The sequence below is a fragment of the Molothrus aeneus genome, chromosome 10 (assembly GCF_037042795.1).
Source record: "Molothrus aeneus isolate 106 chromosome 10, BPBGC_Maene_1.0, whole genome shotgun sequence".
NCBI lineage: Eukaryota > Metazoa > Chordata > Aves > Passeriformes > Icteridae > Molothrus > Molothrus aeneus.
This window is the reverse complement of record NC_089655.1, coordinates 16,798,601-17,077,746: the sequence shown is the minus strand read 5'-3', so window position 1 is coordinate 17,077,746 and position 279,146 is coordinate 16,798,601. Positions and strand designations below refer to the sequence as shown.

General features: G+C 46.1%; 13 protein-coding genes across 30 annotated transcripts in view; 6 read left to right on the top strand and 7 right to left on the bottom strand.

The window, feature by feature from the left end:
* The window catches only part of VWA5B2 (von Willebrand factor A domain containing 5B2), an 11,798-nt gene extending 835 nt beyond the window's left edge, over positions 1 to 10,963 (bottom strand). The window contains exons 1-21 of one of the 3 annotated variants that reach the window (XM_066556499.1): positions 10,798 to 10,963; positions 7,320 to 7,475; positions 6,825 to 6,986; positions 6,274 to 6,499; positions 6,015 to 6,169; positions 5,455 to 5,586; positions 5,236 to 5,360; positions 4,935 to 5,111; positions 4,742 to 4,852; positions 4,414 to 4,616; positions 3,999 to 4,113; positions 3,741 to 3,926; positions 3,487 to 3,646; positions 3,121 to 3,410; positions 1,807 to 2,032; positions 1,379 to 1,723; positions 1,171 to 1,308; positions 975 to 1,094; positions 653 to 730; positions 397 to 466; positions 80 to 188 (exon numbers count right to left, since the gene is read on the bottom strand). In XM_066556499.1, the coding sequence (XP_066412596.1) occupies positions 80 to 188; positions 397 to 466; positions 653 to 730; positions 975 to 1,094; positions 1,171 to 1,308; positions 1,379 to 1,723; positions 1,807 to 2,032; positions 3,121 to 3,410; positions 3,487 to 3,646; positions 3,741 to 3,926; positions 3,999 to 4,113; positions 4,414 to 4,616; positions 4,742 to 4,852; positions 4,935 to 5,111; positions 5,236 to 5,360; positions 5,455 to 5,586; positions 6,015 to 6,169; positions 6,274 to 6,499; positions 6,825 to 6,986; positions 7,320 to 7,458 (3,267 nt within the window). In that variant the 5' untranslated portion in view covers positions 7,459 to 7,475; positions 10,798 to 10,963. Of the gene's footprint in view, positions 1 to 79; positions 189 to 396; positions 467 to 652; positions 731 to 974; positions 1,095 to 1,170; positions 1,309 to 1,378; positions 1,724 to 1,806; positions 2,033 to 3,120; positions 3,411 to 3,486; positions 3,647 to 3,740; positions 3,927 to 3,998; positions 4,114 to 4,413; positions 4,617 to 4,741; positions 4,853 to 4,934; positions 5,112 to 5,235; positions 5,361 to 5,454; positions 5,587 to 6,014; positions 6,170 to 6,273; positions 6,500 to 6,824; positions 6,987 to 7,319; positions 7,476 to 10,797 lie in introns of those variants that run through there. The other 2 variants (XM_066556497.1, XM_066556498.1) reach the window with 2 other exon arrangements.
* A 2,835-nt stretch (positions 10,964 to 13,798) lies between these two features.
* LOC136560652 (uncharacterized) lies at positions 13,799 to 16,757 on the top strand. 4 transcript variants are annotated; one of them, XM_066556620.1, is made up of 2 exons: positions 13,799 to 13,965; positions 14,922 to 16,757. In XM_066556620.1, the coding sequence occupies exon 2, from the start codon at positions 14,946 to 14,948 to the stop codon at positions 16,044 to 16,046; it is 1,101 nt and encodes a 366-aa protein (XP_066412717.1). In that variant the 5' UTR covers positions 13,799 to 13,965; positions 14,922 to 14,945; the 3' UTR covers positions 16,047 to 16,757. The 4 variants fall into 4 exon arrangements, with proteins under 4 accessions (XP_066412717.1, XP_066412714.1, XP_066412715.1 ...); XM_066556617.1 differs by having other exon boundaries at positions 13,799 to 13,981; XM_066556618.1 differs by lacking the exon at positions 13,799 to 13,965 and adding an exon at positions 13,971 to 14,084.
* Positions 16,758 to 16,931: 174 nt separating this feature from the next.
* LOC136560664 (PHD finger protein 13-like) lies at positions 16,932 to 21,044 on the bottom strand. The gene is made up of 5 exons (XM_066556634.1): positions 20,905 to 21,044; positions 19,268 to 19,360; positions 18,342 to 18,957; positions 17,990 to 18,028; positions 16,932 to 17,876 (listed from the first exon to the last, which is right to left on the bottom strand). The coding sequence occupies exons 1-5, from the start codon at positions 21,004 to 21,006 to the stop codon at positions 17,650 to 17,652; spliced, it is 1,077 nt and encodes a 358-aa protein (XP_066412731.1). The 5' UTR covers positions 21,007 to 21,044; the 3' UTR covers positions 16,932 to 17,649.
* Positions 21,045 to 23,314: 2,270 nt separating this feature from the next.
* ABCF3 (ATP binding cassette subfamily F member 3) lies at positions 23,315 to 34,008 on the bottom strand. Of its 2 annotated transcripts, XM_066556808.1 has the most exons (22): positions 33,904 to 34,008; positions 33,569 to 33,716; positions 33,404 to 33,483; positions 33,015 to 33,070; positions 31,230 to 31,327; positions 30,992 to 31,114; positions 30,454 to 30,720; positions 30,170 to 30,250; positions 29,560 to 29,619; positions 29,172 to 29,228; positions 28,950 to 28,972; positions 28,327 to 28,382; positions 27,992 to 28,192; positions 27,780 to 27,856; positions 27,501 to 27,545; positions 27,039 to 27,171; positions 26,368 to 26,456; positions 26,149 to 26,240; positions 25,478 to 25,610; positions 25,035 to 25,122; positions 24,064 to 24,227; positions 23,315 to 23,987 (listed from the first exon to the last, which is right to left on the bottom strand). In XM_066556808.1, exons 1-21 carry the CDS (start codon positions 33,974 to 33,976, stop codon positions 24,069 to 24,071), a joined length of 2,139 nt encoding a protein of 712 aa, XP_066412905.1. In that variant the 5' UTR covers positions 33,977 to 34,008; the 3' UTR covers positions 23,315 to 23,987; positions 24,064 to 24,068. The 2 variants fall into 2 exon arrangements, with proteins under 2 accessions (XP_066412905.1, XP_066412904.1); XM_066556807.1 differs by having other exon boundaries at positions 23,315 to 24,227.
* Positions 34,009 to 34,835: 827 nt separating this feature from the next.
* AP2M1 (adaptor related protein complex 2 subunit mu 1) lies at positions 34,836 to 61,893 on the bottom strand. The gene is made up of 11 exons (XM_066556294.1): positions 61,782 to 61,893; positions 51,268 to 51,380; positions 45,661 to 45,926; positions 44,184 to 44,266; positions 40,649 to 40,784; positions 40,411 to 40,552; positions 37,971 to 38,090; positions 37,337 to 37,472; positions 36,524 to 36,621; positions 36,269 to 36,380; positions 34,836 to 35,954 (listed from the first exon to the last, which is right to left on the bottom strand). The coding sequence occupies exons 2-11, from the start codon at positions 51,339 to 51,341 to the stop codon at positions 35,820 to 35,822; spliced, it is 1,302 nt and encodes a 433-aa protein (XP_066412391.1). The 5' UTR covers positions 51,342 to 51,380; positions 61,782 to 61,893; the 3' UTR covers positions 34,836 to 35,819.
* Positions 61,894 to 62,458: 565 nt separating this feature from the next.
* DVL3 (dishevelled segment polarity protein 3) lies at positions 62,459 to 96,168 on the bottom strand. Of its 9 annotated transcripts, none has more exons than XM_066556746.1 (17): positions 95,988 to 96,168; positions 74,589 to 74,658; positions 71,080 to 71,201; positions 70,580 to 70,686; positions 69,873 to 70,008; positions 69,521 to 69,614; positions 69,076 to 69,145; positions 68,644 to 68,783; positions 68,370 to 68,446; positions 67,761 to 67,873; positions 67,395 to 67,445; positions 67,124 to 67,273; positions 66,247 to 66,378; positions 65,850 to 66,017; positions 65,027 to 65,239; positions 64,340 to 64,738; positions 62,459 to 63,886 (listed from the first exon to the last, which is right to left on the bottom strand). In XM_066556746.1, exons 1-17 carry the CDS (start codon positions 96,152 to 96,154, stop codon positions 63,855 to 63,857), a joined length of 2,241 nt encoding a protein of 746 aa, XP_066412843.1. In that variant the 5' UTR covers positions 96,155 to 96,168; the 3' UTR covers positions 62,459 to 63,854. The 9 variants fall into 9 exon arrangements, with proteins under 9 accessions (XP_066412843.1, XP_066412848.1, XP_066412845.1 ...); XM_066556751.1 differs by having other exon boundaries at positions 67,196 to 67,273; XM_066556748.1 differs by having other exon boundaries at positions 67,806 to 67,873.
* Positions 96,169 to 99,862: 3,694 nt separating this feature from the next.
* On the bottom strand, positions 99,863 to 117,977 carry EIF2B5 (eukaryotic translation initiation factor 2B subunit epsilon). The gene is made up of 16 exons (XM_066556779.1): positions 117,825 to 117,977; positions 116,609 to 116,733; positions 116,056 to 116,241; positions 115,789 to 115,966; positions 114,531 to 114,611; positions 113,778 to 113,855; positions 113,385 to 113,697; positions 112,621 to 112,766; positions 112,193 to 112,328; positions 111,638 to 111,739; positions 110,894 to 111,001; positions 109,919 to 110,009; positions 109,032 to 109,155; positions 104,256 to 104,381; positions 102,649 to 102,759; positions 99,863 to 101,580 (listed from the first exon to the last, which is right to left on the bottom strand). Exons 1-16 carry the CDS (start codon positions 117,975 to 117,977, stop codon positions 101,515 to 101,517), a joined length of 2,124 nt encoding a protein of 707 aa, XP_066412876.1. The 3' UTR covers positions 99,863 to 101,514.
* A 17,001-nt stretch (positions 117,978 to 134,978) lies between these two features.
* Positions 134,979 to 202,595, top strand: ABCC5 (ATP binding cassette subfamily C member 5). Of its 4 annotated transcripts, XM_066557043.1 has the most exons (40): positions 134,979 to 135,073; positions 136,254 to 136,428; positions 149,396 to 149,556; positions 149,802 to 149,957; positions 150,668 to 150,815; positions 155,476 to 155,709; positions 155,818 to 155,991; positions 157,053 to 157,200; positions 157,666 to 157,814; positions 158,382 to 158,489; positions 160,277 to 160,627; positions 162,104 to 162,175; positions 162,305 to 162,429; positions 163,043 to 163,115; positions 163,650 to 163,853; positions 164,519 to 164,662; positions 166,386 to 166,491; positions 167,148 to 167,332; positions 168,361 to 168,507; positions 168,822 to 168,951; positions 169,490 to 169,643; positions 169,750 to 169,878; positions 170,227 to 170,413; positions 171,358 to 171,447; positions 173,670 to 173,859; positions 174,574 to 174,733; positions 175,159 to 175,237; positions 175,838 to 175,951; positions 177,001 to 177,165; positions 177,850 to 177,933; positions 190,239 to 190,379; positions 191,034 to 191,185; positions 191,622 to 191,738; positions 192,900 to 193,135; positions 195,438 to 195,551; positions 196,595 to 196,707; positions 197,403 to 197,511; positions 198,851 to 199,078; positions 199,349 to 199,491; positions 200,174 to 202,595. In XM_066557043.1, the coding sequence occupies exons 2-40, from the start codon at positions 136,300 to 136,302 to the stop codon at positions 200,444 to 200,446; spliced, it is 5,922 nt and encodes a 1,973-aa protein (XP_066413140.1). In that variant the 5' UTR covers positions 134,979 to 135,073; positions 136,254 to 136,299; the 3' UTR covers positions 200,447 to 202,595. The 4 variants fall into 4 exon arrangements, with proteins under 4 accessions (XP_066413140.1, XP_066413136.1, XP_066413137.1 ...); XM_066557039.1 differs by lacking the exons at positions 190,239 to 190,379; positions 191,034 to 191,185; positions 191,622 to 191,738; ... (5 more) ...; positions 199,349 to 199,491; positions 200,174 to 202,595 and having other exon boundaries at positions 149,399 to 149,556; positions 177,850 to 179,366; XM_066557040.1 differs by lacking the exons at positions 134,979 to 135,073; positions 149,396 to 149,556; positions 190,239 to 190,379; ... (7 more) ...; positions 199,349 to 199,491; positions 200,174 to 202,595 and having other exon boundaries at positions 136,264 to 136,428; positions 177,850 to 179,366.
* Positions 202,596 to 206,845: 4,250 nt separating this feature from the next.
* CAPN10 (calpain 10) lies at positions 206,846 to 219,512 on the top strand. Its single transcript, XM_066556428.1, has 14 exons — positions 206,846 to 206,906; positions 207,282 to 207,489; positions 208,825 to 208,956; positions 209,208 to 209,404; positions 210,671 to 210,888; positions 211,407 to 211,548; positions 213,062 to 213,228; positions 213,786 to 214,069; positions 214,539 to 214,741; positions 215,111 to 215,366; positions 216,392 to 216,591; positions 217,169 to 217,214; positions 218,527 to 218,552; positions 219,117 to 219,512. Exons 2-14 carry the CDS (start codon positions 207,346 to 207,348, stop codon positions 219,118 to 219,120), a joined length of 2,019 nt encoding a protein of 672 aa, XP_066412525.1. The 5' UTR covers positions 206,846 to 206,906; positions 207,282 to 207,345; the 3' UTR covers positions 219,121 to 219,512.
* A 1,067-nt stretch (positions 219,513 to 220,579) lies between these two features.
* Positions 220,580 to 228,518, bottom strand: LOC136560703 (cytochrome P450 2J2-like). Its single transcript, XM_066556700.1, has 9 exons — positions 228,348 to 228,518; positions 227,174 to 227,336; positions 226,515 to 226,664; positions 224,964 to 225,124; positions 223,929 to 224,102; positions 223,559 to 223,700; positions 222,733 to 222,920; positions 222,477 to 222,618; positions 220,580 to 220,758 (listed from the first exon to the last, which is right to left on the bottom strand). The coding sequence occupies exons 1-9, from the start codon at positions 228,516 to 228,518 to the stop codon at positions 220,580 to 220,582; spliced, it is 1,470 nt and encodes a 489-aa protein (XP_066412797.1).
* Positions 228,519 to 234,543: 6,025 nt separating this feature from the next.
* On the top strand, positions 234,544 to 243,927 carry LOC136560751 (cytochrome P450 2J6-like). The gene is made up of 9 exons (XM_066556778.1): positions 234,544 to 234,729; positions 236,119 to 236,281; positions 237,802 to 237,951; positions 238,535 to 238,695; positions 239,202 to 239,378; positions 240,125 to 240,266; positions 241,606 to 241,793; positions 242,203 to 242,344; positions 243,511 to 243,927. Exons 1-9 carry the CDS (start codon positions 234,562 to 234,564, stop codon positions 243,687 to 243,689), a joined length of 1,470 nt encoding a protein of 489 aa, XP_066412875.1. The 5' UTR covers positions 234,544 to 234,561; the 3' UTR covers positions 243,690 to 243,927.
* Positions 243,928 to 246,696: 2,769 nt separating this feature from the next.
* On the top strand, positions 246,697 to 254,775 carry LOC136560676 (cytochrome P450 2J6-like). The gene is made up of 9 exons (XM_066556648.1): positions 246,697 to 246,867; positions 248,456 to 248,618; positions 248,981 to 249,127; positions 249,995 to 250,155; positions 251,588 to 251,764; positions 251,929 to 252,070; positions 253,402 to 253,589; positions 253,811 to 253,952; positions 254,467 to 254,775. Exons 1-9 carry the CDS (start codon positions 246,697 to 246,699, stop codon positions 254,643 to 254,645), a joined length of 1,470 nt encoding a protein of 489 aa, XP_066412745.1. The 3' UTR covers positions 254,646 to 254,775.
* Positions 254,776 to 258,068: 3,293 nt separating this feature from the next.
* LOC136560668 (cytochrome P450 2J4-like) lies at positions 258,069 to 270,143 on the top strand. The gene is made up of 9 exons (XM_066556643.1): positions 258,069 to 258,239; positions 259,228 to 259,390; positions 260,321 to 260,470; positions 262,246 to 262,406; positions 264,835 to 265,011; positions 266,898 to 267,039; positions 268,805 to 268,992; positions 269,165 to 269,306; positions 269,965 to 270,143. The coding sequence occupies exons 1-9, from the start codon at positions 258,069 to 258,071 to the stop codon at positions 270,141 to 270,143; spliced, it is 1,473 nt and encodes a 490-aa protein (XP_066412740.1).
* The last annotated feature ends 9,003 nt before the right edge of the window (positions 270,144 to 279,146 follow it).

Below are 279,146 nucleotides of genomic sequence, written 5' to 3'. Positions count from 1 at the left end.
CCTGGGTGGCCCAGCTGGCACCCAGCAGGGCAGGTCCCCCCGCTGGGATGGGGACAGGGGACAGGCAGCAGGTCCTTACCAGTGGGAGGTAGTCATGGCTGGCATGGTTGCTGGAGCGCTCGCTCTCTGGGCTGAGGCACTGCGGGCGCAGCACCAGGCTGGGACCCCTGCGCCTGCTCAGGCTAAACCTGCAGGGTCACAGGCAAGATAACAGGATTGGGAGGAATTCCTGAAAGGCAGCTGGATACCAAACTGATGCAGGGAAGGGGCTGGAGTGCCAAACCCCCCCACTTATACTGCAGGAGCTGGCAGGGGACAGGGAATCAGTAGTTGTCCCCCTATCCCCACAACCTGCCGTTTTTTGGTCCCTTGCATCCCCCCATCCCACAGTGTCACCTGGAGCCTGCGATGCTCTCTGTGGATTTCTGGGAGCCCATGGAGGCGGTGGAGGGGCTGGATGGGGGCCCTGCAAGGGGGAGAGAGAGTTAACCACAGTGGGAAAATGATGCACCCAGAGGTGTGTCCTACTAACCAGTACCTGGGAGGGCAGCTCAGCCCACATGCCCAGGGTACTGAGGGCACAGTGGATGCTCCAGCTGTGGCAGGGCATCAAGGGTAGCCCATCTCCCACCCTCATCCAGCCTGGACACACCGTTTGAGTAGTTCTGCTTTTCCCAGCCAAAGGTAGGGGAGGAGGTGCTGCCCGGGGACCTGGCGATCTCGTCTCGCCCTGCAAAAGAGCAAAATCTTGTGGGGTCCCAGGCTCCAGGGACCCTCACGGTTCACAGCTGCTCTCAGGGGCTGCTATGCTGTCCCCCTATGCCCCCCTCCCCAGTACAGCCAGATGCCTCTTTCCAGATATCCACAGCACCCCAGGCAGGACCAGCCCCTCACAGCCACCAGCTGAGGGTCTCGAGAGACCCCAGTGCAGATCCCCGGGGAGGATAAGTTGACATAAAGGTCTGAGTCAGTACCTGCAGTGCCAGGGGCCTCATCCTGCTCCTCTGCCTCCTGCTGCTGCCCCTGACCCGCTGAGGAGCTCCGGTGGTGCCAGTTCCCTGCCGCAGCAGCTCGTGTCCGGCTGGCTGAACCAGCTGCAAGGGACGATGCCACCTCAGCCCTCTGTCCCCTTGCTGCCCCCTCTCTGTCCCACCAGGCCCTTGTCCGTACCTACGCCCCACACCTCGGGGGCTGCGGGCAGGGCTGTCTGCGTGGCACCGTCCACGGGCACCAGGCGGGTGTAGAGGGAAGGCACGTTGCAGGCTTTGCTGGTTTGCACGGCTTTCAGGCGGAACCGGCGGGCAAAACCTGCCCGGAGCAAGGCGGTTAGAGCGGGGGGGATGCCGGAGCCGCCCCGGGGAGCCGCACCAGCACCCACCCTGCTCCAGCTTGGCTTCCCGCTGCGCCACGCTCTCATTGTCCCGCACCACGGAGCGCGCTGCCAGGCGGTGCAGGGGCTTGTCCCAGGCTTTGGCCGCCCGCCGCGGCAGGTCCTCCCTGCCCGGCCCCTCCCGGGGCTGCAGCAGGGATTCCAGGGAAGCTGTCACTTCCCAGGACACGGGCGTGCCGGCTCGCAGCGCGTGGATCACCACCTGGCAGCGCAGGGGCATGCTGGCATCACCCAGGCTGGGCTGCCCCGCCTCGGGCGCTGGCGAGGCACTGAAGAGGTAGGAGGGCTCCACCAGCATGTCCCAGTCCAGGTGGGTGGGTGAGAGGAGGTTATCTGGGAACGGCAAAGGCTGGGCTCAGCAAGGCGGGGGCACCTGGCTTCACCCCACCGCCCTTGTCCCCAGAGCCGGCACACACTTGACTCCGCTGCACCGGGCTGCATTTGCCGTGGCTGGGGTCCCAGCTCATCCAGCTGCCCCTCCAGGGACAGGTTCCTCTTCTGAGACACCTTTTCCAGGGCCTGGCAGAGCCGATGGGTATCCAGCTCCCCGTGTGGCGTGGAGAAGCTGCGCCCAGCCAGGGCAGCACGTGCCAGCACCTTCTTCTGACGCGCCAGCTCCTCTGTGCTCAGGGCCACTGTCACCTGCAGTGGGGACAAGGCTGTTGGCAAGGCCAGCACCGAACTCAGATTGCCCTGAGCTGCAATGGGCACCTGCACCTCTCCTGCTGCTGGCTGGAGCCTCAGCTGTCATCAGTGCTCTGCAGGCTGGCACCAGCTGCTTCCAGGGATGCTGCCCTGGCACCGCAGACATGGGAAGCACCCACACAGGAGTTTGCAAACATCCCTGGGGAGTGACTCAGGCTGATGCTGGAGTTGCCAGGGATTTATGAGTGTGCAGAAGTGAGGTTAGCTAGAATACTCAGGCTAGATGGTGTTACAAAGGGATGCATTCCCCAGTGCAGAGTGGTGTCCCTGCATTGAGATGCTTCCCCTAAAAGCCATGTCAGGGCAGTGGCACCCATGCCACCTCTCGCCTCGGCAGCAGGGAGTTGGGAGGATCATTTACTCTGCAGGGAAATCACTTACGCTTGACATTTCAGCAGCAAAGGGCACCAGCTGTGCTGCTGTGTGACAGGAGTGGGTTACCTAAGCCGTGCCACTGGGAAGGAGCGTGTCCTGGTGCTGGGTGACAGCTGGCCTCACCAAACCTTGGGGCCATCGTCACTGGGGCAGCTGCCTTTCCCCACCCCAGCGACCCAGCTGGGTTTTACACCCAGGTATGAAGCAGCAGGGATGTGGCCCATCGCTAATGAAGCGTCTGGAGCATTGGCTGCGGGCTGAAGGAGCCAGGCTGAAGCCCAGCGACTCAGCCTTGCCTTTCTGGCTCAACAGATTTGTTACGTGATGCCAGCCCAGCTATTTTCATTTGGTCTCTGCAGCTTTAAGGCGTCACTGAGCTGGCTCAGGGGTCTGTTAGACACTCAGCTGACTGCTGCCTAGGGACACTAAGGAACCAGCTGCTTGGTCCCCAGCTGTCCCACTTCAGTAGGGCAAAACCACCCAGGAACATCCTCATGGCATCCATTGCTGATCCTTGCTTAAAATTCAGGCTAGAGCTCTGTTTCCCCGCCAAGTGGGCAGATGCCTGGGCACAACAGGGCAGCAAGGTCCCAGCCAAGCCATGAACAACCCCCACAGCATGAGCCCCTGCACCCCCTTGGCCTCCTTACCTTGGTGCCAGCTGGGGCAGAGGGCAGCGGGGCAGATTTGGTGGAGGACTCGCAGAGGGACAGGCTCTTCTGGCCCTGCTGGGAGGTGACATCAGCACCAGGGCCTGAGGAGCCACCCTCGGGGGCCACATCCCGGGAACCAGTGGACTCGCTGCTGGTGGAGCTGCGGGAGAGCAGCCCCTGGCTGCGGTCAGTGCTGACAGAGCAGTGTGTCAGGACATATTGCTCCTGGATGTAGGAGGGCTGGTAGATCCGCTTCCAGATGTCTCCCCCAGAAACAGGATCAATACCTGCCCGGTGAGCACACGCCCTGTTAGCCCATGGCTCCCACGACTGCTCCCTGCCCCAGCTCTGGACCCCACTCACTCCGCTCTGACACCTCTGTACTTCCAGAAAAAACATCCAGGGAGGCATCCCCAGTTCCTGGCTGGGTCTGGGGTGGCTGGCGGCTCTCCCCAGGACTGGGCACTTCCTGCTGGGAGAGAAAGGCTGAGCCCCGGGAGCTCTGGCGAGCCCCATCCTGGCCCTAGGAGAGAGAGGACAGCACCATCAGCCCCCAGCTGGGGAGCAGCCGGTGGCACAGGGACCAGGCCACCCTGCCCAGGCCGTGCCAGCCGTACCAGCGGGCGCCTGTCCCCAAAGCGGGCGATGCTGTAGAGGACGCAGTAGCTGATGAGGCGGTCCCCAGGGTACAGGGCCGGGAGCTCGGTGGGCGAGAGCAGAGCCTCCATGCTGTCGGGGACGTACCAGTCGATGGTGATGTCGCTGATGGCCGGCTCGATCGCCTTCTTCAGGGACTTGATCAGCTGCAGGGGGAGTGCAGACAGTGTCACACATGGCAGTGTCCCCAGTGCCCCCCTGCCCTGCCTGGGTCTTACCTTGGGCTGCAGCCTCTCAGATGGACTCAGAAACTCAGCACGGCCCCGGCTCACCTTGGCCATGGCCTTCAGCAGCCGCCGGCACACCCGCGGGCCCATGCCAAAGCTGAAGCACCTGCAGGAGAGCCAGGGGATGGAAAACCTTGGCTGGGCTGGGCTGGGGGCTGGCAAACCCAGTGATGAGCCCTTTAGCAGGGATGGGCAGGGGGATCTGACAGCCAGAGTGCTGCCCTGGTTCTGTGCTGGGCTGGGGCACCCCAGAAAGAGCCGGGGCGATGGGCTGAGGGGTGCAATGGGTGAAGGACACCCTTGGGACGGGCTCAGGTAAGATTTGAGGCTGCACAAGGAGAAATCAGTGGGAACAGCGCGGGGGATTTGGGGAACATGGAGTCCTGCCGCAGTGCCGGTGCTGTACCTGACGGTGCTGGCCTGCCTGCGCACCAGCCGGAGGATCCTGCTGGCACTGCCCGCTACTGCACCGGTGAAGAGGAACAGCTGGCGAGGGTAGCCGTGGTGGAGGGGCTGTGTCAGCGCCCAGCCCAGGGCTGCCAGCAGGTTGGTGCCACCAGGGTCTGCCCGCAGCCCGCCCAGGTGCTCGCAGGCACGGCGCAACGTCTCCTGTCAGCACAAAGAGCCGGCCTTGCAGCCACCCCCTGGCTCACCAGCCCCCAGCCCAAGTCAAGGAGCTGGGAGAAGGACAAAGAGAGGTTGGTCGATCCCCAGGATTTGCCTGTGGCACTCACGTTGCTGCAGAGGCGACTGGATGGGAAGAGCGGCTTGATGTCAGCGCCGAAGCTGGCGAGGTTGAGCAGTGTTCCTGACGGGAGGCTCTTCAGGGCCACCAGCAAAGCCTTCTGAGGTGACAGAAGGGACCAGGGACAGCTGCTAAGGGCTGGCCACCCAGGGAGCACCCCCAGACCCATGGCTGTGCCTCACCTTGACCTTGTCAAGGTCAGGGCCACTGATGGAGTCGCTGCGGTCGATGAGGAAGAGGATCTCACGGGTGACGCTCTGCAGGGCCCCGGGGACAGCCTCCACAGCCGGGCAGAAGTTCAGCATCAGCACGGGGTTGGGGAAGATGTCCTTGTGGAAACGCTTCTGCACGAAAGCCACCTGCGAGCCAGGCAGGTCAGAGCCTTCTCACACCCTCTGGACCACAGCAAGGTCTGCCTCACCCACGCCCCACCACCTCCCCTTTCCCCCTGTGGCTGGGGCAGCAGGGGCTGTGCCCTGTCACCTGTCTCTCGCCACTGCTGTCCTTCCTGGCAATCCGCACGTAATCCCGGCGGCTCCGGATGTGCGCCTCGTACTCGGGGTACGTCATGGTGCCATCCTCAATCACCAGGTGTGGGCTGTGGGGCTCTGGGGGGCACAGGAGAGTTTTGAGTTACCCTGGGCTGCTCCGGATGTTTCTGGGGTGATGCCTCAAACCCTCCAAGGGCATCATCTCCCTCACCACAAGGGTAGAGGATGATCTCCAGGTCCCTGTCGTAGCGGTGGGGCTCGGCTAGGGTGACACAGGTGGTGGTGGCAGAATTGGCCCAAGGGTCAGCATCAGCTCTCAGGGCATGTGATGGGCTCTCCAGCCCTGCAAAGAAAGGAAGGCAGCAGGTAAGTCCCCCACAAACACCCTCCTCAGCCCCTCCACCCACCAGGCCCCACAGCAGTGGCTTGCTCCTGACAGAGTTAATGGGATTGACTGGGCCAGCAGCAAGGAGCACATCCCCACCAACCAACCATCTTCCTCTCCTCACCCACCCTCCCCCCAGTGCATTACATCCCCCCAGGGAAGGAGGCTGCTGACCCAGAGCTGCCCAAAGGCACAGGCAGGGTGATTTTGAGGGGTCCCAGCCCCAGGGATGGAAAGGAAAAAGGGATTTTTCACCTGGAGGGAGTGCAAGAGGGTGCCCAGGAACAGGCCCTCACATCCTCCTAGAAGGGAGGGACCAGGGAACATCACCCACATTTTAAGGAGTTTTACACAACCAACTGAAAACACCCAAGCCACACCCCTACCTGCCAGCAAGCAGGGGCCCTTCACCAGCAGCTCGAAGGTGAACTCGTAAGGAAAAGGGTTGTAGGTTTGTCCCCGAAAGACATCCACGCTGTCCACAGGCACCATAGTGGGTGACTGGCTCCGGGCACCTGGCCCCCCAAAACAGCTTGTGGGGCTGCAAGGGGAGAGGGGGTGATGGCTCCTGCCCCCCGACCTGCTCGCCCAGCATTGGCATCGCCCCCCTGGGATGGCAGAGACTGAGGAAGCCATGAAAATCACCATAGGGCCAACCTGTCGTCACACAAGCTTGCCGGCTCGCTCTCGGGGTCGGCGGGGACGTGGGGTGTGAGGATGGGGGGCAGGAGGAGGCGCAGGGCCCCGTCTGGCAGCGTGGGCAGCTCCTGCACTGTGTTCAGGGTGACAGCCAGGCTCTCCGATGGGCACAGCGTGCCGGTGACAATGATGAAGGTGGAGCGCTCCACGTCCTCATCCAAGACAAGGTGGCCTGGGCAGGAGAGGGAGGAGGGATGGGGGGAGATCAGTGAGGCATGTGGGGTTCTGGAGGAGGTCATTAGTGGCCCTAATCGCTCCCAGAGGTGACAGCAGAGCACAAGTGCCACGAAGGCTGTGCACATGGTGGCAGAGCCCCAGAAGAGGTGGAGGGAGGGGAAAGAAGACGTGGAGATCTCCAGCCCCAGAGACCCCCCCAGGCACTGGGGTGGCCTGGCAGGGGCTCTCAGCCCCTCATATTCCCCCACACTCCCCCCCTGCCCGTTCTGAGCCACCAGGCCAGGAGCACCCACGAGCAGCAGCCGTGCCAGGGCACCTACCGCTGTTGCAGCGGCGCGGGCGGCCGGGGCTGGGGCTGCACTGCAGGCAGCACTCCTGCACCCGCTGCCGGCTCTGCAGCTGGAACGTCACCCGCCGGCTGCCCGCCGCTGCCTCAAAGCCAGCCACCACCTCCGACTCCTCCAGCGGGTAGATGAAGATGCCTGCAGGCAGAGGAGAGCCCCGAGGCAGAGGCCGGCATGGCTGCTGTGGCACGAACAGCCCATGGGAGCCCCTGTCTGACAGCATGTGAGTGAGACACAGGAGCAACCCAGAGCGAGGATGGAACCCTCCTCTTCCTCTGTTTGCTCAGTCTCACTCTCCTCCTGCCCACAGTGCGTGACAGTGGCCCCACCTCTGCTGGCCTCCGTCTTTGCTCCCCAGGCTGAGCAAGGTTTGGGGGTCAGGACACAGATGGGCTGCAGACAGAATGCCCACCAGCATGGGGTTTTCAGGGGGCCCTGCAGTCCCTGCCACACCTGAGAGCCCTCCCTTACCTTCCACGGGCTCCTTGTGGGGGTTGGTGTACAGGAGGTGAGCAGTGATGCTCAGGGAGTATCCGTTGGCACAAGCCTTCACCGTGGAGCTCTTCAGGGGCAGAGCCTCCCAGGACAAGAGGGCGTAGAGGCCTGGCATGGTCCCTCAGTGGGCAGCTGTGAGCAGAGGGAAGGCAGGCACTGGATGCCCAAGGATGGGGTCTGCTGGAAGGGGCTTCTGCCCACAAGCCATTTACATCTGACCAGCCTGAGAGAGGGAGCAGGTCTCCAGGCCTCCCACATGCCAGGCTGCTCTTCAGCATGCACAGAACACATGGACCTGGATCCACGTCTCTCCTTGGACCCCAGCCCACCTGCAAACCAGGTCTGGAGCCACAGGAGCCCACAGAGAGAGCAACAAAACTCCTGTGGGCAGTGGTTCCATGCAAGCCCCAAGCCCTGGCAGACCAACAGGGACTCCTGGACAGAATGGATAATGGCCAACCACATGCAGCCCATCTCTCAGCCACCCCAGAGCAGCTCCAGAGCCTCTCCAGGCCATCTCCTGCACTGGAGCGTCTGCTGCTCCCATCTCCATTCGTCCACAGAGGTTACCAGGGTAATTTGTTAAAAAAAAAAGCCAACCAGAAGGGTGAGAAGCCCACAATGTAACTAGGACAAAGCAGCCAGCAGTGTTTGCTGGGGGTTTAATAATTAACAACAAGGTCAGTGCTGCATGGAAGAACAGCACAGAGGGAATGCACTGCAGGGTGGAGCCCGACAAGTGGATGATCATCACCTTCTTTGCCCAGAAATGGATGTGTCTAGGCTCCCACCTCTTGGCAGGAAGAGAGGTGGCTGGAGATGCCTTTCAGCCATGGCACCAACCCACTCCACACCTCTCTTTCCCTTGGGAAAAACACCCAGGAGCAGCATCACAAACAATTGTCTGGAGTCAAAGCATCTCTCCAACATCAACCCATCCTGTGCCATCAAGTATTTGTGTAAAATATTCCTGTCAGCCTTAGCCCTGGCTGTGTGGATCTGTGGACAGTGTGCATGGGGTCTGCTCCACATGTGGGTCTGCACCTCTGCTCTGCCCCAAGCACCTGTGACCCAGTGAGGCCCCTGCCCCACGCCATGTGCTGGTGCTGCAGCACACAATGTGCCCAGGGCAAGGACAAAGCCAGGTACAACCGAGCCATCTGTTCAGTGCCCCCACTCCAGTGGCCTTCATCCTGGGAATAGCTCGTAAGAGCTTTGGCAATGGGAGGCTCGGGGTGCCCTCGGTGTGGGGTCACAGAGTGCCTCTCACAGAGCATCCTTGAAAGTGGAGCAGGGCTACATCCTTGGAGGCAGCACCAGGACCAAACTCTCAGCTGCACAAAAGAGGGAGCCTTGGAGAAGTGCAAAAGTGCATTAGCAACGTGGCTGCATCCCAGGAAAATCAGTCCATTACCACCAGAGGAGAGCCATTTACCTGCTCAGCTGGCATTGCAAGGTTATGCTGGCAGATCCTGGCCACCCAACCCACCCCATTACCACCAGCCCTCCACCCTCTGTGCAGGATGCTGCACGCACTGCTGCACCCCCCAAACTGTGCTCCCAGCACACGAGGTGGCACAGGGTCCCTGCACAGCCTGCTGCTCCTCCTCACTGGCAGTTCCACAGCTGGGCACATCAACAGCTGGTTCCTGCCCTGACACAGCACCCAGATGGGATCTGGAGACCAGGGTGCCTCCAACCCAGCCACACTGAGCATTAAAGATGTATTTCTGCCCAGAGCTGTTTAATTTGTTCCCAAGGCAGCCAGTTTGATGCTCAGCAACGTGCCGGTGTTTGCCGTGCCGCCTGCCGGCCGGGTCACTGCCGTGTTTACCAGGCACTGCTGGAGAGGCCGTCCTGGCTGGGTGTTATCACTGCTCTTTACTTTCACCTCACAGGGTAAACAGGCCCCATCTGGCCCTGCCACTCTTTGTGCTGGCTGCTCTGTGCCCCGTGCTAATGAATAAAACCAGACCTGGTGGTCCTCACCCCAGCCTCTTCATCCTCTTTTCCTGGGGCAGCAACTTGTCCCCAGAGTTCAATGTGGCATCACCAACAGGTCCCCAGCCCTCTCCCCATGCCCAGCATTATTTCCAGTACCTTCACAGCCTTCTCTCCTTCCTTCCCTCCACCTACTGCCTGCAGGAGCTGGTTTAACCAGCAACACCCCCAGTATAAAAGGGCTACAGCAGCTGGGGGTAGCTCTGTGCTGGCAGCTAAAAACTGTCTGTGAAGGCAAGACGGAGCTGACCCTTCCCTGGGTCAGAATAAATCAATGTTTCTCGTCTTGCCTGTGGGCAGACTGAGTTTTCCAGCCAGGCTGGAAAGGGAGGCAGGTGTCTGAGCCCAGCAGACCCTCCTCAGCTGCCTGGGGAGTTGCCAGAGTTTCACCTGCTGCAGCAACAGCCGCCCAAGCCGGGGCTCAGCATGGTCCGGGGGAAGGAAGAGGCCAAACCCGACACAGGCAAACCCAGTGGAAATTTCCATTGGTGACAGACACACGGGCAGGTTCAAAGTAAAGGATGGAAGGAGAGGAGCCCAACCTCTTCAAGAGTGCCGGGAGTGAGGAGCCATTGCTGCCCCTGCTGCTCAACTGCATTACCCCAGCTTCCCTGGCCTTCCCTCCCTGTGAGACATCCCAAGGGGCACAAAGGCAGGAGAGCAGGATCCATCCCAACTCCTGGAGCATGGAGAAGGCCATGGAGCCAGGAGGTGATGGTGCTGTTGCCCTATGCCTATTGGACACACCACTTTGCAGAGCCCAAAGAAGAGTGAAGGGGAAAGGAACTGCTGGATGGGGCAAAGGACTCTCCAGCCCGTGGTGCCTCCTGCTTTGTCTGCTGGGGAATGGGAACAGAGAGCAGAGCCCACTGCACACGCGCGTGCAAGCTGGCACCCACACCCTGACTCCGATAACACATCCAGGACCGCCACACCCTGACTCCGATAACACATCCAGGACTGCCACCCCCAGGACCTGAGCTGCTGCTCTCACCCCCCCAGAGCCACTAAACCCCTGGAAAAACCCATCCTTGTGTCAGGGAACAGGAGCTACTTGTCCTCAATGCACCCTAACACAGGCATCCCCCAAAAGAAAAGTCTCAGCCCCATGGGTTTCCCCTGACAAGGGCAAATCCTGGCAGGGCAGCCCCACGGGAGGGTCCCAGTGTCCCCCACCACGGGACAGATGTGGCCTGGCCCAGGGACTGGTTGCTGATAACCTGGAGCGTGTTCCCAGCAGTTGCTGGAGCCAGCCCTGTCTGGTCCCTGCCGGATGGTGATTTCAGCACTTTTGTGGCCCTGCTGTCTCATCTCCACCTCTCACCCCTCCCCTGACCCAGAGCTGCCCTGGCAGCGGATGCACAACCCGGGGACGCCGAGGAATTGCGGGACACCCTCGGGGTCCCAAGCCACCGTGGTCCCTGCCCTGCCTGCCCCTGGCCCTGCTCCTTACCTGGAGGAGGAGGATGAGGATGACACAGAGGCTGCAGGCTCCTTTCAGCACCCGCTGGGTCCCTGCCTCCTGCAGAGCCCCCTTCCCTGGGGATGGGTTTCCCTGTCCCTCCGTCAGGGTGGCTGCGGTACCCGGGGGATGAGCGGTCCCTCCCCGCCTCTCCCTGCTGCAGGCTCCCTCTCTGGCACTGGCTCCTTCACCGCCCTCGCTCCATCCCTCACTCCCTGTGCCAGCAGCAGAGCTGCTCCAAGCCCAGCCTCATTAAAGAGACACACTCCCTATACCGGCACCCCGGGGGGGTGGGGGGATGCTCTCACAGGGAATACTGGCGGTCTCAGGGGACAGACAACAGCCTCAGACAGTGACAGGCACCAGTGACAGGCACCAGTCAAGAGCACAGTCCATGGCTGTGGGCTGCTCTGTACCCACAGAATAGCAGTGTCCAGGCAAACTGGGGTACTGGTGAGACCCCTGGTGATGCTGCAGCAAGAAAAACCAGGGGGTTTGTGTGACTGGGACATGTAACCACGCCCTGTGTGCCCCCCAACAGATCATGAGCCAAAAGAGCCCCCATCAACCAGCTGAACTCTCCAGTACAAATCACATTGGCCACAAGTGTCACAACCAGCTTCACTAGGAAATGTCTCAGCTGCCCTGAGGCCATAACAAAATGACTGGGAGCAGGTAGATGCTCAATATCCACCCCAAACCCAGATGCCCTGGGGTACCACTGGGCTTTCCTCATCAGCCTCCATGTGCTGCAGTGAAATCACAGCCCTGAGGAGCAGGAACGAGGGGGGATTCAGGGACAGCGCAGCTTTTGGGACACAAGTGTGACAACAAGCCCCCCTGGGGAAGGTGCAGGCAGTCAGGAAATCCCAGCAAAGTCAGGACATGTCTGCTGGCAGGGAGATCTCACAGCCCGGGGCACACTGGGAATCCCTCAGCCACTGACAGCCCCACGTTCCCAAGCAGGACCAGAGAAATCCATCAGATTTGGGCTAATCCCTGCCCTGCCTTTCCCAGGCAGCTCCCTGTGCTATAGATAGGACTGTGCTGCTGCAGCTCTTTTTATAGAGACACAGAGAGGAGTCCCCCCCACCCACCTCCGGCACGGCAGAACCCACCACGACAGCCACACCGAACCTGGAGCCAGTCCAGGCACAAACTGGGGCAGAAAATCCAGCAGCACCACAAGGGGAGCAGTCCCCAGTCCTCAGCAGGTATTTTTAGATCTCACCTCTGAGCTGACCCATATGCCACTGCAGCTGCAGCTCCTTGACACGGGTTTCACAGGTGACAGCAGGAGCAAGGCACGGAAATCTCGCTGGAAGATGCCCCAGGCTGCACACGGTGGCATGAGACGCATTCCTCCTTCCTGACCCCTCACCCGGAGCGTTAGCCAACAATTATCTGGCCAAGAGGCACTCTGTGCATCCCTAGGGCCCTTGCTAGAGCACTCTGAGCCATTCCCTCCCCCATGTGAGATGCCCCGTGGCACATCACTTCCCCTCCCAGTGCAGAGAGGAGAGCTGAAGTGTGCAGCTGCTCCCATTCCCTCTGCTTTACGACCACAGGAGAAGGATGCTAATCCATGTGTTATCCCCCCGTGACAGCCACCAGCTCTGGGAGCTGCTGGAGGCCCCACACACACCGCAACACATCCTCACAGCCTACAATGTGCATGGGACTCCCACTCCCATCATCACAGCAAGTGCCACAGCCACTCCAGCCCCAGAAAAAAACCCACAAGCTTTGATTTTTCTCTGAGATATCATTTCTAGGCCAAGCTGAGGTGAAAAAAGCATCCAAATGCGAGCACTGGTTCAGTGCCACCAGCCGGGGTGCTGGAGCTTGGCCAGCCCCCAGCGTCAGAGGTCAGCCCCGGTGTGACAGCAGGTGAGTGACAATGGCCTGAGCAGCACTGGGGACACAGCTGGGTCTGTCTCCCCAGCGTGTGGGCAGCTTCAGCAGGAGACTCAGAAGGGCTCCATCCCAATCTGCTCCCAGCAGCATCAGGCATTTGTGTCCCTGCTCGGCACTGTCGCAGCTTCCCGACAGCAGCTCATCACAGACACAATCAGACCTGGAGAGTTTGGCATTGCTCTTCAGCAGAGTGCTGAGCTAATATATGTCAAACTCTGCAAACAGAGACCCAGCTCAGCCCAATGGCTCCATTCAGCTCCTTCACACCCCAGCAACACCTCACCAGCAGCTGCAGCACAACCCAAGGGTTTTACCCAATCAGGATCTGGTTGTTTATCCTCAAATCACCTCTCCCTGGAGCCGAATTATCAGCCATTGATAGGGCTTGATGGAGGGGGCACAGACCACAGAGATTTTACAGATGCTCTCAGGTCCTGAGTAGCTGACAAACCCCGTGAATTTAGTGTGAGTTGAGTTATTTTGGGAAATAACCCAAAACCCAGGCTGGCAGGAGCTGTGCTCAATGCAGCTGCAACTCGTCAGGCCTTGCTGAAGATGGCACAGGTTTGCCTGCAGGGAGAGGGGCAGGGGCATCCTGTTTAGCTGCTCCATAATAAACAAGAACTAAACCAAATCCTGGGGATGAGCAGCCATGGAGGAGGAAGGTGCCAGTGGTGTTTCTGGTCAAAATCAGGCACACTTTGGCTTAACCTAGGTAATACTGGTTTGCCCTGCTGTGGGGAGTTACAGAGGGCCTGGAGGGAGGAAATGAAAGGACACATCAGCAGAGCTAGAGATGGCTGCTGGAGACATCTGGGATCCTTGGGGAGAGGGGCTGGGAATGCTGTCAGCACTTCAGCCTGCCTAAGCGAAATCTTCCCAGCATGCTGGCAGAGGTAGATGGGGGGACTGGAAGCCCCTATGGGGCTGGCTCTGACACAGACCCAGGCCAAACCGGCGGCTGCTGGATTTGCTTTCGGCAGCCGAAAACAACAGGGGCTCCCAGCCGTGGGGCGGGCCCAGGGGGATCGAGCTCTCGGCAGCCTCCCCGCCGGGGCTCGCTCGGCGGCGCCAGCCTCTCCAGAGAAACCGAAACTGCCGGGATTTGAGGAACCCGAAACTCGCGTGCCGTGACGCCTCTCTCTGCTTCCCGCACGGGGCCGAGCCCTCGGCGAGCTTCGGGGTGGGGCTGTGCCGTCCCTGCGCCCGGCCCTGCTCACAGCAGCACAGCGGGCGCTCCAGGTGGGGATCGCTCCAGGTGGGGATCGCCGCTCCGGCTCCTGCCCTTCTCCCGAACGTCTGCTCGCGGTGGGACGTGGAGGATCAGACCAGCTTGGGCCACCGGGGCGGGGTCGCGTCAGGTCAGCCTGTCCCTTCACAGTGGAGCTCGGGAGGCTCAGCCCTCTGCCCACGGGCGGGGATGGGCTACGCGAGGGCCGGGCTCGGACCCGTACCCACGGACGAGGCTGCGGAGTTTGTCCCCAGCCCAGCGTAAAATGTCCGGGGACCGTGATGCGGAGGAAGGCAGGGGGATGTCGGGCCGGAACGGAGCGGGCATGCCCGGACACATCCAGCGGCGCCAATGCCCGAGCGGCTGCTTCCCTCTAGCGGGGACCGGGGGCTTGACCGACGGCTGCTCCCGGCCCGGCCCGGCCCGGCCCGGCCCGGCCCGGCCCCGCACCGCCCTCCCTCCCGCAGCCTCGGCCCGCCGCCCCTGCGGCACGTGGGGAAGGCGGGACGCGCTTCCGGAGCGGCGGCGGCGGCGGAGCGGTGAGAGCGGCGGCAGCGGGCGGGGAGCTCCGCACCGCGGTCCCGGAGCGCGCCGGGACTCCCCGGGGTGGTGCTGGGGGTTCCCGGCACCCCGCTGGCCGAGCGGATGGGCCCGCGGGGATCGCGCCTGGTCCCCGGGCAGAAGCGGCTCCTGCGGCACCGCTCCCGGCGGGGATGGCTCCGCTGTGCCCCCGCCCTATCCTCGGGGCGGCCCGGGCTGGGATGCGGGAAGGGGGGTGAGAACAAGCACCCCAGCTGGGCCTGCTGCCATTCCACCGAGACACGTGAGCCGAGGGAAGGTGTGGGAGTAGCAGTTCTGGCAGGGACACGGTGTGCCCTGGAGCAGGCGCAGGGAGGGCTAAGGAAAGGGAAATAAGTGTTGTGAAGTGTTGTGTTAATCTGCATTAAACTTTATTTCATGTCCACAGTACAAGATCCTCTGACTTGTAGCAATGGGGAGACCCAGGAAGGAGTCTGCTGGCACATCATCCCCCCGACCGGCCACAACCACCTCCAAAACTGCTCCCGCTGCACCCCCACCTTCCACTTCAGCCACCCGGGCCAAGGCCGCAGCTGCAGGGAGCCAGTCCCGAAGCACTTCGGCTGCCAAGGCTGCCACCCCCACGCAGGGCCGGGGGACAAAGGCAGACTCTGCTCAGCCAAGATCCACAGCATCCCGCGGAGCCCGAGGCGATGCTGGGGACAAGAGCAGAGCACCCAGCAGGAGTTCTACAGCCCAGAAGGCACCTGATGCCAAGGGAGCCACTGGTCCTGCCAGAACTGAGCTGTACCCACAGAAGAAGGCCTGTGACCAGTTCCTGCCCCCTGTAAGGAGCCAAGACATCCCAAGGGTGGAGAAGGAGACCCGGGGCCAGCGGGAGAACCCCAAGTGGTACGAGTGGCGGGAGAACCGCATCACTGCCTCTGTGGCCCCCAAAATTGCCAACAGCAGGTTTGCCAACAGCAAGACAGACGAAGTACCCAAGTCATACCTAAAAGAGGTGGTGGGCTCTGGCTCCAAGGTGCAGACCCCAGCCATGTCCTGGGGGATCCGCAATGAGAAGGTGGCTGTGGAGGCCTACAAGCAGAAGTTACAGAAGGGGGGCAAGCCAGTGCAAGTGGAGGACTGTGGCCTCTTCATCCACCCTGAGAAGAGTTGGCTTGCTGCCAGCCCGGATGGGATCATCAAGGATCCAGCCACAGGGAAGGACCTGGGGCTCCTGGAGGTGAAGTGTCCCTACAAGCATAGGAACAGGACGGTGCGTGAGGCCTGCAAGGACAAGGACTTCTGCCTGGAGGTGGATGGGGATTCCTATGTCCTGAAGAAGAATCATCCCTACTTTACCCAGGTCCAGTGCCAGCTGGGAACCACTGGCTTGCAGAGGGCTGACTTTGTGGTGCACACCAACAAGGAGACAGCTGTGGTCCCCGTGGAGTTTGACAGGGAGTTCTGGGGGAAGACAGTGCCCAAGCTGGAGAAGTTTTACACGGAGGCAGTGATTCCCCACCTGGAGCAGAAGGCAGGCAGCTCTGTGTGGGCCAAGGAGGAATAAACCACTGCCTGCCTACCTCGACTGGATACTTGTTTGGTTGCCTAACTCCAGCTTTGTTCCCTAGCATAGAAGTTATACCCAGGTTAGTTGCTGTTCCTGAACCGTTTATAGCCTTGGAACGGAAAAGTTGTACCAGCAGGACCCTGCTTGGTAAGGGTCCCCACAAACAGTGCCTTCTTGCTGCCCAAGGTCAGCACTCAGACCCCAGAGCCTTCTTGTCCTGTCACCCTCCCTGCATCTCCCACCTGTCCCAACAGCATGCCTGATGGAAGCTGACACATGTCTGGATCTGCAAATGAAACCAATGACATCTCTGTGTTGGAATTAGAGGCTTATTTTGTGGAGAAAACTGGAACCTTTCACACCTCAGTTGCTGTCAGGACTAATTTCTAACTGCACTCCAGAGTGGAGACAGAGACAAGGAAGGTTTGTCAGAGCCCAAGAGCAAAACTCTCCTTTTGAGCCAGTGATGTGCCTTAAGCATCAAAGGCACAAGGACACCCTTCCTCCCTGAGCCATTTGACCTGCTGCGTCTGTGGAATAACCCATGACATTCCCCATGAGATGGCAGCAGGCTCTGGAACATGATTCCTACTGAAGAGGTCGTCCCCCAGGCCATGCACCTCCTGAGAACCTACCCATGGAGCATCCCTGTAAACTGCAGTAGTGTGGGAGGTGGTCATTCCCAGATTAAACATAGATGCACTGGTCTGCTCGTTTCCTGTTGTTTGTGCAGCTTGGGATTTACCTGGGGGAGTAGCAGGGCTGAGAGGTGTCCCTACACTGGGTCCCCTCCCAGCCGCAGCAGAAGGGAAGCAGGGGAGCACTTGGGTCCCCAAGGAACATGAGAATCAAGGTCACTGACCTATGTCAAAGCCACCACTGTTATGGCAAAAGTATTTATTATATACATAAGACTCCAGTCACACTCCACAGGGCAAGGACCAGAATTTGCTATAATACAAAGTAACTATAATACAAAGTAACTATAATACAAAGTAACTATAATACAAAGTAACTATAAAAACATAAAGCACTTTTGGGGCCCAGGCTTTCCACAGGAGGAGAGAGGCACAGGGACGAGCCTGGGGGCTGCTGTGTGACAGGGGGCTGCCCCACACCCTGCCCCCAGCTGTGGTCCCACAGTAACCAGATGTGCAAGTAGGAAAGAACCCAGTTAAGAATTATAGTCATGGGGACTGGCAGGTAGGGGCTGAGCTGAGTGTCACCAGGACAGGAGCGGGGCCTGCATCCCCCAGGGAAAGTGCAGAAGGCACATGGGCAGGGCTCTTTGGAGGGGCTGTGAGGAGGAGGTGGGATCCAACAGTTAGTGCATGTGGGGCCCCAGGAGATCACAAACACTAACACACCACCCACAGGGATGAGCATCTGGACCACCCTCCCATCCCCTGCACACTTCTGGGATAACCGAGCTCTGTGGCCGATCCGATCCTCGGGGAGAACACGCAGGGCAGCTTTCAGGGGCCAGAGGTGTGAGGGGGACAGTCCGGCCCTTTGTCCCAGCCCCTCCCCTGCCAGTGCATTGATTGTCTAAGTCTTCAGGTTAAAAAGGGACCCCCGGCCTCCCTGCTCTGCAGGAGCATCAGTCAACGAGGCGCTTGCGGGGCACTGTCCGGGCTCGGTTGGAGCGGCGAATCTCCTGCTTGGCATCGCGGCACCGCTGGCAGATGAAAATGTCAGGCACGTTGGATTTGCGGATCTTGGCACAGGAGAGGTGGATCCAGGTAGCGCATTCGTTACATTCGATCATGGGCCTCCCTGCGAAGGGCTTCATGCAGAAGCAAGTGATCAGATCCCAGGCATCATCATCTGCTCGGGGAGAGAGAGAGACATGGCTCAGATACTGCCTTACCAGCTGCAGGTCTGGCTGTGGCCACGCCAGCCAGTTCTACTGCTGTTAAATGGGACAGCCCCCCACTCACCTTCTGCTTTGGTGTTAGGAACTTCTGCGAATTCAACTGCTAAAGTTGCAAAAGAGGGAAAAAGAAAAAAAACCCAAAATCAGATGAGTAAGGCAGCCCTACACCACACTTCAGACCTGTTTCAGGTCTGCATAGCTTGCTCTGCAGAACAGAGCTACCAAAGGCCTGGTCAGCTTCCTGCCCTCTGCTCCTCAGTCCCCCAGGTCCCAAAAGTATTCCTCTTACTGGGAAAAACTTGGGCTACAGACAGGCCCTCCCTGTGGCCAGCAAGGGTGGCTCCAGCTGAGGGAGGGACAATGTTTGGCACTGGCTGCAGCACAACAGGACCCTCTGCAGTCCCCCAGGCACTTACCACTGAACTGGGAGGTCTCTCTGCTTGTATCTTCCCCTGTGCTTTGGTCCAAGGTATTACAGGGACTAGGGCTTTTCCTCTCTCCAGAAAAGGAGTCCTTATGCTCCTTAAGCTGAGGATCATCTGCTGGCTTCTCAGTTCCCTGTGCTCCGTACATCGAGTCCTTCTCCTCCATCACTGGCTCCTCCAGGAGGGAGTTGGGCTGGGGGTCCCCAGGTGGGTTGAGGGAAGGCTCCAATAGCTCCTCTTTCACAGGAGACAGCTGTCCTGCCAGTGCAGCCAGCTGCTTCACCCCATCCTGCTCTGCCCCAAAGTCCTTCCAAGCACTCAGCGGCACCCTCTTCTTCACCTCCTGCTCCAAAATGCGTTTCTTTGCTGGTGGCTTCTTCCGTTTGATTTGCTGGGGCCGGACGTTGTAGAAGGCGGTGGAAAAGGCAGGGCTGCTCATTAGCAGGCCACTGCCCACAGCGCCCCTGGCCACAGCATTCCTGCTCTTCCTACTGTCCATGGGGATGTGGCCATCAGAGGAGTGAGATGAGGTTGAGCTGTCGCTGTCCTGAGTGCTCCCCGTGCTGTTCTGGGGGCTCATGCTGCCTCCGTGGGTCCAGGGCACATACTAGTGGCAAGAGGGGAAGATGAAGGATTAGCAAGGGAGACCAGAGCACAGATATTTGGGGTAAGGAGAGAACGACTCTCCAGCAGCGTCTACCCAAACTCCAAGGCCAGACTGGTTGGGCCCTGAGCAACCTGATCTAGTGGGCAGCACCCCTGCCCATGGTAGGGGAGTTGAAACTAGATGATCTCTAAGGTCCCTTCCAACCCAAACCAATCCATGATTCTCAAAGATTAGAAGCTGAGTCTGCACACGGCAGGGAGACCAGAAGAACCAGTGTCTTTGTAGAGGAACACTGTGCAAGCCCACTTACCTCTTCAGGGTAGGGGATGTAGCCTGCATAGGCCAGAACGAAGGTGCAGAACTGGTTGAAATCCTCCACAGTTCTTCGCCGTTTCTGAAGTGGCTGCAACGAACACCACGAGTGGATTAAACTCCCGGGACATCCCAACCAAGCCGATATCACAGCCGGCTCTGGCGGCAGCCCTGGACCACCGGGCAGTTTTACAAGCACAGAATATCGAGGTCACCCAAACACCCATCCTTCTCGTAACTCTTCCTCATCTGCCGAGGAAAATGCAGCCCTTCCCTTTAAACCCAGATCCCGGGCGGGGTGGCGGCGGGGCTGGGCGGGGGGGGAGGGAGGGCCGGACACACGCGACGACACCGTGACGACATGCCGGGACACCCGGAGCCGGGCGGCCGCTGGCGGAGCCTGAATCAGCGGCTCGGGGGCCCGGTGCCGGGATGTCCACCCACGGGCGGTGACTCCGGGACGGGGGACGCTCCCGGGGCAGCGCCCGGCGCGCTCGGGGCTCTGTCCCGCGGGGGGAGCGGTGGGAGGGCCGGGCGCCGCCGGCAGCACCAGCGCCCCACCGGGGCAGCCCCGCACCCCGCGGCCGATCAAGGGGGAGCCGGGGCCAGGCCGCGGCGCTCCCCCCGCGGCGGCGGCCGGGGATGGGAGGGGGTGTCGATGGCGGCCCCCCCCGCACCGCCCGTCCCCGCGCCGGGCACCTGATGGCTCCCAAGATGGCGCCGCGCTGCCGGTCCTGCCCCGGCCGACCGGCCGGGGGGGACCCCGCCCCCCAAACCGACACCCCCGCGCCCGCGGCAACCGCGCCGGCACGGGACCCCCCGCTCCCCCCGGACCGGCGCGGAGCACCCCCGCTCCCCTGCACACACACGGGCACCCCGGCACCCCCGCAGCCCCCAGCCCACCGGAGCACTCCGGGCCCCCTCATGGGGACCCCGAGTGCCGCCACCGCCCCCCCCGGGGCGGCATCCCCCGCCCGTGCCCACAGCCACCCCCCGAGGGCTCCTCTCCCACGCACAGCCCCCGCGGGCACACACGGAGCCGCCCCCCCCCGCGCACACACAGACACTCAGACACACACAGAGCCCCCCCAGCCCTCCACAGCAAGCTCCCCCCTCCAGCACCGCCACCCCCCCGCACACAGCGCTCCCCCACGAGGCCCTCCGCAACACACGACCCCCCCCCAGCACACACAGACACACACGGAGGGACCCACAGCCCCCCCGCGCCACACGGCCACACCGAGGGGACCCCCCCGTACGGCCACACCGAGGGACCCCCCCGTACACACACACAGCACACAGAGGGCACCCCTGTCCCTACACACACACACAGAGTGAACCCCCCCGTACACACACACAGCCACGGAGAGCGGACCCGCCCGGACACACAGACACACAGGGGACACCCTCCCCCTTTCACACACACACTGAGGGGACCCCCCCAGCACACGCACACACAGAAGGGACTCCCCCCCCGCGCACACACATAGGGGGGACCCCCCCGCACACACACAGCCACACGAGCCCACCCCCCTCCCGCACACACAGACGATCCCCCCCCGCTCCGGAGGGCACCCCCGATGCCCAGCTCGCAGCCGCCCCCCACCACCATCCGCTCCCCGCCGCCCCGCTCACCTCCTCGGGCGCCGGGGACGCGGGGCTGGGCACGGGGCTGCTCCCCGCCGAGCACGGCCCGCCGCGGGGGCAGGGCTCCGCCGGCTGCCCGCCGGCGCTCATGCCGGTGCCGGTGCCGGTGCCGGTAGCAGTCCCGGTGCCGGTAGCAGTCCCGGTGCGGTGCGGTGCGGTGCCCGCCGCCGGTGGGAACGAGGCTCGAGCGCCGCCCCGGCCGCAGGGGCGGGACCACCTGGTGGCGGGGAAGGCGGGGGCGGGGCCTCGTCCCGGCCGTCCCGGTGCGGGGGGGTGCCGGTGAGTGTCCGCCCCTCCCGGTACCGAGTACGGGAGCGCAGCCGGGCTGGACTCGCCCGGACCCGCCGCCGCCGCCAACGGCAACGCCGCGGCACCGCCCAGCGCCCGCGCGGGGTCGCGGCTCAGGGAATGTTGGGGCTCGGGGGGAACTCCGCGTCCGAACGGTCCCCGCGCGCCCGGGCCGGGCCGGCACCCACCCCACCCCACCCCACCGGGCTGCTCCGTCCGACACGGCCTGGAACAGCTCCAGGGCTGGGGCAGCCACTGCTGCTCCGGCCAACCTGTGCCACTGCCTCCACACGCTCCCCGGGAGGAAATTCATCCCAATATCCAAAGTGTCCCCTCTTTCACTTTAAAGGCATCCCCCCTCCTTTCATCCCTATCTGCCTGTGTAAAAAGTCACTCCCTCTTTGCAAAATATGTCAACAGCAAAAGCCACCCCAGAATTCATATTTTCTCGTTGCTAGATGAGGATGGGCACCCCCCAAGTAGGTACATAGACAAGGCAAAGATGCTTAATGCCTTCTTCACTTCAACTTTCAACACCAGTGATGGGCTCTAGGGGTCCCTGAGCTGGAGGACCATGGCTGTGAGAATGATAAACTCCCAGTCGATCCCAAACTTGTGCAGGATCTGTGTTCCAGCTGAATCCCTTTATAGGAATTCATCCAAGAGTACTCAAAAGAGCTGGTAGATGTCATCATGAGACCCTTCTCAATGATTTTTGAACTGCCATTGGAATCTGGAGAGATCCCACTCAACTGGAAACTGGCAAACATTTTCCCTGAAAGGGCTAGAGGGATAATCCTGGGCAATATAGGCCTATCAGTCACATTTCAGTGCCTAGTAAAATTATGGAGATTATTCTGAGAGTTATGGGAAAATACCTGAAGGACAACGCAGGCATCAGTCACAGCCAGCACAAGTTCATGAGGGGAAAGTTCTGCTTGAGAAACTTAATTTACTTTAAGGACAAGGTGACTCAAGTAGTTGATTTAGGGAAGCCTTGATACAAAATGTGGAGTTCAGTTAAGTTTTCAATACGGTCTCCCAGGATTCTTCTGGACAGAATGTCCAGCACACAGCTGGATAAATATGTCATTGGGTGGGTGAGCAGTAGGCTCATGGATCAGGTTATAGTGAATGGGGTGGCATCAGACTGGTGACCAGTCACTTGTGGGGTTCTGCAGAGCTCAATTTTAAGGCCAGTGCTCTTCAAATCTTCATAAACAACTTGGATGCAGGACTTGAAGATACACTGAGTTTGTCAACGTACCTCAAGCAACCCCCCTCGTTCCCACCGGCAGCCTGTAGTAGATGCCAAACACAGGATGTCTTTTGCTGGTCCTGTTCTTGATTTCTTACCCACAGGCTCTCAGCCTGTTCATGGCTGTTACTCAGAGGCAGCTCTTCACTACCTGTCCCTTCCTTAGGAGAGTCCAACACCCCTGCCCCTCCTTCCCATCCTCTCTTCTGAAATCTTGTAGCCCCCATTGCAGTATTCCAGTTGTGTGGCACATCTGTTTCTTTGATTGCAATTATGTCATAGATTTTTAATAGCACCATGGTTTCCAACTCATTTTGCTTGTTACCCATGCTGCATGCTTTGGTGTGGAGACACTTCAGCTGGGGGCCTTTTGCCATTTGGGAGAAGCCGTGTCTAATAATTCCTTTGAGACAATTTATGGGTATTACCCTGTTGCTTCCTAAGGTATTGATGTTTCCTGATTCCTCTCTGACACCCAGAAACAGATCCCCATTCCCTGCTCAATGTAATTTAAAGCTCTGCCCTCTTCCTCCTGCCCACCCTGGGCCCATTTCCCCCCCAAACCACCACTGGATCCGGTACCCTCCAGAGCTGACACCCAAGCCAGCCTCACACCAGCTGCATGCGCTGAAAGGTGGCCGGTGGCCTCCCACTGCCCAGTGGGACACTGGCATGCTCCATCCAGGAGGTCACAGCCTCACCTGCACCACAGAGCTGCCATTTAACTCAGAGAGAATAATCTGGAAAGCATCTCCCCCTTATCAGCCCTGTGCTTGAGGCAACAGCAGGACAATCCCCCCCTCCCCTCCTAAATCAAGTCCCACAGCCCCCCAAGGAAAGGAGAGCATTGCACCCACTGTGTCCTGGGTTTATTTACACCACAACCTCTGTGTGGGTGGGCAGGGAGGGATGCTGGGCAGCCCACCCCAGGGCAGTCCACCCCCGAGCCGGCTCAAAGGCAAGGCAGGCAGCGAGGCGGTACCGGCAGCAGCACAGGGAAAGGAGCAGGGAGCACACCCGGGAGAACCGGGCTCTGGCTCCCTTGGCACTACAGACGTAAGCAAGCCCCGGCATCGGGGAGCTGGGGAAGAGGCAGGGGTCACTTTTAGCAGCAAATGCCTCGTTTCCCTCCAAGGCAGCAGGGAGGACAGTAGCATGTGATGGAGCCGGACTAGTGCTCAGGCAGTTAAACAAAAAAACAAAGAAAGAAAAAGGCAGAGGGTGAAGCGAAGAAACACGGAGAACAGCTCTTCTGCCCTGCAGAGCACGGAGTTAAACTGAGGGTCAGGATGCTCTGCCTTCCCTCCTCTCGGCACAGCAGCAGCTCCAGGCACAGCCTTCCCAGTGTGCCCAGTGCCAGGCACAGCCCTGGCCAGTGCCAGAGCCCTGGCGTGCCCCTGGCCACGCACACCAGGCTCGTGCTCCCGCGCTGTCCTTCCAGCCGGCCCCGGGAGGGGAGAGCAGGCCAGGTGGCAGTTTGATGGCATGGCTGACGGTCCATGTGGGCAGCAGCGTCCTTGGCACTCTGCCAGGCACAGTTGGGATGGAAGCCGAGGTGGCTGAGCTTTGCCCTCCAGCCCCTGGCACAGTCCGGCTCCCACCTGCCTTATAGGAAACCCTCCTTGCGGAACTGCTCCTTCAGGATGTCTCTGTACTGGTCAAAGCCGCCCTCGATGCGTGTGACGGTGCCGTTCTCACACACCCACAGCTCCTGACACACCAGGCGGATGAAGCGTTCGTCATGGGACACCAGGATTATGCCACCCTGTCAATACACAATTGGGAAATTGGGGAACTTAGCGGAGCATAACCCAGGGCCCAGGACTGGTGGCATGGAGATCTTGTGCCTCTGTCTAGCCTGTGCCCAGCACTTCAGGTTTCCATCAGCTCCAGGGGAAACTTGACAGTATTTTACTGGCAGGGAGCTCATCCCAGCTTTTCCTCCCTTCAGGGGGACAGACAGATCATCTATGGAGAAGCCATGTGCAGCAGTAACATATTTAATCTCCTCTCTCAGAAGGCAAGTGCAAGGTTTGTTACTGGCTCTCCAGGTCTCCAACAACTTCAAGGATAGAGAATCCACACAAAGTCAGTAAGAGTGAAAAGGTGTCTGGGTACGGCCCTGAGCAGCCTCAGCTAAGCTTTTCTGTCATTGGAAAACTGTCCCAACCTGAGCAACAACCAGTGTGATCCAGATTGATCACTGTGGTATCTGGAGGCTGTCTTTGGAGATCAGGCATAAAACGTGCCTAAGGAAGATCTGAGTGGCCTCAAGGCAAAGCTAGGAGCTGCACACAGCATGTGAGAAGCCAGAGTGTAGGTGAGGATGGGACAAGGTGCTCTCTGGGCTGCTACTGCCCTTCTCAGCCACTCCTAGCCAAAGCCATCATGAAAACAAGCCACCAGGATGGATGGCTAAGGCAGAAATGTGACTAATTTCCCAAATTCTGCCCTAGACTTGAAGTCACTGCTGGTATTTCACCATCTGCCTCTGGCTGAGATACCAAGTAACTTGAGCTGGAGGCTGCAGGAGGTGTTAGAAAAACACAGGATGTTGCTGGGAGAACCTTACCCGGAACTTATTCAGTGCCTTTGCCAGTGCCTCAATGGTCTCCATGTCCAGGTGATTTGTTGGCTCATCCAGGATGTAGAAGTTTGGACTGGAAGAGAAGACAGCTCTGAGGATGCAGTGAAACAGGCTCAGGCTGGGTCTGCACCCTGACTGCTGCTTTAGCTGCTTAGAGCCACAGCCATTGGCATGTGCCTGGCCCCAGGACTGGCAATGCCCAGTCCCAGGGACACCTCTTATCCCTGTGAGCCCAAAGCAGTGGGAGAAAACCACCTGCCTCCTTCCACACAGTCCCCCCAGGGTGACACCTCCCTCTCCATAAAAACCCCCAAGGACAAGGCTTCTGTGGGGTAGCAGAAAGTCCTTGGATGCTTGCTTTCCTCCTGGTGAAACAAGGTGCAGAGATGAAGCCATGCAAAAATGAACAGCATTTGGGAGAACATTACCAGGGCATAGTCATCTGGGCAAAGGCCACCCGACTCTTCTGGCCCCCGGACAGGCTGGCCACGGGACGCACGGCCAGCTCCCCGGAGATGCCGTAGCTCCCCAGCTGATGCCGGTACTCCTCCTCCGTCTTCCCTGCAGGATCAGGTCACAACACAGCTATGGCACATCTGGTGACACAGGGTCACAGCTGGACAGCCTCTGCCAGGCCAGCAAATGGGAGATCAGCGGCACTTCCAGGCAATTCCCTCCCATGCAGGGGTTTGTAGGGAAAACCTGACTAACACAATCAGGACAGGGGCTGCAGGGCTGGTGACTGACACCGAGTGATGCTACTCCCAAGTCCCTGTCACTGTGTCAAGTAATGGAGAAAGGAACCAGAAAGGAACCAGAGGTTTTGGCAACTGGGAAAGGGGCATCCAGTGCTCATCCTATGAGCAGGAAAGCAGCTCATCTGCCCCCAAAACTTGGCACCAGCCTGAGATCTGCAGACTACCAGCTACCTCTGCTTCTCATGGCTGATGACCTGAACTTGGCTGGACAAGGGGAGTTATCCCAGTGTTGGCAGTGACCCTTAAGCACTGATGGAACAGAGCCCTCTGCCCAGGAGCATGGACAAAGCAATGCTCCTCCATGCACAGTACAGGGTCCTCTGGGATCAACAAAAACTCACCTGGGAACTTTCTTGCCAGTAACTCTACAGCACTGATATTCAAGTCTAGTTGATCCACATGGTGCTGGCTGAAATAACCAATCTTTAGGTTTCTGCAGAATGAGAAGAGTGATTGGGAGCTGGTACCAGCATTCATAGCTGCAGTGCCATAAGGGGGCACATGCGTGGCCCCCAGCTGCACCATTCCTCCACAGTCCTCCAGCCCTTCCAACCAGGTACCTGTGAGCATGTCTGATCCCTCTGACTGGTGCCAGCTCCCCCATTAAGATCTTTAGCATGGTTGACTTGCCAGCTCCGTTTTCCCCAACCTAGAGAAGCAGCAGCAGCATTGGAGAATGTGAAATCCATGAAGGCAGGAGCAGGGGGCAATGATCAGGGAATTTCAGTTCTTGCAATTGATGAGGAGGAGCAGGACAGAGCACAAATGGTGTACCAGGAAGCTGCATTTCTATCATTGACAAGCAGCTCTGGCAGCAGTGCCAGATGTTCCCTCCCCAACTCTCAAGCCTAAGGATCACCCAGTCCCAGCCTCATCTGCAAGCACAGTGTCTGCTGCCCCATCCAATGTAGCAGGGCCCCCACTACATGCTGCTGTCATCTAACAGGAGTTGTATATGGGTTCAGTCTCTTCCCAGAGGTATCTAGTGAAAGGATGAAATCACAAGTTCTAAACAGTACCAAGAAAAATGTCCCAATGTTCCTCAAAATGAGGATGATCAAATGCTCTGATCGGACCCAGTTGAATGGAAGAAATAGTCCTCCCTGGAAACATCCAAAATTCAACTGGACAAGGACCTGAGCAACCTGACCTATAATCAAAGCTATCCCTGCTTTGGGCAGGGTCTTCCCAAGGTCCCTCACAGCCTCCATTATTCTGCCATCCCACATACCACACAGATGCGGGACTCCAGGTCGGCAGAGACAGAGAGGGAATGAAAGATGTAGTGACTTGGCTCATAATAAAAGTCTACTTCATCCAGCTGCAGGATTGGGGGGGAGAACTTCTCAAAGCCATCGGGGAACCTGAGGAGGCAGGAAGAGGAGAGAGATGGCCAGGAACTTCAGAGACTCCCAACCACCCAGAACAACTTCTGTAACCCCCCAGGTGACAAGGAGGGCTCCCTACCATGCAGGGCCTCAGGGAAGGATGGTCAGGAGAAAGCAACAAAGACCTGCAGCCCTGGCCCCAAGAGGGAACCCAGCTTGAATGAGGAGACTTGTCTGGTCTCCCTGTCAGAGTAAAACTGGCCCACACAAAGGAGTGGCTGTCCCAGCTGGGACAGCACCCTGGAGAAGTTCATGTCAGAAATGGAGCCAGGTGCCCTCCAAACAATGGCTTAGGGGACACTTACCTGATGATCACCTCAGATTCCTTGTCCACAGGTTTCAGCACTGGCCTGAAAGAAGAGGACACATATAACCAAGGTGCTCTGCACTGTAGGCCTGCTCCCACACCAGAAGCCCAGATAGAGCCTTTAGCTCTGTGACACCTCATCTTAACTAAAGCCTCTGGACCACACCCAAAAAGTCCAAACCAGAACTGTATCTGCCAGGTTCCCTGGGAACCTCCATTTCTTCCCATGAGCAGTGCCCCTTTCCCACCTCCAGAGAGGAGCAGGACAGGCACTCACAGCTTCTCCAACAGCTTGAGCTTGCTCTGGACCTGGGACGCCCGGTTGGCGTTGTAGCGAAAGCGGTCAATGAAAACCTGCGAGAGAGAAAAGCCTCAAATCCCCTTCAGCACCAGCCACCCTGCTCACTGCCAAACCTACAGCAGTAAGGCAGAGAGAAAGGGACAAGGCTGGGAGAAGAATGGCCCAGCTCCACTGGCTTCTCCCAGTACCTGGATGTGCTCACGGTACTGCTGCTGGGCCTCGTACTCTCGCTGCTGGTTCTTGAGCCTCTCCTCCTTGATCTTGATGAAGTTCTCGAAGTCCCCACGGTACATGTCCAGCCGCTGCGAGTGCAGGTGGATGATGTCCGTGGCCACCGCGTTCAGGAAGTTCCTGTCGTGGGACACCACGAGGATGGTCGACTGCCAGGTCTGGAGGAGACAGCACGAGGGAGGCCTGAGCACCATCAAACCAGAGCTCGGGAGTTGGTCCCATCACTCAGGGAGGTGAGGACACGTCCCTCCCTCACCCTTTCTTTGTATCAAGGTCTTCTCCCCCCCCATACCTGTAGGTAGCTCTCCAGCCATAGAATTGCCCTCACATCCAGCATGTTCGTTGGCTCTGAGGGAAGGGGAAAAGGCCAGGAGGTCAGGAGGGATGGGGATGGCTGGATTATATTTTTTTCCCATAGGAAAAGCTAGTGATCTGCACTGGGGAGGAAAGAGCCTGCTTGGAGACCTTCCCTGCCCACCTCTGGGGACTCATGTGTAGGGTGTAATGCCACGTGTGCACGGGGGCTGAGGCTCAGGCAGGGATGCTCCTCACAGCAGCATCTCACCCAGACTCCCTACCCAGCCTGGGCATGCTCTGCAGCGAAGGGACTTCCCCCAGCACAAACTGACAGCCAAGGTGCATTCCAGGGACTAGTAAGGGAAAGGGAACAAAACTTGGGGCAGGATGACATGCAGACCACCTGGCTGGAGCAGAGGGCAAGGCTCTGCTGAGCACAGTGAGAGCTGCTGCCCGGGCAGAATTCCCTGTGCCACTGCTGCCAACCATGCTGCCAGGCCAGCCCATCACACAGGGCTATTTTGAGCAGACAGATAAAGGCCATGGCATGTTCTCAACCCCAGGAAGGGCACAGGCAGGCACAGCAGTGTCAGAGGGGGACTCACAGTATCAACTTACCATCCAGCAGAAGGAGATCTGGCCTGAGGAAAACAAGACATGGGTATCAGAAGCAGAAGGGGCACAGGGTCAGTGCAGAGTGTCTCATCACACACACAGAGCTGCAGTGCCTCCAACACCCCCCACCTCAAGAGCTTGGGTTGAGAGGACCCCCAGGCAGCACCCCTGCAGCACAGACAACAAGGAGGCTTAACCCCAGAGCATGAAAGCCTGGACACCAACCTGGCAAACAGGGCTCTGGCTAAGGCCAGTCTCATTCTCCAGCCTCCAGAAAACTCTCTGAGGAGAGAAGATGCAGAGAGGAGTTACTGTTCAACACAGAACCACTGTGTTTGCCTGCCTGCAGAATCCCTGCTCCCCCATGGCTCTTTTGGCTCTGCTGTCACCCAGAGATAACTCGTCCCTGCAAAGATTTCAGGCACAGCACAAGATCTGAGGTCCAGCAGGAAAAGGTGGCAGGAGACCACAGGCACCTCCAGGGCAGGAGACCACATTGGATGGGCAAGAATAAACCCTTGCTCTTCCTTACAGCCACAGTAGTGCCTGGGGCTCAACTGGAACATTTCCCCAGCCTCATTACTGCCTCAGTGCCCAAAGTTTGGGAACTTACTTGGTTGTCTGTTGTTGCATCTTTGCATTAAAGCCCAGCCCAGCAAGAATGACGGACGCCCTGGGGAAAAGGGGAGAGAACTGGAATCCAGCAACAGCATCCAATGTCAGGGCACAGTCCAAGGTCTCAGACCCACAACCACCAAGGGAACTCTGCTGCATATTTCAAAGCCATTCTGGTGCAGGAAAATATCCCTGCACACCCGAGAGAAGCACTTGGCTAGGAAATGCAGCCCAGCAGGTACAGTATCCACATGAAGTCCCAGGAGATTTGCAAAGAGTTTTCATCTCTTTGGCCAGGAAGAGAGTCACACCACCACTATCATCCCAAAAATGCTCCCCAGGCACCAGGAACCTAGGGAGGTCAGACAGCAGCAGCAGCCTGTAGCCTATAAAGCCATTGGGGGCAAAAAAATTCCCTCCAGCTTCAGCAGAAAGCCCAACTATTCCTAAACCAGCAGAGCTGTGACAGAGAAGAGACAAGAAAAGCAGGGAAAACCCCATCCCCACATGCTGGATTCCCAGGGCCACAGCATGACCCTTCCATACCCCAAACCACTGCTCAGCCCTGGCCATGCCAACACACAGCAGTGCTCGCAGGGCTGGCTCACCTTGCTGGGGCCTTGTCTGCTTCAATCTCCTCCAGCTTAGCATAGATCTCTGACAGTCTGGCACCTTCTGTCCCTTCTCCCCTAGGGCAGAAAAAGGAGGAGTGTGTGGGACTCACCAAGTCAGGGTTTGAGTGCTGGGGGAGGCTGATCTCCCCAGGCAGGACTAAGGTGGGCAAGATACAGCCCACCCTGCCAGAGCCTGGCTTTGGAAGGGACAGACCTCAGAATGAGACCTTGTGGTGAGGAGGCCGCAGAAGGGCTGGAAGTCCAGGGGATCACCTCACCTGCCACAACTGATCTTGGCTGTCAGGTCCCTCTCCTCCCGCAGCAGGCTCTCACGAGTGGTGTCACACTCCAGCACACTCTGCAGCGCTGGTGTGTCATCCCCTGCCACCTCCTGCTCCACGTGCAGGATGCTGATGTGCGAGGGGATGCGCAGGCTCTGGCTGGCGATCATCTTCAGCAGCGTGGTCTTCCCCAGCCCGTTCCTGCCCACCAGCCCGTAGCGCCGCCCAAAGGCCAGGTTCAGGTCTGCTCCCGTCAGCAGGACACTGAAGCAAGGGAACAGGCAGCTCCCTGCTCAGACTGTCCCATGAAGAGGGGATAACTGACAGCCACCTGCCGCTGCTGTATTTTAGGCTGTGCTGCAGCCAAGCAAAAATCACAGGCTCCTCCTGCCCAAAGCCACTAGGGTCAGTGCCCACCTTGCTTCCTGATCTTTGCCACACCCTCTGTAACTTCTCGACTGCTCTCCAATCCAGCCTCAATCCCCCATAGTCCAAAATCCCAGGCAGGCTCTGTCCCAGTCCCCAGTGCACTCACCGCTCCCCGAAGGACACATCGAAGTTCTCGATGCGCACGTCGTACGACTTGTTCTTGCCTGACGACTCCATGCGAGTCTCCTTCTTGCTGGAAGCTTGGCTGGCAGATGCCTCCTCAAGGACTCTGAGGACAGACAGAACACAGAGAGGGGGCTCAACAGGAAAGCTCTGGTACAGCCAGATCCCAGCCATGCTCAGCAGAGCAGGATGGGGATGTTCAAAGTGCCCTGCACACTCACACAGGGCCAGATGACTTCAGAGAATCCCGCTCCAGCCTCTTGTCCTGCTTGGCTTTCAGCCTGGCTTCTGCCTTCTCCAGTTTCTTGGCATTCACCATCTGGGACACAGAACAGAGTTTGAAGAAGACAGAGCATCTTCAGCAAAACCCCCAAAAGCCCAGCTCGGGGAGGAAAAAAGATCAAGCCTGGAAGAAAGGGAGGGAGGAAGGACAGGGAAAGTGGGACAGATTCAAGCATATTTTGAGGAGGCTAATCAGGCCAGGAAGCTACCTCAGGAATGAAGTCCTAAATCAACAGCTCATACACAAGTTTTGCCTCTGCGAGACAGAGGTTTTGGCTGACCTTCTTGTAAAGTCAGTTTCTGTAGTTCCAGGGATCTGGATCAGCCAAGTCACTTCAACAGCAGCAACCTGCCATCCCAGTGCCTCTTCTGACATACCCTGCACCCACCCTTGAAGTGCACCATGAGGTGTTTCCCCTCCCAACACGTTAAACGTTAGCCAGTTTGGAACAAACTCTTCTTGAGCAGTGGATCAGAGACAAAAAGCATTTAATTAACCCTGAAGGCAAGAAGGTGCCAAGTGTTTAAACCTGGCTTCTGGTCTTGGCCAGGCTTTCAGCCCACTCCAGCTTACTCCCGCACAGAGTCAAATATTTGTGGCTGACCAAAAACACTCCTAGGTATTTCTAGGCAACTCTGCAGGCACCAGAGCACGTTAGAGACCTGCATGCCAGACTGAAGAGAGTCTTGTTGCTAGAGCTGTGACTCCACACCTACAGACAGAGTCACTCTGTAAACCATACCCAGCTTTCTGAATCTCCTAGTAAGACGTCCTCCAAAGCTTGACAGGCCTCCCCAGACCTGCTCAGAATCATCTCCAATTTTTCTGAAGATCCTTTTTTGAATTGCAAACACGAGAGCTGGAAAGTGAATCCAGCTGTAACAACTGTGGTGCCAAACCCAGCCAGAGCTGCCAGGTTTTGCTTAAGGCTCCCGTTCAGACACGTGGGAATTGTGTTAGGTCTCAGCCTCCAAGGGAAGGGTTCTCATCCTCAACACACTAACCCATGGAAAGGGAGCTCTGGGAGGACCAGCCTGCAATGACACTGCCCACACTGTGCAGCTACTGCCATCCTTGCTTTGTGGACGTACACCTGCACCTCACCCATCCTCAGACTTTGGCACATCCAACACAGACAGCAAGCCAAGGCTGCTCCTGAGCAGCTACACATTCCATCAATACACACATCCTGATTTCCTCAGGTCATGGAGTGGAACTACTTCCAAACTTCTCTGCTCTTGATCTTATTTCCCAAATCACAACAATCTACAGATGGCCCTAGAGCTTAAAATGTCCCTGCAGCAGCCCTCTGCTAACTTCCCACCTGTCAGACCCTCCTCTCCTGCCATTACCCCGGGCTTTACCCCTCGCTGAATATTCAAGATGTCATTCAGGGACATCCTATTTTCTCAATCAAATCCTTGCTGTAGGAGCCAAAGGTCCTTGCAAAAGTCAGAGTTCACTAAGAAATTACAGCAAAATAGATCTCGTCAGATTAATAAGCTACTAACTCATCTGGAGTCCCTTCACCAGACCAAGGTCAAGAGTTCCCCAAATTATAGAGCTTGACAAGAAGGAGCAGTTCCCCCTGCAGCTATACTCCTAGCCAGGCTGCTGCCTGCCTTGGCTGCTCTCCAAGGGCAACCTGGACTGAAGCAGGGCAGGGCACCTGCAGCACCACGTGTCAGCTGTTCTCACAAGGAAGGGCACAGCCCTCACTCACCGAGCTCTGGCCTCTCTTCAGCAGCAGCCCCGGCAGCAGATCCGTGCTGGCGTCGCCTGCAAGGACACGGTGGGGTTGGGCTTGGTGAGCACGTGTGGCCCGGAGGCTTGGCAAAGCCCTGCCTTAATGACCACCCATGCCCAGACACGACTGATCCCTCTGCCGACAGGATGAGGGGACCAAAGGGCATCTCTCCACCTCCACCTTCACCCCAGCTCACCCCTGGGCACTGCTGCCCGGAGCTCAGCAGCAGAACGAGAAACAGACGTGTGGCTGTGGGGGAGAGCCTGAGGCTCCCCTCCCAAGGTCAGGAGAGCACTCCCGGTGCCCCGAGCCCTCCCGAGCTCCAGCACCCCGATGGCAGGACGTGAGCCGAGGGCATCACTCACCGTATCCATCCGTGATCTGGGAAAGCTGGATGGGGGCATCCAGCAACACCTGGCTGCAGCGCTGGGCTTGGCCCTCGTCCCTACGGAGAGGAGGAGGAGGAGGAGGAGGGTGGTGAGGTGCGTGAGTGGGGTGAGGAGGTGCGAGGGGACGCGGGGTACCCTTACAGCTGCAGGGTGTTGAAGAGGCGCTGGCAGATCTCCCTGATGGCGCCGTCGTCCTTGGTGTCCTGCGACACCTCCCGCAGCAGTGCGCCCACCGCCTCCTCCAGCTCGTCCACCGACTCGAAGTCCGCCCCGCCGCCGTGCAGGATCCCTGCGGGCACACGGCGCCGGCGCTGCACACCCCGCCGCTGTCGCGACAGGTGGCACCCTCCCGGTCCCCCCACCGCACCCCTCCCCGCCGCCTGTCGCGATTCGGGCGCTGCCGCCACAGGGGGAGGTGTCGCGACATGCGGCGCCGCGGGAGGCCGAGCCGCAGCGGGCAGGCGGGAGCCACTCACCCGTCACGTAAGCGAAGAGCTCGCCGTCCAAGTCGGGGAACTCGGAGCGAAGGATGTCGGCGCAGGACGCCATGGCGGGGCGGGCCCGCCCCGCGGAGCCGCCGCCGCCGCTCGAAGCCGGAAGGGACGGCGGGCGCTGCCGGGAAGGAGGCGGGCGGCCGCCATGGCGCGGGGGTTGCCGGGAGATGTAGTCCGGGCCCGACGGCGCCTGCGCATTCCGGGGCCAGGATGGTGCGCCCGGCGCCACGTGCAGCAAACGGGAGCGATCGGGACGGGCCCGGATCCCGCTCAGCCCGTGCTCGTTCTGTCACCCAGGGAAAGAGGATTTGGGAGAACTTGGAGTTTTTTTCTTCCCTCTTTTAAAAAGTTTTTGCTTTTAAACCACAATCAAGACACTGCAGGTTGGGGTTTGGGTTTGAATTTTTTCATCCACCGATGGGAAATGCGCACTTGGACATCCTCACCTGGTCACAGACTGAAGGCAGAGGGGCTGAGGCAAGGGCCAGCTCCAGCTCCTCAGCAGTTATTGATTCCCTCAGCTACCCCATACAGCACCCACCTTGGCCCCCGCCACCAAAAGCCAAGTTAAAAGGAGAAATTGTCTTTTGAGTTTTTTCAGGTGAGTGCAAGGAAAGATGACCAAGATTCTCTTAAGCCTGGCTTGGTTTACAGGGGGCTGGGACACACTCCACTGAGTTCAGTTCATCCCAGCTGCAGCCCCAAGGAAAGCCCAGAGCATCCTCCTTTCTCCAGGGAGCTGCAGCACTGGCACAGCTGGTAACAAAAGCATCACTTGTTCTTTTCACCTACCAGCCCCCAAGCAGCCCAGGGCTGGGGAAGCAGCACAGGCAAGCCCCCAGACATTGTGGCACAGGCCCAAGGCACAGCCCAGGCTCTTGCAGCACCAGTCCCAAAGAGCAGTGCAGGCAGCCTTCTCCATTCTACATACTTTATTAGATTCAGAGCTGGACAAATCACAAAGTGTACAAAATGGAGACCACACTACCGGAAGCAGGATTGTGGGTTGCAGCAGCATTCCTATAGCCCAGAAGCATTTGGTAGAAGTGTGGAGAGGGCAGGCTGGGTCAGGGTGGTCTTACTGCCAACTGCATTTGAGATTCCCCAAGAACAGACCCTGTTCACATCCTGACAGAGCTCAGCTGGCCCACACTCCCTGGGACAGTGGGGCCACGTCTCCAATTTGTTTGGAAAGGACAGACTGGCTCAAGCCAGCAGTGGGTAGGGGTAAATGCTCCAAGGACCTGAAATGCTGTGCCACCCACATACACACCAGCAAGAGCCTAAACCCTCATCATCCTTTTTGGTCACAAACCTTCCCACAGCAGGACTCTATACTGACAACTTTGCAGGAAATAAGGTGGTGGTGAGATCCGGTGAGCCCACCATCTTCCTTGGTGGGGGCCCAACAAACTCACCACCCCAGCCATCTCAGACTGGCCAGCAACATCTACCACAACAGCAATAGCTAGTACAGAAGCCAGGGTAACTTCAACTCAGATTTGTCCAGTCTATGTTTAGGTCTATTCTACGAGTACATATGCACAAGAACTTCAAAAATACTAGGATATGATGCAAGTAGTGAGACACCAACAGAAGAGGAGTTTAATGGTGGACGTTCCCTAGAAAGATCACGAGAAGATGGGAGTTAGACTAGCCCTTGCCCACCCTGGGACGGGGAGCAGGAGGCTGACTGCACCCTGCACACGACTGGGTTCTGAACTTCATCTGCAGCGTGGGTGGTAACTGAGCACAGGCAGGCGAGTCCACTCCCGGGGTGAGCCACAGGGTCTTTCAATCTGCGTCGAGGGGCCAGGCAGACATCTCTGAATGTAGCTGAAGACCGAGGAGAGGCAGAGCATGGCTTGGAGAAGAGGGAGCCTGCTAGCCTGCTGGGGCTAGCATCTGGTCTCATAGATCCCACTCCTGCCGATGTACCTCACCCATTTTATCACATCGTGGTCACTGTAGTTCAGCTTTGGCTCAAAGACTTTCAGGTAGCGCACCTTCAGCCCAGAGGGTGCAAATGGGACCTATTGAGAGAGGGAAAGGCAACAGAGAGCATTGGAATGGGGGTAAGATGCTCTCCGTACACAAATGCCAGAGGACCCCTGGGCAATGCATCTAGAAACGGACATCAAGAGTCACTGTTCCCTTCCCTGCTCCCTGCATGCACAGTGCCAGACTCCTGTGGCTCTAAGGGCAATTTTCTTCCATTAGCTTTACCATCTGGCTGACCTTACCTGGCAGCTTGTCACAGGGGATGCTCAAACCTGCATAACTCCCAGAGGGACTGACAAAGCTTCTCCAAGGTTGGATGCATCCTGAAAGGCAGACAGGTACTCACCTCAAAGTTCATGGAGATGGGAGGCCGAGCCCACTTCTTCTTGTCGTTGGTGGGCAGCAGCTCAATCTCCGCGCTGATCTGGGATTCCTTCATTCCAGCCATGCGTTTTATCCTATTGGAGAAAGCTCAGAAGTGAGAGGGTGCCAGGGTTTATGCTCCCCATCAACTACATAATCTCAGGCAGACAGGAGCACTGAACAGACCCTGCCTCCCAGAGGCCTGCCCCTAAATGCCAGCCCCAGCATGCTCACTTACTTCCAGACAATGGCATTCTCACTGGCCTTGTACTTCGCCTTCCCTTTCATGCAGATCACTTGCACTCCACTGGTGTTGAGGGGTGTTGGGATCCGGACCTGGAAGGCACAGTCTGGTAAGCGGGGGCAAGGAGTTTGCAGCCTGGGCACTCTGGGCAGTCTGTCCTGCACCCCTTGGGCCTTCTCTCTCCCAGCTCAGGGCCCAGAGAACATCAGCCATCACAAGGCATCCTAGGCTAGCTCTCCAGTTTCTTGCTTTGAAGTACACATTCACAGTTCCATAATACACAAAGTCAGTAAGGAACAGGGCAGAGATTGCCATGCTGCAGGAATCCTGGGTAATGTTGGGAAGATGAGTTCAGGAAGGATGCCAGGCATTGCAGCAGGCTCTGGACAGCCCAGCCTTGCAGCAGTAAGCCGTCTCAGATGGGGACTAAGCTGCAAAGCCACCCCTAGCCTGTCTTACACAGCTCACAGCCTGCTGCCTATCTGACATACCATCAGATCATGCAGACAGAAAAACATGAAATTTTCACAGTGGCTGAGGAATTAAATGAACAATTGCTGCAGGGATGGAATGAAGCTCCTGCCAAGGAAGCTGTGCAAATGAAAACAGCTTCCACCTCTCTACTCTATAGCACCTCACCATTCCCACAAAACAGCAGCACCACACATCTCAGAGATAAATCAGTTCACTTTTTTAGCCCTGTTCAAGCTTGAAGACTCATCTGTGAGAACTCTACTGCAGTGGACATAAACTAGAGGCATGACTTCCAGGCACAAGGTACCACAGTTGTTTTTTTTTAACTCTTACCTCTATCTTCTGGGCCAGCAAGGAAGGTTTGAAATTTGATTTGATCACCACTTTCACTTCCAGCTTGGTCCGGCCCACCTCTCGCACCAGTGGGATCACACGGAAGGGAAGGATAATGTCCTTTGTGGTTCGGTATCTGCAGGGATGGAAGTTACAGTGAACTCTGAGGAGGAATTAACTCCCTTATGCCTCAAACTGTATCACCCTCCTAAAGAGATAGCCTCTGAATATGCCAAACAGCTTGGAAACATCAGCCAGAAAGGAAATAGTAGTTAAGATCCATGCTGCTGTAGGGCAGCAATGGTTTCTTGTGTCTCAAGTTTTGTATCTGATTCCTGCCAACAGCTTTGTTCAAGGACACCAGTGTTAAACACTAAAAACAACAGATACGAGAAGCTCAAAAGCAAGAAAACCCAATCCAACACCATGGTTATGGCAAAGAAAACTAAACACAGCTGGGCTTCCACATTTGTAACAGATGGATTTGTGGGATACCCTACAGATTCCACTCTGAAAAGGGGGTGGTGTGTATTTCTTAAGTGCTCAAGGGCTTCAAGTCTGCCTGGGAGCAGCAACACTACTGTAGCAGCAAGCAGATGCCAACACCAGCCTGTTCACCCTCCACCCACAGTACCTCATGAGCTCAAATTCTCCATCTGGTGGAATGAAGCTGATGCTCCTCTCAGAATCAAACTTGCTGAGCCTCACACACTGGTGGAAAGTGCAGTCATCAATGGCAATTGACTGTTTGCCGCTGAAAATACAAAACACAGTCAGAGAAGCACAAGCTGCAGCTCTGGTATCTTGGTGCAGTCAAAATCTGTCCAGGCAGAAACTACTCTACAGAGCATGTTGCCATTGCAGGTGTCCAGGAAATGGGGAGGCAGGGAGAGATTAGGGGACAGCAGCCTCTTGGCTCAGACTTTCCTTGTTTCACCACCACAAAAATCATATTTCATGAAGCTTGTTTGAAAGAATTTTCTCCCTCCTCTACCCAAAGAGGAGAGAGCTTAGAAGAGCACCCTTCTGTCATAGCCAGCACAACAATGCTTGGGTCTGACCGCCAGCAGCACTCAGGACTGCAAAGGCAACTCTGCCAGCCCAAGTCTTCCCACAGCACAGTTCAAAGGAGAGAAAACACTTTCCTGTCCACAAAGCTATCCCACTGCCACACAGCCAGGAAATGCCAGGTTCAGAGTATTCCTGTTCAGAAATCTTCAGAAATCTCTTCAAAGCTGTTCATTTCCACACTGCCAGCAGGTGGTTTGATTCTGAACCAAATCACTAAAACCATGACATTGTGACATACAAGTCTGTATCTCTCCTAAAAATCTGATGAGCTACCACCTGTCCATGTATGTGCACCAGCCTAACCTGCCAGCCTAACCTGCACTGGACTTGTGCCAGGTACTAATTCCTGAAAATACAGGTCCTAGTCCAGCCAAAACCCCTCAGCTACTGAGAGGGACCAGAAGGCAGGAGCAACAGAAGAGGCAGCAGTGTAGAGAAGGTGCAGCAGTGTATCACTATGGTATCTAGGCTGCCTCAGTTGCTGGAAGCAACAGGACAACCATGCCAATATGCCAAGATAGTGTGAGAACTACAGCAGGTTTAGCTCTCCTAGGAACCACCACTACCTACACAAAGGGGAAGCAGACTGACCCCAGGCTGATTGGCTGTCTGGTTACACAACCACCAGTGGTCTGGTTTGTGCTTCAAAAGGAGGAGTTAGTATTTCCTAATCTGCTGCCCAGATGACAACCAATCTTAGTCAACTGATTTCTATTTCTTTGCCTAACAGCTGAGAAAGCCTCTACCTAGGATTGCTCCAGGTCTCAGGCAGCATTACTCAGGGTTGGCCTTGCCACAAGCTACATCCCAAAAAGCAACTGATAGCAGCTGTCCCTTTTGGTCACCTCATAACTAAATGCTTCTGGAGAGTAATGTCTCCAAGCTGGAGATGCCCACTGGATAATCATTGAACCACCTACCAAGAATCCCTGTTCATCTTACTTCTGTAACTCAAAAAACTACCATATTTACTGGCAAAGGCAGTTGGCACAGGAGCTTTGGGACAGTGTACTGACTCTTCAAGGCCTGTGCAGTTGATATTTTCACTAGAGTAAATCCTCACTGGGCCCATCAGCCATCTCAGGCTCATCCACTTTACTAGCTGAATTCTGGTACAGGAAAGATGGCTTAAAGGTGACAGTGAAGCGATAGCTCTTGGCTTGGTTCTGAGAGAAAAGGCAAATAGCAGCTCAGCTCCATTTACAGGAACCATCATGGAAAGTGTCTGAGATCCAAGTTACATGCACAAGTCACACAAAGCAAGAGACAGAGGGAGAGCAGAGTGCACACAAAGCTGAAGCAGATTATCTACCTTCCCAATTCACTGGGGGTCAGCAAAAAAAAAAAAAAAAAGACAACCAAGAGAAATACAGATGAGTTGCAAATGGTTAGTGAGACGAAAATGGCAGTCCCGTTGCTTTTATCTCTTCACCCCAAGCAGGAAAGCTGGAGAAGGGGTTAAGAGCCGTTTTCAGCTTCAATGTGGATACTGACTGAGGTGCAGCTGGGAGGGAGCATAGCTGGGCTCTCAGAAAGGATGTGCCTCCTACTCACACAACCACTGATCACCTGTAATCAGCAGGAGGGGCTTCCCCAGTCTTTGTTCTACTTTATGGAAACAGTCCAGGTAAAGCAGGCAGAGGGATTCTTTCACTATTTCTTGGGAGCACTGCTACTGCTTTTATGATTAAGAGCACTGAGCAAAACTGCTAGATTTACAGATTATAGGAAAATCCATCTTGGGGAAGTGTTTCCAGGTGCAAGAACTCTACACTTAAAATTATGTTTGAATCTTAATACTTAAAGAGCTGAAGAGAAGCCCTCTGTATTGAGGCCCTCAGGATGGTAGCTTGCATGACAACTGATCTACCCAAAGTTAGCAGTACCATCTGAAGGGAAGAAAAAACCCCAGCTTTTAGTCTGTCAGATCAGAAAAGCTATTAAGGGCTGCCCTTTCATAAGAGTCCCTGGTGGCAAGTGGTCACCAGGTCCAAACCTCTTACCTTTTCCCCGTTTCATCCGCAGTCCCTTTGCCCTGTTTTTCAATGACAATCTTGTCATTCATGCCAAACTTGCATTCTGGCATTCCACTCAGATAACTCTTCATCACCACTCTGCCAGAGACATGGGCACTCAAAACCTGACCTGGTTAGAGAAGATCACAGTTCAGAACACTTACAAGAGTCACCACTCACAAACCCTGAGCAGGAGAAGGATGCCAGCTCAACACCACCGACTTACCCTGTGGGGACATTAAGAGGTTCACACTCTCCAGCACATCAAGAAAGAGTTCATTGCGACGGTATTTGATTCCCTCACGTCTCCATCCAATCTGTCCAGTCACCTGGCTGGTGATCTGGGACTGCTCTTCCTTGGTCTGAAGAGAAGAAATTACATCTTAGACATAAATAAATTCAAAGACTAAGAAACCTTGCTCTGAATCTAAGAGCAAACACTTGCCATTTACTACACATAAAAGTTTTTGTCACTTCAATATGGGTGCTGTGATACCTCACATGATTTGGTGATTCCCTCCTCAGAACATCAAATTCTATGCCTAACCAAGAATTGGCCATAGCAACATCAGGGAATGTTGTTCTGTTTTGCCAGTAAGTCCATTAGGCTACCTCTTAGTGCAGGGAGGCATGGGCTCCACCAATGGCATTCAAATAATCTCAGACTGTCACATCAATCCATATTAAGCAGAGAAGCTTAACATGGATTGATGTAGCAGTTCACACCCTGATCCAACATGAAACCCCAGGGCCACAGGAGAGCTAATCCCCAAGGCCTGTTTCTTAATAACTGCAGTCATAAAAGTTACATACCAACACAAACCCAAAATGCATCTAACAGCACCCAGGCTCTAAGCCTTCAAAGAGTACCAAGGGCTGTGCTGAGAGGCACAGAGAGATTTCCTACCTGATGCTAGAGGTGGGGTCCAGTCACATGCAGAAAGTCAAGAAGTAGGTGTATAGTAGCAAGTGCAGTGTAGACAGGGTTAACAGGCAAGCAGGTCAATAGCAAGAGAAGGGAGGAAGGGAGAAAGAGGCAGATTAGGCTTAAGGCTACCTGAGGACAGGAAAAAAGCAGGTCAGCTCTTTGTTAATTAGGGAGCTAATTAGCACAAACAAGATGAGGGGTTTTGACCTTTAGCTCCCTGCAGGAAACCCAGCACTCCAAGCAGTGAAATTAATTTTCAGACTTGGCCCATTATTGACAATCCAAACACAAGGTGGAGCAGAGGGAGAGACAGGCAAAATACCACTCCCAATAATGTTTCTCTTAGGAACAGACTCATGCTGGTGTTCCTAATGCAAATCCTGGATGTCTACCATGTCACAGATGCCCTGACTATGGGAAATAACAGGCACTTTGGGTCCTGGATAAAGTGGTATCCTTGTTAATTCTGCTCTTCCACACAACAATGGTCCAAAACACAAGTGGGTTCTCCCACAGCAGCCCTGCAGTAGGCTCACAGTAGGTGGCAGTACATGATCTCAGCTTCACACACGCTCTTGCCACAGACAGGGTCGGTTCCTGAGCGAGCACAGGCACTGTCTCATCATCCAAGAGACAGAGTTTTATATTCCCCTGAGAACTGCCTAGGTAAGTGCTCAATACAGTACACAAAGTACCTCTCTTGTCTGTCCCACAAAAAAAGCACTGTCTTGTTCAATGCTTTGTTCAGGCTTTAGAAGAATACGTAGATTTAATACCCAGAGCTCTGTCTTCCAAAGGGACGTTGATCATGTGATGACGTTCTCATCTCCTGCAACAGCACCAGTACCCTGACCTGACACTTACTCTGTAAAGTGACCAGATGGATCTGGAAGCAGCTGCTGAAGTTGAGACCACCCAGCAGCATGAGTATTCCCTAAGGGAGGCACTGAAGACACCTGGGTTTGAAGTTTCATTTCCAATCTTTCATTGAGAACAAAGTCAAAAAGTTGAGTTTGGAAAGTCTGCCGTGAATGGATTTTGTTCCTTAAATTCCTCAGGACACAAGCCCAAGGAAAGCATCACCAGGAACTACGTGAAGATAGGAAACACAGATGATAGGCCAGATGATTCAGACCCAGATTTTGGTCCTAGGTACCTGTGTGAACTGGCTCTAAGTCAATGAGGAGCTGAAGGCTAGAAGTACCAGAGTAGAGAGCAGGAAACATGGCAGGTACTGTTTCAACTGGTGTCCTTGCCATCCTGTGCCTGCAATAGATTAATTCTGATTTTTGAACTGGGCTGCACAAAATGCCAATACTGAGCAGAAGAAGAACTGCTTACTTGTGTAAAGCTGAAAGCCATACTCCTCTTTGTAAGGAAAGGACTAAACCTGCTATTGAATTAAGCATGACACTGCGACAGTGGTTTGCACACAAACAAGCACAGAAGTTTGTTAAAACCAACAAAAGCAAAAAAAAGAGCAAGGGAAGGAAGTGTGGGAGGTGGTTAGTTTTGAGTTCTCCTAGGAACAGGAGCTGATTCAGCTATCTTCAGTGCTGACTGCCCAAACTGTCAGACTGCAGAAGGCCAAAGATTTACACTAGGACTCGTGATGGGGACTGAGACCGGATGCATTCACATCTGGCCATGTTGCAAAACAGTTTGCTGTTCTAGCGGGAAATATGTTGCTCAGGGGCAGCTTCTCTCTCTCACCTCCTCTTGAAATGCAGTTAGTTTTGCTACTAGATTAAAAGTCTAAAAAGGAATTCTCAGAAAATCAGTGCTGATGAACTGAGTTGAAACAGAGCCTCCAGAGACTGACCTCTGCTAACCTAAACAAGAACAGTCACCATGCAGGCTCCTGTTTGCCCTTTGCTTCTGCTTGTAGCTGAGGCTGAAGCTTTACTCTGCCACAGATTACAGACACTCACTATGGACTCCCAGCTTTTTTTTCCTGACTCACTGCTGTGCAGGGGAGAGGACTAACTTTAAGGCTAAGTCCTTATTACTGACTTGCACAGCTGTGTCAGATGGACAAGGTGGACAAGATTCCTTGGGGACATGAGAAACAGACTATGAGTTTCCTTTGAATTCAGAGGTTAAGCATGAGCTTGTGAGACAGGAAGCCTAGTTTTGAGGGCTGTACTTGGAGTAGGATTAGAACTAGTTTAAACACATTCCCCAAACCAGTCCAACTAACCATCTTTTTCCCAACACACCCTTTATCTTCTAACTCTATGTAAACTTGTTGCAAGGGTTAACACTATGCTAAAAGCACAGCAGAGATTCTCATCTCTGACCTAAGAAAGCTCAGGCTGTACTGACGCTGACCTGCAAGGATGTTACAGGCAGAGACAGAGCAACATGGGCTTCCTGACTTCACAGCAAGATTCACAAAGCTGAAGAATACTTCATTATAAGGCAGGCATGAAATCCTGACAGCTCTGGTGGAGACTTGCTCAGTGAGATTCACATGCAAAAAAGCTACTTCTGGTTCAGCAGGTAGATTTGTTTATTCTCTCAGAAGCTGACACAGAGCAGAGCCTGAAGCCAGCAACCATATTTACATGCAAGGTACTGACATTATCCTAGCTCTGGGCTCTTCCTCCTTCATCTTATCATGTGCCAGGGAACATGAGGTAGCATAGTGCAAGGACACCTAGAACAAGGTGCCACTGAGATACACCCCTGCCAGGGTGTTCTCAACCTTTTCAGGCACCTTCCTTCCACAGGGGTCAAATGGTTAGATGGTAATTAAGACCATACTCTCTTGAACAGGTTTAGCAAAAATTAACCAGCAGAACAGTGCTGTACCCCAAATTCCTCTGATTACCTGACTCTTGATGCCTTGCTGAGTGATGAAAGTCTTCAGGGCCCCTGTTTCAGAGTTCTGAGGATAGCCAAAGTCCAGGATTTCTACAGAAGGGTAAAAGGTTAGATCAGAGCTACAAGGAATAAACACATCAACTAGGCTAACTGCTACTATATGGAGAGAGGCCATCAGTGCACAGGTACTGCTTACACATTGAATTTCTGGGTAAGTTGCTGCAGCATGCCTGACCAAGGGAAAAGAATCCTTCTTGCTACACTGAGCTCCTGGAGCAATACTTTGGAGATGAGGGGTGATGGAAAGCTGTGTAAGTGATGAATTTGCCAGTTTTTAAACACAACCAGACCTCAGGACTAAATATCAACTAACCTAGCCATCTGCACAGGGCACACTGAGGAGTTTTTCCAAAAACACCCAGGACAATAGAGAGTTTTTAAAACACCACAGCAATTTTATCTTTGCAGCTTTTTTTTTCCCAAGTTTTGTTCTTATGAAGATGTAATAAAACCAAAACCTAAAACAACAGCTGAGCTGTGGCACTGCAGGATGAGTGTAGGAGGGAAACAGATGTTTACACACAGGAAACAGTACACACCTACTTCCCCCTCAAAGAGAAAGGGAACAATCCACAAGAGATTTAGAGGGGAAAGAAGACCACTAACATGGTTCTGAGCAACATCACACTGGCAGGTTTGATCTCACTGTGCCTGCAAGGAGGCAGCAGTGACTGACCAAAGCAGAGAACAGGCAGTCTCTTGGTGTGCCCTGAGGGAACAGGGAGAACATCAGTCACTGTGATCCTAGGCTAAGAATCCCAGGACACACACATATGGTGCATTGTCTGGAAAACAAATTGAAACATAACTAACACGAAGTCCTCATGATATGTGAAACAGGGGCAGCTCAAGGGCAACCTCCACAAGCAGGCTGATATCACAAGCAGCTGAAGGGACACTATTATTAATCTGTGGTGAAATCTGGAGCTGTATCAGTGGGGGAGGTAGGGCTGGGAGAGAGCACATTGTGTTTTATTGACTTCTTTCTGTTCAGCATTGAGCCCAAAAGGCAACTTACTAGGGACAATCAACTTAAGCCTGGGGTGGCTGCTTCCATACACTGCTAGAGCCACCTGGGCACCAGCTGACCTTAGAGGTGCTACTGACAGTCCTCTTGATATACCTTGGGGTAAGGAAAGCCTGACATCTACACAGGATCCTTTCAGAAGCTGAGCTCCAGTACCAATTGTCTCAGTCGTACAAGTGCACAGCTCCCACCATTTCAGGGAAGGGAATCTGCACAAGGCTATGGACTTGGACACTCACATTTGCAGTACAGGTGGCATTAGAAAGCCGAACAAGTAATTTTGAACTCTGCCACACATGTTAAAAATACTTCAAGGATTATTACTACATCATACTAAGCTAAGGATTTCAGAATGACCAAGTGCCACAGGGCACAGTATATAAGGGAAACATCTCACCATCCAGCAGCTCATAGATCAGCACGAAGTTGTTCTTTATGTTCTCCTCACTGATCTTCCCGAAGTAGGCAGTCATCACGTCGCACATCTTGTAAAGAAACTCAAATACCATGGCAGCATTGACATTCTGCTTGGTGACAGCAGCCAGCCAGATGTTGGAGCGCTTGACATGGAAGAAACTGGTGCGGGCGATGTTGGTGACGGGCGAGCGCACCTGCTGCCGCGCGTGGATGACATTGACGCGGAAGGCGTCCACGGCATTGCGCCTGCGAAAGCACCACCAAAGACAAGTCAGCACAGCAAACGTGACACCAGCTGGCTGCACAGCTCTGCTTCTGCCACTACGGTCACACACTGAACTACACACACCGAACTACACACACCAAGCTCACCTAGGGAGGATGCCTGGGGATCTCTCCAAGACGGCAAGTGAAGGCTCTGAGCAGAGTTAGACACTAAATTCTGCACAAGTTCAAGGAGAGAGAGAGCTACTGGTCTCTAGGGAGGTTTGGACTACAGTGTAACTGTAGTCAGAAGGAGAAGCAACCCTCTGTCTGGAGTAAAATGGCAAAGAAACCTTCCCTTCAATTAATTTTGACAGCACTCCCAATTGATTGTCATAGCTGGAAACAAACACATTAGCAACATATGGCTCAGAGAGTCCAGTTTTGACCAAACACCTAATTATTGTCTGTTCTGTATGGCCAGGCCTTCACACTCTTGCCCCAAAGCAAGCTGTAATCTCCCAAGATACATGTCAATGGCAGTTGCTCCCAGACATACAACCAAGGGAAAACCAGCAAAATTTGCCCAGGCCACCCAAGAGATGTCAGTGCCCAGGCACACTCCAGAAGGGAGCTTTAGTTCTCAGATCCAGCTCACCTCCATACCCCACACACTTTGGATGTCAGGCTCAAAGCAGCAGGAGGATTAGAATCACCATTTGATTTCCAGTTACATGTCACCTCAAGACTGCTCTGTTTCAGAACAGGTGTCTTGCATCCAGACTCAGAGTCCCCACAGTGAAACATGTCAGCAGTACTGCATGGTCCAGGACCATTTACAGTCAAGAGTTCTGCCCCAGTGCTGAAAAACTGCTGTGCAAGCTGCCCATAGGTGCTGCCCTCTTTGATCCAAACTGTCTATACACTAGCAACAGGGGAAAAAGCCCTCCTTGTTACACAAGGAGTCCAAGTGACATTCTGGATGCCAGCTCTTGCACAATGGTCTCCTTATCCTGTAACTGCAAGTCAGAATAAACTTCCCAAATTAAGTCCACCAATCCTGAGAATACAGGAAGGAAGCCCAGGTGCTTTATATGACAAGACCAAAACTTAAAGCAACAGTCTACACACAAAGCCAAGACTCATTTAGTCGTGCTTTATTACTCATTCTCTCAGACACTCTGTAGAGCAGGGGGTTTGACTGCAGCATCAAGGCCATGGTACTGATTATGCAGAAACACGTTTGAGAGCAGACAGTAAAATCATCCTTGCAAGCAAGGATACAGGCATACAAATGCTTGTAGGCACTGAGGGTTGTCAACAATCCAACACACAGTTCCAAGTTAGAAAACAAAGGATATTCCAAGGAACATATGCTACCACAGCAGGTGTTTGCTCCTTGAAGGTCTGGGGACATATGTAGAAGTTTCATCAGTAAACACACCCCCCCATAAACAAAATTCTGGCTTTTGAATACTTCTCAGGTGTTATTGCTCCAGAAAGTTTGCAAGCTGGAGTTAAATTAATATTTCATTTCTACTTTAGTTTTTCCACAAGAAAGTAATTTAATCTACTATAAAATAATATCTAAAACCCAAATCCTCCCCTCCAGTAAGCCTTGCAAGGAAAGTTCAGCTTGTTCTGGAGCATTAGCCCTCCCAGCCTCAAGTTCTAACCCACTAAAAGTAGCACCAGAACCAGTCAGCAGACTGGTGCACACTAGAGGAGAAGCCTCAGGTCAGGGAGGCTTTGCTAGCACACCAGGTGCCCACTGTGCAGTGCCAGTCGTGGCCTACCACGCGTCTCTTACCTATTGCTACAGCAGCCAATGAGATGGGATGGACAGAAATGGCGCCAGCGGAGAAAGGAGGAGTGACAGCAACAAGAGAAAGGGTTAGAAACACACACACAAGGCACAATGAATCCAAAGAGATAAGAAGAGACCAAACAGCACCCCCTCCCCCTGCTCCTTGGCACAGAAGGCCAAGGTAGTATTGGATGGACAGTAACAAGCTACAGCAGCAATGAAGCCCTCACACAGGGTACAACACTGACATGCCATGGTCAGGCTGTCAGCATGGACAGATTTGTGTTTGGCTGAACTTTAGGGATAACTGGGCATTTAGTCCAGGTGAACTGCACCTGTATCACAACAGTGATACCCAGTCTGCTCTGCTAATATAGGTAGCAGCCCTTGGTGTGGAAAAACCCCAAAGCCTCAATCAGAGGCATCACCTGGGGACCGCAGAGTATCAAGTATCTTCTTCCCAGTCTGCCTCAGGACAGGGCTACAAGTCTGGGTGGGAATTTCTGTGACAGTACTTCTCATTTGAAGGTGTTTGGGTCGATGCTTTCTGGTTTGGTCCAGCCAACAGGAAATACAGCAAGTTTGATAGAGCTGGAGCACATCTGGAGAGATAGGGCACATCCTGCAGATATAGACACTGCTCTATCCAGCTTGCACTTTTTCCTTAAGGATCAAGAGCCATGAAGCTGACGTGATGTATTAGAAGCTCAGAAACCAAATATCTATTACATTTAAAGTGCATGCAGTTTGTCATGTAAGCTGCTCAGTTTCAAATAGCTGAAGTTTTATTACACAGCTGCATTCTTAAATGCAGGTAGGTTCCCCAACGACTAAGTCACTGAAGAACAAGGCACTCAAAAATCACAGCAGAACTCTCCATGGTGTCCTGAATTATATGCATGGTGTTTTGCCTTTTTTTTTTTTTTTAAATAAGGCTGCTTATACATGCAGCTAGCTGCTGTATGGACAGACGCGCTACATGCACCAAAGCCATTCTAAGTTGCAAGCAAAGAAAGTTCAAGTTTTGTGGTACTTCTGCCTTTAACAAAATCATAAGAAGGATATCCTCATTGTTTGTCACTTTGGTCATTATATCTGAGCTATGTGCTTCTTAAGGCACTTAAACTGCAAAGGGAGATGTTCTCATAACCACAGATGACCTTTATCTCCCAGCTCAGAAACTGAGGCTTCAGAATGCCAATGGCAATGGCCAAGACTAAGGAGTCCTATGGGTCAATCACTCATGAAGACAGGGAGCAGTTATGCTCTTTTCCTATTCAACTACCTCCCAACAAGCAGGGTGGGTTCAGCCCTCAGCACTTCAGAACTACTGCTTATGACCTAAGAACTGTATGGTATGCGAGAAGTCCATCACTCAGCCGTGTGGTTAGAGACAGAATTCCTATAAAGCTGAGTACAAGCTACAGCATCATAGCTATTCCTCTCCTTACCTCCCACTAAGGGTTAAGATATTAAAAAGTTTAAATAGATCTGGCATTAATGCTAATGTTCAGACTAGGAAATGGAAAGACTCTCAGTTTCTTGATTACACAAGATGAGACATAGCCATTTCATTAAAACTTTTTGTGTAAGGCTACATGTTTAAAAAAAAATCCAAACTGAAGGCCTGTTTAAGAAAAAATCCAGCACCTTGGGAGCAACTTCTGTCAACAGCCAACACCAGCTCCACCTAAGCCACAAGACTGACACTTTCACAAGAATTGAACGGATGATTTCACTGAAAGGAGCACCTCAAGTACTAGAGAAAACACTGGAATATTTTGGCACTCTGCCAAATGAAAAAGTTAAGATAGGATCAGGCAGGAAATCCCATTTTCTAACTTTGTCTGGCCAGCCAGCAGGAAGTACTTTATCATGTTCTGAACATAAGACACTCAGTCTGTAAGAGAAACGAGCCAAGATAAAAAGCAGTAGAAGATCATATTAAAAATACCTACTTTGCTCCCTAGTTTGCATCTCCACAGCCATAATGACATTTAAATCAAGAGGCCTTCTTGAATAAACATCAGTTTGAGAACCATCTTGTATGTGTTTCAAGTTTGCAAACAACAAAATATTTTTGCCAGAAACTGCAGCGAAAGTGTCCCTAGCCCCCACCTGAAATATACACCAAAGTTACCTATAATCCAGACTGGCTTGGCTCAGCCACTGTGATACCAGCTTTACAAAGTCAGTTCTGTCATATGAGTTGCTCTGAAGAGCTTCAGCTAACAGGTATTGAAGACTGATAAGAGTTTGTACAGTAGAAAAGAGGCAAAGCATCACAGCCACTGGCTTTCTGCTTGAGAAATACAATGCTTCCTTGGCTCAGCTATGTATGGAAGTCCTGGAATAACTCAGTCAACCTTAGAACAGCTACTTCACCTTAGCTGACCTAGAACAAGCCAAGAGACTTAAAAGCTCATTAGGTGAAGCCTCATTACAGACACTGTGTTGACTACTCCCTCAATGAAACAGTACAAGCCTTGACTAGCTACTAGTTCTACCTCAACTTTTAACCTCCACTAGACAATCCATAACCAGAAGGGACATACTCTTCAGACCAGAGCAATCTGAAGGCAGATTGGCTTGACTGTTTTTTGTCATTTATGGCAACAAGTTATTTCGTAGCACATCCTACCACTAGTCATTGTGGAGATCTGGTACTTTTTCCTAAACTGGCCTGAAGGTTCTCTCGCACTGAACTCTGAATTAGCGCCTACCACAGCTCTGCCTCTGTTAGCTCTGTCTTAACCCTGCCAACTTAATTACTAACCTCCACCTAATGCCTGACACTATGAAAACCCACTAGAAAAAGTACTGTTGTGCACTAACCCCTTGAATTTAAGGTTTTCAGCCCAAGCAGCACCATCACTTACGGTTCCCTACAGCACTATCCACTGCCTACAAGGCATTGTATTTTTAGTAAGATGCATTCTGCAAACTAGCAGTCTAAGGGTTGCACAGATCCAGTCTAAGTGAGCATCATAACACTTTGGGGAAGTGCAACAAGACACCTACAATCTACTGAAGGTTTTCAAGGCTTCCCACAACTTTAGTTACCCAATGAATGTAAGCTTTTCACACTAGGCTGCTATACAAAGCTGGGGGACAGAAAGCCAGCTGTAGCAGTACAGCCATGAGACTGCTTGTAGATAAAGCTTTCCAAGACCACAGTCTCCTGCCTGTACTTGATGTTAGACACCAGTGCCTGAAACTAATCCAGAACCCTGGCTATAGTGTGTGGCAGACAGTTCTCACATTACTGCTCCTGTAAAGTTTTAGCAATTACAGTGAGGTAGGCTCCCACAGTGGCAGTCCATGCTGCTGAAGCATTTGGAATAATGGCCAGATCCCCACCATCCAAAATAAAGTCCCAGGTTTGGCTGCAGGCCACCCTTCACTGTAGGTGACCAGGGCTTAAACTTCTTCATTCTAAGCTAAGCCTAGAGCAGCAAGTTGAGTTGCAGTCTCACATGCATGCATAGCTAATGCAGAACAAAGCAGCTCTGGGTTGTTTACTGCACCAAAATGAGACAAAAATGCAAAAACCAGGGATGCAACAGAAGCACTTACCCGATGTCATCCCGGTAGACGCGAGAGATTAAAACCTCTCCTTTGTGATTATAGATGAACAAGCCTCCGATCATGATGGAACTTTAGTCTTCACTTCCCATGTTGCTTAATACCTGAAGCAGAAAAGAGCATATTTAAGCAGGCTGTACAGAAACAATTTGTAGCCAGGACTAAAGCCTAAAGTTGGCACCGAAATAGAAGTTGTCTTCTCATTCCAAAAATCAGCTGGGACAGATTAAGCCTCAAGGACAAGTATCCAAAACATACCTCTTGAATGTGAGAAAAAACACAGGCCTGGAACTACGAGAAAATAAAAGACCCCTTACTTCTACTATAAAGTGTCTGGCTCCCTAAAGGCTGAGATACAAATCAGACACAATTCCTAAGTCTTTTTACATGCAGTTCACACAAATGTCTGACATGTCACCAAGCCTATCACCACATGACAGGGGGCTCCTAGCAGCAAGTACATCTCCATTTATTACCACTTTTACATAGTTTTTACACATCAGAGTAAGAGCCTTTGATAATCCCTAGCAGCCATATCAAGTCACACTTCAAACTGAGAGCCATTTGGCTACAAGGTACCACTGGAGTGGTCACAATCATGACCCATTTGAACAGGGAGATAGTCCTTTAGAAGTTACCCCCCTAAACTGCTAATTTTCTCTTTCTTCAAAGGAAGATTGCTTTGGAGAAAGTTACAAAGCTCTCCCCAAAGACATTAGAAATTATTGATAGAGAAGACTTTTTAAAATATACAGCTACTTCACCAGATCCCATTCCTGGAGTACTATGCACTCCTATTCACTTAGGTCAAAGTCATAACACCCACAAGCAGCAACTGCTTGGTTGGCTTAGTCCCAAGAAGAGAACTGCAACCCTGACAGGGCAGGCCTTGGGGTGATCCCACAGAACTGCAGGGCATTAGATAACAACCATCTCCACACTGCTCTTTGGGTGGGTTAGCCTACACCCACTAGTATGGGCTGGCTGAAAAGGATAGGGAGAGGCCAACCTAGAGACAGATGCTGACAGTGAACTGATATGTGTCTGCTCAGGAATGCTGCAATGACAAAGGTGAAGTGACCCAGCCTTGGGTCACTTCAAATGTCAGGGGAAAAAGAGAATACAAAAACAATGCACACATCAAAGGGACTAAAGGACTTCTGGATTATCAAAAGTAATGTATCCTCTAGAAATTACACCCAGTAAACTACAGTAACTGCCCATCTGAAGGAAGTACTGCAGATGTGAGTTCTGTGCTAAACCAAGGTTTACCGTGCAGCCACTACTTTTAATTTCAGCAAGACAAAAAAGAAACTTTAAATTTCCTAAGCCTTTACACCAACATTTTTAGCTACATCTAGTGAATCCTCAAAGAATAACACTATTCATATGTCTCTGCTACAGGTCTTCAGCTTCCAGATAGGTGCTTCTGCTTATTAATAGAAAAAAAAGAGCCCAAAAGTCAGTTAAATCAAAATAGAAACAAGCAGTTTTCCCAAAGCTCAGTAATAAGCTTTCTGGCTTTATTCTGGTCAATTATCTCTGGCTACTAGTGGGCTGCCTTCTGCCACTTTTCAGTGGCTTCTTGTGGCACTATCACCAACATATTTTCATGTCTGAGATCCAATTAGCACAGAACAGCTTTCCAAATATGTTTTTCTTCTATTCCCAACCATAACACTTTATAACTTTGGGATACAAGTATTTAATTTACCTATAAGTCTCTGTAACCAAATCTATTAAGACATAGGCAGCTCCAAGATTCCCATGTAGTTAGAGTGGGAAAAGCCTTTTGTGGCTGCTCACTGTTTTGTGACCAAGGCTACAAACTGCAGGGGCAGCAATGTCAGCATCCCCACAGCAGAAGACAACCCCACTGGTCAACCAAACAACCCAAATTTCTCAGACCAAAGGAAGTGGCTGTACCACAAACTCACAACTACTTACACAAAGCACACGCAGCTCTAACAGGCATGAAAAGGCAACAGGGAGGTAACGTGCAGGGCTGAAAGCCAAAACATGGAGAATGGAACACAGCTGCCCAACAAGACAGGCAGAAGCTGAAACATTTGCAAGGTCATTCACGCTGGTCAAACAATGAAAAAAATGAGAAACATTGTGACACTGAAAGCAACTTGTTGGCCACTGCAGAAAATTCTTTCCTATTTACTAGTTTTTTCAGTCCAGATAAGAAACAAGCATGTGTTTTCAGAATTCTAAAGTGCTGGCTTCCACACTCAGATACAGACTACTGCAATCAAAGATGGAGAGTTCTTACATTCTTTTTAAGACTTGCATTGTATAGAGCAGCTTCCTGGAAGCTTATGCAACTGGTCAAAGCTGGATCATAAGAATCCTACAAACCCTTTCCAGAAGAATCCTAGAAAGCACATCCTAGTCTTAAAAAAAAAATAATCTCCCTCTGGGTTTTAATGCTGCTTAAGTTATTTGTTTCACTATTTTTAGTATAAAGGAAATGTCTGCTTCGATAAGCAACAGGGTCAGACATGCAGCATAAACAAGACAAAGCCCTCTGCCAGCATGACAAGCAAATCAATTTTGAAAAAGCCTTGATTTGAGTATTTACTGCATTACTATAAAACATGTAGAAGATTGCTGATGAAGCTTTGCATTGGAAATTAAAAGCCTTCTCTTAGGAAGATCTACAAACTTTAAATGTCTGAAATAACGATGCCATGCTTTCTCATGTTAGTTTAGAACTTATTCTCTAATAGCTTTGCTGAAATTACAGGCAAAAAAAAGAGTATTTTTAATTGTATCACAGTACCTGAGGCAGCAGAGTCAACTGCTTCCTCATCTTACATGTTAGTAAAAGCATGTTTGATGAAGAAGATAGATTATGATTCAAAGGCTTTTAGTCTTCAAAAATTCTTCATCAATGCAATGAAATGCTAGGCTTCTTCCTTATACAAAATATCCCAGGAGATGAGTTCAAGCTTCAGACCACCCATGCAAAGTTAGCTCCTGGTTCCACCTTCATTTTAACATTTAAGACCTGCATTGGTTCATATTCAGAGCTACAGGTAAAGCCAGAATTACCTTTGCTACTTCATCCACACACCTCCTATATGCACTGTTGTACAATTGTTTATCTTGGATTTAGGGTGCCATTCTGTAGTCCCATCTGCACCTCTTTGGTCTACGTTGATCTTCTTTGCCCTTACTACTCTGAATACCCTCATATCTACACACATCCCACTGCTGCAGCTGCTGACCCAGGAGTGCTCTTATTGCAAATTCTTGTATGGTACAAAACAGAAGCCTGCAGAGATCTGCCACCAACCAGCTGATGTGTGCTTGCTGTACTACACTGGCAAAACAACTCGATAATGAACTTGCTCAAAGTCAGAAAGGGGCTGCTCTGCGCTATGTGAGGCCCTGGTTAACACCTGAGCTTGTACTTTCCCCTGCTACTACGGATTAGGGCACGGGATCAGGACATTCTGACAGTTTGTTTTAAAATAGCAGCCAACTATACTGAGACATGCATGAGCATTATTTCCCATGTAGCAGCAGAACGCCTCCACATGAGTTAGGATTCATCTCAAGTCTGAAAGAACCCACAATTCTACAGCTCTAAAAATGAAATCTGAATTCACATTTAAGTACCATTTATCTAATGATTTGTGTCAGACAATTGGTAAAGTGTTTCCAGGTACCAACAAAGTCACATGGGCTAAAAACGGTGACTATAGGGAAAGGGTTTTAGATGACCTATAGACCTACCCAACTGTACCAGCCACCAATCAGTTCTTTGCAGTAGCTGAAGGACACTAGCAGTACAAACCTCCAGCTGCACTCCTCTCTAATGGCATCAGAGAACAAGGTCTCAACTATGCAAGGTATTTAACACAATTATAATCAGATCTCCCTTGGTCTGCTCAACTTCTGCAGTTCAGCATCTTGAAGAGTTCCAGGCACCACAAGCACAGGCAGCACAACGGCATCAACACAACCTCCAGCAAGTTCAGTTTGGTGCAGGGCTGCTGTCAGCCTTCACCAAGCTTGCCCATGATGGGAGTTGAGGAAACATGGTCAACATTCCAGTCTTTTGTTCACAACTTGCATTACATCCCTCCAAGACACAAGATCAGAATGACTACACTCTCTCTCCACACAGGATTACTTCCATCAGCTAGCTAATGGAAGCATGTCCACACAGCTGGAAACTCAAGAGGTGGAGTAAGTAGCCCAGAGATCTATGAACAGAGCAGAAAGCTATACAAAGGGCAGAATGCAAAAGAAAGTTGCTTAAAGCTCAGCAAGAAGAATGGCTCTTCAAGATGACAATGCCTCTCCTTGAAGTGGCTGCAGTGAAAATAAGCCTGCTTTGTTTTGATCCTCCTTTGTGTTTCAAGTTTCACAGTTTGTGTTTCAAGTTTCAAGTTTGATACTCCTTTCAAGTATTTCAAGGTTACATTCTAACTAGAATGAGGACTTTAGTGGTACAGTTCAGACATAGCACAATCGTCCACATATTTAAAAATAATTAACAGTTTTCTTTACAGATCAGCTGTGGAAGATCCTAGTACTTGCAGTGGTTAAGAACTGCAGGGAACAGGGTTGAAATTAATTTGAGACTGACATTCAGTGTGACTCATGGCTGCTGGAATCAGAAGGCCTCAGAATAAAAACTCCAGCACAGGAGATGGGTTCATCTGCTCCCTGTGCATGAGCAACATGACTCAGAAAACATTGCTCAATCAGCTTTCAATGACTCATTCTGCTCCTCTCCAGCCAGCCTTCCCTAGGGAGCTTGCTCTACACTGCTTCTGAGTTTCCTCAGCCTAATATCTCACTGGCAGACACAGCTTAAGAGCAAAGCCCACCATTTCTTCAACTGTTTACCACAAAGTGCCTGGAATCCAAGATGACTCTAGCTGAAACCTTTGGGTTAATGATCCATCAGCTGCATTTTCAGAGCTTTGCAGCTTCACTCCTTCTGTTTCACTAGCTTGAACATATGGCAACCTGCTCCACACTGGTAGCTACAGCCCTGTTTTCTACTTACAGTGTGGATGGATTTATTCTAGTAAAGGTACAGGGATAATCCACACGTATGCTGAATTCACACCAGCTGGTGACTAATCACCTTAATTTAGGAACAACAGCCCTCTCCCAAGACGCTCTGCATGCTTCAAGCAGCTACTAGGGTAGATGTAACATCTGAATGCAGCTCCTACAAATACCTAAGGCCAGTAGGCTTCCTACCCTTCTGCCAAGTGCTCACATTCCTATTTGCTTCCATTTCAACCCATAAACAGAGAAGGAGAGTAAAGAACATCACAGACAGACCACTTGTATACATGCTTATAAACCCACCAGGAGTTAAGATTACATGGAAATGACTTTTCAGAATGCCCTTTTACTCAAGTGAATATGAGAGCATTAAAATATACCCTTAGAGCAATTGTGGCAAAGTTACAGCATTAAGACACCACCAATTGCAAAAAAAAAAAAAAAACCAAAACAACAAACTACATGTATAAAAACAAAGGCTGGGATAAAGATCTTAATGCATTTCAGTAGTTACATAAGAGAAAAGCAGCAGGATTAGCTGGGCCTACAATGACTGACATGGTAACATACACTTTCCTAAGAATCACACATACTTCCTCAAATCATGTCTCAGTGCTCCCACTGGCCAGGGGATGTGCAATAAGCACCCCTCTCTCAAACAACCAGGGGACGCTGGAAGCCTCCAAAGTCAGTCTGCAGCAGCTAAGCTGCAAACCATAACTAAAAGAGTGCAGAGAAAGATAAAGACATAATAAAGCACAGTATCTGAAAAAACTGCCTTTGTTCACTGATTCCATCATAGATGGAAAATGCTCTGTTTATTAGGTCTGATCTAAAAACAGGTGGCTCTCCAAAAGTCAGACTTCATCCTTTCAGTGTGCCACCCACTTGGAATGCATGGGTGAAGTCAGGAGCATAAGCTCAGGCAGCAGGACCCTGTTGCTGGACTGTCAGCTTCACATATTGTGGGATGCAACAAGTGGCTGGACTGGGAGCTACCTAGTGAGATGAGGCACTAAACCAGCATTTATCAAGTGGAGATACAGCAGCTCCCTCCTGCAGCATGTCAGAGCCCAGCCTTCCTCTTCCATTTCCTCTTCATCAATTCTGACTTACAATGGCTGCAGAAAAATGAACAACGTGCAGCATGGAGCTTTCTTAGACTAAACAAGGCACACGTACGGAATCAACTAACCAGCACAGTTCATTCCCTCTGCAGCAACTCTTTCAGAACCACACAGTACCAATGCTGTAGTTTCTGTTCAGTGCATCCTTCCATGGTCTCTCTGAGAAGCCAAAGTATCACACCAGCAGTAAGACACAACTGCAATATCAGTCATTTGTTCATTAGTTATGAAAGACTAAGCTGAATTGTAGCCTAAATCCCAGATACACAGATATTCAAATGAGTGATTTTCTCCAATACCTTTGTCCCACAACCTGAGGTCTTTCACATGACACCACACAGACCATTAACCATTACCTGCACCAGCAGACAGTGGTAACTTCAACCTACATTGTAAACCTTGAAACTGTTCTCTGCCTTTTGTAGCTGTTTGCACAAGTAAAAACAAACAAACAAGCTGATCTGCTCAAATTTGTTACTTAGGAAAAACAGTGAATTTTTAGTCAGTTTTCTTCAGTGGTAAAAGGAACATGACTGCAGTAATTCCAGTTTCACATGCAAGGCAAGAAGTACTTCTTCCAGCTCCAAAAGAATTAGGAACTGTCTGAAAGAAATGTGTCACTAGCAATGTAATGCACCTACAGCCTAATTGTACCAGAGTCACCATAAATTTGTGGTGTATATTGGTATTTCTGCCTAAGGAAAGTACAAATACAGCTCTTTGTATCCTTCCATGCCAGCTTCTCTATGCTCAGTGCAGGCCAAAGCTGAGGAACTCTTGAGCCAGGCCTGTTTGCTCCCATGGCATCTACTCAGCAAATCCTCTGTGTCCTCTCTTCAGAGGTGCAGTAGTGACACAGCAGCTCAAGAATAACTACTCAGGAGCAATGTGACTGCAGCAGTTCTTAGGCTGCCTGTAACAACATAACTACAGTTTCACATTGTCACCCCAGCTGTGCCTGGATTTGATGAGCACCAGCAGCATCCCCAGTGAGCACACCTGTCCACTCATTTTAGGAGGCAACTTTGGGATCAGCTGTATTTTCCCAAGCCAGCTGTGTGGGTGATACTCTTACCATATAGATAAGATTTTACCTGTCCAGAAAAGAGTCTGGCACTACAGGTGGGGAAAATAAAGCCTTCAACCAGCCATTGACCAAGGCTGGATGAGGAGGTGTCAGGACTGCTGCTAAGCTGCAGAGCCCTTTTGGCCACAACCTCACTGGGAGAAAAGGCATGAGCTTCATCCAGTACAGGGTACAAATAAACACAAGTTGATCAGTAGTGAGCCCAAGACCCAGCTACTTGGACTTTGTCACTCCCATTAAGGGGCTGAAAGTTTCCTACAGCACAGACATCACTCAGCCTGAATGCAAACAGGAATGCTGATTTCTGTAATCTACAGAGCACATGCAGGAAACAGCAATCACAAGTCAGTTAATAAGCTGGTGTAAAACAACCAACCCCTTTAGTAGTCTATTAAAAGACAGTTTGGGTTCTGACTTAACAGTAAGTAAGACTTCTGTGCATTAATGAGCTTATCTAACTAAGCAGTTCAAGGTACATTAGCTGCTGAGTTTTCATCCAGGAAGAAATCAGGAGAGGTATTGAAGGCAAATCACCAACTGCAGCCATTTCTGCATTCCAGAAATCAGTATGATCTTGGACAAGTGACAGCACTTGGAAGCACGAGAGGGATCAGTCAGGCTGCTCTGGCAAACTGAAGTTGTTGAGAAAACCCATCCATTTAGCTAGCACTAGCCATTATCAACCCAACACTTAAGGCTCAAAACAATGCCATTACCCCACCAGCTAATCTGAGCACCTAAGCTTTGCTTAGTTGGCTGCATTAGCCACTTTCCAGGAGGCCACGGCCTGCACTTGGTTTCAAACAAGAGTAGCTGCAATCACTTCATCCTGGGGAAGACAGGCTGCATAATTTACTTAAGGGGCATACCCTGAGCTAAAGAGCTCCTGAGATAAACCCATCAGTTTCAGAGAAACTGTTCCTATTTTAAACACAATCCCATAAATCCCCATAACCAGTGGGCAGGAAGAGAAGCACGTTCTCTTACCAAGGCTCTCCTCCTACAGCCCCCTTCTGTGTGCCATCCTGCACGCAGCCACTCTGAGGAGTCACAAGAGATAAATACTGGCACAGGGAAACACAAGAAGCTCCCTTACTCCAGTAAAACATCACATTTAGCACATCTCTCAGGAATATTTTGAGCCCAACCTGATGTGAACAGCCCCAATGCCTTTTTCTACTTCTACCCACTCTACCAAAGCATTTCTAAAGTCAGTTTGAACTATTTGCTTTTCACTCTTGAGCTAGAAACCTGAACAGTGATTTGCTTCCTATGCATCTTCTAACAGAAGAGGTTCGAGGCACAGAGTGGAGTTTGAGTAAGAGCTTGTGTTCTGCAGACCACTAATGGTCTAGGTGCCCTGATGTGTCAGCTTTTCTCTCACTACTCCTACTGGAGAGCAGATAACTGCATTTCACATTCTGTGCATCTGCCTGCAAGCTTTTAGCTGAGCTACCGACCTCCTGCCAAGATCAAAATAATACATGACTTGCCAGTAACTTTTGACTCAGTAGGTCACTCACTGAAGGAGAGAAGCAGACTCTGCCTCACAAACCAATTATTTTTTGGCACCACAGGCCATCCTCCAGTTGGCCCCAGGAACAGCCTTTAAATACTCTAATGGTCTTCAGTAGAATAAGCTTAGAAAACCAGTGCAAGACATTGAACTGCAAAAGACAGTCATGACTTTACCTTTTTTGATGCAGGGATGAGGCAAGAAAAGTTTAACTAGGGTTACAGGAAGTTTCTTTATAAAGCATGTTTTGTTTGGTGACTGTTGCTGTTCCACCAAAAAAAAAAAAAAAAAAAAGAGATTGTATCAAACAAGAATGCGTGTCCAGTCCCAGTCCCCTGTTTTTCAAAGAACTCAAGATGTAACCCTTCACAGCCTCAAGAGTCAATTCTCCAAAAGCCAGCACTGGGCTCTTTTGGGAGGAGGAAGCAGCTGGCCATGATACCGTTCAAAGACACCCCAATGCTCTCCCTGGAACATGGCCACTCTGCATCCCAAAGAACACCAGGTATCTTTGTCACTAGATGTCAGTAACATGGCATTTTCTACAGAAGAGGAGTGATGCCTCCCTTCTGACAGGAAAAATATGGAAGTAGACAGTTTGGCAGCATCTCTTCAGATTTGAGATTGTCCCTCCAAGCAAAACTCACAGGGACACACAGAGCTTTTACTATGGGAAAGAACAGTAGCTACAGCTCTGACAGCATTCAAGTAAATGCTGCCCAACCAAACACCACCATGAGCCCATGTACAGTTAGAAGCCTGCAATACCGAGACTTCCAAGCCACAGAAGCCGTCCAGACTCACCTATCTGGGCAAGTTCCAGGCTCAGATTTTGGCAGCCTGAGGCTAAAACTTGATAGCAGCTTTGTCATACTAAAGCAAGCAGAAAACAGATCCGGCACTCACACAGCTTATGGAGAGAACACTAGATGAAAAGCAAGTCATTTCCCAGTGGGGAGAGAAGTCAACTACACTGGCTGATAAAAACAGGCTGTGCTTCCTGCAGTTTTACTGAATCCAAAACCCTAGTCCTGGGAAGAATGGATGTGGAAATGCATCCAGAACAGCCGCTGGATAGGAGCCTGCTTTAAGCCTCAGAATAAGCAGTTGGGCATCAGCAGCGCTGCGCTCTGCCTCAGCAGGTTTTCCGGGGAGGAAGCAGAGTGCAAGCCATGACCCAGCTAATTCACGTTTGAATCAGCAGTACGGACAAATAATTTTCAGTGAAGTTCCAGCCCGATCCGACTGAAAAAAACCTTTGCTCAGGCTGACCTGACGCATCGGTGCCGGCCTTCCTGTGCCACACACAGCCCGACCCTGTCCCCACCCTCCCCGGTGCAGCACCGCAGGGCTGCCACACAGGTATTCCAGCCAGAGAGCTAATTAACAGCTGTTAATAACCCCCTGAGCCACCAGCGAAGTGCGAACGAATGATGGGGTCGCCCGGCACCCCCTCAGAGGAAGCTGAGGAAAAGCCCTCCCGGCGGCCCCGCTTCTCCCGGCCCCGGGGGCACTCTCGCGTCCCTGCCAAGGGCAGCCGGGGGACACCGCACCCTGCAGCCGCCTCCCCGCCCCTGGGCCTGCAGACCCCAACCCCCAACCAGCGGCCAGGGAGCCGTCACCCGCAGCAGCTCGGCCACCGCCCGGGCGCGGCCGCAGAGCGAGCCCAAGCGCAGGAAGCCGCCCGGAGGAGGGACGGGGGCCGCGCAGCCAGGCGGGGAGCGGAGCGCCTCACCTGCCGCTGCAGCCACCACCACCACCAGCACCGCCGCCGCCGCTGCTCGCCGCCCCGCGCCCAAGATGGCGGCGCCGCCCCCCCTCGCCCCGCGCCCCCCCGCGTACTGCAGAGACGCCGCGCGCGCGCGCCCCGCCCGCGCCCAGCTACTGCGCATGCGCCTCCGCGGGGTGGGGGGGGCGCTGGGTGGGGGTGGGAATTACATTTCCGCGCAGGGCGCACTGGGAGTTGTAGTGTCTGGCTGGGCGGGGACAGCACGGCAGCCGCGCTCAGCGAGCGGCTGGGCCGGGGCTGGGGCCGGGCAGGAGGCCGCGCTCGCCCTGCGGAGTCCTAGCTCGCCGCACCCCTCTAGAGGGCCGCTAGCTCCCGCTGGCCCCGGGCCCAGGCATCCCCGCTCCCCTGCCCCGCACTGCTGCGCCAAGGGCCAGCGCCCGCGGTCGGACCGGCCCCTGGCTCTCCCCGCACTGCTGCTGCTGGAAACGGAGACCCACCCAGGGAACCCCGAGACCCCGCCCAGACCCTGCTCCGCCCGCCGCCGCCCTCGGCATCCCGGGAAAAGACAGCTGGCACACTGACACAGGGTGCCCTCTTCCTGCTGGGATCTCGCCTTAGAGCAAAAGGCAGGAGGATGGAGGAGGCTGGGGGAAAAAGAATAAATGAACGACACGAGGCAGGAGTCCAATAAAACTATGTTTATAAATAAAAACAAGGAGATTGGTGTTGTTTTTATAAAACCCAGCGGGTAGGGCAGGGCAAGGGGTGCGCAGTGGCCAGGGAGGCTACTGGGGACAGTCTGACTCCAGCGGGCTGAGGGAAGGAGAGGCTTTAGGGAGTCAGGGAGATGAACTGATGGCGTGTGAGAGCTGGCAGGGAGGCTGCAGGGGCAATGCAGACTCCCAGGGAGCAAAATACAATTCAACTCCATCGTATAAAAACTGTGAACACAAGAAAGACCAAAGGAGGCAACGCTTGTGGAGAAAGCCACGGCGTGGCAGGAGGAGAGGGCGCCGGGGCGCCAGCACCAACAGCAGCAGGGTCGACATGTCCATACTGTACCGTGCTTGGCCCTGGGCATGGGGAAAGGGCTGCCCCAGCCCCAGGCACGTCTCCGCGTACCCAGAAGTGGAAGGAAGGACGGCAGGGAGCACTGGAGCAAACAGACTCAACTGTCCCAGCACACCTGGGGGCACTGAGCCCAGAGGCCATGGTTCAGGCTGCAGTCTCATCCCTGGAGAGCTCATGTTGCTCACAGACCAGAGGGAGTGGGGGTGCCCCAGAGGTTTGTCCCTCCCAGCAGCCAGGCCAGCAGCACTGGGCAGAGGAGAAGACAGACTCAGGCCCTTCAGAGGGCAAATACAGGGGACCTCCACATTTCTCCAAAGCACGAAAGCGAACCAGTTGTGCCCTGCCCTCGCCTTCTATCTTAGTCCAGGCCCCTGAAGGTACCACATAGCTGAGCAGCAGCACGACAGCAGGAGGGAGAAGGCCACAGCTGCCACCGCCAGCCCCAGGCACGGGACAGCCCCTACAAACAGGACAGGCAGCAGCACATTGCAGGCAGGAGGGCAAAGAGCAGGATGGAAGGAGCAGAGCTCTGCCCTTAAATCCCCCCAAAGAATCCCAGGGCAGGTGTAGGGCACTGAGTCACACAAGAGACTGTGCACAGGCAATCACCACCTCTCTGGGCTGAGGTACAGCCGCAGCCCTGAGACCTGGCCAAGGTGAAGGAAGGTCCTGCCATGGGTCAGTGTCAGGCTTGGACCTGGCCCAATATGTGGGCAAGAGAAGGGAGGCAAGAGGGAAGTGGCAGCATCTCTCCACTCCCTGGAGGCACTGAAGCCCTGGAACATTCATGCATTAGCCAAAAGGCAACTACAATGGGATTTAAAATACATATGTAAGGCTGGTCCCTGCTCCCCTCTCAGGGCTGTGGGAAGGGCAGGGCAGGGCATCTTCCGCGAGGGGGAGGAAAGAAGCCATCTTCAGCACCATGCGTGCCCAGCGCCCCTGGAGCTCCGTGTCCTGCTGTCGGGCCACGCCATGCTCCAGCTCTCCCCCCCACGGGCGGCAGGCTCAGAGAAAGTCAAACACCCCGTAATTCTTTGCTGCTTGATAGAAGAAACACAAAAGGGTGAAAAGAAAGAAGAGATGTTTAGGGTGAAAGGACTGAGGCAGCAGTGACACACGGGCAAGCAGCACAGGGTGCTGGGACGGATGCGGATTAATGGGGTTAGAGAGGATGGCAGGAGGGAATTACCATCGGAAATACACAAGTCTGGGGGCAGGATGGGCTGACAGCACCCAGCAGGCCTGCCAGGCCTGTCCACCCCGCTCGAGGAGGGATTAGAATCAAGGTTTAGTTCCATTTATTATTTTTTTTCCCTTTTTTTCTTTTCGTTATCAAGACAAAAAAAAAAAGAAACAAAAAAAACCCCAAAAAAACAAGGGGTGAAGCCAGGGCTGGTCCTAGGAAACAAACGACAGGGATAGAAGGGGTAAGGAGGGACAGCAGACAGACAAGGGACGGGCGCTTCACATTACATCCACAAAGAACTCACTGGGGTTGCCCATGGCCATTCGGAAGGACTGTCTACTGGCTGTCAGTTCGGGGGGCACAGAGGCCAGGTCACGGCCCGGCGGTGCCCCAGGGGGCCCCATGGCTGACGGCGGTGGAGGCATCAGCAACATGGGGGGGCTGAAGAGAGGGGGGAGGCCGGGTGGGCCATACGACTGCTGGCTGTGGTGGCTGCGGATGCTGTGAGCCAGGGAGTGCTGGCTGCGCTGGCTGTGCTGGCTGGCCGGCACCGAGCGCTCGCTGGCCGCACGCTCGCGCCGCATGCTGCTCCTTGTGGTGTGGTCTGACTCGCTCCCGCTGCCGCCTGACTTCGACTCCCCGGTCTTCTCTCTCTCCTTCCTCCTCTCGCTGCCACTGCGATTGGAACCGCTGCTCCGGCTCCCTGTGAAGCACGTGAGGCAAGGTTAGGTGCCAGCTTGGACAAGTCAGGAAGAACAGATGGATCTCCTCTAGCCAAGGGAGGACCGCAGCATCTCCAGCACAGCCAGGCCCCAGCAAGGTCTGTGCTCTCTATCTCCCTTCAGCAGAAAGTCCCACGACCCTTCCAGGATGGCTTCTACCCTGGCTTCCCCCACAGAGGGCCTTGCCTAAGCAGCCCTTTCCTGCTGCTGCCCTGTACTGAACAGGACATCTGCCCACTAACAGGCATATTTTAGTCCTTTTCACTCACCTTCACTGTGCTGACTGCCTGCACTGCCCCCTCCGTAGCTGTAGCCTGGGTCAGGGAAGCCGGGATGGGGGTTGTATGGATGAGGTGGTGGATACTGATATGGGAAGGCCATAGGCCAGGGTGCGGCTCCTGGGTGGGGGAGCGGAGCCAAAGTGTCCTGATCAGAGGCACCGCTGGAGCCATCATGATCATGAAGAGACAGATTAGCCATGTCTGCAAGAAAGCAGAGAACAGGGGTTAATCCAAGCAGAAAAACAACCATGTGTGGTGAAGCAGCTTTCTGTCCATTCTTGCTGATGGACAAGGACAGGATACACAAGGAGACACAAGAATTTGGCACTCTCTCTGTTAGTCAATGCCACCATTTGGGCTTCCTGGCTGTACAACTGCCAGGCTGTGGGAGTCCAAGCTGCCACTCTAATACAGAGACCAGCTTGCTGGGAAAGGACTACATCAGAGCTACAGCTCACCCTGCCAATTCCTTCCCCCATTTTATCTGAGCAGCCAACCCTGAGCACCAACCCCTTGCCAGCACTGAAATTCAGAGCCTGGAGACAGTCAGTAAAGACTAAGACTCTGCTATGACTGTCCAGGAGAAAAGATCACATAGTAGGTGACACTGTCAATGCTGCTTCCAACTTCACTACCTCAGCAGTAGGACTAGGGAGCTGGGATATTCTTAATCACTCCCTTAACAGAGTCTGTAGAACAAGGGGCCCAGTGTGATGGCAATGGCTGTAGGTGTGTCCCCGTGGTGTCAGCAGGGCTCTCCAGGACCACTACACCTCCACCCTCTCCCTCCCACCCACACCAAGAGCCATACTTCCACAGAGGTCCCCGAAGATGTAGTAGCACTGCTCTGAAAAGGTGATCTTGTTCACGGTGTGTCGGATGTAGCCAGCCTTCAGCAGGTTGCTGGCATATTTGCGGGACTCACGGCGGTCTGTAAAGCCCTCCACGTGGTGATAGAGCCAATCTACCACATCCGAACCTGCCACCAAATATAGAGTTAAGTTTGGCAAGAGAGAGGAAGACAGCAGCCCTTGAGGCAGTGAGCCACGCTGGAGCAAAAACAAAGTGGGTCAAAAGGTTCAATTTCTGACTCTCGCCTAGTCAACAGTTTGTTTATGGTGACAAAGATGCTCCCTTGGATATCTGCCTGAAAACAGGCCACCCATTCCCCAGGCCCTGCCTCTGCTGCAAGCAGCACAGTCTCTTACCAATGAAGGCATTGGGGATGGTGATCTTCAGCCACATGCGGTCACGCACCTCGAGGCCTGACTCTGGTGAGGCCATGGCTTTGACAATGGTGGCCATGTCACTGTGGATGGACAGGTGAAAGTCATCGAGGCCTGTGGTATGGATGAAGGAAGGCAGGCAGAGGTGAGAGAGAGCAGAAGAGACAAGAGGGCCACATGGAAGCATCACACACGGGAGGAATGGGCCAGGGAACAATACATCGCAGACAGCCTTGGGGTACATGCTGTGGTACCCCCCCTTTCCAGCCTTCCCATGTTATCCTTCACATGTCAGCAGTTTCCTCTTGGGCAAAGCCCAGGCAAGAGTCACAAACTTAAAACAAACTCTTGGCTTGTTGCCTCACCCAAGCTCTCCAGACCCTTGCTTCAGGGCTCTACATACCAAATCACCCCAAACCTCCAGAAAGCAACCAAGAAACCAGTGCTCAGCAGGACCCTGCCCCACCACAAGGCTCTTTGCTCTCACCTGCCTCTTCTATCTGCTGTCTGGGAGGAGCTCTCAATTGCTCCAGGGACATGCTGAATCCCTCTGGCTCCACATTCTCAGCAGCCAGCCCCTGACTAGTCTCAGCCTTTCTTCTACACCTGCCGCAGCTCTGATTGCAGCCAGGCTCCTCTACTCTCCTCACAGAGAAGGTTTAAAAACCTGTTAATTCTCCCAGGCAGAACTCCCACTGATCGAAGTCCAGCCCAGCAAGAGCTGCCTCCCTCCCAGTCCCTTGGCAGGGCAGATCAGGCCCACCCCAGCTGTCCCCAGGCAGATGTATTGCACCCTTCACAGCAGAGCGAAGGTGAGGGGGCCGTGCAGCGGGTGCAGCACGGAGGCACAAGGACTTACGTTCGGTCTCTGGGATGGAGCTGGTGATGGAGGAGCTGGTGGAAGTGATTGTGCTCATGGATGGACTCATACCGTACGCTGGGTAGGTGCCAGTCATCGCTGCCGTGTGAGACACCCAGGCTGCCGGGTCGATGGGCCGGATGGGCTCACCTGCAGGGAAGAAAGAGTCTGTCAGTAGCTGTAAGAAATTATCAGTTCATCCAAACAACCTCTAGGGAGGGACAGGGACGCAGCACAGCCCATTCCATCCCCAGTATTTGCCGGGACTCACCCGGATCGGAGCATGGAGAGTCTGGCCCAGCCCAGATCCGCTGGGGAGCAACTGGGAGAGAAAGAAGAGAGGGAGGGTCAGCAGGAGAGGTGCAGAGGGAGAGATCCCCCTATAGCTGTAGGGGGGTTTCTCTTTCCTCTGGCGCCCCGAGCCAAGTGACCTCCCTGCCCCAGTGAAACGCGTCCCCAGCGTGATGTGGGAAGAAGGGCTGGGCTTATGGGCATTTTGGTTTGGAAATAGGACATAGCAGCCTCCTAAATGGAGAGCTGAAACCCCATCAAACCCCAATTCAGTGCCCCATGGAGTCACACACACAGGGGAGGAACAAGACAACAACCAAGTAAGTGCTTAAGGCAGGGCTCTCACATGAGCTGGGCACCAGTGCTAAGGGTGGGTCAGCTATCCACTTACTCCTGGGTAACGAGAAGCAGCCCCGCGGACTGGGGTCCCAGCACTTGGCCACTGTCAGGGTGATGGGCCTGCAACAAAAAGGAGAGAGTTAGAACTAGAGCACAGTAACACAAACCCCTGCATGATGAGTAGATGCTATGTGCCAGCTCTCTCCTGGGAGACAGGGAGAAGCTGCTAGGATAGTGACTTTGTTCCCCTCCAGCTATGGGTTTCCCCTAGTGATATGAATAAAATGATGTGACTCTGTTGAGGGTTGCTGATGACCCAAATAGAATCAGAGAATCACAGCAAATTTTGTTTTGGAAAGGATCTTAAAGGTCATCTAGTCCAATTGCCCTGCAATGAGCAGCAACATGGCATCCCCACAAAAAAAGGGGCACAGACCCCAATTCCCTGCAATTCTTGCATTGGACATGAAAACCCAGGAATCAAAGCAACATCAAACCCCTAAGTTCTGAGATTCTGCAGAGGCACTGGCAGAGGTGCCTGAAAGATACGACTCACACACTCCAAGCACAAACTGAGCAGATGCTCCTGGATGGAAGGAACAACCCAAGTACTCACCCCGGCTTGTGCACGATCTCCCTCAGCACCCGCACAGCATCATCGTTGCTCATGTTCTCAAAGTTGATGTCATTTACCTACAAACAACACAAAGAGGTGAGTCCCAGAGATGTGACCGGAGGCTGAGCTCCCCACTCAGCTCAGCAGTGACTCAGATTCCCTCTTCCAAGCATGACTTCCTGGGTTTAGCCTGCTAAAGTTCTCAGGGAGGCTTCTGGGTCTTTTCTTACTGCTGTCCCAAGCCCAAAGATGGAGATACGTGGGTGTGAAGTACCTGCAACAGCATGTCCCCTGGCTCAATCCTGCCATCAGCTGCCACAGCGCCTCCCTTCATGATAGAGCCAATATAAATGCCTCCATCCCCACGCTCATTGCTCTGTCCCACAATAGAAATGCCCAGAAAGTTGTATTTCTCTGCAGGGATGGAAAGAGAAAGAACTAAGTCACTCCAAAGCATCAAGCACAAGCAGACCTAACGTCAGTAAAACCACATCCTAATGGTGGTGATTTGCACCCCTGTCCCAGAGAGATGTCCTGGGACACACAAACTCTTGAGAGATAACTTCTACAAGAGAAGCCAATCTCCTACAGAATCCATCTTTTCACTCCTCCCCCATGTGCTCTCTTTGCTCCCTCCCCAGTTCCCTCTCCATGACCCAGTCTCGCTCTGGAAGGACTGCAGGCTCCATGCACACCTCCCACTCACCCATATTCAGCGTGACCGTGATGATGTTCAGGGACATGGTGGAATCTGTGATGCTGCTGAAGGACGAAGACTGCAACATAAGCAAAACATGAGATGTCCTCCTGTGCCTCAGTAACATTCCCAGCCCTAGCTTCCTTCACTTGTCCTTTCCTTCCTGCCCCTCCTTGTGGCACCACAGCCACCAGCTACAACTCCGGTCTTATGCTGGGAGCTTTGGAGAGCCAGAGAACAGCCATGGTCCTTAAGACCTCTCTACAGCTGGGACAAGGCCTGTGGTTGCAGCTCTTGAGGCTACATTGACTTGGAAAACGTTCACAGGACTCTTTGAAGTGTCAGCCTTGGACACTTGTCCAAAGCCATGCCCACAGCAAAAACAGCTGAGTCCCTATGAGCCCACCCTGCCCTGCACTGCCCTCCCCAGGATACCCAGCCCCTCCCTGGGTACCCGCTCAATGCGTGGAGCCTTCTGTTTCCTCCGGCGGCGCTTGTGCCTCCTCATTAGACGGGAAGCACTGCTTTGCTCTGTTGAACTGCTAAACCTGCAAGCAAAAGCAAGAGTCAGCTCTTCTGCTGCCACAGTGGTGGCTCTGGCAGAAAGAGAGCCGTGGAAACAGGGAACAGAGGAGTGCAGGAGCAGATAGGAGAACATGCACATGGGGGACAGACAATGGCAGAGGGGTCTGCTGGGTGAGATGGAAGCAGGTCTGAGCCCAGGACTACTGTGCCCTGCAAAGGCATCTCTCTTTTCTGAGAGTCAGGGGGAAAATAGTGTTTTCCCAAGACCCAAGCTCTCCTACCTGCTGGTGGAGTCATCTTCATCTGAATCGAAGAAGCTGGTGGTCTCCAGCTCGCTGCTCATGAGTGTGGAGGAGCTCTCGTACCCACCCAGGTCTCGGCGCCGCTCTCCCTTCACTGTCCCATTCACCCTGGGTGCTGTGAAAAGACAAGAGTCAGTGGGCTTGAGAGAAAACCTTACCCTATGCAGGGCTCATGGCAACCTCCTCAGAACAAATCTGGTCACCAGTCAATCCTGTCTAGTGCCAAGTAACTCCCAGTCTACCCTGGGATCAGATCCATCTCCTATGGGATACCTCTTCTATCACTAAGATGGGAAGAGGCTGATGGCCCAGTAGGAACAGTGCTGCTAAACTTGTGGAAGACTTGCAGCTGTTTCCTTGGTAGAGCAAGAAACAGCACAAGTGGGAAGGCTAAAGCTTACTCTGCTTCTCAGCTAAGAAGACAGAGACACAACTGTCTCCTGCTCTTGGAGCTTCTACAGGAGATATCTCCCTTGACCCCAAAGGGTTCAACACCAAGCTCTGATGTAACACAGGTGTTAGCGCCTACCTCCAATGTGAGGTAGGACCCTTCTAAAAGCTACAGAATAGCTCTTTTGAGCTGGAAACGTTCTGCAGAGCAGAGAAAGCTGCCCCAAGTCTGGAGCTGGTACTGCCATGCCCCAGCCATGCCCTTCCAGAGCTCTCACCACGTTACCAACACTCACCATGCTCAGGCCCATCTGTCCGACGAGGTCGTTCCCTCTGTGATGACACCACAGAGTCTGTCTCTGTCTCATTGTCCAAGTTTTCTCGACTCCCCCCAGTGTTAGGGCTGTGATGAGATAAAAGCAAACAAATATGTTCAACAGGGAACAACTTGACAAGGCTCTCTCTACCTCTGTCCTGACCAACACAAAGTTCCAGCCATCAGCTGTCTCCTTCTAGAGGGACAGGAACAACCACAGCACATCTACAAGTGCAGGTCAAAGGACTGGGGATGCTGTGCTGGCTCTTTCCCTGCATTATTTTCAGCATGCCCTTGTTTGTTGAATAACGCAGCTCCACTTCAAATCAGCTCCCAGCCCCACTCTCCTCCCCTCTTGCTGGCTGTCATCCCTGACATTTTGGGTAAGAGTATCCCAGCCTGGTCTGGGATACTGGTCTGGATTACAGCAAAGGCACCATGTGGCCCTTGGAAACCAGAACAGATGTCCGTGTAACTTACTGGAAAGAGGGGGGCCTGGAGTCTCCAATTCCTCCTGTGCGCTCCATGGAGGGCGGCAGCTCTGTCTGGTTATCGGCACAGACCGAGCCAGCATCTGAGTGGGAACCCTCTGCAGACACCAGCTGGAGGGATGAGAGACAGAAAATGAAGCTGAGAAAACATTTATAAGAGTGGCCAAAGGAGCTGGCCAAAAGCCTGCCTGGCCCAGGATCTCATTTCTGGCAGTTGACAACAGCAGATGCCCAGGAGCAGGTATGGAACAGGCCAAGCATGTAGCAACATTTCCCCCCAAGGCCTTCCCAGACACTGGCTATTTGTGGCTCAGGAACTCCTGACCCAGCAGTGAAGCCTGGGTTCAGTGACAGCTGTGCTTGGACACTCTGACATCACCTGCACACCCACACCACACACTCGGGTAACCTTTAGCACACATCCTGCAGCAGGGACTGGATTCCCCCAGTTCTCACACTGGGAAAGGCAGTTACAAGTCATTCTTTTCCTCAGCTCTAGCAGCCTCTACGCTTCTGCCTTCAACCTGTGAGACCCAGCAGGACTTTCACCTTCACAACCCTCAGAAGCTGGGGGTAACAGAGCTCAGGGCGAAGGCTGGCTTTGAAATAGACTCTTGAAACAGGCTTTTTCTGGCTTCCATATGTACTTCACAAACTTTCATGCTGTGTTCAGTTTATTGGTTTGAGCACAACCTTCAGTCAATCTCTGGGATGCTCAATGGATTCCCCAGCGCAGAAACTCAAGAAAGGGTTAAACCCTAGAGACTCTCTATGCCAGCCATGCTGTGGGGCAGCCCAGGCACATCAACACACCATCATTCTGGCTCTATAATAAACCATCAACTTCAGGGCTCAGGGAATGAGCTGGAGACTCTCCCAGGGGCCACGGGCTCACCAGTGGAATCAAACAGAGGATAGTCCAAATGAGCTGCTCCCCAATATTGCTCCCTGTCCAGATTTGCACACTCCCTTACTTTCAAGCTGTAATGAACTGGGCTAACCCCAATAGGGTCAAGCAAGTAAGCAACAAAAAGCCTCTTCCTTGACAGAAGCATTCAGGACCTCCAGAGCAGAGGTGATAGGGCCCAGAAAGGATCTAACAGAGGTGAGGGATACCCATTGTTGCTCAGAACAGACAAAATGTGATATAGGCTGGAAAAAAGCTGATAGCTCCTGTCCAAACCATAATACCCAGAGTAAATTCAGAGGCAGCACTACTTCTTGCTGGTGAGGGAATCACATCTGCATGGAGCCAAGAGCAGATGCCAACTCAAATGATAGAAGCACAGCCCATTTATACAGGTCTTGAGTGCTTCCAGCATCACTGATGAAAGAGCTGTGCCCTGCCCACCTTCAGGAACTGGGGAAACCCTCATAAGCGGGGTATGGACCCCACAGATCATCATTAGCATAGTAGATGAGAAGTCTACTGTCAGAGATATTGGAAACAAAGACAGGGATGTAGCTGGGGCAAGGAAGACAGGGCAGCCTTGAAAAGCCAGAGCCAAGGCAACAGACAGGGCAGAGTGCAGCCTCAGGTGTCAAAAGCTGCAGAGCCTGTCCCACAAGTCCCAGGACAAGCCCAACGGCTCCTGCTCTCACAACTGTCTAACCAGCTCATCTCACACTCAGGTCAGCTTCTCTCCCTCCACCAAGCCCCAGGCACACGCCTGGCTCTGCTCCTGGCACCTTCCTGGTGACTTGTCTTCCCAGGACACATCCTCCCCCCTAAGGGCCACATCCCAATTCTGGTAGCCACTGCCCAGGAGCACAGGGTAGAAAAGATGCTGAAAGTGGCCAGCATTGCCTAGGGAAAAATCTTATAACACTTTATGCTTGAAAATCTCAAGGCAACATCAAGCAAATAGATCTGGACAGAGGGAACTAGCCACAGGCAGCTGTCAAACAGCAGTGAAGAGAGTGGAGGGTGTTCCCAAGCAGGCAGGATTGATGCTATCTTCCTCTAACACTCCCAAGGCTGGGATTTCCTCCCAGGAAGGTTTTGATAACAATCCTGCACTTTTCCTGCCTCTTACACTGTCAGGAAATACTCACTTGGATTCAAGCCCCCGTCTTTCCCTGTTGCTAAAATTAGTACTGAGTTCCTAAAATAGCACCATCCCAGCCTGTCTGTCAGAAGCAGCAAAGCAAGTGCTCCCCTCTCATTCCCCAAACCATCCATGGACTAGGAGACTCTCAGCAGAGGTAGAAAAAGGGATCATCAGGTGCACAAAGGCCTCTGGGACTGTCATTACCCCTCATGCACAAGAGCTGGTAGTGATGCTCGCTTGGGGCACAAGTTCCCTGTAAGGATCCAGCCCAGCAGAGCAGCAGCATGGTGGTCACACCAGACAGACTCACACCAGATCTGTGCCACTCACACACTGAACAACCAAAGAGCTCCTGCAAGGAAAGCCAGCAGCTACATGGATACAAGGATCACAAGGAAAATCACACAGATAAAAAAGGAACACCAGAATGGATTTAGAGACACTGGGACTCCCCATAGGGCAGGTGAAAGCAAAAAGCAGCTGGAAGGGGTGGGGTGGTGGGACATCTTGGGGCAGATGCAGCAGCAGCGGGATGGGTGCAGAGGAATGTGTGGTGGCCAAGAGCGGGACACAGCTGATTTCCGAAGGGCCTGGATAACCGCTAGAGGGAGGACGGCAGGCGTCTGGCCCCGGCTCTTTGTGCAGGAGCCCAGCACAGGCTTTCCTCCTGCTCCAGCCTGCACCCTGCTCCCCTGGCAGGAATCCCAGCGGCAGCCGTGTCGGCAGGGGGGTACCTGCCTGCCCCATCACTGTTTGGTGCAGGGATAGAAGCAGAATTAGGTGTGACCTGGCTTGATTTGCTGAGGATTTTTACTGCTCAGAGGCCTCTGGAAAAAGGCACTTGAGTCTTGGTGTAGATCCACACACCCTCATCAGCACAAACTGCAGCTCAGCAGAGGGAAAACTGGATGATGTGCTGTGGAGACTCTCCCCCCACTAACAGAGGGTCCCCGTGGGGCCAGAGGGAAGCATGCGAGCAGGGAGCAGAGTGTGTGCATGGCATGGTACTGAGGGAAAAGCTTGTCCTGCAGCTGCCCAGGCAGTACCTTTAGTCTTCAGGGCAGTCAAATCCAGTCCGCTTCACCAGCACTAAAGTCACTTAAGCCCTTTGCACCAGTCATTGGAGCAGAACTTTCCTTGGGAAGCTGACCCTGCCATAGGGGCACAGGGGTTATGCTGTGGACAGGCCATGACCATGATTTCTGCCAGGCATCAGTCACCATGAGCTCTTCATAGAGGTATCCCACATCTTCCCTGGCACAGAGCCCCCTCTCCAGGTGAGGGACTGGAGTGTGGGGATCCAGCTCATCAGCTTTGTGAGCAGCCAGCACACCAAGAGTACTGAGCAGCCCCTGTGCCTTACTTGGCACTCCACATTCAAAGGTTGTTTTTCAGAGAGGGAGGGCACAAACAGGCTGAGACACACCGAAGCAAGGGGCTTGCTTACCCACGACACCACCCGGCCGTTGAAGCAGGGAAGCTTGGCATTGTCATCTGAGATCTCTTCTTTCACCACCCTGCAGAGGGGAGAGGAGACAGTCAGAGCTGGGTTCAGGACTTCAAAGGAAAAGGAGACTCCCAGATAGGTATTTGCATACAACACCAGGCAGCCCAGGTTTGGAGATGGAGCAGGAGAGGACTGGCAGCTCTCCCTGCTGCTAGGCCACAGGTTCCTATGCCCACAGCCATGACTGGCAGCCTGAAGAAGAGACAAAGACAGAATAGCCTTTCTATGTGCATACAGCTGTTTCATCCCCCAGATCACATTTTAATCAGTAAAGCCAAAATTCAGGTGCATATCACAGAATTGTTTAGGTTGGAAAAGACCTTTAAGATCATCAAGTTGAACCATTATCCAAGCACTGCCAAGGCCACCACCAAACCATGTCCCCAGGTGCCACATTTACACAACTTTTAAATACCTTCAGGGATGATGACTCCAATACTCCCCTGGGCAGCCTGTTTCAGTGCCAGACCCTTTTGGTGAAGAAATGTTCCTAATGTCCAATCTAAACCTCCCCTGGCACAACTTGAGGCAATTTCCTCTTGTCCTGTTGCTTCCTATTTGGGAGAAGAGACCAATCCTCACCTGGATACAGCCTCCTTTCAGAGAATTATAGAGAGTGATAAGGTCCACCCTGAGCCTCCTTTTCTCCAGACTAAACACCATCAGCTCCCTCAGCTGCTCCACACAGGACTTATGCTCCAGACCCTTCCCCAGTTTTATTGCCCTTTTCTGGTCATGGCTCCAGCACCTCAATGTCTGTCTTGTAAGGGGCCCAAAAACTGGACACAGGGTTCAAGGTGTCACCTCAGCAGTCTCAAGCACAGGGGACAGTCCCTGCCCTGGTCCTGCTGTGCACATGCTGCTGACACAACCCACAATGCCATTGACTTTTCTTGGCCACCTGAGCACACACTGCCTCATGTTCAGCCACTGTCAACCAGCACCCCCAGATGCTTTCCCACCAGGCAGCTTTGCAGGCTGCCTTCCTCCACCCTGCAGAGCTCTGTGGGGTTGTGACCCAGCTGCAGGACCAAGCACTTGGCTTTGTCAAACCTCATGGAACTGGCCTTGGCCCATCAATCCAGACTGTCCAAATCTCTCTGCAGAGCTGTCCTACCCTCCAGCACATCGACACTCCCACCCAACTTAGTCATCTGTGAACTGAGTGTGCCCTCAATCCTCATGACCAGATAATTGATAAAGATATTAAACAGGAATGGCCCCAGTACTGAGCCCTGGGGAACACCACTGTGAGCAGCCAATGGATGTAGCTCCATTCCTGACACCCTCCTGAGCCCAACCAGCCATCTTTCTACACAGAGAGTAGCTCACTTGTCCAAGCCATGAGCATCCAGTTTCTCCTGGAGAATGCTGTGGGAAATAGTGTCAAAGGCATTACTAAAGCCCAGGTAGGTAACAACCACAGCCTTTCCTTCATCCACTAACTGTGCCACACTGTCACAGGAGATCAGGCTGGTCAAGCAGGACCTGCCTTTCCAAAACCCATGCCAGCTGGGTCTGATTGCCTGGCTGTTCTGTACATGCCCCATGATGGCACTCAAGATAATCTGCCCCATGACCTTCCCTGGCACTGAGGTTGGGCTGACAGGCATGTAATTCCCTTGGATTCTCTTTCTGGCCCTCCTTGTAGATGGCATCACATTTGCCAACTTCCACTCACCTGGGACCTCCCTGGTTGACCAGGACTGCTGGTAAATGACAGAGTGACTCAGTAAGCACTTCCACCAGCTCCCTCACTATCCTTGGTGGATCCCATCTGACCCCATAGACTTTGGTGTGTTTAAGCAGGTTGCTGACCATTTCCTCTTGGATTACATGGGCTTCATTCTGCTCCCTGTCCCTGTCCCCCAGCTCACAGGGCTGGGCACCCCGAGAACAGCTGATCTTGCTATTAAAGACTGAGGCAAAGAAGACATTAAGTATCCCAGCCATTTCCTCACCCTTTGTCACTGTTTCCCCCCACATCCAATAAAGGATGGACATTTTCCTTAGCCCTCCTTCTGTTGCTAACATCATTTGTAAAAACATTTTAATTATCTTTAACAGGAGTAGCCAGGTAAGCTCCAGTTGGGCTTTGGCCCTTCTAGCTCTTCCTGCATAACCTCACAACATCCTTGTACCACTCCTGAGTTGCCTCCCCCTTCTTCCAAAGGTAAAATATTTTATTTTTTCCTGAGTTTGAGGCAAAGTTGCCTGCTCAGCCAGGCCATTCTTGTTCCCCACTGACTTGTCTTTCAAGCACATAGGGATGGCCTGCTCCTACATCTTTTAGATTTCCTTCCTGAAGAATATCAGCCTTCTTGGGCTCCTTTGCCCTTCAGGACTGCCCCTCAAGAGACTCTGTCAACCAAGTCCCTGATCAAGCCAAAGTCTGCCCTCTGCAAGTCCAAGGTGGCAGTTCTGCTGATCCTCCTCCTAACTCCTCTGAGAACCAAAAACTCTTATCATGTTGTGGTTCGTGTGCACAAGGCAGCCTCCAGCCATCACATCACCCCCCAGTTCTTTGTTCACAAACAAGTCCAGTGCATGCCTTCCCCAGCTGGCTCCCTCACCTGGTGTGTCAGGAAGTTCCTCCACACACTCCAGCAACCTCCCAGACTGCTCCTGCTGTACTGCATTTCCAGCAGACATATTTCCACCAGTTTGCTTATTTCTAAAGAAATACATTATTTCAACCTCTTTATAATGATCTGAAATAATCACAAACTATGCCAGAGATTTCTAATAGATGAAAGTGAAATACATTAAACATGCTGCATACTAAATGATTCTGTTGCTTTTTAATTACATGCATAATATTTCAACATCATTTCAAGTTTTATGGTTGTGCCATAATGTCATGTCCCTGCATTACACAAACAGCTACATTATTATCAGCCTTCACAGTGAAAGAAGCACTAACTTTCTAAAAAGAAAATTGATTTTTTTTTTTTTTTTACTCTTGGGGAAAAAAATAAAGTTTATTTTTCTTATTTTAAATATTACTGGACCTCTAAATACTTTTTCTACACAGAATCTCAATCAAAACAACTTGCAAATTCAGAAGATTCAATTTCTACTATCTTTGATAAATCAAATACCAAAATAGGCTTTAACAAGCTCATTTCCTTTTCTATCCAATGACAACATTTTAAGCACTCTTATTTAATACAAAGATATATTACAATTAGCTTGTTATACTATGTTCCCCCTTCCAACCTATATTTAAGGTAGCTTGCCACATATTATGCTTAAAACATGAGGTAACTAGATAGTGAATAAATTATGGGGGTAGGGAGAAGGTCCAACAAAAAAGAACAAAGTAAAGAATGTGAAAACAAGAGAAATTATGTATTAAAAGTAAGTAGATTATAAGTATCTAACACTACTCAGAAGTGGAATCCTATCAACAGATCTGAAAGGTCCCCAAGCCAGTCCTCAACTCACGGGGAATCGAAGAGGATGCACAGGTGGGACACGGAGCTGTGACCCATTGCCCCAGTGTCATCAAGTCACAGCACGCTGGGGCTTGGAGAAACAGGCGCTCTGGGCTCCTGGCTGTGCTCCCTGGTGTGCCAGCAGCTGTCCCAGCTGTCCCCAGAACAAGACACAAGGCCTGCCAACACTCACAAGGCGTCAGCAAAAGGCAAATGAACAGTGCAGGAAGCCTAGAGCTGGGGAGCAGGCCCGCTCCACCCTGCCAGCCCCACTGGTTGCACCGGTGTCACACACGCTCAGCAAAGGGCTGTCCCACAGGGTGAAAGGCAGCACGTCACCTGGCAGCTGGCACTCACAATCCCTGACAAAACTGGAGAGCCAGCAAAGGGACTGCACAAAGGCTACCCTTCCCCAGAAGGCACAGATGAGGAGGTCATGGTTTGAGCAGTCTAATCCACTCCCAGGATGTGTGTTAATTCCTCTTGCACAGATGGAGAAGCAGGAAAAGCAGGAAAGGAGCAGTGACGATGGATTAAAACCCTGATAGCTTAATGCTTCTTCAGCATGTTCTGTGCCAGCCTCTGCCCAAAGCCCCTGCAGCCCAGATGAATGTCAAATACAGGCAGACCCCTTGGGACCCACCCTCTTTGGTGCCCACACCAGCCTTTTCCAATGCAGGCAAGTTGCCTTCTTCTCACTTCCAAGTGCACACACACACGCACCCTGCCCTGGCTCCACTAGCATCCATTCATACTGTCGCCAGCAGCCTGGACTGCATCCAATTCCTAGAGAGATCTTCAGGCAGAGCCAATTTTCAGTGCTACATGCTGCCTGCTCAGGGACACAGAGCCCTGCCTGTGGGTGAAGGGACAGGGTGATATATTTGCTGGGTCAAGGTGACCAACTGCTCAGCACAAGTCAACTATTCCACTTTCAGTGGGGACAGAGGAAACCAACCCCAAGACCCGCCCATCCAGCCTCAGCTGCAATGCCTGATGGAGAACAAGCTCCCTCTGTCCTGAGAACTGGTCCCTCCTCACTCTTATTACCCTGCGGCTGCCCCAGACATCCCAGGGGTCAGCTCCACCCCAGAGCAGTTTTCTGCCTCCTCCTCCAGCCACTACATTATTTATCACTATTTATCACCCAGATGCCAGAGCACAATGGATTATATATTTAGACTCTACAGAGCAAAAACTGATAGTGCTGGAGTCAGGCACATGCCGAGCAGGAATATCTCTGCAACGCTGCTCACATCTGTCACCCCTCACACCATCCCAGCTATTTGTGCCCTGCATTCCTTTCCAGCCTCAGCCTGAACTGCAGCCTTCCTCCTCCATTCCTTTCCAGCCTCAGCCCTAGCTGCAGCCTTCCTCCTCCCACCTCTCACCACTCTTCCAGTCACACTTCTCGCACGGACACGACCGCAGGTTCACACGTCAGAAGCCACCGAGCGAGCAGCCTCTGGGGGAGCTGTGAGCAGTGCCACGTTTCTGCTCCGCGCTTGAATGGGGAGGCAGCCATGAGATGAAACTGTCCCGCGGATGTGCTGGCAGGGAAAGCCATCCTCTGAATGTGCTGGGAACAGCCCCCACCTGATGGTGTCTGAGCCCAGGATTCCTGAAAGAGCAGACCCAGAAGGAGTTCAGGCTCTCTGGTTCTCACCAAGCCTTTCCTCTTCCCAGAGCCCAGGGAAAACATCTGCCTAAGGATGATTTCAGAGGGACTGCTTTGAGTTTACTGTCAGGTTTTGAATGTTCCAATGTCCTGCTGGGGGCTGGGTAGAACATGGCTAAGAATGGTGGCCAGGAAAAACCCCTTTCATGTGGAAGCGACCCAAGCCTTGCCCAGGCGAGTGCAAGTCCAGGACCCTCAGTGCTGCTGCCCTGCCCAGAGAATTGCCCTGCGGCCGGGCACTCAGCGGCCCCCTTCCCATCCTGGGGCCAGCAGACATGCCGAGACCAAGCTGCAGCTCAGCGCCTGGCACGCAGGCCCAGCGCTCCCCGGCACTCATCTGCCTTGAATTTTCCAACAAAGAGACCTGCGGGAGGGAGGAAGGAGGGAGGGTTACAGGGGAGGCAGGCCGAGTGGGCGGATGATTCCACCGCCATCCCCAGTGACACGGGGCCAAGCCAGGGGGAGGAGGAGGAAGAAGAGGAGGAGGGGACGAGGCTCTGGCTGTGCAGGAGCCCGGTTGGAGTGTGTGGAGGGGGCTGCCAGGGCTGACACAAGCAGCACATCTGCTCCCATGCAGCTGGGGGAGGGGAAGGGACAACCCCGGCAGCAGGGAAGGAAGCAAAGGAAACTCAGCTCCAACCCTGGCTCCATCCCTACCCTCCCACCAGCTCCTCCTTTGGAGCCAGCAGACCCTCTCCCCAAGGCCTGGGAAGGTGCCATGCTCCCAGTTTCCCTCCCGCTGCCTTGCCGGCAGGAGCAGCTGGCAGCCTGGAACATGGATGCAGAGGCGGGTGAGGGACAGGCAGGCAGACGCTGCCTTCTCCGGGGAGTTCCAGCCTGGCTCAGGAAATTAGAGGGTATTTTATATCACAGAGTCATGTCCTAGGAATGAAGGGAAGGTGGGGAACAAGAGTGTGCACAGGAGTGAAAGGAGGCCATAAACCCCAAGCCGCGGAGACGACTGCGCCATGTCAGACCCCGGCTGCGCACACATCGCCAGCGCAGCTGCTCTGCTCCAGCCTCCTCGTTTCCCCTCGGTGGCCTCCAGCCTGGCTGAGGCTGTGGATACAAGCAAGTTTCTAGCTTCAGCCAGCTCTGGTCTCTCCTGAGCAGCATCCGCTAGCCACAGCAAGGTCCCTGAGAAGAACTCTGACGGAGTAATACAAGCCCAGCAAAAGAAGAAATCCAAGAGGCATGGACAAAGGCTTCCACAGGATTTGAACCTCAGATTTGGAGGCAGGCTTGGAGCTCAGCAGCCATTACTGCTTGTTTCTGGCAGTCCTGTCCCCCAGCTTGCCTATCTAAGGGCTTGCCGCAGGGAGGATACTCAGAGAGGAGAAATCACAGACATGGTGGCAAACACAAAAGCTGGATCTGGCATCAGAGGGGTCAGTACCAAGAAGGGAGGTAGGGCTGGGGACCTCTCGAGCATGTTGGACAGCTTGATGGCCAGGATGAAAAACAGGGGACGTGCAAAGATTGAGAAGACAACTGAGCAATGACAATTTCACACTGAAAAGATGCAAAGTTAGAGCAGATTAAAGAAGACGTCTCCTCAAGCGTTAAGAGGAAAAACCTTTACAGAGCAGCAACGTTCTTTCCAACAGTGGAAAGCCCAGGAATTAAATTATAAACAACCTTCTCTTACAACATTCCAGAAGTGCACAACTCGGTTGATCGTTCCTGTAACCTTAACAGCTCCCATCTCCTACAGCTCACAAAGGAAGAAAAAAAAACCAAAAACCGACCAAACAAAAAAACATCAGGAAACACTTCTACCCAACAGTACAAGCTTCAGAGATTTACACACTAGAAATGTGATCTCATTTTCAAGACCTCTAGTACACTACCCTTAGGGTAGGGATGTCTTGTTTCCAATTGATTATATAGATTAATAATGCTTCATAGCAAAAGGAAGCACCTTCATGTTTTACTACCCAAATATGAGCAGTTCCTGGCTCTAGAGCAAAATCCTTATCTATTCTATAAGATAGCGCTGAAGCCACAGGGATGAGCTCTGCAGCCATTTCACCAGATTAGAAAACTGGACAGGGCAATTCTCTGTGAGTGCTGGGATTTCAGTTGGGAAATATGTGTCTGTTAGATTAAGCCCAGATATGATGTGTGTATTTCCCAAGGGAATACAATTCACCCAAGAGCTACAGACCCAACCAAAGAATACACATGGCAGTGATCACACATGTATCAGTGAGACCTCGGGCTTTGCAGGCAAACAGGATGAATCAAACAGGATTAGAGGATTTGAGCTGTCTGTCTCTGTAAGCCAACACACTTTTTGGGTCTCCCTCACTGTATTTTCACCTCCTGTGCAAAGAAGAGGAGTACAAATTGCATTACACTGGGGTGAGAAGGGCTCTCTGACCATAAACAGACTGTCACTCTCCCATTTAATTCCCCTTCCAAGCCCCCAGACAGGGTGTTCTGCACTGCTCCTCTGTGCTGCAGCACAAGGTAAAAGGGGAAATGCAGATTTGTAGATGGTTTCCTTCTCAGACCTGCTGTCCCTCTCTGTCCCAGCACCCCATGTGAACATGAACTCCTTTGCAGCACTCTCTTTACCTGGTGTGCTTCTCAAGAATCAAGAAGCACAAATCAGCAGCAGCTGTCCTACTACCAAAACAGTAACACACCTCTGCACTTGTGCAGGAATGGCCACCCCTGCCCTCCTAACAAGTCCAGGGAGCATCACAAGGACTCCTCAAAGGTCATTCCATTTCAAGCTACTACCTGCACTCCTCAAGAATAGGCTCTTTAGTTTTCAGAGAATGCTTTGACTTGAAAAGGACCTTACAGATCATTTAGTCCCAGTCCCCCTGCTAGGGGCCTAGAGCCTCCCTCAATCATGTTCACTTCTGCTGCCCCACAGCCTCTTCGCGCACCATCCCCAGCTTTCTGTGCTTTCCCCCCACGGTCAGTCAGACATCCAAGATGCCAACTATTTTCCCTGAGAAGCCCTCATCAATACATTTGCAACCACTCCACTGGACAAACACCAGGACAAGCAGAGCCCCTAAGTCTCGGCGATGCTTGGCTCCAGCTGGACCGGTGCTCAGCCCTATGGGTATCACTGGGTGGCAGATGACAGAGATCAGATCTCCTGTTCACCTACTCCAAAGGCTGGAAAAGGAATGGCATTTAGGAAGGAGCCACCCAGGCTCAGAGGCCTGCCCAGGAGCAGCACTTATCAAAGCAAAGCTACAGACTGATTTCACGGTGAGTGCAGAGCCCTGGCAGCCCCTCCCACCTTGATCCCAGAGTGACCATCTGGCTGCAGCCCTGCTCTGCAAACAAGCCCGACCGGCTGGTCCTCCACCGACCTACTGGCAGCAGGAATCTGCACAGGGACTGCAGGAGGCACCTCCACGCTAATTAATCCTGCCCTGCCCAAGCGATGCTTCCAACCTCCGGAAGGACATTTACAGACATCATCAAAGAAAGCATTCTGCAGGCCCCCGAAGGTTCAGTGACACTTTCAGTCTCTTTGAATTGGAAATCAGGACAAACGGGAACTTCCAGCAGAAGCCAAGTCAGGTTCTTCACGTTGCTAGCTCAATTTCATCTCCTCAGTAACTAAAAGTAACTAAAAGCTTGCATGAAGATACAACACAACACAAAGATACAAGACAAGTGCAGGGACTCACCGTGAGAAAAAAAAGATTTGAGGTTAAACATCTGCAGAAATGACCTTTAGAGAACGGAGACAATTCCACAGACATAGTAACAGTGGCCAAAAGCTGGGATTGTATTCAGGCTGGGAGAGGAAACAGGCCCAAAGAGGCCCCAGCCAGAGATGTGTATGAGACAGGGTAAAATCCTGATGTGGTTGCTGTGGTTCACACTAATGTGAGACAGCAAGCACACCGGAGGAAGGAGGCTTGGTGTGCTGTGACACTCAGCTCCATCTGGACACAGACAGCAGGAAGAGCCCACAAGGCAGAGCTGCAAAACACCAGCTCCTGCCGACAGAGGGAAAGGGAGAGAGGTGAAAATAGTGCAGAGGCGGACAAAGGGTTTATCTGGCTACTGCTGGTTACAAAACGCAAAGGACAACACCAGCTTATCAAGAAGCTTGTGAATGAGGTGTGTGTGCCCCACAGGGAGCTCCTTGCAACTCCCCATGAGTGAGAAGTCACTCCCCCTTTCTAGGCTGGCTAGAAAAGCAACAGCCTCCCCTGCAATGTCCAGGGAATTCACACTGGTTAAGACGACTGTAAGGAGCTGCAAAGAGCCCCAGGGCTGCTGGGGGGGCAGTGTGAAGTTTGCACATACACCACAACCAGGGGAGAAGGCCGTGATGCCTGGGAAGGCTCTGCATGCACCGTGAGGAGCGCAAGAGCAGGCCTTCCTTTTCTGGCCCTCAGCTGAGGGACACCAAGTCAGCCCTGCTTTTTCTAACAGCAAGCGAGGCTCCTGCCAAGAAAGCGCTGCTGCTGTGGAATGTGCTGGGCCAGCAGTACAGCTCATTCCTGGAAAAGCATCAACTCAGCGGGAGACCAAGGAGAGGAGAACAGGGGGAAATTGGGAAGAGGGGGAGGGTGGGAAACAAAGTCTGAAAGCTTGGACTTCCACACCTGGGGAAGCACAGAGCAGGCTGCTCACCAGCACCTCCTCGTCACGGGCAGCCAGCACAACAGCCCTGGCCAGCACCAGCCCTATGCTCTAGGAGCGCCCTTCTGCCAGCCAGATACCTCCAGAGCAGATCTGGGACCACACAGACCAAGGCAGATGTCTGTGGGGAAGAGGAGCAAGGTTCATTTCCCCCATCATGTTAATAATTAATTTAATTTAATGACAGATCTCCACGAGGAAATGACAAAGCAGCCTCCACATGTGTCCTGTCCTCAAGACACTGACCAGCTCACATTACTTTCTCCTTGCATAAACAATTTTGCAAGAGCCTCCCTAGGAAACCGACTCAACCTCCTACCCGATGGGAAGGGGTCTTGAAGCATGACAGGCTGTAGATGGCTGCACCTACTCTGCACATCCAGCTGGGCTGCCATCAGCAACAGCTCTGCTAACTGGGTCTGTAAGACGTACAGAGAACCCCCATAAAACCAACAGGCTGTTAATAAAGCTCACAACAAACTTTCACCACAAAACATGTGCCAAAGACAATGAAAAGGACTCACGCAAAGAAGATCCCTTCAGTGTCACAAAAGCTGCATGGTGGCAAAGACACAACTCTGTCCCAGATTGCAAGCTACTGCAGTACTGTGAAAAACGGGCAAACTGATACTACATCCCTCTGGTCCTAAAATGCAGGAGGCAGAAGAGAGCATGAGGGGTCGAACACTCATAAGAAACTTTTCTGACCATTGCTAAGGACACTTAATTGTTTTTCTTCCTCATCTGCTTTTGACGGTGTCATGCAGATGGTACAAAAAATTCCCTGTATTAAAAAACCAGTGAATAGAGCAAGTTTTAGTAGCCTTTAATATACTTCATCAATTTCACTAACACCAGACTTATTCACCAAACTCCATTCAAGACATAGGGCAACAATACAACAAGTAACATACCAAGCATCCTTTACCAGGCTAGCCAAGCTTGCCCTCCAGCCAGCAACCCAGCAAGCATGAAAATACTGTTCAACTGCTGGAAGAAAGAGCAAGAAAGGTGCTCCAGTCCCAACCAAACCAATCATGTGCTGGCACACAACTTTCTCAACTAAAGGTCCAGAAAGTAGATGAAAGCCATACAGTAGGACCCAATACATTACTGTAAATATAAAGTGTTCACAGTTGCCATGTACAGAATTCAGTTCAGGTCCTACCAGGACTCACCTATACACCAGGAATCATCTTCCTTTTCAACAAGAGAGCAAGCCTCTCCTCAGTTTAGAAGAGGACAGTGTTTTGGATCACTGTAGCACCAGGTCCAACTGCTGCTTTTCTTTGACACTGTGAACTCCTGGACCTGACCCTGTCACATACCATGCAAAACCTTCCACCAGCTGTCTCTGACAACTGCACCAAAGACTGGGTAATGGCCACTGACCCCCAGAAATCACCATCACAGGACATGGAATGTTTCTCTTCTGGAGGGTCTCAAAGCCACAACTGCCAACTCCTAAGTCCTTCAAGGACAGAAGAGTGCAGGGGAAGGATGCACAACCTGTCTACAAGTTGTAGATATCCCATGTAAATATCCCATGAGCTCAGTAACTGTGTTGAACTGGTCATGCTATACATTAGCTATTCCCAAAGGCAGCTCAGAAATACTCATCACATGTTGTTACTGCAATAGGGCCATCCTGTGTCTGTGGATCTGCTGGCAAGTCATGTTACAAGACCACCCTGATTTTGAGCTTCCTAATTATCTGCAGTATTGACACCAAGTTCCCTTGAAGCATCTCTCCTGTAAGTTACATGTAGAGTGACCACAAACACTTAGTACCAACACCACATGTTGATCAACCAGGAGCACAGCTGGACCCTACAACATGGCCAGACACAGTCCCCACCTCAGATCTACAAACCCTTCTACATGGCAGAGCTAAGTCAGACCCAGCTCCAGCACCGTGCACACTGGCAGAGATGTTACACACCTTGTGTTAGTTTGGAACTGCCCCAAGGAAACCCAGAGCTTACCCTAAACTGATGCAGATGTTGACATCCTCAAAATACCCGACACTTCCAGGATGACTAGACAAGGAATAGTCTTAAAGAGTTTTCCCAAGTCTAACTTTTTGGCCCCTGCTGAAACAACACATTTTTAATCTAGAAGAAAAATCCACCTCACAGGACCCCCTTCAGGATCTAAAGGTGCACTTACCAGCTCTAGGTCTAAGGCAGGTTTGCCATAAGGGACTTAGCTCTGCAGCCAGAACCATGAAAATCCACCATTCTCAGAGCCACAAAAAACAGTAAGAAAACTCAAATGAGCAGAGTGCAAGAGCAAGACTCCATGCATGGAGCCCCTATATGGATTTCCAGTATGGCATAGCCCCATCTGGGCCCACAGGCAATTCTCTGTGTGAATGGCACTAACATACTGGTTGAGCTAGGCAGGGCTGAATGAACTGGGACAGCTGGTTAGCTGTATGCAAACACAAGTATGAAGTTTGCATATCCATCACAGCTTCTGGAAAAAGCTTCAGTTTGAGAAGCTGCTGCTCTCTGGGGCCAACCAGGCAGCAGCCATCAGCACTGCAGCAACTTTCTCCCTGCCCTGATGGTATCAGGCCACCAAGCCAAGGTTGTCACCTGCTGCTGACACTGCTCTGGCTGTCAACAACAGCAGCACAGCACAATGCAGTGTACAGGGGACAGCCTATTTGCTTGCAGGTCATGAGACACAAAACACCATGAGTAGGTAGTCAGAGTAATGCTGAGGGAAAGAGTTGAAGCCCAGACAGGGGCAGGTACTGCTCTAACACCAGCTTCCCTGCTATAATAATCCATGCACAGCCAAAGCTCCTAAACACAGACCCCTCTGGCAGACTCTCAGTGTCCCCAGAACCAGCCGGTAGCCACCAGCAAACAAGGAAAAGTCCACAAACTCTGCTACCCAGATCCAGAACTCCCAGCCTATCACAGAGACAGCTGCCAGCGATCAAAGGGGCCACGTAGCAAATAAATTCCTCTCCAAACCCTAGGGGCAGGTCAAAAACCAGCAGAGGAAAGACCTTCCCACACAGCAGCCAGTGACAGCTCTCCCAGAAACAGAGCTTTGCTCCAAGTCATGTGAGGAAGTGAGGAAGCCTTTCCCACTTCAGCTTCTGTCTTCAGCCAGGTCCAGAAGGACAGACTCTCACTGCAGCAACTCAGTCACTGCTCACACTGCACCCTCTTTTCCTCAGCTCTAACATGCTAAAAAATTTTAGTCAACAAGACACAAGGACAAATACCCCAGTGAGGAGATAATCACCACAAAGGATTTAGTGGAGCAGGATACCCAAATGTGCTTCTGCTGCCTTCCATAGCTAGCTGTGACTGAAAAAACAACACCTCTGGTATGTACCCTTTAATAAATAACTGATACAGCAGCCACAACAGTCCCAACCCTCCACTGTGATACAGAATTACAGAGCACAGGAAGGTCAGCGCCAGGCATCTCTGCCTGCCAAAGCCTCCCGAGAGTTCCAGCCCATTCCTGGATGGGTTTAACATTAGTGCTACAGTAGTAACAACATAGCAATGGAAACAAGTGAAACCAAGAGCTTTGGGGCTCAGGGAAACACTAATGCTTCAGCTCTGCAAGCTAATGCAGTCCTCAGAGACCACAGCCCAAAAGCTCACACTCTCTCCTAAGGCCACCATGGCATTACACAGATAAGCACATGGACAAAGCAGACAAAGTCACAGAGATTAGACTAATTCCCCTATTTGTACCTTATTGAAACGCCTTCCAAAAAGCCTTTACAAAAGGATTTGGTCCAAAAATTTCCAAGGCAGCCACCAGCGGGATTAAGTTTTACTTAACTTGCCAGCTGCTGCCTAACAAGCCAGCACCAGTGGGACAAACAGTAACACAGCCACGTGGTGCCACATCCCCCTTCTGGAAAACAACAATCCATCCAGCACAGGTCAGAAGGGCAGGCTCTGAATAACAAACAAGGGATGGAGAGAGGAGGAAATCAATAGGAAACACCAAAAACACACAGCCCTGACTGCTGCTTCATCAGATGTGCAACACGATGCAAAGCTGGTGCAACATGAAGGCAATTTCCTGCAGACTCAGTATCTGCTGTGCGCTGCGAGCCCAGCTCCTCTTCATGGGCTTTTTCACAGATCAAATATCTTAAACCACAACATTGTTCTATCTATTTGGATGCAGTCAAGGGTGGAGGAGTAGCAATTCATTACAGCAGGTACCCTCAGCTCAGAACAGTTCAGCAACTGCCATGCAGACATGGAAGAGGCTTCCCACCCCTTTAAATACACTGAGCTCAAAAAGGACTTCAGGAATTTCAACTATGCTCCCTACGCCTCTACATATACAGCTTTCAAGTCTAGATTAAGGGCCTGATGCCCACCCTGACAGAGGACTGAAGCCAAACCCATGTCTGCAGCAGAAAAGCTGCAGGGGAAACCAGATTTTCTTTGCTTACATTCACAGACCCTTCTTTCCTGAGCATCCCCACTTGCATAGGGTTGGATGGCAGCTTCCACTTGAAGAATTCACACCTGCTAGGAGACCAGGTGAAGAAATCACAGAAGAGGCCAGGAGCATGATGGAGAAGAGGGACTTACTGAAAGCTCAGTCCTCCAAGCACAATGACCTTGGGCTCAGGGACCATCTACGTCCACCCCTGCACACCACCATCTTCCTTCTCAGAGTCCATTATGAAATGCAGCCTCCCCAGCAACACCCTGCTCTCACTGCAGCCATGTAGGAAGGAACATCACTGCTTACACCACCACCCAGAAGACTCAGTACCCACCTTGTGGGTGAGCCAATGTCTGGGATTTGGGAATGGCAAAGTTCTAGATGAAATTCTAGAGTTCACTTTAGAAAAAAGATGTATCTCAGCAGGAACCAGAAAACTGAGCAGTGGGGCCACAACTATCATATCATAACAACAAAAAATGTTCACGTTGTGACCCAAATTATGGTGGTTTATGAGCCATTTTTTAAGGCATTTTGCCTTGACCTCCAAGACTGAACCATGCTGGAGCACAGCTGTACCAGAGCCAGGGCACACTGATTTACTTTGCAGCAATTTCTGAGACATCAAGGTAAGTTTTTGCTCTGTACTGGAATTTGGAGGACCAGAGCCCTCCAGATGATTTCAGAACACTGAAATGCACCAAAACAGCTGCATTCACATGGCTGAGTAAAGGTTTCTTGACCTTTCTTTTTTCCAGAAATGACAAAAGAGGCTTAAAATTAAGAAACATTCCCATCAAACACATAACTGAAAACAATGCCTCTCCAAGAAAAATGCTGGCTTCAACATGACACCATATTTTGGGAGAAAATACATTCAGTCAAAAAAAATTTCTGACCAGTTCTGGCTGCAAACTAGTTCAATAGCTGTTGTAAAGCTTCATTGTTTGCATAGGACACACAAGGCCTTAGGGAAATTGGTCTCCAGCCTGATTTGGCTAACTTGGCTTTTCAAACACCACCCCTGGGCAAAGAAACCAGGCTGTGACTGCCATCCCATGTGGCCTTCAGAGCACAGCTCCAACCACAACTGAGAACGCTGGACACCTACAGAGACAGCAATAGCTGGGTCTGAACAGCAGCACACACAGGGCCAGGCACAGACAATACAACCCAGGGAAGCAGGGAATACTGTCAACTAACCATCTCCATCTTCACCTCAACCCTGGCACTGCTGTAGCCCCCACCACCACAACACTTGGAAACGGCCTCCAGCAGCAGCTCCAGCCAGAACCAGCTCCGGTGTCCATGGGCCACCCCAAGCACGGGCAGCATTACAGGAACTCCCCACCACAAATGCAGACAGTGGTTAGCAGCTCTCTGCCAAATCCTCAGCAGCTCAGGAGACAGAGGCACAGGCTGCACTAACCTACATGTAAAACGTCTGCAGTAACTGCTGGTGGGCCCTTGCTAACCAGGCCAGCTCACCTCACAGCAGGCATGGAAACATCCTCTGGAGCACAACAGATGGGGTGCTGTGGCCTTTCATCTGTAAAGTGCTCCTCTCCACATGGAATGGACAGGGACTGACTAGAAACTGAAAAAAAGTGCTTCCAGTAGGGCCAGTGCTGTCACTAGACCACCATAAAGGATGTGAGCATGCAAGGGAGTTCTGTAGGCCCTTTCACTCATGAACTTTTTGCCAACCTCTCTCAGCATGAAATTCATGCTGACATGGAAGCAGCCTCCATCGGGGCATGGGACATGCAAAGGTCTTCTGGAGACAGCAAAAGTTTCCAATTAAAAATAAATTTTAAAAAGTTCTCAAAATCAAAATAAAACAACTCCCCCAACACATGCTACAAAGAGCTGGCAGGAAAGGCAGGGGCACCATGCCAGGGCTCACCACTGCTTAGAAACTGACACTGCTTATTAAGTTTAGGATCCCTTCCCCAGCTCCCAGCATTTCCAGCCAGAAGGACAGTCACCGCTGGTATCAATTTCAAAAAGACCCTGCAATAAAAATAAATCACTCAGCCTTTCAGAGAGCATCAACGCATTTCCTCATGCACATGTGCAGAGATGAGGCTGCCAAACACCAATGGCATCTGACCCCTGCACTGGGAATTCCCGCAGCGCCCGCTTTGTTCTGCCTCCAGAGCGTTGTCCTAATCACTGCCTCGTACCCGGCTTTGGAGAGCAGGTGATAATTAAGCAGGTCTGGATAAGATACTGGGCCAGTGATTAGCTGGATACCAATTTTCACTTCACGGCTGAGACCAAAGAATCACCACAGCTATGAAACTAAAATTGGAATGGAGACCTGCAAGAGGGAGAAACCAGTGGTGGCAGGAGGAGCAGCACTATCCCACCACTGTACCTCAGATCACTGGTGTTCTCCCAGCAATGCAGAACCAGTAGGATGGGGAGGGAAGAGTGGTCCCCTTGCAGAAGAATGGGGGCCCTTCTGCTCTCCAGTCTAGAAGAGGGGAGGTGGCCAAGTGAAGATAAGCAAAATGATCACCAAAGTGATTTCTTCACAGGCAAGAGAAATTCGAACTTTCAGCACTCCACAATTTATGGAAAGACAAGGCAGAATTTCAGACCAGGTGCTAAGGATTTACCTGGACACAAAATTTGCACTCATTAAAATGCTCTGAAAAGTTTAGCTTAAACTTTAGCATGCCCCTGTGGAAACACATTTTGATCAATAGTGAAAGAGCAGTATCAATAAGACACAGAAAACGAATCAAAAGAAATCACATATCAGCTGATATAAGAATATTCTCAGAGTTGTACCAGATAAAAAGACAAATCTGTAGTTCAGCTGAGGCAAACAGGCACAGTATCTGGCTGGTGAGAAGTCCACACTGCCCAGGTGCGTTTCTCATGAAGGACTGGGGTAGGAGACAACACTTTACACATGACTGAAGCCCATGTCCCAGCAAACTTCAAACTAGAGACCATCAGCAGGGTTGTTCCCCTGCCAACTGCACAGGTGCCCAGAAGAATTTACAGTCCTGTTCTTGCAGCACCTCTATGGAACTGAGAGCTCTGTCAGGCTAAGAGACACACAAATGTTTGCCCAAGAAGGTCCCAGTGTCAAGTGGACAAGACAAATCACAGTTGGAGATTCCATTTTATGGATTAAGGAAAAAAAAAAAAAAGAAACTAAAAAGTCTGCTCAAAATCCCACAAAAAACCTGGGGGAGGTCTGATGGAGAATATGGATCTCAAAAACAGTCACAGCACTGCACTGATCTAAGGTGCTCTCCCGCTGATCAACACACAGCTCCTACCTGTGAAACACCGAATGAAAAGATTCAAGCTGCAGGAAGAAACCTTCCCTCTTTAATGAGTGCAGTGTTGGCAGTCAAGGGTAGTTCCACACTTCATGGTGAGACACATCCATACAAAGCATCTCAGGTCCAGGTCTCAGGTCCAAGACCACAGGACCACATCTGTGCACTGCCCCACTCATACCATCCACCAGCTGACCTTCATGTGCCTCCACTTCTGGGATCAGCAGCACACACAGCCAACAAGGGCACAAATATCTGCACTCTGTTATGTGCAGCTGCATCAGCAGCATCAGCCTTCCTGCTGCTCACAACTCCTCTCCCCAGGACCAGGTGCAGAAATTCTTCTCATTTCTCCTCCTTGCCACCCAGAAGTGACACCACTCTGGGGTCTTAATTATTTGAAGCTGAGAACTAACTCCTGCCATAGCCTGACAACTCCACAGCCACCCAGGGGAACCTCAGTTCACATTTCCAAGGAGATGTAAACACTGAAGCTGCTCCATCACTACTCTGATTCTCAGAGCAAACAAATATTAACAAGATAAACAAAAGAATGAAAAATCCCACACACCAAGACTGAGGCTGTAATACTGCCTTGGGGATGAGGTTAGCTGAAGGGAATACCAGACTGGAGATCCACAGCCTGGAAAAAAAGGTGGAAGAGTGAGAAAGAGTCAGACTGGGCTACAGAGGTGAAACATTGGAGATTCTGCTCCAGCTGGCTCTGGAAGGTGAGATGTCTCCATTCCTAATAAGATGAGAGGAAAAGTTTGGTTTATGCCACAGGGATCCAGCAGAAGGTCCAAAGCAGAATCATGGGATCAGCTTCCCTAAGGCCATCTACTTCTTCTCTCATTGAGGGAGCTTTAACCTGGGTCCTACTCCTGGACACTGCCCAGCTGAGAGACTGCAGCCCAGCACAAGCCAGACACAAGGCACCCTGAGGGAATCCCCTCAGGGAAGGAGCTGAGAGGAATACATGTGTGTGAGAGAGAAATGCTTTTCCCTGTCACACAGCTTCTGAATGCCACCATTGTTAACCTCCAGTCTAGTTCTCACTAATTGCCCATGTATTTGCAGTCAAGCAGCCGAGGTGCCTCCTGCCCTTCTGTCTCTGATTCTCCCTACAGGCCAATGGCTCGCTTTCTCATGGACATCAATTACCAGGGATCATGAAATTTTGTGTGCTGCCCAGGCCTTCAGGGCTTCTCAGAGACAAGGCTGCAGCTGGACTGCTCTGGTTGTTCCCACCATGTTCCAGCCAACCACCAGCACATTCTTCAGCTCTCTGGAAAGCAGCAGAGTCAGTTTTCCTGAAGAAGCATCCATGGTGACAGAGTCTTACTCTGTCTCTCAAACCCCAAGCCTTCAACATGCTGCTCCAACTCATTGCCCAGGACTTCTCCAAGGAACAGGCTGCCCACACACAGCCCCTGACCCCCTCTCAGCTGCACCTTCCCTTCCAGAGCGGTCTATGCTTCCCAACATGAACTGGTCACAACAAAAATCTCATCCCATGCATTTCTGACACAACTGATCTTGTGGTGTCTTCCTGAGAGACTTTCCCCTCTCTCTGCTATCACCCACTATAACTCCCTATGCTGCTTTATCGTTGAGTTTTGTTAATCTATCATCTAGCTCCTCATATAGAACCTTAGAGAGGATGAAAAGGCACAGCACAAAACCTCACTGCCACTAGACCCCTCTTCCCAATGCAAGATGCTGCTATTTATTACTAAACTTTGTTTATAGCTGCGCACTCCCCCACCCACATGGCAATGTTTCATTCAAGACAAGTTTGAATCCACTTCAAGAACAACATTTCAAAGGATCCCAAAGCATTTGTTTACAAACAGCATGCATGGAGAATTCACTTCTCCCACCAATGAACATGGTCCCCTCCGAGACAGGGAGAGGCAGCTGTTTCATAGCACCCAACGCTACTCAACAGCTGAGGGACAGGAAACGATGCACAGACAACTGATATTGCTGAGGAAATTTATGGAGAATGAGGGCTGGAGACCTCTATTTGCCAGGAGAGAACGGGGAAGCTTCTGAGGATTAAAGCTCTCCACTGGGTCAGGAGGAATTTAGGGAGGCAAAGCGTCCCAGACTGCGGTCAAAGGACTGACTCCAAATTTCAAGCCTCATCTGAAAGCTGGCACCTCCCAAACTAACGGGAACCTGGGCATTGGGATAATTTGGCTGAGGAGGGGAGAGCACCCCCTGCTGAGGCAGCCACACAGATCTCATCCAAGCCCCAAACAGGCCCAGCCCTGTTCAACATGGGGTACAAGCCAAAATCACAGCCTTGAGAGGTATTTGGTGCAGTGAGAAGACACTGGGAAGACTATAAAACTGAAAACACTTTGCAATCCCAGCTCTGTACACAAGACCTACTGTAAACACTAAATCTTCAAAGGAGGAAGGATCATCAAACACCAAAGTCCTAGGAATGGTAAAGGATCACATGTTGTAGAAACCAAAAGGGGCCCAGGATGGAAAAAGAGGTCCTCTAGAAGGCTAAAAGAAAATCAGCTGGAGGAAATCTGGACAAAGGGTCTTACAGGGAGCTGGCTTCACATGGTGCTTGCTCCCCAGAACAGTAACCAACTTTACACAAGTAGGAGACAGCAGGGGCTGCCCAGAATACTGGTGAGTACAACATCCAAACAAGGGACAGAACACACCTTCTCACCTCCAAAGAATCACCTGTGATGGGAGGAACCAAAGGGCATCACAAAAGAAGTGATGGAAACACCAGTGTCAGAAGAGAGCTGCCTTGCAGGAGATGGGATATGAGGCAGGGCTGCACCCCCTTCCATACCAGAGACCGAGCATGGGACATCTTTGAGGATGAGACATGTATAGTGGGTCTTGCACACACCCCTTGCTCAGAGATGGGCAGCAAGTGGAGAGCTCTCACTTCTTCTCCATGGAGGTAGGGGAGGAGAAAGCTGGTCTTCTCTACACATTCTTCCCAAAAACGAGATGCGGAGGACAAAGCTTACAAAATGGATGTCCCTCCCCAAAATGGATGGTAGAACAAAACTGTCCCCAAATCCATTCCATGGAAAGGGCTGATGGAGGTAGCACAACCTCCACACCTTTTTGGAGAAGGGAGAAAGGGGCACTTTCCCAGGGCAGGCACAGTGGGAGATGCCCAGGCCCTTTTGGTGGGGAATGACAGTCCTGAGTAGGATACAACCTGAGGGTGCCAGCCTAGACACTCCAATGTGGGCTGCATGGGAGACACCACCTCAGGCAAGGTGTTGGCCAAACATCCTGAGTAGGGGGAGGACGTGACCCTCAGATGGGGATGATGGTCTCCTCCAAGGTGCCTCTGGCACCTGAAGCAGGGTATCACCAGCTCCCTCACTGAGGAGTTAGCATGGCACAGCTTCCCCAGAGCTGATGCGGGATCCCCCAGAGGATGTGCGGCTGTCCCCGGAGGCAGCATCCAGAAACAACGAACACAGAGAATGTGCACAGGGGGGTATCACCACCAGCCTCCCACAGGTGAGGCCCTGGGGTGCACGGAGGGTGTGTCCCTCCAGAGAGAACCCAAGGGGGTCACTATCCCCATCCTCGCCAAGGAAAGGCAATGGGGATGGAGGATGGATCGGGGTTCCCCTCCCCGCGCCGGGCACAGAGGGGCACCTCCCCATCCCGGGGGTCCCGGCCCCGCCGTCCCGGGGGCGCTCCCGGGGCCGAGCGGGCAGCCAGCCCCGGCCCCGGCCCCGTGAGGGCGGAGCTCCCCAGCCACCCCCCACGGCCCCCCGGGGAGGCCCGCGGGGCCCGGGCTCCACGCGTGGCCCCGGGGGACCGGGCCCAGGCCCGCGCTCACCCGAAGTCGTCGTCCATGGACTTGAAGTAGAACTTGTAGTTGGGGCGGTTGAGGAGCCCCTTGAAGTCGCCGAGGGTGACGCGCTCGGCCGGGATCGGCAGCTTCACCAGGTACGGCGTCTCCTGCTCGTCCAGGTGGTAAATGATCTTCGTCTCGGCCGCCGCCATGGCGCCCCTGCCCGGCCGCCAGGCCCCCGCCTCTGCCTCCGCCGCCTCCTCCGCCCCGGCCCGGACCCCCAGTCCCGGCCCGGCCCCCGCCCGCGCCCCGGCCCGGCTGCGGCCTCCGCACGCCCGGTCCCCCCGCGCCCCTTGTTCTCCGGGTCCCAGCGCCGCCCGGCTGCACGGCGCAGGCTCGGCCTCGGCCGGCCCCGCCCCGCCCGCCGTCCCGGCCCCGCCGGAACCGGAACCGGCGCCCCGTGGGGCCGCGGCGCGGGAGCTACCCCGGGACCCGCCGTGGGCCGGGACCGGGCTCAGCGGTTGGGCGAGTTTGGGCCCAGATCCCGCCACGATGCTGGCCCGCACCCTGCCCCCAGCCGGATCCCGCATCCATAGAAGACCCCCTTGGCTGGCACTGACCCTCTGATTTGGAACGGACCCCCCACACACCCATCCACCCCGCGACTGCTGTGCCCATGTGGGTGCACGGCCCCTGGACTGCCCAACCCCAGCCCCATCGCCCATGGGTGCTTTGGGATTTATACTTCACACCCACATCCTCTTGTCCACAGCCTGGTACTCCCCGTGCACCCTCATTCCCAGTGCCAGCTGGGAATATACCTCTCCCAGACTCCCCTCCCTCGTGCAACTTTCACACCCCCTTTACACCCTCTGATGCTGCTTCACAGGGTCATTCCTGTGTCCCACAACCTCTGCTTCTGTCCACACCCCCGGCCTCCCCTTCTATCTCTGCAGCCCTAGTCCTTTATCACACACCTCGCAGCCTTCCCCATGTTACTCATCCAGCTATGTGCCACATGAGTATAGCTTGCAAAATGTGAGGCATGTTTTGTATATCCATCTCTACCCTATCCTCCCGTGTACAGACCCCTTTGAGCTCCCGTACTGTTTCAGATGGCCACCATCCATCCATCCCCAGCTCCTCTCCAGCTAAGGCTTCCTTCTGAACCCCTTGTCACCATCCAACAACTAACCCCAGTGCTCAGACCTTTTCCTCACCAAGCAGACTCTTTCCTCTGCTCTTCATGAGAACCTTCTGTTCTATATACCATGGATTTTTCAACTGGGCACCCTTTGGCTGTGTGGTTTCTTCCCATCCCGTCTCCCCAGACCCCAGCACATTCTTACCTACAGTCATCAGCACTGTGACCCCAGCCCCTAGGACTTGCCTCTGTCCCACAGCAATCTCAGGCTGTCTGGTTTCCCCTCTGCACACCTCGCCAGCACCCAGCAGGCACCAAGGAACCATCTCCATCAGCAGTTTCCCGGAGTTGTGGCTGAGAGCAAAGCTGGGGTGGATGGAGTTTTGGGAACGCCCACCAACAGGAAGGGCAAGAACTGCCTTGCACCATCCTGGATTAGAAGGAACAAATGCAGAGGAAGCACCACACCATGGGCCTGCACAGGGCATGAGACTAGATCAGCCCTCAGACTAGACTGCCCTGCCGTAGGAAAAGGAGCCAGAGAGATCCTACAGGGAACAGAGCCAAGTTCCTCAGGCAGGCTGAGCTAAATAAGCCCTCTAATGCATTAAAGAGTCCTGCAGGCATTGCTAGTAATTACCTGGGCAGCACTGCTAGACTGGGGGAAGAACCTGACATTAAATTGAAAAAAGAACAAAAATTCCAGGGAAGTCCTCGGGTAAGCAGAAGTTGTAGGAGGTCTGAGACTCTCCCATGTTTCTACATCAGCTCTTGGAAGATTGTAATTTCCTTATGCTCGGAGCTCTGTGGTAAAAGCTGGTGTACCTGGAATGAGGAATCCAGGTCAGGAATGGAAAAGTTTAGTTTAAGTTGCTTCTTCCTGTGTCAACCCTGGCAGAACTAATCTTAAAATCCTTTGGCAACACCTCCCTGCCCCAAAAGCAGGGAAAGAATCCTTGTGTGTCCCTGGCAGGGCCACTGTCTCACCCACCTCCCAGCACAGTTGTGGATGCACCTCGGAGCCTGTATTGTACACATCATACACTTTTGTTACCAAAAGGGCAATTTTCGATAGTGCTGAGCTCTCAAGGGAGCACATGCAGCTCAGGGGAGGGGTGCCACACCCCCAGGGTGGTAGTAGATGAAATCTCACTGCCACAGCTGCCTTTTCTTTTAAAACAGGCCAAGTGACTGAATAGACTCAATGATAGATCAGTTTCACTGCTCACAGAGGCCTTGTGCTGTATGACTCACTGAATGGAAGTTAAGAACACAGTGCCAAAGAAATTAGCAGGAGGGGATTGTGCTGTGCACTCCAAGGTCCACAAGGAAGAGTTTCTGAACTGCCTGTTGGCTTATTTTTGCAATTATGGCAACTTAAAAATCGCAGCATTGATAACGTTGCTTCTCCTTACAGAGTACACAAGCTTCAGACATTTTAGTGCATCTTGGAACAGCCCAAAGCAGAGCTGGATGTAGTTGAGTTCCATCACTTACACCTTTAAGCAACACCAAATTATTATTTTCTTTTAAAAGGGTTACTATTGTTAACTGAAGTTGTAGGTTTGATACAGGAACACCAGGTTCCTTCCATCCATCCATCCATCCATCCATCCATCCATCCATCCATCCATCCATCCATCCATCCATCCATCCATCCATCCATCCCTCCCTCCCTCCCTCCCTGTCAGATGGGAAGGCAGACAAATTGATTATTATAGCCTTAGGAAAATAAAGTACTTAACTGCTTACATTGCTTAGAGATGGGCAGCCATGATTCCACATTCAAGATTGCTCTCAAAGGCATTTCCAGTCTTCCAAACAAAAAACCATATTGACTGAAGCAACAACAAAGCATCAAGCCCACCCTACACTTCAGCAATAGAATAAATGCTCCTTTAAAAAGTACAACACGTATCAGTACATAAGGATGCTGCACCATGCCAGAACTCCACCTTGGAGAATATCAAGTGTTCTAATTTGTTTTCTTTTTGCTGGTCTATTCTTGGCATCTGTAAAACTACCCCACCACACACACCACCAACGCCTGAAGGATGTGGCCATGGAGCAACATTCTCCCCTTGGATTTTAATTCCCAGGTAAAAAGCAGCTCATACCACAAAGTTGGAGCAAAGGAGGAAGGAATGTGGAAAAAACAAAAGTGGAATTGTTACTTGGCAGAAATAATCAAGAACTTCTCGCAAAACTGAGCCATTTACAGCACTACATGTTAAATTTATTCTTAAGCCAATCTTTACCCTGTAAAGAGAAAAAAAAATATTTGAGATGTCCAAGGAGATTTTAAAATTACTAAGTCTTGCAGCTGGTTTGTAAATGGTTTTTCTGTAGCTGCCTCTGCCAGTTCCCTGCCTCTGCCAGTTCTTATTTCCCAGCATCAGGAGGACACAATGCATGACGTATCAGCCAACATTCCTATCAATTCCCATAATGACAAATGATAACAGATTTCTTTGAATTTAAGGTTCATCTTTGCAACATAATTCTGTACAAAACCAAACCTCACCCACTTCAGGATTCCAAGTTCAGAAGTTTTAATGAATTGTTCTCTAGTTGCAAACAGGGCTCATGTGTTACCATCAAACACTTTCACCAATTCAATGCTATGATTCAATGTGCTGATTTCCTACCTGGATATTGTGTGCTTAAAATCTGAGGAAAAAGCAGTGATGAGTTATTTAACTTACACATGAAGCCCTGCTCAGGCATGTAAAGCTGGAGACATAAAATTTCAAGTCAAAAAAAGCAAACAAGCTGGTAACACCAGGATAGTTTTTATTTGCTCCCTGAATTAAATATTGGCAGATACAGAAAATTCAGATACCGACTATTTCCCCAACATTTACAAGACTGAGTTTGCAATGTCAGAAAACAAGGACATTTATGCACAGTCCTGGCAACTGATAGTGTGAGTGCACAAGATGGCCCTGCCTGAACATCAGCTTTTTAGAGGCAGTATCCCTGGTCTCCAGCATCCAATGCTGTCCCCTCACTGACAATTGTGGCACCACGGAACGGCCAAGTAAATATCCTGAGTGGGCAGCTCCAGTGCATTTCCCCCTGCAAAGGATTTATTCCTGCTCCTCCTGAAGGGGCAGAGGCTAGGTCAGCACATCCAACAAATAAGCCACCTATGAACACAAGCTGATGGTTGCAGTACCCTTCTCACTCTGTTGAGAGCAGGGGAGAATGCAGCACAGTGACACTTCCAAGTAAGCTGCTCTTAACGGCCTTGCTGCTGCCACATATTGTCTGAGCCAGAGGCACACTCACTCCCTGCTGCCTGCCGAGCTGCTCTGCAGCTGCAGAGCCTCACAGTGGGTCTGCAGCACTTTCCCTGCTGTCTGAGGGAAGTTTCAAATAAATAAACGGCTATGAAGTAAGCAAGCTTATATAACTGAAATCATGTGGATATACAGACTGTGTGCTGCTGAAGGAAATACCACTCGCTCCTTTTCACACTGGAGCAGAACTTAGTAACTTGCATTCTCCTCAAAGCAACTGGTGCAGTCAATGCCCCCAGGGCAGAATACAAGTGTAGTTGGTGCAGCAGGAGGAGCCAGGCACCTCTGCTCCCTTTTCATAAAAAAAAAATAAGAAACAGACACTTCTCTAAACCATGTCTGCTAAGCTGGGGGCACAGAAGAACGATCACATGCAGGATATGGTGATCCGTACAGCCATCAACCAACCCCGTGGGGAAGCTGAGCACACACCACCCCCAGTTCTACAGCACAGGAAACACATGGTTTTACCAACTCCACTGTGCAATTTGTGTTAGATCCTAGCATGGCAGATGGCAAGAGATTTTCCCTTTTGGAAAGATCACAGAAGTGCCTTCTAGGCTGCAAAATGCCTTGGGCGTCCTCAGACAGCTGCATCTTCTTTAGGCACAAGAACTCCTGAATTCTAGTCCTGCACTCCAGATCCTAATCCACATGCTCTTACTCACCAACCTTGCCGGTGTCTCTTCAGCAGGAGTCCCCTTAGCTCCAGAAGCAACAATGACTCCAAATACCTCAGCTGTATGACCATCTTTCCACAACCCTGATGGTTAGATCTACAGGGGCATCGTATACATTTGCATCTACTCTCTCCCTTTGTATTAGTAACAAGGACCTCCCAAAGATAGCTTATAGTACATCATATCCAGGCTCCAGAGGGATTTTAGGTATCACCACCTCCTGCTTTTCCCTTATAGTTTTTTACTGGGTTGCAACATAAGGTGCAAATGAGGGAGGGAGGGAGGGAAGTGGCAAAGTTGGGAACACACAACTGAATTAATGATGGGATTGTCAGTCACTTGGATGTCAGGCCCCACATCTATACACCATGCACTGGCATTGATCTTGCCCTGCCCACTTGGCCCAGAAAGGCAGTGAGAGCCTCTTCTCATGCTGAGCCATCATGTCAGTCTTGGTCGCCGTCAGACGACTCCTCCTCTGCCTCCTCCAGCCACTGGATAAACTTCTGGAGCTGCAGAGAGAATGAAACGTAATTGGGTAACAACTGACACCTAGGAGATGCTGGAAATGCTCAACAAATACACTGTGTGAGTGAGCATCACTACCATGCACAAGCAAGTGTTTCCAGGAGAAACAGAAATGGAGGCAGTTTGAGGGAGCGAGAAACAATTAGGTGAAAAACAACTGGGATGCCACAGACAAATGCAGACTGATTAAGCTCCTAAAGGAGATTCCCCCAGTCAGACAATCCCTCCAACACTCAGCAAAAAGACAAAAGCTTGAGAGGTTTTCAGAGCTTCAGGGCAAAGAGATGGCAGCTGCACCTTAGCTGACATGTTAGGAAAACTCTGCTGGGAAAAAAACTTGTCCCTCAGAAACTGCTATTAAAAAGGCAGCTTGTTTTACGTTTTAACTGGGCTTGTACAAGCAGCTGAAAGCACTGCTGACCTACACTAATAGCTGACTTTGCAAAGGTCTTGAACAAAGTTGTTCTTTAGATGGCTTTTTTCCTTCTACTTCTCTTCCAGATCCAGGGAGGAGGACTGGAACAGGGCTCAGCCAAACTGCAGCACAAAGTTCTGCCTGATGGAGGAGGGAAGTTTATATGCTCCTTGCAACAGAAGCCAAATGAAACTACTCAGTACAGCAAATGCTTAGAAATATATGTGAAGGGACTGCTGAGCCAGGAATGAAAGCTTCAAAGGAATTGCATGGGGCCAGCACACAGGGCATTGGCCTAAAGCCCATTTCAAATGGGTGTTGGCTTAGAGAAACTGTGCTGCTACTCCAGAAAGTGCTGGCCTCGTGCTAGAGAGAGCCCACTAGAAACAATCCTCATACTACCTCCATTCCTTATCCAAACAGGATGATTATGGCAGAATGCACAGAAACTGTTCTGGAGAACAAATCTGTGTTGCTTAGTGTTCAGTGCACTGGTCTGTTTCTTGGCCTACCATGTGATGGCAGCTGCTCCACAGGAGGTGACAGTGACACCAAACTTTACTTGAAGTTTCTGTCAGCAGCTGTTGTCTGTCTCTCTCCCCCCAGCCCAGCCTCTCCCAACACCTTTGGGACTCACCCGTTGATTTTTACGAAGCTGCTTTCCTTTGTCAGACGTGTCCCGCAAAGAGAACCAATTGAGAATTACATCTTCTTCCAAAATTTCCAGCTGGTAAAATGTCATCAACACCTGCATCAATTAGAAAAGAGCAACAGGCTCTCTATAAACTCTTTTGGGACTAGCTCACGTCCAAGTACAAAGTTTGCACGTAATCTGTGTCTCTCAGCTCAGTCTTCACCAGAAGGCACTCAGTCTGCTTCATTTTCCTTCTACTGTTAAAAATAACCATGATTCTCCTACCAAGCCTTATGTTCCTGACAGATGCTGTGACACATAATGAGTCGAAGTTCAAGCCCCATCAGCTTCAGCTCTGAGGATGCTGGGTATGACTGAGAGCAGTGGGCAATGAGGGGTCACAAAGGACATCAGTTCAAGACACAAGATCTCTTTTTAAAGCCACCCGAACACCATCCCCAAAGCAGATCCAACAAGCAACTGATGCTGGCTCACATTAAACAGTGACACGTGCAGAGGAGCATGAACCTGTCCAGCTGTGCCCCTCCTCCTGCCAGCTCTCTCTCTGCAGTGCCTTATGGCAGGTGTCAAAGCAATTGGTCATTGCTCAGCTCAAGCCCCTGCCCTGTGAGCGAGGGGGAGAGGCCATCAGGCTTTCTCAGGGTGCCTTTGTGCTCAGGCAGAGCAGGCACCTCGCATCGGCCTCCTTGCAGCAGAGCGCTAACAAAGCTGGCTGCCAACTGCAAATATAAAGTGTCACTTCAATTCACAGCCTCTAGGGAAACCCAGGCCCCTAGAACAATGGACACATGCCAAACAATTGCTGTAATTCAAGGACATTTTGGCTCACCAAACTGAAGGCTTTTGGCTCCAGTCCTAAGTGCTTTGCCATCAGCCAGAAGCACTGGTAGCAGAAGTTAGGATTACTCTTTATTGAGGAATCAAGAGTTAAGCAGGCTCTAGGAGAGCTTTTCCAAAACAGAGAGGGGCTTCCTGAGTTCCTGCTAAAGAAGCCTTGTAATCCAAGTCAAATCCTCTCCATGTAATAAGGCAGACAGAATGTAGGGACAAAATATTTGTGAAGGATGGTGAGGAGGAATATATGAAAATTCTCAGACGCAGGGAGACAGATAATAAGCCACATGACAGCTTTCCTTTACTCCCTATTTCATAACTAGCTCAGCCTGAATAAAATTCCACTTTTATTCCCAGCTTTTGTGTTTTGCACTCCACAGTAGGATAAACCATTTAGCAGTGAGATCTCAGGGACCATGGAGAGATAAATGAAAGGAAGCTCTTCCTAGAGCGTGTCTCTGCCCTCGCCTCTTCCAGTGTCACACAACAAGGGCATCTATGTTGGAAGCTGCAAAATAATAGCTCCCCACAGGCTGCAGGCTGGTAATTAATACTCACCCTCAGCTGTGCTCCCTCAGAGGCACAGGCAGACACAGAACTATTTTTTTTTTAAGAATTTGTTTTAAATGGATTTTCTACACACCCTCTCCACTGTGACTCCAAAATTCTCTCCCTTAAAGCAGAGAGGTGATGATGTAAATAGGATGCATTCCACTGTGAATCTAGCAAAAATAGATTTGGGAGAGGATACTCACTTTAGCTATCGATGTGCAGAGACTGTCATGTTCCAAGAAGAATTCCTCAATGGCACATAAAGCATTCAAGTGATCTGATGCTCGTTTTATGTAGTTCTTAAACAATGGGGTCCAGTTCTTCAACAGCTGCAGGGAGAAAACACAGAAGAGCTCCTGAGCTGAGATGGATGGGTGCACTCAGCCCTGTGTCTCAGCTGTGTTACACCAAGAAAGTGACCCAGGGAAGCATTTTATGAAACTATTCAGCTAACTACTTCAGGTATTTGACCCTCTCTGTCCATGAAACAGATAATATTGAGTCTCACATGTGAGAAGAGAACCTGGTTTTACTAAGCTTTCAGAATATCTATTAGCTTTCTTATTTTTGCCTCTCTGGATGGAATACCAGATCATCACAATGAATGTGTTCAACGGAGTCTGGCATTCAAACAAAATCTCTTCACTGCAGACTGATAAGGAGAGATACCTACATGCTACTCACAGCCTCCCCCCACAGAGCAGCTGACATTTCAGTGGAATTTTCCTTCAAAGCAGAAGGACAAATAAGGAAACATAGAAAAAGATAATGCCAGGTTAATCACCAGCTGAATAGAAGTGAACAGTGAAAAACAATCACCCCTAAAACAGGAATGTGTCAGAGCAGCCCCTAAGTGCAAATCACACATTTGCTGTGTGCCCAGAGGCTTGTTTGGATCCTGAAGCCTGCTGCAGGGAATGAGTGGGAAGAATGAAAGAGAAGAAGTTGTTACACTATTAGCTGTTCTCTCTTCCAGGTCTTATTTTTCTTGAAACTTAAAGTTTAATGATTTTAGTGCTGCCTCTTCAAACAATATTTCTGAGTCCCCCACAGCTCTTTCCCTTGTACGTATCTGGGAAATATGCAGCAGGGAGCTCTGCAAAGCAGCACAGACTGACCTGAATCTGGGATAGGAGGTAATACTTAGATCTCTATCCATAAAATTTTTAAAAGGTATCAGAACTTGGATAAGATACAAAAATTCTTAATTGGCCACATCATGACCTGACCATCCTACAAAAGCATTGCAGGAAATTAAATCAGAGTTCCACATCTTTTTAAATGGAGTAATTCAACAGCAGGTGATCCTGAAACTAAACCCCTGGCATGCCTGCACAGATACACAGGTCTGCTGTGCCTTCAGCAGTGTCTCCTTACAGAACACATCTGGTCTGTTTTGAAGGGAAACTGGCAATTCACAGAGGCTCGGGGTATGATGAAGAAGTTTTGACTCGCCTAAATTTGGGGTTAATCAGCATTTTACTGTCCAGGATAACTGTTAAAGGCAGCAGACCTGAGAGAGGGAGAGCTCCAGAACACACAGCAGAGCTACAACCCAGGCTATGGAGATAGTCCAGGCTGGTGTGGACTACCAAAGACAGCCTCAGCTAGGAAACAGTGCTCATCTACTCTGTAGTGCTGCACTCCATCACCTCTTCAGACACATCTGCTATGCAACCCTGCTGGAATTTACATGCCTCAAGCAGAAACAAAGAAGGGGATTAGTCCAAGCAAACTCATCTGTACAGGGGTACACTGACTGGTTTAAGGAAAAACAGTAACAGCACAGAATGATCCTGATCATCATGGTATGACAATAAAACAACTGAGGGTTCTGTGGCATATTTACAAGAGGTACTTTAGCAAAATGCTTAATGCTATACACTCTTCCCTCCTCTACAACCATCTTCCCATTCTTATTACTACTGGATAAGAAAGTTATCCTACTGTAAAGTTTATTCCAGGCTAAGAAACACTTTGTAATACCTTTCTATTTACACCTTTAAATCATAAGCAGGCACAAACCTAACCAGAAGCTATTGAGTTTCTGAAAGCAGGTTATTTATACAGAAAACACTCACAACCCCAGGACTCAATTCAGTGTGCCTGCTGCTGGAAAAGGGAAAGAAGAAAAAATATACCATGCCAAGTTGAGAACATGCACTGCCCTGTAACTGGTGCTAGTGGGGGTAGTTGGACCACAACAGCATCTGGGCTGATCACCATAAATGGCTTCAGTGACAGCAGAAATCCATTTGGTCTCCAAATAAGCAATCCCATGGTGTGTTCACATGCACTCCATTACAGAATCCCAATTCTGGGAAAGGTCTATAGTTCTAGGAAAGGTCTATTTCTGCACCTTCTCTGCTTTACAACTTGCACAAGAGCTGAACGAGACATCTGACACACATCAAACTGGATACCTCTATTTGTCAAGCCTCCATGTTTCACCTGAAAAAAATACCCACGGGCATATCCTTTACCAGACGCTTGTTTCCTCAAATTGCTGCAACACTTCAGAGCTTCATGCTCAGGGGCCAGCACTTCAGACCACATAGTGTGGTTTCAAGTCAAACCATACATCACAACTATGGCATTCCCACAATTTCCCCTCCTGAGCTGCCTGGGACTGCTCTACCATAGGTTTTATATAAGCAACCCATCTTATTTCAGCATCTCTTGGTCAGAGGTGAGCTACAAAGAGAGTGAGAAACATAAAACAGGTCTGTAAGGTTCGGTGGGCTCCTGATACCCATCACTCTCAGAATGCAGGTAGCCCCATCTCACACAAAATAACACTTTTCCATAACTACTCCATCATGAGCAGCTCTCAACCCAAACCTGCTATTGCCTGAGGCAGTTTTAGCTGCAAACTTCAGCAACAACTACTTTCATTATGTACTAACCTATACTAAGCCTGTGCTTGGGATTTGCAGAGTGTAAATAAGAGTTAGTAAATTAATGGAGTGCACTTTTTATAACCAGGGAATTGCAAGCTGCAGAGAAGCCACTGTTCCAGATGCTGTACAACTGCCTGAAAATTGATCTTTGCAGAGCACTGCTGGTAAATACACAAAGCTGCTGCCTCAAAAGAACAGTGATGTGTATTTAATAAGCCTTTGAAGGCTGGGTCACAACATCTATTAGAGGTATATCTCATCTCAAATATTGGGTTATTATAACAGTGACAAACACCATGAGTGCAAGTGAACACACCTGTACCTCACCAGGACACTGTGCTCCTGCTGAATGCAGTGCAGAAAGCCAGCACAGCAATCCTGAACACAGTGAAGGATTCTCTAAGAAACTTCCAGGTTGTTCTTTACAAGGGAGAATCTGGAGGAACTGGCTGCCATGATGGTCAATTGGTTTGACACCTGGCTTTCTTTGATACATCTAAGGGTAATTTTTATTTCATAAATGAACACAATTCCCTGCCTAGACAAATGCCACCTGCCCATGACATGACACATGGCCACTCTAAACATCACATTTTGATTATTACTAAAGCATTAGCTTTCCTTTGATGAAAAAGATATGGACAAAGTTACCCAGAGAAACTCTTTACCTACTACCATTGTCTTTAGCTTCTAGGGGTTTGGGGCAATTGCACAAAACTTCATGCATTTATATGCTTCATCCGAGACTAGAACATCTTCTGACTGGGTGCTGCAGTGAAATTCTCCTTCCCCACTCATGCTACAGTTAAGAGCCTAATCTGGGAGACCAAGAGATGCCATATCCCAGCTGGGATTAAAAAACCCCTATCCTATATAGCTACCAATTCCACACAAGCTGTTGTCTAGATGTACTGCTTTCCACTCAGAATCTAACACTTGCTCCAACATTTTCTTCAGTCCTCCTCCTTCAATTCTATTTTCTAGGACAGGATATGCTATTCAAGAAAACAGTCTGGAAAAATGAACAAAAGCAAGCAGAATTTAAACAGAGCGAGCAGCAAAATCTCACTAAGCCATCTGAAGAATAGATCAGTTTACATGGATGTTTTCTGCAGAAGGCATCTCCACATGTCCAAGAGGTGAATTAAGTAGCATGCTTACACCTACACAAAGGAGAATTAGTTTTCCACCCTTTCCCATCAATTGAAAGCACATACTTCCTCAGAGAAAGGATTATGAGGAAGTCTAGTGTTCCTCTCAATCTCCTAAAAAAAACCCACCCCAGTAGTCCTAAAAAAAATGAAGTAGTCTGTCCCAAACATGTGTCAGACCTATTCATTCTGAAAGAGCATTTTCAGAATCTGTACTTTGCAAAGTCAAATACATAAATGGACTGTAACAAGGAGACAAAGATACTACAATGACTTCAGCTTGGGTGAACAAAACCATTAAGAGAAGACTGCTTGCTTTTTAAAACAGATCCTACCCTATTTTGTCTGCCATAAGGCAGGAAATTAAAATTGGTACACCCAACTATACAACCCATGCCCCTAGCAACAAAGCAGAACTTTATCTTTGCACAAAGACAACAATATCGTGCCTTGGCATTTGGCTGGGAAAAAAAATTGGCACCAATTATGGTATGCAGTAAAATAAGACCTTGGAAAGGATCCCATTGGGAGAGGAGTGCTCCCCATTGCCCCAGGGACAGGACTTGAGATGGATTGGAACTGGGTTGCTGGAATTCAAGCCTGTAAAGACATCTCTAACAGACCTCCTCTTTTCTCTTTTACAAATTATGCACTTCTACTGTGTCACACAGGCAACAGAAACAACCACAGGTACTGAAGTAGAGCTCCCACACCTACAGTCTCAGCTGAGCTCTGTCAAACAGGAACAACAGTTTCAGTTCATTTTTATTTCTATAGAAGACAAAGAGGCTCATGAACTCAAGGAGTTCAAGTGGCTCCAGGCTTAAACAAAAGGAATTTCTCAGGCAGGAACTACCTAGGGCACACAGAAAGACTGTTACACACTAGGAGACAAGCCCAAAGAAGAGTAAAATGGAGCAGGACTCACAGGAAGTAACGCTGAGAAATAGTTCTGGGAGTCCAGGTTTGCATCCAGCTGCTGCAGTGGGAACTCCAGGATCACTTTACTGAGCACCTGCATCATCTCCTTCAGGCTAATGTTATATGCATACCTAAAATGAAAAAGGCAACATTTCACACTGTCTGATCTCTGCAGACTGTGGCTATTCACAGAGATAGGGTAGAAAATCTGATTTTCATATTCTTATTTGTTTATTTGGTCTTCCAAATATTCAGATAATAAAATCACTTTGTATTGTATCAGACTCTGCATAAGGCCATAAGTCCTGAAAATCTGTTATCACAATTGGAAAAAGCTGCTGCAGGGACAGCACCCTCACAGAGTGCTGTAGGAATGCTCTTGCACAAAAGAAAGCACACAGGTTTGGATTTGAAAAACCACGAGATAAAAGGCACTCTGATTATGTGTTGTAGACTTGCTGCTGTAAAAATCCTGTGCACAAGTCACACCACAGCACAGCCCCAGCTGCAGGCAGCTGGCTGAATGCTGCAATGCCCAGAGCAACAGACCCTGCATGAACTTCCAGACAGTCGTGCCAAGAACTGGCCTTTTCTCTTCAGTCCACAGTTATTCAGCAGCAATTCAATCTCTTGTTACAGAGAGGGGGCAGGAAAAGCCTAACCACCAAGGATGCTAGAGGTGCAGCTGGTGCTCTCCATCAGCTCCTGCTGTCATTCAGTCATGATGTCTAAGCTGTATTTCTCATGCTCCATACTGATAAAATGTCTAACAATGGGAATTCATGTGGTTTCTCCTCTTCTTTTGACATGCCTGCTGTCAATCCCAACTGTTCAGCATAAAGGACAATATCCCTAAGGACACCCCAAGGATCCCTAAGGACATCCCCAACTCACTTGAGGGAGTTGATTTCCAGGACCAGGTTGTCACAGGAAATGTTTTCTTCTTCACCCCTTTGTAACGTACCCAGAACCTCATTCTGGAAAACTAATGAAAGAAAGGACAGGCAGTTAGACACGAGGGAAAAGCACAGATTCTCCAAACTGCTCATTACTGAAGGAATGATGCCCTTCACAAAAAAGGCATTCTGACACAGATGTTTATTTGTTCTCTGTACACTGACACAAACCCACAGCAACTATACTTATAAATAGTGGGATATAATTCAAACAAAGGAAACCACCTACTACATGTCACTGATCTATTCACAGAAACCAGTACAAAGCTATTTACCTCTGCAACCTTTTAGAGCAGAGTTTCTATTATACTTTCACAATCCAGCTCTTCCTACTCAGACAAACCTCATCTTCCCATAACTGAAAGTATTAATTCCAATCTAAAATTTATTGGTTTAATTTCCTTTGAGGCGATATTCCAACATGAGAGAGTTTTTGGGTTTTTCCAATTTGGCCTGAACCTCTTTCAAATCCAGGTAAGCTTAGCACAACAAAACAGAAAACCAAAACATCTCTGCCTAAAGAGGAAACTCCTACAAGGACATTTATTTCTCCAGAATGATGACAGTACTAAGCTGTCCATACAGAGAAACTCTAGTGGACCTTCCCATAGTCTCTAAAATTAGGCAATGACACTGCCATTTAAAGAGACAACTCAGGGAGGTTCTTTCATGAAGGTCCAGTGATGAGGAAGATGGAGACTCTTTGCTAGTTTCAAATCCTTGACTGCCTTGGGTTAACCCAGCAGTGATACAGGGAATATTAAAGAACTCTGTAGAAAATGTAGGAAGTGAGATCAGGAAACAACTTATCACAGAGGTGCACAAATTTTCCAATACATCCAGAGAATGCAGCACGAACCTCACACACTGCAGTATCTACAGAATCACTGTACTTCTTCAGAGCCCATCTCACCTTTGATGTCATCCAGCTGAGGGGAAGCTGCCCGACTGTCTGGCTCCTCAGAGCCCATGCTCAGGTCACTGTCAGATTCACTCTCTTCCTCTGAGTGCATAGCTGGGCCTGAGGAAGGACAAGATGCAGCATTCAGCACTCAAAAGCTGCAACTATCATATGCCATGAGGAACCAGGTGTCCAAGGGACTTCCCAACCAAGTCAGCAACTATCTGTCCTTGCAAGGAAGCTTCTATTTACAGGTCCAGATGATTAGATTTGCTGCAGAGGGAACACTACAGCTGGCATGAGGATTTTTTGGGAGTCTGTAGGCAGACAACAAAGGACACGGACAGAAGCAACTGCATTTTGTGCAAACTGCTGAGTCACAATGGAGCAATGTCAGCAGACACTGCCACTGGCAGGAAGAAAGCCAGCAGCACCTGGAATAGCCAAAGCATATTCCCATCAGAGGGAGGGGCTGGTGTCCCATAGTGCAGCATTCCCAGCACAGACAGCTCTGTGTGTTAGTGCAAAGCAAATATCTAACAAACACCTTCCACAGAGCACAGGTAGAGAGAATCTGGTCCATGACCTGCTTTTAACTCTCACCTTCCCTGCACACATAGCTGGTATCTGGAGCCAGTCTGCTTCACAAAGCCCAGGTCTTCCTCTAGACACAATCACCAGCATCCCACTTGGCTGTTTTCCCCAACACACACCTGTCTGCTCAGCCCCAGGTGACCACACTAAACTTTTCCTCACCCCATAGGCTTTGCCTCTGCTCTTCTTCATCCTCCTCATTCTTGTCATCTGCTTTCCAGAGATAGCCTCTGCCCTCTGAGCCTACATCCTTTTTATTGTAACCTGAAAAAGAATCAGCAATCAGAGTGTGGATGTAGCAGATCTGCTTACAGGCAAACCTGAAATAGACTGTATAACCTGCATGTTACTGCCCCTACAGAACCTTCATCAAGAGGGAGCTGGAATTCCTGCAGATGCACATGGATTTCAGCCTTCATTTCCTCACATGCCTTGGCAAGTGACTTACTCCTTCTTACAGCAACATTTGGCAGACCATGTTTAGATCCCTTGACAAACCCACACTGTAACAACAGTACTTCACAAGGACAAAGCCCTTGGACTCAGCTGAGTATCCTTGCTTGCCCTGATGAAAACCCATAGGTTCCAGGTTGAACGCAGTCTAAGCTCCACCCTGGCACTGCAGTGTCTGGAATGATGCTGGTAAAGACCCCAAAAGATCATGGAGGACAAAACCTTCTGCATAGCTTTAGTGCATGGAGACAGAGACTCTCATACCTTTCAGTTTCACTTTGCTCTCCTTGTTCACACCAGAATCATCACTGAACTGGTCATCGTCCTCTTCCTCCTCATCTGGGGGGTGCAGAGAGATCACTGTGCCCTCAGAGAGAGTGATGCCAGGACCTACTACTACCTGAAAATATGTGAAACACATCTTAATGACAAACACTGTGACTGCCCCCTTGTACCTACACCAGCAGCTCCAGACAAGCTGTCACTAATATGTGTAACTGAAGACACCAGCACTGCCACTTTCCATATTATTCTGCCCCAGCCAAGCAGAGGGAAGAAAAGGGTGGGAGCAGTAGCACGGTCTCCACCTCTGCAAAACGGCTTGGGGCAGCCCTGTGTTCTGGAATAGTACAGTGTAAGATAAGTAACCTGCCAGGAGAGGCAGAAAGCAGAACAGACATAAACCAGCTCACCTGAGAAGAGAGGACACAGCGGGGCTTTAGCTTTACTTTCTCCTTCACTTCAGCCTCATCACAGATAACAGAATGGTGGATCTCCACGTTATCTGCTATGTGCACTCGGTCCCACAGAACAGCTCCATCCAAAGTCACTTTATCACCTGTTACACACCACCAAGTACAAATATGTTGAGGAAGGCTGTCTGGTGCTCTCTGACACTGCTGAGTCTTACTGGCTTACTTAAGCCTTACGTCTTACTGACTCACAGTCCCCTTGATGCATGATGGATGCCAGATGAGAGGGGAAGAAACAGCTCATGAAAATGGGGACAGATGTCTCTCATTTGCAGGATGGTGGTGGTTGATAACTCTAGATCAGTAAAGGTCATGCATTCTCTGCTGCTGAAACAACTAATTTTCATGAAGTACTTTCCACCTTCATTATGGTACTCTGAAAACTTTCATCTATCTTCTGTGCTGGAAAACCAAGCTTTTCTCTTTTCTCCCCATTAGCAATCAATCACTACCCACCTATCATCCTATCTCAGTGCAGAACTTTAAAAACTGAATTCCAGCAAATGTGTGCCCTGGCCTGGCATGGCTGGCACATTCCCCATTCCTGCACTCACCTATCCTACAGAGGATTCCAGCAAATGTGTGCCCTGGCCTGGCATGGCTGGCACATCCCCCACTCCTGCACTCACCTATCCTACAGTGAATTCCAGCAAATGTGTGCCCTGGCCTGGCATGGCTGGCACATTCCCCATTCCTGCACTCACCTATCCTACAGTTCTGCCCAATAACACTGTTGGTGATGGAACAGTTGCTGCCAATGACCGTTCCCTGCCCGATGAGCACGTTCTCCTCCAGCACGCTGCCGTGGCCAAGGCTCACATCCACCCCTCGGTAAATGTTGTGTTTAGAGTGGGTGTAACTCTGGTTCTTGTCATCAGTGAAGTTCATCTCTGGAGTGAGAGGATAAACCCAGCGCCGGATGATGTCAGAGCACACAGCTTCATACATCAGCAGGTTGCATATATGAGCACCATACTCTTCTGTTGTTACATGCATATGGATCTGGTTCCCCAGGACCTGGCAGACAGGCAGAGGCACATCAGAGGGTTCTCTAAGGCAAAGTAACAGGATCTCCCTTGTAACAACCCTCTCCTTACCTCCTCATTCACCAACAGGCCACGCACAAAGTCATCCCGTGTCTGGTAGTCAAAGTTGTCTGTGAACAGTTCAGCCACCTGCCAGGAATAAAGAACATGGAAATACTATAGTTAGAGCCAAGTTATACAATATAGGAAAGTGATGGTCTTGCCTTGAATAAAGCTCTGACTCCTTCTGCTAGGAATATTGACCCTCCCATCTCCTCCCCCTACTACTCCTCCAGAATCCATGAACAGATTCTGATTTTCAAAAGGGGCAAGACATTGCTTTAGCATTTCCAAGCAATTTTCCCACCTTACTTTGTAGTTTCACCCCCAAAGGAAGGCTGCAGACAAATTTTATCAGATCTGTTAGCAAGCCTTAGCTGGAATAACCCTGAATGTTACCCTAACATGGTACCAGCTTAAAAGTACTGACACTTCTCCACAGCACAGCCACCACCTCTGCTCCACAGATGTTATTACACCCAAAGTGAAATAACTTATTTCCTGAAATAGTTTCATTCTGTGCCAAACCAGCCAGTCTCTGGATGCGTCCACCATGTAGTTCTGCCTGGGCTTGAGCAGTGGATGCCAGAAACAGACTGAGCCCCCATGTGTTCCACACAGCAGCACCACACGGTCACCCAGGCCGTCAGCTCAGCCAGTTCTGTTTCTCAAACCTGGTACTCAGGCCACACACACCCTGCACACCAGCAGTACCAAGGGAGCAGTGCAGACTGAATTTTGGACCCTTGGAAGGGCAGAGCTCACCTGTGGAGAGCAGATGCTGATATGACAATCCAGCAAGTCATGGCGCACCTCGACATTCTCAATAGAGTTCTGGAACAGACTCTGAAAGAAGAAAAAATTCAGGTGACCTGAGTGCCTCATGGCCCCAAAAGCCTTTTATAAGGCAGGGACACTACTAAACTACACACCAGTTTAAAATTATTAAACTAGCTGAAGCTCTGAGTATCAGAGAAATCTACAATCTACACTAGACCCAATCTCAGCAGGCACAGACTGGTCATACAAAGAGCTGAGAGTCAGCCAGCAGAGACTGCCCCTGCCCCTACACAGTGCAGGTCTCCCAGAAACAGCTTGTACTTCCAACAATCACTTTTGATGAGGTTCCTTACCTCTGGGAGCTACAACTGTACAAAAAACCACTGATAAATCCAAATACAATTTTTACAGCTGGGGGTCAGTTTTGTATTGTTGCATTTTGTTTATTTTGGTTTTTCCTTTTTTGTTTCCTATGGTGGTCTGTACTTCCATTTGAAGACATGAAATAACCTCCTGATTACTGATTTGGGGATGAAAATATTATACAATCACAGCCTTAGTTATGAGTTGAAGAAAGAAACTGGGTCATCTATCTCATGGAGAAAGTGCCTTCACAGACATTTACAGAGCATTTACTACATTATTATGTGAACAAACAGGTAAAAGGACTTGTAACTCCACCCCATGTCAGGTTCAACAACACTTCAAAAAGGAAAGGGCTGTTAAACACTGGAATGGACTGCCCAGGGAGGTGCTGGTGTCCCGCCCTTGGAGGTGTTCAAGAAACTGGACGTGCCATGATCTAGTTGATAAGGTGGTGATCAAAGGTTGGACTCTGATCTCAGAGCTCTTTTCCAACCTAAATCATTTGGAAAAAATGGTCTATGTATGGTAGCGGTATATGCACCCCGAATTGGGAGCCCCTGCGATATCACAAATCATCTCCCTCCCTTGCTTTACATCATGGAAAGAAAATAAAGGACAAAACCTCAACTCTGAGAAATCATCTGCCTCATGCTCAAACTGGAATGAGGCACAAACATGCCTGTCCCAGCATGATTTCACCAAGCCTCAAATAAAGATCAAGGGGGAAGAAGGCCATTTACCCCAAGTTACTTCCTATCATCTGCTCCTCCAAGAGGAGCAGCTAGGACATCTCGCCAGCCCTCACTCAGGGAGGATCTCCCTGGGTGGGCTGCTTCACTACCACAGCCCTTTTCCACCTGCCAGGCTCCAGACGCACCATAGGAAAGCGGAATCGTTTCAGCCCCTGCGTTCTCTGGTAGTGAAGGACACGGTTTGTGGCACTGTCCATAGCAATAACAATGTCATCCTCCTTGCACCTGGCATGGTGGCCAGGCGAGGACTCCTTGAATATCATCGTCATCACGGACACATTCTTTTCCATCTTACGACGCAACCTGAAAAAGGAGGGCAGAACTATGAGAACACTCCTCAGAGAGCTACAGACCGCAGCACACCAGGCAAGATTCACTCTTCCAGCACCTACTTGTGCTCTTCCAGGGCTTTGGATATATTGAAGTTGGACACCACGTCACCAGTGACCAGGATGAAGTCAGAACGAACGAGGGACTTGGCATCCACGTCGCGCAGCACATCCCCAAGGGAGCGGTACAGGTCTGAGGTGACAAAGCGCACCTTGTTGGGAGACGTGTGCCGGCACCACTTGGATTTTCTGGAAGAAGGAAAAAAAAACCATCAGGAAGGCATAAAGAGGCTGTTCCCACAGACACACTAGGACACAGCGTCCCAGTGTGTGCCACACCTATAAGGGAGTGCTGTGACAGTGAGCCTGCTATTGCCAGGCTCAGGTACACTCAGAAGGGAAACTGAGGAGCAGTCCCACAACACTCAACCCTTCTAACACTGCACAACCACCCTCCTACACAGCAGGGATGGTCCTTTCTGAGATATGCTGGGAGTTCAATTGCTGAAAGGGCATCTCTCACAGTTTTCATATGAATCAGTGAGACCTCTGAGGCTTGCTGGAGGGCAGACAAATACGTTCCATGATAAAACTGAAAAGAAGACGAGATTCTTACTGCAAATGGTCTTTTATCTCAGCTGACTTCCAACAGCAGAAAACAAAGGTTTCTTCCACTCCTGTTGCTGTTAGGAACTCCAAGGTATAATCAATCATGGCCACATTTGCCATAGGTAAAAGAGCCTGAAAAAAAACCAAAACACCATAGAGATAGTTGAACAAATACTCAGTACCTCAACATCAGCAACAGCCCCTTCCAGCTTGGGGATATAATGTCGTCAATAGTACCAGAAACATAACACAAGTAACTGCCCCACCAGGTTTTATAAAAATCTTTTGGAGTTGATCTAAACAGTAAGAGCTAATTTGTGATCTTCTAGGGGCAGATCCTCAGTTCAGAAAGGAAGGCATAAAAAAGTGAAGTTATCACTGAAAATTGTTCAAGAAGACTCAGATAAATGACAGAGACTGAAAAGAAAGAAGAGAAAAAGTGCTGATTCCCTGACTCAGGCTTTAACTGCTTCAAGAAAAACCTGTCAGACATGAATGATGAAGCCATAGTAATATGAGTGTCCAGAATTAAACAAGGGGTATAAAACCCCAACCTAAAGTGAAGTGAGTACTCTCTTGACTTGAGATTCAAGTCACACTTAGTCACTGAGTCACACCTGAGTGATGGCATACCATTCCTTAATTCATTTTTGGTGCTGTTTCATTTCAGGCCTGAGCGCGCGTGTATAATTACAAGCACCACCAACACTTAATCAGCAAACGAGGTGAGATAATTATTTAGACCTAAAGTCTCCAAAAGCCTTTTATGTTCTTTTAACACACAGCCTTTTGAGATAGATAGTTAAAGTACTACCCCCATCCATTTTTCTGGCCATATTATTTCACGCATTACAGCTGGCAAGGGCCAAGATTTCGTTTCTTTGCTTTATCAGAAACAAGCCTGTCCAAACCCACTGCCGGTCCTGCGCCAGCCGCAGACGAGGAGCTGATATAGCGCAGCGCCCCACGCCATATGGAAAAGCGGAGAGCCCAACACGGCAGCGATCGATCCTCGCCGCCTCTCCAGCGGGGGACACGAACTCCCGCGGCCGAGAACTGCCGGAGCGCAGGAGGGCGGGAGAAGCCTCGCCCCCTCCCGACCCAGCCCAGCCTCTCGCCAGACCCCTGCGCGCCTCGGCCTCCCGGGGACAGTGCACACCGGACAGGCGGCCCCGGAGGCACTGGCGCGGCGCAGGCAGCAGCACCCAGAGGGGATTTCTCACCCGCGGCCGGTCCTTGGAGATCGGGAAAAAGCGGCGGTTGAAGCTGTCGGCGACCAGCACGGCCTGGAGCGGCGGCGGCGGCTCCTCCTGCGGGTCGGGGCCGCGGGCGGACCCCCCGCCCGCCCCGCGCCGCGCGGTACCGCGGGCCGCCATCGCCGCACGCGGCCGCCGCTGCTTCCGCTTCCGCTCGCGACGGGAGCGGCAACGGGCGCCCGGCGGGGACACAACAGCGCGGGGCGGCGCGTCCCGGCGGGAGCGGGGCGGGAACGGGGCGGGAGCGGGGCGAGAGCTGCTGGTTGCCTCCCCATCATCTCCTTCCTCCCGGCATCACGTCCGTGGCGAAGATCCGCCCTGGCACGGCCTGAGGAGCGGGGAGAGGCGTTTCATCGCCATCCCCCGAGTAGGGAGCGCAGGTAGAGCAGCGCAGCTCCCCACCATGGCCGGACACGGTCGGGACCCGGCCTGGGGGAGGCCTGAATGTCCCCACAGACACCCCCAGGTGGCCTCGGGGTGTGTGTAGTACTTTGATGTGACCCTGGTGGTGTCTGGTTTTGGGAACAGTGAAGTTTTCTGATACACTTCCTAGCGGCGACGTGTTTGTGCTGCGTTCCCAAATGCCCAGACGCTCCTCCTGCAAAGGGCAGCCTTGATGTGAGGCAGCCCGTCAGCGCAGGTTACACCTGCCATCAAAGCTGCCCCCAAAACCCACAGCCCCTGAGGGACCCCCCCCGGAGCCTGCTCAGAGACCCTTCCACAGTGGGTGGGATGAAAAGAGACGTGGTTTCTGAGGGTGAGGGTGGCATTTTTCTTCCCCTCAGCTCGGTGAAGCAGCTGGGATGCTGCAGTGCTGGTGTCTGGCTGTCCCCTTGCTCGTACACAGGGATCCCAATCCCCTCCAGCCATTCCTGCCTCAGCCCAGGCTCCATCTAGCACATCTCTGATTGTGCTTCAGTACTATCCTGGTCCTCAGAAGGGGATGGGCCATGTGCAGCCCTCAGCACAGAAAACCTGCCCTCAGCTGGGTCCTCTGCTGCCTTTCCCTGCCGCCGCTCCCAGGGCTGCAGGACTTGCCTGGCACAGTTCACGCAGCACCGTCACCTGCTCATTTGTCACCAAGGAAAAGCTGTGTGGTAACCCCACATTCAAAACCAGGAAAACAGGCTGAAAGACCTCCCTAGGGAGCTCCTAACTGGATGGCAGCAGAAGGGCTATGGAGAGCCCTGAGCCTGGCAGCAGGACATCCCTTTCCAGTGCTGGCTGCTGCAGGACCTGGTGCTCGCTGCCTTGCCCCGTTGTCACTTTTCTGCCCCTCTCCACATGGGACAGGCAGTCACAGCCCCTGCTCTGTCACCTTACCAGCCTCTCTTGCTGCCCCCACAAATTGACCCACTGTCACACCCTGCTCTGGTCCTTGCTGCTGTCATCTGCTACTGGGTGACAAGCCAAAGACTCAAAGAGTCTCAAATTCAATTGTGGTCTGAAGGTGGGGCATTTGCAGCCCCACCTCTGTGGCAGGGCCTCTCCCAAGGGCGGAAGGTGGCACGTGCTTATCAGCCCAAGGCACACGGTATGGCCAGAAGGAAGAAAATTAAGGGAGGCACCACTTAACCACAGACCTAGAGCAATAACTGCTCTCAAAACTGCCCCAATATCATGGGCAGTGCTGTACAGCCCCCGTGGCAGTGCTGAGAGGTCTTCAGTAAAGGGAAGAAAGCTGTAACAGGCAACATGCGGTATTCCTCCCCACCGACTGAATTGCAGGCTCAGGACTGATGTAGAAAACAAAGTCTCCTCTGTCTCCTCAAGGACTCTGCAGCATTGGGTATTCCCTGAAATTTCCCTGAGCAGTTAAAATGTTCAGGCATCACTTAGGTGGTGCCATCTGTGCCCGGTGACTTGTGACTGAGCCCTTGCTGTGCCGCAACTTGCGGCGGAGTCGCTTGACCTTAGCTAGTGGTCTGGAAAAAAGCAGCAAGGATGAACACAGCAAGAAAATAGAAATGAGCTGCCCATGGGAAGTAAATAATCCTCATCCTTTTCAAAAATAGGTATCTCCATACCCTTGGGAATTCTGTTGTCCTGGCAGAGGAACTAACCCCAGAACAAAAGCTCCCAGATGGTTTCAGTCCAGGGGTTACAGCCTGAGGAGTGATCCAAGAGGTGGATTTGTCATTGCCTGAGGGCAGGACAGCATCTTAATTCCTGCCTGTGTGGCACTAAGTGCATAAACAGCACCAGAAATCAGGTCTGATCCAGCCTGCACAGCCACTGCGTGTGTTGGGACCGGGCACAGAGAGGTTGACAGGGGAATCAGCAGATTATCTGGCTAATTACATCCTGTTCTCTCCAAATGAGGCGACTTTCCAAGACGTTGCCCTGGTAAATTGGCAAGAACAGGGGAAGACAAATCAAGGTAATTGCTAATGAACTAAACTCAAAATCAGCTTGATAAATATTCCTCAGGCTTTGCAGACACATTTTCCTTTGGTCTCACCCGTAGCTTGCAGGCCAGCAGCACCAAGGCAAACATTTTCTGAAAGCAATGTAATAGAGGAGCTTTTAAAACTGAATTTACCTCATGAAAATTGAAATGAGATGGAACTGGGTTTGACTGGAGGTCTGTCAATCCCAGTATCCCACAGTGGCTGGGCAGGGTGGTGGGAAGACACCGAGACTATGGGACTTCTCCTTGCTGCCTCATCCTTGGATATCCCAGTACAGAGCACACACCCTGGACAGGGCAGCATACACAAACTCTGGGAATGATGAGCCTGGTGGGGATGCTCTGCTTTCTGGGACATCTTTCTGGTCCCTGTTCCTCCATTTTATACCCTTTTCCCTTTTCATTTATTCTCTCTGAGCATTTGGTTCTTTCTTGACTTTTCCCTCTGCAGACACAATGGCCCATGAAGCATCTCCAAGCCTTGGCAGGTAGCTCTGGGTCTGTCCTATCTTAGACAGCTTTGGGGCCCCACAGGGGCTGAGTGGAATCAGGGGGTCCCCAGAGTGGTGAGACTTGCAATGAGGAGGATCACAGGAAATCTGCATGGAAGAACCATGTACCTCACACGAGGCTCATTTCCCCTCACATGTCCTGCCTGGTGGCCAGCAGCTCTGATGCCCTTAGAGCATCCTTCTGTGCCTTCAGCAGAGCTGTGAGGCTTCTGTCATTTCAGCTCCAGGTCAGAGATGCAATTAGTGCCTAAACTCATCTCTTCTTGGCCCACTGCATGCTGGCAGGGAGCCTGGCTGGGTTGGGGCTATTCCCACACACTGGCAGAGGTGACAGGGGCAGGCCATGAGCCCTGGCACACAGAACCCTGGGCACGCAGGGCAGTGTCCTGGACTTACCCAGGACAGCTGACGCTCACTTGGCAGGTCTAGAGAGGGGTCTGTCTGCCCCAAGCACCCTTGGAGGAGCTCCTGCCCCTGGGAGAAGGGGTAGGCAATGACCAGGACAAGGACATTGTCCAGTCCTCTTGTATATCTGAATGACTCTGTGCCTGACACAAGATTTACCTGAGCACTGAATCAAGTTCTGCAGGGAAAAATAAAACTGCAGTCCACAAGTAAGTCAGTAAGCATGAAAGCCAGACAGATTCTACACCTCAACCCTTCTGCCTCCCTCCCTCCCTCCCACGCCCTGGGCTCTGGCCAAGCAGGGACAGCAGGGATACTGACTCACAGGCTATTCATCTACTCTTTGCTCATTTGGGCTTCTCCTGCGCTTCTCAGCAGAGGGTTCCTGCCAGATGAACTGCTGGGCCTCGTCCACTCTTGGCTCCTGGGTTGACAGACTTGAGAAGGTGAACCAGACATGAGGCCACCCTGTCTGCATCCCCCTGTGTTTCCATCTCCTCTGGGGTAGTGCTTGCAGAACTCCCTGGTATTCCTTTCCACCACATGTGCCCAGCATCCCTCACCTGCTAACAGGGAGAATGCATTACTGCTGCCTCAGCTCTGGGCTACCACAACTCCCTGTACTGAGCTGCTGCTGTACCAGCTGGGACCTGCAATGAGACAGGAGCTGCATCAGCCCTTCCCCAGCTGCCAGAATATGGAGATGGGGCTGGAGGGGTCCATTTGTAAGGAGCAAAGCATTTGCAGCACAGGGATGCTGCTGGTGGATGTTCATCCCTGTCTCTGGATACCACACAGGTATGTTAAGCTAAGCAGGTTCCTCACAGGTAGCACAGGTCTCCCTGGAGGGACAGGGGACAGCAGAAGTGCCCCTCTGTTTACTTAGAGAAGGGACATCAATGTGACAGTGTGTCTGCCACTGACCAACCCTGTCTGGACCTCAGGAACCTGAAATGAGAGGGAAAGCACAGCAAGGTCCCAGGGTGAACTTCTCTCTAATTTACTTCTTCTTGGGACTTTTCCTGGTCCCAGGCTCTGCCCTCATAAACACAGGCTGAGCAGTAGGATATACTGCCTTGGATATTTTAGCTGAGTTTCCATTCCAAGCTTTGCTCCAGTTTCTCAGGCTTACAATGTTTTTTCTTTCTTCACATGGCCTCAGCAAGCAATAGCTCCTTCCAGAGTTCTTAGGTAGCTCATGGATGAATTCTGTGTGATGTGATTCATCCTTCAGGACACTGCTTCCATTATCCCTCACCCGCAGCTCTCCTGAGGAGAAACACCAGCCCCAGAGTGATGAGACATGGTGATGCTCATGTCCAACTAACAAACATGGTCTTGCCCAGGTAACCATGGTGCAGATGCAGGAGCACCTGTGTGCTGCCCTTCTACTATCACTGCTCATGCTCTGGCCCCATCCTCTGCTGATTCATCCCTCTGGTCACTGTCAGAGACTGAGGAGGCTTTGGCCATGGCAGGCACAGGCTCCTCAGTGAGCTCAGTGAGGACACCCTGTCCAGGGGTGGAAAATGAGTCAGCGGCCATCTGAGCTTGGCATGTGCTCCAGCCACAGGGACAGCAGTCCCTGGAGGCAGCCACCCTGTGTGACCCCAGAAACTGCTTAAGCCTGAAGAGCAAAGCACATTTCCCTTGGGGGACAGTGCTGCAGCAGTCACAGGGACAGGCACTCCCAGTCACATGGGACTGCCTGAGCACGAACACCCTGGAGCAAGGCTCCTCAGTCTGCACAGTTCCCCTGCACTTTCTGAATTCCAATTCCTTATTCACTATAATGTTTTGCTCTGCTGCTGCACCAGCAACACCTCCTTCCCTGGAGTCTCTGGCCTTCAAACCCTACCTTAGTCCAGGGTTTACCCCCTGCTTTGTGCTCCTGTTTGTCTCTGCACTGAGCCATGTGAAATGGGGTGGCAGCCTCTGAGCAGATTCTTATTCCCAGTTCAGTGGTGCATAAGGTGGGAGGTAGCAGAGCTGCCTCCTGTTTTCCCAGCTAACCCATTTCCAGCTCTGACATGTGTGGATATGTGTAGCAAGAGAAGTTGGGAAGAGCCCTCCCCAAGGAGGTATAGCAGGGTAGCCCAGACAGGCTCGCACTTCAATAATCTCTCCTAGGAAGAGATCTGTGGGTTGAGCCAAAAAGTTGTGGGGCTGGGTAACCACAACTTTGAGACTGTGGAGATGGGCAGAGAAATGCCATATTGCACAGCAGTACAGGGACAAGACCTAGTGTCACCTGCATCACGAGAAGGGAGCCCATGATGCCAAGTCAGGGCTGCCAGGGGCAAGGAGGCATCTCCCTGTTTCTAAATAGCCAGGACAAATACCCAGGAGAAGGTTGGCTGGCCACTGTCTGACCCAGGCCCTCATTTTCAGAGCCACTTATCTGACTCCAGCCCATTCCTCCACTTCCTCCCACCTGGGGCCTTATGTCACCAACACAGAGCAGGCACCAGCCAGAATTGTTGCTCTGTTCCTGCTCCCTTGCTCTGAGGTGGGGCTGCTCCTCCCCTGTGCATTCCTCATCCCTCAACTTGTCCAGAGGACAAAAAGGGCTCTTGCAGCATTCCCTTCAAAGCTGCCCCAGAAGAGGCTGAGTGAGGAGGAGTCCATCCCTCTGCCTTCTCCCTGCTGCTGGCCCCAGATGCATCATTTCAGGAAGGAGACAGCTCTGCTTCCCACTGCCTGGTCTGCCAGAAGTGAGGGGGAGCTTTGATCAAGGCACAACTATCTGTGCTCTGATCGCTGCCTTTCCTGCAAGGCCCTGTTCAGAGGAGAGGGCACATTTCCTTTAACCCTTCTCTCCCTGCCAGCCTGGAGCTCCACAAGAGAGACACATTTATCACATTTCTAGGGAAGTCTGGGAACTGAGTGATGTTCAGTAGCTGTGCCTTTTCAAGAATCCATTCAGTTGTTCATGCACCCAGGGTTTTGGTTTAGAAAATCTTTGTGCTGAGGCTGCCTACAGATCTAATTAATAGAGAGAATGAAGGCAAACTTTCTCAGGGGAACTCAGTGGCCCCCTTCCACCACATCAAAGCTGCTGAGAGATCACGTTATCTTGACAGATGTTGTATACTACAGATCTGGTTACTGAACTTATGTTTCCCATGGACTCATTCCAACACTTCTTTTAATTTGTCAGGGATATATTTCAAAGTGCAACATGCATATGGTTGCAGAAAAGTTGAAGGAAGTTGCTGATTAATGACCTTTTTCCTAGTAGTGTAGATATGGTTGTTCCAGCTGTAGTAGATACAAAGGAAAAGGTAATACACTGGAAAAGATAAAGTATCGTAGAGTAAAGATTATTTTTTTCTGTTTCTTCCAAGTCAAAGCAATTAATAATGCTGTAACACAATGTGCTCAGCCATGTGAGCAGAGTCTGTACCTAAGATACATGGAAGAATTCATCTCAGTGCTCCCATCACTTTTCTGTCACATCAGTGGGAGTATTAGGCACAGGCAGCTGGGATGTTTTTTCTCTGAGAACAGCTTCCCAGTCTCCACTTGTCTGCAGCTCTCTCGTTTCAGTGCTGGCTTGGGTGCCCTAAACAGATGTGTTATTTCTACTTATTTTCACCCTTTTTCAATCAACCACAATCTGAAGCACTGGTGATACCACCAATCACAAGCTTTGACACCTGCTGCCTTATAGTTATCTAAACTGTTTCTTGTCACAAACCTGAGATTAAATGAAATTATGATCTCCACCAGGTAGGAATACGCCCCCTCCTCAGAATTCAGACAGTTCCTGACCCAGCCAGACTTGATGAATGCTGTCAGAGCCAGTCTGGATTGCCTCTGGGGCTGTCTGTCCCCACTGGAGGGCCTCCACTTCCAAGGAGGGACTCCAGACACAGACTGCAGTGCCAATACTATATATGGGAATAAACACACTTAGCAGGATCCTAATACTCAGCTTTGATCCCTGGTCCTTAGAGATAACAACAGCTCTGACCCCTGCAGTTCAGGGAGTCACAACCTCTTGGGTACGAGCATCTGTAAAAACCTGGCTTGGACTTTGAAAAGGTGTTTACAATGACATAAGTGCAAAACAGGGCAAAGGTAAGCCCAGGTTACCATGACTGCAGTTACTTACCTGTGCTGATGCAAGAAGACAGCCCAGAGCTCTAAGTGAACAGGCAGGGCCCAGCTCTTCCCCCCACAGCTGGATGGTGCAGGGATTCTGCAGAGACATTATCCAGGCCTACTCTTACCTACAGGTGACACAGGTGTTCAGCCAGAAACTTGATCTAAATCCTATCTCTGCCTGCAACCAGGACATCAGGGTGCTATCTGATTGATCTGATAAATGCCTTCAGTAAAATCTGTTTCACACCATCTCTGTGCATCACTGCAAACACATTGAGGAAACAGAAAGGTGACAAATGAACACTGAGATTTGAACTTAATTTAGGCCAGACTGTAGCCACAGCAAGTGCATTGCAGAGTGCAGACCCTGGCTCTTTTAAAGACAGAGGAGGCAGCAGTAGGATTCACAAAAGCTGTACAATGCTGGAGCTCATTTTTCCCACCCACATGAGGAGCTGCTGTATTTTCAAGTCAGAAGCAGCTGGTGATTGATAGTACATGTGCCTCACTTCAACAAGGAGCTGTGTCTGAATAGTGTATGTTTCTTTAGTTCAAACTGTTCAATCTTTTGTCTTTAAGAAGAAGCCAGAGGCTGCTCCCTCATGGGGAGGATCTTCTGCCCAGCAGTGCTTTGAGACTTTGTTCTGCTTTTCATACAGTGACTCTCTTTTGCCTCTATCTCGTGGTTTCCAGCAGTCACACATTTCTTAGGAGGAGGAACTGAGCCACAATTTGGAGATGTGGTACAGTTGTGGTCACATAACAAGCTGCTGACCACCCCAAGAATTCACCACTGTCTCCCTGCTCTCACCCTGTAATTGCATTCTGGAGGAGGTGGTCCTGATGCTTCAAGGGCTTTACATCCCTCAGCTCCTATGTGCTGCACTCCCAATCCTGAGGAGAGGGCAGGGGGAGTCTGGAGGCTGGGCTATTTTCTGGTTGTCAGTATTAAGCTGTTTGTTATTCTAAGTGTTGTGGGTTTGTGGGGCTGTGCTTTGAATTAACCAGGCTGCAGGCCCTTGAGCTGCTTCCCACTCCTCAAGCACTGTTCTCATCCCTGCTGGGAGGGTTCCTGTCCTCTCAAGTTGTGATGGAGAGCAGCACACAGCAGCTGGAGTGCTTTATTTCCAGTTGACCTAAGCCATGATTACACAGGGGGCTTTTCCTATTTGTAGCTCAGAACAGCTGGGGGATTGTCCCTGCCTGCAGCGCATGGGACAGGCACATGACATGGCTCTGTGTGGCAATACAAACCTACACCAGACATATGCCTTCCTTTCCAGGCATTTCTGCAGCCTCAACAGCCTCTAAGTTTCAGACTGACCAGTATTTCCTTTTGGGGTATCTTCACTGCAGGCTCCACCATGGCTAACCCAGGCTGCTGCCTAGGCTTTGTCCCAAATTGTTTGGTGTCCCATAATGGCCATCCCCATGGTCCCACGAGTTGAAGCAATGAGAGGAGGTTTGAACGAGTGCCATGGCCACCCAGACTGAGACCCAGCCTCCTTGCACTGGGGCTCTAATCCACAGTTCAGAGGCCATGAGTCCACCAGGACACATAAACTCATCCACCCCTCACCGTGCCAGTCCCACACAACTCCTGTAGGGGCTGGGGTTAGCAATGCACAGAGGGAAGCATGGGGTTCCTGAGGAGCCTGGGGACTGTGACAGCAGTGCAGGGTGGCTGCTGGGGCTTAGGCAGCACTTCCCAAGGAAGCAAAAGCAATTAGCTGAGCAAAACAAGATGTACTCAAGGGGGTTGTCTGAGGAACCCCCAGGAAACCTTGTTCCCCTGCGAGGGGAAAGCAGGAGACAACTGCCTCTTCTGCTTTCTCCCTCAGCAGCAGAACAGAGCAAGTCTCCCAAGCCCTGGCAGTTACTCACTGCTCCCTGGAGTTCCCATCACCTTGCTTTCTGAACACAGAACTGCCTGCTTTCCCCGGCAACCCAGGCAGGAGTCTCCAAAAACCCCAGCTTCTTGCCCTCATTATCCCTGTGTGCAGCCAGGCCAGTCTGGGGCTTGGCCACCCTGAGACCTGGGGGAGCCCAGCCCCAGCTGCAGCAGCAAGGACAGAGCTGTGTTTGACCTGCAGCTTCCCCTTTTTCCCAGTTTTCAGCTGCACAGTGACAATCCCAGAGGCCCAATGCTCTCTGACCTTGGCTGTCCTCATTTGCTTCTAAAACTGGCTGATCACACTGGCGAGCTCCAAAATTGGCATCCCAGACAGCCTTTTCTCCACCATGTGGGATTCCAGGCACCGCCAGGGGCTCCCAGCGTTTTTAATTATTTTTCTTCTTTTTTTGAAGCCTTTTTTGTTCATGCTGTTTATGCTGTTTCCAATGGGACAGGGTGGCCCTCTCCCTACAGGCCTTGCTGTGTGCTTGCTCAGGCTGGCTCATCCTTCCCATGTATCTCAGAGGGACACCTGAGAGCATGGAGGCAAATACAAGCTGGCTGTATTTCCACTATGGAAAAGCCCCAGGGTTTTAGGACATGATGAAACAGAGATCTTGACTCCAGCAGTAGTGGCAGACCCTGCAGTACCTTCTTCCCCATATGTAATGACCAGCTAAGCTGTCATCAACAAGCAGAGGATGAGAACAGGTGGTGAGAGACCTGATGGCACCTGTGAACCGTGTCCTGGGGGAGGAGAGAGCAACAGAGGAAAGTGTTGGATGTCACTGCTCTGCAGCGTCCCCAAGACCCTTTGCTGGCAGGGTCACATGACAACAAATAGGAAATGGGGAGGATTTGGGGTAATGGGAGTGAAGGCATGCCTAGTGGCAAGCTCATAATCTGCTGGAAGGTGAAAGAGATGGTGTCTGTCCACATCTGATTTGCATGAACCAGGAGCTGCTCAGAGGAGCTGCAGTGTTGTGGGCGCTGGCAGAGAGAGCAGCAGGAGGCAGCACTTTGCACTTTTACACAGGGCTGTCACTGCTGCATCCACACACTGCTTTTCCACGGTACATTCTGATGGTGCCCATTCAGCGGGCTCTGCACAGCCACGTAAGCAGCCAGCCAGAAGAAACCCACATCCCAATACCAGCCAGCCAAGTGATCTTGGGCTGTGCCTGGCTCTGCTCTTTCCATGCAGCTGGAAGCAGTGACACTTTCACCTCAGTGGACCCACAGCTTTGTTTTCACAGAGGCAGATGAGGAGCGGACAGAGGGTGCTTTGCCCTGGCAGCAGACCGTGACCGTGTCCCTGGGAGCCAGTGGGAAGGTCGTGCTGCGTCATGCTCTGGCCACCAGCTCTGGGGTTTGTGCTGTTTAAACCAGTTCCTCCTGCCACAGTCTACATATGGCCCCAGCCATGGCTGCTTGGCCAACCCAAAAACTGTTTCAGAAAAGCAAACTGAACTGAACATAGCATTCTGATGTGGCTGTTTCCCTTTTCCACGCCCTGGCTTGGGGACAATCCTGGGCTGCTTTTGGAGAGGGGTTAGAGGAGTTTTTCCTTGTGTGCCTCAGGCTAACCAAAGCCACTGCTGCACATCTGCAGACTATGGGAAATGAACCAGGGGTCCAGCTGAAAGGACATAACTCCCAAAGCCAGAGTGGTATAGTTAGAATGCATCCCAGCCCCTTAATGCTCATCCAGACACATCTTCAGCTTTTTTATCACAGCACTGTTTATCCTTTCCACTAATTTCATCAAATAACCAGTCATCCAACACAGTCTGCTGTGCCAGTGAGAGCAGGCAGGCTCCAGCCTGACCCAAGCTGCTGACTCCTATCGATTACTCATTAGCCGTGGGTGTGGTGTGAGGCGTAGGAATCACAAAACTTGCTACCCGTGTAGGTCTGCACCAGCTTCTGGTCCCTGGGCAGTGCTTTGCCCTTGAATTGATCTTGTCCTTTGAATTATCACATTTATAGAAGAAAAATCGAACAATCAGTCCAGGTATGAACTGCCTTGAACTGGCTTTCTGCACTGGATTATACTTCAGACATTGCGACAACTTTGAAACCTTCTTGCTTTTCCCTGTAAGAAAAAATAGTTCTGAATAAGTTGCTGCTAATTGTGTTGGAAGGGTTTTAGTTGTATCCCACTCTCCCAAAACCCAAAGAAAGTAGCATATGAAATAAGATACTTTTTCAGTGCTTTCTCCTCCTGACCTGAATGATGAATTACAAACAAATTTAATCTGTGTGATACAGCACAGCATTGCATCTTTTACTTCTGTGCTTTCACTAGCATAAATGCTGCAGAAAGAGGGCAGGATGATCAAAACCTGAAAAAAGAAAAATAACACCATGAAATATTTGTTGCAAAAGCATGGCTATTTGTAGAAGCTATTGAGAACAAGAATAAAACACCGTTAGCTTGGCTAGGAGGGTTCATCCTCCCACGTGAACTGATGGGAAGGCCATGGGTGGTACTGCTGTAGCCTGGAGTGGTATCTCTGCCTGGATCAGCTTAGGAGCCTCATCCCCTGAAACATAATCACAATGTGAACGCCCACACTACCAACAGCTTTGCACAAACAACAAGCAAGTACAGTTTGTTTCCAGGAAAGCCAAATGCACAGGTATATTAAGATATTAATGAACTCCTGCTAAAACAGGTCAGAAAAAAAGAGAAAGATTTCTGTTTTCTCTAGTTCCAAATACATCATATCCCTCTTGAGAATTTTTCTGGGGAAAGGGTGGGGAAATAATAGCTCTCCACTGTGCTGTGTGAGCTGGCCCTCACTCTCACCAGTTTCTGATCAGCAACACAGATTGTTCAGCACTGAACCAACAGAAAGCACATGAACTTGAATGCCTGGATGAGTCATTTGCAGAGCTGTAAGCACAATGAAACTGCAGTAATGAAAAAGTGAGAGCTCAGAGAGTGCCCATTCGGTGAAGTGAGGGATGCCTGTGGTGTTGATTAGGTCTTGAGCATCCCACAAGGTCCTGTGCCTCACATGCCCTGACAATCAGAGCAGCTGCATGGAAAATGCTAAGTTCCAGGAAACGTTTGGATCATGGCACTGGGTCTTTAGTGCTGCAAGTGTGCTAACCCCTCTGTGCAGCTGTGACTGGCTTGGGGGAAAGGTTTTGGTACCACATCCATGTAGGGAGGTTATCAGCCCCATGCTGTGTGTTTGGATGGAACCAGGTAGGCAGGAATGGTGTATGGTTGGTGTGTGCATAGTCCTGTGGACAAGTACCCACGTCCAGCAGACAGGGAGATGCCTGGCACAGCATGGACAGTTGTGTTATGGACAGTTGTGTCTATCCAGGTGTTGTTACAGGCAACTTGGAGGGCAGTGCTCATGACTCTCTCCAGACCAGTGCAGAGGGATATTTAGGAAGACTCTGATGCTAGCAGCACTAAATATGTGCAGGGAGTATTGAGCCTCTAGTTCTTCAATTGCAAGCCATGATCAAACCCATTAGATACCATAACTTTACTTGAACTAAAAGCAATTGTACCCAATTCTTGCTGTAACAATAATGACCTATTGTGCAATGCTATTGATGATTATTAACGTCATTGTTTGCAGGAAACTGGACTGTGGTTTTCACGTGAAAAACCCAGCCCACTGATGTTCCCAAATTGTTTATTTTCTAGTAAAATTGAAGAGGGGAAGATTGAGCAAGCCACAGCAGTCTGTGACAGCCCTGCTGTATCACAAGTATCACATTGACTTCTGCCCCCCTCCCTGTCTTCACAATGGGATGTTAACTCTGTAGCCCAAGTATGATGGATTAAGAATTACTACTCTCAGTGATCTTGTTGATGCTTTTGCTACAAAAATTTTCTTTCCTCTGGAACTGTGAAAGTAGATACAAGATACAAAGGAAAATGAATAGCAATGTCTCTTTGCCCTCCAGTTGAGCAATGTCTCTTTGCCCTCCAGTTGTTGGCAACATATACCTACCCACATAGGGTAGGTATATGTTGTTTCAATCTGCCAGGCTGCCCAAATGTACTGGTGGCTCATGTGGCCCAGCTGAGGCAAAGTTATTACTTTCCAGAAGAGTGATGTGAAGTAGTTGCAGTGTGATGGGAAAAATTTCAGACTGCTCTGGGAGCTCAAAATCCTGAACAGGCTGTGTGTGGGAGGGAGACTTGGACATGATGGACAATAAAAGATTGGCTACTGCACAGGGATAAAGAGTCATGAACAAGCTGATAATGCAGTCTCTTCAGACCTCCCTATTTCTGGGCTTGTTACTGTTTGCAGTGCTAGAGGCTAAATTTGGTCATGGGACTTCTACTCAAGCTGTCCAATTAATCTGTGAGTTCTGCACTTCATGGCTAAGAGCTCTGATCAGCAAGAGAGTAGAAAACCACTAGCAAGCATAACAACCTTCAGCATGCTCATCAGGAGGGACACACTCAGGAAACTCATGCTGAAAATGCAAGTGTCAGCACCCTGCACTGAGCACCCCAGTGGGGAAGGGTAAGAAGATGATGTCCTCTGCATATGAGGTACATAGGAAAGGGGTTTTGGGAGAGGGGGAAGAACTGGTCTTCCCAGTGTCCATATTTGTGTCAAAGGAAGACACCTCCTTCAGCACATAAGAAATTCTCTACTTCCTAGTCCTGTGTGTAACAGGGTTTTGTATGGCTGGTCTTAATTGCAATGATATGAACCCAAACACTGAGCACTGAGTGCAGCCATGCTCCTCAAGCTCAGATGTCCTGAGAAGTCTGTTTTCATCCAGGGTTCAGCTCAGTTTATTCACCTGGGCAGTATCTGCTCCAGTTCCCCAAAAGGCAGAAGCAGGTCCTCAGGTCCTCCAGGGAAGATGTAATAGGAGAGACAGGTGTTCATAGACCAACACTCCCACAAACTAAACCTTGGTTTTCCTGATCAATCTGGAGATGCTCCATTTTCTGCTCCAATGGCTCAAATAAATTTTTTTCAAGCATTGCTTTAGGTTTGTTGATGATGGTTGTTTTGGAGTGGAGGGAAGCAGCTCCTGGACACCTCTAAGAAAACAAATTGTCAGATGTTGCCTCCTCACCCTGGTCTGCAGGCCTTGGCTTTGAAGCTGCTTCTGGCTCTTTGGTTTGGCTCTGCTTTTCTTTTGCAGTCAGGTCTGATTACAGCAAATCCCAGATCTTGAATCAGGGCAAGTTTTAATACTGTACAGGCCTTGTTTATGTAACAGCTCCCATCCCTCAGGGATGAATCCAGGACTCGCAGCACTAAAAGCATTAGCTGCTGCCACTGGAGCTAAAGATGTAACTCCTCTGGCTGGTAGCACCAGTACATTTATAGCCTTTAGAACAAACACTGGAGGAGACTTGTGACACACTAAAAAGTGGGTTATGCCTACTTAAGCATTTCATCCCACCACTGTACTCAGGGAGAATGTACTCGTAGGGCCACAGGTGTGAAAACACTCCTGATGCTGCTGCCAGCCCACTGCCCTGAGCTAGTCTGAGTAGAGTGTACACATCATTACTTACCAGCAGTGTTCTACTAGCACTCATGTCCTCCCTTTTACTCTCAGACCTCCTCCAGCACTGGAGAAATGGAGGACAGAACAAGTGTAGGCAGGGCTCTGGCTCCCTTGGCTTAAACAACAGTCTCTGCTCATCTTTCTCAACTCATTTTGTAATGACTTTGGCATAATGGAGGTTTATATTCTTCTTCCTTTACAGGCATGTGATGCAGAGCCTTTGGGCTTCAACATGTCAGCAGCTCAAAAAACAGACAGCCACCTCCAAAAAGCAGCTCTGTTTGCCTCCACAGCCCAGGGCCCAAAGACATGCTCACACTCAGAACAACTTCAGGTCAACACCCAAAAATACCCATGATTCACCTTAAAGCTTTAACACAGCTTAATTTCCCCATCATTCATTCTTTGTCCTTTCTGTTTATGCTGTTTAACTACACAGCTCAGTATCTGGACATCTACTTACCCCTACATTCCAAAGTGTTTGGTGCAAACAAACATCAGTTTAATGACTGTTCAGGGATTTACTGTAAATTGCCTCCTGGCTTCCATCCGAAAATCCATATTTTGCTGGGACATAGCATTTATAAAGCATGAAGTGAACCTTGAGTGTCTTCCCCAACAAAATGCCAGTCCAGCCTGAAACTGCATGATTGTGATTGCGCACGATTCCCTTGTCTGGGGAAGAGATTGCAGAAAAATGCAGTAGTTACAGTTACATTTGTTCTTGGCTCCTGTATCTGAGCAAGGTATGTCTGTCTGTCAGTTTCCCTGTCCCAAAATGTTAAAAGCACCTGCAATAGAGCTGATTCTCATTTTTTCCAGAAATAGAGTCAGAGATCTGCAGGGTGTGTGACCATGTGTGTCAGGGAGCTCTACAGGGATTCTTTGGTACCTTAAGGCTGTCCTTGTTACTTGCACAGTGACACCTTTTACCTTTACCTCTGCCTTGGGGGCTTGGAGGGAATATTCTGGTCCACTTTTGTTTCCAGATTCCCATCTCCCTCATTTACCTGAGTTCATTTCAGCATTTCTATCAAATTGACTCTCACAAACATTCCTGACAGGGGAGCAAGGACTGCGGTGCAAACAGGCACTCGTTACATAAACCACTTAAATGAGACATCAGCCAAATCTGGCCGGTGGAAGGAGGATGTCAGCTGAGGACAGGGTATTTAAACGCAGCAGGGGAGAAGCTACAGCTCAGGGTTTGTTAAGGATATTTACAGCCCTTTGTGAGGGGAAACGAAGCTGTGTCCATCTCCTTCAGTGACTCCCCTGAGGCGGGGGCTGCACACCCTGTGTCACTCTTTAGGGCGAGCAGGGCTGCTGGCCCTCAGCCACCGCTATACAGGGACAGACACCGCAGCTTCCATCCCTTTCAGCCGCCAAAGCATGGCTGTGAAGGCCCTGGGACAAGTTCTCCGTCCTTTTAGGTGGTCTGAGGGAATTAGAAGGGCACAGCTGGGGCTTGGCAAGGGAGTTGTGCCCGGCTCCTTGGGGAGCGCGTCGCAGGCCTGCGGCACCGGCTGCGGGGGCACGGCCGCTGCGCACAGGAGCCGCTGCTGACCGCGGCCCCGGCCAAGGTTAAGCCCCCGATAAGGGCACGGAGCACTTTCCCCGGCCGAGGGGCTGCAGATAACCGGCAGTAAGTGACAGGCTGCTGCGAGCCGCGGGCCGGCTGGGAGAGGCGGACACCGAGGCCGCAGCCGCCGCTGTGTCCGCCACACCGGGCAGCGCCCTGCGGTACCCCCACTGCCGGGAGGGAATCGAGAAACCCCTCGTCCTCTCCAGCACCGAGCCAGCCCTTCGGCTCTGCGTGCGGTGTCCGAACAGAGCGGACCCCGATTCCTCCCACGGGCACTGGGTCGGTGGAGGGACCCGTCCTTCCCGCACTGCACGGTACAGCCCGGTACGGCACGGCTCAGCACGGTACTGCGTTGTGCTGCGTTACGTTACATTACACTGCACTGCATTGCATTGCGCTGCAGCCCTCCCGAGCGGCGAGGCGCGGTGCCCCGGTGCGCCCGCCCCGCCGCAGGGCCGCCCCGGCGGGCGGCGAACGTTCCAGACCCCCCACGCTGCGGCAGCGGCGGCGGGACGGGGCTGGGCGGGGCGCGGCGGGACGGGGGCGCGGCCAAACGGAGCCGGCCCGCGCGGGGCCTTGACGGAAATGTAGTTCATTATAAGCAGTGAGTGAGTGCCCAGGTCTGAGGGGTGGACTACATCTCCCGTGGGGCACCAGGAAGGAGCGGCCGCCGCAGCGCCCGCCCGCAGGCGCAGTGGGGACGCCGGAACCGCTATAAGCGGCGTTGTTTGGGTTCGCGGCTGCGGAGCGGAGAAGCTGCGGCGGGGCTGTCGGCGGGCGGAGGTGAGTGCGGCTGGTACTGGAGACGGGCGAGCCTTGTTGTGGTGAGGGGGCGGCTTTGCTGTCCCCTCTCCTGTCAGGAGCCCGGCCGAGCAGCCCCTTCTCCTCGCCCCCGGTGAAGGGGCTGTGCGGTGCTCTGTCCCGCCCCGGCTGCAGCCGGGCGCACCTGTCCCTGGGCGGGGCGGCTCCCGTGCTTACGGCAGTGCGGCGGAGACACGGGGGAGCCGGGAAAGAAGAGCGGACGGGGGCTCCCCCCGGGCTGCTGGGGGGTGACCTGCCGGGGGGGCTGTCCCGCATCCCCGCCGCGGGCGGGGCGCGGAACCCGCGGGTGCAGCATCCCTACCCCGCGGTGCTCTCGGCGGGGATGCTGCAGCGGCGGAGCCCTGGTAGCCCCGCGCAGCCCGGCAGAGCCGCTGGTGCAGTCTGACCAGCGTAGCGCAGCCAGGCGTCTCCCATCGCCTTAGTTGCTGGCGGGTGGCAGAATGCGATAAAGCTGAGTTATAAAACAGGGTCTCGCAGAGTGAGTGATTTTTGTCTTCCAGACTCTGATTCTCCTTCTGACCTTTCAGTGCAGTTTGATAGACTGGGTGGAAACCTGCAGCACTGAAGGTGTGACTCATTCCTGTGCATGTCTGCACTTAATTATAGCTCAAGCCTATGGAGTAAGCGAGCAATGCTATGGAGAACGGACACAGTTTTCTCCAGAGTGTTCCTACTGACTAATGTTATTACGTGATCTCTCCAGAGAGATTGGTTTTGCAAAACTTTTGTACCAATAAATTATTGTATATATGCAATTTCAAACTCTTTACAAAAGATTTTGGGGATTTGGTCTTCCCAGGCAAGTTTCTCACGGTTTCAGCTAAATGCTGTAGCTATTGCTTTAATCTGTCAGATTGCATAATTGTATTTCAGAGATCTAAGGGAGGAACTATGACAGCACTCTAGTGCATTGAGGATCATTGTACTATTTGATTACCTCAGGGTATGTTTAAACTAGTTCATGAGAAGTTAGTCTTGCATGGACTTTGAAAGCCACATTATTACGGCACTGTTGTAATATAACTCATTTACTATTGTGTATTGATTTTGATTCTGAAAATTAACTTTAAAAATAGGTGACTAAAAGTAACTGGTGTATTGGGCACGGCACATAACGAAGGGGAATTTAATTATTTTTCAGATACTTGAGGTGACGGTACACGTGTAAACCCTGGCGTTTACAGAAGATGAAAGACATCGACATAGGAAAAGAGTACATTATACCCAGTCCTGGGTATAGGAGTGTGAGGGAGAGAGCTGACTCGGTGCAGCATGAAGAGCAGGAAGAGCCTAATTTTCAGCATTCTAAACTTAAGGTCAGTTTCTTTTTCATTGTTTATTTTGCAGTCTTTACGCTTATTAAATTGCATGCAGCAGCCTTTTTGCTGTGCCAGCTGTATATAGATTTGCTGTATTGAAGGTCAGTAATGAGTATTGCCTATTGTGTGGAAGAGGTCATTCCAAAGGGTGCTGTAGCTATTTTGATAACAGGTCTTAGCACTTACTAAGCATTTTTCACTTTTAAATGTGACTTTTCAGTACCATCTGAGCAAAACTTTTTTCTAGTATTCAGCTATTGATGTGAATCAAGGAAATTTTTTAAACCTTTGTGTTTTAGAGAATCATTACAACCAAGGAGGAGCAGTGAAGCACTCGGCACAAATCATGCACCATTCAGTGTTGGCAGCTGAAAAAACTCTTAATCATGCCATGGTTGTTTCAAGGATTAATTTTCTAAAACAGATGTCTAGCTTGCTCTAGTAGCTTGACTTTTTTACTTTTCCCCTCAGATGAAAGTAATTATTACTGAAAACTTCCTTGAACATCTGTGTATTTAACATGGTGAGGTATCATCATAATTCTAGTTTATTTTGAGAGCTGGGTCTTGAAATAACCACTGGCTTGGAGCTAGCCTGTAATTGTTCAGAGCTTCTAATTTTTAAAGCTTGTTTTCACTGGGAAGAGTGCATATGCTACCAAGTGCTATAAGGAAAAAAGGCTCAGAGAAATGGAAACACCCATGCTGATGAAAGATATGGTCAGAAACTAATAACCTCTGCCAGCTGAAGAAGGTTAAATATTTTCCAGTGCTAGCATTCAGAGCAGCTAATATTTTCTTGCATATCCTGTTTTTGACCTTTTCTGAAATACTCCGAGGACTGATATATATGTATACGCACTGTAGATTTTTCTCAAGACAAACAAATAAAGTTAATAGTGCTTCTGTCTGATTTTCACAATGATGAGTTCCTTGCAGATGTGCTGCTGGTCATTCCACATAGATTGCCTGTGAGAGGGTTGGAAATAGGGGAACTTGCCATATTTGTACGGAGCAATTGTGAAGACCTCTAAAGAGGCTTAATCTTTGCTGTGTTACAGTAGCTGCTGAGATACTCTGTATTTCAGCTTCCCTTGTTTCAGTGGGTTTGAGGGTTTCCCAGGGCTGCTCTGCTGACTGGGATTGGAGAGCTGAGCTCTGCAGCAGCTGAGTGCAGCCTGCAGGCCCTGCAGCTCGGGTGTCCCCACAGGCTCTATGACTCAGCAAGTGCTGCTGCCGTGTTCAGCAAGGTGGTGTCTGATTGCATTACAGCAGGCACTGGTGCACAGCCGAGCCCTCGAGTCACCCTGTGGGTTTTTAACGGCTTTTTGCATGTTGATGTCATGGGCTTGCCACCCACCCTACCCTGTCCGGTAGCAAATCTGCTCTGTCAAATTACTGGTGACAACAGTGATGCCATTGGTGGGCAGCCCTGTTTCCCGACCAGTGGCAGTGGAGTTCAGCAGTAATCATTGCATGTTATCTCTCCCTTTTGGTCTGCATCATCTAATCAGGATTTAACTTTTAAAGGAAACCATCCTTATCTTACCTGTGAATTTTTAACTAAATGAAATCATGAAACCAGCATATTTGTGGGTATTTTTATTTTTTTTATTCCTTTTTTTTTTCTTTTGTGGAGACTGAAAGTAAGCCAAATCCTGCATGTCTGTACAGCCTGGCATGAAAATCTCTAACTTTGAGGCAGCTTCAGGTCAGCTTCTCTGTTACTGGTCTTTTTTACCCTTCTACCCCTACCATTTGATATGCTGCCTATGACTACAGGGTAGCACACACAGATCATTGATTGCAAAACAGGGGTGTTGCAGACATCTTCTCATTAAAATCCTTTCATTAGGATTTTTCCTGCTGATAAGTTTCAGCAACAAGATGTAAACAATGGTTATCTGCTGCTGTGGAATGCAACAGGTCCGTCTGTGATTGGCCCATCTTGGATGTTTATAATTAATGGTCAATCAAGGCCGAGCTATCTCAGACAGAGTCTGAGAGAGCTGCCTTTTGTTATCATTCTTTTCTATTCTATTCTTAGCTAGCCTTCTGAGGAAACCTTTCCTTCTATTCTTTTAGTATAATGTTATACATATATATATCGTAAAATAATAAATCAAGCCTTCTGAACATGGAGTCAACATTCTCGTCTCTTGCCTCATCCAAGAACCCCTGTGAACACTGTCACACATGGGTTCTGTAAACTTGTGATTACTGGTGTAAGAGAAGGGCTTACCCAAGCTCATACATTGAACTTTATCTTGTTTGTTCTCTGTGAGTAGAAGAATGAACTAAATTTGTTTTGCTAACGGCATCTTGTGGTTCTGATAGGATTCCCACTTTACTTGGCAGTTATCTTGTTCAGTATGCCAAGGTTGTGTTAATTTCTAGCTCAGACATTGGTACCATTTTTGTTTTGCTAGCCTTGCAGCTCGAGTGTATATAGTCCACAGACACAAACAGCTCTGAATTTGTTGCTACATGTCAGTGAGATTAAATCCTGCTTGCTTGCAGAATACTAAGGTTAAGTAAAAGGAGAGGTATTCATAACACCTTATCTAAGGTAGGCATTCATGTTTGTGTACCAAGTTTTTCCTTTTCTAGTTGAAACAAGCTCTGGTTTCAGCAGCATACTTGGCTTAGGGAAGAGCAAAGACTTCCTTTTCATAAGGCTGAGCTTTGTCTGTTTGGTAAAGCACTTTCCCTCTGCATGTAAGGAAATGGTAGAAGCTGTGAAGAAAATGGTGTTTCAAGGGAAGAGAAGGAACTCTGTCCTTTGCTACTGTATCTTTTATGGAACCTGGATTGGATTAGATGCCTAAATTGACTTGGCACAGCTGGTGATAGAACACAACAGAGGGCTGATGTGATGAGGAAGGGTAGGACCACAGCAGTTCAGATACAGGGCTAAGCTCTAGTGGAACTCTCTCACTTGGACAATAGAGTCCAGTGTACCATCAGTAGAGATGTTGTGACTCTCAAATTTCTTGTAGAAAATCTGGCTCAGGATTTTCTGAGTGACCAGAAAATGACTAAGCTGTAAGCATGATCTGTATTGCCAGGAACAAGCTGCAAGCAGATGTAGTCTGTTATTTCACCACTAACTTCAGATCTTTGTGGAATACAAGCTTAAGGCTGTTTTGCAGCAGACTTTCACTGCATGAGGTGGCCTTCTTGCTAACATGGTGCACCCTTTTAGGGTGAGGTACAATCCTCTGTGCTCTGGGGACAGTAGTCAGGGGCCACTGGTTCGTGGCCAGTGGTGATGACTGCTTCTGGCAGGGCTACAAGTACATTTGGCTGATCAATAATATGACTCATTGGGGTTTTTTGTTGCCTATATTGCTGCATTTTCTGTATCCTTCTTACCTTGAAGCAGACAAGTCTAGTTGATTTTCTGATCATGATCTTTATAGGTGAAAGACCTGTTTTACCATTGAGCCAAGGTCCCAGAGTTTTTTTGTGTGCCTCTTCTTTGCATTGCAAAAGATTATATTCAGCTTTCCATTTTCTGTCCTGAAACCTCCATTCTTGTGTTTATTTCTAGCTGAAAGGATGCTGGATGCTACCACAAGTGTGTTCATGACAATAGTGAAAAAGAACTTGCAGTTCTTTCCTTAGAAGCTTAAATGCTGCTTGGTCACAGCTTGAAAGATCACATCTCTGAAAGACAGGAGCTTTTCAAATAGGCTTCCTGGAATCATAATTGAAATAATTCTGCAGTATAAGTAGGTCTAATCCAACATTTCCTGGTACTTAATGGGAATGTTGCTATAGAAATATGGACCTTTGAAATAGGCACTTGGGGACTGAAATTCAAGAAAAAAATTATTCAGCTTGTGAATACATATATTCACCTCATGAATAAGTGTTTGCAGTGTGTTCTGATAACAATTGATTTTTAAGTCTTTGGAGACCTTAATGTAGCTTACAAAAGACTCTGAACTACATGTTCCCCCTGCATAGTGCCATACTAATTGGGCTTATTGTTTGTGGGGACATGCCTCTGCTGGAGAGCTTGTAGGTGTGCTTGCTGCCTAGCACTACAGTGAGTGGTCTTTATCTGTAAAAGCTGTTACATGACCAGTGAGTAATAATTAAGGAATGTTTTGAAATATTGATTTGTACTTACACCTTTAGGACTTTCTGTTTTCAGAATGTGCCTGTGCCTTTCAACTTGCAGCTACAGTAATTGTATGTAGTTTTTCTCATGGAAGCAGTGGATTCTGGGGAGGACAGACCCCGCTGTCCATTAAATATGCTATAAAATGACAGATGAGGAAGAGAAGTAATTTATTTTTGAAGTGCTTTTGAAATAGGCCTGTCTCAAATGTAGATTTTGTTTATTTGATGGAATAGCAAGCAATGAATTTAGCTTTCCTACCCCATTACAGTTACAATAGAGGAGGATATGAGAACAAGCTGCTTCTGCAGTATACAGAGCTTATGAGAACTCAGTTCTTGGAATTCAACTTCCCACGTTAATGATGCTACAGCACTTATTTACAAATTGTACTCCAAGCTGTAGTTGGTTCTGGCTGGAATGTACTGTTCAGGACTAAGTTCTTGCTGCTGAAGGATAATGAGTGCATCTGTGATGAATCTCAAGTGCAAATTGCTGTGTTTCAAGGCACCAGGCAGGGGAACTGTAGAGATCACTTCAAACATGCAGGAAATGTGTTGCTAACTTTAGCTATCAGAAGCCCTACTAATATTCTTGTCCTTACCTTGATCTCTTGTTTTTCAGGTTTGTTTCTGACATCTTTTGCCCAAGACAACAGGGAATATGATCAGAACTTGTTGGAACTGATGTAAATCCTTCAAGCACTGATAGCTTTGAAGTGATTTATCACTGAGTATTTAAATAGATAATTTCTGCCTCAACCTCTCTGAAGCATCCGAGTGTCTGAGTCAACTGAACAACAGGTTAAAAATAGGGGTGTGAGTGTAGCCTGGGTGCTTCTGCCTGTGCCCTCCATGCTTAGAGCAGTCCTAGACAGCTTAACTATAAACTGCTACTTGTAGCTGAAGCTGCTGGATGTGTCTACATTTTTTCAGATGATTGCATATTTTCATAACCAAGTAAACATTTCTTTACTTTTTCAAGTCAAATGAAAGCAAAGTGTTAAAATCTCTTTTTTTTGCAGCAGCAGCAGTTCTCTTATCTTTGAGAACTTTGCACACAATCAGACAGAAGCAAACATTGGTGGTGCTTTCTAAAAATACATTAATTCCACGATATCCCCAAAGAACTGAACATATTGGTTACAATCATGTTTTGTTGTTTTACCATTGAACTTCTGCTAGTCAAGCAGTCACTGACACAGTAATCACAGAATCAAGTGATTGTCAAGGATCACTTGATAGAAGATCCTAGAATTGTTTGGTGTATGCTTTAGGATGACCCTCTAACCACACTGTAGAGGGGGTGTCTCTACCTTGTCCTCCATGCCTAGATGCACATATCACCATCAGAGAAAGGAGCATATCCAAAGGCAGTCACGTATCAAAAGTTTACCTGACACTTGGAGGGGGGTTTATGGTGTCAGAGAAGCCTTCCACTTAACAGCAGGAGCAAAAAGGTGAGGCCTGTGACTGGGCAGAGACATTTTCTAGAGGAACATTGATATTCTGGGTAATTCACAGCTTCCATTGGAACTTGACTGCCTTCCTTGGTGCACAGCCATCTTCTTTCCATGTCTTAACCACATCATAAAACCTCAGCTCTGACCACATGCTGGTATTGTCTTTGACTACTGTGGGTTGCTGTTCCTTTGTTCAAAGCAGATTTCTAAATCAGCATGCTTGTGACCAGGAGTGTGTAAGGAGTAGTTTAGCTATCAGTGAAGGAAATCTTGCAGTGTCTTTTCCATTGTGGTATTCTATATTAGTGCTGCAGACATTCTGCTCTATGGCTGCTTCAGAAACTCAGTGTACAGCTATAAAGTGTTCCCAGAAATATTCACTGCATCTATCGCAAACTATTGGTGACCTCAGCTTGGAGCAACTTAAAACTTACATATAGATGGGGGGTTCTGATATCTTGGGACACTGGGATGGTTATTAGGTTTTGAAAGTTTGTATCCTAGTGATAAGAAATAGTCAGTTGTGCTCTGAACCACAGACGGCAAACAAGCTGTTCCACAAACAAAATCTGTGTTTCAGTTGTTTTTGAGGATGAAGGTTAATGAATTTCAAAGTCAACATGTTTAGAACCCTGAGATATTTGAGTCACCTAGTTTACTGTTTGCTTTTGGAAGCGTGTGTTGGTGCAGGAAGGTGAGCTCAATACAAGATTGTTGTATTAGGCTTGGTAAATGCTGTGGTGTCAAGGCTTCTGCTGTCACTGGTTGGTGATTCCACTCAATAGGAGTTGAAGTTCACAGCCTCCCTGGATGCTCCAGGTGGTGTACAAAATTCTCTTGTGTAGCTTCTATTTGTGACCTGGCTTAGGCATGGCCTGAATAAAGATTGCTACTGAAGAACACCCCCAGCATATGGCAGGGTGTTGGGATGGTTCAGGAGAGCAGAGCTTACCTGAGCAAGGCAGGAGCCCAATTCTCAGCCTGTGCTGTGCTAGGTTGATCTGCTTAGTGAGGAGTTGGTTTCCCATTTTTGTAGGCAGAGACATGTGGGGTGCCAATTCTAAAGCTGGTTATATCCAATTCCACAGGAGTCTGCTGTCACTGTGTATGAGCTGTATAGCTCCAGTGCTGGATGATCAATGTGCAGTCTTAGTTCTGAATGAATCCTAGAACCTTTGCTTACAAGGTCACGAATACTGGTTTTAATGCAAAAGAAAAGACAGGAATTAATGGATTCCACAAGCCTAAGCACATGCATAGCTGCTTATCAGTGCCTTCATAGCAGCTACAGTTGCAAAATCCTAAAACGAACACTTCATGCCAAACTCTGTATTTTTTGGATTGCAGGAATAAGTGGATTTGCTAGGAAAGAGTTGAGAACATCTCACCTCAAAGCTGATGCTGGCCAGAATTCAAGGGCAAGATAAAATAAGAAATATTCCTGTAAGAAGCTGTTGGTTATACCTGTCCTCACCGAGGACAGGTGATTCTGTGGTTTCTGTGCCTTAAGTGAAAGTGTTCAATATATGTGACTAAAATACTCAGGCTTACCACATGTACATAGCCTGACCTTGTTTGGCTACAGAGTCTTGATATCAGTACCAAGCGGTATTGGGAAACTTCTGCTTTAATCTGAGGATGCATAAACTCAGGCTAGCTTTGAAACCATGACTCCAGTGTTAATACAACTTCTGCTAATCCTGGCCCAGGAAAGTAACAACGGATCTGATGTAATCAAGTCACATGTAACTCTGTTAAAGTGGGCTCCAAGCTTTTCTATCTCTGAACTGTTGTGGTAAATCAGAATATGTTTCTCAACAGTTAATTTGTATCTTTTAAGAGAAATATGGCACAGCTGTACTTATTCCTGGATTTGGCTATGTGTTTGGTGCTGTGAGGAGCTGTTCTTCTGGGTAGCAGAAGCTGGGAAGGCAGCAGAAATGTGAGATTTTATTTATACTTCCCTTTTCAGAAGGTTGAAGGAAATGGAGTCTCTGACTTCTTGATCTGATTCTTTTATGGCAAGTAACCATAATTTCTAAGCATCTGACACTGTCTGATGGTCGCACCTTGGTGCTGTGTGAATGCAGCTGTGCTGTCTGTACTTTGCAATCAATGTGTGCAGGTCCCTAAAGGATCAATGCCTCCTTCCTGACACCCACTGTCTCTGATCTAGCCCAGTGCCTGCTCCTTGTTGCCCCAGCATCAGGGAGACAGCTGGTATGGGTGGATGATACACCAAACTAGTCTTAAATAGGCTCATGTTTTAATCAGGCAGGGTATTATAAAGTATCCTAGCTACAGAGAAGGCTGAGAGCCTAATGCTGCAAATCCCCTTGTTAATATTTTTATAGATTGTGTACTGCATCAAATCCAGTGAAAGGAGAAGAGATTGTCTTAGTAGACCATAAAGTTCATAGTGCATTGCTGTTCACCAAGCAGCTGCAGACTTGACAATGTTTGGACTTGCAAAACTCTTTGATTTTCAGATGCTCTGGGGTTTGATGACTTGCAGTCTGGACAATGCTATAGGTGCCTGTGCTACCTGCAAAAGCAGTGTATATACCCCTTACTCCTTTCTAGTGGGAGTATTCTTGGACCCAGAGGAATTTCTGGGAAGAATGTAATTACAATTCAGGGAATCTTTTCCTAGACTGTCATTTTATTTCAGTTGTACTTAAGCTGAATGGAACAGTTGGTTCTTTTCTTCCCTTCCCCAGCCCTTGTATACAAGCTAATCACTAATCTTGTTTTGTAACACCAGTCTTTTAATGAAGTCTTTAAATATTTTTAAATTGCTCTTCATCCTGGAGTTGTAATATGGCGAATGCTTTAAGCTCTGAGCAGAGCTGGTGATGATGGAATTATTTCTCATCACATGCCCACCTAGTTCTGAGCTCTGCTCTTCTGGTCTCTAGGTTTCCCATTTGCCTCTCCTTGCTGGGAACTTTAGAGGCATGAGGAAGCCTGCTGAGCTCTGGCTGCTAAATGCAAGGGGTAGGAGTTCTGTTCTGCAGTGTTGCCAGCTCAGAGACCTTTACAACTTAAATCAAACAATTTTAACTCTAATAATAATTCAACCACAGTAGCTTTAGTATTCTATGTCAGCTGCAAGGATTTTTAATAAAGTAGTTACAGGTCTGTTCTAGTTTCCTGTCAGCTGCTGGTAGGACCAGAAGAGATGCAGCTTCTTCCCTGCTGTGATTTGAGCCCTGGAAGATGTTCTTCCTTGGGGAAGAAGGGACAAAGCTCTTTGGGGGGTTTAGGCTGTATGCACACATCAGATTCTTCCTCTGCAAGATGAGTAAGGGATGGAAAAATCTGTTTTGCTTTGCCTCCAGTCTTGTCTGGCTTTGCAGTTGTGTGATGTTACAGTTGTCAAACCAATAATTGCTACCTTCTTTTAAATAGGAGATTGTTATAGGACTGTGTGAAAGGCTAGAATCTCCCTGAGTGGCTTTTTCCTTCCCACCTACATGACAGCTGCTTCCTTTTTCTTTACCTGTTCCCATCCTCAGATGCCCATGTTGCCTGCTTAGCACATTTTCAGAAGAGTGCAAGTTCACATATTTGAGTTTATTTGCCTTTCTGAGTATATTTCCTCTTGCCATTCTTGCTTCTTATGGAACTTCTGACATCATGTGTATATGACAGCTTTGTAGCTTGGCTCCTAAATTTCCTGCATTTTCATGACCTTGGATTGTGGATTTGCTATGTCTGTCTCTAATTTAATGAGAAATAGTTTCCCCTTGCCCCTAAACCACTAATTTTCCTCACATCACTCAGGCTTTCTGTCATATGTCTTGAGCCAACCATGTAATCTTTGACTCTCATTACCTTATGTGCTTTCCATTGCTATGACCAATTTCCTGACAAGGAATTCATGCCAACAGGTGCTTGTATGGTTTTGTTGTGTTCCTAAGCTGTAGAAAGTCAGATGGGGCAGGTGTGCTCTGTGGTAACAGCACCAACTGTGCTTCTCTTTCTCTGCCCCTCTGTGACCCACCCATGAAGGAAGATCATGTGTGCAGTGATGCTTCCTTGGAGCTCACCCCACTCTTGGGAATTGCCCCAAGATTAAAAGTTTAACTGTTTTTTTAATCTGTTAATTCTTACAGTCATCTATTGAATTGTATCAGCCTGTACTCAGGTGTGTCAGGGCTTCATGGCCTGTGGAGTGCAGAACTATTATGCTCTGTTTGGAGATCCCTATGGCTGCAGAAAATGTATTTGGCGTCCACCAGCTGTTAAAAAGATGCTGGATCAATGATTGTTCTTGCCTGCTGTCACGTGTTTAGTAAGCCATGATATGCTTATCCTATGTGAGTTTATTTCTCCAGTGTTTAGTCCATTTATGCATTTGAACCTTACAGTATCCCATGATAGAGACTTCCAAATTTAAGTGTGCCTTGTTCTTTTGTTTTAAGTTCGTGGTCACTCTCTAGTTCTCTTTCTTCAGGCTTTATGTACCACTCAAATACCTGTTTCTTTACTCCTTTTATCTATCCAGCTGAAAAATCTTAAGTTTATGCTATTCCAAGCCCCATTGTTATTACTGCTCAGGGAAAGTAAGTTTAATACCCTTTTTGAACGGAAGTGACAAGGGGCATAGTCTGGTGTTCAAAAAGGATGCAAACCCTAGGGTTTTTTAAGTGTTATGGTAATGTTTTCTATTTTATCCTTTGTGTCTTTTGTAATAATTCTTCTTTTTTTTGACCTTTTGTTGGTGCTGAGTAGTCACCTGCTGTTTCTCAATACACATCTGATTGAATCTTCCTCTTCCAGTTAGCAATGTCTGATTTAGACTTGTTTTGTTTCTGTGAGCATTTCTTTGAGTTATCAGTACCATGTTATATCACTCATTTAATTGCTTGTTTCAGCATATTAATAAGTTGATGAATTAGAAAAAGTGCATTTTAATTTATTTTTCACGTGTATTAGACATTTATTTTGATAGCAAAGCTGGGGCCTGTTGTAGCACATTAGTAAAGACTCAAGGCATTGGTTTCCAAGAAAACTGTGCACACATGCAGGCAATCAGAAAACCTAATCAGAAACCTAAATTAGGTATTGAGGTCGTTTTGTTTTTTACTTCAGTCTTTTGTTCCTGAAGTGCATTGTAGAACAACTTAGGAGCGTCACTTCTTCCTGATAAACTGCTTTGAAGATTTTCTAATCTTCAAAGAACTACACAGAACTGTGGAGTTGTTCTTAAATCTTAATTGTACAGTGATGTGGTGCATTTCTTTCTTGATTGTCAAATCCCACATGTAAGACTATCTCACCAAGATGGAGATGAGCAGTGCTCTCAGTGAGGGGTTTGTGCTTGTATTTGTCTCTATGGCAAGACATTATAAAGGCAGTGCCCTTGTCTTTAGCAATGCAGCTTTTCCACATTTGCTGAGAGAACTCTTGAGCCACTCTGAAGAGTTTAATTATTGTTCACAGTGATTGTTTATGAATATTATCTTTGGACTGCCTAAACCCCTTGCAATTTGTGCTTGCTTATTAAAAAGCTATTCTTGTTTCTGAGTGGGTGAAACCCTATTTTCATGCTCATCAACATAGTGTTTTCTGTTTTGGAAGATTTTTTTTTTCCTTATAGGCACTTTTTTCATGTGCTCTGAAAAGCAATGTTTATACAACTAGTTTATGGCATCACTTAGAAACAAGTGTGTTATCAGCAACAAGATGTTTGGACAGTTCTGCCCCAGGCCTCTTGTGGGAGTAACACAACCAACCAGTTAAAAATTCCTCTGCTGTATCCAGAAATGAGGTGGTGCAGAACTCTTCCCTGCTATTAACTCCTTTGGGATGTTTATGGCAGATCCCTTATTAATGCTGATTTGCATAGGCTTAGTAAGGCGGTGTTGCCTTAGTGAGTCAGTAATTTAATATAAATTGAGTGAGAAGTCTTTTAATTCAGATTTCAAGTACTGTGTATTTTTGAGTCACTCCATGTGTCATAAGGTTTTAATGTTCTTTTGTTTTCATGTTATTTGGCTATCTTTTGTTCCCATAGCTTTAGGTGATAGCTTAGCAAATATGTTTTTTGAGATAGAACCACGGATTGTTGACACCATACTTAGGCACTATTTAGTAATTTGGTTAAGTAAATAAAGGACAGATTAATGACATTTTCAGTTTCCTGTTCTCATCCTTCTCATGGGTGGAAACAGTGTCTTAGTGTGCTATACTATTACATGTTAACATAGTACAAAGACCATGATAAATGGTGACACTTCCAGAAACAATTACAAGACTTGGAAGTCAGAAACCAAGTGCTTGCATTTCGTGTTTGCTGGAGGCTTCAATGCATCACAGTTGATTCTTTTGAAGGAAACAAGCTAACTTGGCTCTGATAGGTCAACTAATAAAGGTAGAATCATAGTATCTTTGTAAGACCTTCAGGAAGATTTTTCTCTCAGATTTTTTTTTCTACAAGTTAGGTCATTTGCAATAAACTGGAATACAAGCAGGTAACATGGTCCTGCAATAAATGGCACATGAAGTTAACAGAACCAGTCAAGGGCCCTCTGCCAGTACAGATAACAGGCTCTTTTCCTTATGTACTTTTGCCACGTCTGGCTGCTCATCAAAACATTTGTTTGAACTTTGCAACATTTTGACTATCCTGTATCACTGCTGTTTCTCCTCTTGGATTAGCATTTAAGTCTGCCTTTCCCTGGGGCTGTGGAAACCCTCCCCGAGATAAGGCTTGCCTTTTAAGTAAGTGGCTGTTACCAAAGTTGCTGAGCCATTGAGAAACTGTGCCTGGGAGCAGAGAAAATTGTCATTTTTGTTACATTTAGATTAGGGAAAAAGTGAAAAAACAGGAAACATGATAAAAGTAAGTACAATTCTACTTGGTGCATATTTGTTTTTTTAATTTAATCTAAAGTGTTTTTGAAGAAGGGACTTTAGTAGAATTCTGAAAATACTTTGTATTTTCTGTGGATAAGAATATCTAAATTATACTAAGAGGATGTAAATTCATCAAGAAAATGTCTTAATTTCACTGCATAAGCCAGTCATTGATTTCCTGAACTGATGTCATAGGTACTTGATGTTGTAATCTTTCTCTATCGTATTTCCTGTGGCAGGATTAGTCTGGTCTATCCATTTATCCTTTGAATGCACAGGTGCAATACTGGTACTGATTTGTTCTACAAATGCAGCAGTCTAACACAGATCTAGAACCTGTGCCTTCCATGGCTTTGCTGCCAGGATGAAGCCTGTGGTCTAAGACATTGAAATGACTGTGATTGTTGCACAGTAATTTGCAGAAGAAAGAGGTGCAAAATTGCTGGAGATGGGAGTCATGGACTTCAAATGTAGTTTTGAAGTCTGAATCTGTTGTCTTTCTTGTAAAAGCAGATTGAATGCCAGGATGCCTTGGAAGCAGCAGCTCGGGCAGAGGGCCTGCCACTGGACATCTCTGTGCATTCCCAGCTGAGAATGCTGGATGAAGAGCATCACAAGGGCAAATACCACCATGGTCTGAATGCACTGAAACCCATACGGACCACTTCCAAGTACGTCTTTAGGCTACCACAGAACTCATACAGCATTTGCTTTTCAAACCAGTGACAAAGCAGAATTGCAGATGTAGGTCTGCTGACTGGTACTGGAAACATCAGAATTTGTTTAGCAAGTGTGGCTGGCATGGACCATTTGGTACTCTGAGTGCTTTCAATGAGAGGAGGCTTTGTTTTTCTTGAAGATTGACATTTCCTGTTTCCTTTTTCATTTGTTTGTGATTTTTCTTTAATTCTTTTAGACACCAGCACCCGGTTGATAATGCTGGGCTTTTTTCCTCCATGACCTTCTCCTGGCTCACACCTTTGGCCCACAGAGCATACAAGAAAGGGGAATTGTTTATGGATGATGTATGGTCTTTATCAAGGCATGAGTCTTCAGATGTCAACTGCAGAAGGTAAAGACATGCAGTTTATTATTATTTTCTTGTTTCCATTTATTACGTTATTACATGCAGGCAATGGTATAGTGTTGCCCTAGAAGAACAGCACTGACATTTTGTTTTGCCTTTCTCAGCATGGTGGAATTCACTTTCATCTTTCAGAGAGAGCTTTCTCATTCAGCACAGTTTCTGTAGCCTTGTCGATTTCAGTGAAATTAGGGGATTATATCTTTAGGAGTGTCTTACAATTATTCTGATTTTGCATGTCTTTAATCTGGTTTTCTATTAAAACAAATTTTTTTCTCAAGGCTACAGTGAAAAATTCTTGTGCTAAAATGAGAAATTATACTGTCAGTAGCGAGGTGACTTGAATGTGGATCAGATCTTCTGATCAGGCTTACCTTCTATGGTTAATGAGAATTTCTTCAGGTTTTGATTCTGCAGTCTTCAGTCAGTTCAGCAGAGAGACTGTCAGTATATTAAGACTGCCAAAGAAACTCCAGGCAAAGAAAAAGCATTGTGTTTTTAATCCCTCTGTCCTATGGAAGTAACACTACATAGATATTTCTCTTTACCTCACAGAGAGTAGTTAATATTATTTTTTGTTGTTCTGAGCTAGGAAGCACTTAGAGTTTTCACAAAGAAGTATGTATGAGACTGTACCTTCTCTCATAGTGAAAAATTTATTACATGAATAAATGTCATAAGTCTTCTGTTTTTTTTAGGCTGGAAAGATTGTGGCAGGAAGAACTAAAAGAAAATGGGCCTGATGATGCTTCTCTCCGGAGGGTTGTGTGGATTTTCTGCCGCACCAGGCTCATCCTTTCCATAGTGTGTCTGATGATCACGCAGCTCGCGGGTTTCAGTGGACCAGTAAGTAATATCCATCCTTTTTTTAACGACCCCAGAGGGCTCCATCTCGTGGCCAACTGTAAAATCTTAAGGTTTCATTGCAGAATCACTTAAACGTTTTGACTAGCTAGAAATCTTGGGGTAAAATTCCAGAGCAATTCAATAATCCAAGATAGGATTCCTACAGCTGATGGATCAGTTGCTGAATACCCAGGCAAGTTCTTGGGAAGGGAGGGGGAGTTTAGGTATCCTGGAGGAAATGGACTTTTTGTTTTTTCTCTTTGGTTTTGAGTATAGTTTAAAGTTCTTCCCTAACTGCATAAGCTTAACTGCATAACTTGCTTTTTTCATAAGATTCTTATGTGCAGGTCTTCTAATTGTTTTTCTCTTTGAAATTCTGTAAATTTATCTTGGAATAAAATTCAGTCTGATAAAACCCTAATCTTAAATTATTGGCATTAATAAGTCTTCGAGAAGCGGACCGAAACAATTCTGAGAGCACTGCTTAAAAACTAATGTGAGCAGGTCTCAAGAAGCCTGTGGGCATAGTCTTTACTGATCCTACAGAGAATGGCCAGACAGGTTTCAGGTAGAAGTGTTAGAAAACGTTGTTGCCTCTAGGAACGGCTGCTGTTTGTTGCTGAGGGTCGTTATTGAAGATAACAACATGGGACTTGACATTCACGCCATTTTTTGTCACCTGTTTGTTGCACGTGCTGTGCAGATTTAAAGTTGAAATTTTGACTAAATTTATTCTCTACACATTTCCCTTGAGGAGTAGGAGCAGTATTACTGCTAGTAGTACACGTTTGTGTGCTGGTAAGCTGGAGGTTCATTTCTTGGGTAAGTACACTTGGGTGCACTGTTAGGTGAAATGTCTTTTTAAAATGTTCTCCTGCTTTTCAATGTCTTATCAAAAAATGATGTTCTGTTTTTTAAGTCTTCTTAAAGTTTGCCTTGTTTCATGTAATATGAATAACAATGAATGTTTCTGTGGTATTGTTTTCTTTGTAATATTTTATAGTTGTTTTTATAATAAAATACATGAACATACTTTGGTAATTAACAATAAATTATGATTAAGGTTTTAACAGCACTAGCTTTTCCCAAGAAGAGCTTCTGTCATTGTTTCACTACAGGGCTTGAGGAGCTTCTTTTATCATTAGCAAAGAACTTGCAGCAGGGTTACCCCTAATTTCTGTAGTGTAATGGTCTCAATTTGTCTCAGCCAAACTGCTGAATGAGAGAGAGCCAGAGGGGAAGGGAGAAAACAAACCAGCTTGATTATGTTGGGGGCTGCTGCTGCAATTGATGCTTGATATGGGTAACTTAAAATTATCTACAGACAGTTGCCCATTTACAGACAACCTTATTCATTTTTCTGAATAAGGCCTAATTCATTTTTGGTTCTACCATTTGGCATGAAAATAAGTCCTTACCATCCCTCCTCCCTGTTTTTAAAAATGGCATGCCTCAGGGATATGCCTATGCTGTCTCCTCAGAAGTATCAGTGCTTTCTTGTATTGCTACCCCTTTTCAGTCACCTGAAGGTGAGAAGGGAGATCAGGAAAAGCACTTGACTTGACCTCATGTATTGGAGGAAAATTATAAAAGTGGAGTTAAACACTATATTAAACTTTAAAAATTTAAATTGAATGTCTATGATCTTAAAATGCCAGCAAATGGCTGTGGCTTTGCTAATGAGCATTGTGATGGTTATAACTGGAAAGGAGTTGTTCCAGACTGCCTGTGTGGACTCTTTTGCTTTGGTTGGGTGTTTTTTTTTTGGTATCAGATCCTTCAAGGGTCTTCCTCTTTTTTTATTTTGATACATTTTGCATCTGGCACAGAACCTAAACCTGGTGAGTCAGCTGCATGTGTCAGACTGCCTTGTAATAACCATCAGAATGTACTAGTATAGGTGATACATTATTTATCTCCAATAAATACTTGCTACTATTTGATCAGCTACCAAAACTTCCAAGTTCTGGTGGAGGAGCAAAGAGGTTTCTTCATTATGAAACATAATTGGTTTAACTCCAGGTCTGAACAATGTACCTGTTTGCTACTGTTCAGAGCTATTCTTCCCTTTTGGGAGATGGGGAAACTTGCTATTTTAGTGGAGCACAGCTTGACACTTTGGTCAGTTACTGGAGGGGGGAGTGGTAAGCTGTGGGAGGTAAGTGTTCCAGTTTCCCCGTTGGCTCCGGCTGCAGCCTGCCCCGTGCTGGGGCGCGCCGGCTGCAGCAGGGACGCCGGCACTGCAGTGGGACCAGTGACAGAAGCTGTTCTTCAGCATTTTCAGGATGGCTGTTTTCTGCGTCAGGATGAGGCATTCCTGCTGGCCAGAGCCACCGCCAAGAGCAAAGGTAAGGTAATGTTTATTCCATGGGAATGCTTAAGACAGCCCAGCAGCTTGTACCAACCACTGCGGTAATAGCCACAGGAGCTCTCTCCCCCCTTAGATTAGTTTATATGCTGTAATGTTTTTGTTTTGTAAATAACTTTATGCTGGATTCTTTTCATTAAACTAATATGAATTTGAATAGTACTTGTTCAGATGTAAATGTTAATTTTCTGTGACTTTTTTCCCCTCTCTTTTCAAAATTCTTTAATCTGCTGTTTCCTCTTTTCTTTCTTCTGGAACAAAAATAAATTGGGGTATAATGTAAGCTGGTCTCTATTTCATCATTGGAGATGCTGAATCTATAAAATAGTGCTGCAAAATTGCACTAAAGTTTTGGGAGGAATGAGACCCCAGGAAACATCTGCTATCTTTATACATCCTCTCTTGGAGACTTTCAGCAATGCTGTGGTGTGTGAGAAAATGCTTGCAGTCTGCGACCATGCTGAGTTACAGCTCGTGAGGAAAAAAGGGGATTTTCACCCCAATTGCTCAGTGACTCAGTTGCATATGTTGGATTGAATACTGGAAAAAGAAGTCAGTAATCTCCACAGTAACTGCAGACCAACTGTATGCAGTTGTGATCCAAACAGTCGATGTAAAATTAAGTCAAATCAGGAGAAAGTTGGAACGCAATAGATCTGTGAATGTGAGCTCCTCACATTTGTTCAGTGGTCGGTATGTAAATTTTCTCAGTGGCCATTCTAGAATCTGATGGGCATCTGGCTTTAATTCACACCTGTGAAAAAGAGCAAAATTATTTACAGCATGTTTCCTTGGTTCTGATGTACAGAATTATTTTCCTCTGAACAGATGAATTTGATCTCCTTTTTTGTTTTGATATTTGGTGCTGGGCTGTAGCTATCAAAACCTTTGCTGGAGTTGTGGCGTTTTGTTTTTTTCCTCTCTCTTCAAACTATATAGAACTCCTACTTGCAAAACATGATTTAGCCAAGAGGACTTCAACGGACTATGATGTGAAAGGCTTCTCAAATATTTTCTTTGGTCTCAGATTTTTTGTTGATTTTTCTTGTGGGCTAAGGTAATTCTCTACTCTGTGCTAGTATATCGAAAGCACCAGTATTTTAAAACATCATTTGTTGAAAAGCTCTCTAGGAAGTCTCTTGCTGTCTGTGAAGCCTTACTGTAGGATACTTTTGAAACCAGATTTCAGAATTTGTGCAGCCTCAGAAACCTCCTCTGTTGGTACCTTCAAGTTTGACTTCTTTTGGACTCCGTGAACAAATACCATTCTGTTTTTGTATCTTTATAATTTTGTGTATAGATTTAAATCTAATTTGCTAGAAGCTAAGACTGACTGTTAGATATTAGCCCTTTATAATTATCCTGTATGTGCAGATTGTATGTTTATACAATGGTCTACCTGTTGTATAGTGTTCTTGAGTTGTTACCATTTAAGATGACACTTCATTTCAAATAAAAGCCTATTGTTTCACAGTTAATAATATTCAATGCTGGTGGTTGTGAATTGTATGATGTTATATTGTGCCCTTGGACCACAAAGAGCTGGAGTTGGGAATTGGTGGTTGTGGGGGCTGTCCTCTTTCTGCAGGTGATGTTTGAAATGTGATTCCTGAGGTAAAGTGTTTGTTTTTGGGGGAAGAGGGTATGGGGAGGGATTGAATGGTTAATTTTTTTGTCTTTTTTTTTTTCCCTCCCCATCCCCAATGATTTGTGGTATTGTGTACCTTGTGCTTTCTGCTTGTTTTTTTCTTTACTATTAAACTGCTGATGTTTATTTCCAGGAATGTTTTGCAAATGTCCTTCTCACTCTTCCCCTCTACAACTGTAGGTACATTGTTCCTTTTTATCAAATAAGCACGTTTGAAGCAAACCAAAGATAAAATAAAAAAGGTCTTAATGTCACGTAAAGGAATGTTTCTTAATGTGTGCAGATGTTATAAGTAGTGACTATATTTTAAAACTCTTCTATATGATAATGCATTGCTTTCAGCTAACTGACACATTTATGTTAAGTTAGAAGACACGGAGGATTAGGAGCGTGCTGCGAGGAATATGGTTCCAAATTAAACTCTCTTTACTTACTAAATTTGACTCAGTGCTTGGCTCTCAGCAGGGCTTGTGTTACAGTACTTCTTGTATTGACACCTTTTACTTCTGGAAAGAAGATGCTTTCTATATCAAATGGCTCTTTTAAAAGCAAAGTAGCCTACTTATTTCTAACTTAACATAAAGTTGTTGTATGGTCTTCTGGGGCGATGGGGTGTTCATGCAAGCTTGCATTTCTTCCTGTAGGCCTTCGTTGTGAAACACCTCTTGGAGTATACCCAGCAGAGTGAGTCCAACCTGCAGTACAGCTTGTTTTTAGTTTTTGGCATCTTTATGACGGAAGTGGTGCGATCGTGGTCCCTGGCACTAACCTGGGCGCTCAACTATCGCACGGGGGTCAGACTGCGCGGGGCTGTCCTGACCATGGCCTTCAAGAAAATCCTTAAGCTGAAGAACATCAAGGAGAAGTCTCTTGGAGAGGTAAGCTGCAGCCTTGTTTTGGGAATGGCAATGTGAAAAGGGATGTGTAATACATTCCTTTGAGAACGAGCTGTGCCTTAAATCTAAATGATCTGTTCTGTTTTTCAGCTCATAAATGTTTGTTCCAATGATGGTCAGAGGATGTTTGAAGCTGCAGCAGTTGGCAGTTTGTTGGCTGGGGGCCCTATTGTGGCCATCTTGGGAATGGTTTATAATGTGATTATTCTGGGTCCAACAGGCTTCTTGGGATCTGCTGTCTTCATCCTCTTTTACCCAGCAATGGTGAGTTGGAGAGAGTTAACACTTACTTCATTTTTCTTAGGCCAGAGAAATGTATAGTTCTGAATAGAAGATTTTGAAATGTGCTAGGTTTAGCCAGTTTATAGCATTGCACTTTATTGAAGGCATTTACAAGATAGTGTATGAAGCAGAAATATGGAATCAGGAAGCTCAAAGTGATAAAATTAGAAAATGGGGATAGGAAAGCTGATAGATTTGGCTGAGACTAATATTCATAGCTCAATGAAACTGCAGAATACTGACGACTTGCCACTGTATTCATTATACATGTTTTATAAACTATGGAGGCTGAATACTGTGAGGTTCACTGTGGTCCAATTGATGTGGCCAAAATTAAGGATTGTGTAGTGGGAGTTGTATTTTAGAGGGGAATGAGGAGTGGAGTTTGAACATGTTTTCCAGTTCTTTCCAGCAGTCCTCCTTTATTGATGGAGACTTCAAAAGAGTTGGCAAGTGTGTGAAGAAAGGCAAGGAGCTAAGACTTCCTGAAGTAGTGTGTTGGGTTTGAATTTCAGACCAGGAATGGGATGAATGTAAGAGTTAGCAGATACTTTTAAAACATATCAAACACAACTTTCTGGTTTTAGATTAGTTTAGTAAAAATGTTAAAAACTGGTTTGCTACCTTCATAGCACTGGCATGGATGAGAAATTTATCTGACTGAGCAAAGTCCTGATTTGCCTTACAGAATCAGGTTAAAAGTCTGGCTAAAGTGGGGGTCAACTTCATGTGTCTTCAGGTTAACTTTGTGCTTCAGAAACTTTAACTGAACTAGTACTAATCAATACTGGTAAAAGTGCACACCTTTATTCTCTCAAATTTTTGTTGAAATTTGCTCTCACAGGTCTAGTGCTTGCTGCAGATGGGGCAGGAGGAAATGAATGATGTTCCCAGCCTGAGTTTTATGTTAGGGCAGCAGTTTCCTGGCCCTATCCCTGAATCCCCTTTTCAGATTAAAAATTCATTTTCTCTGGTAATTAGGAATTTAAGGTACTTGCTTTTCCCGAGTTGCCATTAATGTTTCATGGTGTTTTTTGTTTCAGATGTTTGTGTCGCGCCTCACAGCTTATTTCAGAAGAAAATGCGTAGCAACAACAGATGAACGTGTGCAAAAGATGAATGAAGTTCTTAATTACATTAAATTCATTAAAATGTATGCCTGGGTCAAACCATTTTCTCAGAATGTTCAAAGTGAGTTCCCACAGTCTGTGAATGTCTCCTTTGCTGCAGATGCCCCACTACTTTGTAGCCTTGTGCATCCTGACTTTGTGCTGTAGGTGCTGCTGTACAAGCAGTGTAAGAACTGTCATCCTTCAGGCTCCTCTGTGTTATGGACAGTGGGTTGGACAAACAGACCTGCTTCTAAAACTTCACCTTCTAGTGTAATGATGTTTGTGGCATGACACTAATTTTAAGTTTTTCAATTTTGTTCCTCTTTTATCACTTAAAAAATCCCTATTATTTGTGTGGAGATTAGACCATTATAGTTTCCTCCTCCTCAATTGCTTTCCTTATGAGAATGTTTATAATGTAATAAACACTGAAGTGTAGAGTTAGGCCTCTTACTCACTGTTTATAGTGCTATGGTACTGTCTGTTTTGTGGATGTACCCCCTGAATCACAGTTCAAATGTGGTGCCCCTCTTTGTATCTCTAGAAATTCGTGAGGAGGAACGCAAAATCTTGGAGCGTGCAGGCTACTTCCAGAGCATCACTGTGGGAGTGGCTCCCATTGTTGTTGTCATTGCCAGTGTGGTGACCTTTTCTGTCCATATGATCCTTGGCTATGACCTTACAGCAGCTCAGGTAAGCTGTTGAAAATATTCTTTATGCTTTTGCTTCTGTAGCTTTTGTGCTGAGCCATTTCTTGTGTGGCTGTGCCCATGTGGCCAGGCTGTATCCTGGCTCACAGAAGTGAATTATGGCTGTGACAGCAGCAGGTGGAGTCTTATATTTTGCACAAAAAGGCTCTAGGTGCTCTTTTGTCCTGACCTTCCTCAGAACAGGTTTTGGGCTGAATATAAATAAGTCCTCCTGCATTGGGGATTACTGGATGTTTTTGTTTTGAGGTGTGCTTGGATGCAAACAGTACAAATGTCTAAAAATAGGATTTGAATTTGTGCCTTCACTAGTAGGTTAATGTGGAATTTGACCTGCAAACAGAACAAGTTGTCATGGTCTGTTAAAAGCACTAGAGAAGGAGTTGGGTAGATTTGCTGTTTGAGAATTGGATGTTGGATATTTAAATGGTTGTTCTTGGACTGGGCCTTTTCTATGGTTTTGACTTGCTGCTGTGCCATTTCAGCTTTTAGAAGGCTGGAGCTGTTAGAATGTTGTATCCAAGTGTGATTATTTTCCTTTTCTCATTTTTAGGCATTCACAGTGGTCACTGTCTTTAACTCAATGACTTTTGCTCTCAAAGTAACTCCATTCTCAGTGAAGTCTCTGTCTGAGGCATCTGTTTCTGTTGACAGATTTAAGGTAAGCAGTCATTTGGCCTCACAGTTTTCTCTGTAAGTGTGGAGTGTTGTATGTGTTCAGTAGATGCAAAGGGAACACTTGGAAGGTAACATGATTTTAATGGCAGAGAAGTTATATTTCTTTACACTTAGCATTCTAGATTATTTGATTCTGCAAGAGATATAAATGTAGTGAAGGAATATTAGCAGTTCAAAAATAAAATAATACCAGTGTGAGAAGCAAAATAGTCTGATTCAAAGATTTTATGATTTTGAAGTTGGCTACAGGAAGACAGAAGAGTGAAGGACTCAATGGCTCACGGTATTATTTTAACTCCATTTTAAGAACATCTATATGAAAAGACTGCAACATGTGTACAATGAAATTTTATGCTTTGCTAATAAAGCTTTTTGAAAATACCAGGTGTTAGGTAAGCAGGTTGATAAAAAACAGTGGGGTTTTATCTGTGGTCATAGAACCCTGAGGTTTTATATTTCCAGACCAGATTAAGTGACTGAAATTCCTCTATATCAGTAAAATGAGTTGTGATCTGGCAAAACACATCTATGGCAGAAAATGTAAAACCCTGATAATGAACAATCTTATCTCCCATCACGGGGATTGGAGGATGAATACACTGTGTGTACTTTATGAACTCAGAGGGGAGACCTTTACTTTGTCTTGTCTCTTGAAGATAACAGTGCATTACACATTGTGGAAATTTCCAGAATGGAAAACAGCACTTTCCAAATGGAAACCTTCACAAGCACTGACAGATACGTGGATTCTGTGCAAGGCATTCATGAAATAAACCTCTGTATGAGAAAGCCAGGATCTGTAGAGTGATTTTGAGATTCCATTGCTTTTAAGCAATTTTGCTTCATCTTCTGAGTGAGCCTAAAATCAGTCTTGCTTAAATCTAAGTGCACTAAAGGGAGTTTTGTGGGAGGGATGAGAAGTAAAAGGAAATGGAATTTTTCCCAGTTTGCCTATAAATTGTGTAGGAAATGTAACATAAGGTGAGAATACTCTGACATCACAGTAAAAATTTTATTGACTTGTTTGCTCTGTAAATGAGTATGAGCTTTGTTATGAATGTGTGATTCAGGCATAGCAATTGCAAGAATAAATAAGGCTGGGAATTGAGAAGTTTTAGTCATAAAAAAACAACTACTTGGTTTAAAACAAATTGTGTAAGTGGCAAACATTTTATCTTGTAATTAAACTGTGTGAAAAAATGTCTTCCTGATCTGTTGATTGTAAATACTGATGGATGTGGTGGAAAACGTGATACAGTTGACTGACTTCTTCTTGCCAAGCAGCCTGAGATAGATCAGCTAAACTTGTGCAAGATGACTTTTTCCAGCAGAAAAGTTGATGGGTAAAGGCTCAAGTTAAAAGCCCTTCTGTCTCCTTCCATAATGAGTTGGTGTGCAGAACAAGTCAGTCACTTTGTCCCAAGTGACCTCTCCTCTCCCAGCTGTGTGTTCTGCTCACGTGTTTTTAATCTGCAACACACAGAGCTGCAGTTGCAAACAGTGTCAAAGGAAGAAGTGCCTGTCACATCACATCCAGAGTATTGCAGTTCTGTGGAAAGTCAAGTGTATCCAGGTGCTTCCACCACATCCAGGAATGCCCCAGCCACTTAGCAGACCTGGAGTTAGTTTACACTAATGAGCCACCTTTTGCTCTTCAGCTTCCTCCTACTATATAGCCTGATGTGTTTTGCTGCGTGAGTGTGCCGTAGGCTTGTCTCCCAGTCTTGATCAGGTGTCTCATCTTTACACCTCTCTCACAACTCCTATCAGAGTTTATTTCTAATGGAAGAGGTTCATATGATAAAGAAAAAACCAGCCAATCCTCACACCGCGATAGAGGTGAAAAATGCTACCTTGGCTTGGGACTTCTCCCACGCCAGCGTCCAGAGCTCACCAAAGTTGACCCCCAAAGTGAAAAAAGACAAGAAAGTCACCAAGAGCAAGAAAGAGAAAATGAAGCTACAGAATGAGGGACAGCAAGCTGTGCTGGCAGAGCAGAAGGGCCATCTTCTAGTGGACAGTGATGACCATCACAGCCCCGAAGAGGAGCACAAAATCATCCACCTGGTCAGCCTTCGGCTTCAGAGGACTCTGTACAACATTGACTTGGAGATAGAAAAGGTAAGAAGAAATGAAAGGAGGAAATCTGAGCTTTTCAAAGGCCTCATTATAGCTGCCCCCTGGAACAGAGCTGTGTGCTGTTTCATTTTGCATGAAATGGAGCATATTGCTTTTGTGCACTCCTGTAATATCCATGGCAACTGCAGTATCCAGGATGCAGTGTCTGATCTTGCTGTAAACAGCTGTGCCATTTTAGCAGCTACGTCTTTGCAAACAGCCTGTGAAACAAGGGCAGGCTGTATAGCTTCCACATCCAGCTGAGGGGTTTGCAGCTCCTAGGACAGTGTGTGAGCCACTGAGCTCAGAGAATCTGCAGAGCACCAGGTACCAGGGCTGCTGGTGAACAGAGTACTCCTGCAGTAGTTTGATAATTTTGCAGTTTTATCTGTGTTCTGGGTGAGCATTTTGGGTGATTAGGTGTTCCAATGGAGCATAATAGTGCTTTTCATTGAAAAATGTGCAATTTTCTTCCTTGAGAATTCTTGTAGAGGTGGATGCAGGTTTTCAAGAGTTGTAGAAGCATTTGGAGCTATTGCTCCAAGGTGGGTAAAAGCATGTAAGATGTCAAAGAAAAAACATTGAACTTAATACATGACATTATCTACACATACAAAAGCATTGCAGTCTGGCAGTTGGATGTTGTAATAATGGGATCCATATATTCATGGTTAAATTGTCTTATGTAGTTATACAAATAGAGGCATAGTTTAAGCTATTTAAAACAGTAAAAATACCTGTATTAAACTCTGGGGGAGAATGCATATAGTTTAAAAAATTGCCTAAAGTAGGAGTGCAGTGTAAAGGCTGGTTTTGTCTCAGGAGTCAAAAAACCCCCTGTTTTTGTCTTTCTCTGCTATCAGGAGAAGGCCAGCAATGTGTTCCACAAGTGTCTATATACCTTTCTTGTTCATTTTACATTTTTTACAAAAGGAATAAAAATAGTTTTAATAAGTTAATTGTTTAATGTGGGTATTAACCCACTCATTCTATCACAGAGAAATTCTTCGAAGTGACTGAATTCTAGTATTTTCTTGGTACACGTTCTCTAGCAAATTGGATCTAATTGGCAAGGAGTTTGACTGGACCCATATATGCTTAATTCTCTTTTCTTTCAGACTTTTCCTCTTTCCTTATCACTCTCAAAAGTGTCTCAGTGCATTCTGTTCAGGCAGGCCTTCGTGCTTTTGGTTTTTTGCTCCTCTGGGCCTGTAACTGTAGCAAGAAGGAAGCTGATCTTCAAACACCTTTATTTTTACCTGTAGAGTTGATTTCAGTTTTATTTCACTGTGGGATTGCATTCACTGTATACAATTTGAGCGTTATGATGCTGACTGTTGCTTTTTTTGTCTGTTATGTCACTTCAGAGCTGTCATTTATATCCAACTGTCCTCTCAGAGGAACTAAAGGTAGTCTGAATTCTGAAAGGGAAGATGAATATAAGAAATGAGAACCATATTTTTTTTCCTTTCTGTGTAGGGAAAACTTGTTGGAATTTGTGGCAGTGTGGGGAGCGGAAAAACTTCACTTATCTCAGCAATTTTAGGACAGGTGAGAAATCCTGTTTTGAGTATTTCTGCTCTTCTTTCCCACCTCCTGTTTCACTTATTTGTGCTCTGTAGAATGCAGTGTGTTGTGAGCATGGGGTGGCACGGTCTCACAGCTGGTGTGTCACTGCAGATGACGCTGTTGGAGGGCAGCATCGCGGTGAGCGGCACCTTCGCGTACGTGGCCCAGCAGGCCTGGATCCTCAACGCCACTCTGCGGGACAACATCCTCTTTGGCAAGGACTATGATGAGGAAAGGTCTGTCAGATGCTTGCTGGTTGTCATGAAAGCTCACTAATTCTTGGCCCAAGTGTTGGAAAGCTTTAATGGAGAGTACACTGCAGATAAAGCCTCTGTGCTCTTCTGGAGTCTGTCTCTAAGTCTCCTCTGAGTCCCATTTAGGATCCTGCCCCTCTTGCATGTGGCCCTGTGGCTGGTGGCTGTCTGGCTGTCATTGTGCCTGGCCCTGCTCCTTGCAGCAAGGCTGGGCCTCATCCTGGACCTGTGGTTAAAACCAGCAGCTGCTGTGAGCAGCTCTAAAGTGGTATTTGCTCTTGCTGTCCTGGCCTTGCCCTCTTCAAACACAGCAACTGCTGTGTGCAATGTGCTGTCATCTTCCATGGCCCCCCTCCACTTGGGACTTTCCTGTGGCCCTTAGCCAACTATCCCTGAAAACAAATTGTCCTCACAATGCTTTTGAAGTAGGTGATTAATTATTACCCTCAGTTTTCTCCTGAGACTCCAAGACAGATGACTTGTTTTAGGCTGATGGAATATCTGCTATTAGTGTGGAAAATGATATAATGCTGTACTAGTTAAATAGTTGTGGGGAAAATCAGTGTTCTTAACTATTTATCTACTTGTTCTTCAGATACAATACTGTACTGAATGGTTGCTGTCTAAGGCCTGATCTGGCCATCCTTCCAAATGGGGACCTGACAGAGGTATGTTTTGCTTATACTAAATTTAATTATAGGTGGAGAAAAGAGTTTTGATTTGGCAGGGTAAACTGGAATGAGGGTACATCACTCTGGGGTGCATATGAGCCAAGCTGTTGTATGCATTCTCTTGAGCTGACCTTAGTGGGCCCTGGGCTGTTAAGAGTTGTACCTTGTTTTTTACTCAGATGTTGACTGTTTGGGAATTTTTTTTATTGTGTTGTAAATTTAGTTGCCTTAACAGGACCTAATTGAACTTGATTTAAAATAGCTAAGAAAAAAATGGCTATGTTAATTCATAAAAGGTAAAATAAGCAAAGAAAGTACTGCCACATTTCAAACATGTTCACCTTGAGTTTGAATGTATAACATGTGTCACAAAATGGACATTTAAACTTGAATACGTATATGTATCAATATAAAATGTTATGGGGGAGTATATCTATACAAATATATAAAATGGAATATTATGGTCTGCTTTATTCTGCTCATCTATGTTGCATGGTGCTGAAGAAATGATGGATGTGTGTCTCTGTGCAGATTGGTGAACGAGGGGCTAACCTGAGTGGGGGCCAGCGTCAGAGAATCAGTCTGGCTCGAGCCCTGTACAGTGACAGGGACATTTACATCCTCGATGACCCCCTTAGTGCCTTAGATGCTCATGTTGGAAATCACATTTTTAACAGTGCAATAAGGAAGCACCTGAAGTCAAAGACTGTCCTTTTCATCACACATCAGCTTCAGGTACTGAATCTTCCATGCTTTCTTTCTTGGACTTTCTCAAAATGGTTTGTTAATCAGTTGTCTTCATACTGGAAATCTCTGTGCCCTGACCTGTGACAGGACAACCCTGTCTTTCCAAAGAGTGTGTGGTTTACATTTATAAACTAGGTTTGCAAAGGGGCACTGAACACAATTTAATTGATTGATACCAGTGCTGCTTGGTGTTTGATTGGGACTGGTAAGCCTTGGCTAAAGAAAATTTACCAGGGAAATAAATGCCTGTTCAAAAATACTTTTGCTAACTTGCTATAAAGCTATTTCATCACAGCAGAAAACAGTTATATTTGTTGTCAGTAAATCAGAATTGATGTACCTGAGATTTTTTTGCTGTCTTCTGTGCATGGAAATATTAGTGCTCAGTCTATCAGTATTTGCAGTGTTTAAGTATTCTGAATCATGTCTTCCAGAAGAGATTGGTTTTGATAGGACAGAAAAACTTTTTATTTGTGTAGTGTGAGTAATCATGGTGCTCTAGTCAGAGCAGGACCTCTGAAAATCAGCTGTCTGTTGTGTGGGCATAGGTGTGCTGTGTGCCAGTGCCTACAGGCTGCTGAGAAGGGTTGTGTGGGAGTGTTTGGTTATTGAACATCGTGACAGAGACTTGTTCTTGCTGCCACTCTCTCCAGTATCTTGTTGACTGTGATGAAGTGATCTTCATGAAAGAAGGCTGCATTACTGAGCGAGGCTGTCATGAGGAACTGATGAATTTAAATGGGGATTATGCAACTATTTTTAATAGCCTACAGCTGGGAGAAACACCACATATTGAGGTACTTGTTGATTTTAAAGTGCTCTGAATCTTGACTATTCTGAGGTGAACCAAGTGATGTTGTTGGAAATGTGGAAAATGGCTTCACATATTTTTCATGTGTTGATCTGACCAATAGATTTCCTATAGGATAATCTCTGCTTCATTAGTACTTTGTCACAGTTTGTTTTTAGGGAATGTGTGCTAAAGAGGACTCTGCCAATGAGCTCATGAGTTAATAATGAAAATATTGTACGGTCTCCCCTGGTGATGCTCAGAGCACGAAGTTCTTCTCTTATTGTACACTCCACTCCTTAATTTACCTCTGAATTAGCACAGATCTTCAACAACCTTTATCTGAAAAAATTCTTAGTGGCTTGTTTCTATGTTTTCAATGGAGTGTGACTGAGACACAGCAGGTGTGACACAACTTGTCAAAAGTTAGATGTGACAGTATTTTGGAGGCCTAACTGAAAATGCTGTGTTTTGGGGGAGTTTGAGAAAAAATGTTTTGCCTTGACACTACTTCTGTTACGAAAAAAGTCTGTAAATGCAAATTTGAATATGTACTGTAGTATTTCAGTTGGTGCAAAAATTGTAAATCTAGAAAATAACAAGAAACCTTCAGTACAACAACATGTAAATTTTCAGCAATTTAATTTTTCCCACCCTTCTGCTCTTTGTTTCCTGAAGTTAATCTCTAGAGTAAGGATCTTGGCATTTTGATTTATAACTTGTCTAAATTTTATGTGCATTTTCTCTTAGAAAGAAAAGATTAAAAGTACATCAACAGTTTATTTTTTAAGAGATGAGAGGCTCCTTACTCATGAGACATTTAAAACAAAACATTTCTGAGAAGAAAGCATTATAAGAATTACAGATATAGAAGGAGTTTGGTGGCACATTCTCCTGGGAGATATTTGTGAAAGAAGCAAAAGGATATAATGCATTGCTCTGCATATCCTTTGAGGCATGAAGATAATAGTTCTGCCATTTTAAAGACTAATAAAATGATAGTGAACAGGAGATTCTCCAGTCTTCATGCTTGGCTGACCTTCAATGTCGCTGTAAACATTAGCTCATGGAAAGACCATTAAATTGCATTCCCTATGGGATAAGAATAAATGGATCATCAGTTGGGTTCTCTGTGGTTTGATCTCATGTAAAGTGTGGGAAGGCAACCCTGAACATGGTGTGCAAGTTTCAGTCCATGTAGGCTGACTCTGAACAGGCAGTAACTCCCAGTTATGGAAAGATGGCTGGGTTTAGAACAGTGGTTGTGTGTCACTTTAGTGTTTGGATATTGGATTTCTGGAAGATCAAGTTAACCTGACTTTTCTTAAGAAAGCTCTCATGAAATGTCTCTAAGTGCTAGGGTGCTTGGGGAAAAAAGGCTCTTTAAAAAAATGTGAGTTATTTTTACAAGGGATAGAGAGATGATATCCCCACAACTGCAAGAAAGATATAATTCCTCTACCATGTACAGTCATAATTTCACTGATCCTGGAAATTACCCTTGCACTCTACCTGTACAGGTTGGTAGTAGTTCAGGCTAATAGAGGAGGAGAATTTAATTCACCAGAGTTGGCAATCATCTGTAGTAACCGTGAAGTTAATATCCTCCTTGATGTGAATGCTGAGCTATTGAAAGCCTTTGTCCTTAGGTGGCAGATAATTACAAGTTTGTGTTTAGATATGAAAATGTCAAAGCCAACTCCTCTGTTTAGTGTCATTGTTTCTTGCAGATTAATATAAAGAAGAACACAAACAATTCTTTGAAAAGGCCCCAGGATAAAAGTACCAAAACAGGGTCTGTGAAGAAGGAGAAAGTTGTAAAGAAGGAAGAAGAGGGTAACTATGTAATCAAATTTCTGGCTGTAATTATTTTGTACTCTAATAAGCTCAAAACATGTGCTTCAAAGTATATTGCTAATGTACCTCTCATGTTTTGGAAGTTGTCTCAATCCTAATCACTTAGTGTGGTTGATAGGAGACAGGCAGTGGGCAAAGAACATTCATTAATTCATTAAACATGGGTGCCTGTACAATGTTTTTAGGTTCAGTCAGATGCCATTAGCACAAAGGAGCTGGTACTGCCTTGTCTCTCACACCACCTCTCCCTCCTGTCCTAAGAGGGCCATGTGCACAGCTTGGCACTCAGTCCTGGGCAGGACATGGCATTTATGGATGAAGGGAAGGTCTGACCTCTGTTTAATGTTAGCTTTGAACTCCATGGTTTAAAAAGCAATAGTGAGGCTGATCCCAGCCTAACATTTACGTCTGTGCTGATGAGGCTTTTTCAGCTGTACCATGACTTAAATTATTCTGCAGAAGAAATGTGACTTCTTGAAAAACTGTTTGAACCACTGAGTTCTAAGTGTGAAGTGTGTGTTTCTGAAAGTACTCTGCACAGTTTGAAAGACTAATTTTGTGAGTGTTCACAAATTTATAGGAGTTTCATGGAAGAGCTTTCCTCATTCTCTCTTCATCTTCTGTTGTTTTCACAGGCCAGTTGGTGCAGTTGGAAGAGAAAGGCAAAGGCTCTGTCCCTTGGTCTGTTTATGGTGTCTACATTCAGGCAGCTGGAGGCCCCTTTGCATTCCTCATCATCATGGCACTGTTTGTGCTAAATGTGGGCAGCACAGCCTTTAGCAACTGGTGGCTGAGTTTCTGGATCAAGCAAGGCAGTGGAGTAAGTTCAAAAGCTTTTCTACTCTTGTGTCTAATGGGCTGGGGGTGTTCTGCTCGACTAATCCCAAGCAGTCCTGTGAGACCAAATGGTGCTTTCTAATTTAAATAAGTTGTAAGGCTCCCCAGGAGTTGGTCTCACTAAGGAGTTCATCTCCAAGAATAAGAGCGCTCCAGTAATTAGAAAGATATAATAGCTCATGTGGTTTAATGCTGCCCTCTTGTTCATTTTTTTTGGTTAGTCTAAGAAAAGGAAGTGAAAATATGAAAGGGGCCAACAAGCTAACTTTAGTGTTTTTTGTTTAAATGTGATCTTATATGTAACCGGACAATTTTTGTTAAAATATGTAAGAATTGAATCAGATGACTTTTGGAAATGCTTTGGAGATTTTGATTACTTGGGAAGGTTTGGGCTTGTTCCCACTCTCAGGGCTTTGCTTTCAAGTCTTGTTGCATCTAAAAATCCAAATATAACTGCAAGAGTTTTTTTGTGGGGGTACAGAGAGCAAGGTATTAATCCCAGAGATGAAATAATGAAGTGCAGATGGACAACAATATTAGAATCAGCAATGAGGTCCTTAAACATACTAAAAGAGGAAAAATAAAAGAGAAAATGAGAATGTATAGCAGTGTGACAGTAAAGAATTTATTGCATAGTGGCAGAAATAAGTATTTGATAAAGATCTATCCAAGGTGAATATGTCTGTGTGGTGGCATCCAAGTATCTGACATTGTTCAGAAGAACACGAGAAATAAGAGATGAAATGAGAGATTAGGAATCAAATGAAATAGGCATTGTGGTAGTATTTTGGAAGATATTGTAGGGAAAGAGATCAAGGGCTACAGATCAGCAAGTCAAACATCTCTGCCAGGGAAAAGTTTCTGAAGTATTCAGTGGTCACTGAAGTAGTTTCAAGAAGAAATATCAAATATAGTGGGAGAACACACAAGGCAGTTAAATTCTACCACATGTAATGTATAAATGCTTCATCCTTGTCTTAACCAACCTCTGAAACTTTGAATTTTCTGCAGAACACCACGGTGACTGTGGGAAATGAGACTGTCATAAGCAACAGTATGAAAGATAACCCTCACATGCATTACTATGCTGGCATCTATGCACTGTCTATGGCAGTGATGTTGATCCTGAAAGCTGTTCGTGGTGTGGTCTTTGTAAAGGTAGGTGCCTATGCTGGTGTTTGTCTCCCCCCTACTCCTGCTTCTGCAAATTTCTGTCACTGTGGTTCTTTTGGTCATCTCCTGAGAGACTTTTGAACCAAAGTCAGTCATGGATTGTAATGTTTCCTTAGCCACCTCTTGAGGCTGCACCATGTTTCTGCTAAACTTCTGCCCAAATAGCTTCCTCCATGGGCTGGAGGCACAGAGTGCAGTAAAAAACCTCCTATGGTTGGAGAGAAAAACAGAGTAGAATATTTGCGTGGCAGGAAGGCAAACACTGCTTTATAACCCTGCAATGTTTTCTGCATTGTCAGGGAACTCTCAGAGCATCCTCAAGGCTCCATGATGAGCTCTTCCGACGGATTCTGCGTAGCCCCATGAAGTTCTTTGACACGACACCCACTGGGAGGATCCTCAACAGGTTTTCCAAAGACATGGATGAAGGTATCTCTCCCTGTGTGCCCTGTAAATCCCACATTCAGACCTCCCAGTTAAGCCCTGAATACTCTCCAGTCTGTTGCTGTTGGGGTGATTGTACCCTATGTCTGTTGCCAAATGTGCACTTGCAATAAACAAAGCAGGACTTGGGATATACCTGGGTTATGATTCTGGAAGGCAGCTGATAGCTCAGGTCTGAGCATCCACTTGTGAAGAAGGAAATGTGCTGCTGCTGTTGTACCTCCAGGCTACACATGGGCTCTCAACAGGTAATGCAGGAGCAACTTAAAACATTGGAGTGAAGCTGATGTGCAGCAGAGGTGATAATTAGGTCAGAGTTAAATCAGTGATATTTCTGTAAATGGGAATAATTAGACTGCCAGTAACTCAGAAGGTAAAAGCATCCCAGTGAAAATGTGCATTTTTAATTTGAATAAACTAAGAAATCCCTGTGTTTGTTACTGAGGTAGAGCTGGAATTGATTTCTATGGGTTGTTTTAGTTATCTGTACTCAAGATCTTCCTCTTTTCCTTCCATTTCCCAGTTGATGTTCGGTTGCCATTTCAAGCGGAAATGTTCATCCAGAATGTCATCCTTGTGTTCTTCTGTGTGGGGGTGATTTCTGGGGTTTTCCCCTGGTTCCTGGTGGCAGTGGGGCCCCTCATTGTCCTGTTCACAGTTCTGCATGTTGTGTCTAGGTAAGTGCACCGCACTTTGGCTGAAAAGGTACTTTCACCTTCAAGTACAATGTAGTGGTTGGCATATGGTGGTTCTGCATGAAACTCAAAGTTTCTTTCCTTCCAGAGTCTTTATTCGAGAGCTCAAGCGTCTGGACAACATCACACAGTCTCCATTCTTGTCTCACATTACATCTAGCATCCAGGGTCTCTCCACAATCCATGCCTACCACAAAGGACAGGAATTTCTGCACAGGTCAGTCTAGATATCCATCTGGGAATGGTGGAGCACAAAGCTGAATGCAGCAGCTTCTGGCATTCAGAAGGATTTATTGCTGGAGTCTGATGGATCATTGGCTCTATGACTGAAAGTTACTTTTCTGGGGAAAGGAACTGGGAGAACAGAAGGAAGGGTAAGGGAAAACTGGGAAGAGCAGTAGTGGGGGAAGTTTGCAAACCCTGCCTTATGTTTTGGTTTGAAATTTGGTCAGTGATGAGTCTTCTCATCCTGAATCCTGATACTGGAACAGGAGTTTAAGTAGGTGTGATATTTGCAGAACATCAGGCTCATGGAGTCCCCTAACATTTGCTGTGTTTGTTTCAGGTACCAGGAGCTGCTGGATGACAACCAGGCCCCGTTTTACTTGTTCAGCTGTGCCATGCGCTGGCTGGCCGTGCGCCTGGACATCATCAGCATTGCTCTGATCACAACCACTGGCCTTATGATTGTCCTGATGCATGGCCAGATCCCTCCTGCCTATGCTGGCCTGGCCATCTCCTATGCTGTGCAGGTGAGTGTGACCACATACTGTAATCCTTTATTTCTCTTTTAATGTAGATGTTGCTAATGAGCAAGCAGCGTCCAGCGCTGGCTCAGAGGAGCTGCAGGGCTCTGAGCGCTCTGTTGGAGCTGCTGTTTGGCCTCTTCTGCCTCCTTGTGGTGCTGAGGGGAAATCACAGAGCCTAGACACTTCATACTTAAAGCTGTTGCTCTTGTGAAAAGTTTCTAAGCTGCTGGTTTCTCAAGGGATTCATAAATTATGGTGATTTTAAAATGAACTATTTAATTAACTTGCCTTGAAGACCTTAGTTATATGGTACCTGATGTCAAGAATATCAAATATCATAGAATTCTTTAGGTTGGAAAACAGCAATAAGGTCGTTGAGTCCAACTATTACCTCAGCAATGCCAAACCCACCACTAAACCATGTCCTCATGTGCCACATCTACACAACTTTTAAATACCTCCAGGGATGGTGACTCCACCACTCCCCTGGTAGTCTCAGTGCTTGGCAGCTCTTTTTGTGAAGAAATGTTCCTAACATCCAATCTAAACCTCCTCTGGCACAAATTGAAGTTGTTTCCTCTTGTCCTATTCCTTGTTAAGTGGGAGAAGAGAGCAAACCCCATCTGGCTCCACCCTCCTTTCAGAGAGTTGTAGAGAGTGATAAGAGCCCCCTGAGCCTCCTCTTCTCCAGGCTGAGCCCCCCCACCTCCCTCAGCTGCTCCTCACAGGACTCCAGACCCTTCCCCAGCTCCGTTGCCTTTCTCTGGACATGTTCCAGCACCTCAATATCTGTGTTGTGGTGAGGGGCCCAAAACTGAACACAGGGTTCAAGGTGTGACCTCTTCAGTCCCAAGTACAGTTACTGCCCTGATCCTCCTGGCAATGTTAATCTCTTAATTCAATAACAAGTCACAGCTCTAAAAATCTGTTTTCTTTCACCTCTTCAGCTAACAGGGTTATTCCAGTTTACAGTCAGACTGGCTTCAGAGACAGAAGCTCGCTTCACCTCAGTGGAGAGGATTGACCACTATATCAAGGTAGGACTGCATTCAACTGCCTGTTGTGCAATTTTGTGTTTGTTACATTGCTGGCCTCAGCCATAGTCTGCCCTGGTACAGAATGTACATTCCTGATCTTGGAAAGGCACTAAAGCCTGTGCTGTAACACTGCAGAGTGAGTTTGTTTTGTGAAGCACATGTATCAGCACTGGGGGGCTGAATGGCCCCAGAGCTGGTAGGTAACTAAACTTGGAGGCATTGCTGGTTTACATAAGCTATTGGAAGTTTGCTGACACTCACAGTAAAGAGTGGAGTGTGTGAAAGGGGCAACTGGGGATTCAAAACACTATTTTGCAGCAAAAGGATGGTGTTCTGGCATCCTTCATTCCAAACCTAATGGAATTCCTTCATTTAAACACAGATAACTGTTTGTTACTTTATCTACAAATAATTCCACTTCAGCCTAATAAGCCTGCTTTTCCACAGCTGTCTTATGTAATATAATTTCTGTATGCTTGAAAAGTCAAGGGAATGCTCTTACTGCAAACATGAGAAATGTGCTCAGCTGAACATGATAAATGCCAGGCTAAGTGCTTAGCAAGCTGCTCTGATTATCTGTAACCCTTTCTTTGTAACTGGGATTTGTGTGTGCAGAACTGGGCATGGGTCAGTGGGGAAAGCATAGCCAAGAGAAAGCCTCCTACTGGGTCTGGTGTGTGGGGTGAAAGGCTTTTCTATTTAATGTTTCCTGTGAACCTCAGAGGGAGATACATTTATTTATTTGGTAAATCTGGGCTATTTAGTAGTTGATATTGTGGCTTTCTTAAAGTGTGTGGATTTAATCTACAGATTAAAAACCAGAGAAGACAAAAGCCCCAAACCTGTCCACTCCCCCAGTTAAATCCTCTGGAGGCATCTAAGTAGAAAATTTCTGCATATGGAAGACTTGGTGACCACACAACTTGACAACTGTGCCAAATATTGTATCTCCCACTGGGCTGAGATGGGTTTATCAGTCAGGCCCTTAGTGGCAAAACCTACAGTTGTAGGCTGTTGTTTGGGGTTTTTTAAAAATTGTCTCTCATTCTGTATCACTATCAAGCAACACTATCTGTGATTTTTAAAAAATGTTGCTCTCTAGACAGCCATTTATGAAACTGTAAAACTAGTTTGAAGCTGAAGTGAAGCGTGGGTGGCTGGTGAAATACCATTCAGGTCCTGGGTCTTTCCAAGACCCAGGCTTGGCTTTTTCAGTGGGGGCTCAAGGTTGCTGTTTTGAGCACCAAGCTCAAGGAATGGGAGCACTATCATAGCAGATGGCTGTTTTTCTCTCAAACCCCTGGTGTACAATTAATCTGCCTCTAACTAGATATTGCAGATGTCTACAACTGCCATCCCTGTGGGATCTCTCTATGGTCATTGTAGGAAATGGGTGTCTCTAGAGGGCAATTTATTATCTGTTCCAAGTATTTATATTAGAGTGAGAAAAATCACACTCCAGAAATGCTGTTTTATAGCATTTGTAGAGATCTCTCTTTGTAGAGACTATAAGGACTTGTCATGGCCTGGTTCAGTTACATGAGGTGAACCCCATGATGGGATTGCTGCCATTCTTTGAGGGTGCTTGTGCCAAGTATGGGAAAGTGACCTTGACTTCACTGTAAACATGCTATAAAGACTTGTGTTTGGCTTTCAGAGGTTCTGCTTTTCTGTTTCATCTGTGAACTGCTCAGTAAGGGGCAAAGTGAAATAGCAAAAGTGAGCAGGCTGGAAGGGACTGATTCAGTGATTCAGTAGGACAGGGAAACATGAGGAGAAGGAAGAGGGTGGCATTTAATGTTACTTGAACATTCTCTTCTGTGTCAAAATCAACAGTGGTGACCCTGGTATGGCATAGCAAATGAGGCATAGAAATGCACCAGATTTTGCATCCAGTCTTTGGAGTGCCATGAAACTCAATAGGATTGTGCTGATAAACAGTAGGCCTAAAATACATTTTGAATTCCATTGATGAAAACCACTTTTGTATAGAAGGACTGATGTCATTACTGAGGCAACAGGAGGGGAATTAACAGTGTGGTCAGTGTAATACAGCAAATTTCTGAACCACTGGGCCCACATCCAGCCAAACAGCTCATCATGAAACTGCCATAAATGATCTGGGCTGAGTCTGCAGGGAAGAACTGCTGAAAGCTGTAGCTGATAATTTTCCTTTGGGGCTTTGTTTACTGGAAACTGAACTTCTGTATTTTTGTTAAAAGACGCTTTCCCTGGAAGCTCCTGCTCGAATTAAGAACAAAACTCCTCCTCTGGACTGGCCACAGGAAGGTGAAGTTGTTTTTGAAAATGCAGAGATGCGGTACCGAGAGAACCTTCCTCTAGTACTTAAAAAAGTGTCCTTTACCATCAAACCCAAGGAAAAGATTGGCATTGTGGGGAGGACAGGCTCAGGTAAGGAAAAACACAAAGCAGAGTTAAATATTACCTTTACAGAATGGATTGGGGCAGTCATATTGGTTGTCCTGTGTTTGAGTAAGTTGGTTGCACAGGAGGGCTTGAGCACTGTCAGTAGAGGTTTCCATTCGTGTCTGTACATAAGCAAGATCCCTGTTAACAATGGTGAAAACAAATTTCCATTTAAAGCACAGGGATATCCTACTATGCTTGAGCCAGTATGTTGATCATATTTAACTCCCCAAAGCACTGACCAGCGCAGATTGGTGCCTACAATGTGCCCACTGCAGCTTCTCTGACTCTCTTGAAAGATTCTGTACTGATGCTGCAGGCAGGTTTGGCTCTGAACCATCTCAGAACTCTGTAATGTGAAGAATCCAAACCCCTGTTTGTGAGATGACTTAAATCAACCTCAAAATGAGCTTCTAAATAAGTAATTTATATTGCTGTATTGGGTTTTCATGGCAGGGTTTTGGCAGTGGGGTTAGGGCAGCACTCCAGGCATAGCTTTATTGAGGAGAAATTAGGAGCTACCCCCACAATTGCTCAGAAAATTAAATGCTGAACCTCAGAACTTACCAGAGCATTGCTTACCAGGACTTTTTGGTATTTTAAAACTTTTCTTAGATGTGGACAGCTTTTAAAATGCTTTCTCATCTGAAAAACCATTATGATTCCATAGCAGTCATGTTTTTCCTATCTCATTTTTAGGGAAGTCTTCCCTTGGAATGGCACTCTTTCGTCTTGTTGAACTGTCTGGAGGCTGCATTAAAATTGATGGAGTGAAAATAAATGACATTGGCTTGGCAGATCTTCGGAGCAAACTCTCCATAATCCCTCAGGAACCTGTGCTGTTCAGTGGCACTGTGAGGTTAGTGAGGCCATAAGAAGGCAAGAAGGGACTGAGCAGTCTTTCTGTTTGTACCTGAAATGCAGTAGGTGCCTGGTGAGGTGGTAGCTAGCTCTCAGGCATCCTAGTTTCTGTTCTAGTTTTGAAACAAAAAACACAGATGAATGATTTTAGCTGGCCCAGTGCAGCACTGGGTGTGATCATCCTGTATGGAAGTCTTGCTTCCCTTTATATGTGGTTGAAGTTTTAGTATCTTTGTCTTCCATCTCTCCTCTTGTTTTTTAGCTCTTCTAACCTCAGTGTGCTGGGAACATCTGATTTCCCTGGCAATGAAACTGTTAGTGGAAGGCCAGATGGGAATCACCTGTCTGGATAAATTAGTGCACTGTTGGTTTGCCATTCATTACTGAGTTAAAATTCTCCTTGTTTTCTACTTCCCCTTCCAGATCAAACTTGGATCCTTTCAATCAGTACAGTGAGGAACAAATCTGGGCTGCTTTGGAAAGGACTCACATGAAGGAGTGTGTAAGTATTATGTGCCCTGGGAGATGGATGCTTGCATTTGACTTCCAAAGCACCATAATCTGTTAGCAGCTACTTTAGAGGTCTTTATCTAAGCTTTCTCACGACATTTCCCCCCTTGTTCTCTATGCTTTATTTGACCAATTTTTTTTCTTTTTTCCCATTATTTTATCAGACTGCTACTTTTGGTTTTTTAGGGACATGCCATATTCTGTGATTTTTTTTTTTTTTTTTTTTAGTATATAGAATAGCAGAGTGCTGCTTCATCAAGGGATTCTTAGGGTGTTAAAACATTTCAAGTGATATTTTCCTGAATGTGCCTGAGGTGTGAATTCTACATTTCTGTTTGTGACCGTACATGTCACATGTGCAAATTTATACTGAACTTAAAACCTGCCCTTTGCAAGGCCCTCTGCAGTAAGTCTTGCTGCCACGACATTTCCAGTTCTTTTTCATGTAAGCCAGGTGGCAGGTATGGCTGCAGGATTCCTGCAGGGACTAGGTTCACTCTTCTGCTGGTGACAAAGATTGTCAGGAGATCTGTTTGTGTTTATATGATTTTGTGCAGTGCTCTGAGATTTTTGCCTCTCTTTTCCCACACAGGTTGCACAGCTGCCTATGAAGCTTGATTCAGAAGTGATGGAAAATGGGGAGAACTTTTCTGTTGGAGAAAGACAGTTACTGTGTATAGCTAGAGCTCTGCTGCGTCGTTGCAAGGTGAGCACAGCAGGAGAGAAATAGCTAGAGATACCAGAATTATAGGATGGAGCAAGCCTTTTTTGTGCTGGATTCTTTCTGTCTGTCAGAGGAATCCCACCAATGATTATTGCAACCCAGAGAGGTGTAAGGTTAAAACAAACAGGAAGGTGTCTGTAGCCAGCTCCTGCAGTGTCCTGCCATTGGAAAGGCATTGCTTGTAAGTGCTAACAATAGTGTGTCAGACGATCATTTCTTCAGTGTCCTGTTACTGGGGAGCATCAGATTCTTCCCTTCTTCCACCTTTTTGTTAATATGAGCCAAGTGTTTTCCTTCTACATGGTGCTCCACTAAAATGTGGTCTCCAAGTGGACTTTAGGACCATGCTATGCCAGCCAAGTGCAAGATTTTGCAGGAATGGAAAACAAACAATTACAGTGAGAAAGGATGTTTGGATTGAGATTGATCAGGATTCTGGTTTTAACAATTTTTTTTCTGAAATGTGACATATCATAATATTTTAGAGTTCACTCTGCATCTGTTTTTAAAGTCAGACTACTCAGCAGAAGTTACTGCTGTCTCTGCAGTACCTGCACAAAGCATGTCCAGTTCAGCTTTGACAAGAAATCAGTCCAAATCAGTTTATGTCTATGGGGAAGAGACTTTTTACTGAGTTTAAGAAAGCTATTAAGCCTTGTCAGTATTGACTCATTCCAGGAGAAATGTCATCACCAGGGATGTGTCAAATCAATTTACTGGTAAAAATTATGTTGGAGATTCATCTGTGGAATATAAAATTGAAAGTAGTGGAAGCTTGAGGCCCAGGTCATAACCCACATGTAGCTCTAAGATGTGACAATAAAATGTGTCATCCATAGGCTTTGTTGAAGGCAATTACATAGAGGAAACTGAAAGGGTACTGTAAAACCTGTGTTTGTACCCACAGCTCTGTAAGTATTGCCAGTTGTGACAACACTTGGCTGTGACCATTCTGCCCACCCATGTATTTTTATATTGAGGGAGGGAAGGTGTGACCATGGGTAACAACCAGCATTCTGTGCTGCTTTCAGATACTGATCCTGGATGAAGCAACAGCTGCTATGGACACAGAGACAGACTTGCTGATCCAGGAGACCATCAGAGAGGCATTTGCAGACTGCACTATGCTAACAATTGCTCACCGCCTGCACACGGTGCTGGGCTGTGACCGGATCATGGTGCTAACACAGGGACAGGTGAGCGGGGAGGTGTCTGCCCCCGGTCTGCTGGTGCTGTGTGTGCAAACTGAACTGAGTGAACAGCTGCACTGCAGGGCAGAAAATCCTCTGTGTTCATTCATATCCTTGGTAATAATAGACCAGTAGAATCAGTTGCTGCCTGGGACAAGATCCAAGATGGCAAAATTTTTTTTTCACACCAAGAAAGTACCATAGAATAACAGTCTGTCTTTAAAACTCTTTGAGGCTTCCTTTGTAGGTTAATTCTGAGATGGGTAATAACATAAACATCTCTGCTGGGGCTCAGTGGCAGTTTCCCATTACTTTCATAAAGCCCTGTGCCATCAAGCATACCTAATGGCAGATACTTTGCCTATTTTTCAGGCTTCCATTTGGGAGTCATAAATAGTTAAATGCAATAACATTGGGCAAGGCTCTTAAAGGTAGAGAAGGCAAAAGCCCATAGCATCTGCCTCTGTCAGAACCACCAGAGGTTGCTTCCTTTGGGCTAGTTTCAGTTTTTGAGCCAGTTGGAAGCATTGCAGGTTACAGTATCCTTAAATACAATTACTTCATTGCCTGGTGTCTCACCTAAAGATGAATGTTGTGTTTTCCACTCTTTGCCATCACAAGTCCAAGGGGTAGAAGTCAATGCTCTGCTGAATTTTACTGACATACTTTACCTGCCTTGTTTGGTTTCAGGTAGTGGAATTCGACACCCCGACTGCCCTTCTGGCCAATGAGAACTCGCGCTTCTATGCTATGTTTGCTGCTGCAGAGAACAAGGTTGCTGTCAAGGGCTGAAATTCAGGGCAAAGTCACTTTAATTTTGGAGAGCTACGCTCCCTGCCTGTGGCAGGCCAGCTCTTCCTCCTCCTCGCAGATTGTCTTTTCATCTTTTAATTTCTAGCACAATGTGTCAAGCCAGAGAGTTTTTAGAACCATGTCAGAAGAAGTCATGTTTTTATTATGTATTTATTCCATACTACTAATTTTTTGTTATTAAATGCACTCTACAAATGGCTCAGGGAGCCATAGTTATAAATGTATCAGAGGCCTATAATGAAGCTTTATACATGTAGCTATATCTATACATAATTCTGTATATAGCCTATATTTACAGTGGAAATGTAAGCTGTTTATTTTATATTAAAATAAGCACTGTATTAATAACAGTGCATATTCTTTTCTATCATTTTTGTACAGTTTATGGTACCAGAGATCTGGCTTTATCGGGCTGTATCAGACAACGTTTTGTCTTTTACAGTTCGTCTTTTCCTAGTGCTGGATTTTCTGCGTGTCTGAGTGGAAGTGAAGCTTTGCAATAGTGTCCTTTATTGTCACATCTTTGTCTAGCGCAGCAGAGAAGAGCTCTGTGGTGTAACTATTGCATTGTAATTTATCAGAGCTGGTTGGGCCATCGCTAATGTTCACCACAGCAGCGGCTGCTGCTTCCCATGATGCTTTTCCAAAGCAGGGTTTTTAGTGATCTGAATGGAGAACCACTCCTGGGTCACATTAAGGCCTTGTATTTTCTCAGTGTCCTGACACAGTATTTCTTACTGTATCAGCAGAGTTTATTTTAATGCAAGCAAGCCCAAGCTCTTCCTGCTTCGCTGATCTAACACAACCAAAATCTTACTGTTTGTGGAATGATCTGTAACAAATTAATCATAAGGTTCCAATTGTACCCTGTATGCTAGCAGGAAAGCCTTTTCAGAGTTGCTTCAGCTGACTGACTCTTTATCTTGAAGCTGCTAACACTCCTCAGAGGTTTAGGTTGGCTTTCACTGGCATGGGTAACACTAACTTTGTTCTACTCACTTAAACTAAGATTAATCAACATGGATATTTCCTGTTTCTTTCTTGCACACTTGTTAAGGAAGCAGTCCTCGACCCCACGTCTTCTGGAACCTTAGAGGGGTTCCTGTTGATCAGGATGTAACACTGGTGTAGGACATGGTTTTCTTACTGTAAATGACCTACCTCAGGTTACTGGGTCCTGTGTAGTGCGTTGCCATGATCACTGTACACCATCCCTGTTTTTGGGACCTGTGGCCCGGGGGACACAGTTGTTCCTGTGATAGCTGTGACTTATTGAATGGTCAGCGTTGCATGTCTTTGTCAACTTGGACATTTTGTAGCCTTAGCATGTTTGCAAAATGTCTCATTGAGGCAGAAATCTGAAAAGTAAATAAAACTATTTTGGGTTTTGTAAATTTTATTGGCTTAAGTGGTTTTTTTTGGGCACATAAAGAACTTTGCACCTTTTTGAGCCTTGGGAAGCAGGTTTGCAGGCTTTTGGGTTTTTTTCCCCTCTTGTCATGTATCATGGTCTGATCTTTCTTCCTTCAGAGTAAAGGTGTTTCTTTAAAAGTGTAGTGGGTGATTTTTGTGCCCTCCAGCATGGGGGTAGCTTGCAATACAGGTATGTTGAGTAGTACAGGGAGTAATAATTTATAGTGCAAGTATTCAAGCCAAGTAGAAGGGCTGAGGTCAGGTGGAAGACCTTCTTAGGCTCAGATTTTCCATTTTCTTTACCTGAAAGCACTATTGTTTATAGAGTGACATAACTGCAGAGTCACAGAAAGAAGCATTTCTACCTACCAGTACCACAGGCAAATTGTGGCATTAACAGAGCTTGCACTGTAGCTTGAAGCAGCACAAAAAACATTGTTGTGGTTGTTCTTAACTCTTGTCCAAAGCAAGAATTAACTAGCACAGACCTTACCCTGCTCACAGGCCATGGACTTCAGTATTTGCCTTGAAGGAAATGGGCTAATGTACCTGGTTCTGTGTGCTGCTGGGGTCAGTGTGTGGCTTCACTTGGCAGCTAAGGCTGAGCTAATGGCAGTCTAGGCAAAAGGGGAGCCATCCTGATCTTATCCTCCTTCTTCTTCCAGGCTGGGACTTCCTCTTCCCTTCCCGATGCCAGCAGTGGCTCTTGTGTGGTCCAGTTCAGAAAGCTAAGTTGCTGAAAGCAGGAAAGCTGTACAAAGGAGGAGACAGGAAGGCACCACCCACAGGAAGGGAGGTGAAGTGAGGCTGCTCTTTTCAGTAGGTGCTGGCTGTAACAGTAGTATAGGTGTGAGAGGGCGCTGCTCAGCCATCTGCCCCAAACTGCTGTTCCCAGCTACACTCTCCTAAAGAGCTGAGTCTTTGCTGCAGCTTTGGCCAGCTGAAACAGCTCAGCAAGGTGTCAGACAAGGGTCTGTGATGAGCAGGTGAACAGTCACCTGTGAATAGCGGGGATTAGCTCAACCATTTTGTTAAGCCTTGGCTGCAGCACTGTTACTTTGGAATTAAAGACAGAGCCTGACAGAAGGAAATGTTCTTTCTGTTGTGATCACTTCTGCGCTTCATTTGGCACTTGTCTCACAGCTGTACTGAAGTACTGCTGCTCACAGGGGGAGCTGTAATTTTTTTACTGACTTTCATCCTGAACCACAGCAGCAAGCTGAAGCTTGGCAAAGGGCCCTGTCACTGAAGTGGAAGGAAGACACATTAATATTTACAAATCTGACTGAAATATCTGTATTGTCGGAGCATTCTGCAGGAGGTTGATGATTGGAATGTTCAGGAGTTGGATTCTGCTTTAGAATTTATAGTATGATATCCAGAGAAGACTTCATCCTATGAGGAATAGAATAAGAGACTGGGATTGAGACAGAGACTTTTTTTAAAGAGATCCTACCCAAAATAGCATGGAGATAGCACATGCTTCTGTTCTGGTTTAATATCAGCTGGCAACTAAGCCCCACACATTCCTGTGGGATGGGGGAGAGAATTGAAAGGGTGAAAGCAAGAAAACTTGGGAGTTGAGATCAAGACAGTTTAATAGGGAAAGCAGAAGCTACAAAAGCAAAGCAAATCAAGGTATTTATTCCCCACTTCCCATGTGTAGCTATCTCCACAAAAGCAGAGCTCCGTTGTGTGTAATGGTGACTTGGGAAAACAAGCACAGGTAGGATTCTTCTGAAAGTACTGTGGAGTTAAAGTGCAGTTAGATTGGTGTAATCAGGCCCTAAAGTTGTCCTGGCTTGAACACCTGAGGACATTTCACCCTTATCTGTGGTGAAGGTTGTGCAGGGTCAGATCCTGAGGTTGCTGGGGCTGTGCTTTGCCCACCACCTCTAGATGAAAGCCATGTCAAACAGGCTTAGTGCATCACTGGAAACAAAATTGGAGGGAGCTGAATATTTTTCAAAAGGCAACTGGTACAAGTGTGAGAAGGTGTCAGAAGAATAAAAGCAGGATATTTGATTTATTAAAGGAGGACATGGACAGCAAAAATGGCAGGAAAAATGTTTTTCTTAATTACAAGGGGATTTATTTTAAAGGCAAAATTTCTTTTTGAAGGTGCTTGAAAAGAATGCTGAGAAAGTGCAGGGTGCTGTATGCAGCAACCAAAGAGTCTGAGTGCTATCTTGTTATTTTTTACTGCAACTGTAGCATATGTTTTACTATATATAAGTGATTACACAAAGGTTTTCTTTAGATTCAGGTCGGTGGAGGGTGATATAGTGATTTGTTTAACCCTTGGCTGAACCAGTAACTGCAGCCACAATGTGCTGAGGCCACAGTTTGTGCCTCTGGTGTGATGATACAGTGGAAACTGAGCTGGAATTTGGTGCAGATGCTGCAGTTGTTAGTGTAAGGCTTGGGAGGCTTTCAGAATGTACCACTATGGATTCATTAAACCCACAACCATGTGAGAAATGTTCCTGTCTTGTCCAAAATATGTGCCTTGAAGCCTCATCAGGCAGTGAGGTAGGCAAAGCATAACAGTGAAAATTAGAGTGAAAATAACTTACAGAAGTGTCATTACACGGGGCAGAGACTGCGCTTCTCTTGGGCTGGTGGGAGTGCAATCACAGTTACTTGCACACACCTCCTTCCTTCCAGCTTTTGCTGACTCCTGCTGTTGCCACGCAGAGAAACAAGTGCTTGTACAAAGCTGATAACTTCGTGATTTCTGCCCTTTCCCATTTCGGAAGGCAGCAGTAGAAGGTGTGTGATTGATTACCCAGAGTTCTGAGGAAGATAAAATACATTATGTCTCACCTGGGCTCTAGGGCCAGTTTGCAGTGAGAGTTGCAGGCAGGAAACCACGGGCAGTGCAGCTGGGAGAGGAGCGAATGAAAAAACAGGTGTGGGGGGATGCAGGGAGAAGAGAGGTTATTTAGGGTTAGCTGTGAGCCCGATGTGGGGGTGTGACCAGGAGGAGTGAGGAAGCCAAACTAGTAAGCGCTAGGATGAGGGTGCAAGAATCAGCTCTGCTGGGAGCCGTGGGGTGGAGGCTTTGGGGGTGTTTGTGGTGCAGCTGGGGACGGAAAGCGAGGCATTCAGAGGGACAGAGCTGGCTGTGAGGGCACAGCAGTGATCCGAGCGGGCTGTTGTGGCCAATGGCCGTGCCCAGAGCAGGAGGGCTGGAATCGGTGTGTCCGGGCCAGGCCCCGGGGCTGGGCTAGGCGAGAGGAGGGAAACTCAGCGTGGGCCGCTTAAAGCTGCCCTGCGAAAGGGCCACGGCTGGACAGAGCCGCTGGCGCGCAGGGCGGGCGGCACGCGCGGATACCCACACCTTGTGAGGGAATGAGGGAATGAACGAGCGACCGCTGCCCTCCGGCAGCGGTGCCGGCGTCCGGGGCTGTCCCAGGGCCCGCCCCGTGTCCGGCCGTGCCCGGGCCGGGCTGAGGCGCCGTGGGGCGGGCCGGGTGCGCGCGCAGCGGGAGGGGCGGGGCCGCCCTCGAGCGCCCCTCGGCGCCCCCGCGGCGCCCCCCGGCGGCCGCGCCCGCCGCTGCTGTCCGGGCCCGGGCCCTGCGCTCCCTCGGCCGGTCCTTTCCGCCTCCCCCTCCCCGCCCCGGCCGCTCCGGCCGCCGGGGCCTCCCTCCTCCCCGCCCGCCCATGGATTTCACATAGCAGCCGCCGCCTCCGCCGCCGCCTCCTCCTCCTCCTCCTCCTCCGCCGCCGCTCCATGGCGGCTCCGGCTCCGCGGCCGCCCGGCCTGTGCTGTTGCCGCAAGGGCTCCGCGGCCGGGCCGGAGGCGCCGCCGGCCCCGCCGCCGCCTCCCGAGCCGCCGCCGGACGTGGCGTCGGCGTCCAGCTCGCAGCTCTTCAGCCTGAGGCACCTGCACCTCGGGCTGGAGCTGCGGCCCGAGGCGCGGGCGCTGGCGGGCTGCCTGGTGCTGGAGCTCTGCGCGCTGCGCCCGCAGCCCCGCGCCCTGGTGCTGGACGTGCACCCGGCGCTGCGCGTCCTCTCGGCCGCTTTCCGCCGTGCCGCGGCCGGGGAAGCGCCCTGCGCCTTCGCCTTCTCGCCCGCCGAGGCTGCCGCCGCTCCGGCCCCGCCGCCCCCGCCGCCCTGCCCGCCGCCGCCGCCGCCCTGCGCGCCGCCCTGCGCCGCCAGCCCGCCCGCCACCGCCACCTTCCTCTCGGCGCCCTGCATCGCCGCCGGACCGCTGCCCCCCGCCGGCCCCCCGGGGGACCCGCCCGCCGGCCCCCCGCCCGCCGCCGCCGAGCCGCCGCCGCCGCTGCCCCTCTTCGCCCAGCCGCCCTGCTCCGCCTGCCCGCTCGGCTTCAGGGTGGACCCCTTCACCGACTACGGCTCGTCCCTCACCGTCTCCCTGCCCGCCGCCCTCCAGCCGCACCAGCCCTTCCAGATCATCGTCCGCTACACCACGGCCGACGGTCCCGCCGTGAGTACTGGGTGGGGGTTGGTAACGTAGGAAACCGGGTCCCGGGGCGGCTGGCAGAGCCCTCCTGTGCCGCCCGCGCATCTTTGGTCCTGTTCTGTTCTAAGTGACCGTCGGGGAAGCGCCCCGGCTCCTCAGCGAAGGCGGCGGGATGTGTGTCAGTGCCAGCCTCTCCGGTCCTATCCCTGGCCCCATGGCCTGGCAGCTCCAGCCCGCCGGGCAGCAGCATCTGTCCCCTGCCCGCAGGGGCTCTCGGCACTGCCAGCCTCGCCGTCCCCTGCCGCACTCAGCAGCGGTGCCCGTAGCGGGCCAGCCTCTCTTCCCTCCTGTCTTCCCCCATCGCGTGGACCCCTTGGCTATTCATCCCCCCTCGCTATAGTAATTTGAAAGTTATTCGTTCTTTAAGGACATTGCAGTTGTTGGCGAGGAGAGTGAAAATTTGCAAACTCCTGCCTCGCCTCAGTCCTTCAGGATAAATTATGTCATGCACAGTGTAGGAGTTTCCCTGGGGGTTTTGCCAACTGCTAACAAAATCAGGCCTTGCACAGCTAGGCTGGTGTTCCAATGAGCCATGGTCAGGAGCTTTGAGAAGAACGGGGATGATTCCAGAAGTTCCTACAAGTTATCTGCTGAAAAAAGGGATGAGAAATGGCCCAAAACACCTCTTAGGATGTAGCCATGGAGGTGCTTCCATGTCTGTGGATTAGCTTTCTTCAGCAGTGAAATGCTTTGTAAATTCTGTAATTTCTTTTAAACCCCTGGTATTTAGAAGCACTTTATTCCCAGCCTTTTAGGTGCTGCTTATCAGATCTTGTGTTTTTAGGAAGTTTTTTAAGTGAAAATATTAAGTTCTCACTGGAACATCAGTTCTGTTTACTACTGTACAGTCTGTTCAGGTTGGAAATTAAACTGAGGTGATTTTCATCGTGTGGTTCATGAATCTATTTACAAAAGAGATGTATTTTTATAAGAGTCTTGCAACTTTGTTGCATCTATGTTGCCTAGAGGAATTGTCTCTCAGTCCTCTGATTTGGTGTTGCCGTTGCACTGGTCAAAACCAGTAAATGTGTGGATCTATTTGGCTTTTACAATGTATTTAACAAGAGCAGGAATTGAATAATAAAAGCTTCTTGCAACACAACCCACAGGAAGTAAATAGTAGGCCTTTCCTCTTGATAGGAAAGTCTTGCAGATTAGAGTGTGTTTGCTCGGTGTTTCTCTGTCTAATTTTAATACTACTTGGAAGATCATAAAAGTAATTTCATCCTTGGAATGATCTGGGTAGTCTTAATACATTGGCTCACTCAAAATAGTGAGTTCCACATGAAGACTTTTATTGACAGAAGTTTCCTGTGGTCATATGGTGACTTTTTAATGTTCTAATCCTTCCCTAAAAGTGCAAAAATGAAGGAAGATTCTGTCACTTCTAAAGTCCAGATCCACTTGGATATTATTCCTTTTCACCTTTGGAATTCCTGGCTTTAGTATTTCCTTGTACAATACTCTGCCATGTAGCTCACAGTGTGTTCAGAAGATTCCGTTCATTATTTTTTTCCCAGCTTTATGAAGAAACCTGTTTCTTTTGTCCAGTCTCTGCCTTGTTTATGGTGAGAAGGCTTTAAAGCTAATTTGGCATTGCTGTGTGCTCTGCAATCGTTCTCAGTCTGGCTGAGCCACACCTCCCAAAGTACATGATAACGTGCTTTCCTCCTCTTGAACAAATTGTTTTATTTTAGGCCAGCCTGTGCTTTCCCCTGTGTCTTGCCAGCCCTGTTGCCAAAGGGGCAGCCTGTCCTGCTGAGTCTATGGAGAAGTGATCTCAGTATGACTGGAATACTGATCTGGCTTTGGGAATGTGAAAACCACTGGAAGGTTCAGGGTTGATGTGATGTTCCTTTAGTCTCACCTTGTATTTATGTGTTGTCTCCTTGGCCCCACACGCAGTCCTGTGTGGATGCTGTGGGGACATTTCTTCCATTCCTTCTATTGTTGTCTTGCTCCCCATGGATCAGAGGTGAGCTTCCTATTCTTTATACTGTTCTTTGAAGTCTTTATTGTACCTTTAACAGTGTGTACTGCTTCAGCTGAACTGAAGCTGCAAGGGCTCATGTCAAGATTATTGATGGTCACAGCACTGGGGACATGCACTGCCCTTCCCAAGTGATCCTGGAAAGCAGGAGCAGGCATGCTCACTGACATAAATCCTACCATGTTTGTTCACTCTCTGTTGTAGGTTTTGGCTGGCAAAATATTTGTCCTTGAGTAGCACCTGTTGTAGCCCTTCATGTTCAGCATGCTGAGCTATTTTGTTTGGATCCAAAGTGATTTGGAGCTATTGTAGTGCTCTCTGTCATTGCTGTTTTTTGGCCCAGCCCTGTACTTTAACAGGGATGAGTAACCCATACATGTATAAGGGTCAAATGGTTTATACTCAGGTCTTGTAAATATCCTGGCAGTCCCCTTTCTCTGTCAGTGAGGCACAGATTTACAGTGTCAGACCTCTCTCTTATAAAAGTTCTATTTTCTTTGGCCATTCTAGGAGTGTATGCTCCTTAGGTCAGGGTTTATTTTCTGTGGGACCTTTATCATACTTGTGGGACCTATAAAACAGTGAATACATGTTACAGTGCAGTGTGAATGTGTTGGCAGTAAGATCAGCAGCAGAGATAGTAGTGTTTAAAATTGGAAACCTGTTGTCTTGATAGACTTGCTTTGAGCCATCTGGACATGTTATTTGACTGTCCCATTATTTCTCGTGTGGAGGAAGAAGCCAGGATCTTTCGTTGTTTGATGGACATTGAGAGACAGCTGAGAGATTAAATCTGCCTTTCACAGAGCATTCCAGCTCCCTGTGCTGTTAGGAAACCATATGCTCAGTACATCACCAGTTTCCATCAGAGGCAAGGCTGTCACAATCATTGTGTATCTCTCCTGGTGTGGGCTGAAGGCACACAGTGATCAGATATATCAGGGACAATAGTCCTGTTCTTCATCTCCTTCTTCTCCCTCATTCCTTACTTCTTGGTAATACTCTTGTGTGATATTTTCTTTTTTCCTTCCCTAGAGAGAAAAATCTGCACCTATCTCTTGCCCACTGTGTCATTTCTCTGATTTGGCAGTGCACATCTTAGCGGCAGTGCTGTTTTCTTTCCTTAAATGCAAATCCTCCTCTGGGTTCTGGTACAAAAAATTGTAACATTTCCTCATCTTCAGGATTTAGCAGAAAGGACAGCTCTCTTTGCAGTGCTAGAAACTTCCCTGTAATTCCTTAGATTTGTCTTGATTCCTCAGTCCCATTAGAATGACTTGCTGCCCAGGTGTGCCTTGCTTCTGTCACGTGCTCTGCATCTCAGGTGTTTTGTTTACTTTGTCATCAGATAGAGCCACTTGTTTGCCTAGAACAGAAGCTGTGGCTTTGCAGCTCTTCCTGCCACCTTCATCAATAATGCATGTAGAAACATGAAGAGGTTTAAAATTAAAAGAGACTTAGCTAATTGCCTTTGTCATTTGCCAGATTTGGGCAAAGATTATGATCTAAGTCAATAAAAATTATACTCTTGGCAGGTGTCTTATAAAGTATGGACTTCTTTGCAGTATGTGGGCAGGGGAAAGCCTGGGCTGCCAAAAGCCTTTGTTCAGCAGAGGAATCATGCAGCAGGTCTTTTTAATTGAAATGCGCCACAGAACAGCTTTAATGTGTGAAACAGCTTTCCTGTATACATGAAAAGCTAGATAAAAATGAAGAGCATGATGATGACGTCATGTGTATTTCCCAAGGGGAAGTGCAGGAGGGATTTGCCTGTGGAGTAGATGATACAGCCCCAAATACTGCTCTGTCCCTATGCTCCACCACCTGCCCAGCAGCACCCTGTGCCTTGCACTCCTTTCTGGGATGCTGCTTATACTCATTTTCCCCAGCCCATAGCCCTGCCTCTGTCCAGCAGCATAGCCTGGTCTATTTATATTACAGATCTATTTATATTGTTTCAGGATAACTTTCATCATTGTTCCAAGTGTGTCTGGAAAGAGAGACAGAGGCTTGCCATGTAGCTGCAGACGTTAGAAAACAGGGGAAAAAAATACTTCATCCTCTGCAAATGTTTTCCCTCTTGGCTTGTGGGGCTGGTGTTTCACTTAACTTCAACCAAATGTCAAATAAAGCAGGACTGGTTGAAAAGAAGTTGTCCTTAATTTATGGAGTTTCTTGTAAACAAGAATCAACTCTTGGTTCCCCTTCCCTTCCTGCTTATGTTTGCCTCCTGCACTGCTCAGGGAGAACTTCCCCTTGTCTCTCTGCTGTAAAGACATTGTCTGTCAGCCCATTTTCCTTCCTACTCAAGTGTTGCAACTTAGGTGTGGTGGTGCCTTATCTCTCTGTTTTCTTTGTTAGCCTCTTCTGTCTCTCAAAAAGCAAAGGAAACAATGTTTTGAAGATGAGTCTCTTCAGCAGGGCCAGCGATAAGATTGGAAGTCAGACTTTGTGATACAAGCACAAAGCCACTGATCAGATGAGTGTTTTCAAAAGGCATTGGGGCAGAAATTGAAATTTAATTTCTGAGCCTCTTCCCTGGATCATTAGAAAACTACTACCCTGTATTAAATACAGAACCTTCATTTTTTTGTAAAATATGTGTTTCTGGGTGGAAGTTCCTAGTTATTGGTGTGTAATGAGACATATGTCCCCAAATGCCTTCTGGAACAGCTGTCTCTAGTTCCACAATGTGGCATTGCGGACATTATATTCATTGCTGTGAAAAGCAGGTATCCATGAGAAATGTAGTGGAAATCTGTAGCTATGTAGGTGCCCCTGGGCTGTGACCCAGGGTTGTGGGCAGTGCTACACTGAAATGCAGCACATGGGTGTGAACAGACAGGGCTCCTCAGAAAGTCGTTTCTGGCCCTGCAGGCTTGAAATAGAAGAGGGTAATCTTGAAACAAATTTCAAGAGATTAATTTTACTTTTAGATAAAGGTTTTTAATTTCGTAATGCCCTCCTCCTAAAAAAACCCAAACATTTGCAGCAGAAGTGTGAGACTCCATGGGAATAACTGAAAGCTGCTGACTCTGTTTCCTGTCCTCACCTTTCACTGATCCCTGGGGAGCCTGCTGCAGTGGATGATTTGGGAGAGGAGCACACTGGCAACTGAGGAAAAAGGTCTAAAGGCAAGGGAAGAAGATATCAAAAAGTAACCTTACAGGACAGAAGGAGACACAGAAAACTTTAACTTCCAAAAGTTAACTAGGAGAGAGAGTTGTAATATTTTGTTAAAACGTGAGCAGACTTAGTACCCAGGCTTCTCTTCTGTGTTTCGTTGCTTTCCCTTGAGGACTAAAACTGAGCTAGTATTTGCACTAACTGCTGTTCACTGATCTCAGATTTATTGGTTGCTTTGATCTAAGAATTCAGCAGACTCAGAAGTTTTATTCCTTGCGCTTGACTGTTTCCAAGACTTCCAGTGGTTCAAATTTTATTGCACATTTCACAATATTTGATATTTTCCATCAGAGTTCAGCTCCAGAGTTCTAGGATTACAAGGAAATCCTTATTTAAAATTGTTCCTACACTTCAAAGTTGGAGGCAGGGAGCACGTGAAAGCACAAACATTTGAAACAGAAAGACTAAAAGGCAAATAACTGGACTTTTTCTTATTATTTTTAATGTGTTCTAATTATTTGCTGAGGGTCTGACTTGTGATTTATTTGCTGTGTGGTACTGAAAATTGACGAGCTCAGTGGTGTGCTTTCTTTGTGACCACCCAGAATCTCCTTATCCATTCTGTTAAAAGGGGCCTCCAGTGTCCTTGACCAGATGTTTCTTACATATACCGACTTTTTTGCATAGTGTCAAAATGTTTGATGCTTCAGCCAGGAGGGCAGTGTCAGGGTCACAGATAATATTGTGTACACTGTTCAGCTTCAGGCATTTTTGGTTTGTGGATTTGGGTTTGTTTTGGGCTGTGGGTTTTTTTTTCTTTTCAGCTTATGTTACCTGACCCCTTCTATTCCTGTTCATATTGAATTATAAACATGGAGATAGCCAGAGTATTCCCTTTGAGAAGAAGGGAGTGGATATTGTGTGGATATTTGTTAGGGACTTGTTATTAACCAAGCAAATTGATGTAACAGAAATAGTGAGTGGCTGGAAGTCACTATGTTACATGTCGCCACTCAGTGTTCAGACAGTAAGAATTTTTTTGAGTATTCCCGGCAAATAAAGCGGAGTAGAAAGATGAATTGTTAGAGATGGAAATGTGCCCTGTGCCAGGTGTTCATCTGGGGAGCTAAACAGCTGAGGTGGTGCTTCTCCCCCACAATCCTCTTGATTTCATGTTTTGTTTTTGGCAGTTCATCCTTGTCATGTTGTCTGCTTCCCTCATCTCTTCTTCCCATTGTGTTTCAACAGATCTGGTGGCTGGATCCAGAGCTGACATATGGCAATGCCAAGCCCTTTGTCTTCACACAGGGACACTCAGTGTGTAACCGCTCCTTCTTCCCCTGCTTCGACACCCCTGCAGTGAAGTGCACCTACTCAGCTACTGTCAAGGTAAGGGATGCCTGTGGATGGCTCACAGAGCTCTTAGCTGCTGTTAACTTGTGAATGTGTAGTTACATCATGTATTTTTAGCAGTTTACATCTGCTAAAAATATTGTGATTCAGTGTTATAAAGAATACTGAATTTTTTAGGTCCAATTCTGGTTCTTGGGCCAGAATCAGGGTAGTGCCCCGAAAGTAACTCAGTTGCCTTCCATGCTTGGGTCTTGCCTTCCTTGTACTCAATGCTGAAAGGGTAATTGTGAAATAAAAATATGAGAGAGAATTTGGCTGGCCCCTTCCAATAGTGGTTATTGATGATGATAATACTCAACTGTATTATACCAATTTTTGAAAGAAAAAACGTGAAGTCTTTTGAAATCAGCATCAAATAATGTTGCATTTTGTATAGATGAAATAATTTAATATGTGGGTGCTTTTGGGGCAGCTGGCATATAGGAGGAGTAATATCTTTGGTTGGTATGTTTTCATGGATTGGGCAGATTGTGGTATAAAACCTCACAGAAATATTTCATTTTGTGTTATGTAAATGATGATTTTTAATGCACATCATCAGGCATAGATGAAAATGAACCAGAGATCTGTGGTTCAGTCATTCAGCTGTGATTATCTGGTGAGTTGATGTGTATGATGATGGTCTTCCAGGCTCCAGCAGGCATACAGGTGTTGATGAGTGCCACCCAAAGTTCCTACCTAGAAGAGGAAGGTGTATATCAATTTTACATGGAATATCCAGTTCCTGCTTACCTAGTGGCCCTGGTGGCTGGAGACCTCACACATGCAGACATAGGTCCAAGGTAAGATTTGCAGTGAGTTCATTCTGCATTTTATGTCTCTGTACAGTGCTTCATACTGTAAAGTAGCAAGGATTTGAGTCATTGAAAAGGGAATAGTTGGGTTCATGAGCTGTGAGCACAGAGAGAGTTTGAAGTGTAGTTGGGTATAAAGAAATTCATGGCACCGCACTGGCAAAGATATGTTCCTCTTCCATAAATGTTGCCTACTGTTCCCTGAAGTCATTACAGCTGCTTTCTCATTGCCTTGTTGAAGGCATTTTTGGTTACCTCTTGCCATGTTCTATGGAGCTTTAGTCTAGGAGGGCCCAGGTCTGATGGGAGGTCTCCTTGCTCTATTACCATACATGGAAGTGTGGTAAGCAGTCAGGCTATTTTTTTTTCTAAGAGATAATTCAGTTTGCTGAAGTATCACCTGATGTTTTCTGTTTTCTGACAGGAGCAGAGTGTGGGCAGAGCCTTGCCTGCTGCCAACAGCCATCAGCAAACTTTCTGGCATTGTGGAACGCTGGTTGACTGCTGCAGAGAGTCTGTATGGCCCCTATATATGGGGAAGGTGAGTTTAATCAGTCTCCTGGGAATGTGCAAGGGGAACAAAATAAAACAGTATTGAGAAATGATCATGCTTTCTCCCTATAGCAGGGCAAACTAGCATTTCAGCTGGCAGCATTGTAGTAGTTGAAAACAGACTCTGGAGTTTTGTCTCCACAAGTGGCAGGAAGGACCATGGAGGCATTGGAGATGTTTTAGCTGGTTTGCAGCGGAAAGATCCACTGTTTTGAACTGGAGGTTGGTTTCTAAACAGTGGATCTTTCCTGAAGAATGAGAGTTTTCATACTACAGTGTTTTGTGATGTAAGTCCAGCACTGGGCCAGACATCATTTAAAATGTATGGTTGTTTTATTTATCTCATTTATTTCTGCATTGTTTGTGGCATGCCTGGGAATACTGAAAATCTCAGTACAGACTCATTGAGAGTCCAAGTCCCCCAAACCAACATTAACAGCTCTTGAAAAGCTTGACTATATATTTAAAAAGAGTGGTTTTGAGAGAATACTTGCCTCTTTGGATGGGAGAAAATGTTTCCTATATTTCTTTGCTAAAGGTAAGGAGGAAGATCGCCTTGTTGTTGATTTAACAAGTATTGCTTGAAATAATCTGAGAACATGGCCCAGTGTGCCAGTGCTGATCACTGGTAAAGAAATTGAGAAAGCAAAATAAATATTACTGTTGTGTTCCAAAGCAGACAGATTAAAGTTATTTTGATGACACTGCATGTGTAGGAAATCAATTCCTTCATTGACAGCTTCCTAGCCTCTCTCTTTCCTGGGAGCCTCTGGGGACTCAATACTGTGTTACACTACTGTTTATAGTGTAAACAGTTTTTGTGGCTCCCAGATATACAACTTGTGATGCGTTTGTGTGTGTGAAGGGAGCACAATGCTTCTTTTGATGACATCAAAAGACTGTCAAGTCTTTACATCCAAACATAAGGAGGTCCTTGGCCAACAAAATAAATTGTGATCGTCTGATCAGAATTAGGCACCACTGGTACAGAAAGTTTGTTCGTTCCTGAAGTCACAAGAGGGTCTCAGAAGAGTCTTCCCTAAAGAAAGAAAAATGTTATTATGTCTTCTGAAAACAGAAAATGTTACTGTGTGTCTTCTAGCTGCAATTTACTCATGTCCTTTCTTCTTTCTTCTCTCCCTAATTTTAGATATGATATTGTTTTTCTTCCTCCTTCCTTCCCTATTGTTGCCATGGAAAACCCATGCCTGACCTTCATCATCTCTTCCATTCTGGAGAGCGATGAGTTTTTGATCATTGACGTCATTCATGAAGTTGCCCACAGCTGGTTTGGGAACGCGGTCACCAACGCCACGTGGGAGGAGATGTGGCTGAGCGAGGGCCTGGCCACCTACGCGCAGCGCCGCATCACCACCGAGACCTACGGTACAGCTCCAGAAACTCCTCCCTGGGCTCCTTCTTACCATAACTCTGAGCTGCTGCTCGGAGTATTTGCCCTGGAAGCTCAGAAGTCTGTAGGGAGCTGGTTTTCAGTTAGGCTTTGTTTTATTTCTGGAACACACACCCACACACAGCCCCAAAGTTTGTGTTGAACGTGTTGCATACTTGGAGTTTGACATTGTCTTGGCTTTAGTGGGCTCAATACCAGATATGGTACCAGGGGCTTTGAGTGAGGTGTGTTAGCACAATGCTGTGAGGACTTGGAACTACTGTTGGGTACCAGGCAGGTGCAGGTATGTCAGAGCAAGATCACCAGAGGATGCTTCAGAGAAAGACGTAAGAAATCTTATAAAAGTTACATTGTGAAACAAGTGTCCTCTGAACAAGTGTTATTTTAATTCTGATCAGTTAGTAGCTACCTACTGTTAAAAAGAATGATGGCAGTAGCATTAAAAAAAAAGTGCAGATTTATGTAGCTGTTTATGTGCTGGAGATTTCCTGCAGGATTGTAAACCCTGCTTTTGCTTGTGTCAGTGAATTTCACAGGTCAGTTTTATGATGCTGTCTTTAGAATATATAAGTAGTAAACCAGTCCTCTTTCTTTTAAGTTTAATTGGCTTGTTATTGAATTGAATAATGGGAATGTATGCTTTTCTAATTTGTCCTGTTATATTCTTAAAAGCCAGTTCCATGTATTTTCTCAAGCATCCAATGTAAACAATCTTAGAAAAGTTCCTAGAAATCTGGACAGCAAAAATGTTTAGAAGAAAGCATTTGTTTTTATTCATGTATATTGTTTTTGGGCATGAACTGATGACAAGTTTAGGCAAAGAAGTGCTCTGAGCATCTATGGAGATGTTACAATGCATATTACATATCTTTGAAAGCTGTTTTATGTTGAGTAATTCTCAGTGAGTAGTACTGTCCTAAGTCACATTATGCATGGCAGTAATGTGAGTAGGTCAGCAGATAACAACCTGTTCATCATCTTAGTCTGTTCCATCCAACATAGAACAAAATCCTTGCTGATTTTATTCTATTCTCTAGAACTGGTTGTTTCAAGAAGCATTTGCTGGGAAACTAAAAAACGTCTTTCCCTGTGCAATTCTTTAGTAAGCTCTTTCTCCATTCTATTTTGTTTCCAAGACAGACCTTTGATCTAAATCTTACCCTCTCTGACATAATTTCTGGAGTCTTTTCTGTTGATAGTAAATAGGTATCTTTGCAATGATATTGTTTAGGGAAATTTGAGTCCACTGACTACCACTCCTCTTGGATCTTGCTTAATTCTCCTCTCTGTAGCTTGAAGTAATTGCCCTTAACACTAGTTACCCTAGTTCTTGCTTTCCCCTGGGAAGCAGGTCCACTTCCTTCTCTGCTCATACAGGTTCCTTTGTTTTCCAGATATGCCCTGGTTCTCAATTCACATTTGGCTATGTAGGATTCGGGTGTTACATTGAGAGTCTGAGGTTGTATTATGTAACAAACCCTAACTTCAGGTTAAAAACTCAGCAAAGAAGGCTAAAATTTTAATAGTTATGGCTGTTAAGTATCTTCTGAATCTGAAAATCCATTTTCTGCAGCTTCTAATGTCTGCAAGGGCATAGGAAAGATCTCTTGACTTGGCAGTGTAATACAGCTAGTTTGGTTAGAAAGCATGGAATGCTCTATATTGCAATTAGGGAGAAGGAGGAGCGTACCCAGTCACAGCTGTAAAAAGTCCTAATGAGAGGAAGGTGAAATACTTAGGGCAAAAACCAGGTAGGATGATAGATAAAGCTTTAAAATATACACAGGATACAATTACCAAATCCAATTCGTTTCTCTTTCCGCTCAAGAGGTGACATTTGCTTAGTAATTCTTGGCACTGAGTATGGAATTGTGTTTACTATTCTACCAGTGACAGTATGCTTTTGCAGCACTTGATTGCTCCCTGAAAGTTACCTGTACAATACTTATTTCAGTGCTGCCCTCCTTATCTTGCAAGAACTGATGAGATGATGTGAAGGATGTAAACTTTAGCATCATTTTCATGCTGTTTTGGTTTCCAGTGCAGCCTGATGCATGATCAGAGTGAGGAAATACACTGGGTTGGGCTCTGACTTCCATTACTAATTACAAGGATGTTCTGCACTCAAGTTCCTCTGCCATTACATTACTGTGATTCTGTCTCACTGTTCTGTCTTTTGCACTTGCAGCAGCTTTTAGTTTGTCCCTGTGCCAGTCCTGCACAGATCAGCTTTTGCTGATCATTTTCCCACAACTAACAAGCTGCTTTCTGGGGTAGGAGCTGCCTTCACATGTTTGGAGACTGCATTCCGCCTCGATGCTCTCCACAGACAGATGAAGCTCCTTGGAGAAGACAACCCGGTCAGCAAGCTTCAGGTTAAACTGGAGCCAGGTATTGCTTTTGGCTGAGGCTGCTCTACACAAAATTATACACCTCTCTATATCCATTATGGAATAGTGACAAAAAAAAAAAGGACTAATATTTGCATATCTTTTTTTGAAAAAAAAAATTGGTTTGTAAACCAGTCTAAAAACAAGTAAGGAAGTTTTGCTTTCAAGCTTTTTTCAAGGTTGGATAATTCATCTTTATAGATACTGTTCTGTGTAAGAACAGACTTACTGAGTAGAAAGCATGTGAAAAACTGCCTTGAAAGCTGTGTGGGTTTGCAATTCTGGATATGTAAAATAAAGTATTTTAAATGGAAATATTTGGAAACATAATATAAAATCCTTTGCTATTCAATGTTCCTCTCTTTATGTGTTCATGGTAAGAGCTATGTATGTATTTAGCAAGCGGATAAACAGGTACTTGCTCTGAGTTGAGCTGTGCAGACGCTGTTTGGTTATTCCCTGAGCAGATGCAATAGCTGATGTAAATTTACCAGATGTAAATACCTGTCTCCTTCACTGGTAGTTCTCTAGTTCTGTGGTCATAGTTGGGTGGGTGAAGCTGTCTTCTATCTAAATGATTTTTAAAACAATCTAAAATGCAAGTGGAGATTATATTGAAGTCAAATAGAAAAGCATGTGTGGAAGCCTCAAAAAAGGAGCAAGTGGTGATTACCTTTTATTGATATCTTTGAAAATTTGTGGTATGGTGATTCCCAGAACCTGGCACTGAAAAAAGAAAAAAAAAAAGGATTTGTTTTCAAGTTCCAGATCTATTTTCAGTGACCTCTAGTTTGAAGTGACTTATTCCATTGGGAATTACTACCTACCTTACAATGACTGATTTAAAAAAAAAAGTTATTTTTTCAGGCTGTGTCTTTGGACTGCATCTATTTATTTACTGCAGTAACTTAAATGTACTGACAACAAGCTTAGTTTTTTAAAGTCACTATGTCTCAGCTTGGTGATCTCTAAGGAGTCTGTATAACTCAGAAGGGCTGGAAATCACTCTCCTCATTAGTTTCTTATCATGTTGTCTTCTTTCAGGTGTAAATCCCAGTAATTTAATGAACCTCTTCACCTATGAGAAAGGCTACTGCTTTGTTTACTACCTGTCCCAGCTCTGTGGTGACCCCAGACACTTTGACTCCTTCCTAAGAGTGAGTGTAAATATGTGTTTTCTTGAGATTTAGAGTTGTTTTTTTGTTGTTGGGGTTTTTTTTCTCAGATTCTTTCACTGTGGCTAATTGTTAAGGGTAAAGTTGAATACAAGTGTGTCAGAGATGGAGGAAAGTTGTGGGCCTGTCAGCTTACATGAATCTTTGTACAAGATTTCTCAGATTCTGAGATCATGAGGTCCTAGATACAGAGCAGTAGTATATATTTGTTATCACTTGTTCTGTCCTCCAAGTAATTAGAAAGCTGTTCCAGCACAGATTGTGTGTGACTGGAAAGATGTGACTTGATTCACTACTAAAAATTGTTAACTTGGATTTTTTTTACCCAAGGTGACAAAGGGTATGGGTTATTGTACTGGGGCAGGCTGGTGCCTGGAAGCACACTTGCAAAACCTCTAAGAAAGTGTCAGCTACTGCCTTGTTTTGGAAAAGGAAAATGAAATTACACTCAGCTGTCAATGTATTTGCAGCTACTCTCTTTTTCCTTGTTTCTTTATTTAACTGGGTGAGGAGGGAGAATATTTTTCTTCATGTTTTTTAAAACCTTCAAATAATTGTTCCTACTCTTATGCTTGTATTTTTTTTTTGTTGTTGTTATTGTTGTGGCATGCAGTGATTCTACATCAAAAGGAAGCTGTCTTACTCCTAATCATAATTTGAATGTTTTACTATTTTAGGCCTACATTGAGAAGTATAAATTTACCAGTGTTGTGGCTCAAGATCTTCTGGATTCCTTCCTGAATTTTTTTCCAGAGCTGAAAGAGCAATGTGTTGAGAGCAAAGCAGGTAGGAGATTTACTAAGTTAACTGTAAACACTGTAGAAAACCTGGATGATGAATTTTGTGCTTGGCTTGGAGGATGCACAGGGAAATGCTAAGGCAAACAAAATAGTTTGGCAACAACCAGATGTTCTTGACAGAATTTGTGGCTATTGCCTCTACACTAGGGAATGAGAACCTCTGAAATTGCTGACAATTTTGGCATTAATTAGCTGAGTGTCCCTTGGTTAACTTTCTCATTAACTCACCTTCACTCTGCAGACAGAATGATCAGTGCTTGTAAGATTTACACATGCTTAAATGCAGGGAAAAGGTGAATACGCATTGAAATTTCGTCTATTTTAATAACAAAAAACATGCTTTGAGAACTGTAACTTCCCCAAGATCCTGCCCATGCATATAAAATATCTTCCAGAATGTTTCACTTTCCCTTGTATCCCCCATTTATAGCTCTTGGTGGATTTGTGGAAGGTCTGTGGCCTACCCAGGTGCTTATTATCTCACTTTCTTAAAGAAATGAGACTCATGTTATCCTGCCATGTGTCCATCCCTGTGAATAGCTATTGAGCCCATTCGACAGTTTAAAGCAGAGTACAGCTCTTAAGGATACTGGGTGCCTGCAGGCTTTGTGGAGAGGAAACTGCCTGTGGAGATGAGAGAGTTTTCTGTGGCAAAAACTGCGGCATGAGCTCAGCAGTTCTGTGTTTTATTTGGCCCACTGGTAGGCTAATGAGTTAACCACAGAAGTTGCTAATTTTTGCCTGGCTAATATTCAGGGGATGCAGAAGGTAGGAGTTTTAGCATAGATGGTGTGGAACAGGAAGTATTGCCATGGGTTAGAAAAGTACAGAGGTTGTAAAAGGTCAAGAGGAGCAGCTCTGCTGGAAAGGAGGCTCTGCTGCTTGTGAAGAAACTTTTTTTAAAATTGGTTGCATAAATAAATATAAATTGCTTGGGTTTGCTGGTGGGTAGGAGGAGTTTAGTCATCCCTCTCATCTCTCATTTTTTCTATAAAATGGGTTTTCTCCATATTTGTCAGTCTTCCTCAAAATTCTGAGAGAGAATGCAGGCACACAAATATTAGAGCATAATTTGAACATAGGTACTTGTCAGCCTGGCTGCCTTAAGAGTATGTGTGTTTCTTGTACTTACTGTACTGTTGAGCACTCTTCCAGGCGTTCTCTAGGCTATCCCAATGAGGCTGCTAAGACTGTTGTGTCACTATAACTATTGGTTGCTGTTGTTACAACCTCCCTTAACTATGCTAGAAGCAATTCTGAACTTTGAGGCAGCCAAGCCATCTGCAGAGATCTCTGCTCCACGCTTTTGGTGCTCCTCATTCCAGGACTGGAGTTTGAACGTTGGCTCAATGCTACAGGACCTCCGTTAGCTGAGCCAGACTTATCTCAGGGATCCAGTCTGACCAGACCAGTGGAGACACTCTTCAAACTCTGGACCACAGAGCCTCTGGACTCTGTTGCTGCTGCCAGCAGTGTTGACCTCACTAAATGGAGAACGTTCCAAACTGTGCTTTTCCTGGACAGATTGCTGGATGGATCACCACTGCCACATGGTGAGTGCTCTTTCCAGGATAGTAGGAAATTATCCCTGGAATAATTGATTGAATTCTAAAGATCCCTGCCTCTGGTTGACATTATAATTCACATAAAGTCAGGTTGATGTCCCAGGCCATGTCACAGAGGGATTGGAATAGGAGATCTTCAAGTCTTTCTCAGCCCAACAGATTCTATGATTCTGTGATTTGAGAGTTGTTATTATCTGATGACCCTCAAAATTGACAAAATAGGTCATAGTTCTTTCTCTGTGTATGTGCTCTCTTCAGAGGTGATAAAAAAGCTCTCGGAATGTTACTCCTCTCAGCTGGACTCCATGAATGCAGAAATCCGTATCCGCTGGTTGCAGATTGTAGTCCGAAATGACTATTACCCAGACCTTTACAAAGTCCGTCGCTTCTTGGAAAACCAGGTACTAACTGCTGGATTAAACTCACTGCACCTCTCAGTGCATGAGACATGTGCATGAGACATGCGACGTGAAAGACCTTGGAACTTCTGCTTCCTGGCCAAGTGTAGCCCAGGTGTGTTGCGAAGGGGCTGAGCATGGCTCACCTGCTAGCGGTGGGGAGGAATGGGCAGATGTAATTTCAAATGCCTCCAGATAATCTCTGCTTTTCTAGCCTGACTCAATACCCTTGTCCCAGTTCTGCCCCATGCATTTTATGTATTGCTTTGCAGCAGCCTGGCTTTTCCAGACCACAAGTTTTTGCACTACTAAATCATGTGATTATTTGAATATTTACACTTCAAGCAAGGCTAGGGCTCATCGAGTTGTTTTCAGTAGTTGTTATTGTGCTGGAGCAAAAGTTTAATGCATGTGTTCAGTGTGGCCTCTTTTATTCGGCCTTTAAAAATAGTTCTGTAAAAATACTTCTGTGGAAGTAGCTCAGTCTCAGAGAGCAGATGTTTTTTTATTACCATTCATAAAAATCCTTGCATTGGACTTAGAATAGACTCATCTGTCTTTTGGAGAAATGTGTTTCCTGTCTCCAGTCTGAAGTTACTTAGGGCTGTTGGAGTGTAGCTGTAGAAGAGCTGAAGTTCTTGACTTTCATTGAAATGTTTTTATCTTGTTTTCCTTTTTTTTGTAGATGTCTCGGATGTACACAATTCCACTTTACGAGGACCTTTGCACTGGCACTCTCAAGTCTTTTGCCTTAGAAATTTTTTACCAGACACAAAACCAGCTGCACCCCAATTTGCGGAAAACGATCCAGCAGATCTTATCCCAGGGCTTGAATCCACTTCCTGCCATAGACACTACAGCAGTCACTACAGACACACCAGCAATGGTGCTTGAGGACAAAGTCTCAGAGGCCACAAATGGTGCCATTTCACTCAGGGATGTCAACGTGTCTGCTTAGATCACCAGTTCATGCCAGCCACGAAGCTTGAAAATGGGGACAGGAACAGAGGAAAGATAGCAACCAAGCATTGCCTCCTTTCCCTCAGCCTTGCAGCTGCAGTGTGTTGTAACTGGATTTCTCTCCCAAAACACAAAGCAAATGTGCCTTCAAGTATCCAGTGTGTAATACTGCCAGGTTTCAGAGATCTCCACCAGCTGTGTGATGAATATTTTGATTCAGTTTTTACTAGGCAGGGACTCCTGGGCTGTTGCTTCTCCATGGAAAGTGGATAGTTCCCTTTCCTGAGGCTCTTCTGGATGGTTTCTTCAGATTTGTTGTTTGGTGGGAGGGTATTCTTTTTCTTCTTATTTTTCCTTTTTTTTTGTCTGAGGCCATTGAGGCTGTGGAATATGTCCTACTTGCTGTATGTATGTTGCTGGGGAGTGTGTATGTGTCAAGCTGTCATTGTCCTAATATTTGGGCTAAAGTTCTGCAAAGGAGAGACTCAGGAATTGTTAGTGGCAGCAAACATGTTTTCATGTTATGCTCCTTCCTGTGACAGAGGTATTGTGATTTGGGAGGAAGGGGACTAATGCTTAAATGAGAAACTAATTTTAAATAGCTCCTGTTCCTCCCTGCCCATAGGTGGCTAAATAATAATAATAATAATGGTGATGCTCTTTATATATATTAAGAAATATATAAAAAAGAACAGGGAAACATTATGATGGATTTGAAATCCTTCTGCTAACCCTACCCTCAGTTTTCCCTTTGCACTCAATGGGACAAGCAATAAAGAAATGTGTAGGCTTGAGTTTTCAAAATCAAAATTAGGTTCCCAAATGCCATCAATTCTGGTACTAGCTGGATGCCTAAATCTTTTTAACTGTTTTGACAAGTCTAGCTGCAACCTTTGCTAGTGTGTCAGGATGCGTGGCACATGCATCAGATGCACTCTGTGTCTTTTATTCTCTCCTTTTGGAGGAATTACCAAGACTTGTAATTTTTTTAAGATCCTCAGCATATCTTGGCCTGTAGGTCAGCCATGAAAATATCCATGCTAAGATTTTACTGCCTTGAATAATGTTTGCCTGAATAACAGTGGCCCTGTCATACTATAATCTGAGGGAAGCACCATCTTTCTTGATGTGAAACTTTTAAGTCCCACTTTACCCAAGTCTGTTTTCTGACTTATGGTGGGAGTAAGGTGCCATTTCATTTCCTGACATGCTGTTTCACTGGCCAGCCATGTAAGATGTGAAGACACTGTCTTCCCTCTGTGCTGTTTGGTCTCAGGAAGCCAAGGGTAAAGTGTCCTGGGGTATTGCAGAGTACAGGTGATGGTTCTTAGACTCTGTGCCACAAACTTTTAAACATGTGGGTACCTCATGTTTTAAACATGTGGGTACCTCAAAGGCATCTCTGAGCTGATGCATCACCAGGATAGTATGAACAAAAAGCAGAACATTTGGAAAAGACTTGGTTAACAGAGATGTGAGAGAGAAATTGTTTTATGCTTCAGGGCAAATTTTAGCCCTGCTATGGGGATCTGCCTAGACAGGAAGAGGAGGAAATTTGGGAGGGCTTTGTTTTCTTCACCAAAAGTATCTGTTTACACCCATGTGTGGATGGGGACTTAGGTGCTGTTACTGGATCTTCATTTTCTGGCTTTAAATTAATTTGGACTTCACCATAGCCTTAGCCTGGGCTGAACTGGGATAAAGCAATAATAAACTCAGGCCTCTGTAGTGCTTCATTAGTTTTAAAAATGGGCCATCAGCATTTTTGGGCTTCAGAACTCCAAGCTCTGATCTTTGCTCCTTGAATGGGATTATCTTTTAAATTCTGCTTTGTTTTCCCAGAAAGGATGGAGAATGATGTTTTCTACACAAATCTCTTTCCTTTTCATTTGATGTTCTATTGAAAGAGATTTGTACAAGCTGACTTTACACTTCCGGAGCTGCCGCTGTTGGTGCTGCGTCTCCTGGACCCCACTGCCAGCAGTGGCAGCCTGGTTGAGACCAGGAACCACTAGCATTTTTGGAATCACGGGCCTCTGTTCTAACATATTTTATTTAGTGGGAGAATGTTTGTGACCCTGGTGGGAATTTTTCATTTACATGGATGCCTTATGATGATTGTCAAATTAAACTAAGCTTTGTGACAAGTTCAGCCTTTTGGGCAGTTTTTTGGCGTCCCTGCTGTAGCTGTGGGGAAGAGCTAACTTGGTACATTGTCTTTGTTTTATTCTTTTCTGGGATGCAGCATAGAGAGGGAGTTTGGAAGCTCTTTCAAAGCCACACAGGAAGGTGCTGGAGAGGTGGCAAAAGCAAGCAATCAAAAATAAATATTATCTATTGTTACTAGGACTGACTGAAATACATCAGATCAGCTCTGTGTTTGCATAGTTTGCATAGACATCCACCAAAGCAAGGAAATGCTGGCTGAACTGAACAGACTGTTTCCTGGTTAAAGAACACAAGATGTATGTTAGTGTTTCTGCTCTCATCTCTGCGAGATCCCATCAAATGGCTTTTGACCTAGGACTTGTTTTCTGAGACACTGAAGCAGAGTAAGATTTTTGGAACGTATTCCATGCATCCACCTCCAGGTACTTCTGTTTCTCCTGTGAGTGAGGAGTGCATTTTTTATTTTGTAGAGACAAAAAACTGGCAGCAAGTTTGTGGAGATAAGCCTTCCTTTAGTTGACAGAAAATAAATTGGTGCTTCAGGGTACTTGCTGTCTTGATTTGTAGTAGACTTCACATTGACAGGCAAATTAGACTGTGATTAAACAGAAACTATTTGCCTTATCTTTGGTACATTCATTTCTGATCCATTTAAGTCAGATTAGATATCAAATCAGTTTTATTTAAACAGATGCCAAGAGATCGGGTTATCTTTTTTTATTTTGAAAATGAAAACTATTACTTTATTTCATTGCAGCTTTGAGCAGGGCAACAGAGGATGTAGAAATATCACTTGTGGGAAAGCTCTGAAGAACCATCTGTTTAATAGAATGGAATATTTCTGACAATTTTTTAGCATTTCATAGCCACGTTGGTTGATACATTCAATATATTCTTGCTAGCTACAATATACTGTGTTAAGCTTGTATCAGTAATTTTGGCGTCATGTTACCTTGCAACATTTTAACCACAAACTCTATCAACCAAGAACAATTCTGTCAAGAATCCCAAACATTCTTCTTCAACCAAAACTCTTTTATGTTCTTACACTACAGTGACCTTGGTCATTACCTTTTTTGGATAACACAGGACCTTCTGTACATCTAAGCTCATGTGCTGCACAATTCTCTTAGGTCAAGTACACTTCTTCAGTCTGTTCTCCCTGTTTGTCCAAAGATTGAACAACACAGTACGGTCAACACACTAAAATCACGTCACACTTTTCACACTTTTTACTATAGATTGATAAAAGCCGAAAGCGATTTTGACCACAATATCACTTGGTGTACAAGAGAAACTGTACTATAAATCACTGTGTGACATTTATCAAGCCACTGTTCTCTGAGACACAGAATTATTGTCAGTTGTGAGGACACAGTTTGACACTGATTTTGTTGAAGCCCCAAGAAAATTGGTTTAGCTGTTGATTACATGCATTCCTGAAATGCATATCTAATGTCTAGTTTGGCATTGTCTATTTTATCTTCCAGCTCTGGAAACTACTGCTTGCTTTGTGAAAGTTAAACTGCTTACTCACATATAAACTACTTACCTCTTTCTCATGTAAGTACTTTTTAATTCTTAAAGAAAACAGATTGATTGGTCTGTTACTGCAAGCTGTCTTCCACAACTTCATGTATTGACTTTGCTTGGGTGGAGCATGATGTTTCAACATCCTTTTAAAGTGGAAATTGCACATTGTTTCTCAAAAATTACCTCAATTGCTGCTGTATATTCCACATCAACTGTAAAAGAATTTTTTACTAATATTGTCCACTCACCTTTTTTTTTCCCCATTAATAATAGTAGTAATTTGGGCACCTGTTAGCATATGTGTTACCTGGACATGAGAACCTTTTAAAGATAAAGGGGGTAGAGAAAAGCTATTCCATATTCTGGAGGTGACCTTTCACTCTATACAGAGGGATACTAGCTAGTGGCAATAAAAAAAATTATATATAAATATATATACTAGAGACAAGTCTTTCTCTAAAAATGGAATGGCATTAGTGGGGTTTGCAGAGCACTAGACCCTTTTCCAACATCATATTTACTGAGGTGCAGCATCTTGTGTGCTGTGGTAGCCAGGCTGAAAATTTGGAGCTGTGCTTTACCTCCATGTGTGCCTGAAGCAATGAGAGAGGTCTATAACCCCAAATGCTCACTCCAAAATCTCTCTTAAGCAAAAAGACACTCTGTGCTGTTCTTTTGATACAGCTCTGATCACTGTCAGCTCACTATCGCTGTGCCTTCCTAATCCTGGTATCAGGATTCAGAGAATTCAAGAACTCCCTTGCGAACAGCTTCCATGTGTCAGCATTTGCAGAAACAAATACACACATTGGGCCCAGCCACTGCTGCTCAATTACTTTTACTCCTCTCCCTGTCCTTGAACCACTGGGAGTTGGAGACAAAAGCAAACATGGGACTGATGAAAGCCTAAAACTGGCAAACAACCATGAAAATATCAAACACTATTCTAAAGGATCATCTTCATTCACATGGAAATGAGCTGGTTATTAAGCTGGACACAAATCCCTTTTAAATTTCTATAGCAATGGGACTCAATCCTTCTCAGTCTTTCTTCCTTTCCAATGAGAAATGAAGCACCTACGTTAAAGTGGACTGAGACAACAAGGAGAGTACAATTTTGTCTTAAAATATTATCTTCAAGACCTTCTGTCTAAATAGACCTGTGTTTTATCTTCAGGAACAGTTTAATCCAGCAGGATTGCCAAGAGGCAACAGGGAAAGTTCTCTGCTGCTCTCATTGCAAAGAGTTTTGCGTTAACAGAAAAAAAATCATCAATTGCATACTGTATTAATTCACCCCTTTCCAACCTTGGAGTGGGGCAGGGAAAGTGTGTCAGGTATCTGAGAGACCAAGGTAACATCTATCTCTTTCCTTCTTCTAATAGCTTCATAAATAAATAGGAAGGTATTTAACTAATTAATTGTTGCAGGCTGGACCTCCTGTATTTACAGTTAGAGCTCAACATTTATCCTGCTTTCTAGAATCGGTCCTCTAATGGAATTTATGCAGTTGTGTGATCGCTGTTTCCTAAAGAATGCAGGGGTGAAATCACACAGATCAGAGCCTCACTGTTCCTGATACAGAGGCCTTTTTTTCCCCTTTCCCTCCCCCAACAGAGCTCTCCTGTGTTGCTCGCTCACAGCCACGCAGCTGCAGCTCCCTTGCATGAGCCGTGGACAAGAGGGTTATTCTTACTGCCAGCAATGTTTCCTCTGCTCCCAAAAGGGTCAAAACTCCAACGTGAAAAGTCTTGTTTGTTGATTAAATTTGCAGTGTACAGGGGAGAAGCCTTGTGTCTGTACAACGGGCATGACCAAGGGGCAGAGAACCTATTTCTGAATGTCGGGGGTTGGACAGCTGCTGCAGTTACCTGAGAGCATTTCCATCTGCCAAGGTTGGCTTGAGAGGAGGATTTCTGCATTAATGTCTGATAAAAACCACAGGCCCATGTTTTCTGTGGCTCTCTCGTTCAGATGACCTCTCTTCCCAAGGACCAGGTGACCTTAGACTCAAACACATCATGACAGGCAAGTGTGATGGCAGATTTTTTGGTAAGCACCTCGTCTTTCTACAGTGGCTCAGTAGCTTCTTTATTGACCACACCTGAGCTCCTTGAGAAACCCTGATGTGAAAGGCCCAAACATGAAAAAGACAACAGCCTCCTTCAGCGTGCCCTGAAACCCAAAACCTTGGCGTGCTGAAGGACGGCCTGGTGGGGCCCTTATTTCTGCATTTCTGTTCTTTGTTCCTGAGCTAGGCAGTATTTTTAAGGCACTTTTTCTATTTCACTGGTCAGCGGTAGCTATCAGAATACGGAAATTAACATATCGCCTTTGACGGTTCAGCCTGTGGACGACTATATGGTGATGAACAATCCAAAAATGTGATCTGTGCCATTATGTCAGGCAAGCACTCGATGAGGGCCAGCAATTTATTTGTGTTTCTCTATCACAATCTTCATGGAAACACTTTGGATTAATTTTCCTCCGCCCTAGGAGCCCGTATCTCAGGTGCCCACGGCCCGTGACCCACATGAGCAGTTTCCCATTTCCCCCGGCCACGGAACCTCCCACAGCTCGAGGACTCCTCTGCGCCCCTCACCCGGGGAGGCGGGGCCAACGCGTGGTGCGCACGCAAGTATCGTCTGCTGATTGGTCGGCGGCGCCGTCCGTCATGCGCGGGCTGGGCGGGGCCGCGCGTGCCGGCGTTGCCGGGTAACGGCCGCCCCGGGCAATGGCGGCGGGACCGCCCCTAGGTGAGGGGGGAACTGGAGCGGGGGCGGCAGGGCCGGCACCTCTTGTGGGGACGGGGGCCTGGGGGTCACGAGGAGGCGTGGGCGGAGGAGCCCTGTTTGGGCTGGGTGTGAGGAAAGGGGTGGGAGGTGAGCTTTGTGTGAAGGGTGTGCGCAGAGCGGGGTCAGGGACCTAGGCGGGTGTAGGTCTCCTCATGAGGAGGCCCCCTTCTCTTCCAGCTGAGCGCTGTAGGGCGGTGTCAGGTGCTGGAAGAAGCAGCACTGTGGTGGTTCCAGGTGCTCCGTGTTACAGCGAGAGGCTGTCCCTCCCTCAAAAAATCCGCCATGCCTGTTTGTTTCCCTGTTGCAATTCCCCGGTAACACTCACTTCTGTTGCAGGTTGATGCCTGGCCATTTAAAGTCGTAGGAATAGCCGGCAAAGCTGCTTAGGACTGTGTTGAAAATGCTGGGAGAGAAAAAGCAGTTAATGGTGGCAAGAGACCTTTACACAGACCCCACGTTTCCGGCCAGTGATACCTCCATATTTTTTAATTATTGTACCCCGCTGGCCCAATTCAGAGGCGAGATATCTTGGTTGAGACCTAAGGTGAGTTTTAAGGTATAAAAGGCTAATTTTAGCAGAATTGGGCTTTTAGGTAGTAAATGCAAGTTTGCATTGAATGACTGCTTCTGCTTATTTGTTTGGAAATACAAAGTGATAAAACCAGTGTATGTAAGCGTTAACAATACACGAGTTACAGTTTTTAGTCTAGGTGCTTGTTTGTAGGCTTGATTTAAATCCTCTTGTAGAGCTTTTAAATTTCATGGCATTATGAGAAATTCAGATATTTTATTATAAATATGTTTCATTGTGCAAATTATGTGCATACCTAGTTAGAATGCAGCATTTTGTCATTTCCAAACTTTTTGATATATTGCATAACGGTCTTGAAAATAAGCAGTTGTATTTTAGAATTTTTTAGAAGCCTATTACTTTTGTTGTGGTTACTTTCTTTGTGGTTGCTTTTTCTTTGAAAACAGGAAAGAAAACTTTTAAAGTTTATGACTTGTATTGCTTTTAAACATAGGTGGGTTGCAGAGCAAGCTGTATTAGAGCTAAAAGCTTTAGATTGCATTTCTGCAGTACACCCATTTAAGGTGAAGTATTTATGATACTGCCTTTGTGTAGAGGGGAAAAAATGGCTATAAAAATGTAATGGAGGAAAAAGGCATGTTGTCTTGAGCTGTGTTTTTTCCCCAGTGTCTGAGGCTGTCTGTAGGACAGTGACAGAGCTGTATCAGGTGTAATTGGCAAACAAATGATTTCATGGAGTTGAGTATGCAGCTTCCTGCTTTTGTTCTTTACACCTTGATTGCTGCTGGGGGCTGTTGAGTTAATTTCCATCTCTTGCAGTGTTTATATATAAGGAGAACCATTTCACAAACTCACTTTCAGATCAGATTAAGTGTTCACGACTTTGCAGCTGAAATTCCCTCTTGTGCTGCCAACTGATCTATTTTTCTGTGCCCTAGGAAAGGTTTTTCCCTTGTTCTAAATTTGAGACTTTTGTAATTTGGGATGTGCAGTTTAATGTGGCTAGCATCAGCCCTGTCACAGTTGATCATAAGTCTTGCAAGGACCTGATGAATTATTTAGTCTTTCACTTCTTACTGCTTATGCTAGGACTGCACCTGATGGTGACAGTTGTGTACTAAAATTCATGTGGGATCTGGGTTTACATTCACGAAGTACCTGCAAAATACCCCCACAAGCCATTTATTTGTTACTTCTTACTTAGGCTGTGTATGAAAAGGAAATTTTCTAGAGATAAAAAATTCCCTTATTTTATGAGAGATCTCTGAAGCCCTCCCAGTCCCTGAAACTAAGAATTCATTAGAATGTCATGCAGGATTTGCTTTAACTCCCCTTCTTTAATTTTAGGACATTTGTTCCTCTCCTCGGTTATTTTCAAACAATCTGCAGGATGTGCAAGTAAAACAAGGAATTTTGGGAGACTGTTGGTTCTTGTGTGCCTGTGTAGCTTTGCAGAAGAGCAAATACTTACTAAACAAGGTATGGAGAAGTTTTCGTGTTAGAAAAGTTTTCTTCACCTATTTGACATTTGTGTATTGTTCTGCAGTCCCAAGCTGCCATATGAATATTGCCTTCATTATGCTCCGTTTCACTGCTTTTGTTATCATATTTTTTTCTGTGTTTGTTACAAATGGCTGATACAAATTCTTTATATTTTAAACTAGTTTTGTTTGCAGAAAATAAACTTCATTAATTCATTGTTTGCCTTGCTTTTGGCTTTTGCCCTGCAGGTGATCCCTCCAGGCCAGCCCAGCTGGACAGATGAGTCCTATCAAGGCTGCTTCACGTGCCGGGTCTGGCAGTTTGGCCACTGGGTGGAAGTGACCATTGATGATCGCCTGCCTTGCCTTGGGGGCAAACTCTGCTTTTCCCAGTGTCAGACAGAGGATTTGTTTTGGCTTCCACTACTGGAAAAAGCTTATGCAAAGTATGTGAATGCTGCTATTGATGGAAATAGAACTATAATACCTGTGTGTTTCTTCTGCTTGCTTATTTTACCCAGCTGCTTTGGGCATAGATCTGAGCATTGTGGCTGCTGGTGGTCCCATCCTGGCTTGTGCAGAAGTTGCTCTTTAAACTGTAGGTCTGAAAGGTGTGCTTCCAGTTGTATATGAAGTAAGATAGGCTTAGGGAGGTAATTCTGGTGAAAAGTAATCTGCAATGAATTTTCAGGGATCAAATGATGTTTGTTAAGTCTCTGTCCATTAGTTATCTAATTTGTTAAAGGAAGATGTTTTACTAGGGAAGATGAGAGCTCAATGAAAAACAGAAAGCATGCAGATGTCTTCATGGAAAGCAACAACATTGAGTGAGTTTGTGCTAGTTGAGGCTCTGGTTGTGTGAGTTTCACTGCTCTTTTGCATAATTTGTTAGTTTACCGTTTTAGAAAGAAAATGGAGCTATTTAGGGGTTTATGGCACATCAGCAGAAAAGCTGTTCAGACAGACAAAGTAATTTGGAGACAAAATGCACTGGTAAGATAGACATCTAATGTCCCAGAGAATCTGAGCAGATTTTATGATTGCCAGCAGAGGGCAGAGCAGACTTCAATTATGTAGTAACTCAGCTGTAGATTGAGCAGAAGCTGTGAAGCACCAATGTCATGTTAAAGCTTCTCTGTAGGTTTGAAATGTAATATTTGTTGTCTGCAGAGGTCTTATTGTTCAATCTTATAACTCTATTTTAGTCTTGACTTCTTTTGCTATATTTTTGCATCTGCTACATCAGGTGGGGCACTCTCTTGGTTTGCTTAGGTTGTTGAGGGAAGTGCTGCTCTAGTTATTTGTGCAAAGTGAATAGAGAATAATTGAAGAGGAAGAAATATTTCTATTTATACAGAATGCAGTTAGTATATCACAAAAGATAATGTAGAGCATGGATAATAAGGTACAAATGACTAGTACTAGACAACAGCAGTTTTTTTACTAGAATAGAGAGAAAGTAAGAAACTTCCCATCAAGCAGTGGAATATCCAATGGCTTACATATTCTTTAGATGTTGTGTTCTATATAAATAAGATAGTATGTGCTTTCTCTTGCCTACTTTGGGTTATGAGGTCAGGCACAGTCATGATTGTGATATAGAGTGGGGTTGCAAGTGTGTAGCAACTGTGTTTCTTTTGTTCTGCTGTGTGTACAAACTTTTAATTTTAATTTCTTTGTATTTTTCTAATTTTTTTGTTTAAATTTTTTAGAGTGCATGGATCTTATGAGCAGTTGTGGGCAGGACAGGTGGCAGATGCTTTGGTTGATCTGACTGGAGGAATTGCTGAAAGATGGACCCTGAAAGGCCCTGGAAAAAATGTGGAGAAAGAGAAGACTGGCATGGTTTTGGAGAAAGCAGTGTTTAGAAGATTAATGAATCTGAAGGAACAGTGTGTAATAAGCTGTTCAGTCCTCAACTCCAGACAAGGTGATAGTAAATGTCTCTATTAACAGGCTTCAAAGCACAAGGCAGCCAGCAAATACAAATGCTGATTCTAGTACCTTGCCAGTTTCATGGTACAACTTGAAATGTTTGGATAGATGAAGATTTAAGGCTGTTACTGAGTTCAGGATGGGGGCTGCTTTGGAGGCGTGCTTTTTATATTAGAAGCTAATACAGTCAATTCTCAAAAACAAATGCATCCCCCCAAAATGCACTCCCTTGAAGAAGCATCTCAAAAACAACCTTGAAAACCTCAATTAATTTTAGCACAGTGAATTTGTAGGGATTTGAGATCAAGGAGCAAGTTAATACACTCTGCAATGTTACTTTATGCTTTTATAGTCACTAAAATGAACTGTTTGAGATTTCTTTGTGCTGTTCTGATACAGATTTAAAACCAATTTCATTTTATCTCAAAATTGCCTTCTTTCACTAATTTTATTGCAAAATATGGAGCAGATTCTTTTGTGTTTTTTCAAATGCCTTTTTTTTTTTCTATTCAGGTGCAAGTGAACTAGGAGAATTTCATGCCTTTATTGTGATAGACACATTGAATCTCTCTGAAGTGTCAGGCAAGGAAATCTTCCTGCTACGAATACGAAATCCTTGGGGGAGGCGGTGCTGGAAAGGGCCTTGGTGTGAGGGGTGAGCAGTTTTATATTCATTTGGAAAACCATTTGTGTAAGTTCTGAAGCACAAAGCTTATCTAAGTATTAGGCATACACTAGGCAAACACTGCTAATAATCTCTAGCAGAGGAGAGAGGATTCGGTGTGTGTGCAGTTATTCTTTAGAGAGCTGGGAGTTCACACAGCTCATTGGTTCTGAGGCTAGTAAATTTGATCTCCTAGTTCTTGCAATCTAAATTTTTTTAATAACTTCTATTTATCAAATCACATCTTTTTATAGAGACCAACTTAAGGTGTTGGCTAACTTTCTGTTTCTGATTTTTGTGCTTTTTTGGTGTTCTACCATTGACCTAAGTATTTTTGATCATGTTTGTTTCTTGAAATCATTCAGCTTTACTTGCCTCTTCTCATTTGTTCCTGGCTTAGCTGCAGAAAACAAGCAAAGGAGTAATTATAAAACTGTAGGAGAACGAAGGATCCTTATGCTTGTTGCTTGTGTTATCTCATTTCTGTAGATTGATATAAGTAGAAGTTGGAACTGAGTCTATATAAAGTAGAAATAAACAAGAGAACTGTTTTAAAGGACTTGCAGAAATATGTGTAGCAGCTCAAATAGAAAAGTAACAAGAATGAAAGGGCAGACCCTACTTGCTTATTTTGGAAAATGTTAGCATGTTTTGACTATACAAAAGAACATGCAATTCTTAACACAAGCAACAAGAGTTCAGCATTAAAATATGTTAACAATATGGTGATGCTCAGGAACATTTTTGTAGAAATATTTTTCTTCCCTGAGTTAGAAAAATAATTTAATTGCATTTATTGAGACTTCAGCTGATTTTTTTTTTTTCTTTTGAGAGTGTTTTGGTCATACACTTGGTCTCTTGTAGTTTCTTTGTCAAAGAGTAAGTTGCCATATAGTTGCAAGAGGATAGGGTTTCATTGGATGGCCTTAGAGCCCTGTTTTATTCAAGTGCAGAACTGTTCTTTTTTGCTAGTGAAACAATGGGAAATGTTGAAACTACTAGTTTTTAATGAGCCCTAAATAATGAGGCGTTTAAATTCTTGGTTTATCAAGACTTGGCAAGCAGATTCATGGGGGTAGTCAGTTGCTTAATACAAATGGCAGATTTTGTTGTAAAGCATTAAAATTTTTTCAGAACGATGTCAGCACAGCTTGTTTTACTTTTTTGCCTCTTTTTTAAGCAACAATTAAAAGCCTTTTTTTTGCTCTCAGACTTCTTACTGTAGTGACTGTTGTAAACAAAGCACCTATTTCACCCAGAAGTCTGTTCTGCATCCAGTCGGGTATTAGGCTCTTTCTAAGTTTTCTTTGATAGGTTATGACTTATGTTTCCTATGATCCCTCTCACTGACCAGCAATGTGCAGAGAAAATTTCAATGCAATTATTTCACAATAAAATGAAGAAATCTCTTCTTACAGTCCTGCTCCGTAAGATATTTGGTAGAACATTGTTCTTGAACTCTGCTGGGCAAAGAGCTGAATGTTAACTTCTGTCTTATGTGCAGTGGTCAAGGATGGAACCAGCTAGATCCAGTAATTGCTTCAGAACTCCTCTCACAGATCCAAGAAGGAGAATTCTGGGTTGATGAAGAGGAATTTTTCAGGGAATTTGATGAGATTACTGTGGGCTTTCCAGTCAATGAGGAAGGACAACTTCAGAGCCTCCATACAGGTGTGATATGAGAAGACATCTTTCTCATGCAAATAACATTATGTCAAGGGGAAGAATTGATTTGAATTGCAAATGGGTACAACTAGACCATAATTTCTCTTTCTCAGTTTTCCCCTCTCCTGTAGATCCATTGGCCTTTTCTGTCTCTGCTGAAAAACAGAAGGACAAGAGGAATTAAAGATCTTTAGAGAAACCATTGATATTTCTATCAAATTTAGTTACTTGCTAGTTGGTTGGAAGATTAGTGTCATCTGTCTAGAAGGCTGTTATTCTGGACAGTCCTGTGATGTTTTGTTTTTAATGGTATATAAATTTGGTATATACACATTTCTAGTAACTGTTTCTTATAAAAATTATGTCATTAGTTTTTCATTACCAACTGTGACATTAATTTTCATGCCTCTCAAAATCTTGGTCATGAATTTCTGCTTTGGGGAAGTGTCAGGATACGACAGCATGTTTTCTTGGGGTGAGCAATCTCTGCCATATACCTGTTGTGTAAAATTAAGCAGCTTCCCATGTCTGAAATCCTCCCCGTGATTTTCTTATTTTGTTAGGGAAAGTGCTGTATCACTCTCAGAATCTCTTTGGATCCTGGGTGAGAGGCCAGTCTGCAGGTGGCTGCCGCAACAACAGCAGCTTCCCTACCAACCCCAAGTTCTGGCTGAGGGTGTGTGAGTCCAGTGAGGTGTGCATTGCTCTGCTGCAGAAACACAGGAAATACAGCACTGACTGGGCTGGAAGGATTCAAAAGCCAACTCGCTTAGCAGAGGAAAATCCATTTTTGACTGAAGGCATACAGGGAAAGAATTACCAGGCTGTGGGATTGCATGTCTGGAAGGTAACACTAAAGTGACATTTTTCTCTTTGCAAATAGAAGTTTAAAAGGAATACTGAAACATTTGAGTAAAATCATTCATTTCCCATGCCAGTGATACGATTCAACTAGTCACAAATTTTCTGTCTCTGGTTTATGCTGGAATGGTTCTGTTTATCTCACAGTTACTGTCTGTACAAACTATTACTGGACTAGTACTTTCTTCTTATCACTGAGCACTTGGGATTGTTCCAAACTAGTGCGTGACATTTTGGGCTGATTGCTTGAAGCCATTCCTAAATTTACTCCTGAATGTTAACTCTTCTTACTTCTCTTTGATGTTTAGGTCATCTGCTGATACTCTTGTCTTTGTTTACATTTGTAAATGTATGCATGTTTAAAAATGTTTTAAACAATATTGGATAATTTTTAGTTTTATGATAAGCTAGTCATTTTTCCTAAACCACCACACATCATTATGCATCTATTCTAGGTGGAGAAGAAACGATTTAACCTTCCAAAGACCCTCTCTGCTCCTCCAGTTGTAGGTACCATCTGCCATTCCTACGACAGAGAAGTCCATGTGTGCTGTGACCTTTCACCTGGCTTTTATCTTGTTGTTCCCAGCACTTTTCTGAAAGATGCAGTAGGGAATTTCTTGCTTCGTGTATTTTCAACGGGAAGAATCTCTCTCAGGTAGGTTTAAAACAAAACAGAATGTTTCTTAAATTTGTTGACATAAATACAAGTGTAGCACTAAGTGGGAATGTTCAAAATATTTTGAAGAATTGTGCAGAGTGCTGTATAACAGCATTGTATTGTCTTTGAATTCATGCAAGTTTCCCAGCTCCTTGTTTTTGTCATGAAGCTGCTACTACCTCTTGTTAAATTACTAATTAGAAGTAGCCAGATGAGTAGCATCTTGACTCTAAACTGCAGCTTCTTGCTATATGTAGAGGCAAAATGTAGTGTTGGCAGCTGTTTAAAAGCTGGTCAGATTTGTTTATATTCTGGTAGTATGTGTTTTATACATTTTTTGTTTCTTTGCTCTCTTATGTTTGATAGTGAACTAAAGCCACCACCCGTGGATGCTGCCCTCTGTGAAGAACTCCCAGCTGGTGAATGGGAGACAGTGCAGCTGCATGGATGCTGGAAGAATGGGCTAAATGCTGGAGGTAGCAGGAACTTCCCCTCCTTCCATACCAATCCCTGCTTTCCCCTCTCCGTTCCTGCAGGACCAGGGAAAAGCAGTGTGAAAGTCACCCTCCGTCAGCACTGCCTGGATAGCAAGTGTTGTCCAATAGGTTTCCATATTTTCCAGGTAAGGCTCCCGGTCAGTTTGATTGCTTGTTTGCCAAGGGTGAAGGTTAGCCTGGCAGCACAGGGCTCCTTGCAGTTTGCAAGGGTCTTGCTGCTTCTGGGAGAAACACCGGCTGACTCTGGAAGTAATGCTCATGAAAGATATGGAATAACTTGGGTAGTTACATTGCATAGTAACCAGATAATTGGTTTCACTGAATTCTTACAGGGTTCTAAATTAGTTTTAGCAACGATGAACTCTTTTGAGGATCTGCAAATAATTCTTGGTGCCCTAGTGATTGAGGACCAAACCTTTTGGTAATTCATCATAAAAACTTACTTTCTTTGTGTCTAATAATTAAATGTTTATAGGCAAATGATATTGGATCAAAAGGACTGTGATATCTTGAGCAGGTGATCAGAAACAAAAGATTTGAGTTGATATGGATAGACACGGATTCAACGTGTGTGCCCGTGTTCAACTGCATAAATGTAACCAAAGAGGCTGCTGCTTTTAAACTATTTCGCAGAGCAAGGTAGCTTTAGTTTTAGAAAAGATGCTTCAAAAAAAGGTGTTGCTTAAGTGAAAAGTCTGGAGTTGGGCACCAGAAGTAATCATAAAACTTCAAGTACACAATATGTGAGGAAAGATTGGTGTTTTTTATATTCCTATAGAAGACTGAGATGAAGTCTAATATGACATTTTAGTACTGGAAAGACTACTAGATATAGGAAGGGCACAGTCTGTTCAGCAGATCCCTGAGGCAGAAAACAAGTGCTTTAGGCTGCAGCAGGGAAGAGAGAGATTAGAAAACAGAGAAAGCTCTATAGCTATGTGAGTAGTGGGTTCTATACATTTGTCTACAAACAAGCTAGGAATGATTCATCTGTTCTTAGTACTGCCATCTGGGTTTTCTGGAAGCTTTTCCATTCTTCTTCTCTCTAGCTCTGTACAGCAGAGTGAGTATTTGGAATAAAGATGGTCCACATCACACTGTGAGACTGAAACAGATGAAACAGTAGGCATGTTTGCATGCTTTTTTGCAGGTGCCTAACAGCAGCTGGAAACCACAAACCACTTCTTTTTTACACTTGGAGCCACTGGTGAGCTGTGTTCCTCACTGCTATTCCCAGGAAGTCAGCCGACTCTGCAGGCTTCCTGCAGGAAGTTATGTCATTATACCTTCTACATACTTGCCCAATACAGAAGGCAATTTTACAGTGGTCATAGCAACCAAAATAGACAGGTAAAATTATGTTGCCTTTTATTTGCTTTTCTAGTCTTTTTAGTACATGTATTATAGGAAATTACTGCAGTAATATGTTCTCCTGCTGGAAACTTTTTGTGAAGTCTTTGTCTTTCTGTTGTTTGCATGCACTGCTTACCACTTTGATTATGTTGGAAGAATGACTAAAAAAGTTAGTATTTGTTAAATCTTCTTGCATCACTTGTTGAATATCAGATGTCTCTTGCTGCAGGAGATGACACTTAAATAATTAATTACCATCATCCATGTTAGGATTTATGCTGAAAGTTACCAATGCTTTTTAGAATTCAGGGTTGTTTTTGAGAAAATGTGATGAGTAGCCAGACTCATTCCAGGTAGTGCTAACTATGATGTGAATAACAACAGCTCTGAATCAGAATTGTAAATTCCATAAGACTGCAGTAAGACTCAACAGACTTGGAAAAAGATTTGCTAAGGGAAAGGATGTGGAATGAAGCCTGATATAACTTCTCTTTATGAAGTGGGATAAATGCTTGATATTTGCAAGATTCCCAATGCTTTGTGCAGAAATAAGTCTGGTTTGGGTTTTCAACAGGAAGCGCATTCACAGCCAGGAGACACTTGGACAAGTATTACAAGAGGTAAGTGATATATTTTGATGGATATATTTTGATGTATTCATTCTTGGTGTCACCACAGATCTGTTTGTTTTAACTATATGTTGTATCCTTCCTCCATCTGATTGGTTTTGATATTTGGTATTCTCTGTATTGAAATTTTAAAATTCTAATGATGTTATAGTGTTGTAAAGGCCTAAGAAACCACAGCAAAATGAGATTAGGTTTTTATTTGTTTCCCTACAGTCAGCCCATACAGCATCCCACCATTATAATACCTCCTGGAGTGCAAATTGTTTTCATTGATTTAATGACAGCTATTTCCGATTTTGGTTTTGTTTTGCTTGATTAGATAGGCATGTAATATAAAAGGGTTGGATGTGAATACTGAGTAACTAATACTTATGGTGATTTTATTGGGTACAGAGAAGAACTTTGGTTAAAATATTTTTAATTAAAATATAAAGTATTATTTTAACAGTGGTTTGAAGATACATGATTTGGTTGGTGGATCAAAACATGTCCTTGATAACACTCTGCTTATTAGGTGGAACAAGACCATCTAGATGCTTGGGTCTTTCCCTTTGAGGTTTGAACAAAACAAAAATTGTAGGAAAAGCTCTTCAGCCAAGTTTAGAATTGGCTTACTCATTTTCTGAATGTGGGTCATGTTGACCAGTGGTTACATTTTTTTCTTAAAACCACACAAACAGTATGGATTTTGTGTGCTTAACAAAGTGGACACAGACCCGTGTGTACTTTCCTTATGGTTCCTGTTACTTTAACATTTAGGAGCTGAACTATGCAATGAAGGTCCTTTGTTACCATTGTTTTGAGAACAAAATGTTCCAAGGCCATTATATCAAAAGGAATCTATTCAAACTTATGTTTCTTTATATTATTTATTGAAACAGAATCAAAGAAACAAACAATTTAGATTCTTCAGGACAGCTTCAAGAATCTGGAAATTGCAGTTATATTTTTCTTATCAGTGGGAGAAATTAATGTCTGAATCTAATCTTCAACAATATGGGCATTTCTAAAGACTGGACTTTAAACTTTCAGGAGTTTAGCTCCTGAGGGTTCCAGGGAGTTTGCCTAACTTTGGGCTAGTGATTTCTAAAAGATGCGTAACAAGAGCGGAGCTGGATGTCGGTTTATTTTTCTAAAAGTTTGATTGTGTTCTCTAGTTACTGAAGTTATGGAATTTATGAATTTTAAAATTTTTGGTATTCTTAAAGGATGTTTCAGCTGAAAACCTTGCATTTTAACCTTAGTTTCTAAATCTTTTTTTTTCTCCACTTTAATTCCTTCTCTATTGCACATTTTCTTATAGGTTTCCTTTACAACTGTGATGAAAAGGTAGTGTGGAATTCTCACACAGTCATTTCAAGAAACGTTGGGAAGCCAAGGAATGCCTCATCTCTTGCTCATCTCAATTTTAAATGGAGTAACAAGATGTTCTTAGCCCAGCTGTTTTTCACTGGTACCAACTGTCAGGCCTGTAATAACTTCTTTGTAAAAAAAATACCTCTTTTAATCATGAACACTCTGAATATTTGGTCTTCCCACATTTTTAGAAGGAGTATTGTACAGCAAATTATCATGTACCTCAGTTCTTCAAAAACAAAAGTGAAGAATATGCGCATGTTTTAACCCAAGCTATGGTTTTGGAAGAAAACCATAAAACCTACGTGTAAGGCCAGGTTGGATGGAGCCCTGATCACCCTGGTCTCATGGAATGTGTCCCTGCCCATGGCAGGTGGATTGGAACAAAATGATATTTAAGGACCCTTCCAGCTATAACCATTCTATGATTGTGAAATAATATTTTTTTGGGGGAAAAAAAAAATCAACCTGACAGAATAACTTCATGTGACCAAAGGGGTGGTGAACATAAAGGAAAAACTGGAGTATTTTTTTCAGGTAGGATATACCTCAAGAACCATCAAAATACACTGGAGTAGAAAAAGTCCAAGCTTGTATCTGACACTGCCAGTCCTGCTGCTGAGCACTTTACCTTGGGCTCTCTATGGAACAAAGCAGATGGTGCGTTCAAAGGAAAGATTTTTTTGGTGAGTTTTGCTTTAATGAATGCCAGAAATAAAAAAGACAAGACTTGAAAACTTTTGAACTATCCTATCAGACTGCTTTTGTAAATCTGTAAGAATGTGTTTTATGGAAGAGCTGCCCTTGCTGCAAGAAATGTGCAGTTTAAGAGTTTTTTCTTAATTTATGTTTGAAAGTGTTTCTTATTCAAGCAGGATTTTCAAATGTTATATTTTCCTCAATAAAAATAAAGTAACATTAAAAGTTTTAAAATGGCTTTTATTTAAAATTTAAATACTTCAATTATGTCAAGTGTGCATTGGTTCTGTCGTAGCAAACATCACCATGTGTTAGAACCCTGGGGTTTCACTTAGTTGAAGGGAATAATGGGAAATAATACTTGCAAGGAGAATCAAGTCTTCCATTAGTCCCAGAAATATGTAGTATTCTGCTTTTGCTTTTAACTAAATCCTGCCATAGTTTCTGCTAGCTCCTGTTGAACTTTGCAAATTGAAAGGATTTAGGTTGCTTTTGGCTGAATTTTAAATGGTCAAAATCTTCCACATCTGTTGGTGTGGAAAAAGAGCAAAAGAAAACACTGTGAACAATAAATCTCTACTGTACCTACTAAAACAACTGTTGACATCTTTGTTTATTTTCTTAATTTCTTGAAAAGCTGTTCATTTCTCTTCAAATAGGAAATTATTGGATCATACGTCAGTGTTTCTAAACAGAAAGAAAAGTTTGTGAAAGTGCATGGACCCGAGTTGTGGTGAAATAGAAATTGGATACTGAGGAAGTAAAAAAAGATGTAAGGATTTCTAAATGGGCTATGGTTCTGAGAGGCCCCATACTATAATCATTTTTGTGTGTGTGAAGTTTATGCTACACTATATAATGCTTTGTGGGAGAGTGAAAGGCAAAGGTATCAAGACTAAATGTGTGTATATTCTATTACCTCCTGCAAGAAGATCTAAGAAAAGACCTGTGAACTCAGAGTAACAGCTTACTGAAGAAAATTTTATTCAAGCATCCTTACTGAGCAGTCGTCCCATTTTAAGAGTGTGATACCTGACAGAGCATATTTGCAGGAAACTACTTGATACAGGCCACTTCTCTAACATCCTACAGCTAATTCACTGCTACTGTGAGTGTGAAAATACGTTTTTTTGGAAATATTGTGTGTTTGTGTATGCCCAAGACTCAATTATGTGAGTTTGGCAACTGGACTTTCATTTCAGAAAGTTCAGTAGATGAGAATTGAGATAGTGAAGCATGTTTCTAAAGGATCTGCACTTACTAACAGGTTGAAGCCTCTCAGCATTGTAGTGTGTTACAGACTAGCGTGGAATAGCACAGAGTTTATATGGGTGTGGCTGCAGTATTGCACCCAAAATGTACTCCAGATTGATTTCCTTCACCCCCTCAGGGAGCTGGAATGTAAATGCCCGAAGGAGATTGGTAAAGAAGATGAACAGTTCAACTCGTGCCATCCGTTCCCCCAAACATACACGGTGCCCTGTAGAGGAAAATCAAGAGACTTGGTTGAGTGAAGTTAAATTCTGTACAAGAACTTAGTAGAATTTTCTGCAGAGTTCCATAAAGTCTGTTAATGTAAGATAATTATTTTGTTCTGTAAAGACAGAAGATGCTTTAGGAGGAGGGTGGGGAACCATTTAACTGAGAAACTGTGCACCTCTGTCAAGTGTTTGATTTGGTGTTTTGATTGGGTTGTTTAGTCTTTTTTCACCCCTAGAGAATGTATACAAGTCTCCCTTTCCATTGTTGATTCTTTTTGTGAGAGCCATGAATTGCTTCTTAGCTAAGCCAGATTTTAAAAAGATTCATATACTTCAGAGTCTTATTTTGGTTGTTGAGAAGGGAGGGCTGGAGCATTGTGGGATGCAGTTCTGAAGCCAAGGAGGATGTAATCAGGATTTCTTTATCAGAAATTCAGAAGGGTATGTTGGGTACTTGTAGCTCTAACACTGTCAGAGGCAGATGTGTGAGCTAAGGGAGTGAAATCTGCATTGATATATAGACTCAGTGACTCATTTTGGCATATTGTTTACAGGATATTTCAGGCTATCTACATATTCCAGGCTAAAACTCCAAAGGTAGATATTCAGAATATCTAAATGCTCAGATTACATAAACTGAAAACAATCAGAGCAAGTTAAAGAAATAGTCCTATGCCACAGTTGAAATGGGAGCCCAAATTGATTGTCTCATATTCATAGCCATTTGGTGAGTGAAGGAGGTAAGGTGATAAATACCTGCTTTGCTAAGATGATTTTAGGATTTACTGACAATTTAGAGAATTTAAAAAAACCCCTAGATTTACTATATTTAATCTGACCATGTGTTACTCAGTATGCTCTTTGCTATTTCTCTACAAGAAGTGTGTAGTAGTATAGTGTCACAGTAACACAAAAAACCCTCTGCTGTTTCCCAGTGGTTTTATTGTGAATTTTAGTAATGATAACACTTTCCTCTTTTGTGCTGCTGTTTTTCATAGTCAGTTTGTTGGAGAAACTAGTAGACTAGAGAAACTGACTAGAGTTGTTGCATCCTGCTTTTCACCCTTTCCCCCCCTCCATATCTTTGAATGCCTGCATTTTGCACTGTAAGTTAGTTAAGTTGTACATTGTAATATGGTTTTGAAAAGTTAAATTTTTTGATTGCCTAATAATATTCTACTGAAAACCTACAAAATCTACTGGATTTTTCTCATTTTCTACAGATACAAGAAAACATGGTGCTAGCCTTTTAACAAAGATTTGGGAGACTGAGGTTTGGTTTCCTACTTCTTCACAGATTTTCTCTATATGTTTTGAAAAATCATATTCCTTTTGTCATTGGCCTTCCTTTTTGTAAGGTGAAAATAAATAAATTTCCTGACTTAGGGTAGTTAGCTTGATTTAACAGGGAATTACCTCAATTTAACACATTAGGAGATAAGCTTGGATATCCTTATGGTAGGAACCCTGGATATGCCAAGGAAAGAGCATTTTATCTCCCAGCCATACTTATCCTCTGTTTGAATACATGAAAAATACAAAATGCACAATTTTGTGGCTCTTAGAGCAGAAGACCTGAATTTGACTATTTGACTCATTTGAAAGATTTAATCTAGTCAAATACATTTTTATAAATGTATATTTTAGAACTTAGAAATAGTATTTTTAATCTTGCTGCAAAACAGAGCAAGCAGGAATTTCAAGGTCAGGGTGTTACCTGCTGAGAAAGGTAAGAATGCCTCTTTGTTCACAAAGTTGCCATCCAAATCTAGGAAATGATCTGGGTTGAACTTCCAAGGGGTTGCCCAGTGCTCGGTGTCATACACCACAGAGTGCAGATTTGGCAGCACAAGCGTGCCCTGCAAGAAGCAGCAGAGATCTCATTTTCCATAGATTTTCCTTCTCTCTACGTCATATAAATGCTAAATATTAACAGCTCAAAGATGTAAGAAATAGGGGGGTATCCTCTGTACCTTTTTAATGTGAAAACCCAGCAGAGTTGTGCTCCTCAGGCACTGTCGAGGGACCCCGACAGAGGTGACGTTGCTGTAGCGCAAAGCCTCGTGGATCACTGCGTTTGTGTAGGGCAGCTGCTTACGGTCTTCATAGCTAATGACATGGGAGGGTTCCAGAACAGCCTCTATCTCTCTTTGAACCTTTTCTGCAGACAAATGAAAATACTTTCATTTCCCGCTCTGCGCCCCTCCCTCATTTTGTATGAGAATGACCTGTCCAAGGGAAATAAAAGAAATTATGTTGCTATGAAATGCTTTGGCGTGTGGTTTGACTGCTGTGTAGGTTTCAGTTGATCAAGGAAGTGCATCTCTCTGAATCACAGGATGATGTCTCATTTAAGACACCTACTTGGTGATAAGGATAGTACAATTTTGTGTTTCAAAAATGGATTAAAATTTGAAATGACAGGTATAATTTCCATTGTTTATAAATATGTATCTGATTGGGTATCTTTTAAAAACTTTTCGACTTCAAAGGTTAGGAGGAGACTAGGTTGCATATGAAATGTCTTGAACCTTGTTATTCTGTCTTGCCAACTCATTCTAGTGAGGTAAAACTGTGGCTACTACTAATTTCTGCTAGTGTTGCTGGTGAACCAGATGGGAAAGCACCTGTTTGTTTCATCTATTCATTTATTTTCTGGATCCTAATTGCTGATGTACCACCATTCATGTGCATAGCTAAGGGTTTTTTTTGTCTTGCAAGTGATTGATCTATATTATTACACTAATGATGTTCATTGTGATGTTGAATGCAGCTCTCTCTGATGGTGCTTTTACTCACCTTGTATTTCTGGGTATTGTACCATGTAGAGCAGTGCCCAGAGAAGGGTGGTGCTTGTTGTTTCTGTCCCTCCCAGCAAAAGATCAACCACAGTCTGAACCATATTTTCTTTATTGAATGTAGAAGTAGGGTCGTCCTTGGTCTGTAGGGTATATTCACAAGAAGACTATGAAATAGATCATTTCACATATTTCATCAGTCACATAGAAACTGTCATTGTTTGATGATAACAGTGAGCAGCCCATCAAATCCTTCAGTGCTGCACAAATAGAGTGTGTGTGTAAAAATCCTTTGGCAGTTATTGGAACAGCAAATGTTTGTAGTAGGCATTGAAGCCAAGGAAGGGAGACTGTAATAAACAAATACTTACTTTTGTTATTTGATCCAGGTAGAAGTCAATGAGATCCTGTGAATCACTTGTGTTCTGTCTTTCATGGGCCTGAACCTCCTCCATGACTAATCTGTGCATGAAGTCATTGTATGCAAACACCTCCTGATGAGGCCCTGGGAGATGGTGCATGAGCCATGGGAAAGCATCGTACAGCTGTGGTGTTAATCAGAAAGCAAAGAGTGTCAGATCCCACTTCTGATTTCCTGATAATTGTGAAGTCACCACAACATGTGGGCAACCAAACTGGGATGAGAGGCAACAGACACAAGTAAGAGAGATTAAATACTGGGAACATAAATATATTTTACTTTTTGGATCAATATCTAATAATGTAACAGGGGTTCTGAAAATGGGTGAGTAATTGATTGCTGAATCTGGCTCACAAACAGATTTTTCTCAACCTTGAAATTTTTACTGTAATTTTTTTTAGGCATCCCTTTATGAAGAACCTGATAGTCTTTTAGAATGCCAGTGTGCCAAAATCTGCACAAGTTAAGCAATAGCTAGGGTTTCAAGAACTTAAAAATATTCTTCTTGGTGTGATGAAGTTGTAACCTGTATCTTATAGGAAGCTCAGAATAACTCAGATCTTGTTGGTAATATGAATTATGAATTGAAGCAAGATGTCTTTTCAAAAGAGCATCCATTGAAAGACTTAGTTCTTATTAACTGCCTTTCTGGATTTGCAAGACTAAATGAAATTTTAGAAGCTGCTTTCATTTAAGAACTAAGAATCTTAAATACACATTGTTCTACAAATGATTGCTCATTGGAAATCTGTGAAAAGCAGTGATGATCTAGAATTTTAATTTTAGGATGTGATTTACAGACATAAAGAAGAATTAGAAGCCAATAATTACATATACAAAGTGTGTATTTATTTATTACTTCACTGTGGCTTGTAGAACAACGGTATATTTGGAACTGCAAATGTTTGTGAATAATTGACTTTTAATTTCTTTTGACTTGTCAAGTGCAAATGAATCTTAAGGAACAAGAAAAGTAGGTTCTTACCCTGCCCCAGATAGTACCTTGAAAGTAGATCACAGAATAAATAGCTTTGATGAGTTTGCTGAAAGATTCATCCTCACTGGAGAAGCAATGACCGAAAACAACAGCACAAATGATATTTGCAATTGCATGGACGATGGAAGTGTGGGGGTCAAAAGGTTTACCTGTGAATATGGGAGGTGCTGTGAGAACTTCTGAGTAGACTACAGCAAGAAAAACGAGGAAGACTTTTTTTTAATGGTAAAAACAACAAGGGATCAGATTATTTTTAGAAAAATTTCATGTAAGTTAAGCCTAGTTTAGTATATATTAACTGCATGAGTTTTAAGTGCATGGAATCTTAATTTTCAATCTGCTCTTTACTCTTGTAAAATACAGTGATAATCAGTTTTGAGTAGACAAACATAAAAGCTCCCCTTTGACTTGTGGTCTGGGTTGTATGGAAACACAAACAATTAATTAGAGCATATGCCTTCAAATATGGAGGTAGATATTTAAATTTTGCTGTTAAAAACCAAAACAATTCTCACCATCCTCCCCCCGCCCCCCTCCCCCAAAAAAAAACCCAGAAAAAATTAGTTTTCATTTCTTAGTTCTGTTGAAATGACTTATCTCTTTTTGGTTTTCAAGTATCAGCTTAACAATCCAACCATAGATGTATTTTTTTTTCCACAGACTGAAAAGGCAAAGCTCATATAATAGGGTGGAATACATCTCCCATTGAAAAGGATTAAATCCAGAAAAAAGTAAATTAAGTACACATTTCCATGGCAGGGACAACCTTTGAAGTATACTTCTATGGAAAATACATCCCTGACTTCAGTCCAGTGCTCTTGGTTGTTCTTGGAAAGGGTAAATACATTTATTGAGTTTAAAATTGAAGTGGGGTTTCATGGCAGGTAAAGCTTTGGGCTGTACAGGGACTCGAGGTAGATGATTTTTTTCATCTCCTACATTTTAAAGATGTGTGAATGTTGCTCTCAGAAGAGAGATGGGCCTGGTCCAAGGGGAGTTAGAAAGAGACCTCAGGCAACCTCTCTGTGTTTTCACATGGAACAAGATGTGGGTGAGGGATTTGGCTGCTCAGAATATTTATATTTTATTGCTTTATTTTGGCAGCTTGCTAAAATTCTATTGGTTTCTATTTCATCCAAACATTGAAAAGAAGATTTTTTTGGATAACTGAATGATACATTCCTTGTTTTGGGGTTCTTTCTCTGCCAAATCCTGAAAGCCTGCTGTCCTAGAATGACTTCCAGCAGGTCATACATTGTGTATTTTAAGGAGGGTTTTTCTATACTCCTTGAGTGTAAGAATCATTACCAGCTGTGTTGATAATAAACATTTTTTAAACTCTCCTTATTTAAAAAGAAACAATTTTATATTGCCCACTGTGCAGACAAAACATTTTTTGCAAAGAATGCAGTTAAGAAGCCAGTGAAAGTTCTACTAATAGTGACAATATCTATAGTACTTGTAAAAATATACTGTGAAACTTTTAGCAGCCCTAATCTTTCAGGAAAACTCTAAGTGTTGTTCTTCTAGTGAATTTACCTTCTGTATTTGTGAAAATATCCACAAGGTGACAGGCCTCTCTTTGAATTTGATGCTCCAAATTGTTCTTACCAAGTGCCAGACTTCTTATAATTGTCATGCCAAAGCGTCTCTGCTGCTTCCAGGTGTGGCCATTTGTCAGGAAAATACCTGAAAAACACACAAACATTTAGTTCATTGCTGGGAGGGAAAATCCTTTCACTGCAAATTTTGATTTAGATGAGGTTGTATTTCACTAACAAGATACAATGATTTTAGATTTTAGAAGCTGAGTTTTGGTCTCTGAGGATTTTATGACACCCAGCTGCTCCTAAATGCATCCCTGTAAACAGAGTGGGTTTTCATGAGGACTGAACAGCTTTGTCTATAGATATCTTCTACATGAGCAGTCTTCTGGTTTAGAAGTTATACAATTGAAAGGCAGCTTCTCCAGGCAAGTATTACTTTGCATCTATTGGGAAGGAAAAAGACTGAGTCATGTGCTTTATAAGACAATAAATTTTTGGTTTTTCCTTAACATGCTTAGCACTGCATGAAACACTTTTTTGCAGTGAGAGCCCACATATGTCCTGGTACAGCAGTAGCTGATGTGTGTGCACAAGAAAACATCTTCCTTCTTTACGCCTTGTTCTATCTGATTCTTGTGTAACACTTTGTACCTTTCTCGCCCATCATATCCCTGTAGAAAGGGGTGAGAGGTCTTCCGGAAACTTCTTCTGAGTGGGTGACAATGCCATCTTTTACTGCTTTGTATCCATTCAGCACAACCAGAGGTGTCTGTCCCATCCACAGTGTGTAGATGTTTCCGTAGGTGTTGGTTAACTGAAGAGTTGATAACAGGAAATTTGTAACTATAAACCAGGGAAAGCATGCACTACAAGATCAATTTATTTAAGAGTTTTCTCTAGTTGTGACTAAACCCATTTGTTGGCATCAAATTGAATTGCAGGTTTTAGAAAAAAAATTATTTCTGTTATTAACGTGCTTGGGGAACAGAAGATAATTGCTCTTTATGGAATAGATGCTAGGGACATCTTTCAGAAGAACACCTCTCTAATTTCACAGAAAGAAAACCAGCAGGTTACTTTGTTAGCTCTGAATCAAAGAACAAATTATTACAGGCAAAATCCCAGAGCTTTTCTCTTTATTTTATTAATGAAACAAAATGATGGTATTTTCTTGTCTCTAACTTACAAAGAAAGAAAATAAATGTTCTTGCTTTCTTTACCTTCCACAGGATTTTTCTATTTTCCTCTGTTGTTCCTCACATCATGCTTATGTTTTTCCTTGTAATAGCGGGAAGCAAATTCCTTACTTTTTAAAAATAGTTTTGATTGGTGTGATTAGTTCTGTTGTAAACAGCAATCATATTTTCCTGCTTTGTTTTAGCAGTAACCTGTTTACAGCAGATAAGAAATCTTTTTGCTGTAAAAACAAGGAAAAAAAGTGTCTGATGAGGGTACAGGTTTGGTCTTTTAGTGGAGATGTTCCAGTGGCACTGGTGTCAGGAAACAAGGAGAGCTCTGCTAGCGGTGGCTTACAGGGCTGGATATTAACACAGAAACAGAATGAAACTGCCAATGAAATACCATTCTATGACAGTGTTTGTGAAAATGTAACCAAAAGAGAGAGAAAATAGCAAGGACTAAAGCAATGGTGATGTTTAAGACTCAGAAATATTTTTAATACTGCAGGGTCCTCAGAGTCCTTGAAACTGGCTGGTAATCAAGCTTGAGGTTTAAAAAAATATCATTTTAAGCCATTCCTATGCAATGCACAATTTACGTTAACATAGATTCAGACTGATTTGCAAGCACGGAGATAAATAAATACCTTACTGAGAGTTTCTCGGCGTAGTTTGAAGTCCAGCAGCCACAAATTTCCGATGATGGGGAGGGGAACTGGTCCTGGAGGAAGCTGGGTACGCATCCATTGCAGCTTGAGGAACTGCAAAATCAGGAGACACACTACTAGAGCTATAAAAATCTCAGTAATCACCAACATTTTATCAAAATTTTAGCTTCTCACTGGTTTTGGCTTTTTTGGTCTTTTTATTAATTTATTTATTTTTCCCTATGATTTCTTCTGAAAATTTGGATTTGTGGATATGTTTCTTCTACTGAATCCAAACTCTTTCTAAGGATATGCCTCCTGTAGGCATCCCTCTCTGGTAATCTACAGTTTTCCAAAGCTGAATCCCTAGAAAACCAAACTATGTGAAGCTTTGTGGTTAGCCAAGCCACACCCACTCTTTTTTTTTTATGATCTGCAATTGTGACCTCTTTTTTCACTTAGAATTTTATTTCATTCTTAGTCTTGATAGTGGGTCAAAGTGCCAGTTATTGAATAGTTATCCAAGGTTTTCAAGAGTTTTGCATAATGGTAACACCTCAGGCAGTTTCATGTAGTTAAACATTGAAATGCATTAGTTATTGTCATTCTGAAATACTACAGTTATTGTGTGGTTACTTTACAGAAGAAGAAACATCTACACAATATCTGAGGTCTCTGAGGTGTAAAAGAATGAGTTCATGCAGCATAAAGCTCAATTATTGTCTTTAATAAGAAAAATAAAAGGTAATTTAATAATTTGAAGAGTATCTTCTTTTACCTTTTATCATATCCTGGGTTATGATATTATGTGAACACTAGTTAGAGATTATTTTTCTATCCATCAGATTATATGATGTTTTCTAACTTTTCTTTTTAAAAATTTTTAATTTTATGCTAAGTTTTAAAATCTTCTGGTTCAAATTTTGCAGATGAAACCATGCACATGTTCTATTAAATCTGCAGAAAAGAACAAAGAAATGGAAGAAACAGGAAAAACTTTTAATCCTTACTGATTTGTGGATCCCATAAGTTTACCAGAGAGATTTGTAGTAGTGTGTAGCAAACTTTAACTTGAGACTTACTTTTCATACTTACTGATATATTACACAGTATTTTTCAACACTTTGTTCAAGAACCTAGCTAATGTTATCTTCAAGACTAAATAGGAGATTAAGGAAATCCATACAACTGTAGAAGTTGTCTGTTTCAATGTTTTATCATAATTTCTCTGAGCGGGAAAAAAATTCTTGCTGAATTTTTTAGTCTGCACTTTTCAGCTCAAAAAGTTTCTGCAAAATCAAGGTTATTGATTGGAATCAATGTATGTTATGAACCTGAAATATAAAGGTTTAACACTATCCACGGGCTTCTTAAGAACTGAATTAACCTTCAAGAATTGGAGAGTTACAGGCATGGACACTCATTTCAGTTAATTTTCTAATCAGCTCATTTTTTTTTTTGTGTGTTGGGGTTGGTAAAAGAAATGGTGGTAAATACAATCTTGCATGATTCAGTCTTGAAAAATGTGTAGATGACAACTGGTCTTTTTTTCTGGGGTGGATGTAATAACTTCAGGTTCCAAAATAAACACGGGGCAATTCACAGGGCAGCAGTGACATTGCAGCATTTTCTTACCTTACCTTCCTGAGCAGCCACCTCTCAACTTCTCTGTGCAGTTCCATGCAACACTTCTGCTTTAGTGTGCTGCATGTGCAGCTGCTTTTGCAAGAAGTGTGGAAGTGGAGCAGCCAGCAGAGGCCAAGGACCATGACTGTGTGCCTCTGTTATCTGTTTGTTTAGGTTTTTGGGCAGAGAAATGGAAACAGAAAAAATTTCAGCAGCATGGTTCTATGAGTCTTACAATTGAAGAGTTAAATGGACAAAAAACTGAGGAAAGCAATTTGAAATTCAAAAACTTTTATGGTTTTTTCAGCCAATCATGACAGTTCCATATGTATAGCAAAAATTGCAGTGTTACTGAGTAATTCTATTGAGCAGTTATTTATCCACCCATTTTTTTCAGATTTTGCTGCTATTTGAGACTTTGAAATTAGTTACTTGATGAAACTATCTAACTAACTTTGCTTGCTGCTTGTGTGCATCAGGACTTCATTTCTTCATTTGTTTTATTTCTTCCCAATTCATCCAGTTGGTCCTGTCTGGTTAAAAGGAAGTGAGTGCTGTCCTATTTCTTATTTGTGCACAGAATCACTTGTCAAGTTTGCAAGTTTTGCAACAGTTAAGGACCCCTGAAAGCTCTTGATGCTCTCATGCCCATCAGTGGGGGTATAATTTATACACTTAAAATTACCAGAATTAAGATGAGTTAAGCCATGAAGTTGCCTATTAATAACAGTGATTATGATGCAACTTAAGAAAAGAAAACAAAAAGAAAGAAAAGGTCTTCATGTAAGAGAAATCTGGGTCCAGCTGAATAAGTCTGGGCCCACCAGGAGTGTTACTCTGAGTATGACCCTTTGAACACTGTGGGCAGTGTGTTTTCCTGATGCTAGGTGAGAGCTGTGGGCAAACTGAAATACACTGAGGCAGAGTTATTTCACAAAAGTTTGGGCTGAAGTTCACAAGGAGAGAAAAAGCAAGGAAGCTGTTTCAATACTGTGTATTTTTATATTTTCAGTACATGTGAGTAGTAGCTGTTCACATAAATCTTGCTCGATCTCCTCTTACACAAATACTATTGCAAGAGCTGCATCTCCACTTAAGATGACAGATATTAAGTTGGATTGTTTTGAGCAGATGAGGAAATCTGCTTTTGCAATGAAGGTTTCAGGCCACAGGAGTGGGAAGCAAAGAAGAACATCATTAGGATGGTGTGAAGCAAAGGATAAATGTGCATACTGGGAGTGGAAAGGGCTCCTGGCACACCTCTGCCCAGAGTGTGTCATCTGCTCTCACAGACAACCAGGGCTTGTTTTTCATCTGTTACAGGGACAGATGTATTAGAAAACACAGCCTGGTGTTCTTGCTGCCTGGCCTGGCCTCAAACTAAACAGCACAGGTATTACTAAGATGGTTTTGGGATTTGTTTGTGGGTTTGTTTTTTGTTGTTGTTCTTTCCCCCTTGCCTTCCAGTGGAGACACTAATTTGGGTTTCTCAACTTGGCTGTCTCTTCCTCCCCTGCACTCCCTGATCTTTCAACAGCTCCATAACAGGAACTGTTAATTGATTGGAGGCATCAGAAGTTGTCTGAGGGAGGAGAGTTACACTGACACTCTGTGTCCCAGCAAACACTGAGAGAGGGAGAACGTGGCTTACAGCACAGCTGGAGTGAGCACAAGACTGGGAAATGTGAGCCAAAGAAATTCCCATTCTGTGTTCAGTTCAGGAAAAGAGAACTTTGCTGACATGCATTATCAATAAAGTATATAGGGTTTTGCCTCCTGCTGTCATCTGTTTTGTTGGGACTTGAAGATTGATAAGCTTTTAGTTTGCATAGACAAAGTATTGGAATGGAACTTGAATTTCAGATTCTGTTCCTAGATTTGTTCATAGCTTGTCTGTGACTCTCATGAACTTGCTTTATCTCTCTGGGCCTAATCAACCCTGATGTTCACTTTTTGAAAGAACTTGAAGGTTGACTAATGAAAGTCAAGTTGTAGATGGCAGGTACGATTGTTTCTGTTCTGGTCTTTCCCTATATTTTCTTCCTACTCCTCTGCTCTAAAGCCTTCATTAGAAAAAAGGGTTTTCTGAGCTGTCTAAACATCTTCCATCTCTGCCAAGGAGCCTTTGTGACAGTATTTGTTAGATAATAATGAGTAAGACTTGCATGGAGAGGTGCTATTCACAAATAATGAAGCAAGGAAAAGTGATTTTCCCCAAAACAACTTGCCGAAAGCTTCTCTGTAAACACCTGCCTCTACCTGCTTGATCTCACAATTATTTTATTTGTATTTTAGTCCTTAATTCATGCACTTAAGTCCTGCAATTCATGCACATTGATGGAGTTCATTTAAATTCTATCAATCTGTATTACAATGAATCGTAGCATTCATCACTTTCTCTTCCTGCTAGTAATACATAGTCATCTCAAAATAAAACCAGTTGGTATATCTAATCTTGCAGACATTTACCAACTTTTTGGCATCACTGGCATGCAGTGAGAGCAGAACTAGGAAAAGCATGAGCTCTAGCTATTAGGAAGGAAAGCAACTGTTGTAAAAATTCCTCTTTTTGTTTTCCCATTGTTATCATTGTTGTTTATTCTGTTTGGGCTGTTTGGTTGGTCAGTTTTGCCTGTTGAGGTGTTGTAATGCAGTGCTATTTAGGTGAAAGCAATGCAGACCTTGCACCAGTGCTGTGGTGCTCTATGTCCTGATGGTGTGGGAGCTACCAAGGCCTGGTGCCCTTTCAGTCTCCCTGGTTTGTGAAGTGCTGTGTAATCTTGGCAGTATTCTGCAGTCAGCTGCAGAAGAGCTGAACAGAGACAAGAATTTCATAAATGAACCATAGCACATACCCTTTTCTCACTGAAATGTCAGGAAGAAATAATTAATGTTGTACAGACAGTTTTCCTTCTGGCATTTCCTAATGTTTGAGTATTTGCAGCCTCAGCATTCTTTTTGGCAGTTTTCCAGAGCAGTATCTATTAGCCCAGATGCTGCACTTGGAATGTCAGCTGTGGACAGAACAGAAAATTGGAGCTAAGATTTGTTCAGATGAATTTGCCAGGGACAGAGGTTTAGAGACAGCCTAGGACCAACTCGTTCTTTCCTGGAGGACAGTATGGTTATTGCAAATATATTTGATATATATTGCAACTGATTCCTGAGCACTGGAAGAAATTTCTGGAATCCAACCCAGATTAGTTACTGTGTAAGGAAGGATTTTTTTCTCCAGGGAAGTGTTCTTGCCCTTGTCAACAGTGATTGACATAGGTGCCTTGAATGCTACTGAAGAACTTGGATGAGTTGAATAAAATGTGAAAAAAACTTTCAAAACATGCCTGATGTCCTTTCTGCCAGCTGGTCAGTGACACCAGTGGATTATGCAAGTGGAGTTGTGAGGATAAGTTGAGGTTTTTTTAGACAGCAAATCTTGAGACAGAATGACAGCCTGCAGGGACATTTCTGCTGTGAGAGGAGCAACAGCCTCAGAGAAAGCACAGGCAAGACAGTGGGGGTGTGGTGGAAACAGCAATTAAGATCAGTAATTGCCTTCTTGTGTTCTTTCTGCAGGGCTATGTATATTTTTGGGCAAGCAGTCAGAACATATGGAGTTCTTTGTCTTCTGCAGCCTTTTGCAGGTGTTTAGATTCTCCCTGTCTGATGGAATTAAAGGCACTCCTTCAGGGAGCACTGCATAGCCCCATCCCTATAAGGTCTGCTGTTCTTCATAAGGCAGCTTGGTACCAACATCCCAAACAGCCTATTCCACCAGATTCCATTCTAGAAATCTTCTAAGAACTGCTCCTCTTTGTAGGGATTTTTTTTTTTTGTGTTGAGGAGGTCTTTGCATGTGCTGCTTCAGGTGCTGTGAATACAAATAAAGCAAAGAATTACAGGGTCTGGAATTAATTCTGCTGAGCAGAACTCCTGCTACTGAGATAAGGCAGAAATTAATTCATAAAGCCTTATGGGGGACAAGAATTCAGCCCCAAAATGTAGTTTAATGTGAGGTCTGCTACACTTTTTGCCAATAGCGCTAGTTATGTTTGATTCTTCACTGTGCTATTTGCAGTTCATCTGTATTGTTTACTGTGAGATTTTAAATTACAACCCTTCATTGCTCTTGGTTCCCAAGTCTGCATCTCCACCCACTGTTGTACAAGGCTACTGGTTGCTTACTTTTACCTCTGCCACAAGAAGGCTACCTGATGAGTATTCCTGCCCTCATCTGACAGCTTACTGCTTTGTACCTGAGTTCTTGGCATGCATGTAGTCAGTATTTTGAGTGACACATTCCTCAAACTGATTGCTCAAGAGGATGTTTCTGGCTGAGGTTCCCACCTTCTCTGACCCAGCCTCTGCTGGATCTTAAAATAATGGTATAAATTAGCATATTGCAGCACAGTGATGTATTAAATAACACTCAAGAATGGAAATAATCCTCATTCTCTTGGATCAGGAAGAGTGGTAGGAAAGAAGGGAGGTGAAAATTCAGAAATCTTCAATGTGACAGGGAAGAGTTCAAAAGAACAATTTCAACAGACGTATTTGTAGCAATTTTATAATACGAGTTTGGAAGTGTGAAATGATGATAAGTGTAATTTTCATATCCCTGGTTTTGTTTCTTCTGAGTGCACAGTTCCTGAATTTGCAATGGAAGAGTCGTGGATTTCCTCCTGGACCAACCCCATTTCCCATCATTGGAAGTGTCTGGTGGATAAACTTTAGAGCTGATCACAGGAGCCTGAAAAAGGTATGTATTTGCAGATGTGAACTAAAGAGCTATTGAGGCAAAACCTGGAAAAAATGGTGGTGGTTGTTGTTAGGCTGATGTAGTAACAGGGAGAACCCTGAGAGAAGGTGATTTGTGGAAGTGAAGTGCCTAAACAAGTTAAGGTAAAAATCCTGCAGACAGTCTAATTCATGTAAAAGCCTAATAATTTCATGTGAAAGACTCATTCATATATGTGTGCAACTTAAACAGAACTGAATATAATAATTTTGCCACAGAAAATACTTCTATTTTTAAGGGAATCTTTGGCCTTGAAAGAAAACAATTATTCTCAGATTTCCCATCATAGGCATATATTGAAAATAATTTTAAACTAGGTGTCTTGAATTCAGAGGTGTCTTGAACCAGAATATCTTCTGCTCTCATGGAATGGAAAGAAGATTGTATCCCATATGCAGCCAAATCCTTTCATGCATTGTTTCTCTGAAGTCCATTCTGGGATGTACTCTTTGCAGATAAACTAAAGATGTAAATAATGGTGAAAGGAAATAATTGATGGGAAGAATGAGCTCCATGCTAAGCCTGCTCATACAGATTCTTTCAGTTTTCAACATCCTCCACTGAGCCAAAATATCACAAGAGAACCCAATATGTTAATATATTTTTCAAATTGCTGCCTTTCCTTAAGTGCTAAGTGCAACTTGCAGGTCAGAGGGTACCTGGCTGCAGCTGAAGGGAGCTTAATGAGCATGATGCTAAAATTTTCTGATGGGTACATGTTAATGACTATGAGAGGACAGATCTGCACTGGTTCTTGGTCAAGCATCAGGGACTTTGTCCTTGCAGAATACCCACGGCATTGCCTGAGAGCAGTCACCATCAGTACCCAGAGATGGCATCTATGCTTAGATGCCTCAGTTGACGGTATTTCAGTATAAGATGGGAAGAGTTCTTGCCATTGAAATGTGAAATCTGCAGTACTTAGAACTCTAGAAGGGGAGTTCTGGAATTCATAATTTCAAGAAATTCTGGATGTTGTCTGAGTCAATGAAATATGGAGTTGAAAAATGTAACCAAGAATGGCCGGGTGGAATTTCATAGGAAACCTTGTACAGATCCATAAACATTCAAGGGCATTTACCCTATGGTTGGTATTGCAAAGGTAACCCAGGCCAAGTTCTAGAAAAGGACCATTTATTCTTTCATTGCTTACATTTCTGTGGGTGTTGTGTTCCCAGAGAGAGCCCAGACCCTTCTTGTGGAAAGCACCCACACCACAAAACAGCCACTGTCCCTTTTCACCTGCTGAACCCCTGAGCAGCGTTGTGCTGAAGACAGCAGCCCATTGTGTGTGCATGTTCTTTGATGTTTCTCCCATGGGGTTTTTTTGGGCACTGATCTTACCTGCAGCTGGCAAAAACCTATGGCAACATCTGCACCCTGTGGTTGGGTCACAGACCTATGGTGGTGCTCTATGGGTTCCAAGCTGTGAAGAATGGTCTCACCAACAACTCGGAGGATGTTTCGGGGCGACTGCAGACCTACACTTTCAACCAAATGGCAGGTGGAAAGGGTAAGATGTTCATGTCTCTGGAAGGACTTCACCCTTGACTGTCTTTGTTTCCTCTTGTGTTTTTCTTACTGAAAACCCCTTAGTTCCCAACTGACTTTTTCTGTCTGCTCAAGGTGAATCATATTATCCTGAAGCATCATCCTAAGTGGTCTCCAAATCCCACTGTCATACATGTATTTCAGAATCTTATCAGAGCAGCATGGGCAACGTTCTTAGTGTTGTCTGCATGCCCTGATTTGAAATAATCCTGAGCCTGCAGCCTCCTTTGCAAGCTGAGACTAAAGTAAATCTTTATGCTCCCAGTTGTTTATTTACAGCAAAGGCTGCTGTAAGGAAAGCATATACGGAACTTTGATCAAGTCTTGCTCCGAAGTACAAAGTCACAGGAAGGTCAGTGGAGCTTTAAATTTATTAGCCAGAGTGTTCAAAGTGTTGTATTGTCTTATCACAAACACTGCTGAATCACAGTGGAGAGAGAATAAGGATACTGATATGTTTAAAACAGAAATAATTGAACTTGTTTCCATCAGCCTCTTATGCAGAGAATGTACAGCAGATGCCTTTACCCTCGGTCAGGATTTGTTTAATGTGAACTACTGTCTGGAAAGCTTTAATTTGTAATACTAGCCAGTGTAAGTAGCGAAACACTACTTTAAAGTATAGAGATTTTTAAGTCTGGGGCCATTTCAGTCCATTTGGAAGGATCTGTATTGCCACTTTTTATCGGGGTGCTGTGGAGAAAAGTAGCTGGGTTGTGACACATGCCCTAAAACTCTTAATTTGTAGCAGGGATGGCATTAACCAACAGCTGCAGCTCAGCTGCAAGTTTGTGACTGCAGCACAGATACCACCTGCCTGTCCCTGGTTCCCAGGACAGCAGAAGGAATAGGGGAGAGCTGTCCCAGTCTCTAATGAAGCAGCTGTCTCAGGGAGCAAGCTGGCTTTCCCAGGGAGAAGTGCAGGCTAGACTTGTGAAGGGAATTTCCCCACCAAGCAGATTAAATGGTTCATGCTTAGTGGTCTCTGCTAGAACACAGACTCACAGCAGAGCAGCCTGGGATTCCTTTCTGTCCCACAGAAACTCTTGATCTTAAGAAGCTGTTTGCAGATTGGCTAAAGCCTATTTTTCCTTCTCATTTTGGCTGGGTGGTTCTTGCCCTGGCTTCATTGTCTTTCCAGAAGGGACCTTTCCAGGATGAGAACTCAATATTTGGTATAAAGATCCTGGTAGAACAGGATCCCTCAAAGACCTGAAACAGATGCTTCTGAAAGAATAGGACTAGGTTAGGAAGGCAGGTGTGTGAGTCCAGAGGTCCAAGAGGGTTTTTTTTTGCAGGGATGGTAATGTCTTAACCAAGGTGTTTTCTCAGCCTCTAACAACATTCAATCCAAAGAACACTGCCCTGATGTGTCCCCCCTCTCTGAGCGACAGCATGATGAGAATATGACTCTTACTGTGTTTATCATCTACAATTGTATGAACTTTATTATGACATAAAATCAATTCTTGATGGTTAAAGGTATCTTGGTCTCAAATGGTCTCATCTGGAAACAACAGAGACATTTTGGAATTGTAACTCTCCGAAAACTGGGAATGGGGAATAAAGGAATGGAGCGTGGGATACAAACCGAGGCCCGTTACCTGGTGGAGTTCTTCAGAGACAAGGAGGGTATGGCATTGACACAGTGCTTGGGGGCACACACAGTACAGACTGCTTGACTCTAAGGGTTAACACTACTTTTGTTACTCAATAGAATAGATTTGGAAGCACACCTTAGATTTGCAGATTTAGGATAAGGTGCTAAAGGATTGCAGACCACACATTCCGTGGCATTTGCTAACAGACTGGAAAAAGAAACATGAAGGAAACAGCAGAGACATCTCTGAACCCAAAATACAGAAATTTCTTTGCTTATTTTTTGACAAAACCCCCTCTGAACCCTTGAGATTATTTGACCTCAGCAGTTTGTATTTTGGGATCAACACCAAGATTGAGATTAAAAAACAAAGCAAAGCAGAAAGCAAATTAAAAAAACAAGACCAGGAGTTAAAGATTTGAGGCTTTGCTGTCCTCATTTTGGAGTGAGGTTTATCTTTTGTTACATTTCCTAGTGAGTTTTGGGTGTTTCTGAGTAACAGTATAAATATCATAGAGGACATCTATTACAAAATGTCACTGTAATCTTGTTCTCCCAAATGGCAAAGGATGAGAAGGAAGTGCTTTGGAGATGAATGTTTTTCTCTGTCTGCAGGAGAAGCTGTGGACCCTTCCTTCCCCATTGTCCATGCTGTCTCCAATGTGATTTGTGCTGTGGTTTTCGGACATCGTTTCTCCCTGGAGGATAAAACCTTCCACCAGCTGATTGAAGCCTTCGATTATATAGTGGCTTTTGGGAACAGCCACTTTCATTATGTGAGAATATTACTAATGAGATTATATATTACTTATTAGATTATTACTAACATGCAACAACTTATTTGATCATTGGGCTCATTATTTATTGCAATATAATTATATCAGTACGTATATTATTAAAGTATTGCATTATTGAATACTGATAAATATTCTGACTGTGAATATGATCTGGACCTGCAATGCTTTGGGTTTGACATGATTCAATTATGAATATTGATACATCTATCTGCAAAAGTAGATTATTTTGTTGGTGAATTAACAGGGTAAATACAAATGGAGTTATCTAGTAAAGATGGGAAAAAATCTAGGGTGGAAACTGTGCTATCCCTAATTTGTGATTTTAATGTGTGTTTATGTACTAAACATTTCTTTTGATGCCACAGAATGTTTTTCAGAGCAATTAATTCAGCAGTTTAGCACCAAAAATGTCCACACTATATCTCTGCCATGAGGCTTCTCTACAGTGTCACTAACTGCTTCTGTGCTGAATTCTTGCTCTCCAGATGTGTGAAATGTTACCGTGGTTTGCAGAGCACCTCCCAGGACCTCTACATAAAGCAAGATTTTCCCGGGATTTTATTCGCTCCTTTGTAAGGCAGGAAATCAAAAGCCACAGGGAAAAAGGCAGAATAGATGAACCAGAAGATTTCATTGACTTTTACCTGAAGCAGATAGAGAAAGTGAGTGATTATTGCTATGTGCATTGTCCATGACACAGACCCAACCATAATAGGTTCCCTGCCGTTGTCTGCCCACAACAACATTACTACAGAGCTCTGCAAGAACAGCTTAAAAACTCTGCTGTCAAACTCAAAATATGAACTTTGAATAGTTAGTTCAAGAACTTCTTCTAGAAGTACAAATTATTTATATTGGTTTGTTATCATATTTTGGAATCCTTAGTGAGGGCTAGGCAGTAGGGATTACCTTGAAAAGGTGCAGGTATTTAGGTGGCTGCTGAATTCTGATTCTTGCTTTGTACTATTTTTGTGCTTAGTAGTGCTGTATGAGTATCATGACAATCTTAAAATGTTGTCAGTCTGTGCTCTGAAAAAAAGCATAAATCTTTAAAAGGATAACATTATATATTAGACAGATTCCTGAAATCAGCAAATGTGCTGGAAGTTGGGATAAAACTACCTAGAAATGTGTTTTTCTGCTGTGGAAGTTAACAGAAATCAACATGCCACTTTACAAGGTAGCATAACAGGACTTATACACCTGACACATTCAACAGCACCTGTAATTTAACAGTATCACTGTACTCATTTGAGTAAAGTCTTTGCCTATATCTGTGTTCTGCTCAAGTTATCTGTGTTTTCTTTGTCCTCTAGAAATCTTGTTCCTTTAGATACAGTGATAATTGTCTGTCTCAGTGCTATTACACAGCTATACTACATTTTACCTTTCTCACTGACACTTGTAGACTAAAAATGTCCCCAATTCTACGTTTGATGAAGACAACATGGTGCAATCTGTTTTTGACCTTTTCCTGGGTGGCTCAGAGACCACAGCCACCACTCTGCGCTGGGCTCTGCTCTATATGTTGGTTTACCCTGACATCCAAGGTGAGTAGCACACAACAAGCATGGATATTATTAAAGTAGAGCAGTTTTTGGGGTTTTTTTTTGGCTAAGATCAAGCTTTTTTTTTAAGATCAAGCTTACTTTAAAGATAATTTTTTAGCTTTGCTTTTAATAAGCCAATGTAGTAAATTTTTTTCAGACTGAGATTTTAAAGTTTCAGGGATGTTCAGGCTCTGATACTGTATTGGGTCCTGTTGATTTTTGTCAGACTCTTTCAGCACTGTAAGCATATAATGAAAGATACAGGCTGAAAGCACACAAGGTGGAATAAGAGTTTGGGTTAGGGAAAAGTGAAGATTTTCTGGCATCCAGCACATGTAATAAGGTTATATTATTTGAGTTCATTAATTGAGACATCAGTCAAATTTCTGTAAAACAGATATATTTATTCTAATGCATGGGAATGTTAAACAGAGAAGGAAGACAAAAAGATGATCCAGAAATTCTGGACAAGATCACAGTTGCGCACTAGTTTCAAAATTTTTGGGTGATTTGGTAGAGAGTTTTCAGAGGTGATGAATTACTAAGCCAAGTACATATTCTTGACTCTCAGGCTGAGGGCTAGAAATTCTTTTCATGCTTGTGGTGCTAGAATGCTTGAAGAACAGAGCCCTGTGCACACACATGCACTTCAAATTCTGATAAACTATAAAGAAAAAAATTCCTCTTAGCCAAAGTTTTAAATGTGAAATCTGACCCCATCTGAGACGGTATAAGGTGTGTTAGTTAGTAAGCTTAGATAGCAGCCCAAAGAGATTAATATTTGGTGATGGTAGATCATATTTAGTAATATGATCCTATTTCAGTTCTCAGCATTGCACGTGTGTCAGCTCGATGTGGTGGCTTGCTTGCAACACTGTCATTAGTGTGCTGTGAGTCTGTATTTGATTGGAGTAAAATCAACAGCTTAATTGAATTGATGTCATAATAAGGTCTTGTTATACTTGTAGTTTTCTCCACCTCTTTTAAATATAATGCTCCATAAATCTGTTGGGCTTGTGGAAAGAGGGTCTGAACATAAAACCTATCAACTAGAAAACAGAGTGTAGTAAAATCATAACTAGCTGGTTATGATTTATACAAATCATACATTTATACAAATGCATTTGTATAAATGTATGACTTGTATAAATTTATATTAATATAAATGCATTACATATATACATTTATACAAATGCATTTAAACTTCAGGATATGGTAAGTATAAATTATTTGTATATCGTTATTTTTTCTATCACGACTATACTCCAAAAAGGAAATGAAAGCTGTTTCATCCAAAACAGTGTTCTTACTTCTATAATGGATATTTTAATGTTTTTAGACAAAGTCCAGAAAGAGCTGGATGCTGTTCTGAGTCCCTCTCATCTCATCTGCTACGAGGACCGGAAGAAGCTGCCATACACGAATGCTGTGGTTCATGAGGTCCTCCGCTTCAGCAGCATTGTTTTAATCACAATTCCCAGAGAAGCTGTGAAGGATACCACTGTTCTGGGGTATCATGTTCCAAAGGTACAGATATCCCTTCTATTCTAACGTGATCTTTGGCCACCAGTAAAGGTTTACCATTAAACCCTTTCCCCTCCAGTTCAGGACAGGAAGATCATTTCACTAGATTTAGGATATGGTGCTAAAGAACTGCAGACCACACATTCTATGGCATTTGCTTACAGACTGGAAAAAAAGACATAAAGGAATACAGGGAAATCCCTGAACCCAAAGTACTGAAGTTTCTTTGCTTATTTATTTTTTGGCAAAAACCCCTCACAGCCCTTGAGATTATTGTTTTTCCCCTAATTATGTAATCTTTCATTTCTACTGCCTTTCTGTGCGCAGAATTATAGCTGGAATCTGTTTGTGTCCTTTTATTCTTTATGTGTGAGAGATAGAACTGTGCCAACTGCCTCTTCCTTCCTTTCAGGGCACCCTAATCATGGCAAATGTAGACTCAGCTCTTTTTGACCCTGACTATTGGGAAACACCTCACCAGTTCAACCCTGGCCATTTCTTGGACAAGGCTGGAAATTTTGTGACCCGAGAGGCCTTCTTGGCCTTCTCAGCAGGTGAGTGCACTGAGAGCTGAGCCCAGGTGTGTGGGTTAGATGAAGTTGTGTTATTTTCATTGTGGAGAAGGCCAGAGGAGAGTGTAACCCCAAACTGTAGGAGCACATTGTTTTCCCAGCCCAGAAAAATGTTTGACTGCAAAAATAAGTTGTTTGGAAATTGTATAAACACTTGATCTAGATTTTTGTGAAAATGCAATGAAGATAAAATGAGTAAGGGCCCAGAATTCCCAATCACTTAGGAACTTGAGTCCTTACACTGTTGCCCTTGGTCCTCCTCTATATATGCCGGGTTATGCCATTACAGTGGATATTCTGTGGCAGGCTGCTGTGCTGGAGTTGATTTATTTTGTATAAATATTCATCAGTGCAGAGAGATGAGTGGGAGATCCAGAAGCTGGATCAAATACATCCAGAAGTCTATGTCTTTCCTGTGGGGTTTCTGGAATCACTCTTTCACCAGTGTGTGAGTTTATAGAAGCTTAAACAAACAAAAGCTCTTGGGGATCATGCCAGGAGCGAATAGCCTGGTTGTCAGAGCTGTCAGCTGAGATGGGAAAGTGTCAGGCTCAGGTTTCTGGTCTAAATTGGGCAGAAGAGGAATTGGTTTCTCACATCCAAATTGAATGACCTGACCACTGCATTTCAGAGTTTGTCACTGTCTCTGGGAATTGTATCCTGGACAGAGTTAATTAATAAATTGGGAAGAAATTTTTCTTTAACATGTTGTTTTTGCTGAAACCATTATGTAGGAAAATGTTTCATCAGGTGTAGAATGTCCTCTGTCTTCTGATTTTTCACTGTTATTAGGGAAGATAAGTCAGCCTGTACTAAGCAGAAGCCATGAGGGAACCTAAATATGCTTTCTTGTTTTTAATTGGAATCAAAGGATAGAAATCCCTTTCATAAAACTAGGAAGTCCTGTAGATTAAAAAAGCAAGAATGAAACTTCTGAGAAGCATTTCTGGTATCTTTTCTATAATCTGGGCAGATCCTGCAAAGATGAATTGCAGAAATCTCAGTTGTAAGTCCAGTTCAATCTGAGAGGAAATTGTCAAATTCAGCAAAGCTCTTTGATCCTTGATGAACCTGAGAAAAGCTGGGAAACAGGTGCTGGTTGCAGACCTTGGTGGGGACTGACTTCTCTTTCTGTTCACCCCTTGCAGGTCACCGTGTTTGTCCAGGAGAGACAATGGCCAAGATGGAGCTTTTCATCATGTTCTGCAGCCTGTTGCAGAAATTCAAGTTCACTGTACCAGAAGGAGTTAAGGAAATCAACACAGACATTATCTTTGGGAGCACCATGAAACCCCATCCATACAAGCTCTGTGCAGTTCTGCGCTAGGTTGCTCAGCATTAGAGATTTAAGAGGCACAGACACAGGTTTGGTAGTGTGCTGGTATTTGTGCAGCTTTATGGTTCTCATTTTTAGCTCAAATTCAGTGCAAATCTCTCCTTGTTGTGTTATATGTTTTAGAAGCCAGGCGTAAAAAATACTCTGTTTTTCCTGTGTCTGGAAAGTGTCTGTACTTCATTTTTTTTTCTGCTGTGTTACAAATGAAATAAATGTAGACAATTATTGCTCTGTCTAGTCTTACTAGAAACTCGACAGAATCTTCCTGGAGGGAGGAGGAGCATCAGAGCCAGGCTCTGAGCAGCCTTCCCCTACATTCTCAAATCCAGAATGGTCGTGGGAATGCTGTTCCCAGAGGTGGGGGCTCTGGGCATTGCCAGAGCTCCCAGGTGTGGTTGCATGGGAACTCAAAGCTGTGAAGGGGCATCTCAACTTGCTGGGAGCAGCTTTGTCTATTTAGCCAAGAGCCACGGGCAGATGAGTGCTTGAGACTGGAAGTAAAAGAGAGACAACAGCGCAACTGTTCATTTGGCTGTGAGGCTTGTGACTTAGGCCAAGAGCAAAGGCAAAGCCCTCCTATTGCCTGCTGGAAATTGCAGAGGGAAGCCCCACTGCTGGTGGAATGCAGTGGGCTGGCCTGAAATTTTTTTTTTTTTTTGACATATACTCTTGTGCATTTGAGAGGCATTTCGTGAAGGTGGGAGTCCTCTCATGTGCCAGGGTTTATAATGACAATGATGTACAGCAGATTAGGTTGGCCATGTCTCTTCATTGATGCCCAAAGCACAGTTCAGGGGGCAGCTTGCAGTCTTTGCAGTCTTGAGCAGCAAAGCTTGTTGCCTGCAAAGGAGGGGCAGGGCAGGAGATATTGATGTGGCGTTCTCCAAAAGCTGTGGGAGAATCAAAGCTCTTGAGAGTTTTCTGTAAGCAGAGAGGCAGCTGCACACAAGCAGCCTTCTGACAGCTGAGCTGAGCCTGCTGAGTCCCAATGCACGCTGAGGGAAGAGCTGTGCAAGGTGCAGCCGGCAGGAGCAGTGCCCAAGCAGGGCTAGTGGATGGTAAGTGTCAGTAGCCCCTCTCACTGTGAGACTGGCCTTGTTACCCACCCAATACGACTTAAAATCCAAGGTCACAGTGAGGATTACTGTTGCTCTACCAGCTTCCTTTCTTGAATAAGACTTTACAATTGCTATCACAAGCATGCTTCAAGGACTAGTTGGCATTGCCCTGGTTATCCATTTTGTCATGGGCTGAAAGGAAGGGGGGAGAAGAGAATGGGCCAGCAGCTCTCCTGGAAAGAGTGAGAGCAGGAGGATTCACTTGTTAGAGGGATACCTTTCTGTTCTTCTGAGCTGTCGGGCAGCTAACCCTTGCTTCCCCAGGCATTCAATTCTCTTCATGGAAGCTGTAGCAAGTACAGCTTCCAAAACCTTATCAGGCTTCTCTCTTCCCAGTCTTCCAGCACCATCTTGTGTGAGGAAAAAAGCAATCTGTATTCCCTTCACATCTCTCCCAAAGAGTTGGCAAAGCTGTTTGGCAGCTGCCTTCCTATATGCAGGCAGTTCATGTCTAGGCTGAGATGCAGTCACCAGAATGTGGCTAATGTTTGTGGAAAAGTCAGAGTGAGCCTGGAGAGCCAGGGGAGATGCAGAGCAGCCAGCCAGGACTATGCAGAGGCCAGATGGGGCTGCAAGTGGGCAGGGCAGTAAAGCCTTGGGGCTGTGAGTCTCCTCCCAGGAACACCTTGGAAAATACTAAACTCAGAGTTGGGAGCAGTTTGAGATAGAGAAAATGCAATACCAATGAAGGAACTAAAAGTCTCAAAAGTGGTCTCAAATGGGTAATTCAGTTTTTCAGGTTGACCCTAGTTCTCAGTTAGATTGGTGGCCAGCAAGATGGGTAAATATTATTTTTCTGCCCTGTTTCTGGAGTAAACCAATGTCCTTCACACCTCAAAACTTTTATTTCTAGCTGTGCCAGTTCGGTAAGTTTGGTACACAAGCAGCAGGGCCATCTAGGTGACTTCCCAGAGTGCTACATGCTGCTAAGTCAGAGCCAAGTCTAAGCTAATGCTGTTCCTGTGCAAGTGCCAAATTTGTGTTGATCATGTTCAAATGCCACCCTTTGCAGAGCTGGAGTTGCTCAGTTGCATGAGAGCACTTGTGAAAGAAGTTCTCAGAAGCAGCTGTATGTCATCTTTGTTCCTGCTGCAGGCAATCCACAGGGATTAGCCACAGGCAGGTGGAGGGATGAAGAAATTTTGCTTTGTGCTTGGTCAAGGAGACATCAGCCCCACTCCCCTGTGCAGCTTGGCAGGGTGTGGGAGGACACTTGGGTATTATGTCATTATCAGCAACAAACTCCTGTTACCCAATGATCAGTTGGAGTCTCTTATGGTCCGTGTGTGTCCTAGGCACAAAATTAAAAGGTAGAGCCATCCCCCAAACACCTTTCAATATAAACTGTGAGGAAAAATATTAAAGGAATAGCAGAGAACATCAGAATCAACAATGTGGGGTGAGTTAAGTAGCAGAGCACGTGGTTGGTGCATATGATGGCTACTGATAAGCCTGAACTTTTCAGTAACCCCACTGCCCTTGGGTGTGCAGCCAACCCTCAGGAAATTTTTTTATCTCTCATTCTTGCAAGAGGTTTTTTATGAAACCAGGACCGTGGGCAGAGATTTTTGTCAAAGCAGGAGTCATGGCACAAGGAGGTGTATAATTAACTTACATTTTGTGTCCCTTGAAGAGGCAATCTGTCCCTTGACAGATGTGTGGCTGCAACATAATGATATTATGTATGCTTAGAAATAAGAACACTTAATTCTCCGGGGTGGGGAAGTAAAAGTGATAAAGAGGGAAAGAGATGAGTCATAGGAGCGTCAAGTGTTTTTTCTCTTTTCAGGGAGGTACCCCAAAAGCAAGATAAACCGATCTCTCCTCTGTCTACACAGCAGTTGTTGAGAGACAACGCAGCTGTGTAAATCAGAAGTAAAATGTTAACAGTGAGTGAGGTGCTGGTATTTTTTGTGCTGTCTCTGCTATTAATAGAGTTTCTGAAATTGCAATGGATGCGAAGACATCTTCCTCCTGGGCCAACTCCATATCCCTTCTTTGGAAATCTGCTGCAGATGAATTTCAAAATTCATCATGAGCATCTTAAAAAAGTATGTATTTTCTGGCAATGTACTAATGGACTCATAAACTGATTGAAAAGTAGCTGTGTTGAACATAGGTTTGTTTTGAATGCTAGGGAGGGATTTTTTCTAAATTGCATAAATGTGGAAATAGGTAGAGATAATTAAAATATCTGTTTCTTTGTGTGAAAATTTGCACTTACTAATATATATATATATATATATATAACCTTATGTGCATATAAACAAAACCATAATGATGATAATAGTCCTGTCTTACACATAGGAAGAAGCTGTATTTTAAAGTAGACTCACTAATTCTGTGCTGTCTTTTGGATGTCTGTGTTTTGACTCTTGTTGCACTGGCATTTTCTAAGTATCCCATGAAATAGCTGCTGAGGTTATGTTTGTTTCCAGTACAGAAAGGATGATTTTTTTATATATATTTATTCAATGGATTTTTTTGAAAAATCTTAGAATCAATTATTTTCTGACATACGATTTGGTCAGATTTTCACAAGAGATTTCAGTCTGCTTAGCAAGACTGAGCTTTTAAATGGCTAAAATAATTCATAGTATGCTCAAATACTTTTCTATGTCCAATTGTAATATGCAGCACATCTAAAGTTTGTATCTTGTTGTTTTATAGTTCTTATACATCTATACTAAATATTTAACATTTAAATATGTTAGTAATAGCACCTCACTCTTCCTCTTCATTCTCAGCCTTCCCTTTCCCTCGTTTTCCATGTCCTGCCAGCTCCGTCCTCCTGAGCTGCATATTTCAAGGCAAAGTGTTATTATTCCATAATATAAAGTAGTAGCTAGTGCCTGTGTCTGCTGTGTTTTCTTCTATTTCTGACATCCCAGACACGAAGACCAGTACTGGTCATTCCAAGGTTTCAAAAGCCATGAATTGGTCCTTACAAAAATGAAATTAAACACAAATGTGCAAGTACAAGCACATACATTTTTGCTCACTGTGCATAAGTATTCCCTCTTGTTTGCTCCCAGGCAGCAAAATTGTGTAATCCTCTGGTCCTGCATTTCTTGGGATGTCTTGGCAACACACCACTCTTTCCAGCCTATTCTGCTACTTTTCTAGTTCCTGATTCAGCACCAGGGGAAGGACTGTCCTGCCCACTGTGGGGATGCCTGCGTGCACAGCAGCTGAAGACAAGGCTGTCACTGCTGAGCTGGAAGGGAAAGGGTGATTCCTGCATTTCTCAGCTCCTCGACTGCTTTTGCTACACTTGACACACAAAGGGGAATCTGTAGATGGTTCACATCAAATTCATGAGCTACTGCTGTCTTGTAGCAAGTGGTGAGGATGGAAGAGTTCATCTACAATGAGTTTGAATTGTAAGACATAATAAATGACATCACAGACTTTGGCAATATTGGGTGACATTTTAGAAACATCATGATCTTTAATAAATAAGACTTTAGATAGAAACCTGACTTCAGACTATATTGTATGTGAGAATATACCTGATGCTCTGTTCTCAAAGTCAGTCACTCTTAGGGCTTCTGCCCAGGGAGAAGATCTGGTTCATTTTGTTTGATTTAAAAGTACCGGTTCTCACTCCTGTTACTCTAATTCTGCCTTGTTCTACAGATGGCCAAAATTCATGGCAATATCTTCACCTTATGGCTTTCAAACACTCCTGCAGTTGTCTTGCAAGGGTTTCAGGCAGTGAAGGAAGGTCTGACTGCCCATGCTGAAGATGTTGCTGGAAGGCCCGAAAAAAGAATCTTTCAATTTCTAACACATGGAAATGGTAATTTTTATTCTTAGAAATTCTTTTAATGTGTTGTGTTTTATCCCTAGTTTTGAATACTGATTTAGAGCCTCAAAGTCCTTAATTTACATCAGGAAAAAGCTTCTATTTTCACAAGTTTTTTAAAACAATTCTATTCTGTATTCTGTCAGAACAATAATGACAGCATGGAATTAATGTAAGAGCTTCTATGCAGAAGATGAATGGCTAAAATACAAAAAGAAAGAAAAGAGGAATGTTGCCAGACTGCTGTAAAAAATTTGAAAAAAAATGAGAAGAAAAGAGAAGCTTCTTGGATGTATCAACCTTACCAAACCATCAATTTATAAAGCATTGACAGCATTAGTTCATTATGATTCTAGGTGTTTTGTTCTCTAATGGTCATCTCTGGAAGCAACAGAGGCGTTTTGGAATGGCAACAATGAGGAAGATGGGATTAGGGAAAAAAGAGGATTATCTACTGCAAGAGGAGGCTGCTCACTTGGTGGAATACTTACAGAAAACAAATGGTACGTGAGGAGGGCAGGGCAGTCTGTGCAGTGGGAGAATGGGGCACTGTAACTTCTGAAACTATTTGATTACAAAAATGGATTCAAAGTGTATGTGCAGAACTGAGTCTCAAAAGTCTGTATATGCTACCTGCATGAGATACTTACTTGTGGAATTGTGAAACCCCATAGCAAGATCACAGAATTAGATTCCTGTCTTGTTATAGATATATGTCTAGTTATATCTTTATAATATACCAGTGTGTGTGTGTGTGTGTATATATATACACACACACACACACACACACACACACACTTGTCCCTATCAGTGTTATTACTTCTGAGTCAGTTCCATGTTACTTGAGGCAACAGCATTAGGGTAACAACAAACAGTAAAAAAATCAGTGTCACAGTGCCTCCTATTCCTGTGTAGAAAAGAAAAAGCATAAAATATGCAAAGCTTCGAACAAGGATGCACAGGGTATGTTGAAATATTCTAATGCAAAATGATATGAGCAAAAATAGAAGGTGGTTCTCTTCTCAACTCATCTGTATATTTAATGTCTCAGCTGGTTTTGTACCCTGGTTATTGCCAAATGTGAGATCTGCTGATGCCAAGGTTTGATGATATCTGGGTATTTTTATAATTAATACTACTAATTCCATTCCCACTAGCAGTGGAATGGAATTTCCTTTTTTTAACCAACAGTGTTTTTCAGATGTCTGAAGTTACTTTTTTACTCAGGCCTTTTACCAATAAATTACAATTTGCCATTCAGTGATCTAATTAATGTCAGAAATGTTGATGAAATTTTATCAGCTCTCCTGTCAGTGGGCAAAGCAGGAACACTAAGTGTTAATGGTGAATGCAGTCCCTTGTGTTTACAGGAAAACCTCTGGACCCCAGTATGCCTGTTGTTCATATGGTCTCAAATGTCATTTGTTCAATCATGTTTGGACATCGTTTCTCCAGAGATGATGAGAATTTTCACCGCCTGATTGAGTCCTTTGACACCATGGCAGCATTTTTGAACAGCGTCTCCTTTTATGTGAGGAAAATCAGTTTTGTTTGTTTGTTTGCTCTCTATAGATAGTGCGAAAAGGCAACTTGCTTGTTACAAAAGTAACAAAAAAACCCCCAAAAAACCAGAGCACCTAGAATTTCTGGGGAGCACTTCAAGATGCCTAGTTCAAAACTTGTTTCAATTGCTTATGCTTCATCTTAGCACAGAATTTTCCTGTGTATGGAGGACAGGGATGAAAATGCAAAGATTTGTTACGTGGCTGAGAGATCTACAAAGGACTTTCTTTTTAAAAGTGCTACCTGCACAACTCCAAAGTTTGAAACTATATCTGAAATCAGTAGTAAAATATGGGTTAAATTGTCTGAAAAGCTCAGAAATAAGCTTATCTTAATTTCTGTCTGGCAAGCTAGCTTTCTTCACTCTATTATATGACATGGCTATCAAAAATTTCAAGAATAAATAGGTTTTTACTGCTTCCTTCTCTACTGTCAGCCAACCTCATAGAAACAGAGCAACTGTTTTGTGCAAAGGTAACATGGCATGAAATTGCTTAATGGCAGCTTTTCCCTACAGTTTTTGACAGCAACACTTATACCACATCTGCACATCCTTACAAGAGTACAGTGACACTGCAAGTCCCCCTCCTTTAGCTGCTGGATGATATCTGTCTCCATTCAGGGCACAAACTCGCAACTTCACATCTGGTCCACTGGAGAGAAAAATTCTCTCTTGCTCTTGTATGTGCATCTGTGAGTGCAGCTGCCAGAGCAGCAGAACAGGTGGCCTCAGACTGGGGCAGTTTTGTTATGAATCATTTATGAGGGGGAACCACAGTACTGAGGGTAGTCAAAAAGTGAATTTACCCATGCACGAGGCAGCTGCTTCTGCAGAACTTGTTGGAACTCATCCAGTTCTGTGTCTTGTATGATTTCCACCATCTCTGACTAACTGGAAACTGCTGTAAGTAAGGTCCTAGAGGATTTAAGGACTATTTTGATACTTTGGCGAGATAAGATAAAATAAAATTCCTTACTCGTAACTATCCCAGAAGATGCCAGTGAAATGATTCCTAAGCTACCCTTCTAATCAGGGTGGACACAAGTTCAGCTATTTCCAAAATGCTCTCAGTAGGTATTTGCATGTTTTTTTTAAAACAACTCTCTCTCTCTCTCTCTCTCTCTATAAAAATATAAAAATAAATAAATACATATAACTTTATACTATAAAGCTGAGAGAAATTTTAATTTTGCTCCAGGGAAAAATAGAATTAAGAAAGGCTTTAATCTTTAATGAATCATGGAATAGGCACTATCCCTTCAATCTAATGCTAATTCAATCATCAGTCTTTTACTTGTTTTTTCCACTACCCAGAAGCCTGTATTAGGATTCAAATTTAGTTTGCTAAATGCCACACAGTTATATGTAATATCACATATCTAAAATATCTCTTTTACAGATGTATGAGTTGTCTCCCTGGCTTGCTGGTCACTTTCTGCCATCAGTTAAAAAGATGAAGTCCAGCAGAGATTTTGTGGAGGCTCTGTTAGTAAAGGAACTTGAAAGTCACAAAGGAAAAAGAAAGCTTGATGAAAATCGACATTTTATTGATTACTATTTGGATGAGATAGATAAAGTGAGTACTTCTGAACTTCTCTCACACTTCACTAACAACAAGGGATTTTAAGCGTTTCGTTGATTATAATGATGTCTAATGTAAATTTAAAAGTGCATGATTTCTCCAGGTGGTTTATTTCCTCTTTTGTGTGCCATAACTTTCTTTTCAATTCGTATCTACAGACTAAAGGAGATGCTGGTGCAACTTACAATGAAGAAAACTTGATCCAGACTGTTGCTGACCTCTTTGTAGCAGGCATAGAAACTACAGCCACCACTTTACTGTGGGCATTGCTCTATATGGTGATTTATCCTGACATTCAAGGTAAGCACATCCAAAGAGGTCTGCAACTCTAGCAATGAAACGAGTTCAAATAGTGGTCGTGCCTGTTCAAAGTAGAGGAACTAATTATTGAAGTATGAATCAGGTGAATCGCATTAATTTGTTTCTTGCTGTATCCTTTCTAACATTCAGGCTAATCATTCCAGCTTAATTTTTTTTCTTTTAACAGATCTAAACAGAATGCAGGGTGTGATTAATTTAATCAGCTGCAGGAATTTAGTCTCAGATGAGATAAATTGCACCATTACCCTTCCACAGACAGTAATGATTAGATTTCCACTAAGGAGCCTTTGGGTCATTCTTTTAAATCCCTGACTCCTACTCTTTGATTTGCTCTTGGCCTCTTGCAGTAGAAATAACTTAAATACAGTGTGGGGTTGCTAATATTGGGGTGAGTAGCTTGAAAATGTGTGCTTTTAATAATGATATTCACAGAAGAAAGTTACAGGTTGGCAGGGTAAAATGACTGAGAAAAGAGCTAGAGTGTATGGGATAGAAAGGATTAGAAGGTACAAAATTAACTTTAAAGGCCTCATATTTGACAGTTTAAGCTGAGTACCAGGCACAGCAGAAGCCTGGCAAATAGAAAATGTGGAAGTATTAAGGAGAAAGGATGTCCCATTTTGTTACCTTCAAAAGACTTGAAACTGGGTTGTACATACTGAATTTTCACACGATTTTTCATCTTCTCAGGATATATTAACACATTCTTAAGTTTTGTGAGGGTTTAATTCTAATTGCAATGACAGAGTCTCTAGTATTAAAAAAAATAATCAGAAAATACCATTTCAGCTCAGATTGTAAGTAAAAAAAAGAAGTCCTTGGGAAAAACTAATTTGTATAAGTGCTTCCCAAGGCAAGTAATTACAGAATAGCAGTTAGGAATCTGTAGATGACAAGCAAAATCTATGTGCTTCTTAATGAAGAACAATCCTTGATCAATTACTAAACTGTTCCCCTAACATATGATTAATATTTTTTTCCAGTTGACTCCCTGCCTGTAGAAATAAATATTAATAAAAGTCTTTTTATAAATTGCTTTAGAGCAGTAAATGTAACAGGAAGCCACATATTATTATAGAATGACCTCATCCACTATCTTATTTTAAAAGTATATATGCAACCTATAAACAAACTCTATGTCAAATTTTTTCAGGTCATCTGTATGGGACTTTGAAGGTATTATTTTTTTATAAAGTATCTTTTTCATCTAGTTGGATGCCATTCTGTCTGCAAAAGGCAACAGGAAAAATTATGACTATAGAGTTTATAGATTGTTTGCTGTATATTTAAAGCTGAATATTCCTTCTTAGAGAAAGTCCAGAAGGAGCTGGATGCTGTTGTGGGTTGTTCCCATGTGTTTTGCTATGAGGACAGGAAAAGGTTGCCCTACACAAATGCTGTAATTCACGAGATCCAGCGATACAGTAACATACTCTTAATTGCACTGCCCAGAATGAGTGTGAAGGACACAGAGCTGCTGGGATATCGCATTCCAAAGGTACAAATGTGCTGCATATTTGAATCAATTTGATCTTTGGTCCATTAGATGATTTTAGAAAGGGTTTTGAGGTTTTTCCTGACTCAGAGCATGAACTCTTCTTCTAGTGCCTCTAATGTTTGACTGTGCCTGTGGATGGCCTTTCACAAGGCTTTGTCCTAGATATCAGTAGACTCTACAGTCACAGTTTTTATTGAAGCCACTGCTCCTTTTTTTTTCAGAACACAGTAGTTTTAGCAAATATTGACTCTGTTCTGGCTGATCCTGGAAAATGGGAGACACCTGATCAGTTCAACCCAGGCCACTTTCTGGATAAAGATGGAAACTTTGTAAACAGAGAAGCATTCTTACCATTTGCTATAGGTAAGTGCACTGAACAGGGATTTATTTACTCCTTGTGGTAACAACTTCAGATCCATTCATTCCTCAAAATAACTGGGAAGGCACCTACAAATGGGCATATACAAACTGTTTTAAATATCTCCAAGAAGACACAAGTCCAGTTGTTTGTGGAAAAGATCAGAAGACAAGGAATGACACACAGAAACTCTTTCTTGGAAGACAGATCCAGTTTCTCTCTGAAAAGAGATCCAGCTATCAAAGCAATAGCAGAAAAATGCATGGTGCTGGGAAGACTGTAAATGTGAACTATGCCACCCTGGTGACAGTTTCTATAATGTCTTACTGCCTGCTGTAAATGTAGATCAAAACTTTTTGGGGGAATACAAGCAGCCTTTCAGTTATGAATCATAAAATGACAAACTTAAGAGAAAAGGATAAAATCTGCAGTAAACAAGCAAAGAAAATCCGAGGCAGTTTAGAAAGGGAGGTGTGATAGAAATCCTTTGGCTGAAGTGCCTTTTCTGTTTCTTCACAGGGCACCGTGTGTGCATGGGGGAGCTGTTGGCAAGGATGGAGCTCTTTATTGTCTTTTCCACCTTGCTACAAGCATTCACATTCACCCTGCCAGAAGGAGTGAAGGAAGTCAACACCAAGTTTGTTTTTGGGAGCACGATGAAGCCACTTCCCTACCAGCTCTGTGCCATTCCTCGATAGGAAATGGCAGATTCAGGGAAGAGTCACTCTGTAAAACTGCCTCTTTGTGAATTCCTTCTTGCATGTCCTAAGATTTTTGCTTTCCTCTTCATTTGGTTAATCACTACCCTGAAAGATTCTTGACAGACAGTTGTACCCTGAGAATTATAATTATAAAAGATTGATATTTTGTTCTTTTATTTTTCTGTTTGGAAAATATTGGTAAATTGTGTAACAAATAAAGGCATTAAGGGAAGAATTATAATTGGGACTTACATATTACCAACAGGAAAGTGGTTTTACAGAGAATGATCTTGAAGTGTAGTTTATGAATTGGAAATCTCATGAATAAAGATTTCTTCTCATAAGCCACAGTTGCATTTGTGGAGATAGGCTTAGAGGTCTTCCAGTCTGTCTCGGGATATTAGTGGGTGCAGGAGGTAAAAGAAGCTCTTGGAGGAAGCTTTCTAGAGGCAGACAGTATGATCTGTGATAACACATTCCCTTAGACTGATATGGTTTGCTGTTGACCAAGCCTGTTGTTTACAACTCTGTCATTGTCACTTGGGAAGACAGTTCAGGGTTTCACCCACTAAACCAGATAGCATTTCAACCCTTCTGATGAAAATAGAAGAGTGGCTTCATCAGGCAGTTGTGGAGAGCTTTTCATATCACAAGCAAAGAGCAAGGACTGGAAGACAAATGATAACAGTGAGCAGTCACAGAGTGTTGATAATTTATCCTTTTTTATGGGCCCATTGGTTGCCAGCGACATGGGAACTTCATGCCAGGTAGTCTACTTGTGATGATTGCTCCAGATCCTCCAAAAATTTATTCAGCTTAATTTATTCTTTCATTTTTTAAAATGGATTCTTTATCACAGTTAGATGACTTCACTTAGCACAGCATGACCAAGAGCAGATTTGGCACTACTGAAGAATTCTGGAAGCCTTTATGAGTCAAGTACCTAAGGACTTGGCAGAAGTGGAGGTTTTATGCTGGTTTGCTTACTGGCAGTTAACAAGGGATATTCTTTTATGGCATTGGGATACATTCTTCTTGTATGAGGTACAAATTGGACACTGCATGCCAAGACAGGAAGGATTATTTTTATACTCTGATTAGCTGATGGTGCCATCTCCAGGAATGACATCATCATCACAGCTGTATTTGTTTCAGGTGCCTCTGCCCACCTTGTGTTTTAAAGCACCCCAGTCTAACAGGCAGGGATGTGCATACAGGATGAAACCTGGGTTGGCAGTTTCTTCCCCCACAGGATTACCTTTATGGGATTGTTCTACCCGTGTCCTGGCATGTAGGTGGTTGATATGAAGTCCCCTCAAGCTGGACCTACAGACATTCCCCTGGCAGTAGCTCCACACTGGTAAGAGAACAACTCATTTGTATCCATCTGGATCCAGGAGGGGGAGGCATCAGTTGCTTGCCTTTGGCAAGTTCAAAATCATTAATCCTAAAGAATAGCTGGTAGATAGTCCTGAAGAAATGCTGGCTGCATTTATTTATTATTAAGAAAATGGAGCCTTGGCTATCTCATAAATACGTTTTCCATCAAATAAAGTAAGATAAATCCCATGCCTCAGATCTGAACCGACCCACAGTCATCTTCCTTTTCCAGTGTATTCCAGACAACTGTATTCTAGGCTGGCTCCAGCTGAGTACTGGTTAAAGGTGTGAGACTGCAGCCCTTGTGGGGTGAAGACACTGGGGCTTAAATTCCAGTGGACAAAATGACTTTTTCTGATGAAAAATTATTTAGATGGGAAATTTTCTAATATCTAAAAGAAAAGTGAATGTATTATATTGATTCAAAATTGAAAGTTCTGATAAATTGGGGAATTTGAAGCAGAATTTGTGATATTACACTGGAGCCAGAGAAGGTAAAACTTAACCAATTTCTTTTTAAAGAGAATTTTTCTTTTCCTGTTGAAGGAGAGAGATAAATTAGAAATGATTGTATTGAAAAACCACCTTTTTAGTGTACACAAACAAAGCCTTTATGGAAACCTATAAACATCCCTTGGTTAGTACACATTAATCAGTTCTGCATTAGTGGTAATGAAGGCTAATTGATCTGGAGGTTTGTAAACTGTGTGCTGGCAGACTCCAGGCTGTTCTTTCTGGATAAGGGTCTTCTGTGCTCCAGAGCCACAAAATCTGGAAATAGTTTTTGTCCCAAAGTCAGCTTGCAAGAAGAGAGCTGGTGCACAAGTCTTGGCAGTTTTCTCAGAAGATTAGTGAAAACATGTTTCTTTTACAAGTGCTTTGCTCTCAAGGGATGGGCAATTTTGAGAGGGAAGCATTTCAGTCTGGATCCATAAGAGGGGACTGCAATGGTCATGGTCATGTGGTCCCCAGAACCCCTCTTGTGAGGTTTCCATGGCCTGATTTCAGCCAGTGAACTCCCCTGGTGCTGTTTTTGTGGTTCCTGCCAGTGCTGAGGCTTGGCAAAGAGCCTTGGCTACAGACTCTGTTTTCAAGTTACCAAGGATCCACACTCATGTCATGACTAGTTCTTGCTGAGGCCCTTCGTTCTGGCAGTAGCTCAAGATCCCTACTTGGTTTTTCCCATGTTTTTTTTTTTTTTTTTTCTCTTTTAAATCTGTATATTTAACACTAGAGGTACTTTCTCCATGAATATGCATTATTTTTCTCACATACTTTCTGATGATTTCTCAAATCATAAAGGGTACCCACCTTATGTCAAGACTGAATGGGGAAATGCAGAAGCAGGCAAAACCCTCTGTGAGTTTTCCTAGTGCTAACATGTTAGGGAAAAAAGTGAGATCATACATTAATCCAGTTATGTCTTCAATTGCATTCAAGAGTGTAACAAATTTTGCTTTTTGTATTAAGCATTAGATAGTTGTATATGTATCTTAAGATAAATGTGGGCTTTTAACGTCTATCACCCTTGCCATTACTAGATATAACATGTACATGGAATATATACAAACCAATTTAAAAACTCCAAGATTTAATATCCACTTACATTTGCCTGCTTAATTTGTATGTATGGCTCTTACTTTTCTAAAAGCATTCCAGGAGTATTTGTAGGAGCACATACCGGTCAAAATTGGCTCAGAAAAACTAGATAGGGAATTTACGTGCATCTCCATTGCCTGGAAAATCTTGGCCCTAGTCTTTTAAGATACCATTCCTACAAATCCTGTGATCCATACTGAATAAGTATAATCTGGATGAGAAGAAGAAGAAGAAAGGTGTGCACCTATTAATATGCTGAAGCACGAGAATGTAATGAGTGGAACAAAAAGGAGTGGTTGATAATAAAGAGGTAGGGTTGGAGGCGGGGAATATTTATTATGTGAATTCAAGCTCTTATGAAAAAACTGGTTTAGCAACCAACCTTAACAGCTTCAAAAGACAATTTTGAATAAAAGCAAGCTGGTAAAGGCAGACTCTAAAATGTTGAGCATAAGTGAAGCTCTTGTGGCAGTGGCTGTATTTCTTCTAATTACGCAGTTTTTAAAGTTGCAGCGAGTGCGGAGACGGTTTCCTCCTGGACCAGTCCCTCTCCCAGTCCTTGGGACACTGATACAGCTGAACTTTCAGTTTAATCGTGATCTTCTCATGCAGGTACTTATTTTCAGATACTCCTAATTGTCTAAAAGTCTTTGTGATTTCTCCTTTCTCGTGTTGCTTGCTATGTGAAAACATTCTCTCCCAAAACCTCATTGCTGGTACTGTAACTGTTGACTGGCCACTGTGATATCACACTTTATTTGGTTCAGAACTGCTGGTTTGGTGTGCAAAATAAGAAAAAGATATTGCAGTGTAAAGTAGTTTACCAAGCTAAGAAACCTGGTATTGGAGTTTCTGAATGTGTGAAGGTCATTCTGGTGTTTAAACCTACCCCTTTTAAACACTGATTTTCATGTGAAACTTGATATCTTTCTATCACCCCTTGCCACTAAATTATATGAATTCATGTCAAAATTGATAAAATTTAGGATTAAATATCTTTAGGGATTATGTATCAGATTTGGAATTAGGGAAAAAATACTTTAAAAAAATTACTTTCACAGCATGGATTTGTAGCTTTCTGAGCACTGGCACTCTCTAGCTCAAGCAGTAAATATATTCTTCCCTGCACTCTGTGTGTATCAGCTTGTTTGTATTGACAGGATCAAAAACTGATGGGAGGAAAGAAGAATGTCCAGTCTCTAAGCTAATTACTCCTCTGACAGTTCTGTGTTCTTTTGTGCTACTTTACTTTTACAGATGATAGAAATCCTCTTGAAATAAATTAATAAATAAAAAATACCCTTTATGCCATGAATGATTGTGAACTGAGCCTTGGTTTATATACAGTAACAAAAGGTACTTAATGCTTCTTGACATAGGCATGTGGCTCTCAAAAGTGGAAATACACAGGTGTTTCCAACAGTGAATGTGGGAAAAGTCATTCATTCTTTCTCATTGATAATTGTAGTCTGGTGGGAAAGATGGAAAACATCACTCCACCTTAGGGCTGGTCCTGTAATCAGTGCAAGAACAGGTTCATCCTCTGTTTGCAGTGTGTGGGATTTCATCTGTGCTTTCCTGGCTTCTTTCCCATCTCTAGCTGGCAAAAATTCATGGCAACATCTTCACTTTATGGTTTGGATGGGCCCCAGTGGTTATACTGAATGGATTTCAAGCAGTGAAGGATGGTATGACCACACACCCCGAAGATGTTTCTGGCAGGCTGGTGTCACCTTTCTTCAGAGCAATGGCCAAAGGAAAAGGTGAGAATTTCCAGGCATAAATAGTGCATTTCACAGATTGCAGTATCTTTTGTAGCTTGTGACCACCTTCAGAGGTAGCACAGAGGTAGGATTTGTCTGTGAGGAATGACTGCTGGGTGAACTGCAAGGTACAGAGAGGAAACAGCTTTTTGAGAGTCGCAGGAGGAAAATACTAGCAAGAGGAAAAGGATTCATAATGTCTTCTATGGAATGCTCACTAGGGCAGATTCAGAGGTGATGAGATGAGGCAATGGTAAGTTGTGTTGCAGAGAAATGGAGGAAAAGCAGGACACAACCCAATTCCTTGTCCTGGACAAGCTGCCTCCCACTACGACATTTTTCCATGAAGAGTGAGTTTGACAGTGGGATCTTCTTCCCATTCCCTTCCTTTTGGGAATATTTTCCTGCTGGCACAGTTGCACCTAGAAATTCAGTGTGCTTCTGTTTCAGCCTTGCTGTAGGTTTCATACCACCAACCACACTAGAAATTTCCAAAGTCTATTACAAAGCCTAAATACTAAACTTTCCTGCCCTACAGACAGGATCTTTTCTCTCTGACTGTGGACTGTCTTCTGACTCTTTCCCATTTTCCCTTCATGAGAATCATCACCCTGATTCAGGTGAGCTTCAGGCATAGCAGAAAGTGTGAGACAAGCACTGCAAAGAGCACCTAGAGAAGCAGCTGAGATATCCTGAGATATTTGATTGTCTGGGATCAAACTTAATCCTGCAAATCATCTTACACCCAGCTGAGTTTGCCCATTTGAGCCTTACCAACATGATTACAGGTCACAGCTGTTCCTTGGTGCCTTTGTGTTCACAGGCAAGGCAACAGTTTAATTATGTTCTCTGGCTTAGTAAATCCTTTGATGTAGTCTTTGTCTATGATTAATATTGGCATGATAAGGAGCTCTTCCTTTAATGATGCAGGAATTATGTTGGCAACTGGTCACACCTGGAAGCAGCAGAGGAGGTTTGCTCTGAGGACTTTACGCAACCTTGGTCTGGGGAAGAGAGGTCTGGAGTACCGAGTGCAAGAAGAAGCTCACTACCTGGTAGACTTCTTTGCAAGTATGAAAGGTATTTCTGCAATAAATATCAATACATTTTTGCCATTATTCTGATGTCTTTAGTGTATGAACTTCTCTGTCCTGTCCTGAAACTGAGGGCAGCTTTTGTTCCACAAGGGAATGTGCAGGGTCTGACACTGTCTGCGTGGAATGGAATGGACTGAAAATGCAAAGCCACCAGTCCATCTTGTGTTTTCAAGGAGACTATTCTTGCTCAAAATTATTTATAAAACTACTAAAATTGAGAAGAAAAACTGGAGCTCATTGATTATTTACATTATGGAGCACTCCAAGTGGAAAGGGATCTCTGAAGATGGCCTAACCTAACCCCTACTCACAGAAGGGTCAATCTGAGCAGGTTTCTTATGGCTGAGTTGTAACTATCTGCAGCAATAAGACTTCACCACCTCTCTGTGTAACCAGTTTCACTGTTCAGTGAGAGCTATAGTAAAAACATTTCTTGTGTTTATGTAGAATTTAATGTATTTACATTTTTTCCTGTTGCCCCACTTGATACCACTAAGAAAAGTTTGGTTCTATGTTCTCTATATCCCTCCACCATGTGTTTATACATATTTAGATATCTCCCTATGTCTTCCCTTCTCCAGATTAAATAGTCCATCTCTCTCAGCCTCTCTCATGCCAGATGCTTCAATTCCTTAATTGTCCTTGTGGCCCTTTGCTCAACTTTTTCTAATATACTGATGTCCCTCATACTGGGGAGTCCAGAGCTGGACCCAGAACTTCAGCTGGGTCTTGCCAGTGCTGATCAGAGGGGAAGGATCACCTCCCTTGGCCTGCCACCACTTAATTTCCTAATGCAGCCCAGGATGACGTTGGTCGTTGCCTCAAGGGCACCTTTTTGGCTCTTTTATGGTGCTGATGCATAGAGAGACAAAATCAATGCTGATGAATTAAGTCCTGTAATGCCATTTGCACACACTCTGTAAAGCACTGACTAGAATCTTGTCTTCATTACAAGATTCTACCCTGATCAACCCAGTTGGATCATGTGAGTAGGATTTCCCAATACTGATCATTATGCAAGGGCACAATAAATCAGGACATGCTGTGGCTAGTATTGTATAAATTAAAAATAATTAGATTGAGCCCAATCCCATGGTTTAACAGCTAGGAGAGATTGAGATGTAACCATGTGTACAAGGAAAAAACCCCAGAACAGTAAGTTACTAACCAGAATTGTGCCTTGGGTGTTGGGCAGTTGCATCAATACATACACAAATAGAGTTTTTTATGGCCGTATATTCCATAATCACAAAATAGTTTTCTTAGGATTAGGTTTCAAATAACTGCTTTAAAATTAGTTATTATACTGTTGACACAATTGGTTGAAAAGAGTTTACAACATTTTATCTTACTGGAGGTTGTATGTCTCCAGCAAGGTCAGGCAAAGCACAGTAGCCTTGCATGCCTCTGTGCCCTTGCTGAATAAAGCTGCCTCTCTTCGTGCCCTTCTACCCCCAGGTTCCCTTTGTCCACAGTGTTCTCAGTCATTCCCATGCTTGAGACATACTTTGATTTTGCCAGAAAGCAAATTTGCATAGAATTTTTTTTCCTTTACCTCTAAATTTGCTCTGGGCTTACGGGATTGCAACATGGTTGTGAGGAATCAGTTTGATACTACAGTTTTGAAAAAATATTGCTGCTTCTCTGTGAAATGCAATGCGTTCTTGAGAGTTCTGTGGAGAACTCAGAGGATTCTCACCTTTCACTAAAGCAGGAGACATTAACAGTGACATTTATTATTTATTATTATGGTTGCAGGGAAACCTGTGAATCCTGCTTTCCCTCTTGTCCATTCTGTCTCAAATGTAATTTGTGCTGTCGTGTTTGGACATCGTTTCTCCAGAGAGGATGAGGCCTTTCATGATCTGATCAAAGCTACAGAACATCTCTTCAAGTTTGGGGGCAGCTTTATTCATCATGTAAGTGAATGATCTGTTGTATTTTTCTGAGCAAGACAGAGAGTGAGAAATGCAGATTTGAGAGCTATCAGGCAAAGTTTTAGAATGGGTGAGTGAGGCCCCATGCAGTTTTACTGGGCAGTGAACTCTCTCACAGTGGGATGGTGAAGCTCCACACGCCAGCCTCGGGCATTTGTGTTCATTCTCCTGTGCTGGGTTACTGTGATAGTTTGCCCCTAAATCTTTGTAATCGGGCACAGGTTCATGGACTGCTCCTGGGTCATGTTTGGCACTCAATTTCTCAACCCCTGCACACCACAGGTTCCTGTGTTGGACACCATGATTCCTAAATATTAAATGTCAGGTCTGAGAGTCTGACTCATGTGCCGAGTTAAGACACTATTTTTTATACAGTTAATAGGGAGAGGAATGAGTCAAATACCAAAGTGTTTTGCCTGTGGCTACTTATCTCCATTTCTCCTGGAAGACACAGACTTGAAGACTTCCCAGAGAACTTCTACACCTTCACCCTGAGTGAGGAGCAGCTCCAGGCACAGGCAGCAGAAGGCAGGAAATGCTAAGACAGCAAATATAACTGCAAGCTTGGCAATCAAACAATCTGGGAGTCAATGATCCATCTGACACTAGAAGCTTACTTTGCACAAAAGTAACTAAAAATTTCCTGGGAGTTCTGGTTCTGGTTCCCCTGCTGAAGTTGTCCCATACATCTTACGAGTACCTTTTTAATATAGAATACATTAACAATTCGTGGAATACAGATGTCTCCCTATATCCCATGGAACATTCTTCTCACTGAGTTATGCTCAAGTTCCCTCTTGCTTAGTTTAGCTTTGGTCCTGTAAGTTGAGTGTAGTGATGCCAGGTGACACCTGCTTTTAGGACAGAGAACATACCTCCTTTTCTTCTCTGCTTCCCATCCTGGCTTTGATTTGATTTAGTCCAGTGATTAAGATACTGTTGGGGAAATAAGAACAGGAGTTCAAACCATTCCAGAGGGATGGCCACCATCTCCATACCTCCCAGATGTGATGAGTACACAATGTTATGCAAAAAAGTGGATATTGCTGCATCCACATCCCCGTTTCTTATGTGGATCTCATACTGACAGGGGGACAGTGTGGATTGGGCCCCTCCATAAATGGAGGAGGAGTTTTGGCAGGAGCCCAGGAAGGTGGATGGACGCAGTTCCTGTCTTGAACAGACAGCTAAATTCCACTTACAGTTAGAGTGCCATAGTGGGGGAGAGGGCAGACATTTGAGAGTAGGAATGCCTGTAATCTTGGCAACTTTATGTGATTAGTCAGACCACAGTTGGGTCTAAGGCTTCTGAACACATTTTGCAAATAAAAAACTACCAGAGATGGAGCTAACCAAAAAGGATATGAAGTTTCTAAGTGAATTTACCAAGGACTGGACAAGTACCTTTTTTTTTGTGATGAGGCAATCATTAATGGATAATTGGATGTCTGACAATAAGAACTGATTTCCCAAGAAGATACAAGTACAGTCTATCTAAATCAACCACACTCCAGTGAACACCTAATCGTGTGCTTTCTGTAGTGTGATTAAAACAGTACAAGAAGAGCTCAGCAAAATGAAGGCTGAGAAAGGATAAAAATTCTGCTGTTAAATAAACAATGGAATTATATTTTGAGCAGAAAAAGACCTATTAAGAGAACGTTGTATCTTGGAGATACAAGAATAGACAGATTACCCAGGCATAAATGTAGGCTGGAAACCAGAATTAACTTTCTAGCTATCAGAATAGGTCGAAATCAGCTATTTCTTAGGCCAGATTTTCCCAAATGGTAAAACAGAAGGAAAAAATAATCTAGTTGTGCCACCTAACCTTGTCTCTCTTTCTAGAGGAAAGTTCTCAAAATTGTCAGGTAGCTGTTCCTTAGGTTTTCTGGGTTTCAGATATTTGAAATTTCATGGAGGAACCTGGAGAAGTCAATTTGTAGAGAGTACTTTGGGGGTTACCCAGCCTGTAAAGCAGCCACCGGGAGCCAGTCCTTGCTTTGGCAAGCAACCTGGTGAGGAGTTTCCAACTTTTGCTTCTCCCTTCCCGGTATTCTCCACTGGAGGGCAGGAGCTCACTTTTAAAATGCCTGAATGCAGTTCACAGCAATTGAAGATACGAATAACTGCATAGGTGAATACCATTCATTCTAGTTACACTAATTCTAATTTGGCTTGTGATTGAGCTGAAACCCTGTGGAACTCTGAATCTTACCATCAAAACTGGAAATTACACAGTTTACTTTTCACAGCTTGAAAGACCAAGCAGAGTCTTTGTCAGGATATTTTGCTGATGAGACCCTAATCCTAAGCTAACATGAACGTTACCTCTCTTTGTAGCAGGCCTCCCTAGTGCATTTTCTTATGATAGAGACTTTGCAGGACCTCTTGTGTGTCACTCCCACAGCTCTATGAAATCTTCCCCTGGCTGATGAGCCGCCTCCCTGGGCCTCACAAGAAGGCCTTGGCTTGTTATGATGTCCTGAGCAACTTTACACGGAGAGAGATCCGAATGCACACAGAGCGTGGGGCACCAGAGGAGCTGCAGGATTTCATTGACTTCTACCTGGATCACATTGAAAAAGTAAGTTTTTTTCTGCCCAATGATACAGTCATGGGGGAGTAGGTCAACATGGACCATCGAATCCTCACAACCAGTCTGAATCATCACAATCTCTTGCCCTTCTAGGTATGGTAATGTGACTCCAAATGTGATCTTCCTAAATCCTTTCTGATCATTGATATGCTACAGCACCTTGCAATCCTTTCATTAAAGGGCAGGTTAATACACTGCATTTTTTTTCATTGGCACAAGTTGTAAATGATTGAAGGTCTCCAGGAAAGTTGTGAATTACTAAATGAACAACAAAAGAGCTGGGAAGGCCTTTGGAAGACAGAGTGGGATGCTCTGGTTATAATATTTCACCAGTAAAGGTTTGCCAAGAGAATTTGCAAGAGGACAGCTGGATTTTGAGAACATTTTATGGAGAAATAACCTAGGAGTCAGCAGTGTTAGTCAAGTGGCACCAGGGTCAGTGAAGTGTCAACCAGACAAAGGAACTGGGACAAATAAGGGCATATTTGTCAGGCGTAGTAGAGGTCGGTGGGATTCTGTAGGGCTGTAGGAGGTGACAAGATCTCTCCCTTTTCCAGATCATACCAGGGTCATTTTTATGAATCTCTTGGGTACTGGATTGCAGCCCTGATCCCTGGACTCTCAGTGGCCCTTCCCCTCTGTGACTCCTACCTCCACTTAAACCACTTTTCCTTTCTCCTCTCCTCCACTGTGTCAGGATAGTTTTGTCTTCCTGTTCTGCTTGGTGACAGGAAGAAAAAGGAGAAAGAGGAGGAAGTGGCACGGCAAGAGTGGCCCAGAGAGCCAAAGGCCCTGGGAAGTGGGCAGTGACTGTTGTTGCTGGTGGCAGTGCTGTCCTGCAGGGACAGCCAGTGTCCCTTTCACCACTCTCATGTGCTGGTAGCAGCAACAGAGGCAGCCACAACCTGTTGGGCTGCAGCACTCACCTACCTCCCCTGATAATTATTTATTGATCAATTCCCACATCAGCTGCTATATTCTTATGTATAGTGTGGATGTCAGCCTAAATGGCTTCTAACTCCTTGAATCCTCTTGTTTTAATTTTTTAATATCAGCACAGTAACACACCTGGCCTTCCAAAGCATTTGACTATTTCTAAAGCTTTTCATTGCTGTTCTAGGAATTTATGAGACTTGAACATCAGTGTACCAGAAATTGTTTCAGTGAGCTCTTCTGGGACTCTGCTGGGTGGAAATCATCCAAGTTTGTTTATTAAAAAAATTGAACTGTCTGTAATAGGTGAACAGGGGCAATAAAAAAAGATTAGATGGTATTACAGCAGGGAGAAGCATCTCTCCTTCTTTTCAATTGCTCCACTGGCAAGAGAAATGTTCAACACCCTTGAGCAAAACCTCTGTAAATATAGACAATGAATTCCCCCAAACCATAACCATGTTTATTTATAACTTCAGTGTATACATACACATCCTCACACTCCTAATTGAAAACTGTAAAACCCCAGAGCAGCTGTACATGAGTCATTGTGCCCTTGGGTGAAGAAACCTGAATGCCACAGGTTAAGAACTTTACTCAGCCCAGTGTTTACTGTCTGGTCACTGTATTGCTTGGTAGAACAACTGAGTGATGAACTGTGACATGAAGCCAATAATCGTTTGGTTGTTTTTTTAAAGAACAAAAGAACATGATTTCGCTTTGTGATTAAGAGTGGAACAAACAAGGCTTTTCTGTTTGTGAAAGGTTAATTTTTGTGTTGATAGCCATCTGTGGTGTCTAATGTTCCTTAGCAGTCTTTCTATATTGTCCTATAAGGAGAAGACACTGCAGCTTGGAACCAGTTATGAAATCACATTTAATCCAATTCTGTTTTTTCTAACTTTCATGTATAAGCCTCTAACTTTTCTTGTCATTTGCAGTCCAAAGATGAACCCAGGTCAACATACAATGAAGACAACATGGTTTATTCTATAAACGACCTTTTCTTGGGTGGATCAGAGACATCAAGCACCACTTTGAACTGGGGTCTTCTCTATATGGTGGCAAATCCAGACATCCAAGGTGAATAGATAAGCCCATCACAGATATCTCCCATGCAATAGAAAATATAATTTCCCTAACATTCTCATGGATCAGAGATTATTCCTAGACACTGATATGTGTCTAGTGGCACATGTACCATTTTGTACTTGTACGTCTGCCCTAGGCAGCATTAGCAGATCCAGGGATTAAATTAACTCTGTGATGTATTTGAGTTTCTTGTAACAGAAATTATTCTAGTCAGGAGAGGAAACAGATGGCTTCTCTGTTACCTCTATGTGTATTTAAGAAATTTGCTTTTAAGTCTAGTTCTAAAATAACTACCAATCCCTTTAATAGAGCATTGAATGAAAACCAAAGGAAGAAACATGTCTTATGTTGGATAACAGAAATCTCACAGTTAGGTTGCAGAATATGTGCAACTACCCAGAGGAGAACAGGATTTTAAATGGATGAAAGAGATGAAGATAAGAAAAACTTGGTCAATTTGTAGCTGTCAGACTAGAAATTCTGCTTAATCTCATGTTATCACATGTTTTGTTATCGCTTACTCTAATTAAGGTTATGAAAGCACTGACTCACCTGTATAATTTTATTTAGCTAAATATTGCACATATTTGGGAAAGAAGAGCATGTGCAGAGTGATTCTTCCTGAGCTTCTTGAGAAATACATTGCATCAGGACTCTCAGAATGAGCTGACACCAGTATGTCTGTCCTCATTTAATTAATTGGTGCCTTCTTTTTGAACCCATTCATACTTTTCCTGTGTTGACATCCAGTGACAGTGTTCCACTCTGTACCATAAGGAGAAATTTGGCCTTTTGCCTCTTTCCTGAATCAGGAATAGAAATGTGTGTTTATATGATGCAGTGACTGATTACTTCAAACTACCTGGATTCTCAAGTTCTTCTGCAAGATAGTTCTTCATAGAAGAAAGTTAACTTAAAAATATTTTTGAATATACATTTTAAATTCTGTAAGGTGCTTAAATCTCTGTTGTCAGTTTAATGAAGGACTGCTGGCAGTCACAGGGCACACTTGATGTGAATGGGCACAGACTGATCAATGCAGAATGGACTTCCCTGCATCTCACTGTTGCTCCAAAAAGCCTGAAAAAAGACAGGATCATTTATTAAAAATCTAAGGTATTTTTATTAGGTGTATACTGCCTCTCTTGAAGTTTATATATCAAAGGTTTTATTTTTGTTAATGCCCCCAAGACTCCCATGCAATAAGTAATTTAAAACATGCTGTTCTTGATTAAAAGGCAGATGCCAAACAATAGATCCACTTTTTTAAAATAGTACTTGGACCTTGTTCTAGTTGGCATTGCTTCACTTAACAGATGCCCTGTGTAAGAACAATGTCCTTTTAACAGGAATTAGGCTTTTAAGGCTCAGACTCACCTGGCATAAATTTAAGAGAGCTGTGAGCCTAATGTTCTAACAGGCTGCAGGTGTTTGAGGCACCTAGGCAAAAGAAAACCCAAAGATAAATCTGTTATCTCTTGGATTTTTGGTAGTAAGGCAACATTTAGTTTTAAATTTTTGAGCAGCAAATGTCTTTTTTTAATCTATGATCAAATAACTTCAGGCCCAGAAGCAGAGTTCTCATATGTTTAAGCTGTTGGAACATCCTGCTGCTTTATTTTTCTTCAGAAGAACTTACTTTTCTAAATTAATTGTGATGTTGTTCTCATAGTTCTATGTTGAAAATGTCTTTGAAAATGAAATCACTGAAAATACTTGATATGTTGTTCTGCCTGAAACGGAATATTTTCCACAGAGAAGGTGCAGAAGGAGCTGGATGCTGTTCTGGGTCCCTCCAAGGTAATCTGCTATGAGGATCGGAGAGAGCTGCCCTACACAAACGCTGTGATTCATGAGATCCAACGCTTCAGCAACATCATTTCAGTGGGCATGCCCAGGGTGTGTGTGAGGGACACAACCTTGCTTGGCTTTCCCCTCAGAAAGGTACAGACACAGCTTCTCAGTGGCTACAGACTTTTCCTGCATCATTAGAGCATGGTGTGGATTAAAATCTGTTTGTGCCAGGGCATTCTCCTCAACAGAAGGGGGGCTGGATGGCTTTGGGTCACGGTCTGAATGTCAACAAGGAACAGAATGAATGTTTTCCTCCTTTCAGGGCACCATAGTTCTTCCAAATATTGCTTCATCTTTGTATGACCCCGAGCAGTGGGAAACACCTCGACAGTTCAACCCTGGTCACTTCTTGGATAAGGATGGAAACTTTGTGGCCCAAGAAGCCTTTTTACCATTCTCCATAGGTAAGTGGGCTACAGCACAAACATCATCAGTTTGGATTGGGGCTGTGGAATGAAGATGTCTATTAAAAACCTACTGCTTGTCTATTCTAAACCTTTCTTTGGAAAACAAAAGTGCTTAAATCAACATGATTATTTTCAGTAACGTGTTCTACTGAACAAATAATAACATGGAAAATCAGAGGTGTCCTGACAAACACAGATATCTAACTTGCCCTATTTTTGGAAGAACATTCTCTGCTAATGATTGTGGCTATTGATTTTGGGCACTCATTTTGTAACAGACATATGTATGGAAAGCACTTTCAAGCAGTCCTCTTGATTCTTTATGCATTCAACACTAGAACATGACATCTCCCAGGAAAAGCAGGTCCTTATTCTTCATTTACATGGTGAATGAATTCCTTTAAAGTTGTCAGTCAAATGAAGATGAAGCTTTTGAGGTAATTGAAGGGAGCAGAAGGGTTACATGGATAAAATTCTTTGAAGCTGAAGATAAAATTCTTTGAAGGAAGAAATACATGAAGCTTTGTGTCCTTGCTTGCTCTAGGTCCAACAGAAATTCTGGGCTTGGCAAAAATACCTTTGCACTGTGTGAGGATGAAAACAGTTGCTGTTGGGGTCAGGTTTGTTCACTCACTGTCCTCTCTTGCCTCTGCAGGGCACCGGGTGTGTTTGGGGGAGCACTTGGCCAGGACCGAGCTGTTCATTTTCTTTGCCAGCCTGCTGCGGGCGTTCACCTTCCGCCTCCCCGAGGGAGTGACCCGGGTCAGCACGGAGCCCGTCATGGGGGGCACTCTGCAGCCCCACCCCTACAGGCTCTGTGCCATCCCACGCTAGGCTGGACATGTGCACTGTGTCACAGAACCATCTATGAAATATCTTTCTGATTTTTCTGAACATGTCTCTTGAGACCATATAATGCTTTTTGTACTGGATTTGAATTTCTAGTTTAAAAGCCATCTTTTGTATACAGTAGGTAATTTTATTTAGAACCTGTTACCTGCTCATGATCTTTTATTGTGGTAAAAATTGTTTTGATCTGTAGGACCCCATCATTCTCGGCCATAAAGGCATCTTGCAGTTGCTGTCTGGCTTGGCAAGTATAAATCTGAGAGCAAATTACAAAATTGACTGCCAGACTTCAAAAATTAATTCATTTTTTCTGATAATGAATTAATTCATTATACTGTTTCCAAAAGCAAACTGGAAAAACATACCTGGAAAATTCTGCCTCTTGATGTCACTATCGTCAATAGCAACATTTCAGTCAACTTTTTGTTGATGGTCACTAATAAAAGATATGAAGGAAAAATTAACAACTGATTTTATTTATAGATGACTTACAGCTTACTGAGAATTTCTAGATTTGATGCAGCAGAATATGTGTAAGGCATCTTTAAACCTGGCAGAGAATACATGAGTCCAGCAGTGAAAAGGTGCAACTGAAACCTGGTGAAGAGGGAAGATATAGAGAGAAGATTTCTTTTGGGGCACACACTTTCAGCATTTTAAAAGTCTGACAAGTCAGTTTTTGGAAAGTCTTTTCCAGAAGGGCAACTATTTACTCCCATGCCTGACTCCTTTTAGGATCAGCAATGGGCAGCTGCTAAACCAGGTGCAAGGAACTTCCCAAGGGACAGTTTGGGTAAGGAACCTCCTTTGGTTTGACATGATGGTAAACTGAAAAATGTTCATGGAAAATGCCAAAGATACTTTTTAAACCCCTCAGCAGCTCAGCTTCCTGAAGCCACAAAGGGTTGCCATATACACAAATACTAGTCAAATGCAATTAAAAAGACTATAATTAGTGGAAAAGAAAAAATTGGTTCCTAGTTAAGTATTTATATTGTTTGGGAAAGTCTTGTAAAGCATAAGTGAACTTGTCCTTCATTAATGTTCCTGTTTCTGTGAGAGAGGACAGGACAGCTGAACAGATGATCATCTGTTAAATCAGTTATCACTCCATGTCATCCGCTGTGTGATTGAGATTGGTTTGGGCAGTTCACCATGAATCACAGTTTTAGATTTGTCTCATTATTTCTAATTCAATGGCTGATGGAACACAGCATCAAAATAGTAACCACTTGATATTTAGCTGTTATTAAATTAAATGGCAGGATAGCACTAGAGAAATATGGAAGATCACATCCTGACATTTTGCGTGACAGAAAACTGTGCCCTGGTAGAAACTGATGTCAAAGTCGGTGTGGATTTGCATGTGTGCATGGGGAGATAAGGAAAAGCTGAAATCACTGTGATTTGGGGATGTTGGAGCTGTCATTGCTGCTTAGAAATTATGTTGGAAACATCAGTAGCATTACAAGCATTAACATCTCTGCTTTGTGATGCTGTCACCCCTGATGGCCACGTGCTTCCCCAGATATCCTTCCAAAAGGGAAGCTCATAAAGGAGCCTGGGAAGGAATCGTGGCCAGGAGAGCCCTAATGCAGCTGGAGCAGGTTGAGTTGCCTGAACCCAAGGGAATGGCACAACCCAGAACAAGGGGGAGGAACCACTTGTGCAGGTGTGTGAGAGAAGACAAGCAGAGCACCCTGCACCTCATATTGGACAGGTTATTGGTGCCTGTCTGTGACAGGAACTGCTCATGGGTGGTTTCTATTCCATTGTGCAGAAATGTCCAAGGGATGAGAGCCCAGCATGTGAGCCATGGAAGCAGCAGGATGTCAGAGGGAAGCTCACAGCACCAAGATGGGAGAGCTGGGCTTTGCAGAGCCTTTGCATTTCTGTTCCTGACTGATCTTTTTTAGAAGTGAGTCACTTTAGCTCATCTTCAAATAAAGCCTGGTCTTTTTGAGCTTTTGAAAGCCTTTTCAAAGCCTGGCTGATGCTGCCACAGAAGGCCAATGAAGCTGAGAGCAGATTTGAGAAAAGCCCAGCTCCCACTTATGAAGTGCCAACCCTCTCAGCTTTGGCTGTGTGATGTCACCTCCAATCAGGCTGCTGAGCTTTAAGGGGTGTCTTGGAGACACCTCCTCACACACACATCCTTCAGTGCTCTCTCTTATATTCTTCACTGCTTCTATGTTGTTTCTCATGTCTTCCTCAGGCTCCATTTTTGCAGTGGTGCTTGCACCTGCTCAAGCATACAGGGGAAGATTTGGCTAAAAAGGAAAATACAGAAAATGTTCAGAGGCAAAGCTGAAGATTTTGGGTTCATGTAGCTCTTGGAGAGGCTCAGAGCCTTGTGAATCTGTGATGCTCCTCTGACACCCTTTTCACTTAAAGTTTATACACAAAGCAAAAAAAAGAGGTAAAGAAAAAATTTTGTATTTCTAGTAGTATAATGAAGAAAAAGGAAAATGGTGGTTTCTCAGAACAGCAGTATATCAAGAAGGCTCTCTGGCAGATGGAAAATTGATGGCTTTTTTGGCTTTTATTGTCAATGAAAATGGCCAATGCATTCAACACCACTGGGAAGATTTCTGTCAAGGCTAGGAAGGAGAAGTTAGAAAATAGCTAGATAAACATGATATTTTCAAATTGGCTGAGCTGATTCATCCCAGGGCACTTAGAGGAACAGTATCAACCTCAGAGCTATTAGCAATTATCTATGAAAACCTGTGGAGGATGGGAAAATGTTAAACATTTCCTTGTCTTCAGAAGGTAAGAGAAGTTGCAGTGCTATAAATCAGCCAGCCTGATTGCACTTCTCAGAATATCCTACAAATAATCAGATTGTAAGCACTGGAAGGAAAGCAGAGTCAGTACTCACCAAATAATGTCAAAGTTACTTAGTTCTGTTTGATGACATTGCTAGAGGTCTGTTTTCAAGAGAGAAGCTGTTAATGTCATTTAATGATCTTTAATGTGGCTTTGACACAATCCCACAAACTTTGTGGAAATGTGGGCTATCTGAAGCTTGATAAAACTTGATGGAAAAGTCAGGAAATGCATATGAATAGCACCATGACAAACTGGAAGGATGCACTGAATGGGATTCTGTCCTACATCTAGTACCATTCAATTTTTACTTGAGGACCTTGATAGTCACTAAAAACACCAGACCTGGGTAAGGCCTAATTTCTTGATGCCACCAGGTGCAAACTGATGTCTGCAGCAAGGTAAGAAAGAGGTATTCCCAAACTTGTCTAAATTCAAAGAAACTTAAATGTAGGACAGTTTTATTTGGACTTATTGCCTTTGTGAAAGTGTGAAGGTGCCATAACATGGATAGTTCTCCTAAGTAGTTTTAATGTCTGAAGAGGTGAGAGTGACTGTACTCCAGCATCTCTCATCATTCCCTCCTTCCTCTCTTCCTGGAGTTAAAATTTTCCCTGGGAAATTTCTCTGGGATTTTTTTTCTTGATCATTATGGTTTCCACAGAGCAGCAAGCTGCAGCAGAAGGATACACTTTAGTTTTGCAGTGACTCAAATTCCTCTAAAAGCCATAGAATTCAAACTCAAGTTTGCTGTCCTAAACCAAAGTATTTTCTTTGGATATTCTTGAATAAAAAATTTAGTGGAAAAAATAGGAAGTTTTCATTAGGAATTTCTGAGACAGGCTATTTTAAACTGTATTAATATATTTAAATAATTAGACTAAAAATGCCAATGAGCTGTGTTTATTTGAAGTAATATTTCAGCTGAGTTTGGGATATCTTTTGCTTAGTGAAAAGTTTATGAGCTCCTCCTAATATCTGCAAAGAAATCACAGCCTGTGCTATTTTTAGCCAAACACTCCAGGAACTATTTATTTGCTGTACTGCAGTGTGAGATTCTAATGTTAAAGGAATAACAATAACAAAATTGCAGCCCTTTCCCGAAACAGTTTATGAGATACAGCAGATGAGACTAGAGATGAGCTAGTAATATTAATATGTTCTGTGGTCAGCTGATGAGATGATGCTATTCTACAAAGCTGCGTTTTAAGGAGCATTACAGAGAAAATGAAAAAAAAAAACAATTGGAGTGTTTTATATTATATTCTTTTTTAAGTAACTTTTTTTAGCACTTTTAAAAAGTGTTCTTATATCAGTGCTGCAGTCACATGAGCATTGGCTCTGCCTTGTAAGTTCAGGTTGGACTGACAACTACAAATGATGGGTGACTCTGGTTTCTCAGCTTCCTTTAGCCTGCTTGTGGGTAGCTTTGGGAAGGGACAGATGTCACCACCCACCCCTAATACTGAGAGTTTCAGTAGTTTCAGCACTCACAGGCAGCAACCAAATCCTAGAGAAATGCTGGCCATTGTGGGACCTGCAGGCTGAGGGACATGGGATTTCAGGCTTGCCACTCTGACATCATTGTGGCATTGGCCTGTCCTGGCAGAAGTGGGTACTGCTCTGTGGGAGCTCCCTGGTTAGGGATCTCTCCTGTCTGGGGATCTCCCCTGTTTGGGCATCTCTCCTGTATGGGGATCTTCCCTGTTTAGGGATCTCTCCTGTTTGGGGATCTCTCCTGTTTGGTGATCTCTCCTGCTTGGGGATCTCTCCTGTTTGGGGATCTCTCTGTTTGGGGATCTTCCCTGTTTGGGGATCTTCCCTGTTTAGGGATCTCTCCTGCATGGGGATCTCTCCTGCTTGGGGATCTCTCCTGTTTGGTGATCTCTCCTGTTTGGGGATCTCTCCTGTATGGGGATCTCTCCTGTCTGGGGATCTCTCCTGTTTGGGGATCTCTCTGTTTGGGGATGTCCCCAGTTTGGGGAACTCCCTGCTTTGGGGATGTCCCCAATTTGGGGATGTCCCCAATTTGGGGATCTCTCCTGTATGGGGATCTCTCCTGTCTGGGGATCTCTCCTGTTTGGGGATCTCTCTGTTTGGGGATGTCCCCAGTTTGGGGAACTCCCTGCTTTGGGGATGTCCCCAATTTGGGGATGTCCCCAATTTGGGGATCTCCCCGGTTTGGGGATCGAGTCCTGCCCTGTGAGTTGGGGGCGATGCTGCAGCTCAGGGAAGCTGTCTGTCCTCATGCAGAACACCAGGAGCTGTCAGGGAGCGTGCTGGCTAATTCAGGTGGATCAAGCAGGAATTGCTCAGCACAAAGTGATCCCGTGTGGGTGTTTCAGCAGCTCCAGGCGCCAGGCAGAGGGCAGCAGAGGCTGTGAGCTGAGAGAGGAGCTGCCCTTCCACACACCCGGGTTCCCGGGGCCTGCTGGAGCCCATCGTGCCTTCATCTGCCGACAGCGTGGGACTGGTTGAGCGTGAGATTGAAATGCTACAATACAGTGGCCTTAGAAGATTTCTTGGACCTTTTGGGAGAGCATAGTGTCTGTGTGGTTTTTGGATTACATGGATATTATTCACCATGACTGTGCTCTTCTGCTTTCTGATCAAGATAAAAAGTTCCTAATTTTCTCTGTACTCACAATCTCTCCCACAAAAGGGAACGCAGTACACCAGGGAAGCGCCCAAATTTCTGTGTGTCTTGCACTAACTTTCATTTTTTCCAGGTGAGATAGTGGCATTTCACCAGGCCCAGACATTGGAAAAACAAAGTAATTATACAGTTTGAAATGTGGGAATCACATCCACGAGGCTTAGAGGGAGAATATTGATTTCATTTGCTCTGCCTCTCTCCTTTCCTTTCTGTTAAGTACTGCCAAAAGAAAACTTTGAGATAATTAAAACAAACAAATAACCCCATACCAACATTCCCCCCCTGCCCAAAAAAAAAAAAAGACAAAACAAAAACCAGGAAATATTGAACAAAATAATTATGGCTATTTTCCATCAGTTTAGCTCTTTGTTGGTCTTTATCCAGGTTGAGCTTCTGCAGTAGGGGAGTCAATTAGGACTAAAATTGTCTTTTATATTTATGATGTGTTTGACAGGATGCTTTACACAGAGCTGACCAAAGTGATTCTCCTTGAATGCCATCCTCTGATCAAAGAAAGCCCTGTACTCCAAGAATCTGATCAGTACAAAATGTCTCCCTACTTTTGTCTAATTATAGAATTATGGATTTGTTTAGGTTGGAAAAGACCAGACCTCATAGACTATTGAGTCCAACCATAACCAGAGCACTGCCAAGTCCACCAGTAAACCATGTGCCAAGTGCCAAATCTACACATCTTTTAACTACCTCCAGGCATGATGACTCTACCACTTCCCTGAGCAGCCTGTGCCAGGACTTGGCAATCTTTGAGTGCAGAAAATTTTCCTAATGTCCAATTTAAAACATCCCTGGCATAACCTGAGGCCATTTGCTCCTGTCCTGCCACTTGTTCCTTGGGAGAAGAGGCCAATCCCCACCTGGCTACACCCACCTTTCAGGGAGTTGTAGAGAGGGATAAGGTCCCCCCTGTCCCTCCTTTTCTCCAGGCTGAATAATCCCAGCTCCCTCAGCTGCTCCTCCTCCTCAGACTTGTGCTACAGACAGGTCACCAGCTCCATTTCCCTTCTCTGGACACAGTCCAACACCTCAATGTCTTTCTTGACAATTGTACAAGAAGTTCTGCAGCCTCTGAGGGCACTTGTTTTATTCTCTGTCTCCAGGTCCAGAACTGTGACCCTGTGCTGTCCCATGTGTGTTTGACATCCCCACTCTCTTCCATAAATCCTCACTCCAGCTGTCACCTATAACCAGAGGATGCAGAGAAGCTGACAGGGACAATATGTAAAAGTGATGGATGTTTAGGAGGATACAGATTGTTTTCTGTGGTAGAAGATGGCTTTCCTGGTTTATGTGAGAAACTCAGAGGTTTCTCTCAGGAATATTAGTGCAAGGAATAAAATTTTGTGCAGCATAATATCTACAGGAGGAATAACAGTTTTGACCTCAGGTGGTATTTCTCAATCTCTTTTATCACAACATTCATGAAATATTTTTTGGAGAAAAAGACCTTTCTGGACATTGCTACTGTATTGCACAAGTAATAATATCATAATTGGAATGATCAATAAAAATTAGGTAATTTTTTTCATATCTTTTTGTTGCTTAATTTTGGGGATGTGTCTAGGTACTGGAGTAATTTCATGTGCAATCAGTTGGGAAATTTGTGTCTAAAGGCCTGCATTGGCCTTGCCAGTACCAACTGCTAATCCCTAGGTACTGTATAACAAATTAATATGCAGTCACTGCCACCCAGCTTGCCCTTTGATCCATAAGTAATTGCCAAATGCTGAAAGCTGCTGAGTGTGCTTGCCATCTTTCCTGAAAGTCACACGAGCAGAGTTGCCATAGGTGCTGGAAGTTATTTCCTGCAGGCAGGCCCTGGATGGCAGAGCTGTGAGCAGCATTGTCCCAGTGCTTTCTTCCATAGCAAACTCAGATAAATGTGGAGGGGCACTGGTTACATGTGTCACTCCCTCCCTCAGGGAACTGGCAGAAAAGCAACAAAGAACCAGCAGAGAGGCAGATGTTGAGACAGGGCAGATTAATGGGGCCTATCAGGGCACAGTCCCAGCTTTAAGTTCAATTTGGAAGGGAATTTCTTGCCACACACAGTGTGTAACTGTAAATCCCCTTGTTCCCTTCATAGTAGCACTACTGCAGTGCAAGTCCCCACCATTCAGCTTTCGTTGGAAGTGAGGAGAAAAAGCTTCCCTGGACAGGGAAGAAAGGCATGAATCAGACTTCTGGCCCCTGCACTTCATGCATGGCTAATTGTCACTCTGCCACTTTAATAAAACAGATGCTCTCTGTTAGCAGCTTAATGCAATTAGTGTAATACTTCAAAGGGCTGCTGCCCCTGCCACGTGCTGGGGATTGAGAAGTGTGTGATGGAGGGTTATTGATCTTCTGGGCTGCTGCTTGGGGTTTCTGTCCTACTCAAGCAATAGAAAATCAAATACAGAAATGCCCCCTAAATCTTTCTCCAAAGTATTTTTGGATGCTTATTTAGGTTGCTAAATCAACCTCTCAAATCTAAATTGTCACAGAAAAGAGCTCTGCCTGAGAAAAAGCCTGTGAGGAATGATGGTGTAATTGAAGGCTGAGCTGCCAGTCACAGTTTTGGCCAGAGGATGTGTTACCTCCTCTGGGTTATGAGCCATCCTGACCCTCCATAATGGCCATGTGGCTGCTTCTATTTCAGTCTTCCCTTGGTTCTGCTTCATGGTAACTACATTGAGTGAATCCCCAGAACTGATACTTTCAGATGAGAATGAGACTATTGTGTGAAATTTTAAGACTGTGGAATGACTACATGATGCTTCATTTAGATATCCTTGGGGTGAAAAACACGGGCAGCCAGCTACTGGTCTTGCTTTAACTTTGCCTTGACCAGTTCCTGACCTATGTTCAGCATTAGATTTCAGTATTTTCTCAGCCATTTGCTCTTTGATTACAGCTCCCCTGGATTTGGAATTTGATGTATTTTTTGTGAGAAACTATGTTATGACACATACTTCTGGGTGCTTAGGTTCTGTAGTTCTGTCAGATTTTGTAGGAGTTCTCTCATGAAGTTTGTTTATTTAGGCTGACTTCAAGGTGTTCTGTCATCACTGTCCTGTCATTGGGTTTTCCTTTTCTTGGCAGTCACCAGTTGTGCTGTAAGGAAACCATTCATAGAGATTAAGATGATAAACTGCTTCAGTTCATAACATCAACATTGCATTTTACAGTTTTTTGCCATATTTTTGCTGGTGTTTCTCTCAAACATTTCTGAAAAGATGGTATTTGTGGACTTGGAACTTCTAGTTTTACCCCCATAGGCCTGTACATCCTCCCTTACTCACTAGCAGCAGTAACACTGCACTGTTGCCCTACAAAAAAGCTCCTAATGTAAAAATATTGGTTTCAGCCTCTTTTTGTGAAAACAGAAATCAGTTTTTTATGTCAGGCTTCAAAATATATCCTCTAACATCTTTTTACTGTCTTTTCCTGTTGATTTTCTTAACCTTTGGAGGGATTTTGTTTGCATCCTCAAGCTTGTTATG

Coding starts and splice junctions, on each gene's coding strand:
- LOC136560676 (XM_066556648.1), top strand. CDS start 246,697: ATGTTAACAGTGAGTGAGGTGCTGGTATTTTTTGTGCTGTCTCTGCTA. Junction 249,128..249,994: donor ATACTTACAGAAAACAAATG/GTACGTGAGGAG, acceptor TTGTGTTTACAG/GAAAACCTCTGGACCCCAGT. Junction 253,953..254,466: donor ATTCTTACCATTTGCTATAG/GTAAGTGCACTG, acceptor GTTTCTTCACAG/GGCACCGTGTGTGCATGGGG.
- LOC136560703 (XM_066556700.1), bottom strand. CDS start 228,518: ATGTTGGTGATTACTGAGATTTTTATAGCTCTAGTAGTGTGTCTCCTG. Junction 227,337..228,347: donor GCCGAGAAACTCTCAGTAAG/GTATTTATTTAT, acceptor TCAACTCTTCAG/TTAACCAACACCTACGGAAA. Junction 226,665..227,173: donor GGATATGATGGGCGAGAAAG/GTACAAAGTGTT, acceptor TGTGTTTTTCAG/GTATTTTCCTGACAAATGGC.
- LOC136560652 (XM_066556620.1), top strand. CDS start 14,946: ATGGGGAGACCCAGGAAGGAGTCTGCTGGCACATCATCCCCCCGACCG.
- ABCC5 (XM_066557043.1), top strand. CDS start 136,300: ATGAAAGACATCGACATAGGAAAAGAGTACATTATACCCAGTCCTGGG. Junction 163,116..163,649: donor CAAATGGGGACCTGACAGAG/GTATGTTTTGCT, acceptor GTCTCTGTGCAG/ATTGGTGAACGAGGGGCTAA. Junction 199,492..200,173: donor GTCGCTTCTTGGAAAACCAG/GTACTAACTGCT, acceptor TTTTTTTTGTAG/ATGTCTCGGATGTACACAAT.
- ABCF3 (XM_066556807.1), bottom strand. CDS start 33,976: ATGGCGTCCTGCGCCGACATCCTTCGCTCCGAGTTCCCCGACTTGGAC. Junction 27,546..27,779: donor CTCAAGCTGTTGGAGAAGCT/GTGAGTGCCTGT, acceptor CTCTTCTTTCAG/GCCAGTGCTGAAACCTGTGG. Junction 25,611..26,148: donor ACTGGCAAGAAAGTTCCCAG/GTGAGTTTTTGT, acceptor CTGATCCTGCAG/GGAAGACGGAGGAGGAGTAC.
- DVL3 (XM_066556746.1), bottom strand. CDS start 96,154: ATGGCGGCGGCCGAGACGAAGATCATTTACCACCTGGACGAGCAGGAG. Junction 70,009..70,579: donor GACAGATGGGCCTGAGCATG/GTGAGTGTTGGT, acceptor GTCTTTTCACAG/CACCCAGGGTGAATGGGACA. Junction 65,240..65,849: donor CTTCGGGGACCTCTGTGGAA/GTATGGCTCTTG, acceptor GCTTTCTTGCAG/ACATGGCTAATCTGTCTCTT.
- LOC136560664 (XM_066556634.1), bottom strand. CDS start 21,006: ATGAGCGCCGGCGGGCAGCCGGCGGAGCCCTGCCCCCGCGGCGGGCCG. Junction 18,958..19,267: donor ACATCCCCTACCCTGAAGAG/GTAAGTGGGCTT, acceptor TCTTGCCACTAG/TATGTGCCCTGGACCCACGG. Junction 17,877..17,989: donor TCCTAACACCAAAGCAGAAG/GTGAGTGGGGGG, acceptor CTCCCCGAGCAG/ATGATGATGCCTGGGATCTG.
- CAPN10 (XM_066556428.1), top strand. CDS start 207,346: ATGCTGGGAGAGAAAAAGCAGTTAATGGTGGCAAGAGACCTTTACACA. Junction 209,405..210,670: donor CTGGAAAAAGCTTATGCAAA/GTATGTGAATGC, acceptor TAAATTTTTTAG/AGTGCATGGATCTTATGAGC. Junction 211,549..213,061: donor AAAGGGCCTTGGTGTGAGGG/GTGAGCAGTTTT, acceptor TCTTATGTGCAG/TGGTCAAGGATGGAACCAGC.
- LOC136560751 (XM_066556778.1), top strand. CDS start 234,562: ATGATGATAAGTGTAATTTTCATATCCCTGGTTTTGTTTCTTCTGAGT. Junction 236,282..237,801: donor CCAAATGGCAGGTGGAAAGG/GTAAGATGTTCA, acceptor TGATGGTTAAAG/GTATCTTGGTCTCAAATGGT. Junction 238,696..239,201: donor GGAACAGCCACTTTCATTAT/GTGAGAATATTA, acceptor CTTGCTCTCCAG/ATGTGTGAAATGTTACCGTG.
- LOC136560668 (XM_066556643.1), top strand. CDS start 258,069: ATGTTGAGCATAAGTGAAGCTCTTGTGGCAGTGGCTGTATTTCTTCTA. Junction 259,391..260,320: donor AGCAATGGCCAAAGGAAAAG/GTGAGAATTTCC, acceptor TTAATGATGCAG/GAATTATGTTGGCAACTGGT. Junction 268,993..269,164: donor TTGGCTTTCCCCTCAGAAAG/GTACAGACACAG, acceptor TCCTCCTTTCAG/GGCACCATAGTTCTTCCAAA.
- AP2M1 (XM_066556294.1), bottom strand. CDS start 51,341: ATGATCGGAGGCTTGTTCATCTATAATCACAAAGGAGAGGTTTTAATC. Junction 37,473..37,970: donor GGAGAATTTGAGCTCATGAG/GTACTGTGGGTG, acceptor CCATCCCTGCAG/ATACCGAACCACAAAGGACA. Junction 36,622..37,336: donor TGCTGGCCCAGAAGATAGAG/GTAAGAGTTAAA, acceptor TGTGCCTTCCAG/GTCCGGATCCCAACACCCCT.
- EIF2B5 (XM_066556779.1), bottom strand. CDS start 117,977: ATGGCGGCCCGCGGTACCGCGCGGCGCGGGGCGGGCGGGGGGTCCGCC. Junction 116,242..116,608: donor GAGATAAAAGACCATTTGCA/GTAAGAATCTCG, acceptor TCCTTCTTCCAG/AAAATCCAAGTGGTGCCGGC. Junction 113,698..113,777: donor GCCTGTTGGTGAATGAGGAG/GTAAGGAGAGGG, acceptor CCTGTCTGCCAG/GTCCTGGGGAACCAGATCCA.